This window comes from Elgaria multicarinata, chromosome 4 (assembly GCF_023053635.1).
Source record: "Elgaria multicarinata webbii isolate HBS135686 ecotype San Diego chromosome 4, rElgMul1.1.pri, whole genome shotgun sequence".
In the NCBI taxonomy this organism is placed as follows: Eukaryota; Metazoa; Chordata; class Lepidosauria; order Squamata; family Anguidae; genus Elgaria; species Elgaria multicarinata.
The window spans coordinates 124,103,748-124,363,723 of NC_086174.1; the positions used below are offsets into that span (position 1 = coordinate 124,103,748).

Genomic DNA, 259,976 nt, shown 5'->3' on the forward strand with positions numbered 1-259,976 from the left:
CAACCTGGGGCGCTCCAGATGTGTTGGACTACAACTCCCAGAATGCCCCAGCCAGCTCTGCTGGCTGGGGCATTCTGGGAGATGCAGTCCAACACATCTGGAGTGCCCCAGGTTGAGAACCACTGTACTAGAAGGTAAATACAATATATGGATGGGAGATAATGGCTAGTTTGGGAGTTAATGTCCCATCCAAAGGGGCTTACTGCTGCAGTTACAACTCACAGCAAGCAATTAATGGCACCCACAGCACCTTAAAAAAAAAATTAACAGCGGCAGCACAGTTGAATGACTATTGGAAAATTGGTCATTCCTCAGAGATTAATGAGCAATTTTCTGTCAGAGTACAGAGTGCACTCTGGTAGAAAACTGACAAAAGCTGCCCTGGACTCAGAGGATTATTTTTTAACAATCCATTTTGTTGTGCATATTTAAAAGGAGACTAGTGGATATCACCACAAGCCCAGAAGTATATTCTCATTATTTTTCCCTTTAAACATCAGAAGCCTATAAAAGACAAGATACACTGGACTGGCTATCTAGAATCTAAAACAGCCAATTATAGTTGAATAACCAACAAGGTGTAAAACATTAAATAAGGGATTTCCCCCTCTTTTCAATTGCTTTCATTTAGGTTTGTTAGACAAATAAATGCCAGCAATGTAGGCAATTAAGCTCCATTTAAATCAGTCACAACTGATTAATGTGAATTGTTTCACTATGATTGCTTAAGTGTCTCCAAACAGGTATTCCCTTAAAAAGCATAAAGTTTCAGAAGAGAACTGCCCGATTAAAGAAATGTAATTATGCCTATCACAAAATGTACCTCGTTTCAGAAACTTGATGTGAAGTGTGCAGAGGGATTCTTCCATTTTCCTCTACAGAAGACAAGCCTGGTTTAAAACTGGGTGTTTTAACGATGAGATACAAAGATTTCTTTTACATAGCATCCCATAGCAATCTGATCAGCTGCCAAAGTATAGAATTGTAGAATCAGGAGTGGACTTAGAGAACATCTAGTCCAACCTCATGCTCAGTGCAGGCTCTGCAATGCATGATGCAGTGACATCCATCCCAGATGGCCCTCCAGCTTCTGATTAAATATCTCCAACAAAGGAGGACCCACCACCTCCCGTGTCAGTCAGATCCACCGTTAGGAAGTTTCTTCTAATGTTTAACCAAAATCTGCTTCCCAGCAACTTTCAACCATTGGTTACAGTCTTGCCCTCTGGAGCAATAGAGAACAACTTTTCTCCAACTTCTGCATGGCAGCCTTTCAGATATCCGAAGACTGCCATCCCGTCTTCTTCCTTGCAAACCTCCCCCCTTCTGGCACTCTTTCAGGAGAGCCACCTGCCTCATCCAAAAACCCTCCCAGATTAGCTGGAGTGCAGTGAGGTTTGCGAAGAGGTGTCTCAAAGCCCACCAGCTTATCTTCCAGCAGAGTTACTAGCTAGCTTGCACTTATTTGAAGCCGTCGCTCATGATGTCCTCAGGCAGAAAGACAAGTATAGCACACGCCTTACAGGCTGCAGGAATAGTGCCCTCTGGGTCCATGGTGCTAGGATTTCCCAATGACTCTGCCAGTCTCTGAACCACCCTCAGCCTTCCCCACACAACTCTAAATTACCCCAACCAGTAGAGGCTAGTGGCTTTGGTATCAATGGGGCAGTGCATCTACTCTGGGTTTCAGTCAGAACCACTCACAATTCTAAAGCACGTTGGATAGCTCCGTTAGAGTTCTGACTTGTTCTGACTGAAACCTGGAGCAGATTCACCACCCCATCAACATTGGAACCACCAGCCTCCACTGCCTAACCCCCACCCTGTCTGCTCACTCCAGTCACTCACACCCAGGAAACCTGGAGCCTAGCAACAAATCTCACTTGCTTTGATCACCCTCCATTGTGAAATGTGGCCCCATCCTTAAAAGCCATAGGTTTTCACAGCAGCAAGCTGAGTCAGGTGATTCATGAATCAAAACCCCACCCCATGTGTTTGCAAAAAGAAAGGAAAAAACAGTCACAAAATGGCAGGCTTAGTCAGGTGATGCAGTAGATGAAGCAGAGAGAGTGGGAGGGGGGAGAGCAAAAGCTCAAACCAGAGAGAGGGAAAGATGGAGGAATCTTCAAATAAGCCATCATGGCAGGCTGAGTCGGGTGACTCACTTGTAGGTTGGCCACTTACACATGCCAAAAACGAAAAAATACATCATCAAAAAAAGTTGACAAGAGGATTAGCATAACATTTGCAGATGATGATGATGAGGATTGAATTTATATCCTGCCTTTTTTCCTCCAAGGAACCCAAGGCAGCGTACATAATCCTCTTCCATTCCATTTTATCCTCACAACAACAATCTTGTGAGGTGGGTTGGGCTGAGAGTGTGTGACTGGCCCAAAGTCACCCAGTGAGCTTCCATGGCTGAGTGGGGACTAGAACCTGGATCTCCCGACTCCCAGTCCAACACCTTAGCCACTACACCACACCGGCTCTGCTAATGTACAGTACGTGTATAGATGCAAATTTAGAAATAATAACTATAATTTAAATAGAAATACATTAAAGTTCACAGACTGTGACCAGGCAACCTGTGCACCTTGCTCAGTCTTCTGTCCAGATGCTGTCGGTGGGCAATTTCAAGACACAGCTCTTCGACCTGATGGTTCTTTATCCTTAAGTCGGACTTGGGCTGGACAGCCCTTCAAATACAGGACATCTTCAAAGTAGAAGATAGTTCCCTGGCAGCCCTTCAAATAGAGGACCATCCTCTGTAAAATAGGACACCTAGCCACCCTAACATTCACTCCAATTATTATTATTAAATGTTGAAATGGGGCAGGGCAAAACTAACCATAATGTGGCAGGCTGTGGCAGGTAACCAGCAGCCTAAGAAAAGGAAGAAAGAGAACAAAAGAGAGAGAGAGAGAGCATCTTTAGACGAGCGTTTGCCACGCTCGTGACTGACAACTCACAGATCATTGTGGGTCATTTTGATGACACAGCGATCCTTCTGTTGTTTTTCCTGCTACACAATAAGACCTGGGCTGTAATGATAATTGGTGCTATTTCCTGCCGTGTACAGGAAAGGTTGCACTATTAAAACACCCACTGAATGTGGGTGGTCATTGCTTGCTTTTTCTTTCTTCTCTTTGTGATTCTGTCTGTCCCTATTGCAGAAGAGAAGCAGGAAGCAAATTCCCCTGTCAGAAAACGCTCAGAGAGAGAGAGAGAGAGAGAGAGAGAGAGAGAGAGAGAGAGAGAGAGAGAGAGAGAACAATTTCAAACATGCCACAAGCTCAGCTCGGAAACCACACTGCTACTTAGAGCAGTGCCACATGAAACTCCCTTGTTTGTTCACCCTGTTTGTTCAGTTCCAGGAAACAATGAACCTTACTATAAAGCCTATCTGCTCTGACCAACCCGCAGCAGTATAGAAGCCATTAGGATGCTAGAATACTAGGCGAATGCCTTTCTATGCCTCAATTTCCACATAGGCTGACAACTATTGGATACAACCCATAAAAATAGTGGCTTGTATTCAGTAGTGTCCATCCTTCAGCAGAATGGACACCACTGGCAGAATGGATCCCCCTCCAGTGAAGTTTTTTGGGGGGAGGCATACAAGAGGTGCATGGGACAAGAGAGGAAATCCATTCATGTGATTTTGGATAGAGGCCAATCATATCAAAACAGGCTTATCTGCATTTACTTCCCAGCCAAAGTATGTACCTTCACGGAGTGTAGTTCTGCAAGCAGCAGCTAGAGTCTGGATCAACCTCTGTCTGGACTGTACCACTTCAGACTGGGGGCTCACATGCAGGTCCATACATGTACACACATAAGTTCTGGGATAGACCTAAGGTTTATCCCAGGATCATCCCAGGTTCGTCCCTGCCTGAGCACTGGATGCCCTGTGTGGCACTTAGATGAACAGGTTTGATCCCAGGACAATCCTGGGATAAACCTTAGATCTAGCTACGGCCTACATGTCAGTGAGAAGGATTGTAGCCTACACTTCTTTGTGTAGTTTTCTACATACAGGAATGTTTTTTCATAGAGTAGAATTATAACACACATGCAATCTGAAGTGGTATAGTCCAAACACAAGTTTGCCACCTTAGCTGCTGTTTATGAAAAATAGGCCAGTTTCTTCATTCAGAACCTCGTTCTAACTTATGCTAGACTAGTTTTCTAGACTGCCTTTTCTACTCCTAGTTTAACCCTCCATTAGTTTAACTGAAGCAGAGATATCTAATCACGAGGTAAAGAACTTTTCCTGAATAATCTCAGAGGAGAACTTTGTAACTTTAAGTAAGAAGCATTTATTTTTAAGTCACAAGACAAAGAAATTTGCTCTGGAGAAGAAACAAGTGAAATACATCAGGGCAAACTTCACATTACACTAATGCATGTAACTGTGCTGTAACGATGCCTGAACACTGCTTTTTTTAATATATTAAGGTTAGGGAGGCATATAGGAAAATGGTGGGAAGAGAAAAGATTAAAAATCTCTCCCTACCTTGCTGCTTCACTGCCTTAAATGTTTCTGTCCTGAAGCAGCATTCCTTGTTCTAAGAGTACGTGTTGGGGTGTTGTTGCATACCTTATCATGGTTCATGGGGTTTTAACCCCTTAGGGCACAAACCTATGGGGATGGCCCTAAGCCTCTTCACTCAGAGGCTTACGGACATCCAAAGCACAGCTGGAGGGGCAGTAGAGGCATTCTTTAAGCTTCATCCCACGTACCTGCAATTTTGTATACTTGTTTTTACCTCAATTTTAGAATTTCTGTAAACCGCCCAGAGAGCCCTGGCTATGGGAGCGGTATATAAATGTAATAAATAAATAAAATAAATAAATAAATAAAACAATGAATTTTGTCAGATAGCACAGTTGCTCTGTGAGGGATAGTCTCCATAAACAAGTGCATAAAAGTGTAGGAAGAAACAACTTATGATTTTACAGTGGGTCTCTTACTTTATGATTTGTGGTTTTTTTTGTTATCTGCATTATTAATTGTTTTATTCTCTCCTCTGCTGGAAAGAAGCATTTTGAGCTGCTTTTTATTCTTTTGGTATTGTATTTTAATACTGTATGTTGATGGGCAGCCACATGAATGCAGCTAAATTAAATTAAACAAACAAACACAATAAAATGGCTCATCCAAGGAGACTTTTATGGTTTGTATTAAGGGCAGAGTCTTAATTAAGGGATGAAACATTGAGTGGGCTCAGACATAATGCTAATCCACCATAGGTCACATTGGAGATTGATCCATGGTGGTTTAGGATGGTGAATGAATACCTTTATTGAATAAGTCTTCTGACCATTTCAAAAAATCACATATCATTAAAAACAAACATACATTACTTAAAATTTATGATTTAAAATTTTAAAACAATATACAGTTCGTAATTAATACATTATATATGACTAACAGTTAATAAGACCCCCACATATATTACAATATTTGATAAAAACTTATTAATTAATCCATTTTTTCTAATTTTTTCCCCTTATACTGGCTGCTTTAAGAGCGAAGAGAGCAACCCTCTGGGTCACAAAATAGTTAGAACCATGTAGGAGAAAGGACAATTTATCCTTGGCTGACCAGTCTCTCATGCGTATTAAAAACATAGATAGATAATGTTCTCTACATTTTGAATATAAACAACATTCAAGTAAATAGTGGGCTAAATCTTCTATTTCAGGGTTGCCACATATACATAGTCTATCTTTCGATGGAAGGTTAGCATGGTGTGTGTGTGTGTGTGTGTGTGTGTGTGTGTGTGTGTGTGTGTGTAATCCTGCCCACAATTGGTAAAGTACCCACCCCAGGTACCCACCCTCTGCAGAGGGGGTAAGGGGCCCTGGGGTGGCTTACTGTGTTGTATGATGGGTGTTCCATTGATAAAACCGGCCACTCTGTGGAAAAATCCCAGCAACCACAGAGATGGCTGTCTAGAACAACTGCAACTCCGGGCAGTGCTCTAGGAAATGCAGCTTGACTCTATGGTCGCCATTGCACAGTGATGGCTGGAGCATCCAGCACACGCCCTTACCTGCCATGGCAGGCGCTGGTCTAAATGGTGGCAGGCAGACGACATGGGAACTATGTGATGGGGCTGAGTAATTAATCCATGGCACTCCATGTGGTTTGCAGTCTTGTCAAGGGCGCATGCGTTGTGCTTATCCTACCCCCTACTCCGTAGTTCCCCTACCCACATAACCACTTTGTGATTGTCTGAATAGGACCATTGTAAATTTAGAAGTAAGGGTTGGCCCTTTGAAGAAGCTTTTAAAACAAAGAGACAAGTTTGGAAAGGCCATTTCTATTAGGAACAAATATTTTGATTTTGTACCTGATATCCTGTTTACCAGGGAAAGTAACTATGATAAAATTATTAATAATATTTATTTATATAGCACTTTGTAACAAAGCTCTGTACATGAAGTAAAATAGGTCTGCAGTTTACAAAATACAATAGATACAACTAATTGGTTTGTTAACTGAAACTTACAATGCCAGTGACAGATCTATTAAAACTGAGGATTAAGGTATGCATTTGTGTCCAGAGAAATTAAAACCTACACTTACACAAGTAAGTGTGTATAGCCTTACTGGCTAATACATACAGTATATTACTAACTCCCCCTCTAGGACAAAGAGAAATTCATCACATTGTCATACACACACACACACACACACACGGTACAATCGAACCCTATTAAATTGATGTGTTTTGTCATTGGCTTCATTGAGAGAACGATTATATCCATTGTTCCTATACCACTTTCAACAATATTCCCCCCGTGTTCAGCAACTTTAGCTAACATCTCTGACAGCAAACAGAGTTTGCTATTGTATTTTCCCAACTCTTAGCATCTCAGGATTACAATTCAAAACCACTGAGTGGTATAGCCATGCCACCACAATCAATATTTGGAACAAGCCAATATTTGTTCATGTTCAAATGACATAGCAACTTCCTCCCTTGGGGCATATTAGATTTCATAATAGTTCAGTCCAAAACACTACATTATTAATGAGATATTAAAGTTGAGACTTGAACCCATAGAAGAGGAACCCTGAAGAGGGGGGATTTAACTTCTTGTAGATGATGCCCTGGTTTTATGTATCATCCCAACTCTTCGTATAGGTGTGTCATCATGGAAGCAAGAGTTACATCGTCTTATCAATGATTGTTGCAGGTCCCAATGATATAGGGTGAGATACAAATGTTTAAATAAATAAATATTTCTTTTGCAAACGAACTGTGATGACAAGAGTCAAGAACAGCTCTAACACACTGGAAACCACGTTCTATGAGGAACGATTGAAAGAGATGGTTTATGTTTAGCCTGGAGAAAAGAAGCGGTCTTGAAATGTATGTAGAGCTAACATGCAGGAAATGAAGTAGAGTTGTCCTCTGTTACTCCAGAGAGCTAGAAATTGCAGATAAGCAGATTTTCACTTAACAGTGGGGGAAATGTCCTAATGGTAAAAATTGGTTGACAGCAAAACAGACTGCCTTGGGAGGTGGTGGGCTCTTCTGCTTTAAGCAGAAATTGGATGGCCATCTGTCAGGGATCCTGCAGATGTAGCCTGTATTGCAGATCTTACACTGAGTAGGAGGTTGAACCAGATGACCTCCAAGGTGACTTCCAACTCTATGATCATATCGGAGAAGTACCATCATAAACATGAGTCCTCAGGGTTATCTCAGAAGGAGTTTATGACATCATGCCAGCCCTTACACAATCACAGCATGGCTTCTTCTACCACAGTCTGTTACACATAGTATCCAACTGTACAGCGAAACAAGCATCCTTGTAATAGGGCTTCCATCTCAGCCCTCTCCTTATCACTATAAGTGACTGGTTCTCCACACAGATGCCATGTGATGAGTTTGTAAAGACTATTTTGCACGTTATGCAACAGTAAACTCGATTTGCTACCAAGCGAGCACTCAACCATGGAGCTATAGGCCTAATCTACACCAAGCAGGTTATTGCAATATGTTATTATTATTATTTATTTATGTATTTATTTATTTATATAGCACCATCAATGTACATGGTGCTGTACAGAGTAAAACAGTAAATAGCAAGACCCTGCCGCATAGGATTACATTCTAATAAAACCATAATAAAACAATAAGGAGGGGAAGAGAAAGCAAACAGGCACAGGGTAGGGTAAACAGGCACTGGGTAGGGTAAAACTAACAGTATAAAGTCAGAACAAAATCAAGTTTTAAAAGCTTTAGGAAAAAGAAAAGTTTTTAGCTGAGCTTTAAAAGCTGCGGTTGAACTTGTAGTTCTCAAATGTTCTGGAAGAGCATTCCAGGCATAAGGGGCAGCAGAAGAAAATGGACGAAGCCGAGCAAGGGAAGTAGAGACCCTTGGGCAGGCGAGAAACATGGCATCAGAGGAGCCATGTTGAGGTTTTGTGATTGAGGTTTATGGGAGATTTTACAACCTCATTAGTTATTGCACAGACTAGGCTTCTGGCCAATAACTTTGTAGCAGAGTATTACAGCGGTTTCCAGCCAAGTCAGCAAAGACACTAATTAAGACTGAGATTTGAATTGGTTTAAACAAACCTTTACTGGCATATAAAAATATAATTTAGTTATGGCAATCACAGATAACAAATACTTACACACGGTCAGTCAATACAGCTCTGATACATCTCTGAGTGATACATGTACATGGAAATACATTTACTTTTATAGACTACCTGTACACTGATGCAACTTCTTGCAACCCTTAATTGAAGACAATCAGTTTACCAATTATTCAATTATGACATCAATGTCCAGGTGCAAAGTTGACCTTTAAGTTTTCTGCTGAGTCTTCTGTTCCTCCAGCTCCTCAGCAATTAACAAATCAATGGAAACATAACCAGGATCATATTCCAGGATTCCAACACGAAGAGCACGAGCGGGGCAGTAATGTGAGATGAGAGAGGAGAGATAGGAAGGAGCTAGACAGTGAAAAGCTTTGTAGGTCAACAGGAGAAGTTTATATTGGATTCTGAAGTGAATTGGAAGCCAATGAAGAGATTTCAGAAGTGGAGTTACATGGTCAGAGCGGCGAGCCAAGAAGATGATCTTAGCAGCAGAGTGGTGAACAGAAACCAACGGACTGATGTGAGAAGAAGGAAGGCCAGTGAGAAGAAGGTTGCAGTAGTCCAACCAAGAAATAACCAATGCATGAACAAGAGTCTTGGCAGAAGAGACAGACAAAAATGATCGAATCCTGGCAATACTATACAGGAAAAAACGGCAGGATTTAGCTACTGCCTCAATATGAGGAATAAAGAAGAGCGAGGAAGCAAATATAAAGCCAAGACTACGAGCTTCCTTGACCGGAGTAAGCGTAACATCATTGACAGTAAGAGAGAATGAGAAATGAGGAGAAGGTTTAGGAGGAAAAACAAGCAATTCAGTCTTTGCCATATTAAGTTTCAAACAACGATGAAGCAACCAAGCTGAGATATCTGAAAGACATGCCGAGATACGATAGTGAACATCAGGAGAAAGATCCGGAGATGAAAGATATAATTGTGTATCATTGGGATACAGATGATATTGGAGGCCATGAGATTGAATAAGATTACCCAAGGGCAACATGTATAAAAACAACAACAACGGACCAAGCACCGAGCCTTGGGGAACCCCTACTGAAAGGGGAAAAGAAGAAGACGAGCTGCCATTAGCCAACACGCTGAAAGAGCGACCCGCTAGATAGGAGGCAAACCAGTTATAGACAGAGCCACAAAATCCAAGGTCATGAAGGGAATCTAAAAGAAGATCATGATCAACCGTGTCAAAGGCTGCAGTTAGATCAAGGAGAATAAGAACGGAATAATGGCCTTTAGACTTGGCAGTAAGAAGATCATTGGTAATCTTAGTAAGGGCTGTTTCAGTGGAATGCAAAGGATGGAATCCAGATTGAAAAGGATCCAGAGCAGAGTTACTAGAAAGAAAATCAAGACAACGAGAGTAGACCACACGCTCCAGGATCTTTGAAACAAGCGGCAACAAAGAGACAGGTCGGTAGTTAGACAGAGATAGCCTATCAAGAGTAGGTTTCTTGAGAATAGGAGTGACTGTAGCATGTTTAAAAGCAGAAGGAAATGAACCAGAGGACAGAGAAAAATTAATAATATGAAGCAAGGAAGGGAGGATAGCAGGGATAAGATTAATAAAGACGCGAGAAGGAATCGGATCACGAGAACAAGTGGAAGGCTTCAAAGAGCGCAGTATTGTAGACAGTTCATCAGCTGAGACCGAAGGAAACACAGAGAAATTTGCAGGAGGAACTGACAGATGAGGAACAGGAACTGGAAGAGGAGCAGAGCTGGCCAGATCAGAGCGAATAGTTTGGATTTTAGCATTGAAAAAAGAGGCAAAGTTATTAGCAGACAGAGAGGCGGGGAGAGATGGTGGATTAGGCTTCAGAAGAGAATTGAAGGACGCAAAGAGCCGCTGAGGATGCCTAGCATTTGACTGGATCAACGATGAGTAATACTGCTGTTTGGCCAATGAAATGGCAGAAGAGAAAGAGGAGAGTACAAATTTGTAATGGACAAAGTCCGCCCAGTCCCTGGTCCTACGCCAAAGGCGTTCAGCTGCCCGGGAACAAGAGCGAAGGTAGCGGAGGAAAGAGGTGAGCCACGGTTGGGGTTGAGAAGGGCGAAGTATCCGAGTTGTAGATGGAGCAAGAGTATCAAGAGTTGAAGATAAGGAGGAATTAAAGAAGGAGACAGCTGAGTCCAAGGAGACAGCCGAAAAGACAGAAGGAAGAGAGGAGGCTAGAGGCTAGAGACTGAGAGAAAGCCTCATGATATACCATATACCGCTTTCATACCACTATATCCTGCTTGGTGTGGCCCCTGCCTTTTATATACCACTTTCGTAGTGCAATATTCTGCTTGGTGTAGATTAGGCCATAGTCAGTCATAGCTCCATGGCAAGCGTGTGTTTGCAAACATGTGTTATTACATAGACACTTCACATTTTTAGGAGGGCATGCACAGATCCGAGGGGCCTGCCATTCTTCATGAATTGAGAATGGGCCCCCGAACACATTTATGATTTTGCATTGATGGAGAAGATTGGTAATAGTGGGCAGAGAAGTCCATACATTTTCACTGATCATTCCATTGAGGAAACTCTCATAAATTTTCAAGGAGCCTCCAGGCGGCTTAAAAATTCTTGCCAATTCTTGAGTAATGGTAGAACTCCTGGCACAAATCATTGTTCTGATACCCCAACAACATTTGTGGAAATAACTCTATGGGCCTCAAATCTTGAATTCTATTTACCGGTAAAAATATATATGCTAATAACAATATTGCTTAAACTACGCATTGCATCCTCTGGTATCAGGTGAGCACCAATTTTCTTTGCCCGGTCAAGCGGGTTGCCTCTTGCTTTGTCACAAATGAGATTATCCCTGACACTCTGCCCACTTTGTGTGAGTGCTTCTCCTTCATTTCCTCCCCGCCATCTTCCATTGTGTTGTACAACTAACAATTACATGTCTTGGACGTTTAAATTGCTGTTCTGCCTTTTAGATAGTCTTAACTACTCAGATACAGTTTCAGATTTGTCAGACTTTGTTGAAGTGAACTGCTCAGGGAAACACATTTCTCTGCGAATTCATTTTCTTGTCATCATAATCACCAGCTCTTTTTTCCAAATTGTGTATGAATCTGGAGTTTATCCCTCCTTTGGAAACTTTAAATAGAATGTTTAGAGGAAGGAACGAGGGGTAATTTTAATGTATTCTTATATGGACTTAGGATTGTCACTTAAAAAGTGGGAGAAGACTTCTGGTCTCCAACATAGGCAGTCTCCAACACTAGCGGTAATTTTTTTTAAAAAAAATTAGGGTACAATCCTATGGAACATTTGCCCTGGCTAATCATAAGCCTCCAAACTCGAAGGCTTACAAGTATCCTATCCTTGCGCCTCCCCCTCTGCATTTTAGCTATATGGGTGATTTCGCCCATCTTAACAGAGGCTTTGGGGAGGGAGAGGGAAGGAGGTTGGGGACTGCCGGGAATAGCTTGTATCCCCACATCCCCTGTCTCCTCCCCTCCCCGCTCATGGGAACACACCCTTTCCTCTTGTACGAACTCATATTTCCAAGCTCGTAGGAGCAGCCAGCACAATTCTGTCCATGCTGGCTGTGGGGGAGAGGAAGGAGAGCATGGTTTTCTGGCTCCGAGCTTAGCGCCCTCTCTCTGGACTTGGATCCAGGAAACTGAAATATCCTATATCTCCAGATGCTATCTAGTGGACATAGGATTATCACACAGAGGAAAACTGTGTTTGCTTACCGTCACTTCTCCACCCACACGTTTCTCCCACATTACTTCCTCTTTCAAAAGAGGAAGTAAACAACGTGCGCGTGGCCCATTCAGTGGGCTGTTTTGAACCTGCTGCTTTTCCTGCACACAGCAGGAGGTAGCAGCACCTTCCATCTTTAAAAATATGTCGGACTTACTGCAGTGTTTTTTTGTGGCACCAAGAAGGCTAGAAGGGGCAAGAGGCATGCGGGAGGCAGACGACATCATGAGCGGAACCCGCGAAAAGCTGTGAGTGCCCAGCAGTGAGCATGTATTTATTTATTTATTTATTTATTTATTTATTTATTTATTTATTTATTACATTTCTATACCGGCCAATAGCCGAAGCTAACAAACACTTGTCTGATGGAGCTCTTAGAGAAACTGTAGGATCCTTATAATCTACTGATGCTGTTTTCATCTACAAACTCCATATTACAAAATAATTAAAAGTGGTAGAAGCATGTGCATTCATACCCATTTTACATTATGTAAAATCAGCCATCCCCAGCTTGGTGCCCTCCAGAAGTTCTGGACTACAAATCCCATCATCCTTATCTAGCATGGCATCCTCCCATCATCCCCATCTAGAAGGCACTGGATTGGGAAAGGCTGGTGTAAACAGATAACTAAGCAGTTCTTTATAATGATACATTTAGGATGCTTTTAGGATGTTTTTAAACAGTATATACTATGTTTTTAATCAGTATTTTATGTATTTTATGCTTGTTGTTGTTCCCCGCCTCAATCCAATCAGAGAGGCAGGTAAGAAATAGATTATTGTTGTTGTTGTTGTTGTTATTGTTATTGATTTTTCTTGGAATATTTCTATTTTATTTCATGTAATTGCTTTGGGGGCTATTAGAGCATTGGCTTTCATACCCTGCTTGTGGACTTGCCATGGTGGGAAACAGAATTCTGGACTAGATGGACCTTTGATCTTATCCAGACTTCCCCACCATAGTGTCCTTCAGATGTTTTGGAACAATTCCCATCAGAAGGTGGCATGACCAATGATCAGGGGTGTTGGGAGCTGTAGTCCAAAACAACTGGAGGGTACCACATTTGGGAAGGCTGACCTTCAAAATCACTCTTATATTATTTCATAGTAACGTTATCCAAAAGCTTCTTGGTCAAAAAGAGCAAAGGGAAAAGTCTGAAAATAGATCTCAAAGCTGGACCTGCTGATGAAGTGTATGGATGCAGGTGGGATCAACTCCATCACTCTGATCTGGCAAAACAAAAACAAAAATAGTTACAAGAGTTCCAGAACAAGCTCTCATTAACCCCCACCCCACCCCACCCCACCCCACCCCACCCCACCCCACCCCAAGATTGTATTACAGGGAAACACGGGAATGTTTCCCTGTGTTATAGGTGATCAGTGAAAAGAGCATTTTATGGTTAAGGCCGTGTTAAGGCCGAAATTGGGGGTGGGTCATTCTGACGTTCATAAAATGGAAAATGTTTCACCAATCTTTCTGAAATGGAGACCTGCCAGGAAGAAATGCTGGTTTTACATACCCTGCACGTTTCAAGAAGATTTGTGAAATATTGAGGGCAGGATGGCAGTTCAAAGTACCAAAATGGGGAAAATGGCTCAAAATGGCTTTCTATTTCCGGGTGGCGATGATTTTTTTGCTCACTAAAAGCTCCGAATTGGGACCCTTACCCTTCAAACCAGTGGTGGGATCTTGTCCCCCTGTCCTTCTAGTTGGTGGAATGGCTTTTCTTTTTTCAAAATTCGCTTCCATTGTTTTTTAATGAACATTTCTTTGCCCCATTAAAGTGAGTACAGACTCATAACTCCTAAATGGAACATGCTTAGCAGCTTCACTCTCCCCCCTCCCTCCTGTCTCAAATTGATTGGAATGTTGGAAATAAGATGGCTTCCTGGCTCATTTAGGAGCCATTTCCTTCTGCAGATAAGCCAAGGTCCTGTTTGGGCCCTCTCCTTCCCCACAATGCTGTGGAGGCCTTGCTTTGAGGGAGGCACTTCCCTGGCCTCCAAGGAAAAAGAAAACCTGGCTGGCTCAGGTAGGGGTTTGATTGACTTTGTTGTGTGTCTGTGATTGTGAAGAGGGAGGGGTGTGTGTGTGTGTGTTTGAAGTGCTGGTGCATCCTTCTTAATTCAAAGTATAAAGAATATATGGCAAACTTTCCTTTGGGGTGGCAGTTCCTCACCCAAGCCTCTTAAAGTTTAAACTTTATGGAAATAAATATTCAGACTAGGAATGAGAGGAGGTTAACCCTGGCTTACCTGCCGTGAGTTTAAACTTCTTCATGTAGTGTGTGTTTCTTTAAAAGGTGCTGAACTACGTTTTAAGCTTTCTTTTATAGATTTGTGTGTGTGTTGGTTGTACATAGAAAATATTTTCCTTTATCTGTGTACCTGCTTCTTATAAGCTAAATCTGCTGCTTTATGTTTATATGAAAGGAAAACGTTTTCTAAAATGTACATCCATGAATCTTATACCCAAAACATTACTTCACACCAGAGAAATGGTTAAGGGACCTAGTTTTTGCTACAACCTGGCACCCTCCAGTTGCTGTAGACTTAGATTCACAGAACCATAGAATTCAATGCCCCTCAGTAGTTTCAGTAGTCCAGGGCATGTAGTCCTCTTCATCCTCTTCTTCATTTTATCCTCACAATGACCCTGTGAGGTAGTGTAGGCTGAGGGAAAGCCAGGAAGGGGGGGCATAAGGAATTACATTTATATACCACCCCATAGCCTGGGTGTATTTATTTATTACATTGATATACCGCCCCATAGCCAAAGCTCTGCAATAAATACCTAAATGTGTTGTTAACAATGATCTCCAGTTATTGACATAGCAAGAAAATACGAGCAAGGAAGAAACATTTGGTGATGCCTTTCATCTGGAAGTTATGTGATATGTGGGTTATCAAGCAGTTATATGAAAAATGCTAGATACTCTGATCCTTGGTTTAAGTGGATTCTTTAATGTCAATATAGTAAAAATTATAAATTTTAGTGTAATTTTTAAAATAATTACACTACAGTATCATAATTTAAAAAAATTAAATAGTGTAAATTGGGAAATTATTTTAAAAATATTTTTTTCTCCCCTGTGTGGGTTCTTTGATGTCTACTCAAGGTCCCACTACAGCTGAAGCTTTCCCCATATCCCATACATTTATATGGTTTCTTTCCTGTGTGGTCATCCATTACACAAAACCATGAAATTCAATAAACAAAAACCCTACGGTTTACAAAACAACGTTAAAGGCTCTACAGTTTTCAACCAAACTCCAAAAAGCAGGGAAATTGGGAGTTAAGGCTCACAGGCCTATAACGCCACATCCTCCCTAAGGAGGCAGAAAGTGCCAGTGAAATTCTCATTCTCCCAAAGCAGATATAAACCATGAGGACAGGATGGAGAATAGGATATGCAGAGGTGACTGTGGGGTTGTGGAAAACTGATGACGAACTACTTAGGGCCACCTACTTCTCTTTTTTTGTTTAGAGCAGCCCTTCCCCAACCTGGTGCCCTCCAAAGGTGTTGGACTACAACTCCCATCATTGCAAGTCAGTATGTCCCATGGTCAGGAAAGCTGGGACAGCAGGATAGGGAACGCTGTTCTATATCCTTACCAAATACAGGGGCTGCGCAATATTTTTTTCTCACACACATCTCGTATAGAGCAGCACGATTGATAACAGAAGGGGCACTATTTGTTGGAGATGTAGAACCAGAGCAAGGGCAGGCAGGGCTGGCAGTTTCAGCTTTTGGTAGATACCCTGCCCTTCAAAAAACCAATGTTTTTTCTTAAAATATGTTCATACAAAATATACTGTTCACTCCCCACAATCCCTCCACAATACATCATTTCAACCCCGCCCCAAGATTGTATATTGACTAATATCGACTGAAGTGGTATTTGTGGAGTAAACTAGGATTGGCCTTTTCAGTCACCAAAGTAAATATAACCTGATGTAATCCAGGACACCCAGTGGAACACTGGAATGGAAACTCATCATGTTCTGAAGACATATGGTTGCCATTATTTAAGCCCAGTTCACACATCTTTAGGCCAATAATAGTCTTAGTGTGGTGCAGGAATATGCATCATTCTCACTTCTACCATGCAGATAACATTATGTGTAAAGTGGTTGTTCCATGTGGATTCCCAATTGCATGCATGCCTTATTCACATGATTCATCTCTCAAGAAATATGAGAAATTGGGCAAATCATGGGTCCCCTGAACCAGTTCAGCCTGAACTCAATTAAAATGAATTATTTTCAAGAAAAGCCAATTTATGTTTTAAATAATTCATTTTATTGTGTAATGATTTCCAGAGGGATAGCCATGGTAGTCTGGAGCAATGAAAACAACAAAGTGTCTTGTGCTACTTTAAAGACTAACAAATTTGTTCTGGCCTTTATTTAGTCCATGAAAGCTTATGCCCGACTAAATTTGCTGCTCTTTAAGATGCCACAAGACTCTTTGTTCGTTTTAACGTGACTCCAATCTCAATCAAACCCAGGTGATGATGATGTCGGATGGTCAGATAACATACCTTACCGATGACACTCTTCTATTTGAAACTCTCCCAGAAGACAGTCCTCTATTTGAAGGCACCCTCTATCTGATGAGCTGCCCAGTCATATCCAGTTTAAATATAACCATTGGGAAAGAAGTAGAGATCTCAAAGTTTCCCAACACGGGTGAGCACCTGGACTACAGACTGAGCAGACCTACAGATCATTTACCTTTCCTTTTCATCAAACCCAGGTGAGGCAGTGGCTGTTCTGAACCAGTGCCTGGGCACGGTAATGGACTGGATGAGGGCTAATAAACTGAAACTCAATCCAGACAAGACAGAGGTACTGTTAGCGGGTGGTTCTTCTGTCCGGCGAGGTGATGTTTGCCCTGTCCTGGACGGGGTTGCACTCCCCCTAAAGGATCGGGTCCGTAGTTTGGGGGTGCTCTTCGATCCAGAACTGTCACTTGAGGCACAGGTGAACTCAGTGGCAAAGAGCACCTTTTATCAGCTCAGGCTGATATACCAGCTGCGCCCTTATCTGGACAGAGATAGCTTAGCTACAGTTATCCATGCTCTGATAACCTCTCGTTTGGATTACTGCAATGCGTTATACGTGGGGCTGCCTTTGAAAACGGTCCGGAAACTTCAACTGGTGCAAAACAGGGCAGCAAGGTTATTAAGAGGGACTGGCCGGCGAGATCACATTACGCCAGTCCTTTTACAACTTCATTGGCTGCCAGTCCAGGTCCGGGCCCAATTCAAAGTGCTGGTATTAACATTTAAAGCCCTAAACGGTTTGGGGCCAGGTTATCTGAAGGAACGCCTCCTCCCATATGTACCTACCTGGACCTTAAGATCATCTACAGGGGGCCTTCTCCGTGAGCCCCTGCCAAAGGAAGTGAGGTAGGTGGCTACTAGGAGGAGGGCTTTCTCCGCTGTGGCACCCCGGTTGTGGAACGAGCTCCCCAGAGAGGTCCGCCTGGCGCCTACACTGTACTCCTTTCGTCGCCAGCTGAAGACCTTTTTATTCACTCAGTATTTTAACACTTAATTTTAACTTAAATTTAAATTTTACTGTTTTAACTCTATATTTTAATCCTATATCAACTTTGCTGTGTGGTTTTATCCTGGTTGCGCTTTTTATACTGTATTTCGTAATTGTGTTTTAACCTGTTGGGTGTTTTACTGTGGTTTTAATTTTTGTGAACCGCCCAGAGAGCTTCGGCTATTGGGCGGTATAAAAATGTAATAAATAAATAAATAAATAAATAAATAAGATCATCTGATCACAACCTTCCCCACTATGGTGAGATGTGTTGTATTACTTCTTTAATTATAGTTATTTCTAAAGGTATCCAAATGTTATGCAAATTGGTGTCCTCTTTTGTCCTCTTTTTGGGTGATGCATTTTCTCTTTTTTAGCAATGCATCAGTGGTTACCCTATGAAGATGTCATAGGGAGCATGAAACACCCTGGTGGCTTCTCCTTTACTCTCTACCACCAACTTTCACCACCTGGCTAGGTTTGTGGAAAGGAGCAGCTGGACATGGGGAAGGATGCAGGTGACCTCATGGTATCGGAAAGCATGCAGGCTTAAGGCCTGTAAATTTAGTTCCCTTGCTTTCTAGTGTCAACGGATCCCTCCACACCTGCTGCCAAGCCTTTACTGCTGCTTCCTGCATAGCTAAGTTTTGGGAAAGGAGGAACTGGGGGCAAAGATGACATGAAATTAAAGGCGGAGCCATGACTCAGTGGTGAAGCAAATGCTTTGCAGGCAGAAGGTTCCAGGTTCCACCCCCAGCATCTCCAGCTAGGGCTGGAAAGATTTCTGCCTGAAACCCTGGAGAGCTCCTACCAGTCGGTATTGACAATGCTGGGCGAGATGGACCAATGGTCTGACTCAGTATAGGGCAGCTTCCTGTGTTCCTGTATTTAATCAGGATCAACCTTCCAAGGGGTCTGGGCCCAATTTAAAATGTGATCAGGAATTCTGCAGGAATTCACAGTTCAACCTCCCTTCCCCCATTTCAACATTCAGCTCAATCATGGGTAACCATGCAACTGGGCATCCACATGAAATGTTCACATATGTTATCTGTGTGATCCTCTGAGGTGGTTCCTCTGCCTCATGAGAGCATATTGGGAACAAAGCACATGCTTAATTCTGCCAGTGGGGGAAAAATGAAGCTGTGAAGGTTGTCAGTGTTGAAATAAACTGATTTCTTTAAATGTAAGGTGACAGAAATATGAAAGGGGTTTAACAAATTACCTCAGATAAACAGCAACAACAAATGAATGGAATCTAGAAGTATGCTGTAATGCACCTAGCATAACAAAAGAGCTAAATGAATTGACTTCATAAATAGCTTAATCTATTTTTGTATATTTGACAGGAATAAAATTACACTTTGAAACAGCACAAACATTGAACTTTAAAACACACACACACCTGAGCGAAGTAGAGCCAAGCAGTTTTAGGCATCTGTTTATGCCACTATAGCAAAGCTCTTTTAGTTAAATACACATTTATTAAATTATGCGACTACATGTTTTAATTATATAATTGCATGTATTCAATCCAATTCCATCATAAGCACATATACTGTAATTAAGGCTCATAATGATTGCAAACAAATCATTCTGTGCTGAAGTTTTTTCCACATGCAGAAAGTTAATTTTTAAAAATTACGCAGCCTAAAATGACACTGAGATCTACTGAAAGGAAATGGCGGCATATACAAGGAGCAAATAAACCATTCATTATCTCTAAGAATTTATACATTGAAGAAAACACACACACACACACACTGCCTTCATTTGTAAATTGCTCCCTTTATGTTATGTCTATAACCTGATCAAGGGGAATCAAGTCATTTCTGCAAATCAAATCCCAAAGTGGTGAAATGCACAGAATCTCTACTACAATGTCTCTGAGATCTCCATACTGCCCCAGCTACATACTTTGGGAGAAGCCCAATACTCCCCTCCAGGATGAAGTCCTCAGTGGCCTATTTTTGCCAATTGAAGCCTGCATGGGGTAGAGCAGTGGTCCATCTGGTGGCTCATGACCCAAAAGTGAGTTGCGAGATCAGTCCAGATGAGTCACAGCAAAGCTGTTGCCACCATGTTGGCCATGGAGAAAATTGTGAAAGTGGGTCCCATGTTGCAGGTTGGGAGTCCAAGGTGGGTCTCAGGTCTGGACCTGTTGAGGAGCGTAGGGGAGAGGGTCAGTCTGGCCATGGAAACTTGCAGAAGCAAATTGGAGGCAGCAGGTGGTTGCAAGTGCAGGTAGAGTCTCTTTCTTGAGCTGGTGATTTGTTGAGGCAGCTAAAAGGTCCCCAGATCTGAAGATGGCTTCCAGGCAGAAAACAAGATCACTGACAAATCCTCATAGGTTAACAGAGTGGTCTTTTACACATTGGCCCCAAAAGAGGACAAACGATGGCATCAATTTGCTTAACATTTGCATATGCTAGTTTATGTGTATAGATGCAAATTTAGAAATCATTTAAATAGAAATGCAATACACTTCAACATGATCAGATGACCTGTGTGGCTGCTCAATCTACTGTCCTGGCACTCCACAGACCTTGCTCTCCCTTATTATTGTTCTTTAACTTTAAGCTGGACTCAAACTAGACAGCCCTTCAGACAGAGGACGCCTTCAAATAGAGGACTGTCATCTGTAATGTAGGACACCTGGCCACCCAGAGTTGTCCTTCCACAAATGGAAGGACTCTTTCCATTCATATAGGTCTGGGATCCCTCAGAGGCTTCCCTTGGCAGAAGGAGGGGGGCATTTTCACTGATGCTGCTTTCGCTTGGAAGCCCCCACCCCGTGCTACCTCCCATGCTCTTCTAGAGGGTCCCCCAACCCTCTAGCAGACCACCTCCCCTTATATACACCCATATGACAGTTACAATCTTCAGAGGAGGTCCTGCTAGCCATTCCAAATTAATGGAATGTCACCACAAAGAGCCTCAGCAGTGAGCCTTCTCTGTAGAGGCACCCACCCTCTGGAAAACCCTCCCTCATGTGGTTCAGGAAGTGGAAAGTGTTATAGCTTTTAAACGCCTCCTAAAAACGTACCTCTTCACACAGACTTTCCCTGGCCTGTAATTCATTTGATTTTATGTTGCACTTTTACCTTTTAATTTATTGTATACTTATTGTGTTTTTTTATGGTTTTAATTGTGCACTGCCTGGAGAGCCTCGGCTATTGGGCAGTATAAAAATGTAATAAATAAATAAATAAACCCTCCAGAGCAGATTTCAAGGGGTGCAGGGGAAGAGAGGGGTTGTTGAACGTTGTCTCCCCTGGCAAAGGATGGTAGCTTTGTTTTGGAATCCTTGTCTACATTTGAAAAGCTCTGCTGTAGCTAAAGCCTCTTTCGCTTGAAGCATGCTATAAGTCAGTGGTTCCCAATTAGCTAAGTACTGTGGACCCCTTGTTTTTCAAATGCCAAGCCATGGACCCCGTACTTTCGAAAATTGTGTTATCTCTATGGTAGACCTGTTCGAAGCAATTTTTTGGAGAAAATAAGGGGTAGCCCCTAATAAGCAAAGGATTTTAGGTATACTAAAAAACAGACCATAAAATTTGTGATATTTGTGATATTACCACGCAAAAATGACAATGATTTAGTTAGGAATATAAAGACGAATTTAATTTTACTAATGTCTAATTTACAATTGAACAAATTATGACATGTCTAGCAGCTACTAAACCTGAATGTGATTGGGAGAATTCATGCCTCTTTTTGTCCCGAACAAACCCTTCCACATCCGATTCAATATGTCCTACTTTTAATCTAAAATCTGGATCAACATTGAGCCGATTTCTATGCTTGTTCTTCATATAACAAAATCTTGAAAATGTTTGTTCACAAAGATATGTGGAACAAAAGGGAACTAGAAGTTCCAAAGCTTTTTCACCTAACTTATAATCAGGAAAAACCTTCACCCAGAATTGGTCCAGTCTATATTCTTTGAAAAATGATTTCAATGAACCATCACAAGTCATGTCAACAAGTGCGTCTTGCTCTTCCGCAGATAGAGTTGTTAGTTGTACATCACCACATTCAAAAGGATTCCTTATCCATGAGTTTTCAGGATTAGGTGCAGGGAGGTAATCTCGGAAGCTAGTTGCTAAATCACGCAGGTGCTTTTGCGTATGATATCACTGTCGAAGCAAATGGAGTGCGGGAGACGGCGTATTTTCTTTTATTAAAATGTGGAACTTGCAGGGCTAATATGTGAATGGTGCCACGGACCCCTTGGGTGGGTTACGCGGACCCCTTGGGGTCCGTGAACCACCAATTGGGAACCACTGCTTTAAGTGCTGATTACAATGTTCAGAGTGTCAGGTATTCTCAAGGGATTGTGCTACCTCAGAATACATGTTGGGGCCCAGAATCGCTCGCTTAAAAGCATCCTCTGTTCTTATTTTCCATGTACATTGGCATGTTCCACCTCAGAGCAAAGGTGGACTCTTGCTTTCCACATGCATGGACATTTTTAGCGTGGGCTCTGTTTCAAACATGTATTCCAAGGTGGCAGAGTACCAAAAGAAGACTGTACCACGTGCCATCCCGAACATTTGAAATAATTTATCTATTAAACCTGAATCACGTGAGGGAAAACCCATTCAATTCAACGGCACTCTTAGAGTCCCGATGTTAAACACACTCAAGCACCTTTGCTTGGCTGGTCTCCCTGCATTTTATCCGCTAAGCCACAGAAGCCTCTACCTCTTTCTATATTTAAGTGAAATGTGAGCCTTTAAGCTGTGGGGAATATTTGTGCCATTTGCTCCAACCTTCATCTTTTACAAATGTCAACTGAGCTTTTGTAATAGGAACAGCAGACAATATCCCTGCCTCTACAGGAGTCTCCCCAGCCAAATCACTTGCTAATGACGCCTGTCTGGCTCATACATACAAGGTCACCAGGATACCTTGTTTGTAAAATTTACTTTGCCCAAAGGGCATTTCACTCCCAGGAACAAGCCTGTGTAGTTGTCAGAACAGTAGCTCAGCCCACATAGCAGAGTCATAGATATTTGGGTGGAAAGTGGGTGGGGGTGGAAATGTTTAAGTAAAAATGCTCTTCAAAAATATATAAAGATATTTGCTGTGCACTAATAATAAACCTCCTGAATCTTGAACTATGAATATTTTATCCTTAAACACTAGTTATCTCAGTCTGGAAGGAAATGAAAATGCAGCTTCTATACTACCAGTGTGCCTTTAAAAAAACAATAACTAGAACACACCCTCCATTTATTTATTTAAAACATTTTTATCCCCCCTTCACTCAAAGAAAGAAAGGTGGCCAGCAATGAAACCAACAGAGACTATACACCCCAGACACAGCTTCAATCACCTCAACTACAAGACCATCTAAAAATCAAACTACAATTTTAAAAATAAATAAATAGCAGAGTAAAAATAACAGTCCAGAGTGCCCAATTAAAATAATGTATAGTAGCATATCAATGCAACCCTATACATGTCCAGTCAGACATAAGCCCCATTGGGTTCAATGGGTCTTACTCTCACATCAATATGTGTATAATATTGCAACCTTCAAGCAGCAAAATCCAAAAGCCTTCCTTAAAAAAAGGGGTTGTTGTTTTAAAATGCAGCAAAAAGCAAAAGGCAGGGCACAGCAACGGATAATGCTCTCTGCCTCATCCCAACCAGATTATTTCAGGGGTCGTTGGGGCATATGAGAGCAACTGTTGATGATCCTGTTTACAAGCAGGCAGGCTTCTATGGGAGAAGGCAGACATCCTGGATCTATGCGGTAAAGGACTTTAAAGTGATCGTGGTTAATTCAGAAACTGATTCAATATATCAGAATCCCAGCAAAACAAGATGCAAGATATCCTCCATTCCTCTTATATTGTCAACCTTCCTATTTGGCTACCAAGATTAATTTTGTCTCCTTTGCTAAAATGCTGTATTTCTCCACTAGGCCTGTATAGACAAGTTTCCCGCAATGGCTTGTGACGTGCATTTTAAGGTTTTTCTCAATCTACCCGAATAGTCCTTTTTTCTTGAGTACTCCACAGGAGATCTCACCCCAGTGTCAGGATGCCATTTTGTGTGTGTCTTCCTTGTAGTATCTGTAAGATGCTGACAAGCTCTCAAAAGGATGATTGAGGTGACTGAAGTTGTGTCTGGGGCGTATAGTCTCTGTTGGTTTCATCATGCATGAAAGTCAGCCCTGAATGCTGTACATAGTGGAGAATGTGCAGTAATGTGTGAATTCTCCCAGGATCTAACACAAATAACTGGTTAACAAAGATACAAAAAATGGCTACAGGCATAGGTTTGGATCTGGAGATGTTGCAGCAGAAGAAATTCCAGCAGTGACACTGTTCCAGGGCCAGCCCTACCATTATGCAGCTCTTTAGGGCGACCGTATGGAAAGGAGGACAGGGCTCCTGTGTCTTTAACAGTTGTATAGAAAAAGGAATTTCAGCAGGTGTCATTTGTATGCTTGCAGCACCTGGTAAAATTCCCTCTTCATCACAACAGTTACAGCTACAGAGCCATGCCCTCTTTTGTATCTGGTCAAGAGGGCAGAGCTCCTGCAACTTTAACTGTTGTGATGAAGAGGGCATTTCACCAGGTGCTGCATGCATAGAAATGACACCTGCTGAAATTCCCTTTTCTGTTCAACTGTTAAAGCTACAGGAGCCCTGTCTTCCTTTTCATATGGTCACCCTGTTTCTTCTATCAGAGTCTCCTTGAGCACCCAATTGACCAGTTGCTTACCCTGGGCAATTCCCACTCCTACCATGGCCCATATGATGTGCCCCCCTTCCACCAGTAAGGAACAATCCACAACACTCTGGTATGGGTTTGGGGTATGTGCAAGAGGCTCTAGGACAGAGGAAGAGCTCTTCTACACTGGGCTTTTACTCTGGTTCTACTCTGCCTCCAAGTCAGTCATGTCATATGACACACGCCCCACCCTGTAACGAATGCGGCATTTCTTGCCCTAAACCCAGGGATTTTGGAAACTCGATTTTGTTGGGTTTTCCAGTCACAGCAGCTTCAGTGCAGTGTGTGGCCTCACCTGGCTGCAGTGCAGGGTGGTGGAAGCGGTGCTGATTTGCAGAAGGGAAGAGTTGCCTGGGGTGGGGGCTTATATCTACCGGGAAGAAATTCATTGCCTTGGGGATGGGAGTCAGCTCTGCTGCTTGGAAAGCACACTGCGCTCAGTTGCTGCCTGCCCCTTTAAATATTCACTGAGCACAGGTGTGGTGAGGGGAGCATAATGAGGGCTGATATGTATGGAAGTACAAAGGGATGCAGAGCCTTACGGATTTTAAAAGCTCCAGTGAGCAGGGGAGGGGGGACAGGCAGAGAGCAAGCCTCCTTGCTTCCTTCTCTTACCCATTTGATGGTGTTCAGTTCTATTCGATTGCCCCATGCAAATATTTTGGGTTTGGGGGTGGGGGTGTTTTAATGTAAACACCGCATTCCTGGCTAACATTTGGCCTGGGAGAAGGTAACCCGATTTCATGAAAATCTGTATTTAAGTGGAACTGCCTCTGCCCATTTCCATGTAGATTGGCTTGAGGAGAACAGAAAGAAAAGTCGGGCAAGCTGCCTTACTCTCACTCAAGTTTAAATGCACACAATCGTTTGGTGCTAGCAATGGCCATCAACAAAATCCATTTAGGACATTTCCCTTTCAGCTCACCATGGCTTCAGGTGCAATTGCGCCCTGTGATTCATTACTGTAGAGATTTGCATGGTTGCATTTGTACAAAAGACTATTTAACTGTCAGCGTAGTCTCCTCAAGTAATTTAGAAACTTCCATGATCAGTATATTCTACTTGGGATTTTTCCCCTCTAAAGTATGAGATGGCCCCAGTCTCACCCCTCGTGCAATGTAACATATGAGGGGGAAACATCCAGACCAGGCTATCATATTTAGAGGATTTCTCCAATTTCCTGTAGCTCATCTGCCTTCTGGGCCCCATTCCATGAATACAAAACCCAGTTCTTGCAAAGAAAGTAAATGATGTAAAATACAATGGCTTATGATTAGTTATGGTAATTTTATCAATATTTTCCCCACACAGAAATATAGGTGGGTGAGCTTTTAGACACTCCAAAGAAAACAATACAAATAACTTTAGGCATGATTTTCTGAAGGCTTCTGCATGTTAACATCAAACCAACTTTGTTCATTGAATTTGTCTGTGAAGTTCAAGCCCTTCTGGTGTATTTTTCTGTGGAGGTCATTAGTCTTCCTTCTCCCATCTTTAGGATTTCTTTCCAGCTGATCTGCAAGTGATCAATACGCTACCATACTGTGCCACAATCGGTGCTCTGTCTCCTCTTTGCTTCTGCAAAGAAGACCTCTCTCACACTCCTTAAATTTTTTATTACGAAGATCGATAATATTAGAGTTCTATTTCTGTCTCGCCTCCACTCTCCAGAGCCTGTGGGAACCCGCTGGTCTCTTAGCAATAGGCATGTCAAGGGGGTGACTCCCATCCTCTCTCCTTGGTGTATTATAATGACCTCCTCTGAGATTATAGATGTAGCCTTTCCATCTATTCTCTGTACCTTTCTTAGCTCACCTGGTTTATCAATTCCTTCCTCCCCAGTTTAAAATTACCTTTTATGCATATGCAGTAAATGCTCTATTAATCTTAAAGACCAATCCTCCCAGGAAGGTGATAAAACTCTTATTTTCAGGATAATCTGTACCTAGTTAGAGACAATGTTTGAAATACCCTTATTTAGCATTATTTCTAATTTGCCTGTGTTAGAAAGGATGTTAGAAAAGGCCATGCCGGTTTAAATTCAGCCTCACCGATTAAACATGTTTTATGCTGCCTAAAAAAGAAATGTTTAATTTGTCTTGATCCGCTGCCACCTGATTCTAGAAATCTTTCCCAAGCACCAGCAATCCTAGGCAACGTTGCAATTTGTGTTCCCATTTTCCTGTTCTTCTCTAATGCAGTATCTTTACACCCTCCTTCAAAATGAGAAAATGTGTAGCATAGTGGCTAAGAGACTGAGATACAAATCAGCTACAAGTCCCCGATTTGAAACTCATCTCTGCCATGAACTTACTAGGTAGCGTTAGGCAAAGTAGACTCTCTCAGCCTCAGTCTCTCCCCCTTCCATCTGTAATATGGGGATAATAATATTGATCTATTTTACAGGTAAGACAATATATGTGAAGCACTTGGAATTGTCTAAAAGTGCTATATAAGTGTTATTTATTATGGAATTTATATATTTCCCTTCAATAGGTATATTAATATTATTATCAAAATAAATACTGAGAGTCAAGAAAGTCTTTCTAAGCAGCAGCTTAAGCCTGGCCTTATTTACATTCAAAGAGCTAGTTCGCACATGTGTGCTCATTACTCCATGAGTGCACAACAAGTAAAACAGCTATCACGGGTCTAATAAATGCAGAATTCCCCCCATTATCTGAAATGCAATGCTTTTCAATGGAAACTGTTTGCATTTTCAGCTGCAACTAATAAGTTATGAGATACTGTGTGATGGGTATACATGCTTTTTTATTATTGAATTATGATATTTGTACGCCACTCCATAACATAAGGTCCTTTGGGTAGCTTACAATAAAGAAATATAAAAACAATTTAAATACAAAATAAAATATAAGTCCATAAGTTTGAAAGCAGCATCAATACAACAAAAACAAAATTCACAGCAACCCCAGAATAAGAGGTGTAGACTAAACAAATTATTTTAAAGGCCTGGATGAACAGAAAGGAGCTGGGGGGGGGGGGAACCCACAATGATGGCTGCATGGGATAGAGCAGTGGTGTTCAACTGGTGGGTCATGACCCAAAAGTGGTTCACGAGATCAGTCCAGATGGGTTGCGGCAAAGCTGTTGCCACCATGTTAGGCATGGAGGAAATTATGAAAGTGAGTCCCATGTTGCTGGCTGGGAATCCGAGATGGGTCTCAGATCTGGAGCAGCTGAAGAACACTGCTCTAGTGGTTACGCACCTGACTTCATTTTACAGGGACAGTCAGAGTAGGGCCTTCAAAGAAGATTCTAAGGTTTGAATGGCTACACATGACAGAAGCTGGTCTTTCAGGCAACCTGGTCCCAAGCCACTTGGCGCTTTAAAGGTTAAAAACAGCAGTGTAAATTGGGCCTAGAAATGGACTAAGAAAACAAACCCAAGCACAATATACTCAAATCTCCCAGTCTTGGTTATTAATCCTGTAGACCTCTTTTGAACCAAGGGAAGTTTCTGAACCATTCTTAAAGGAAACCCCACATACAATGCATTGCAGTGGTGTAAATGGAGGTTATCCTTTAGGGCAGGGGACCTTAGGTCCCTGGGCCAAATCTGGCCCTCTGGAAGTCCCAATCCAGCCCCTGGGTTTCCACAGACACCCACACCCCACCCTCTTTCCTCTCACTACTAATGATTTGGTGGGTTTGCAACTGTGGTGCAGTTCCCCCCCACCCACCTGCCAATTCTAAAAAGATGAAATGCCTCTCCTAAGGTAGAGTTACTGGCAGAAAGAGCTTTAGGCTACAATACATCAGGGCTTTTTTTGTATTTTTGGATCCGCCTCTTTTGCCTATATTCCTTTTGCCCTCAGCCCCACCACCACTGGAATACACACACACACACACACACATGCGTCTCTGAAATTGAATTTGGCCTGCAGGCTAAAAGAAGTTCTGTACCCCTGCTTTGCAGGGAGGGCAACCTAGCGATGGTGGAGAAATCTGCTTCGGACTCAAATTAGGCCGGATTCTGAAGAATCCAACCTGTGGATTCTGCAGTGGACTGGCTCCACTCCCCTTCAGGTCCACTGGATTTCCCATGGGGTGGCTCTCCTCCATTTTAAACAGCGCAATAGGCTAATGGCATTAGCCTATCATGGGAAAATGACAGCCATAAATTATGTAGTCAACGGTGTTTGTCGGTGTTTGTGGCAGCAAAGCACTTCCTTCTATGTAAATTGCTGTATGGCCAGAAATTCCAGAAACTATGCAATTTACGGCTGTAAATTTTCTATGTTAGATTAATGGTGGCCTCCATTAGCCTATCAAGCCATTTAGAATGGAGGAGAGCTGCCCCGTGAAATCCGACAGACGTGATAAGGTTCCGGGGAAATCCATGGGGGCCCAAGCAGCCCAGATTTCCCTGCTGCAGATACTCCCCCAGACCAGATGTCGGGGGATTTGTGCATCCCTAGTGCAACCCCATCTAAAACAGCTCAAGCACCATTCACTTGGAGGAATAAACCACCAACCAACACTACCTCTGTTTTGTCTGGATTGAGTCTCAGTTGATTCACCCTCATCCAGTCCATTGCTTGGCTCAAGCATTGATTCAGGACATCCACAACTCCTCACCTATGTCTGACGTAAAAAGAGAAAGAATGCTGAGTAATACTGGTGACCTCAGAACACCTATCAAAATAACCTATCCCAGTGGGGATAGGGAAAAAAAATGCATGGGAGAAAAAATACAACCCAATGGAACCCCAAACCATTACAGCCAAGTGATTGAGCAGTCCAGCATCACCTTCTTGAAATGGCTATCCAAGTAGGAGTGGAAACCCCACCAAATGGTGCCTTCCACACCCAACCTGGACAGCCTATCCAAAAGAATACCATGGTTGGTGGTACAGAAAGCTGCTGAGACGTCCAAGAGAAGCAATAGGTTTGCACTAGGGGTGTGCACGGACCCCCTGCTCCGCTTCACTTGCAGATCTGCCATTTTTGGAGCGGGCTGCTTCGCCCCACCCCCGCTCCGCTCGGAGCTCCGGATCCGGATCGGAGCTCCGTTTTCCCCCCATAGGGTTGCATTGAAAGCTAAAAAAGTAAACAACTTTTTTTCTGTTCAAGTTAGAAACCTCACGTTTGGCACCATGACACCTCATGGGGGTATACACACGCACGCCAAGTTTCAAAGCAATCCCATCATCCCCTGATTTTTGGGGAATTTTTGAAAATCAGGCACCCCAATCACACCCCTTGGGATAGCTCCGTCAATTTGCACGTTAGAAACCTCAAACTCGGCACCATGATAGCTTATCCATGTGTCCACATGGACGCCAAGTTTCAAGGCAATCCCATCATCCTCTGATTTTTGGGGAATTTTTGAAAATCGGGCACCCCATTCACACCCCTTTCGATAGCGCCGTCAATTTGCATGTTAGAAATCTCAAACTTGGCACCATGATAGCTTATCCACGTGTCCACACGGATGCCAAGTTTCAAGGCAATCCCATCATCCCCTGATTTTGGGGGAATTTTTGAAAATCGGGCACCCCTTTCACACCCCTTTCCATAGCTCCGTCAATTTGCACGTTAGAAACCTCAAACTCGCCACCATGACAGCTTATCCAGGGATACATACGCACGCCGAGACTCAAGGCAGTCCCATCATCCCCTGTTTTTTGGCAGGGCTTAAACCTGCAGACCTCTCAATGGGGCCATTTCAAAGGAAATCCCAACATGCCATGAATTGGGGAGTAGAGATCAACCTATATGAATCTTCTTCCACACTTGAAAAATGGATTTGGAACTTGAGCACAGGAAGGACTTCTTCCCTGAGTCAAAGCCAGACACACACAACATCCCTGCAAGGCGGGCAGGGGAGGAGAGAGGGAAGGCAGGCAGGCAGGCAGCAGACATTTCTGGGGGCATAAGGAAGTGAGCCAAGGATAAGCCAGTAATGCATATAAAATGGAATAAATAAATAAATAAATAAATAAACGAAGGAGGGGTGGAATTAAAAGCAGCAGTGTTGCTGAATAAACAACAAGAAGAACTTTTTAAAAAAGGCTTTATCTGTCTTTTACCAGTAATAGGGGGACGTGCCCGGGGGAGAGGGAAGCAGCTGCCAGTTCAGCTCAAGAAAGCCATTGCTTCACCAAGAGCTCTGAGAAGTAAATGCTCACTTCAACTCATAATAGGCATTGCTCCACCACTAAGAAGTAAACGCTCACTTCGACTCATGATAGGCATTGCTCCACCGGGTTACTCTCTTTGGAAGGCTCTGATGGCCTTCCAGTACAGGAGAGAGTGGGGGCACGTCCACAATGAGATGCCCTAGGGGAGCTCATCCCCTTGCACCACAACTTTTCAGTTGTTCCCCAAAGTTAGGGTGGGTAGCAGTGCTCTCTTATTATTGGCTTAGTATATGATTTCAGGTTGTGTTTGTGCATTTGGTGGGGCTACTGTGTTAAAAAACACTGGGAAAAGTCTGTTCAGATTAAGAAAGAGAAGTTTCCCAGAATCCCAAGTTACCCGTTTTGCCTATGCCCTCCTCTAACTTTGGGATCATGTGATCATGACCGGGAGCTGACTCTGCCCCTCAGCCCTTTGAAAAAGGTATTTTTCCCGCTGATTTTTTAAAAAAATCTAGCGTGCGACCTGCACCACGCAGAGAGGTGAGAGTAGTCTCAAAATGACCCCCATCCACGACTCTCTGTGCACAAGAATTTTCAGAATGATAGCGTAAAAATCAACCCAGTTATCCCCGATTCTTTTCCTCAATGCAATCCTATGGGCGAAAACCGCCGTTTGACCTGCGCTGTCCGTTTGTTTACCCGATTTTAAAAAAATTCTAGCACACGACCCGCACAACGCAGAGAAGTGAGAGTAGTCTCAAAATGACCCCCATCCACGACTCTCTGAGCACAAGAATTTTCAGAACGATAGCTTCCAAAACAACCTAGTTATCCGCGATTATTTCCCGCAATGCAATCCTATGGCGAAATGTTTTCAAGATGGCGATCGGAGCGCTCCGCCTGAACTAGGAGCTCCGAAAAATGGGCGCTTCTCTTCGCCTTGCTTCTAGGGGTCCGCGGCCCGCTTCTACTCCGCCTCTGGGTAAGGCGGAGCAGGCCAATCCGCTACTGCTTCTCCGCTCCTAATCGGAGCGGAGCACATGCCTAGTTTGTACTCTGCATGACAAAGGTAATTCCACTGGGCAACCAAAAGCATTTTATGTTCCATTCCTGTGAACTGACTGACATGAATTTAGATCATCAATTTCCTCCAAGAGTGATTGGGGTTCTCCGGCTACTATTTTCTCAATTACTTTGTCCAAGAAAGGAATGTTAGCCAATGGTCTACAATGGTTAACACAGTCCAGGCTAGATTTGTTTAGGAGTGGATGAATTACAGCTTCTTTTAAAGAAGTTCAAACTGCCCCCTCTCTCAGTGAAGCATTTGCAACCTTCTGGACCTAGACAGATTTCTCCTCCCTCCTAGATGCAATAAGTCATAAAAGTCATAGAGGCCAAGGTTTGAGCATACAAGCAGTCAGCCACCAGCTCACATCTCCATCCTCAGGCTCCAATAACTGAAAATCATCTGATAAAACTGGACCTGACATTGCTACAGTCACTTCCGCTAATGACTTCCGCTAATGACATTGTGGGGTCCAGGTCATGACGAATATGGGCAATTTCACCTCAGAGTGTCTTGCAAATGTAGGTCAGATCTACAATTCTTCAACAATATAGGAGTTCTTTATCTGAAATTAGTTGGAGGCTGAAGCATGTGGAAAGTGATGAAAAGTTAACCAGGATCATCAGGAGGTTATTGCATTGCTTTCATTTTTAATCCAAATTTGAGGTAATCTAGCTGCTACATTTACATGGGATTTGGAATCCTGATAGTAAGCTTCCCACTCTCTGGAAGTTTCCATTAGTAAGCCATGGTTAGGCCGCTAACCCTTTTGCAGCAAACAGTTAGCAAATGCATTTAAACCATGGTTATGTAGCTACCATGGTTAGGAATAGTTCACATAACACTCTAAGTCATGGTTCACATGACAGACTAAGCCTTAATGTCTAGCTCAAAATGTTTAATCACCATGGCTTAGAGTGTCATCTGAACAGGGTCACTGTGTGAGTTACCGTCCTTGTGCCATGTGTTTTCCCACCACAATCCAGATCAATAGTATGTGCAGGCAAAAGCATAGAAACTCTAGTGATAGGAAACCCATCATAAGGACGCTAATGTAATCGGTGAGTATAATGTTTAGTCTCCCAATCTAAACCAGCTAGAAACAATAATGTAAAAGCAATTTTGCAGGTAAACAAAGCATAATTAGTAACCAGACACAACAAGTAAATAAAAGTATGGCTGATCACCTTTGAATCTATTGGCCATTGAAACAGGCACGTTTTATTCAAAATAAGGGCTATGCATTGATGTAGGAGAAGTCAGGTCTCAAACAGCAAGGTTTTTTTAAAAAATACACATTATGCCATCCGTCCACAAGGCTATCCCCTGCATTTCTTCTCAAACAAAAAGGAAAGGAAACATACTTTGATGGTGGTAATATCAGTTGTTTCATTGCATTCTTATTTCAAATGTGTCATCGTGATTCCACTTCACCATCAAATTGTTAATACGCCAGTCAAAAGTAAAGCTTAGAAATTCTCAACTCAAACCATAATTTAATAAGTAGGTTGAAGTTGAGCTTCCTGAGACAGGAGAACCTAGCATCTGATAGGTACAGATTTATTTGCCACTACAGGGAAGAGAGGCATATCTAATTAATTACTGGAGAAAGGCCTGCTCTGAAATAAACAGGGGAAATTGTTTCATAAATCAATTTTAGAGTAACCCTTTAAACAAAAGAGCCCACCATACATTGAGGCAATTATTTGCCTTCTGCAATGAAGGATGAGGTGACTTGGTATTCAAGAGAAAAGTGAGAAGAGGGTTGTTCATTGTTCTCCACATTCGGTGTGACAATCCATTATTGGAAAAGTTATAAACTCTGAGATTAAAGTAATGTTCTTGGCTATTGCACAGTTATACCATTACATACACACAGTCTTTCCCAACCACCTTGAACTTATTTTGGGTGGTGAAGGTCACAATCAACCCATCTTGCAGTCATTGCTTTAATCACTGTCCCACTTTCTCCTCATCATTACTCTGACCTGCTGTGTGTGAAAACATCCCCTATCTTATTCACCTCCACTCAGGCTTTTCCAGAGTGTGGTGTAAAGGGATCCATCAAAGCACACCATGTCAGACTTGTTAACTGCTGCAAGATGGGAGGTGTTATCTGTTCTTGCACATCTCCAATTTCTTGACTGCTGCTCTGGTTCAGATGGCATTTTGAAATGAATTAGGTTGCATCCCTAAATGCACTGACAACGGCCTCATTGAACACAGTGGGGCTTACTTCTGAGCAGACGTGCATGGATGGCTCTCCCAGTCGTCTGTCTTGCTTGGAAAGTCTAAATAAATAAATAAATAAATAAAATGCATCCCTTTAACCTACATTATTCTCACAGATTTCAGTATCTTTTTCTGGTTACGGACAGGTGATACTTTTAAAAATAGAAGACATTCTATTAATGATGATGATGTACTCCTGATTATTTCATTTATTTTGGATGTGGTGAAATCACCATGATGGAGCATCTTTCATTTTAACATGGCAACATTTCTTCTGAATGTACATGCTTCATGTACATGCTTCATGCTTTAGGTTAAGAAACATGCATTTCCTCATGTCTTGAACAATGAGGAGCGAGAAAAACAGGGTGTGACCTTGGGTGAGGAGGGAAGGGGAGAAACATGGATCTGCTGGATCTAGAAGCTTCTCCATTGCCATCCCCACCCACAACAAGGTAAGGAATCCAGATGGCTGAGAGGCCCATCTAGCACAAATCAGGTGTGTGTGTGGGGAGAACAGGAGGTAAAATCGCCTTTGTTGTTTCTTCTACCCTGCTTGACTCTTGCCAGAAGGGCTTTGGATCATAGAGGGCTCTGATCACAGAGCCTTCCATCTATAAGATTCCACGCTTACTGCAACCTCTCTTCCCATTTTTACCTACCCAGACATTAAGATGATTGTCTGAGACCCACCGCCAGGCACCCCCACCAAATAGGGTGAGGGGGTGGGTGACTACAATAGATAGGGTCTTTTCAGTGGTGGCACCCTGTTTGTGGAAAGCTCTTTCCAGAGAGGCTCACCATGTGCCTCTGTGTTATGGTCTCTTCAATGCCAGGTGAAGACAGTTTTTTCCTTCTTCCAGACATTTTAAGAACTGCGTTTAGTACTCTATTCTGCTGCTGGTTTTAATCTGGTTTTTATGATGTTCTAATGGATTTATTCTTTGCTTCTGGTTTTATTCTGCACTGTTTTTATTCATTTATTTTTTTAATGTTTGTACTTTATGGCTTTAATGTATTGTACACTGCCCAGAGAACTTTGGTTATTGGGGAGTTTAAAAGGACAGTAAATAAATAAGTAAATGGCCACATGCATGTTACCCAGTACTAGGGTGACCATATGAAAAAGAGGACTAGGCTCCTGTGCCTTTAACAGTTGTACTGAAGAGGTAATATCAGCAGGTGTCGTTTGTATACATGCAGCACCTGGTGAAATTCCCTCTTCATCACAACAGTTGAAGCTGCAGGAGCCCTGCCCTCTTAACTAGATACAAAAGAGGGCAGGGCTCTTGAAGTTTTAACTGTTGTGATGAAGAGGGAATTTTCACCAGGTGCTGCATGCATACAAATGACACCTCCTGATATTCCCTCTTCAATTCAACTGTTAAAGGCATAGTTGCCTTGTCCTCCTTTCCATATGGTCATCCTACTCAGTACACTGGCAATGGAACAAAGGGCAGCAAGCTAGCTTAGAAGGAACAGGACCCAAAGCTCTGTCCATGTGGAGGACATGGAGCATTGCTAAGGCCTCATGTCCCCAGCATCCATCACCAGAGGCAGCTGCCTCACTCTGCCTAGTGATAAAGCTGGCCATGAGGCACTGTCAAATTTGCAACTGGCAAACTCCTGCTCAATAGACAAACAAAACTTGTCCCAGAAGTACGTCCGTTCACTTTCTAGTCCCATTGAATGAAAAGGGATTTACTCACAGGAAAATGCGTATAGGATTACTTGTAAGTGTGTAGGGTTAAGTAGTAGTACCATGTACACTGATGGTGCTATATAAATAATAATAATAATAATAATAATAATAATAATAATAATAATAATAATAATAATAGTAGGGCCTCAAATTTCTTCAAATGGGTAAAGTTGTTGGAGGACAGAGACTGGTATGCCCTTACAAAAAATTTGCCTCATCTCAGAAACCACTCTGGCCAAAAGAGCTGTGAGAATACAGGAGAGAGAGAAAAAGTCATTAAGTCCTTTTGTCTATCTGCAAACATCACAAGAGTCTTTATAATGTATTGTTGTTTTAATGTATTTTGTACGCCACCCTTTAATTTGATAATGAAGAGTTGTATATCAATATTTTAACTAAACAAAATAAATAGTACAGGATACACTTTTTGCCCTTCTCTTCCAGTACTCACTTATCATTCACATAGCCCAAGATTCATTGGTGTAAGTTGAGGAGGATATCATCCCTTCTCAACATTGGCATGATTAACCTTAAACAAACAATAATATAACATATCACATCTTATAATAGGTACAAATCAGAGAAACTGGTGCCCCAGCCATAGAGAAAACATGTTATGGGAGTGTTCCTGAATCATGGGAGCCATAGGGCTCATCTACACCAAGCAGGATATTCCACTATGAAAGCAGTATATAAAAGGCAAAAGCCAAACTACTGCTTTAGAGAGGTACTGAAGTGCACTGACAACTGTTGGGGCCCATGACACATGCCATATACCGCTTTCATACTGCTTGGTGTAGATGTATCATGGGCCCCAACAGTTGTCAGTGCACTTCAGTACCACTATAAAGCAGTAGTGTAGATCCTGCAGTGCACTTCAATACTGCTATAAAGCAGTAGTGTGGCTCCTGCCTTTTATGTATTGCTTTCATATCGCTTTCATAGTGGAATATTCTGCTTGGTGTAGATGAGCCCATAGTCGAGTACATCTGGACAGCAGATGTACTGGACTATTGAAAGCTGTGTTAAGGAATACAGAGTATCATGCCTTGAATCATCATCATCATCATCGTCACATTTCATAATATTATTGCACAAGTAGTGGTTTGTTGAGGGCTGGAGAGTCTTCAAATTTACTGTCGTGAGCTGCACAGCAAGACTCTGAAATTTCAGTCTCTTCCAAATTCATGGAGAAATGCTTCAGAAGGACCTCTGGCCCTTAAATGATAAGAAGAAACCTCACAATAAAGACAGAATAAGAACAGCACCCTGAGAGACACCTGGCAGTTCTTTTTCTGTTGGATCGCCAGCATTATTATTTTGATTTGAGGTGGCTCAGCTGGCTTCACGTCCACAAATCAGTAAATCGTCTGATTCAGGCTGGGTCTTGCTCTAAAGAGTGTAACATTCTCCGCAACCGTGGTGTCGTTTCCCTCCTGTAAATCCGTCCCTCTGCCACTACAGCTGGCTCTTCAAAATTGAATACGCCTGCACAGTGAAGAACGCATGAAACCGCTGCGCATTTCTGCAGGAGACCATGCATTGTAATGCACGTCCTCAGTTCTCTGCAGGACTCTGCAGACCGCAAATCTATCAGGGCACATTTAGCAGGCAAACTGTGTACCTTTGAGCTCTGTACTGTACAGAACCATCCACTACACAGTGCAATGTGATGTATCACTGTGCCTCAATTTAACCTAGCGTTTCTTTCCACCAGCACCCCATTTATCTCCTGGTATATAAAATCCTACACCAAATATTTTCAGCAGCAAGATCAGCAGTAGGCTGCACACTCTGCTGTAATAACTACTGCACCTAAATGCTCCAAGAATAAGCATTTGTCTCGTGTTATCCCAGAACAAGGGTAGGCAATTATTTCCCATAGAGTTCAACTAAACCCTTTGAGTCTTACAATAGCCTCTGTTCTTTCCTATCCCTTCTAGAGACCAGAAATGTGGGATTAACTGGAAAGCAGATAGACTGAGCTGGTCTAGACATAATTTGTGCTGGAGGGATCAGCATGCTGTTCTCAGCCCTTAGCCTGCTATTAAGGATTTGGTTTTATCTACTGCCATTTCAAACTCTTTCATTTTTATTTATCTGTATTGGGAACACTGCTTTACCACTTGCTCATAAATGATCTGGAATTAGGGCTGAGTGGTGAGGTTAGCCATGTTTGCTGAAGACAACATATTGGCTGCGTTTGGTTGCAACGATAGTCAATGGTCGGTTAAGAGTCAATTCACATTTGGTTATTTTTCAGGTACTCCCCACACAATCAGAGAAATAAGCAATGGTGAGTGTATTATTAATCCAAAATGTGCTGACTAACTCATCCCCCTCCCTCCCACCTCCTCTCAGTCCTACCACTTGTATCCCATCATCCCTTGCTGCCAAAAATAGAGTTCTGCCAGTTTGAGTAGAACAGCAGCCACCACTTTGACCACTCTTTCCTAGTGACTCTGTAGCTGACAAAAATAACCAACAGTGCCCTCCACACAACACAATAACTAACGGTGGTTTAAATAACCCACTCTGCACACCCTTGGTTATTTGTGTGGGTTATTTTGGCAAAATAATCCCCCATGGATTAAAAAAGATCACATGACATGATAACCCACAGTGGGTTATTTAACCCACAGTGGGTTATTGTGTCATCCAAACCCAGTCATTGTTATTTAGGGTGGTTATAGAATTGTGAAGAACTCCAAAATGATCTCTCCAAACTGGGTGAACTGGTATTAAAATGGCAAATGCAATTCGATGTAAGCAACTGTAAATTGAAGTGGAGAAATCTTGAATTTGTGTATACACTGATGAGGTCGGAGCTGATAGTGACTGACCAGCAAAGGGATCTTGGGGTTGTAATGGATAGCTCAATGAAAACTTTGAACTAGTGTGTGGCTGCTGTAAAAAGGGCAGATTTCGTGTTAGGGATCCTTAGGAATAGGAAATAAATCTGCTAATATGCACACTTGGAATACAGTGTACAATTCTGGTCACTGCAGCTCAAAAAGATATTGTAGAGAGTTAGAAAAGGTGCAAAACAAGAGCAGCCAAAATTGAACCAAGGGGTTCAAACTCCCCTGTGAAGAAAGGCTACGATGACGTTTGGGGCTTTTTAGCGTACAAAATTGGCATGGTAGAGATGCATACACATGATGTGGAGAGATACATGATGTGGGCAAAGTTTCATTGCTAATACTAGAACCTGGGATCATCCTATGAAGCTGAATGGTGAGAGATCCAGGACACATCATTTTTATTTATTTATTACATTTCTATACCACCCAATAGCCAGGGCTTTCTGGGCAGTTCACAAAAATTAAAAACATTCAAAGTATAAAACAACAATATAAAACCATAATATAAAATACAATATAAAAGCTCAACCAGATAAAAACAGCAGCAATGCAAAATTACAACTTTAAAATACCAAGTTAAAATTTATTAATAAACTGTTAAAATGCTGGGAGAATAAAAAGGTCTTCACCTGGCGTCTAAAGGCATATACTGTAGGTGCCAAGCGAACCTCCTTAGGGAGCTCATTCCACAGCTGGTGTGCCACAGCAGAGAAGGCCCTCCTCCTGGTAGCCACCTACCCTACTTCCTTTGTCAGGGGCTCACAGAGAAGGACCCCTGAGGATGACTTTAGGGTCCGGGCAGGTATATATGGGAGGAGGCATTCCTTTAGATAGTTAAATAGTGGAATTCACTTCTCCAACACATAGTCATGCCCACCAAGTGGGACACCTTTTTCCCTTCTATCTCTTTTTTGACTCTTTACTCCAAATATGAGATCATAAATATATTTGCAATCACATATTACTTAACATGGATGGTACATGTTTTAGTTGTCTTCCCATTTTTAATTTTATGAGCCACAGTGTCCATGTTCAGATGACATGCTAAGCCACAGTAGTTAAGCACTTTGAGCTAAACATTATGGTATAACGTGCAGTGTGAACCATTCCTAACCATGGTGGCTACATAACCAGAGTTTAATCATGCCCACATTTGCTGTAAAAGGGTTAGCGGCCTAACCATGGCTTAGTGTGTTGTCTGAACAGGTCCTTTGTGTCCACAGACAGAAAAGCAAGAAAAATGTATGGGTCATATATAGCATAATTCTAGCCAAAAAAGTACAAAAGGTGGCATAACTCCACCAGTGGTTGCATGTTGTGCTAGCACTTGCTAGTGAAACAGCTAGTCCAAGCAAACATCTAGGGCAAGGGTAGTCAATGTGGTGCCCACAACCACTAATGTGCCCCGGATACCTTTCATGGTGCCCACCAAGCTGCCCTCCCTCCCAGTCCCTGTTAGTAACCGTGCTGCCCTGTTTTGTACCAGTTGAAGTTTCCAGACCGTTTTCAAAGGCAGCCCCACGTATAACGCATTGCAGTAATCCAGACGAGAGGTTATCAGAGCATGGATAACTGTAGCTAAGCTATCTCTGTCCAGATAAGGGCGCAGTTGGTATATCAGCCTAAGCTGATAAAAGGTGCTCTTTGCCACTGAGTTCACCTGTGCCTCAAGTGACAGCTGTGGATCCAAGAGCACCCCCAAACTATGAACCCGATCCTTTAGGGGGAGTGCAACCCCATCCAGAACAGGGTGAACATCACCTAGCCGGACAGGTGAACCACCTGCTAACAATACCTCCGTCTTGTCTGGATTGAGTCTCAGTTTATACAGGTTACGATGATAATAGAGCCAGTTCACTGGATGACTTTAGGCCCATCACCGACTCTTAGCCTAACCTACCTCACAGGGTTGTTGTGATGATAAAATGGATAGGAGGAGGAGGAGGACCATGTGAGCCAGGAGTGGGCAGTCACAGCCTGGGGGCCAAATCTGGCCATCCCCATTCTAAAAGCTTGAAATGCCTCTCCCAGGGCTTCGTTACTGGCAGTAAGAGCTTTGAACTAAAATACGCTGGCATTTCTTTCCTATTTTTGCCTCCTCCTCTTTTGCCTTCAGACCCTCCTACTCACCACCCATGATGAACGGTGTCTTCGGCCCCTTGGAGGAAAGGCAGGACTTAAAGAACTAAATATTGTCTATCACTCACTTGTCAATATTGTATAATTTCTGTCTTGTATGCATTCATTTCTTCTCCGTGGACCTCTCTTAAACTTGAAATGAAATTATCATCCTCCCCAACCCCTCAAGAATAAACCAAGTCAAAAAGCACTCCAGTTTACATGATATACATTTATTTTGAGAAGAGAGAATGTGAGTCATATGACCCGACTTTATTGGCACGACGCAAATAATAATTGGCAAGTGAGCAGTGGGCTTGATCAGATGGGGCTGGCTGGCTGAGAGTTTATGGGAGACCATAAATCTCACTAAGATAGATGGATGGAAGTAGCTGGCTGGAGGAATTTACAACCAGACCACAGCACCTTCTTTTTGCATTGCTTTGTTTGCACCCGGCTCTATGAGCTAATTTCTTTTCAACTGGATCGCTCTGTTCAAGTCTTTTCGAAGTCTGCCCCCCATATCAAAAGCTCCAGCAGGGAGCAACAAAATTCTGTCAAGATCAGGTGAAATGAATCCAGGAAGACTGAAAATGGCTTTTGGTTCTGCTCTGCTGCCTTTTACTGAAGGATCACTGCAGAGACGTGAATCATCATCTTCCGCGCTGCGCTTCGTTTCTCGAGGGTGTTTTCGCAGATTCCTCCTCGACTACCTTTGCTTCCTTTGTCCCCCCACCCCCATGTCAGCTCCTGTGTTCTTCTCTTGATCGTTCTGATATTAAAAGGTTCAGTAGCAACTGGGAGATGGGGGCAGCTTGGGGACGGGATGCAGAAAGCAATACCAGCAACAGCTACATGGGTGGAAACAAATTGACACCCCATAATGAGAAATATTGATTTGGTAATAGAAGCCAAGGAAATGGGGTGACACAGAAAGCTGTGGCTCAGTTAGCACACAGCTAGTTTAAAAACAGAGGGGGGGGGGCATATTTACTTTTTATAAGAGGGAAACTGAAAATCCACTAATCAAACAGCTAAGCCGTTTATGGAGAGGACCCATGGCTTCAATCATAGAGCTTCTTTAAACAAGCATTTTATAGCACGCTCGTGACTGACCACTCATAGATGTTCATGGGTCATTTTGACGACGCAGTGATCCTCTTGCATGTCTCCCACACCATTTCTCAGTTTTAGTGGTTTTTAAAAAGGCTCAGAAAACCCTACTCTTCTGAAAAATGGCAGTATTTATCAAAATTTCCTGTTGTGTGCAGGAGAAGTTGCACTATGAAATACCCACTAGAGGGAGCTGTCCCATTAAACCACATTGAGGCTATACAAGTCATGTGGTCACTGCTCTCTTCCTCGTGTAATTAGAGCTCATTGCAGAAGCGGAAGAGATGCAGGAAGCAGAGCCACAGTAAAGGAATGCAACTTCCCCCTGTCTGAAGGAGCTCAGAGACTTCAGAGCAGGGATGGGCATCAATCTTTTTCTCGTCCATGTCTGTTTTGAATGTATTCAGTCATAAATCTGTCTGTCCAATTTACACATCAGCCAGTTGTATGCAACTTCTTCTAACATATGCATTTTTGTATGCAATGTCTGAGCTGAGACTTGCATTGCAAAATTCAGGAATTGCCATGTTCCAATCTGCATATTAACTGGGAAGTGCAAATTTGATTAGTTTGCTTAAAAATGTGAATTGAACAAAATTCTCCTCCATTCTACTTGGACATAATGGAGCAGTAAGTGTGTCTTAAATGTTGCATAGTGTGATCCTATGCATGTCTGCTCAGATGTAGGTCCCACTTACACGTACAGAATTACAGGCTAAGACTGGCTTTATTGTTACTGGTTTTATTGGGCGAAATTCAACAGCGCGCTGACGCCTGTGCTGATTTTCTTACATCCTGCCAGCTCTGCTGCGCAAATGCCCCAGAGCCCAGTAGGGCAGAGAAAGGGGGCAGCAACAGTTCCCTAGGTGCTGTTGGAGCATCTTTTCCATCACGGCTGGGGCAGGAAAAACTAAATCCAGAATCCCCACTAGGAAACGAATACTATTCACATCATTCCCACTGGGGAGGGGACATCATTTTCCCATTGGCGATTTTGGCACTGGTAGCTCAGCCAGCCATCTCATTCCTGTGACCCAAGGTAATTTTGTTTGTTTATTTATTTACAATATTTCTATACTGCTCCCCATTCAACATTTCGGAGCATAGTTTAAGATAAAATACAATAAAAACAGAATAAAATGCCTTAAAATAGATTTTTAAAAGCAAAATAAAAGGCAAGAGCAGTGGTGGCGCTCGGTGGGCGAGGCCATTAACACAGTGGGGGAAGTGGGCATTTTCCAGAAGCAACAAATGAAGGAATATAACGAATGAAAACAACAAATGAAGGAATACAGCACATTTATGATTTAGGGTTTTTTCCCCCTTCTCGTTTTCTTTCTTTTCTTTTCTTTTTTTGTCTCCTTTTTTCTTTTTTAATTTTTCTTTTTCTACTTTGATTAAGCTTCCTTCACCTAGAAGATGTATCAATCAACTTTTATTTTTTGCTTCTTTGTATATTATACATATTCACATCACTGTTGGTTTGATGTGAATTGTTAGGGGATTGTTTGTATTCATTCCTTTTTTGTATCACTTTAAATAAAATTTAAAATAATTTTAAAAAGAAAAAAAACCTGGAAGCTCTGGAAAGTGCACATTTTACCCCTCCATTAGGGCAGCAGGAGAAAATGTGTCATTTCCCCAGCCTTGCGAAAACCACGTGATTTTCTCCCCACCACCACCAATAAGGCTTTACTAATGCAAGTGTTAATAGAGCCTTTAAGGCCCCCACTGGCAGCAGGAGGAAGGGAGAAGAAACGCATGGTTTCCTTAAGGCTGGGGAAAATGCATATTTCCCAAGGAAACTGTGTATTTCCCTCCTCCACCCTAATGGCGGCCACCATTGGCATGGAGGAAGGAATTATGCAAATTCCCCAGCCTTGGGGAAATCGCGTATCATCCCCCACTAATGGGGGCCTTAAAGGCCCTATTAACACTTGCATTAATAGGGCCTTTAAAAACCCCATTTGTGCAGGAGGGGGAGGAAACACACGATTTCTCCAAGGCTGGGGAAATTGTGCACTTCCTCTTGCTGTGTTAATGGTGGCTGCCACTAATGCAGCGAGGCGAAAGGAAGCGATTGCACAAGTGCGCCAAAGTCTGCAGGCCAGTTGGGGCAGGGGAGACAGGCTGAGGAGAGCTTGCCAGGCTTCAAGCCCGGGGTGGACTTTCGCTCCATCCCTAGCCATGCTGTTGTAAAAATCAAAGACATGGACTCACGGTAGGCTTTGGAACAGCCAGGTAGTTGATAAGGCTCAATCAGCACTTGGTTAGTGCCATGATTGGCTGTTCTTTTTCTCATGTCACCTTAGGAAAATACACAGTTAGGACACTGAAAACAAAGGAAATCCTGTAAAGACACAAGTAGTAAAAGTAACTCCAAGAACACAGAAATAACCCATTCAGACTCATCAAACGCTATAATTCTGAGTCTGTAAAGAGGAGTCTAGCATGTCCAGAAAAACTTTACAAAGATGCATCTCTGTGTTGATTGTTTTTCCTCCTGTGGAGCAAGCTACCCACCCCTGTGGCCTTCAGAATGTTTTTGCCAGATGTTCTTCACAGTGAATCCAACACCGACTAAGTTATCTGACTTAGGCCTCTCCCAGTGATTCAAATTGGCTGTCTGCTTTATTATTATTGTTGTTGTTGTTATTATTGTGCCAATTGCAAGTTTGTCCAATTTAATGTTTGTGCCAGTTACACATTTATCCAATTTAATGTTTGGCACCTTTTGAAATAAACACCCACATGCTCATTTAAAAAAAAAAAAAAATGCTCCAGGTGAGGATAGAGGTTCACGAAACCCCACACAAATCAACACGTTGAACAGGCAGCTTCTACCAGAACCCGTTTCTCCAAAACTCAATCCTAGGCAGAAGACAGCACCTATTAACGAAATGCAGCGCGTGTGCTGTGCTGTGCTTCCACATCCACAGCAGTTCCACTGCTCAAATGGCACCCGCATTTTCTAATTTTAGACAACGTTCAAATTTTCTTATAACAGCAGGAAAATCACAGGATGGCAGCTTGAGCATATGGCATACATGTGTCCTCTTACTGATCTCCAGAACCCCTTTGCAAATGAGATCTCGCATGATGCGGAGTTTTGTTTTCCCCATGGAAAAGCTACTTAAATGAATAAACTACATTTAAGCTACTTCTGGGGAAGAACCAATTTAAGAAGAGTCATTCAGGAATTCACTGCAAATGAATTGTTGTCTCTCCAAAGATTCTTTTCCTTAGTGCAGTGGGGTATCAAGCTTGGAGTTTGACATTAAAACTGACTTTGAGCGATTCAGATGCCTGTTCATTACCAGCCAGTCTAAATTTGGCCATGCTAGAGTGGAGCAGGGTGGGGGCTTGTGTGCTGCAGGTTGACTAGTTAAAAAAGTGAGACCTGGGGGGCTGTCTAACACTCGGAAAGACCCAGGGTAGGTGCACGATGGCACAGTATCGGTTATACGATGAAGCAGTGATCAAGCACCCACCCTGTGGCTTTCCACTGAAGCGGCGGAGAAAAAAAGTCAGGGATGTAGCTCCATTTTTTTCTCCAGAGCAAGGTGAGGATGTGCAAGACGGCATCAAGGCAGCCCCAAAGTCTTGCTCTGGAGTCGGAGAAGAGGCGTGGTCAGGCAGATGGCGACCCCTGATTGGTCACTGCCCAGGCAGAGGACAGGGGATATGACCGGTGTCAGAAACCCCACAGTTTCCCAGCGGCGTCAAGATTAGCCACCGCTGCCCCACAGCATCAAAAGTGTGGGGGGTTGGATCATTGTGGCAGCAACCCAACACCATAAAGGCAGCCCCCTGGAGATCTTGGACATAGAATTCTCAACATCATTCCAAACCAGTTTCCGTAATTCTTCAGAGGAAGCTAAGCGGTCAGCAACCATTCTCCAGATGTTTTGGACTACAACTTCCGTAAGCTTCAACCCATGCAGCCAATGGTTGGGCATTATGGGAATTGTAGTCCAAAGCATCTGGAGAGCACCAGGCTACCAGGAGTAGCCACTTCAGACTGGTTTAAAAAATTGATCTGCAGATGGATTGAATGAAAGAAAACAACAGGTGTGCCCAGGAAAGAGTCTAGTATTTGAGGAGCTCATGTTCTCCCCAATCCTGAACCCACACTTTGCTGATTGGGATTTATATTCATCGTGGTGCAGTGATGTAATGGTTAAAGTGTTGGCCTGGAACCAGGAATACCCCAGTTTAAATCCCTCCTCTGCCACGCAACTCACTGGGTAACTTTGGACAAGGCACTATCTTTCAGCCTATGCTACCTCACAAAGTTGCTGTGAGGTTAAGAGCTCCTTCAGATGGGAGGGGCATCTCTTCCCCCTCTGCAACAAGCTGCAATTATATGGAGGAAGAGAGCAGGAAGAGAAGTGACCGTGTGGCCTGTTCAGTTTAGTGGGACGTCACTCTCTTGTGGGTGTTTTATAGCAAAACCTCTCCTGCACACGGCAGGATATCGTGTTATAGCGCAGAAGAGTCACGTTTAACGAAGATTATTTTATAACGAAAACTTGCGGGAGATGAGTGGGAGATGCGCAGGAGGAACAAGGTGTCATTAAAATGGCCTGCGAAGATCAGTGAGTGGCCAGTCACAAGCATGCTTTAAAACGGTCGTCTGAAGAACACATAAAATAAAGGGGACAAAAACAAAGCCTTGAGATTAAGTGGAGGAACGGTGGGCTAAAAATGTAATAACCTTTTCTTAAAAAGACCTCATTTCCGAAAGGGTTGCATGACACTCTCCCACTTCCCCTGTGTGTGTGTATAAACATCCAGCTTATAGGCAGAGGCTGAGAAATCCAGCACCACCTTGACTCCAAACAACAGGAGCAGAGGAACAACAGCTTGCCTACCCACAGCAAAGGAAGAGGGTTCTTGGCTGTCCCCCACCCCTCGAAAGTCATTGGACTGACTTTTCTTGTCGCCTTAATGTCACACAACTCAGTGAACTGAAGAATAAAGTTCAGCCAAATCCAGATCAGTGCAAGCAGAGAGCACCCCCTGTGCACGCACCTCCTTCAATTTGGCTTTCCCCCCCCCTTGCCTGCTGAGCATGATGAATGCGTCAAGAGCTTGCCGAAGTTTATTGTTGCAAAACATTTCGCTCCGATGTGCCTCGAAATTCAAACGAGGAACATTTTATTTCTTTTTATCAGACAGACTGGCTTGTGCTTTTTTTCTGCAATTATAAAATCATGGTCGCTCTTGACGTTCAGACCGGCAACCAGAGCTGTATCCAGCACAGGCAAATGCCTTTTGTTCTGTTTTGCTTCCTACCAAAGGGGGGGGGAAAGAGAGAACTCCTTCAAAAGCCTGCTTCTGTCACTTTTCAGCTTCTCTCATGGCAATTGTTGTAGATAGGACAATAGGGTTGTGCAGGGACTCACCCATGCCCAATACATTTTGGAGACCAATTTGGAAAGCTTCAGAGATTTTTGGAAATGGCCCTTTATGGCTGCCGTAATTTGAACATTAGATCTAGAAAAACAACAGAAGATGACATCTTCCTTAAGAATGAAATTACAGCTCCTCATGGACAGGCAGCTGCCAGATGGCTCAGGTAAATCCCCTGGGTGGCCCGGGGCAGCGACTCATCATCACCACAGATTGACCCAAAGCACTTGGGTCCTGCTCCAATTTGCTTTGGACCACTTTGGCCCAATATCCAGGGTCAATTCAGATTTGGACCAAGGCAATGCACAACCCTAGTACACATGCAAAGTTAGAAAATATAACCATAATTTAAATAGAAATACAATTCCTCTTACCATATTGGCGAATAGTGTGACCAAGTGATGTATGTTGTCCATGTGTTAACTGCTGATGGGTGTCATGGTCCCAGGTATCATGCCGCCACTGGATTCCTCTTCAGAGGAGAAGCCAGAACCATCATCATCATCATCATCATCATCATCATCATCTGTTACCCGCCTCTCCCTCTGGATCAAGGCGGGGTACGACACAAATAAAAACACCATAAAATACATACAACTAATTCAAACGTTTAAAACCAGTGCATCATTAAAAGCAGCACACCATTTAAAAAGGCATATTAAAAGCCAGTTGACCCCTCAGAAGACCCTGGCACTAGCCAAGATGGTCCAGAACCTTCAGGAGTGATGCCTTTGAATCTGAGAAAGCTCAGCTTCTGGGGCAGAGGGAGATGTTGAACCATCACCCAGCCTCCCCCCCCCCCCCGCCCGCAAATGCTGACACCTTAGGATCCATGATAGGATGATGGCCAGGCAAATAAGTTCTCGCCTACTGAAGAAGATTCCCCCAGGTTCAATGTGTCCATCAGGCTTAGCACCACCATAGTGGGAGGCAATGGACATCAACTTTGTTGTAACACCAGGCAAATGCCACCACGCCCAAGCCGGCATCCCCATCCTAAGTGACTTCTGGTCTTGTTGAGCAACACTCTGCGCTCCAATGTTTATTTCATTTTTCAAACAAGTGTTTTAATGGCTCTGCAGTCTCAAGGCTGTTGTCTTGGTGTGCTTTCATTGGCAGCTAACAGATTCTGAGACCAGTGGAAAAAAATATCATCGATGACGGAAACAAGAGCATGCTTCTTTCTGTCTTTTTCTTTTTTATAGCAGGTCATGGGAGTGTCACTTCAATTTTAACTGATGCACAACACCCTTTAGCTGCAGCAACAGCTAATTTGTGTGTGTGTGTGTGTGTGTGTGTGTGTGTGTGTGTGTATATATATATATATATATATATCCTCCTCCCTGTTCCCTTGACCCCAGTGGCAATTTGAGTACTTCATTTTAAATGGTCCATAGATCACCAAATGTAACTATTATTACTGCTCTAGCAATTGCTTTCTGTTTGCTAGGAGGCCTTTTAGATGTCCCTCTCCTTGTACGACTGCATAATGTTCATACAGCAGCAACAGCGAGGAACACTTATCTTCCCAATCCATGCTGTTCAAATCCTCGGTACAAACAAGTAACAGGGCAATGCATGGTGTCCATGCTCTGCTAGAGGCCTTCCATGGGCCAGGCTGGCTGGGAAAGGTGGGAGTTGTAGGCAGCGGTGAAGTGGTAACTTTTGAAAGGCCAGAGTTCGTTATGACTGACCCAGGGGCAGTTCAAAACTTCAGACAGCTGGGCTGGTCCATAAAAACAAACCAGTTCTAGCAATTTTAATCACCACCAGGAGCAGGCATTTTGTAAAGCTAAGGAGTCTTAATTGCCCATGCAAGACCAAGCCGCTCACCCCCACCCCCAAATACTGGGCATTACAACAGGGAGCAATAGTTTGTCACTAGGAAAATTCATTTCCACCTACCCACCCTCCAGCTACTGAAAGGACTGCAGTTAAGCTCAGAGGGCACAGAGAAGTCTGAAGTTAGGGAGGAGCAAGGTGATGAGCTTCTCTACATTCTTTATCTACATTAAAAAAAACTGTGCTGCTTTACTGGGAGCTTTCTGCTGCTTCTTTCATTCTGGAATTGCAATTGCCTCATTATATGGTTTGAATGGAATACTTCCTCTCTCTGCATGCTCCAACAACAAATTGATACTGGGCTGTTTTTGCAGATCTTTTTTCCTGGTTATTGTGGTGTTTTTTGGAAGCAGGATAACCAGGAAAAACTGTGGGAGATGTACTGGACATTGGCAGTGGCGTGTAAGGCACCCGCAAACTTCCAGGAGTGGCCAATCATGAACGTGCAATAAACCTTTCATTTAGAGAAGATCGATATTAGCATCCCTGTTGATCAAAATGTCCTGGCACTTTAACCTTGGCAACTGACAATGAACTCCCTGAATACTGACAACAAAGTAGAGGAGGTATCTTATTGCTAGAGGAAAATCTGCAGACATCTTCCAACAACTTCCTGAAGAAGGCCTTTAATAGGACAGCCCAAAATGCATTGGGCTTCATTTGTTGTTTATTCGTTCAGTCGCTTCCGACTCTTCGTGACTTCATGGACCAGCCCACGCCAGAGCTTTCTGCAAATAAATTATTTTGCATCATGGGGACTAGTTTCTCTCTTCTTTTGATGCAACTGGAGGGCACCAGGTTGGGGAAGGCTGATTTAATTCAACAACCAGGGCTGGCTCCAGGTTTGAGGGATCCCTCTGCAATGTGTTGTCTCAGGGGGCCTTCCTCTGTAGTGGACTCCGGTAGCCTTACTTGGCTGCCGTGGCTGGGTCTAGCCATATTTTTAATTTCCTACAATTCCCTAGAGCAATACTAGATCAGCGGCATTGTGGGAAATTCAAAGTTTGGCTAGATCCAGCCGCATGGTGAAGCTTGGAGTGCTTGCATAGAAAAAAAACAACAAGAGGGTGGGCAGGGCAGGCAGGAGCATAGGTTAAACTCCCATGAAGGAGAAAAAGAACCTGACAGATTTGCCCTCCCATTTTAAGATTGCAAAAGCAGGAGTCTTCTCTATGTGCCTCATGCGGTAGAAACTGGGAAGTCTGTAAGGATTAAAGCGGCGGCGGGGGGGATTTGTGGCCCCCACAAATGTTTTGGCCTACAACTCCCATCAAACAGCCATAAAAAGGAAAAATGATTAAAAGGGAGACTAGTGTCATTTAAAAAAAATGGATATGTGGTTTTCTAGAATACATCAATACTGAAAGCAGTATAGTCCAGAAATGGACAACTTTTAGCCCTACAGATGTTTTGACTATGTTGGCTAGTGCTGATAGGAGTTGTAGACCAAAACATCTGGATGGTCATAAGTTGCCCATTTCCTTTTTTATTTCCTTATGTTTGTTTGTTACATTTATATCCCATTTTTTCCTCCAAGGAGCCCAAGGCAGCTTAAACCACCTCCTTTCTGTTTTATCCTCACAACTACCCTGTGAGGGAGGTTTGGCTGGGAGTCAGTGACTGGCCTAAAGACACCTAATGATTTCATGGCCAAGTGGGGACCTGAACCCAGATCTCCCCAAACCCAGTTCAACACTCTAAGCACTACACCACACCGGCTAACGGCATCAACTGCCTGCCAATTTCTCTTTGCAAGATAAACCACAGTGTAAAGCTGAACCAAAGTTCTGTATGGTAGCTAAGGTTGTGGTAATCAACACCCCACCCACCCACCCCAAAAAGGGAAAAAAATGGGGCCACCGTCTCACACAAACATATCAATATGAGATTGTTAAGATTTCCTAAGATTTCCCCCCACAGCCTTGCACGCCACAAATCATAACTCAAATGGGAAAAGATCTGCGCCTGCTAGCAATTATATCGAGGTGGAAATAGTCCAAGCAAGCAGAGAGTGTGCTTTGAAGCCCCTACTCATTAGATATAAAACGAGCTATCCTGAGGATCCAAGAAAATGAGAAGTGAGCGGCCATATGGCCAGGACAGGCTATTCATGTCATGCTGTAAACAGGGCCCAGGTTCACCTCAGGCTGACCTTGCAATTAGGTTCTACTGGGAGCAGTTATGCACTTGAGCCCTGAAAAACCCAGGAGTCCTGCACTGACTAACAATGTGTTTTAAACGCACCGAAGATAAATCTGGCAAAGTTCACATCCCTCGTCTTAACTATGACTTTTTTTTTAATGAAGTTTGGAAGTAAATACACAGCACGATGGGGGAAATGTTGTAGTATTATCCTTACCACCTGAAGGGATGAAAAAGAAAGTAAAAGGAGATTCTGAACCACGTAGATAATTATTTGAGGCCAAGAAACGTATAGGAATGGGAATCAGACTCGAAATAATCTAAACAACTGAAAAAGCAAGCACAGGAATTAGCATGCCATCTGCCTCTCCCATGGGGAAAGCAAGACAGAGCGGGAGTCATTTTTATTTTATTTCATTTTATGGTATTTATATTAAACAACTTGAGGAAAATTTCAGCACACCGTCAAATATTAATGCCCATACATCACACTGTTCAGAATATTAATCAGTCCATGGCCCTATGGAGGGACCATTCACTCCTAAGCAGAGTTTTAAGGAAACCAAGCATGATGGGTGGTGACGGCTATCGTGCAAAGCACCTCAGAGCCGCCTTCCTGCACCAGAGAGGAAGCCAACACTGGCTTATGAGACAACTGAGCCACTGGTATGTCTTGTGCTTCTTTAATGTTTGATATGTTTTAAATGATCCGTAACTGAGTCAAAATTGTATCGTGATGTATTATCATAATGGAAATCATATTTATTTGTTTTGTGAACTGTTCTGAGCAAAATGTACTGTGGGAAATGCAGTATACAAATAAATTGTCTATGGCTATGACTACAACACAGGGGGGTGATTTTGGCAATCACAAAGGAAGACCTTCAGACCATGGATCTGTCCCATAAAATTCAATGGGACTCTCTGAAAACTGAAAGGATCAGGTACCTTTATTTACTCTAGTGTAAGTGCACATGGCCCCAATTTCGATTGGGACCACTGCAACCTGGGAGGAGGAGATTAAACCTTCTCCCTAAAATTCCTCTGTCAATGGAGGCTAGGGGGGAGTTTAAAAAAGTGATGTGGAAAAGGTTTAATCCTCCCCTCCCACTGTACAATGGTCCCAGTCAAAATCAGGGCCACACATACTTACACTAGAGTAAATAAAAAGCTAACCCTCAGCTACACGCTATGCGATTAGCATGATGTGGCATTTGGCTCTTAGCTCACTTGCTTGAGTCCTCTGTAGCCATTGTTCTACATGCCCATGTCTCTGCCGCATAATTGTGCTTGGCTTATGGCATATTGTGCTATGAGTTGGTTATGCTTATGAGCTTCTCTACATGAAGCAAAAATCCCCCAGCCTTACCAGACTTTCTTTTTCCAGAGTCTTTCTGGTTTACAACGCGCACCTCCACACAGTGGACATGTGATTCCCTCTCCTGTATGTTGTTGTTGTTGTTATTATTTATTAAATTTATATACCGCACCATAGCCAAAGCTCTCTGGGCAGTTTACAAAAGTTAAAAACAGTGAACATTAAAAACAAATATACAAAATTTAAAAGCATAAAAAGCATAAAATACAAAGGAAAACAGACAATTCGTTAAAAACAACTATTCTGGGGTCAGTTAAAAAACTCAGCATATGCTTTTAAATGCTGTTAAATGCCTGGGAGAAGAGAAAAGTCTTGACCCGGCACCGAAAAGATCAATGTTGGGGCCAGGCAAGCCTCGTTGGGGAGATCATTCCATAATTGAGAGGCCACCACTGAAAAGGCCCCCCTCCCTTGTTGCCAATCTCCGAGCTTCCCTCGAGGTAGGCATCCGGAGGGGGACCTTAGATCCTGAGCGTAGTGTATGGGTAGAAGTGTTCATGTCAGGAGAGGTGTTCCATCAAGTCTTGTTCCTTTTGTGATAGCTACAAAGGCCAGCAAAATCATCTGAGAAACTGGGATTATTAGAATACTTGCTGGGTATGAACCTATGAGTTATTACAGATGTGCAAGAAGAGAGGCATCCAAAAGGAGGAGAAGCCTGGTTGTTCATTGGTGGGCCCAGGGCGAAAATTGCACCAATTGATGCCTGGGGAACCAGCCCAATGGCTGGAGTGAGCATGTTATCAAGAGGCTGGGAATTGCTGCCATTTATTAGTATCACCTTGCACCTTGCCTTCCAGAATCTCTATTTTGTCCAAGGAAGGCATGCAAACCAAAAGTGAATGCAGACAAGGTAACAAACCTGATGTACAATGGCTGGACCCTTTTGGAATGCACCACAGGAAGAGATCCTCCCTTCCATGCAATTGGTCTGGCACCTCTGGAAATTTGCAAACCTGCAGCTCTTTGCAAGGTTCCTATCTCAATCAAGTGATCAAGCGCACCCATTTGAATTGGCCATCCTAGAGCCCCAGTGAGGAAAGCTCCATGCTGAGGCACTGCTACCACCAGTAAACATTAACACTCATTAGCATTTTTGCTTTCATTTCCCACTTGAACATCTGGATTCCTGTGGCGGTGCATCATGGCTTTCAGCCAAAGACAATTAACCTGCATCACTCAGATACATGTGCTTGATTAGGCATGTGTAGGTGAAGACACCATGGTAACTGTCAGAAACAAAGAAATACTATGTATTTGAGAAAATACTTCAAAAGCACAGCACATTAGAATTAGTCAAATGTGGACTGGAATCAAAATGTCTTTATGGACTTCTTGAAGACTGGTAATGGCGGGGTCATGTATATTTCCCAAGGAAGGGAGTTCCAAAGTTGTGGGCTACCACCAAAGAGTCCTGGACCTGGTACTCATCAAACTAACAGCTCTCATTGGCAGGCTATGAACATCTGAATATCTGATCAGATGGGTTCATAGGTATGCAGGTGCTCCTTCAAATAGACAGGTCCATTTTAAATTGTGCCAGAAATGAATATGCAGCTAATTTAACTCAGACAGAATTGGTGGACTGTTGTCTGATCACCTGGTCCCTACAAGCATTGTAGCAGCCATACTACAATGTAGTCTTTCAACTGCCATAAGGCTTCAGTTGGCTTTAGCTCCCTGCTGAGACAACATCCTCCTATTGTTGTAGTAGGAGAGAGTTCCAGCCAGCAGAACCCATGTGGAGCTATCCAAAATCCTGTTTTTCTTCTGGCTGCTATCAGGTGCTACCAGTTTCCCCAGCAATCCTGAAAGCACCACAGAATGGGACAGATGTAACCAAAGCAAGTGTCATGGAGGCAAGGACAGCTTTCTCCAGATAATGAATGGGTTCTTAATGGATTCTGGATATGGCTGCAAGGGACTGGGCCACAGAGGAGGTTAGAGATGCAAGAAAAACAACTGTCAACACCTGGGGCAGAGATCCATTATAATTTTATACCCACATTCACCTAGTAATCCTTACAAAACTCTGTTGGATAAGCCAATAACATTATTACCCTATTATGGAGGAAAGGTAGACAGAGCCATGTGAGCTAACAGCTTACATTTAACATGGCAGAACAGACATTACAACTGGCAATGTTCAACTCATTGCACATACACTGAAGCACAATGCTACACCACCTCAAAATAAAAGGCCAATAAACTCTTGAGGTTTATGAGAGAGAGGCCCGATCTACACCAAGCAGGATATAACACTTTAAAAACGTTATGAAAACGGTATATGTAATGTGTCCTGGGCCTGAACAGTTGTCATAACCATTATAAACCGTTATAAGCAGTAGTGTAGATCCTGCCAGACTCTTAGATTTTTCCCTCTGAGCAAATACTGAAGTTTTAGTTTGGAGGATTTCTTTCTTAGCATCAGAGAGAGAGATTTCCTCTCTCCTCTGCCCCAGGATACTCTTACATTAACTTTTGAGTAACCATCTGAGCCTTTGAAAGCGGGTAGGAAATAATGCAGCTTTCAGAGTTGTTTGTACTTGTTGCTTTGTTGTATGTGTTAATGTACAGCTATAACTGCATCGTGCCTAAATAAACAGCTTGTAAGAATATGATGGGAAGGAAATCGCAACGGCCGTGCAAATGCCAGGGCAATCTCAGTAACGCTCAGCATGCGCTGCTCAAGGTGGCATTTGTGTAAAGTGTACCACCGTAAGAGCCAGCTTCAATGTGTCTCCTACCTCCATCTGACCAGGTAAAGAATCTCAAGAAATTTATTTCAAAGTGCCTGATAGAGTTCAACGTGTGGTTGGGGGTGGGGGGAGAGAAAACCCTGAAGGAAAATTCCTTCGTGATGACCCACACGCTGCTGTATCAGAGCAGACGGCTGTTCTCTCCCGTTGCTATTAGCCATGGTCCAGTGGCATTTGCAAAGGAAGGAAGGAAGAAAAAAGAAGACTCCAGAATTCACAAAAAGTTCACATTCAAAAGTAAGGCATTGGTGGACCAAAAACCCAAATAAATATATATATATATACTTTTCAATTTATTTATTTATTTGAAATCAAATTTGTGGATTTCAGCTTAAATCCAAAAGACCTTGTTCACTGAGGCAAAGGGAAGTGAAACCTTCCCCAAGGCCAGCTGGCCCTTTAGTTGCACTCATTCAACCGCAGGCACTAAATCTCGATTGATCCAGTGATCACTACAAATTATTGGTAAGCTCTGCATTAAACCAGGCTGCTGTAAATTGAAGCTGACAGTGTTTATAACTCAAAGGAATGTGCAGGCAGGGAGCTTGTCAGGCATGGTGGCAGAACAGGTAAGTACAAGTTGCACTGCGGCATTACTAAAGACCACACTGTCCTCCCAAATAGGCCATTCTCTCAGAAAGAAGGCTGCTTGTTCATGTTTCCACAGAGCAGCAATGATAAAAGGGGCAAAGGACAAACTGGCTGCATTCAGACAACACAACAGCCAACGGTGGGGTAATAATCAGTCTAGGGGGTACTCCCCACATGACATGATAATAATCAACCGTGGTGTGGATTAGGATTAGTGTTGAGTTGACTATTAGTCTGTGCTGAGTTGACTAACTCATCCCCCACCCTCTCTCCCCCTTCAGGCCTCCCACTAGTATCCCATCAGCCATTGCTGCCAAAAAAAAAAACCTATCCTGCCGGCTGGACTAGAGTGGCAGCCATCGCTTTGACTACTCTTGCCTTGCAACTTTGTGGCTGAACAAAATAACCAATGGTGTCCGAGGAAATAACCAACGGTGCCCTCCACATGACATGATGACCAATGGTTGTTAAAATAGCCAAATCTGTGCAGCGTTGGTTATTTCAGCCAAATAACCAACTGTTGGTTAAAAAAACTCCTGCCATACAACATGATAACTCATGGTGGGTTAAATAACCAAACATTAACTATTTAAACCACCGTTGGTTATCGTATTGTCTGAACCCAGTCACTGTGTGTGTCAGGCAGATCTGGTGTGTGTGTGTGTGTGTGTGAAGGTGTGGGTAGGTAGGATGTGTGGGTAGGTAGGAAATTGCCTCACACTGAAGCAATCAACTCAAGCATTAACCCAATACATAATTCACTTTTAGTGATTTCTTGGCATTATAACAGTGCTGTCAAAGTGGATAGCAAAGTTGCAATCCCTAGAGTGCATGCCCACCATCTATTATGCAGGGTGCGCCGGACCACCTCAGGTGGCAGCTTTGGAGTTCCCAGGAAAGGACAACAAATTATTTAGATCAGCTTTCCCCAACCTGATGCCCTTCAGATGTATTGGACTAAAACTCCCATCAGCCCCAACCTATATGTGCAAAAGTCAGGAATGCTTAGAGCTGCAGTCCAAAAACTCTGGAGGGCACCAGACTTGGGACAGTTGATTTAATTGTGGAGGGCACAATCCTATGGAGATAGTCATCAGCCTCCAAATTCGGAGGAGGATGAGGAGGATATCATGCCTTTTTCCCAATACTGGGACTCAAATTAAAACATGTACAGTTGAAACATATAGACAGAGATATACAAAAATTAAAAATATAAACATGCTACAATATTAAAACATTTTAAACATTTAAAATACAAATAATTATTTTAAAACAAAACAAAAATTCAATACATAAACAACACATAAGCTGAGGTCCAGACTACTCCCCAAAGGCCTACTGGAACAAAAATGTTTTAGCCTGCCTCCGGAAGCACACCAGGAGAAAGCCAGTCTAGTTTCCCTGGGAAGGGAGTTTCAAAACCCCGGGGAAGCCAATGAGAAGGCCCTCTCCCGCGTTCCCACCAGGTGTGCCTGTGATGGTGGTAGGACCAAGAGAAGGGCCTCCCATGAATATTTCAGAGTACGGGCGGGGTCGTAAGGAAGAATACGATCTTTCAGATAATCTGGACCCAAGCCGTATAGGGCTTTATAGGTCATAATCAGCACTTTGAATTGTGCCCAGAAACAGACTGGAAGCCAGTGGAGCTGTTTTAACAGGGGGGTTGTATGCTCCCTGTAACCAGCCCCGGTCAACAATCTGGCTGCAGCTCTTTGAACCAGCTGAAATTTCCAATCACTCTTCAAAGGCAGTCCCACGTAGAGCGTGTTACAGAGGTGAAAACAAAAATGCTCAAGGCTGATTGCAAAAGCATTCATAGCCATTCAATTCCAGTGCCAATCTAACATTGTATATGTTGTTTTCCCACTCAGACTGTATACCTGAATGCAGATTTATAATTGTTTTGGAATGCTGGTTGCACCAGGGATACACTTGACGTTCTTCTTCTCACAGATACTCCACAGTATTTCACAGGATCCCCATGCAACCTGAGATATCCAGGGAGCTAAAGATGGTAAGAATTTAAAGTCTGCCAGTGTAATCCTAGGTGTTAGGAAGAGGAATCATTGCTACCACTAGATCAGGAACTTCGATTTGATCTGTGAAATATATTCAGCTCCCCATAACTGTCAAAAGCAGTGGATGTGAACCTCTCCGAACATGAACTACAAAAAAGCTGCATCAGAACTGAGCTATCCCTTCCTTCTTGAGTTCAACCCAAATCTTATTGGCCAAGTTGTCCCTCCAAAAAATTCAAGTGTTACTCAAAACAGACACATGGAAAAGAACAAGACTAATCTCAAATCAGCCTTTAAAAACATTTAAAAATGTTTCAAACAATACACATATATTTTCCTGTATGTCAGCAGCAGATGGCACTCTTTAGATTTACTGACTATATGCACACATATAGAATAATACCTTTTATACAGAAAACCAACAGATCACATAACCTCGGGTCACGGTCTTTGGTTCCTGGATGCTGATGCTGCTCTTGCTGCAACACTTAGGGAGCTAGACACACATGAGGAAAGTTTGGACCTAGTAAGAAACATGCCTATAAGAACAGGTTGCTCAGACGGCAAAGTCAGGCAAAATGCATGCTTCTCTCCATATAGCAGAGGCAGACTCTTCATTCTAACTGCCAATGCTCCAGTACTTTAAGGCAGCCTTCCCCAAGCTGGTGTCCTCGAGAAGTTTTGGATTTTTTATTTACTTATTTATTTATTTATTTATTTATTGCATTTCTATACCACCCAATAGCCGAAGCTCTCTGGGCGGTTTACAAAATTAAGACAATTCAAAGTATAAAACAACAGTATAAAACCATAATATAAAATACAGTATAAAAGCACAACCAAGATAAAAACAGCAGCAATGCAAAAATACAAATTTAAAATAGAAATTTAAAACAGCAAAGTCAAAATTAATTTATACACTGTTAAAATACTGGGAGAATAAAAAGCTCTTCACCTGGCGTCTAAAAGAATATAATGTAGGTGCCAAGCGAACCTCCTTACTGAGATCATTCCACAGCCGGGGTGCCACAGCAGAGAAGGCCCTTCATCTGGTAGCCACCTGCCTCACTTCCTTTGGCAGGGGCTTGCAGAGAAAGACCCCTGAGGATAACCTTAGGGTCCGGGCAGGTACATATGGGAGGAGGCGTTCCTTTAGATAGCCTGGCCCCAAGCCGTTTAGGGCTTTAAATATTAATACCAGCACTTTGAATCGGGCCCGGACCTGTACTGGCAGCCAATGAAGCTGGAAAATGACTGGCGTGATGCAATATCCACTCCCATCAGCCCCAGCCAGCATGGCCAATGGTCAGGAATGCTGGGGATTATGGTCCAAAGAATCTGGAAGCCACCAAGTTGAGAATGGCTGTCGTAACAGTAGTCCATGATATGCAACATCTTATTTCCCACTGTGGCCTATCAGATGCCTTTGGGAAGACTGCAAAGAGGAATTATTATTATTATTATTATTATTATTATTATTATTATTATTATTATTATTTCATTTCTATTCTGCTCAATAGCTTAAACACTCTAGGCAGTTTACAAAATTCATAAGACATGAAAGCCTTTTCCCATGGTTTCTTGCCAGAAGCTTAGTATTCCGTGATCAACTGCTCTGAGGGCTTTTCCACACTGGGCTTATATCGTGTGATCAAGATTGGCTAGTCACTGAAGTTTGTGGGGCCTTTTCACAATGTCATCTTCCATCTTTTTTAGCTTTATTCAGCCATGATTTGAATCTTAGAAAATGCAGTAATAAATATAAACCACCATCAAAGAGGCGGTGTATTCCTGGAATCGTCCAATTGCACTGCAATGTCACAGCGCCATCTAGTGGCTAAACTAGATTTTTGGGGAAACAGCCCCCCAAAAATCTGTAAATTCCAGACAGACATCTAGCCACTGTTAGATCCATTCCCCATGAGTTTGTCTAATCCCCCTTTAAAGCTATCTAAGCCAGGGGTGGGCAAAAGTTAGATCTAGATGTACTAGTAGATTTCTGGGTGAATGGCTGTAGATCAGAAAGCATTTCTGGCTACCAATTGTTTAACACAGCAGTTCTCAACCTGTGGGTCGGGACCCCTTTGGGGGTCGAACGACCCTTTCACAGGGGTCGCTTAAGACCATCGGAAAACACATATTTCCGATGGTCTTAGGAAACTGTATTGACTGAACTATGTCATGTATCATCTTTTGTATTATTAAAGCTATTGTTATGTATTATTTTCATTAGCAAACCATCCCATGACAATGGATCGTGTAGAGAAGAACGAAAATAATTTTATGGTTGGGGGTCACCACAACATGAGGAATTGTATTAAAGGGTCACGGCATTAGAAAGGTTGAGAACCACTGGTTTAACAGCAGCAACAACAAAATGGATACCCTCCTGCCCTAAATTAGTGTTTCATTGAAAGAAATAGAGCTTGGAATAAACAGCAGTAGATTTTTCTTTGGAAGGACTATGAGATTGATTTAGTTCTCATACCCAAAACAAATTCTCAAGACAAATTTCTAGGCTCAGAATTCTGTAATCCGAAGTGTTTATGTTTTGTACTAGGCTCCAATTGGTGGATCTAAGGGTTGTAGTAAAAAAATTAAGTAGATCTTGCAAGCCTGAGGTCTGCCTGCCCCTGATGTAAGCTAATGGCAGCCTTCTCAAAAGAATAAGGTTGCAAGGCTCTTCAGTCATCTAGCTTACCCAGTTCAGCTTCAAGGAAAGGCAGAGGTGTTGTGTCAAACAGTGCTAAAGTCTGCCAAATTCACAAGAACTTCCATGACTGCTAGATTCTGCTGACAGGGCCTAAAATTCAAAGAAAAACTGTGTTGAAATGTCCAGATGATTTCTTTCCTAAAGCAAGATTCTGGGCTATTTAGACGGAAATGGAATATATGCTTAGTGGGAGCGATCATGATGAATAATGTAGCTGTGTTTGTACATTTAGCAAGTAATATTAGAACTAACTTTTCTTTTCTTTTTTGAAAACTAACTCTAATGAAAACTAATCTTTGCTAATCTGAAGGATGCTATATGTCTGTAAAGGTGTTAGATTTTTGTTTTGTCTGTTGGGTCATGGTTTTCTTTTCTTTCTTTTTTTGGTTGTAGTGTAAAGGTATATCATGTCAACCATCAGCTTGACACTGAAACCTAAATCAGTAATAGAGCCTACAAGCAAAGCTTTGGCTGGCCAGCTCAAATCAATATGAAATTCACCAGCTGCCCAGTGTCTCTCTCGCCTTCCTTAGCTCTCAACCTGTCAGCGCACCAGCTTTTAGAAGATGTATTTCCTACCATTTTTCTTTGCGCCAACAGCACACCACACAGTGCCCCGCATGAGATTTTTTTCCAGTCACACTTTCTCCTTGGCTACCACCTTTCTTTAACTCCCTACCTCTTCTGACTCATTTCCCCTCCTCCTACATCCATTTGTTTTGGTCTATATCTATTCTGTTATGCCAATTAATTTTTACGATTGGATGTGCCTTAGCTCTCCTTCCTCCTAGGTGTTGTGTGAGGTTTTTCACAGCTAAACCTGCCTTACTGTTCTGTTACAGAATCTGCGTTTTCATTCGGTGCCTAACAGCTTTCCTTGAAAAAGTTAGAACATGGATAAACATTCAGTGACACAACAGCAGCACCGTCAGTGGTGACAGGAAGCTGACAGGTGATAGCCAATAACATGCATACGCATATGCCCACATCCATGAAAAGTATTGGTAATTTTCGATGTACGGTGTGGGCAGCCATGCTGTATGATTTTTCCACGCACCCATACATCTGTTTGTAGTTTCTTGGACTCTTCTCTTCATTCATAAGGCCTTATCTTCTGGTATTTTTTTGCCCAATTCATCAATTGAACTGTGATGGCTTCAGCAACGTTAAAGTAAACATGGATTTATGTGGACAAAAGGTCTGCTATTTATTTATTTATTTACTTCATGGTATTTCTTCATTCTCTGCAGGTTTACAGGATAATAACTCAAGCTTTGGAAACTATGACCTTGTTCAAATGACACAGTAAACCATGGTGGTTAACCATTTTGAGCTAAACATTATGGCTTAGTGTGCAATGAGAACCATTCCTAGCCAAGGTGGCTACATAACCACAGTTTAAACACACTCACTAACCATTCGCTGCAAAAGGGTTAGCAGCCTAACCTTGACATGTTGTCTGAACAGGCCATCATAATGATCACCATTATTTTAGCTTTTACACACACTAACAAAAATCTTTATATTCAAAGATATGATGCTATGAAGAATGTAGGAGGGATGGGCTTGAATGACTGACAGTCCCTGGCACAGGATTGACTCTATATTACAGAAAGAATCTGGAAGGTTCCATGTTATTCAAACATGCAGGTGCCTGAATAAATGTGGGAGTTGTAGTCCAAATTATTTTGGGGGCACTAGGTTGCCTACCCCTGAAATAGAGGAGTGTCTTCTATAAAATAGGACACATGACCACTTTAGTTTTAAGTATTTCAGAGTTGTTGTTGTTTTAGTACAAAATGGTGGGGAGGTAGTTTTCTCTTGGTGTGCTTCTGGAGATTTGGGGTGAGGGGGTACATTCCATCATTTTCTATAAAACCATTCAGTCAGGGCCAAGTTTTGTTTTTTGTTGAGAATTCCCAAATGGCCCAACTGCTTTTGTAGCTATTTAGTATGGCGGTGTTTTGAAAATGAAGGGGGGTCTCACACACTCAACTTTGGCAGCACGGGAGCTATCACTCCAAGCACCAGCCAGGCTCCATTCTCTTAGAGAGACTAAGGAAGGGAGAGAATCCCCACTGGGAGAGGCGTGATGCCCCAGTCTGTGGAGAGGCCTAAACTCTAGGCCCCCAGAGGACAAAAGAGGACATCAACTTCTATAACATCTTCATATGTTCATGTATATGTATACATGCAAATTTGGAAATAACAACCATAATCCAAACGGAAACAAAATCCCTCTCACCATAATGGGGAAGGCTGTGGTCACTAATTGTCCTGGGTGCCCTGCTCAGTGCACTGTCCAGGAGCTACTAATTGTTGATGGCCCACTTCAAGCTCCCTCCCTGCTCTTCCCTGTTGTGATTCTTGGACTTTAAACCAAACTTGGACTGGGCGGCCCATCAAATGGAGGACATCTTCTAACAGAGGACTGTCCTCTGCCAGGCCTCCAAAATAGAGGACTGGCCTCTGTAAAGAAGGGCACCTGTTCTCAAAAAGAGGCATGTTAGTATGGAGAAATCTTTCCAGTAGAGGAAATCTCAATTGTCCTGTGTGTATAACTTGGGTAGAAGAACTCAGGCTAACAGTGAATGGCTTACTTAAGGCAACCTAGTGAGTTTATAGCTGAGGTAATATTGCACCTTACACTCTGGGCTGCTACCAAGAAGCAGCCATACAAGTGTCTTTAACCCTAGTCCACTTGATATTTTGGTGTCCCGATGAAAACAAATGATTTTCTGTGCCCCCTCAGGATCAAAGATTGACAAGACTTTGAGAACAAACGTATCGTGTCACAAGTCTGTTTTGTTTTGTGCTCTTTATTATACCTGGACATTTGAGCACCTCTAGACTTGAGCTGAAGCAGAACAAGTATGCCTTTGAGTTATTTGTCTGGCTTTTAAGAGGCAATGTTCTTCCAAGTGTGTTTCTGTGATCCTAAAATGTGCATCTGCTGACAGCTGTTGGACTGCTTTGCTTCGTTGTCACCACAACAAAGTACCATAGTAAAATGGACACTTCAGTGTCTGACATCTGTCATACTGCTATTAACTGCAGCACAAGCAAAACCACATTACGGGATTAATTAATTTGGCCAGGTGCTCACAGCAGACGCCATACTCTGCACACATTCAGACATCTGGGTTTTGGCCCCGCCAGGGTTATCAGAAGCTTTGACACCCAGAGAGATTTTAATGCCGCCATCTTTGGACATGATATACAGTAGGGCTTCCTAAAGTGAACAAACACCTCAATTGCTCAGGAAAATGTATCCCCGGGGTTTTAGCATAAGATTAAAAAAAAAAAGATCTGATGAAGATATATAATGCACTATATCCTGCAGAAATGAGAGGAAATTCCTGGCAATGCCCCAGCTTATCTAAATTGCCATCAGATTCTATGAGTCTATGCTTCTGCGTGCAGTGGGCATTAAGGCAATATTCTCTTCTTTTGGTCTTCAAAACTACACGTGCAGCTGATGCAGAGGACAGTCACCACTAATAGGACCAAAGTAAAGTAGTGGTTAGAGTGTTGAACTGGGGTTGGGGAGACCCGTTTTTTTTAAATTTTATTTATTTATTTATTACATTTTTATACCATCCAATAGCCGAAGTTCTGGTCCCCACTCAGCCATGAAGCTCACTGGGTGCTTTTGGGCCAGTCACTGTCTCCCGGCCTAACCTACTTCACAGGGCTGTTGTTGTGAGGATATAAATGCAGAGGAGAAGGACCACGTAAGATGCCTTAGGTTCCTTGCAAGAGGACAAAAAGTGGGATCTAAATGTAATAATAAATAAGTCTATACTAATACTTCCATAGTATAAACCTATTTGTCTTTACACAGAAAGCAATCCCACTGCATCCTGGGTAAAAGTGCACAGGAGAGGGGCTGATTATAAAATCAATTGGATACCCAGGAAATGACCAGGAGCAACCGTAAGAACATAGGAAGCAGCCTTAAACCAAGTCCATCAAGCCCATTGTGATCTGTTCTGGCTGCCAGCTCATCTCCAGGGTGTCTAGCAGATGGCTTTCCCATCATCTGCTACCTGATACTTTTAAACAGAGAAGCAAAAGACTGAACCTTGGGCTTTTTGCATGCAAAGGATGTGTTCTGCCACTGAGCTATGATCCCTCCCAAGCGTTATGATGAAGGCCTTTATAAGGTAGTTGTTTTTTGCAACAACACACACCCCTGAGAAATTATTGTGTCTGAAACGAACTTTTGCCAAAAATATATATTTAAGTTTTAGTTTATTAACCGAATCAAAGGCAACCTTTTAAAAGCCTGAGCGTATAAAAAGACATGGCATGACCAGGAAATGGTTGACACTGTCTTCTACTTACAATATTTATTAATTTATTTGTTTGTAACGTTTATATGCCAGTGAATATAATAGAATCACTCAGGAGTTCACAAGGATTCCCAAATTGTGTGGTGGGATTCAGCATTACGCTGTAAGAAAAATGTTTAATTTCAACAAATGTTTCCAGGGCAGTCCATGAAGAGGAGAAGTAGAGGAGGAAGAGGATGAACAAAGAACAAGCAGCAGTAAATAAAGGGTAACATCAAATGGTGACATGCAATCATAAAACAGCACTAAAAATCTGCATAAAACATAGAACACGGTTTTAAAAGGCTGAGATGTTTTTAAAGACTTTTGCATGGAAAAGATAACTGAGTGGGGGCATTAGGTGAAGCTCCCTGGAGAGAGAATCCTGCAAAAGGGGCACCACAACTAAGAATGCCCCCTCCCAGTTTTCACCTGCCTCACCTCAGACTGCGGAGTCATTTGGAGGACAGCATTGGCAGTTGACCTTAGTGGACAGGTAGCTGGATGCAGGAGCAGGTGTTCCTTCAGGCACCATGGATGGGCAGAGGGTGGGCCAGTGGGGCCAGTTGGCATGGGCCTACGATTTTGAGGGGGCCCTACTCAATGGTGCAAGAACGTTTGAATGGATTAGCAGTTTGGAACATTAACACTGACAAGGCAAAGTTGCTTGATTTTTCTGTTGTTGTTGATGATGAATTTGCCCAAAGAAAAGCGTGTAAAGTATTTCTGAATGTGAAGAAGTGATGTCTTATATACATCTTGAATAAAAGTGCTTGCCATTACCTTTTTTATATAAATCATTCTAGTTCATATGTATTTAGAACTGATTAAAAAACTTCATGAGCAGTTTGAAATGGGGCCTAGATTTCCCATCTGGCCCGGGCCTACGACCAGCTCTGCCCGGCCCTGTCAGGCACCTAGGTGCCAAGGGACCCAACTTAAGCCACCCCATGGCATCCATTCACCACTAAGAGCAGGGAGTGCCCATACAGCATTGATTCCTACCTCCTTCTGTTGATTTATGCTCATGGAGCGAGTAAGGGTACATGGGAATTCCCTGATGCAACCTGTGTATCAGGGAATCCCTGAAGCAGCCAGGACAAGTACGGGGGAAATCCCAGAATCATCACCATTGGCCAGAAAGCACAGACCTGTTCCTAAGCTCTGACTGACAGAAAGGGGAAATGAGACACTAGGAGACTGGGATACCCCACAACTGCAAGGAGGATACCTGCTTATGGGATTATCTACGATGGTTTCAAGTTCAGGGTTTTCAGTCCAAGGCAAGGTGCATGCAGCACCTACTTACATGCAGATTTCTTCTGGATAAATCCATGTGTATAACATTTCTTCTTCTTCTTCTTCTTAAGGGAGTTTGCATTTTCTGTTCTAAAACAAAAAATGCACCCAGCAAAATGATACTACACATTTTATGCATCCTAGCAAAATCAACCAAACTAAATACGCCGTCTTTAAAACCCTAGTTCCGAAAAAGGTTAAACAAAAAATGAGAACTTCACACTCTACACCTGGTCATTGTAAAACCTTTCCTGTGATCAGCCATTCTCCACGCTTCTCTTCCAACCCCATATATACAGGTTTTGATCTCTCTCTTCTTTTTAAACTTGGGTCTCCAAAACGTTCAGAATTTTCTGCTGTCCTCATAACGAAATCATTAATGGGTGTCTCTCCCCCCCCCCCCCCGGGCAAGAAATTTCCTGATGATGACATGTTGCTATGGGAGTCAACCACTTACAGCAAATCTCTAGAAAGCAGGCACGGTACTATTAATACAGCACTAATGAAAAGAAGTTCATAACCTCTAAGTGTTGATAAATTGGAACTAGGTAGACACAATGTTTTTACACAGGCTTTTAATCAGTGGCAATGTTTGCTGAGAACCATGGTGGCCAATCTCATAAAGAGGGTCGTGATCCAAATATTAAGGTCCAAACTTAAAAGTGCAAAGGATTGGGACAAAAGCTCTTAATCTTAGAATTCCTCACTCACAATGGAAGCCCTGCCTAAAACATAATAATAAAAAAAAGAGAGAGAGAAATGGCTGGGACATCGCTCCTGACACCATAATACTCTTACTGTACTTTCTGACCCAAATAGCTATTGCCAACTGCCATACCAACTAGCTGTGGATTTATTTTTGTTGCTATTTGCCCCTGGCTGTGCTACAAATAATTCATTATTAATGTAGCTCCTGCCAATTAAGCAGTACCTGAAGAGTAGAATTCCTATTCATATATATGTAAAATATAGGAGCAATACGCGAGATTTCCTTACCTACAAAATACCAGATCTCTATATTACATTAAAATGATCATTCGGCTTAATTTAAGCTTGTTAAAATGGACCTTGTGCCCCCGACCGTTCTTCCTTGCACAGCTTCTGGCTGATATTAGATTCCTTGCAATTCAGGGATTTTAAAACACAGGCCTCTTCCAAGATACGACACTCTAAAACGCTATCAGAAAATCCTCGATTTTACGAGTCTCACTGATTATCCTCCAACATCCCTTAGCAGCAACTTAAAAATTCTTGGATGATGATTCAAGCCAGGATTCGATTTATCCAGGGTCTATCAAAGGATTCTTCGGCAGGGGTTTGGGAGGAATGTAACCCACTAAGACTAAAAGCCCCATTTTCACTGCTGGTCTTTCATGGCAAGATACATCCACACTCATGCTACAGTCAGCCAAACGTAGAGTATTTCCCTCCTTAATCAACTTAATTATTCACTCACTTCTATCAAGGCTTAATTGCACTCTGTTTCTTGATTAATGACACGATACATCACAGTTAGTTTTGTCAGTTTTACTCTGGTTTTACTTTTCTATGGTACTTCTATATTGTGTTTTTACATTGTGGTTTAGGTTTTATAAATGAAATTGTACTTATGGTTTTGATTTTTGTGAACCACCCAGAGAGCTCCAGCTATTGGGCAGTATAGAAATGCAATAAATAAATAAAGTGTGTGTGTGTGTGTGTGTGTGTGTTTGTTGATATTCGATACAGTCAAAATGGTCAAGAACTGCAACACAATATTTAGAGAATGGCAAAAGTTGGTGCATAGCTAAATTCCAGTTCCAATTCCAATCTGTGAGTAGCAAGAGGCGCATGAAGGAAAAGCTCAGCCATTCCTCCCAGTGCTGTCTGATTGCCCAGCCTCACACTTATAAGCATGCCTTTTGTTATTTCCAATCTGTGATCGGAAATAACGGGTGATTGTCTGCTTGCCTTCTCAGTTGGTATCAGAGATAACAACAGGATTCCTCCAGGGGGCAGGATTTGGAGGCCAAGTCACGCCCCCTGGAGGAATCTAAGGAAGTTCTGCAAGCCTAAATTAAGGAACTTCTGTGGGCTGGAGGTTCACTATTCCTGGTTTAAGAGCTTCTGCATCATGGGCTAGGAGGAGGATCCAAGTGAGGAGAATTAGGTCAGGTCTAATTCCCCTACCTTGAGCAAAACTGCATTCTCTCAAGAGCTCTAGAGCCCTGTTATTCAGAAGGATTTATATCCAGAAAGTACTTCCTTAATTGTTACCAATTACTGCTCTTTATCTTGGAGCAGATTAAGCCTCCCTGTGTCTGAAGCCTTTTCACACTACTATCATTGACAAAAAGTCTGCAGACCCATTGAAGGCATGAAGGAGCTGCAAAAGTGCCCCCTGATTTTATGACGCAGACACTCTGCTATCATCTCTTTGGCAAAGAGGTGTTACTGGCTAGGCACCTATTGGAGAGTCAGACAGGCTCTTCAGGATAGTTTGTAGATCAGCCCAGCTCGTTGGCCGCGTAACACACAGGAAACAACCAGAAAGAGATGGCACAGCACAGAGATAGGCAGCTTGGTGCCCTCAGCTGTTTTGCACTACAACTCCCATAAATCCCAGCCAGCATGGTCAATGGTCACAGATTGTGAGAGTTGTAGCCCAAAACCTCACCTACCCCTAGTGTTGCCAATCACTGTAGCATAATCACTGAGGATGCAATTCTGTGCTCACTTACATGGGAGTAAGGCCCATTAAAAGCATTAGAACTTACAAGCAAGCGTGCATTCCTATGCATGGTAAACATAGAACCACAAAGACCCTAGTTCAAATTTCCCTGAAGCTATAAAAAGTCGTTGACCTGGTTCAAACGACACAACAGTTCACCATGGCTTCATTTACCCATGAAGGCTGCTGTGTCATGCCGGGTGCCCATGGGCACTCAGCTTACCGTGGGTTGTAGTGTCAAACAAACCTTCAAATAACCTATGACTTATTTCAGGGTTATTTGAGGGTTCACTAACCCTCCAACAAACCCTGGCTCCTGGGTTCACACAACACAACAAGCCATGGCAAGCATGGAGCCTGTAGTTGGCATGCAAAAATGGTGTTCACAGGCACCCGGTGCAATATGACAGCCCCCATGGGTAAATTAACCCACGGTGGGTTGCCATGTCATGCAAACCAGCTCAGAATGTAGGAACTGCTTCTTACCCTCCCTCCTCCACCCCCACTCCAATATGGGGATAATAATACCAGATTATTGTTCTCAGAATTACCAAGACTAGATGGTAATGCTTTGAACACCTGTGCTATTATTTATGGCTATTATTATTTTAAAAGGAACAACACAAGACTGCTTAATTGCTTAAATGCTTAAAGAGCAACTTATGAAAAGTTTCCTCAGTCAGGCTTATATTTGAATAAAAATTACGTACATTTGAAGAAGAATTAATTTTACACAAAAAAGTGAAACATCTGGATATTCTTAGTCCAGCTGCTTCTAACTTGGTAGCAAAGCTGGCTATGCAAATGCCCCATTCCTCTACGTTCATTAACGTAGGCTGCTCAGCCTACATTAATGAACATCAAAAAGGGGTTTGCAAACCTATGAGACCCTCTTTTTAAAAAACAAGAAGGGACTTCATTTTTCTCTGAACCATTAAAGCTTTTCTTCCTTTGTTTTTAAGAATGGAAGTGCTGAATATGCCCACAGGCCAAAGAAGTTGCCCACCCACCCAGCCCACTTTAGCCTTATTCATGCATTACTGGCGTGAATAGAGGTAAAGTGAAAGGGGCAGCTGGACTGTGCCTTTCTCTGCCATCCCGAAGTCACACCACTGCTCACTCCCACCACCGATATGTTTGGCATAACTTCTGGAACAGGGAGAGCTCCTGCACTTGCAGAGGCTCTTGAGTGATTCAGAATAAGGGTTCCAAGCTGCAAGAGGAGCTCCATGAATACAGGAGGCTCCTGGCTTCAGGCGTTATGTTCAACATGGTGACAGTCTCAGTGGAGGTGGAAGGAACGGCATGACAGGGGGCGGGGCTAAATGCACGGCCCCTTTCACCTTGACTCCCCTGTTCATTTGAGTATGAATGAATAATCAAATTAACTACAGACATAACTGCAACTTGGGTACCATATTCTTTTCGGAAAGATCTGTGTAGATGTTTCATTCTAATGTAGAGTTTCACACATATTTTCTTCTGGGAAGGCAAAATATCGCATCAACATTGACTCTCCAACAAAACTATTTTAAACACCAGATCCACTAGCTTCTGGAATGATGCCCAGTGGAATGAATATATTTCACACATCAATGCATAAGCCATTGCACAATGCCCATAGTGTACTAGGAATAAATCCCCCACCCACAAATACAATGCAACATAGACATTCAGGGGTGAATGGAAGTAAACCAAGTCACTAGAACATTTATGAAACAATGCAACAGACAAATTACTAGACTTGTTTCATTGCTTCATCTTTCAAGATTTCTCTGCCACCTTCTGGGATGTGTTATATTAATTTGCTGAAACCATGCATCATTATAACCTGCTAACTGGACGCTGAAGAATCTAGTTAGCACAGTAGGGCTGGGAAAGATTCAGAAAAGGGCAGCCAAAATAATCAAGGGGCTGAAGCAACTCCTCTATGGGGAAAAGTTACAAGACTTGGGCTTTTTAACTTAGGAAGAAAGGCAAGAAAGGCAGGACATGACAGAAGCATGCAAATGTATGCATGATATGGAGAAAGTGGGTTGTGGGGGGTGTTCTCTGCCTCTCGCATGTTGCTAGTTCCCAGGGTCATGCCATGAAGCTAAATGATATGAGATTCCAAACTGACAAAAGGAAGTACTTTTTCACACGGCGCATTGTTAAACTATGGAATTAGCTTACAAACCATGGAGTGATGGCCAACAATTTGGATGGCTTCAAAAGAGGATGAGGCAGATTCATGGAGGGTAATGCTGTCAATGGCTACTAGTCATGATGGCTATTTATTGCCTTCAGTAATTAGTCATGGTGGCTCTTAATTGGCTTCAGTATCGGAGGAAGTACGCTTCTCAATTCCACTACCTGAGGAACTTGAACTGGATGGTGCTATTGTCCTTACATTCTGCTTGTGCACTTCCCATGGGCGTCTGGTTGACCACTATGGAAGCACACTACTGGACTCAGAAAGCCTTTGGTCTCATCCAGCAGACCTTCTAATGTTCTTAGTGTATCTGTAGAAGATGGAATAATAGATTCTATCTTGTTATTAATCACTCAACAATACCATTTTGTTCTAGCAAGACAGTTCATAATTTCTATAAAGTCAGGGTTCAATTCAACTGCAACAATGAACTGGATACAGCTAATGTATCAATACAGCTAATAAAGTAAAGCCATCATTTTTAGTTGTTTTTCTTACTTCTTGCCATGAGCAAGTACCCTTGAAGTCCTGTTGTTCTAGCAGACAGATGTTGCTAGCTTTTCATTACCTTGCTGGGTATACATGACCTCCAGGAGCATTGCTGAGTTTAATGCCTAGAAGTGTGCTGCTTCATAGAGCAGATTTGTTTACCCAGCTTAGATAACAGTCTGTACCGGTTTATAGACCCACCAAGGGTGAACTGTCCGTGGTGCTGATATGACTTTTCTCAACGTGACTTTTCATTAGGTTTTGTGTATCTCTAAATACTCAGAACTGTTATATATCCCTTTCCTGTTGTTGATTTTTTTAAACTTTTCATCCCATTTTATTGCAAAGACCATGCTTGTTTGTTTGTTTATTTACAATATTTATATAGTGCTCCCTATCCGAAGATTTCGGCGTGATGAATAAATAGGATAAAAGAATAAAAACAGAAGAAAAAATGGCTGGTCATTCAGGGAAAGCCTCTAGGAACAATAATGTTTTCAGGAGGTACCGAAAACAATACAATATTGGCACCTACCTGACCTCCAAAGGCAGGGAATTCCATAGGAAGGGGGCCACCACACTGAAGGCTCTTCTCTAGGTGGACTCCAGTCAGACCATAGGCCCATGTGGAACCACCAGGAACATGACCTCAGTGACCAGGCAGGCTGATAGGGGAGAAGGCACTCTGTCAGATATCCTGGTCCCAAGTTGTTTAGGGTTTTGTACACTATAGTACTAGAATCTTAAACCTGGCCCAGTAGTGAATAGGCGACGAGTGCAGTTTCCACAGCAAAGGAGTTGCATGCTGAAAAAGAGCAGTTCCCAACAACAGCTGAGCTGCTGCATTCTGCACTATTTCTGGGCGCAAAGATTACTGCAGACGCTGACTGCAGCCAGGAAATCAGAAGACGTTTACTTCTTGGAAGGAGAGCAATGACAAATCTTGATAAAATAGTTAAGAGCAGAGACACCACACTGACAACAAAGGTCCGCATAGTTAAAGCAATGGTATTCCCCGTAGTAACCTATGGCTGCGAGAGCTGGACCATAAGGAAAGCTGAGCGAAGGAAGATAGATGCTTTTGAAATGTGGTGTTGGAGGAAAATTCTGAGAGTGCCTTGGACTGCAAGAACATCAAACCAGTCCATGCTCCAGGAAATAAAGCCAGACTGCTCACTTGAGGGAATGGTATTAAAGGCAAAACTGAAGTACTTTGGGCACATAATGAGAAGACAGGATACCCTGAAGAAGAGGCTGATGCTAGGGAAAGTGGAAGGCAAAAGGAAGAGTGGCCGACCAAGGGCAAGATAGATGGATGATATTCTGGAGGTGACAGACTTGACCTTGGGGGAGCTAGGGGTGGCAACGGCCGACAGAAAGCTCTGGCGTGGGCTGGTCCATGAAGTCACGAAGAGTTGGAAACGACTGAACGAATAAACAACAACACAACAACCACATAGAGTGCATTGCAGTAATCCAGTCTTGAGGTTACTAATGCCTGGACCGCTATGGCCAAACTATCCCTGTCCAGGAGAGGCCATAGATGGTGAACCAGGTGAAGGTGGTAAAAGGCAGTCTGAGTCGTAGCACCCACTTAGGTCTCCAATGACAGTGATGGAACTAATACTCCCAAACTATGGACCTGATCTTTCAAAGGGGGTACAACCCCATCCAGAACAGGCAATGAGCCCAGATGGGAACCACTCACCCACAGGGCTTCCTTCTTGCCAGGATTCAGTTTCAGTTTACTGGCCCTCATCCAGGCCATTACTGAGACTAGGCACCAGTCCAGGACTTGAACAGCCTCACCTGATTCAAATGTCACAGGGAGATAGAGCTGCGTGTCATCAGCATATTGATGGCATTTGGCTCCAAATCCCCAATGATCTCTTCCCAGCGGCTTCATATAGATGTTAAACAACATTGGAGACAAGATGGTACCCTGCAGAACCCCATAGCTCAATTTCCAAGGGGCCAAGGAATAGTCACCCAGTTTTACTTTCTGAAATCAGCCCTGCAGGTAGGACCAGAACCACTGTATCACAATGCCTCCGATACCCATCCGATGGAGTTGATTTAGGGGGCTATCATATTTGATGGTATCAAAACCCGATGAGAGATCAAGCAGAATTAACAGGGTTGCATTCTCTCTGTCCCACTCTCAATAAAGGTCATCCATCAGGGCGACCAAGGCTGATTTGGTCTCATGACCAGGTCGAAACCCAGACTGGAGTGGGTCTAGATAATCAGTATCTAGAGTGCCTTCAGTTGTCCCACCACAACCTTCTCCAATACCTTTCCTAGAAAGGGTTTGTTTGCAACTGAGTGATAGATCCCAGTCCCACACTTTAGCCACTACACCACACTGGCTCTCTTTCAAAGTGTTGCAAAATCTCGTTTTGCAAAATCTAACATTTTACTAGCAAGAGAGATTAATGAAATATTAGCACTTTATAGGTTTCACATAATAACAACAAGTTGATAGCAGGTTGTGCGTGCAAGGAATCAATGGCTGCAGGAAGTGGGTATATTTTAGTTTATATTATTAGGGCTGTGCACAGACCCCCCGATCCGCTTCGGATCCCGATCTGCAACTTCTGGATCGGGTCCACTCCGTGCCAATCTGCCAGTAGTCCGCTCCGCTTCGCTGCGAACCTCCGGATCCGAATCGGAGCTCTGTTTCCCCACCCATAGACTTGCATTGAAATCCAAACGCCTATAACTTTTTTTGGTTAATGTTAGAAACCTCAAAATTGGCACCATGAGAGCTTATCCATGTATCCACCTTCATGCCCAGTTGGAAAGAAATCCAAACTTCCCCTGATTTTGGGGGAATTTTTAAAAATCCAACACCCCATTTTCAGAAATGGGATTTACTCCGACATTTTACACATACACCTTGGAAGTGGGCACCCTCACAGATGCCATCTAGATCCACATTCATGGCAAGCTTCATGCAAATCCCATCATCCCCTGATTTTTGGCAGGTTTTTTTCCTTTTAACTCACCCCAATTCACACCCCTTTCTAGAACTCCATCAGTTTTCACATTAGAAACCTCAAAATCGGCAGCACGATTGCTTAACAATGTACCATCTGTCAGGGATGCTTTAGGGTGGATTACTACATTGAGCAGGGGGTTGGACTTGATGGCCTTGTAGGCCCCTCTCAGCGCTTCAAAAAAAGGTACCCCTCCCGCTTTTTTTACCCTATTTTAAAAAAATATATAGCAAGCAAACCGCAGCATGCAAAGTGCTGAAAATAGGCACAAATGACCCCCACCCCCCACCCTCTAAGCACTGCGAGTTTCAAGGAGGTAGCTTGAAAAACAAAAAAGTTATCCGCTCATCTTTTCTGCAATGCAATCCTATGGGGAAAATATCCAAAATGGCAGGCGGACTGCTCCGCGTAAAAGCGAATTATTAGCTTTCGGTCACTTATCTTCACCATGCTTCACTAGCCACCTGATCCGCTTCTCCTCCACCTGTAACGGAGGTGAAACACCCTGATCCGCTTCTGCTTCTCCAAACCGAAGAGAAGCGGATCACAGCCCTAATAGTTATGTTTTCCACAGATTGCTTCTCCTCTGTGTTACTACTTGAACACCTCACAACAACACTTCACATTCAAACATGCATATCACATCTCACTCAATTGTAAAGTACATTTCATCTATGACCTCTGAAAAAATATTTACAGAGAAAGTGACTCAATCTTGCCATTTTGATCTAGATACTGTACAAACAGAAATAATTCTGTAATTTATTAACATGCAAGACAGTATAGTCACACAATGCATGACATTATCAGATCAATAAATGATCTTCAATGTTTTAGCCATCCAATTAACAAGGAAATAAATAATACAGTGAAACCAATTAACTTGTGTTTTGTTAAGAATCAAACTTTGACGGTGTTATGAGGCTATAGTAATTAAGCTAATGTGGAAGTCATTTCCCTTTAGTGATCCTGAATGATACAAAAGTTTTTTAAAAAACATGATTGAATTATTTTAACAGTATAATGGGCTTAATTTACTGGTAGTGGCAGTTTAAGTAAAATGTCAGTTGTTATCTTGATATTGTAATCCCCGTATGTCTCCTTTCTTAATTTGAAACTTTTCCCCCTGTTGAAAAAAAATATGCGCTTATAACGTAGAAACGCAACGGTATTTTTATACAGTAGCATGACGTCAGCATTTGCAGTTTCCATTCTTAACCAAAGTTAGCAATTGTCTCTGATCACAGTCACCAAAATGCACAGGGGACATTCATAAAACCAAAAACATTTTCCCCCATTTCATAAGGTAGAACTGGGATCAATAGATTCGAATTGTAAAAATAAGGAAGATTTTCCTGGAGTGTTATCTGAAACACAAGTCATCCATTGTACTCTTTGGAGATCTGGAAACAAAAACTCAATCATCCTTTAGGGCTGTTGAACATCTTTTAGACTGAGGGTGGAAATCCATTAGGGAGAGGTTCTCAGCAGCTGCATTTCAGTGGTGGCTGGAGCCAAAGGCAAAAGGAATGGGACAAAAACCCAGAATATGTTATCTGGACGGAGAAATCCTATGCCCCCTCCAGACACTGTCTGGGGGGACATGGGACTGGTTGGTTTCTGGGCTCCAAGTTTGGAAATGGGCTCCAACTTCAGAGCCCAGAAACCATGCTCCCCACCCCTCGCCCTTGTAGCCAGTGCTACATCTCCATGTTTGGAGAAGTAGTTCTGGTAACATCTCAGCACTCAGAAATAGAGCATAGAGTTGGGAAACGGGCACATTCCTGGGAGGAGGAGACTCAGGCATCAGTGATACAGCATTCCCTATAGCTGTCCCAGCCTCCTCCCCTCCCCCTCCAAAGCACCTCTGCTAGATGGGCTAAATTGCCCATCTAGCAGACATGCAGGTTGTCAGGAGTGCAGAAGCAAAGATTGCGTCTGTGCTCCAGCCACCCTCCGTCAGATATATGGCAGCCCCCGAGTTCAGAGGATGCTGACCATCTTCATAAGATTGCACCCTAAAGCTCTTGCTGACAATCACAAAGCCTTAGAAGAGCCATTTCCACCTTTTAGAATGGGGAACAACTGAACAAAAGCCAGGAGATCTCCAAATGATTGGTAGCAGGGGAAAGGTTAGGGTTAGATTTGTTTCGCAGGCCTGAGATTTTGCACCCCTGGTTTAGGTCCTAGTTTTGGATTCCAGAATAGCCCTTTAAACTTGTGAGGACATCTGGCAGTGTTTGTACTCTTATAAATGTTTGGGGCAGCAGGGTTGGGAGCAGTCAGAGCAGGGTGGGGGAGAAAAAGATATAGGGAAATGTGAAGGACGATAAAGAGAGGAGGGGTGGGTGGGGGAGCGGCTGGCTCCATCCCTCATTGCCTTCCAAAAGTTGCTCTCCTATCCATCACCAAATCTATTTGCTGTCCAAGGTCCCAGGTTTTACTGAACCAGATTTATGCATGAGCCGGAAGAGATCTCCTATTACATTCCAGTGAAAGCCCTTCACCTTGGTTCGAGTATAATTATATCAATTCTGTTAGATAATGTGACATAAAAAGAGGACAATAAAATACCCACTTGACTGGGAAGCCAGGGTAGCATGGAAACTGCAGGTGATTAGGATACCTAATTTATGTTTCAGGTCTCATTTGAATTCCTTGAGCATTTCTACTGCAGTTGTAACAGGCAGCTGCTTATAAATCGTTATGAAATACATACATTTCCAAAGCATTGGCAAACAAGGGCCTTGATTCAGCTGGTTGATGTCCTAAGACCATACATGCTATGGCACCGGGATGACAAATACCTAATTTACAAAATGCACTGGGTTCGTTTACTTAAAGAGAACCAGCACCCAGCTTGTATTAAGTTTACTGCTAGCAGCAAGTAGCACACATCCACCACACACACATCCTTCAATATGAAAGAGGATCTTGGGAGAATTCAGACCTTTTATAAGGCATAGTGAATCCCTGGGCTGGTGCCAGGGGTAGGCATGATTGGGGCCCTGCAAAGGGCCCATGCCCCAGCAGGGACAAGGTCCTGTTGATGAGAATCCCCTAGACTTCCTCCTCCACTTCATCACTGCAACCTGCTTGTTCACCTGCCTCTTGCTTTGTCCCAGACAATGGCAGTGGTGAGAAGGGTTAGCAGCAGGTGCCGCAGCCCACTTGCTGGCTGGCTCTCTGCCTGTCCAGCAAGCATAGGGTGACCCTATGAAAAGGAGGACAGGGCTCCTGTATCTTTAACAGTGGCATAGAAAAGGGAATTTCAGCAGGTGTCATTTGTATACATGCAGCACCTGGTGGAATTTCCTCTTCATCACAACAGTTAAATCTGCAGGAGCTATACTGCAGCTGCACTGTGACCAGATTTAAAAGAGGGCAGGGCACCTGCAGCTTTAACTGTTGTGATGAAGAGGAAATTTCACCAGGTTCCCTATATATACAAATGACAACTGCTGAAATTCCCTTTTCAATACAACTGAAAGATACAGGAGCCCTGTCCTCCTTTTCATAGGGTCACCCTAAGCAAGCAGGTGGTAGCAATGGTGAGAAACAGGTTGAGGAGCAATAGCAGCTGGTGGCAATGGAATGGTAGACTCACTGGGGGAGAGGCCCGCTGAGTGTGTCTTACCCAAGGGCCGTCCATTCACCAGGCAACTGGTGAATGACATAGTTTTGCTTTCTGAAATGTTTAAAAGGCCTCCCCAGCCCCGAAAATCATTTGCACTATACAATAGCTGAGGTAAAACACTGGGGTGGGGGCTGCTGTTGTTAGTCAGCAGTGGCTCGCCCCATGCTTAAAATTAGCTGTTGGGGGAAGAAGTGACACCTGTGTTTCCAGAAGGGCCGGGAATCTTGACTGCAGCTAACTAGAATCCCGTGACTCTCTGTGAGCGGATTGATCACTGCCCTCCAAGGCAAAGCAATCATGGTCTACCAGTCATTAGCATTCTGACTGTCAAGTGGTGCTCAGTGGTTGTCTCAGGTTCTCTGATTAAAAAATTAAATTAAATTAATGTCCCCCCCTCCCCACTGCCAGGTGCACATTGCTGTTGAGGGGGGGAGGGAGTATAAAAACAACAGTTTATTTTTAAGGAGTGTGGTGTGGGGGACAGACACATAGCTGTTGGGTGCTTGTAATTCTACACAGCTTTACAAGGTGACCTTTTCAAACCTTGTGCACAGCCGCTTACAGGTCGGAAGGGGGGTATTGCTGTCATGAGGCACTGCAATTCTTCTGTTTCCCATCATCTTTAGCCAGGATGGAAGAAACAAACTGACACAATTGTGATCCTAATCAGAGCATAGGAAAGGGTTCTATGAGCTGCACCTACGGATGTCCAAAAAATCCGCAACACATTCAAAGAAATTCAGGTTTCTATGAATCCAACCTATGGATTCCACTCTGGAATGACATTTTCTGAGTTGTGTGGATTCTGCAGGCTTGCCATTCATTTTTTGGGTTTTCTTCTTTTACTTTTTTTTTTGGGGGGGGGGAGATTTGCATTATAATTTTTTTTGACATTCCTAAACAAATAAATAAAGCTGTCAATGAGCAGATGATGGAACAAAAGGCATCTGACAACCACAAAATTAAAATGGAATGGATTTAACAAATCCACACATACTTACCTACACCTCACTGTATTATACACTGCCGGGGGGGGGGGACACAAGAGATTGTTTCCCCCCAACACATACACACACAGAGAGTTTTGTCCTACTATCATCTCCAATTATTAGGGTTGCTCCAACCTACCTCACAGGGTTGTTGTGAGGATAAAACGGAGAGGAGGATTATGTACACCACCTTAAGTTCTTTGGAGGGAAAAGGTGGAATATAAATGTAATAAATAAATAAAATAAAGTTAAACGTGCTATGCAAAAGTGACTTCTCCATAGGGCTTTCAATCTGCATAAAGCAGCACTAATCAATAGGGGCATAATAATGCCATGTCGACTACAGGGCTTATTAGGGTCAAAGGTTTTCGGCCACAAATTGAGGATGGAGATGCTATACCAGCTTTCCCCAACTTGATGCCCTCCAGATATTGTGGATTTCAGCTTCCATCATCCCCAGCCAGCGATAAGGAATGCTAGGAGTTTTCATCCAAAACATCTGGAGGGCACCATGTTGGAGAAGACTGTGCTATACTACAGCTCCTCCTCACCCAGTATCATGGACATAAAATCCCTCCCGCTGCTGTGAGCCATTCCATTCCCGTTTCGATCTGCAGACCCTTTGGAGCAAATGAGAGGGAATGCAACTTCATAATAGTTCGACGCACGGGGCAGCTTCTGAGCTCTGCTGACTGCCCATGAGCCCTGCGAATGTCAAAAGCCGGCAGCCTTGTTACCCGCAGAGCTTATCCCAATAAAAAGCTATCATCTCTCCTGCGCCGCGTGTGTCCCAGAGCTAAGAGCATCACAGAGCCAGACCTCTGACAAATGAGTTGCAGAAGCTCTGAATTGTAGCAAAGGGCACCTCTCAGGCGCTGCCATTCTTCACCAATTACACCGACGGTTTCTCCATATTGCATTATAAAGGAAACTGCCGAGTCTATGCAGGAAGAACTAAGATGTATTAGCCTGGCCTGATCTTAAATCATTAGAGTTGTGACAAGCATTCCTCCGCATGAGGCATGAGGAGCAGCAAATAAGGTCAAAGCATTGTTCTCCTTGGCTAGGTGAAACCTACCACAAGCCTGGCTTTGGTGTCTTTACATCCCAGTATGTTCTCTGAAAAGTTCATCCCCCACTGATCCCAGTGAGGCTTCTTGCCGGTAATTACACTTGGGGACTGCAGCCTGGTCCTATGCCTCTTCACCCAGACAAGAATTATGCCTAGAAGGGAGCTGTGGTTTGATATTGAAATCTGGGGCCAACCAGATGCGACAGACCCGTGTGTAGGAGTTGGATCGTGGCTCTGTAGCAGAGCCTCTGCTTTGCAGGTCCCAGGTTCGATCCCTGCCATCTCCAGCTAGGGGCTGGAAATATTCCTGCCTAAAACCCTGGAGAGCCATTGCTGTTGGTCAGTTTCGACAGTACTGGTCTAGGTAGACCAATGGTCTGGCTCAATATAAGCTAGCTTCTTATATAAAATGGAGAGCTGATTAAAGCAGTGGTTCCCAAAGTGGGCGGTACCGACCCCTTGAGGGCGGTGGTATTGCATAGGGGGGCGCAAAGAGGCAAAGGGGCGGCAGTGGGGAGCTCGAGGTGGTCTTTTCCAAGGAGCACTTCTCCAGAAGGTCTTAAAACCCAGGGACATTTTTATGGGAGAAGGTAGTTTGGTCCCAAGCCGTATAAGGGAAAAATCCACACATGTATTAATACCGTTTAAGAAGAGTCCTTTTAATGGTGAATTGAAATGTTTCAAAAGCACCAAAATGCTACTGAAGAGGCATATCCTGCTTGGTGTGCCCCGCCATGCCAGCTGCAAAACAGAGGCGTTCGCTCTCTTTTCCCTCCCTCCCTTGGCAAGCCTGCAGCAGGTGCTTCGGATTTTGAATAAATATTCAATTTATTGTTACTGTTTTGAATTTTATTGTTATTATCGTCCTTAGTGGGTTGTTGAAAACCACTATTCTGAATAATGATTTTTATAGTGTAGGGTAGGGGGCACTGGGCATGAGTTTGTGGAACCAAGGGGGCGGTTACCTGAAAAAGTTTGGGAACCACTAGATTAAAGCATAGTTTCTAGCAAAAGAGATGTCAGGTTCACATCTGTGTGGAAGTCCATCCCTTTTAATTTCTGGTGCATGGGTCCCTCTCTAGTTATTTAGCGGTAAAGGAGATTCACCCTGTACCTGTTTGAGGGCACTTTCATGTATTCTAGAATTGTAAAAACAGGGAATAGGGACTCAACCTGTGCCGTATGGAGTGGCCCTCCCCCAGAAGTCTGAGGCTCACAATTTGGGATTCACACTTGAAACTGGATTTTATGACCCAAGGAACAGATCGCTGCGTAACTTGGGGTTGGGTGTGTGTGGATTAATTGTGTTATAGGATATTGTGCTTATGGATCTGTAAGAAGGAGCTGGTGTTTACTTCACTTTTCTATTCTACGAATGAAGTCATGTAACTAAAACAGAGCAAACTTTATTTACAACATTTCTGTTTGGTCTGTATGTTTGCTCTTCCAAGAAATCCAGTGCTTTGTCAGCAGTCCAGTGCTTCAGACCAAGAGTAGGCAATGCAGTGCCCATGGGGACCAATGCAGAACACCTTTCTTGGTGCCCACCAAGGTGCCCTACACTTCCCACTCTTTCTTTAAAAGAAATTAACACGTTTACACTGGGATCACGGTGAAATAGGTGGGACCCAGACCTCACCTCAACCTTGTACTCAATCTTTTGGCCAGGTTACTTGTCCTTTGCAATGCCACCCATGGCAGCCATTCCGTCATGGTGCCCAGGATGGTTTCTCAAATGGCCAACAGCCCAAAAAGATTGCCTACCCAATTCAGACCGGAAGTGAATAACCACCCACCAACATCTCATGATGCCACCAAGTCCTAGATGCATGGAAGATTTTTTTGATGTGCCAAATAATACCTTATTCTTTCTTTTAGGGAAAGGCCTAATGCAGGGTTAGAGCACAAATTTTGCAGGTGGAAAGTTCCAGATTATATCCCCACCATCTCCAGTTGGGGATGGGGAAGACTCCCTGGAGAGCCATTGGTAGCCACTGTTGACAATATTTATTTATGGCTTTTCTATGCCTCCCCATGGCCAAAGATAGACCCATGTTCTGACTCGGTATAAGGCAACTTCCTGTTGCCTTATACCGCATATGGGTATAAGGCAACTCATATGGGCAACTCATGGGCTCCCTTCAGGCTCCACAGGCCTTCCAGGTTGCCCTTGCAGGTACCCACATCACCCTCCTCCAGTGTCGCTCCCAGGTTCCCTAGCACTTCTAAAGGGGAGGAAGGTGTGTGGAAAGTCCCTCTCCCCTCAGGAAAATCACACACGTCCCAGCTTGCCCAGGAGTTGTCCTCTTGCATCCCAGCAGGGAGAGCCTTTGTAAGCCAGGATTGTACAGCCCTTCACCATGGCAAGCCCTGCTTTCAAAGGGAACTCAGCTTGTAGGGAGGGGTGCTTCAAACCTCCCACCATCCTGACATGCCAAAATGGGGATGAGTCTCTTCTCTGTGTCAAGAAAGTGTGTGTGCTTGAGAATGGGGCAGATGAAGGGGGTGGCTGCACATGCCCCCTGATGTGCCACCCACTGCTACATGTGCCTCTCAGTCAGGGACAAATAGCCTGCCCAGGCTGCTCTAGAGACTTCTCTTAACAACAGAGTAATTCACTTATTTATTGAGGGACAGCGTTTATTTTATAGAGGGCTGTTTGCTGGAACAGAGCATCCAAATTGCTAACTTCTATTCTTCTGCTAAGAGTCCGCACATTCTGAATGCTTTCTTAGGCACAGAATGACATCAGCAGAGCACTGGGTTTCTTCCTCCAGTGGAATGCTCAGTTCTGCTGCAGAAGCACAAACAGACCCATGCTATGAGGGGTACATGATACATTTTTCTCTGAATCAAGTCTTTGTCATATCCAAAATGGTGGCTTAAAACCTGGAAGTACCAGAGATGGCTATAAAAACACATCACTTAGAACCCCCACCCAAGGTTTAGGAACCATCTCTTCAAATCAGATATAAACATTGAAAACTGTTCCAAGAAGTGAACAAAGCAACAGCAATGTGAGAACAGCTATTAATTTAAATCTCATTATGAATGAATCACACCTAGCAGCCCAACTTTATCCATCTAGACCTTCTGCTGGACGGTCGACGGTCACATCGTCCACCCTTTCATGCTTCCCTTCTCACTGGATTTTGTCTGTTGCCTGCATTCCCCTTTGCCTTTTTAAATTCCGTTTTCTGACTTTTTGAGTGCATGTGTGTGTGTTTCGCGTTTCCATTTTCCAAGCTGAGTTTTCCCCAATCTTGTCATTTCCAATTCACTTCTCATTCTGTATTTGTCAGTCTCCCTTTTACCTTTGTCTTTTTCTCATTTTCCAGAACTCCTCTGTGTCATTTCCTTCTCACTTCAGCGGCTCGCTCCCTGACTAAAGCGGCAGGTGGAATGAGCAGGATCAGTGTGCAAATTGATATGGAAAGTATCCCTGGCATACAGTTCAGCAGCCCCCTCAGGTGATGGGTCGTGGCTTTTCTGCTAATCAATATGCATGCCCAGCCCTTCAGATCCGTTAAAGAAAGAAAGAAAAGAAATTCAGAGCACTTCACAAAAGGAACAGATCTGAACCTCATCTTGGAAGTGTCATCAAATCATGCAGCGAAGCTCCTATGCTGGCCTATCCATCCCTAGAGTAAGTAGACAGAAAATACTTCTCACCTGAAACAAGATAAATGCTGTCCTTCTGTTCTTATAGTAGGACAGAGCTGGCCCACTGACCATCTATGGGACAGATCCAAGCCAATGCAATTGTGCCTCTTACACCACACCACACCCTGGCCCTAGTAAATTTATTTTTTTAAAAAAAAATATTTATTTATTTATTTATTACATTTTTATACCGCCCAATAGCCGAAGCTCTCTGGGCGGTTCACAAAAATTAAAACCATAACAAAACAACCAACAGGTTAAAAGCACAAATACAAAATACAGTATAAAAAGCACAACCAGGATAAAACCATGCAGCAAAATTGATATAAGATTAAAATACGGAGTTAAAACAGTAAAATTTAAATTTAAGTTAAAATTAAGTGTTAAAATACTGAGATAATAAAAAGGTCTTCAGCTGGCGACGAAAGGAGTACAGTGTAGGAGTACAGTGCCACAGCGGAGAAAGCCCTCCTCCTAGTAGCCACCTGCCTCACTTCCTTTGGCAGGGGCTCACGGAGAAGGGCTTCTGTAGATGATCTTAAGGTCCGGGCAGGTACATATGGGAGGAGGCGTTCCTTCAAATAACCTGGCCCCAAACTGTTTAGGGCTTTAAATGTCAATACCAGCACTTTGAATCGGGCCTGGACCTGGACTGGCAGCCAATGAAGTTGTAAAAGGACTGGCGCAATGTGATCTCGACGGCCAGTCCCTGTTAGTGAATGGGCTGCTTTGTTTTACCAGTTGAAGCTTCTGGACCATTTTCAAAGGCAGGCCCACGTATAACGCATTGCAGTAATCCAAACGAGAGGTTACCAGAGCATGGATAACTGTAGCTAGGCTATCTCTGTCCAGATAAGGGCGTAGTTGGTATATCAACCTAAGCTGATAAAAGGTGCTCTTTGCCACTGAGTTCACCTGTGCCTCAAGTGACAGTTGTGGATCCAAGAGCACCCCCAAACTACGGACCTGATCCTTTAGGGAGAGTGCAACCCTGTCCAGGACAGGGCAAAAATCACCTCGCCGGGCAGATGAACCACCCGCTAACAGTACCTCCGTCTTGTCTGGATTGAGTCTCAGTTTGTTAGCCCTCATCCAGTCCATTACCGTGCCCAGGCACTGGTTCAGAACAGCCACTGCCTCACCTGGGTTTGATGAAAAGGAAAGGTAGAGCTGGGTATCATCCGCATATTGATGACACCTCAGTCCACATCTCGAGTTAACCTCCCCCAGCGACTTCATGTATATGTTAAACAGTATAGGGGATAAGATAGAGCCCTGTGGAACCCCGTGGCTTAGGAGCCACGGCACAGAGCAATAATCCCCCTGCACCACCATATGGTGGTGCTGGGGGATCCATAATGGGATTTGTTTGTTTGTTTATTTAAAAAAGGCTCAAAGTGTTACTAGTAAGGAAAAACTAGCAATAAATCCAAGGACAGATTACCTCTTACGGTATTGCTACCTAGGTGGGAAACCATCCTTTTGGTTAATAAGCAACTGCCTTTCTTTGTTTGGCTAATTAGGCTTAGACAGACACTACAGGTGTGCGGAGGTTTTTTGTTTTGCTTTTACTGAATAAGGACTTTGGGGATTGCAGAGTGAGTCTCCGTTACCTCACATTTCGGTGGGAAAGTTTAGAATCTTGACAGCAACAACAAACCATGGGTTCTCTTCATGAGTTGTTCATGGTTATCAAACTATGGTTTCTTAGTGCAGCTGAGTTCGAGCAGCACGATAACCCATGTTTCAACGATAACCAACGGTTTAATGACAACCCATACTCAATCCATCAGTTTGCTAGAACCAGTAGTTGCCTGGAATAGACAGAAAGGAAACTTAGCCTGGGGGAGGGGGTTGCTAGAAGTGTGACAGGTTGCAACTGGAGTCCAATTCTGACACAGGTAGGCAAAGAACAACTGGACCAGAGGTGGGAGTTTTGTTCCAGGACAGGCTGCAGGCTAGGCACCAGAAAAAGCAAATGCATACCAAGGGCTGCAGACAGGAGACATGATCACAGATGGGCTAGAAGTCAGACACAATCAGCAGATGGGGAAGTGTGGTGAGGCCACTGAGTTGGCACTGCTACTCCGTGTAACAACTACGAGTTGCTAAGACTGGGGAGATGGCTTTGGTGGTGGGGTGGAAAGTTCTATAGGGCCTGGTGTTTTTCCTTTGGCTTGCAATGTCAGCTGACCATATTCAGCCTGTGCAGTTGGCTAGGCACACAATCTAGTAGTCCACCTGGGCTGGCTGCCAGACCAGAAGATAAAGGGGCAGAGGAGGTGAAGCGCTGGTGATTGGCTGCCAGAGGACTTCGACTCAATGGGAAAATGCGTAGGTGCAGCGTCGTCTTTATGGTGCCAAGTTAAGGCTTTCATCTACTTCCAGGCATTTGACAGCATACGATTACGTTTTTAATGGGTCCTGGGATTTACTGTTGATTGTTAAAAATAGTTGTATTTTTATACATTGGTTTTATATTATGCTATTCTATTTTTAGGGTTTTAATCTTTGTAAACCGCCCAGAGACCTTTGACCTTTGAAAAGAATAGGCAGCTGATGCTTTTGTGCATAGGTCAATCATTTCTCTTCCTGTAACACATGTGTTGGGTTGCGGTAGTTACCGTTAACATTCAAACTTAGCATTCATTTTAAAGAGTTTCAAATTCATCTTTTTTAAACCACCACATAAACATCCCCAATGATTGCAGCAAGCTTTGTATCCAGTGCTAAATATTTTAAAAAATTCACCGTTCCTTTCCTTTCTATTTCATTATATGTTAGCGCAGAATGCAAACATCACGCTATGCTTTCAAGCATTTTGTAATTATATGTAATGGGCTTGTTAATGTCGCAGGGGTGGAAAACCCGCCTTGCCACTGCTACAGCTGAATTCCCCCAATGGTGCCAATCTAGGGCTCTGCTTTTAATTTTTTATTAAATCACTAAACTTCTCAAAAGCCAAATGCAAATATTAGTAGTGATTTATGAAAGGAAGGAGGGAAGAACACACAGGTTATGTGAACACATTTTCCCCTATCAAGTCCTTTGAGAGCCAAGGACTGTTCCTTGGATATTTATACAACTGCATCAGTGTCCAATATCTGCAAGACTGCTTTGGTTTCACAACTTGTATGTTAAATACAGATGCCCCCAAGGGACACATAGTGCATCAACATTCCTGAAGCTAAAACAGGTCTGGGATGGTCAGTGGCTAGTTAAGATGTCTGAGATCCCCCATGATTTGAGTATATAGATGCACATGATCCAAAATGGTTGTGCGTATGACATGTACTTTAGAAAATATTATTATTATAATAATATTTAACATTAATATTAAATATTAATATTAATATAATAATAATAACTTTCATTTCTATACCGCCCCACAGTCTAAACTCTCTGGGTGGTCTGCAACAATTGTAAAATTATAAAAACACACACATAAAAAACATATTATTATTTAACCATTTGAAAACTCTCTATAGAATTCCAAAACACTTGCCAAAAGGAGAGACCTTAAAACAAACAAAAAGAAGTTTTAAAATGTAAATAGTACATAATTCAGAGGCAACACAGATTATTTTTAAATGGTTAACTCATCTTTAATATGCTTGCATTTGCCAATCTGGGAGAGTTGAAGGGGCAAGATATAAATGATGTAAACCAACAAACACATATGGGAAGGGAAAAGAAATGAACTAGATAATTAGGGCAGAAAGGAGGCAGTATAGAAAAGACCATGAGATGTTCAGATAGAACATCAGACCATGTTTTGCAAACCAAAACCATGGTTTGTGATTGGCCAACAAATCAGGGTTTGAAACTATGTCCGTTTTGTGCATCACTGTAAGCCATAAATTCTGGCTTAATAAACCATGATATGTATGAGCTGTGTGGTTTGGTCTTCCCTTTGCACAAACAGATTAAAAAACCAGGAGGCTGCAATTAAGCAGAGCTTCCTATTATGACCAAACCAAGGACTATGCTTAATTGCATCAAAACAAGCCAAGATCAGAAGCTTGGTTTAAACCAGGGTTTAAAGTTGGCTCACAAATCCTGACTTGTTGGGAAGCAATTAAATCTAGTTCCTAATTTGGATGTAACAGGAAGCTATGCTTATTTCATTACTTTCTAGCTTGAGTGAAGGGGAAAGCAATTGGACTATGTGCCACAGCATGCTGCTCATGCACATAAGGTCTATTAAGCAGAATCTATGGCTTACTGTGAAGTGCAAATGGAGCCCATGATTTGAAGCTAGTTTGAAAACCACAACTGGGCCAAAATGTGGTTTGGTATGACATCTGAATAAAAACACAACCCGGTTTGGGTAGTTGTTCAAGAGGCTATTGTTTGGAATAGTATCCAGGGATTCTGAGAGAAGAGAAAAAAAACCCAAAAAACCTCACATGATTTGTCTGGAAACCTACACCACAAATTATGGTTTAGAGACTAAACTATGGTTAGCACAGTCATGATTTGGCATTGTATCTGAACCAGCACCATGCCATCAGTTTCAGCATGCTACCATTCCACTCAAGTCACATAGTTATACTAAGCAAGCCTATTTGTCTATCTAACCCACTATTCTCTACTTCAACCGGAGATCTTCCATATCACCTGCTACTAAAGCCTATCATCCACATGGTGATAATCTAAGGCTTGGGAGTCAAAGCTTCCTAGGATGTTATGTTCACTGGGATATCCTAGGGTATCCTTCTTCCCTACACTCGTGATGTTAGTGCTAGAGAACTGATATATTGGTTCCATAATCCTATTTTCCTATCTATCTATAGAATTTTCAGTATATGAAGAGTCCAGTGAAACAAGCTGCTATAGATCCCTTCCATAAGGTAAATCTAATACGTTACATAAAGCTTAGGTCCTTAAGTAAAAGTAAAACTCACCTTCTTAAAACAATGCTATTTCAAAACGTATTATTCATTAGCAAAGCTTTATTGCTGAATCTAAGAGCACCTCCCACAGATATCTCATGCAGGGTGTCAACTTGAGCATGTCTGAAATGGATGAAATACTCAGCCTTGGAGGAAAAGCCCTCAGGGCGATGCTAATTATTGAAGAAACGTGGGAAATGTTGAAATACAGGCAAAAAGAAAAGCATAATAGGCGCTATAAATTTAGATCTGTGGTTCGTTTGCACAGGGTTATTAGTCAGCCAAGAGTAAAATCCAGCTTTTTCTCTCTCTTTTTAACGCATTTCCCCTACTCCCTTCCCCCGGCCCTACAGTCACATTATTACAATCTCTTCCCGTACTGGCAGCACTGTACACACATGAAAAATCACGTTTAGATGTGTTTCGATCCAGCTGCTGGGTAAAGACAAGCAGAGGTTAGGAATAAGCTGACCCTTTAAACAGGAACACAAATAGTCACTATAGCAACAGCAGGAATTATAGGAGGATGACCATATTGATCTTCCCTTCCTTAGGCTATCAGCTTCCCCCCAAGTTATTTGGACCCTAATGCTGCCTGTTGTACAATCACTGAAGCACGTTCACATAACCAAGCGTTACAATACACAGGGGCAGGAAAGCCAAAGTGGTGCATAAAAGCAACCACTTTGAGCCTGCTAAATATAGGGGTTTTCCACACCGATTTTGCTTATCGTTAGTCCTGTTAAAGGACTAATAAAGCAAAATCCTGTTGCCTTGCAAATGGATGTGATTCTCTCGGGGTGGGGATGGATAGCTGTGCTGGGGAAACCTTGCTGCTGGTAGTAACCTGCTGCTCCCTCTCTTGTTCTGTGCAGTGGAAGCAAGAACCAGGAAGTGTTTGGAAGGAGAAGCTGAGGCAGCGTTTGGCTGGGGAAAGGAGCATACATAAGAAGAGCCCTGATGCTGGATCAGACCAAGGGTCCATCTAGTCCAGCACTCTGTCCACACAGTGGCATGCTCCAGTACTGGACTGAGTCAGAGTGCCATAACAGAGGAATACAAATGAAATGACAAAACAGCATTGGGGATGTTTAAGTGTTCATAGCTTGTCAGTCGGTCCCAGGCATAGTCTGAAGTCACTCGGTACCAGAACATTTCTGAGGCCAAGGAGATCTGAGCCCTCCAGTGCATGTTGCCTTCTCTGCAGAGGAAAAGTGGGATATATTTAACAGGCCCAAAGCACTTTCTTTGCCTCCTTGCCCCTGTGCTTTGTAAAACACCACACACATCATCATCTCTAATGCATGATGTCTATTAAAAAGCAGGAATACTTAGGAGAACAGCGCCCTGTGGTGGTGGTGGTGGTGGTGGTGGTATTATTATTATTATTATTATTATTATTATTATTATTATTATTATTATTACATTTTTATACCGTCCAATAGCCGAAGCTCTCTGGGCGGTTCACAAAAACTAAAACCATAATAAAACAACCAACAGTCTAAAACCACAAATACAAAAGCACCACCAGGATAAAACCACGCAGCAAAAATTGATCTAAGTTTAAAATAGAGTTAGAACAGTAAAATTTTAAGTTAAAATTAAGTGTTAAAATACTGAGAGAATAAAAAGGTCTTCAGCTGGTGACGAAAGCAGTACAGTGTAGGCGCCAGGCGGACCTCTCTGGGGAGCTCATTCCACAGCTGGAGTGCCACAGTGGACAAAGCCCTCCTCCTAGTAGCCACCTGCCTCACTTCCTTTGGTTAGCAAAAATATCTATTTATTCTGAATACAAAAAGGTTTTAAAACACGATTTGCTGCACCATATGCTTGAATGTTACTATGGATACACTATGGTCATACTTAAGTGAAACTGACATGTATTACTCTGGTGTAAGAGTGTATTGGTAATATAGGCCCATTTATCTCCACTTATATTTTATATTTACAGGTAGATGCTACCTTGGGTGAAATCCAATGTTGCGCAAGCCAGTGTAGTGTAGTGGCTAGAGTGTTGGACTGGGAGTCAGGAGATCTGGGTTCTAGTCCCCCTTCGGCCATGGAAACCCACTGGGTGACTTTGGGCCAGTCATAGACTCTCAGCCCAACCTACCTCACAGGGTGGTTGTTGTGATGATAAAATGGAGAGGATTATGTATGCCACTTTGAGTTCCTTAAGGAGCAAAAAAGGTGTGATATAAATGGAATAACTAATAAAATAATAACAAGCAGAAGGCAAGCCTCCACAACCAATCTTTCCCGTCTCCTCCCACCTCCTTGCAGCCTGAGTACACTCCTCACACACACACCCAAACCTCTCCAGAGGTTTGAGAGGACCTATAGATTATTATTATTATTATTATTATTATTTATTTATTTATATAGCACCATCAGTGTACATGGAACACTGTGAACTGCGTCTTTCAGAGCTGCAGTGGGAGAGACAGATTTCCAAAACATTGGGGAACCCTGCAGGAGCACCGCAAGATTATGGGCTTTGAGGCAATTCTCCCCTCCCACTGCAGACCAGAAAGACACCACTCACAATGCTCTCTAGAGATTTGGGGATGGGGCCACAGCAGTTGCCAGAAGAGGCTGAGAAGGGAAGAATGAGTTGTGGAAGCTGCATTCCGCTTGAGCCATGCTCAGTTTCACCTTCAAGAGCTAAACTAATTTGTTTGGCACAAAACATATTGTACAAGGAAGTTGGATAGCCAGTCCTCTCAATTATATGGATTTTAAACACTCTCTCTCTCTCTCTCTCTTTAACTGTTGCAAACAAACAAAAACACACACAGTAATAACGCATTTTGAACAGAACTTGTTTAATTTCCAAATATTTACACTACAGAGAAAAGGGCTGGCATTCCATTTATGACACATTTGACGAACAGAGTATTTCCAATTATCAGCCAATATTGAGATAATGATGCTCAAGAAATCTGAACAGATTTATAACAGTATGTGGTATTTAAGAGCTCTGGGAACTCTGTTAATAACAAGCCGTCCATCAAAACTTAACGAGGCAAATAGCCATGGGTCGGCTGAGGACCATTCCACTGCGTATACGCTGTCTTCATGTTCTTCGTAGGTAGCTATTATGCTGTCCTGAAGTGGCTCTTTAATCCTAGAATTTGAAAGAAGAAGAAGAAGAAGAAGAAGAAGAAGAAGAAAAAGGGGGGGGAGAAAGTGATTGAAGTAGTTCTGATTTGGAAAGCATTGAAAATATTGTTCCTCTTCAAATGAGTCGGCTTGGTGTGCAACGGAGTCCAGAGAAAAATGCTTATCTGAAATAATGCTGTATTCATGAGCTATTTACAAAAGATATCATATCGTTCCTCTAAGTTCTGTGCTGAAGGCTCATGGGGTTTCTTAAAGACATCACCCAGCAAAGTTTCCTGAACAGGCATTTCGGTATTTGGATCACTTCTACAGGGCTATGCCCACACCAAATGCAAGCATCAAACCAGTGCAACTAGCATCTCCTAACCAATGAATGTACTCACTATAGCCACAAACTAGTTGCTCATAGCAATCAGTTTTTTCTTTATTTTTTTTAAAGAAAGGTGATCTTGTTCTTTTTCTCTCTTTTTTTTAGAGGCAAGCCGTGGCTCTCAATAGGTCAAAAAACCAGCTGCAGGTTCAGTACTCCTTCCTTCCATAGGAGGTATTATAGACAGAGGTGCTATGGCCACCAGCGAGTGTGAATCAGGACTGGGAGATGTCAAGTACATCTCTCCTCCATGCGTAGCCAAGAGAGAAACTAGATGGGAGCTATGTCCTATGTTCATTGGCTTCCCAAAAGTTATAACATTAGTTCCCTGCATCTAGTGGATAACACGCTAAGGACTGATATACAGGTATTTTCATTGTGATATTCAGAAAATATTATGTATTCATTTACAATTTTTATATACCACTCCATATCTTAAATAGATTCCAGAGTGGTGCTCAAAGGTATAAACAGTAAAAAGAAAGAAGATTTAAAAAGCAAATTAAAATGGTTCAATCTAAAACAAAGGACCAGTAAAAACAATGGCTGGTCGGTTAAGAAAGGCTTCTCAAAACAGAGTTGTTTTCAGGAGGTGCTGGAAGCAGCCTAGTGTTGGAGCCTGCCTGACCTCCAGGGGCAGGGAGTTCCAAAAAGAAGGGGCCACGATGTGAACCACCAGGAGCATGCCCTCCAATGACCTAAGTGAATGGGCAGGTTGTTTAGGGAGACGGCACTCTCTCAGGTATCCTGGTCCCAAGTTGTTTACGAATATCACAACTTAAAACCTGGCCTGGTGGCCAATAGGCAGCCAGTACAATTCCCTCAGCAAAGGAGTTATATGCTAAAAAGAGGCAGCTCCCAACAACAGCTGAACTGCTGCGTTCTGCACTAGCTCCAGCTTCTGGAGCAGCCTTAAGGGCAGCCCCACATAGAGTGCATTACAGTAATCCAGCCCTGAGGTTACTAATGCCTGTACCACTGTGGCCAAGCAATCCCAGTCCAGAAAAGGCAGTAGTTGGTGAGCCAGCCAAAGGTGGTAAAATGCACTCCGAGCCGCCGCAGTCGCTTGGGCCTCCAACGACAGTGATGGATCGAAGACTACCCCCAAACTACGAACCTGATCTTTCAGTGCAACCCCATCCAGAACACGCAATGAGCCTATTAAAATATGAAGGCGATATCAATGAATGATAGCCTCAGGAAGGGGTGAATGCACAAGTGCAGAGGCTTCCGTATGTAACTCAGTTTAGCATTACGTGTCAACCATGCCAATGAAAATAGTCAGGATTCTAAAATGGGGCTTCTCTCCCTGTCACTCCTGCATCCGCTAATTATTATTTAAAACACGCACACCAGGATTTCCGTCAGTAAAGCCCTTCTGAAGAACAGGTTCCCAACCCAATGCCCTGTTTGCACCGGTGGAGGGCATTATGTGGCGTAATGGATGTTCAGCCTTCCAGAAGAGCACGCTGTAAACTGAAAGTTATAATTAAATTTATGTCCCTATTACTGAAGACTAAAGCTGCAACAGTAATGCCTCACTGAGGTTTCTTATGTTCAACATCAGGAACCATCAACTGAAATAATCTGAGTGTAGTAGCTGGGCAACAAAATGATGTGTACTGTGAATGTAAGTACGAGAGAGAGAGAGAGAGAGAGAGAGAGAGAGAGAGATCACTTATGGTTATGGTGTTTTTTTTCTGGAGCCTGCATCTATTTAGCCTCCCACACACTCTTTTCAGATTTCCTTTTGAACTGACACACCTGGCTTACGTGAAAGTTGGTCAAGTCCCCAGACGGCAGTGTGCCTCATGCCAGGCTCACCCACTTATATGAGCCTCCATTATCCTGAAGATTTCAGATGTCTCTGAATAAGCAAGGGAGCAATGAATGCATAGTACATGCCACTGTCAGGGGTCATGGCCGACTTTCAGTTAACCAGGCGTTCGGGTTAACAAGGAGTTCGATAAACAAGCCTCAACAAATGGCTGGCTTCCACCACTTCCTTCATGCTGTCTGTTATATACAAGAGAATATACTAATGTTTTGTGTAACAATTAAATGTAAGTCATGGGGGTGGGGAGGTGTGCAAAAGAATGATACACTGCATTAACAGAAAAACCGCTATTGCACATTTTTGCTCCTCTCTGCTATTTTTTGTCCTCTTAAATTGTTCTGTCTTTTTCTGACTCTTCCTTTGGGGATTAAAGTAAGCTGGCAGCATGCAGAATGGAGAAGCCTCTTCCCTTACCCCATTTTTAAAAAATACACACACAAAAATACTACACAGTACAGGCTTGCTCTTCAGGATGATTTAGGGTGGATTCCTACACTGAGCGGAGGGTTGGACTTGATGGCCTTATAGGCCCCTCCACCTCTACTATTCTATGTTTCCATGATTCTAAGATACAAAGGGCCTCTTTCCTGCCAAATGTTGTCTAAGCTTCTCCTATGATGGACAAGTTCAACAGAACAACAACCGATGATTTTCTCCATGCAAATCTGATGGGATACCAAATACTCTTAACAAAAGTTAGAAACAAATTTTGGACGGAATGGGAGGGGCTTCCCCTTCTGGCTTGCGAAGGAATTTCTTACTTTCTTGTTACGCCAGTCGAGATGTCTAAGGCGGTGCTAACAGAATGACTAGCCTGAGGTGCACAGCCTGGAATGGTATCTAGACTGGATCCTTCCTTGGCCCACACACAACTGTGGCAAGGAAGGAGGCAACATATCTACAATAGACAAAGAGTTATGTTTGATACAGTCTTATTTTTTGTTCATTTCGGCCATTTAACAACTACGGTATAAACTGTGAAGGAATTCATTAAAAAAACACATTTTGCTAAAACTTTATGGTGACAGTTGCTTAAGCTTACCTAACTTCAGGATTTTTTCATGACTTATTTGCAATATTCAGAGGAGTTACTATGACGCTGTAGATGTTTAGACGTGGGATTACATGTATAGGGGCCCCTCTATTGAACAATGGTTTACCTGGATAGAGAACGGCATTTCCAGGCCAAAAAAAAAAAAAAGTCGGGGTCCGTGCATGTGTGTATGAAAGAAGGAGAGAACCTGAACTATACATCAAGTTATTATTTGCATTTAATATATCTCATTGTGAAATCTGCCATGGGGATTTTTATGGCAAGGCAGGATAAACAAATTTTAAAATAAAAAATAAATAGCACAGCAAATGATTGGATACGGAAGGGTGGAAAAATTACATGATTAGTCCTCTGTGGTTTAAGACCTATGACAGACAGCTGGTTTCTATTTTCCCTTTTTTGTCTCCATGTTAACAGCAGGAAACACCTACTAGATATATAACTTGACCAAAAGCTTCTCATACACAATAAAAGTTTAATTCTGTTGCATAGCTTGAAGGCAAATGGTACTGCAGCCTGGTGACAGAAGCAAGCTTCACTCTCAATAAGCGCTTCAGTGTTGAGTTCTCCCATTTCTAATCACTGCTCATGCTAGCAGGCTTTAGGGTTTCATAGCACCCATGACTCCATGCAGTTATCATCAAATGCAACTTTTAAAAATATTTTTAAGACCACTAGAAATCACCAAGCTTCTAACTGCCATCAAACTGTTCAACCTTAAAGTTAAATGAAAATAAACAGTTCTAGTTAAGTGGCAACAGCATACAGCAGGGGTACTCAGATGGCAGCCTGAGGAACAAACAGAGCTGTAAAATGCACCCTGCAGATGCCCTGTCCCTGTAGCTACAGGCAACAACTGATAAACATCAGGACTGTTAAATAAAGCCAGCAAAGCTGAATCCCTCTCATCTGAAAACATGCAAACGTGATCCAATAACATAGCTTAATTCCTTGTTGTATTTTTTTAAAATGAACTCATCAGCAAGTTACAGCTTTTCCTAGGTTGAAAAAAGAATGATCTCTCACTACAGAATACAGTTTCCAAAATATTATTAGTTAAGAAGTCATATTAATTCACTCAAGCATCAGAAAAAAATGCAAATGTAATACCTATGCAGTTGTTTAACAATTATCCTAATCGATAAATAGACATAGCCGGCAGGTGCATGTGGGATCAGTCCTTTTTACTTTTTTTTAATATCTCATTTCGACTATTCATCTCACTCAGAGAAACATACCAAGGTGCCTTCAAAACCTAAATTTGTTGAGCATATATTTGCATTTGTCTTCCAAGAAGAATTTAAGAGCATTGGTGACATTAGGTCAAGCCTTCTCCTTCAGGCAAAAGCCAGCCAACAAGCAGGGTAGAAAAGCCACAGACCTCCCCTGTTCTTCACTCCCCAAGAGGGTTATTCAAAGCACCCAGCTCAGAACTGGGGGGAGAGGTCTGGTTAGCTAATGTGGCTAATAGCCATTGGTAGCCAGTGGCCATCACCGCTTTCTCTGGCAGTGAATTCCATAAGTTCAATATGCACTGTTTGAATATGTACCTGGCTTTTATTTGTCCACACTCTACTGCCAATTAGCTTCACTGGGTGACCCCAATGTAGACCATCATGAGGCCTCAGAAGTAATTTTGTACTTTTGGGTTAGAAAAATCAAGGAGGCATGCAAAGGAGACAGTGTTGTACTAGCAAGTGACTTTAATTACCCTCACAAAGATTGGGTAAATACACATTCTACTTACAACAAAATAATAATTTTCAAGATACCCTAAACAACTGTGCACTAGAACAGTTGTCATGGAACCAATCAGTGGGTCAGCAACCCTGGATTTAATCCTAAATTTAATCCTAATTTAATCCAGATTAAACCCTGGACATTTAATCCTGATGTCGTGGGCACCCACGACATCATGCAAGAATGTAATGTTGTTGAACCAACTGGAACATCAACGATAGCACTATCATTATTATTATTATTATTATTATTATTATTTATTTATATAGCACCATCAATGTACATGGTGCTGTACAGAGTAAAACAGTAAATAGCAAGACCCTGCCGCATAGGCTTACAATCTAATAAAATCATAGTAAAACAATAAGGAGGGGAAGAGAATGCAAACAGGTACAGGGTAGGGTAAGCAGGCACAGGGTAGGGTAAAACTAACAGTAGAAAGTAACAGTAGAAGTCTGCACAACATCAAGTGTTAAAAGCTTTAGGAAAAAGAAAAGTTTTTAGTTGAGCTTTAAAAGCTGCGGTGGAACTTGTAGTTCTCAAATGTTCTGGAAGAGCGTTCCAGGCGTAAGGGGCAGCAGACGAAAATGGACGAAGCCGAGCAAGGGAAGTAGAGGCCCTTGGGCAGGCGAGAAACATGGCATCAGAGGAGCGAAGAGCACGAGCGGGGCAATAGTGTGAGATGAGAGAGGAGAGATAGGAAGGAGCTAGACCGTGAAAAGCTTTGAAGGTTAACAGGAGAAGTTTATATTGGATTCTGAAGTGAATTGGAAGCCAATGAAGAGATTTCAGAAGCGGAGTAACATGGTCGGAGCGGCGAGCTAAGAAGATGATCTTTGCGGCAGAGTGGTGAACAGAAACCAACGGACTGATGTGAGAAGAAGGAAGGCCAGAGAGAAGAAGGTTGCAGTAGTCCAACCGTGATTCAACATACATGCACGCAGACAAATGCCAGTAAAGTCCAGCACAGTGACATTTGACTTCAAAAGAGGAAATGCCTTGAAAATGAGGGGACTGATAAAAAGGAAGTTAAGGGAAAGTTAAGAGGGTCAAATCTCCTCAGAACACTTGGGAGTTATTCACCTAGAATGTATTGCAGAGGAAAGGTATCACCAGAGGATGGCACTGTCATGGACAGAGTCAAAGAACCTATTAGAAAGAAGGGTTCGTTCAGGAAGTGGAAATATTGCCCCAGTTCAGTGGTAGAGCACATGCTTCAAATTCAGAAGGCCTCAGGTTCAATCCCCAGTATCTCCAGGTAGGACAGGACAAACTCCTGCCTGAAGCCCCTGGAGAGCCGTTGCCATGAAGTATCAAGAATACTGGGGCTAGATGGACCAAGGATCTGACTCCGCGTAAGGCATATTCCTATGTTCCTATGAGGACAACAACCCTTTCCCCATCTACCCACAACAAATTTTGCAACAGAAATGGAAGCAGACAATAAGGGTTGCAAAAAGAAGAATCTGAGCAAGGTACTGCTAAAAACGTTGAGAGGAATGCTTAAAAAACAAACAAACCTAAATCAGGAAATTGGCTAGGGAGATGGTTAGTCTGTTGGATAAGAAGGGAGTTAAAGGAATACTAAAGGGAGATAAGGGGATTGCAGAAAAGCTGGATAAATTAACTGCTTTCACTGTGGAAGATGCAGGGCAGACATCTACCAGCAAGTGCTTGGTGAACTAGGAGCTATGCTGATTCTCTTTCAGCAAGGCTTGTTTTTCTACTATTACATTTAACAATTTCAATAATTCTACAGCCAGAAGGCCTATAATTTCCTAGATCCCCCTCCCTACCAATAAAAACTGGCACTATGTAAGCTACCTTCCAGTCCTTTGGCAATGATACCAATTTGAGTGACAAGTTGCATAGTCTTGTTAGATTGTGTTCAATCACACCAAGGTCCATTAAGTCCAACATTGTGTTAGCATCAGGAGACGTCCAGATGCCTCCTGCACACAATCAGTACACAAATGCGCTATCCAGTACTGCTCTTGTGTCCACATTAAAAAAGCCTAGGCAAAATCATAGAGGACTGCTTTTAGCTATGATAGTTAAATTAGGCCATGGCTAGACTAGGCCTATATCCTGGGATTGTCCCGGGATCATGTGCATCCAAAAGACACACAGGGGATCCCGGGAGCAGGCAGGGATGACCCCTCCATTTGCCTGGGATAATCCTTAGGTCTAGCTAAGGCCAGAATCTCCATATTCAGAGATAATATATCTCTGAGTAAACATACCTCCTCAGAATATCAAACTATCCGTCAGCCATCATGGCTCATGCTCATTCGAGGATGAAACTATCAAAGGCTGTGTTTGAGAGTGTAATTAGATGCAGGGAAATCATGGTTCCCTACTCTCGCTTCTCCACCCCTGCTCCTGTCCCACTATATTTCCTCTTTCTTCCCGGAGAAGACCACATGGCCCATTCAGGGGCCATTTTTATCACGCCGCTTTTCCTGCAATGATGGAATGTTCTGTTTCCTAAAAAGAAGTCAGCTTAAAAGGGCTCCATTTTGGGATGGAAAAAAGGCAAGAAGGAGCGGGAGGCACATGGGGGTGGATGGTGTTGTCTAAAGGATGTGCAAAAAACCGTGAGTGGGCAGTAGTGAGTGTGCAATAAATCACTCATCTGATGAACCCCTAATTCTTTTCTTCTTCAGGCCATTCACACTATTGGTCAAATATTTAAAGTATGTTTACCTCAAGTTTCCATCCATGAGAACTCCCAGTAACAGTGAAGCATAAAAACATACTACAATTATCCAAAGAGCTTCTTCATTGGGTCAGTCCTGAAACTTATTTCCAAGAAGCTTCATTTGATGTCCCTAAGATTTAATATTGATAAGGCCGGGGGAAGGAAGTATTTCTATCTGCTCTCTTCCAACCACCTCCTATTTTATATACCTCTGTCAATCAATTGTAATGCCTGTGTGTGTGTGTGTGTGTGTGTGTGTGTGTGTCTACAAAATAATTAGAAAATGCATATAGCCAGGAACGGGATATGTAGCCCCTGGGGATGCATGTGGCCCTCACTACCCCAGCCACACCTCCGAATCTGGTGCTGAAATTTAGTGGCTTGGTGGTGGCAACCAAGAAAAATAAGTTTGCCACCGGCAGCAGTCAAAAAAAGTGGCTATTTCAAAGTAAAAGCTGGGAGGGGAGGGCTGCGCCACCCCCACCCCCCAGTGAAATCCAGCAGGGCAATGCAGTCCTCAATCCCTGGACATTAGCCACCCCTGGCCTGCAGAGGTAACCAGAACATATATCAGATAATCCAGATAATTTACTAATGACTCAGAGGGTGTATCATGCAATCACCTTGCCTCATTTACAGAATTTTGTGGGGTGGGGGTGGGTCTATATGAAGGTTTCATCTTCTATTTGCAATCCTCCTGTGTTTTGCCTCTTCCTCTTCCATCTTTTTTTCTTACCACAAAATGTACATTAAGGAGGGAAATATGGAATTCCAGCAAAATGATTAGTAGTGGTGAGATCCATCAGTCTGGACACACCCAGGTGGAATTATATACATTCTGCTATTAATTTGCTATGTGTATTAATAAAGGCAGCCAAAAATTGAGCTTTTTTAAATGTTTCCTCCACCTGACCTCTCAACATAAGAAACTCTTTAGCATTTCTTTAGACACTGATGTACTGAGCCCTTGATAATTTAAATTGCCCCAATTCACACAATCACCGTGGTTTAAACAGGACACAGGTTATTTGCTTGTTTAAGTTGCAGTGACTGTGTGAACTGGGTCACTGCCTTTCTACATATTCTTCAGTTTTCTCTATTTTGTTTTTAGATGAGTACTCTGTGTACCGTATGAGCCCATGCAAGAGGTTTATTTAATAGTATTATGCTTGCTTTCACTGCTAGAAGAGGATTTTAAAAAAAATATCTTGAAATGAGATAAATTGTATTTGCTGTTCCTGCTATACAAGTTGATGAAGCAAGAAAGAATATTTGAGGACTGACATTCATCCTGTTCTCTCAATGGACAAAAAATGATTGACAGAGTCCTGAAGAATGTGGGGTGACTACACGCAAATAGCATATTAAAATATTCAAGTTAAATATTTATCATATCTACTTTATAGGTGTTACATTGCAGCTAAAAGAGCTGGTAGCATTAGTGTATACTAAAAAGAGTGGCTGAACTTGTCCATGAACTATTAAAAAAAAAGCCTGGCATCAAAATCTGAACTGAATCTAAATTGTCAAGCCCTCTGTCCCAGGAGGCTCAATTGATCCCTTTCGTATGGTGTTTTGCAGGATGGCAAATACCTCCCTGTTTAGGCAGGCATTTGTTTCATCTGATAGCCATGTCTTTATCTGGTGCCTATTTTATCTGTTGCACCTGTGTGTGTGTGTGAGTGTTTTGTGTGTGTGTGTGTGTGTGTGTGTGTGTGTGTGTGTGTGTGTGTGAGAGAGAGAGAGAGAGAGAGAGAGAGAGAGAGAGAGAGGCCCTTTCTACACCTAAGGATTATCCTAGGAAAATGGAGGGATCGTCCCTACCTGCTCCCGGGAATCCCCTGTGTGTCATTTGGATGCACAGTGATGATCCCGGGACGATCCCGGGGGGGAAAGGCAGGTGTAGAAATGGCCAGAGAAAGAGAAAGAAAGAGAGAGGAACACACAGAGAGAATATGGATGAATTTTACAGTTGCTTTTAATTGCTGTTAGTGGGCAGGATATAATTTTTTGTTAAAAAAGCATCAACTGAGATAGCCATGAACTTGAACAGGAATATTCTTTAAATGTTCCTGTTCAGATTCCTTGATTGCAATTTAATTTCTTGATTGCGATTTAATCTTTTACTGCAGAAAAAAAAGAGCTGCATTTCATGCTCAGTTCAGATGATGTTTAAGAGCTATGCGCCAGCAGAGCCCAGACTGCAGCAGCAGTTGAAGAAGCAGTTCTTCACTAAGAACTACTGGCTGCTACTGTGGGAAACTGCGGAAGAAGGGGAATTCCTGTCCTTACCAGAAACCTACAACATATAGCAACAAATGCAGCAGGCATCTCAGCCAGAATTGTGCAAAAGCGCACTTGCTGGTTGGCTAGCTGCCCCCTATATAGACTGCTGATGTCAATGAGTGTGGCAAGCCAATCAGCAACCACGCACTGGCAAGATGCTGATTGACACACCTCCTGCCTTCACTGCCATCTCCTCCTGGTTTCTGGTAAGGACAGGAATACTTCTCCCTTGATAGCCAGTAGTTTAAACTAGTGAATTGTTTCACTTGCTATATATTAGGTTAGGGACAGACTTAGCTATAGTTAACGTTAGTCATGTGAATTTATAAAATGTTAGTGTGTTGCTATGGAGAGCCATTATGGCAGAGTAAATTAAGAATTTTATTAGGGAGAGATGGTTCAAACCCCTTCTCAACTATGAAACTCACTGGGTGATCTTGGGTCAGTCACAACCACATTCGCTCTCTACCTAACCTCCTCTCACAGGGTTGTTACAAGGATAAAATTCAAAACAATAAATGCTCTTATTGTTGCTAGCAAGGTACTAAAATCTTTTGTTGCATTGCCTAGAAAGTTAATGTAACCTCACAGCTTGCCTACACTATACAATTCCATAGATGTGTCTCTTGGATTATTTAGCAAGAGTTTCCTTATTATTCAGAATGCCCCTGTAACTCCAAAAAGTTAGGATGAACAAAATATTTTGACAACAACCTAAAGAATGGACTCAATGGTCTTCTAGGCCACTTCCAACTCTACTATTCTAGGATTCTATGTTTCTATTCTACGACCCATCTCCTAACTTCTGAAGAAATTAAATCAACATTTAAAAGATTTTGAACAGTATGATCAAAATATTCAAATTAAAGACATGTTGATTCAGATTCCAGTGCTAATTTTTTTTAATGTCAGTACTACAATATATTTTACTACATGATGAAGTTTTCATTTTAACTTTTTCTTAGGTTAAAGACTGGAAAGACCTTTTTACTTTTCTTTTATACAACACAAGTGGGGATCTAGAACAAAATACTGTGGTGCAGAGAGCTACTGTTCAGAGTTCCAGCCAGCCATGGCGACTTTCAGGATACTCCATTCCACTTCAGGGAAAATGGCTTTTTTTCCATGGCTTCAACGTTTTGTGAAATTTAACATCTCTATATTTTGGTCCTCCTCACATGTATTTCATGACCTTGTGACTTTTGTGATCCAAATAATCTTCTTAAAGGACTGTTTTGAAAGGTGAACACATTTAGAAACTGGACCAATGCAATTATGCAAAAGCAAAGAATTAAAAATCTCTTTGAACTTTCCTGTTCCAGAAAAAAGAAAAATACTTAAGGCTTTGGCAGCTCAGCTAAGAAATTAATGGTGCATATGCATTTCCTCCAATTGTCAACACTGGTACCATTCAAAGAGAACAATAAACCATAATTTGCTATTGTGAAAATGCACTTCAGAGAGCCTTGGGTTGCATTTTGCTTCTTCCTCCTTTGTGCATGAAGGGAAGAAATGTGAAGCTTCATCTGTGTATTCTAACAAATATACTTTCACATTTCGTTTAACTGCTGTTCACTACCTTGATCATCATTTGGGAGAAAGGTGGGATCTAAATTTAATAAATAAATAATTATATTTAGTGACAAAAGTTTCAGTGCTGGGCAGGTATAGGGGAACTTTGATATGGCTGAACTGAGCACAAACCCAAAATATGTCGCTACAGGATACAGTTCTGTGGCTAAGACCCACTTCACACATACTGATGCTTGCCTACAGCTGCAATCGTATGGTGGCTCTCCACACTTCAAGCCATGCGTGTACAGAGATTTGCCACGTGGACTGACCAAACTGTTTCCCCATTTTCCCACAAATCAAAGTAAATGTTCCTTTGTGGACTGGTGAAGTGTTCAATGCATGGATGGTCGCTGCAAAGAACAGCTGCTGTGTAGACATAGTTTTTATGGAGTCTTCCCAGGGCTGCTTTTGCAAGCGAAGTGTTCTTTGGTTCTTACACTGCTGGCTGCACTCTCAGTTCATTATGGGCACAATGAATACCAGAACTACGGAGACTCACACACATACTGCATTTGGTAAGAGGGGCAGGCTCTAAGTTTGAGGCTCTAAGTTTGAGGGGGGCCCTAGGCAAAAGATACTAACTAGATGCTGAGGCCAAACGTGGCAATGAGACTCCGAAGCATGAGTTCCACCCTGCCCTAACCTTTCTTCATATGGAGCCCATGCGACAGGGCTCTTACATGTGTGCTCATGTGTTTCATTCACTGAAAGGGTGCAGGCATAGGCATGTGTGCTCCCAAGTCACCTGCAGTGCGCTACATATGTAGTGCGGAGGAAGCCCAAGGCTTGGTTCTCCTTTTATGAATGATATAAAATGGGAGAGAGGAGCTGCATATGTCCTAGAGAACAGGCTTTAAAAAATAAATAAATCAAACCCTGTCTCAATCGGCCAAATAGCTGAATGGCAATTTAATAAGGCATTCGATATGAAAAGATGTTAAATGTCACAATAGCAAAGATGATCTAAGCAGCAGCAGTTCCGAGAAATAGAGCTTGCAGTGGAGAATGAACTGAACATGTCAAGAACGTGATTCTGCAGCACAAAAGGCCAATGCTATTTTATTTTTTATTTCTACGACAGAAGCATGGCTTCCAAGACTAAAGCACAGATAATGCTGCCTTACTCAGCACTAATAAAACATCATCTGAAGTACTGCAGTTCAGAGTAGAATGGAAGTTCAAAAAGGTTGCTGACAATTTGGAAAAGATTCAGAGGAAAGCTATAAGGATTATAAAGAATCTAAGGAAGACAAATTACATGAGGAAAGCCTAAAGGAACTGTACAGATTTAGAGTAGAGAACAAGTAAAGTGAGTGGATATTGTAGTAGATCTTAGTTACTTAAAAGCTAACAAGAAAGAAGAAGAAAACAATTCTTTACCATACCCACTGTGGACAAGAAAGAAGAAATATATTTCCAAAGACCAAAATTTTAGATTGTACATAGGTGAAAATTCTATAAAAAGTTCACATAATCAAACTGGTTTGAAAAGACGCCTAGTCTCCCCCCAATTCTATGAATGCTATTCAACATGTAGCTTAGAATAGCCTTCCCCAACCTAGTGCACTCCAGATGGTTTGGACTTCAACGCCCATCACCCCCAACCAGCATGGCAAATGGTTAGGGATTATGGTCATCATAGGCCAACAACATTTGGGGGTTCTGCAGCCCTGCATTAGAAAATTAATGGATGGAATCCAATGAATCCAATGGAATCCTAAACCCAATGCTTTAGGGTAGATTCCTGCATTGAGCAGGGGGTTGGACTCGATGGCCTTGTAGGCCCCTTCCAACTCTGCTATTCTATGATTCTATGACTACTAAGACAGAACTCCCATAGGCACACTGGGTCCTTTTCCAATCCACGTGAAAAGCTGCTCCTAAGAGTTCAGAGTGTCCTCGGGGGAATGCAAAAGGAAATGTCAGAGGCCCCCGGCACACATGCCAAATCATGCCCACAAATCTTCGAATGATAACTGATATTTTTGGGTGGCAATTTTTCAAGAGGCCATCAGGATTTTAGTAGTACAGAAACCTAATTTGTGTTTCCGTGAAATATCCACCCAGACCACCTAGGGCATGTCAGTACAACAGTTGTGTGGAAAATGAAAAACCTTCCCCTCCTTATACAATGTGCAGCCCCATGGAAGCCCACAGCCTCCTTTTAACTTCCAAGTCAGTGCTATCATGTGATTTCAGTATATGTGAAGTAAAAGAGCAATTAAAATTATGAGGTGACAGTTCCACAGCTGTAGATAGTATAATAAATTCAAGTAAGTTAAGTTACTTACCTATAAGGTGTATATACAAAAATCCTAGTCAATTGAGAGCACCTGATTCACTAAGCTACAACTGGAACTCACACAAAATGTTATGGCAGTTAATTAATAACAAACAAGTTTCTTACTTGTCTTCCTGATGATGGTCTTCCTGGTCGCTAAGTTCATCATCGTCTACCAGGTGCCCAAACGGTTCAGAAGAAATGGATACCATGTTGGAAAGAATGACTCTGCTGTCACTGCTGCCTGTCAGCACTAATTGGTCATGTGAATGATTGTAACGGACATTCCAAACCCTAAAAACATCAACACAACTGCAAAATTAGCCACTGGAACCATTATTGGCTGCAAATAACAATGTTACAGAGATTTCAAACGGTCAAGTAACTTTCAGTTGCTAAAGCCTTATGGACTAGTTGTCTGGGTTTAATCAAGCCTCAGTACGGCAGAGAATGGGTAGGATTCAGACTATCTATAGGTGAAACTCCATGCATGGGACTCTCTCACTGGATGCATTTTCACTGTCTTCCTTCCCCCTGCAGCTTACTGTGTCCCCCCAAAAACTGCCTCTGAGGACTGGGGACTCTCTGAAACACTGTGGGAGATGTCACTGGGGGTTGTAGGGGAAGAAGGAACCAGCAAATTCTTCTCCCCCTCCTCAAATGAGGGATCATGGAAGGCAAATCTGGATCCAACTCATTAGGCAGTATCCAACGTTTTTACGCCACGAATGCAAGTTGTGCTCATGGAATGGAAAAGGTTGGGTACTGCCCAATGCAGAAGGTATAAACTTGAAGGGAAGAGTGGTGCAATGCCACTCCTGAAACCAAGGGTGGTTGGATCCAGATATGTGAGTGGGGTGCACCCTACTGGCAGAAGGGGGATTTATTTTTTTATTTTGCCAATTAAATCTGGATTCAACCCTGATAAATAATAGCACATTGTTATTTTTCTGGCCTGGAGTATTACTTTTCCTGGGCTTACCTCAGCTGCCTTTCCTGACAGCTTGGCTAAGCACCGTGATTGCGTTACAACATTCTTTCCATCTGGGATAGGGCAAGTGACTCTCATCAACCTTTTTCTGCACGGACACACTACATTTTGCTCTGAAGGTAAACACCAAAACTAATTCAAGACAAAACCTGTGGGGGATTAGCAAAAATGCTTTTTCCTACTCATCCTCTCTTAACAGCAGCCTTAAACTTTTCTCTCTTTTTTTTTAGTTTTGTAAGGCCAGTTCTTTACAGAACCAACCAATAGGTTGTAAGGAAAGGGAGACAAAAAGTGATGAAAATCCTGCCATGTTTGCTTTTGATCTAACACATCATGCCAAAATTCTGAATATAAAACATTTCCCCTAAGGAAAAAACATAGATTACTTACATTAACTTGATAAATTAAACTGAAATTTACTCCAAATTCTTACTGTGTATGATTAAAATAGTCTATTAAAAAAGGGAAGATTAACACTATTGTGTTTTCAAATTTACGTATCATGTTAATACCAAATGTCTCTAGATTTTCTGCTGTTCTAATAGCGTAATAATTTTCTCAGTAAGAAAAGATGTTTCTGTGAAGTTGCAACTTTAATACCAGTGCTGAAGTACCTTCAGGGTTCAAAATAACTTTATCACAGATGATGCTGCCCTTGAAATCTATGAAATCTAAACAACATATTCTCTTGGCTATGCAGAACACTTTTTACATTAATCTTCAACAAAAGGGAATCATTAATCTCTGCTGTAAAACATTTTAAAACTATTTTACAGTATGGTCAATACCTTCCTAGAAAACAAACACTAGCTAGCTTTTAAAATATGCATGCTGTATAAAAATATCTATATTCTGCAAAAGAAAGAAGATCTACAGCACCATCTGAATTCGTTTGTATAGCTTTGAGAACAGGACAATTAGATTCAACCTGAGAAATCTTGCATTCAAAGAAATTGACTTTACCAGTGGGAATGTTCTTCTAGTGTCTTCACTGGCTCACTGACGTTTCTGGTGTCCCAGAATTTCACCTTGCAGTCATCTCCGCAACTAGCCAGATAGTACTGTTTGTTGGGATTAAAATCTAGGTCCCGCACCAGCTGTCCATGAGCATTTTCTATACAATATATTTGGCTGCGGACACATCAAGAATAAATACATATATAATGAAACCTTAGCCACAGCGCTAATAGAAAGGAAGGCGCATGTTTGCACTGCAAATTATTTTGTTTCAAATTAAGGCAGTGCTGCCTTTGCTTCGGTGCCAAGTGCTGCCCTCCTTTAAAACTACTTCTATGTTCAAATGAAATGTCTGTGTACAACTGGATTATTCTGGACAAATAGACCGGATCTGGGACATCAAAACATATGGATGCAGAGTTGTAGTGTTATTTCATTCTCTCTCTCTCTCTCACACACACACACAAACCTCCATTGGTGAGAAATATCTAGGGTGACCATATGAAAAGGAGGACAGGGCTCCTGTATCTTTAATAGTTGCATAGAAAAGGGAATTTCAGCAGGTATCATTTGTATATATGGAGAACCTGTGAAATTCCCTCTTCATCATAACAGTTAAAGTGCAGGAGCTATACTAGAGTGACCAGATTTAAAAGAGGGCAGGGCACCTGCAGCTTTAACTGGTGTGATGCACAGGAAATTTCACCAGTTTCCCCATATATACAAATGACAGTTGCTGAAATTTCTTTTCAATACAACTGTTAAAGATACAAGAGCCCTGTCCTCCTTTTCATATGGTCACCATAGAAATATCTAGTCATCTTCATTAGAGACAGGCTCACATCTTTAATACTATATTGGTAGCATCATTGAGTGGTTGTATCCATGCTAAAGCCCACCTTTCAGGTAAGGGATGAGCTAAGAAGTTCACAGAGCACCATGTGCACATGTCACAGTGCAGATGATACAATGCAGATGTGTGCTATACTAGATTCGAGACAAGTCAGATTCCGGTTACAGATACCTCTTATTGGCACTGACTCAAAGTGAACCTTCCATTTAATTTTTGCTTTATTACCAACTTGGCATATTCTTTTCAGGATCATAGTGGAGCTACTTTAAATTTAGGGAGGCCACTCAGGCTCTACTAGGCCACTATTTATGTAACAAAACCAGGGGTGGGCAACTTTGGGTGTTCCCTCCCCCCTCCCCAGGCCCCCTGAAGCTGCACCCTTCTCCCTACAGCAGCAGGAATTAACAAAGATTGTTTTAATGGCCATGGCACTAAAACAACCTAAATTTGTCCTCAGTAATCCGCCATGGCAATTTGCCACAGATCTGTGAACTTGGCATGTGAAGTCACAGACAGTGAGAGGAGCTCAGCAACAACGGATGAGCTGCCTTTGTTCAAGGAGGAATGAATGACTAGATCCTATATCAGTAGAGTAAAGAACTGGGGGCGAGGGTGGAAAAAGTAATATTTATTTGGTTGAGTTTCTTCATAAGCCAACACTTCCATGGAAATCCCACAGAATGGGGAGCAGTGGGATTTACCTAAGCCACACACACACACCAAATAAATTACTATTGTGGCTCTCGAGTCTATGCGAATGAAGAAGATGAGCACGTGGGAGCCAGGGGTGATCCAAAACATCTGGAGGGCACCAAGTTGGGGTGCTTTAGGTAGTTTCTAATAAGTGAACCACAATCTCTAACTTATTTTACTGGCTTTAAAAAAAAAAAGAGATTATTTTAAACCACAATTTCTGGTATGCACAGAATAACAAACCAGGAATCTGCTAAAGCGAAATTGAATTCTGGTTGATTCCTTCTCCTGGTTATGTGGAAGGAGGGATTGTTTCCTGCTCATGGACATATCACTAAATTATGGTTGAATGTTATGTGTGAACTGTGTGTGTTGCTCACCCAATCTCTTCTGTAAGACAGCATGGCTCCAGAAGCAATTCATAAATAATGACCTTGTACAGAGGTCCAAAGTAAGTTTTAACATATATTCTAATACAATATAGATGGGGAATGTGACAGACCAACAAGAAGTGCACATACACACACACACACACACACACACACACACACACAGATAATTTCCTAATTGAATTGATCAGTTTTTCTGGTATCAAGAAACATAATTGGAAACAATGGAAATATAGTGCTACACCCATGAGCTTGCAGGAGACATAAAACTAAATTTAAAGTCATCTCCCCCTTTAAGGCAGAAGAAGTTATTACAAGACATCCGTCTTCCGAGGCTAGTGATAAATTACTGTGTGCTAAGGGGATAAGCTGTATCTTTAAAAAGCTTGCACAGACTTCTGTTGTCATGGCAACAGATGTGCACAACATCACTCCTTTGCTTATCAAAATCACAACTAGAGCAGGAGAGCAGTCCTATATTCCTTATATTGAAGCATTAGGTTTGTTGGCACCAAAAATGCTGATATGTTGCAGCCCCAACACTAAATTTGTGCTAAGCAACTGGCTGTTAATAAATTGGAAACTCCATTATCTTAAAAGATAGTGTCAAAATCAAATGGAACCTGAGGATCCATTCCCATTCTCCACATGCACACACACACACATCTAACTAAAAAAACCTAAAATGTTGTTAAAGGAAGTCATTAGTACACCAGGGCCAGTCAGCTTTACAGTATCAATCCAGGATGGGAGGAGTCCCTCCATTCTGGATTGCACTGCAGAGTTCAATGACACAATCTAAAAATATTCACACAGTGTAATCTAGCTCCATTTAAACTAATGGGAGTTTTACCATTAACGTCAGTAAGATCAGGACAGCACCTATCATGTAAGATGTGAAGACCAGGAGGGGAAAAATGTGTCAGGCTTTGGTAATAGGTTATTAAATCTATGGCAGACATGCAAGTCGGAACAGCTAGAGAGGTAACCATTTCTGCTGTCCATATTAAAGAAGAAAAATCCCTGCCAGAGAAGTAACTTCTAAGATAGACATAGCTTCCATTTTTATATATATAAAGAAGGAACCACACTTCTTACTTCATAGTTCGTATATCCCATCCTCGAATGGCAGTGTCATTTGCTGTGGCGACCTGAGTGCAGTTATGGTGGGGACTCCATCGTCCAGAGGTAAACTTCAACTGCCCTTTACCTTCCAATGCAACTGAATTCGACAGCTGTACATTAAAACACAACCCCACAACGAGTGACACTATTAGGAAACCAATGTGAGCTGAAAACCTGCGTGATATGTTTTTCTGTCTATACACAGTAAATTACTTAGGTGGTAACAAGCAGAATGGCATGGAGCATAAAACAGAGAATTATTCATGTGTCAGATAATAACAGTTCCATTTTGTAACATATTACTGCCTTGTTGGTGGTTCTGTCTATTACAAAAAAAATAACGTTCTTCAAGTATGTATGCGTATAGTGGGCAGTGTCTAAGTGGGCTGCTGCACAAGTGGGGCCCACCGCTTGCACAACAGGGATTTAGAGCTTACTTTAGGAAGCCCCTAAATGGGTGGAAACACTCGTTTCTGGATTGGGACAGGTTGGCAGAGCTCCCTTATGGAAGCTCGGCCGATTTGCCCTATTCCACAAAAGAGTGTTTCTGCTTGTTTCCAGTTCCTAAAAGAAACACTAAACCCCATTGCCCAAGTGTGGGTGCCACTTTCGGGATGGAATCAGTGGTGAGCTCCATGGAGACTGCCCATTGAGGCTTAAAACTAGATATATAACTTTTTGTTTCGTAAATAAATTGTCCACTATAGCATCACATTAAAAGGGGGGGGGGAGAAAAAGAGAAAAGAGCGCTTATCGTCAGAATTTATTTATTTATTTATTTATTACATTTTTATACCACCCAATAGCCGAAGCTCTCTGGGCGGTTCACAAAAATTAAAACCATTAAGAACATAATAAAACATCCAACAATCTAAAAACCCAAATACAAAATACAATATAAAAAGCACAACCAGGATAAAACCACACAGCAGAAATTGATATAGGATTAAAATACAGAATTAAAACAGCAAAGTTTAAATTTAAATGTTAAAATACTGAGAAAATAAAAAGGTCTTCAGCTGGCGATGAAAAGAATACAGTGTAGGCGCCAGGCGGACCTCTCTGGGGGGCTCGTTCCACAGCCGGGGTGCCACAGCGGAGAAAGCCCTCCTCCTAGTAGCCACCTGCCTCACTTCCTTTGGCAGGGGCTCACGGAGAAGGGCCCCTGTGGATGATCTTAACTTCTGGCCAGGTACATATGGGAGGAGGCATTCCTTCAAATAACCTGGCCCCAAGCCGTTGAGGGCTTTAAATGTTAGTACCAGTATGTGGTGGGATGAACATAATTGGTAGTATTCTTCAACACCTGAACCTATTCAGACGTTACATGAAAGCTGGGATGAGACTGGGACAGGCCTTGGGCTCATGTGCTCCCTTCACCATGTGGAGAAAGTAACAAGTGCACTTACACCGTATTTGAGCAGGATCAATCTTGTAGGCTCCAGAAGATTCCACATTCAAATAAATCAAATATGGGGAAACCAGTGGTTTATGGGCTGCATTTGGTCTCAAGTTGAATCCTCCGTGGGTGTCTGTTGCCACCACAATTTCTTTCACACACCACTGTCACCACCACAATTCAGTGTGGGGATGACTCTCCTTACATGCCTTTTTCCTCAGCACAATTGTGCCCCCATCAGCCTAGCAAACACCTGTTCAACGGGCAGTCAGGAGTGTGATTATGCTGGGATACGTAAGAAGGCACATTTATACATACCCTCTTCTCTGGCACAATATCACTCCCCAAAGTATGTTTGCTGGTCTGGCAGGAGTGTGCATTAAAAAGGGAAGATGGCATGGGGCTCTGTCTTCTCCATTTAAACTGCACATCTCCCCCACCCCACAGCTGCTTGGTAGGAGGGAGGTGTCAAGTGCTCTTACTATGCACTGAGGTTTAAACCTCCTCATCACTGCGTGCTCAGACGTGGGGTGGGGGAGTATGTGTGTATGTGCATGAGGGCATGCACCTCAGTGCAGTGCGGCCCATTGCAGAATGAGGCCTTTGGGAGATAATAGGTTGCTGAAATAAATGGGATGATTTCTTAATGTGCTCTGCATCTTCTTTCTCAGAGCTGTGGGATTACACAAGCCCAAGGCCTGTCCCCTGTCTTCCCCATCTCCCTCCATCACATAGTGTTTCTGAGACTATGTAATGTCTGAACAGGCCCAGAAACATGAAATGCCATTAACAAAGTCCCAAGTATAATAGGCTAGATGCTTCAAGTAGAAGCCCTGACTAATAAATGGAGGGAATCATTGCATTATATTCCCTCCAATACATATCAATACTTGAAATGCCAGTGATCCTTTATAGGATATGAGGTTGTGGTACAACATGCAGCTTTCATGACTTTCTATAATCACATCTTCTAATAGACTTGGTTCTATGGCATTCTTCCTTCAAGATAATCTGCTTGCACATCCAGATGCGTACTTGATTTTGTTATGTGTTTATAGACTCCAAGTGTCTACAAGTGTCCCACAAGTGTTTATCCCTTTAAGATAGTCCATTAATCAGCACCTACATTAAATTTTCTCCACTTTTGCTCTCTAAAGTGTTTTTGTAATACCTTTATTCTGTTCTTTAGATTCTGTCAAATTGGGCAAGGAATTTTATTGTTCACTGATACTTTCTGAACATTATGTTAAATTCTGAATTTATCTCAGAGAGAGAGAGAGAGAAGAAAAGTATGTAGATAAGTATATGTACACAATGAAAATACATGAAAATTGTGGCTATGGTGTCTCTGTATTCAAGGCCTGCAGAGGTGAGGACATCACAATTGAACAAAGTGACACTGTAGAGCATTCAGAACTCCACATTTGAAGGTCATTCATTGTTCTCTTCTATAAGGAGGGGATGCACAACAGGGAATGTGTAGAGAGCATTCTTCTTCATGTGTTATACAGGGAGATGGGATCCCTCTGCTCATAGCACTTCATACCATGGCTAATGTGTCATCTATGCCTACTATTAGTTTTTTGCATATAGGACCTTATGCTTAAATCCACTAACCATTTACTTTTTTAAAAAACATTTGTTGTTTTAGTGGGGGGGAGGAGAATAATGGTTTTAGGGACAAAACAAAAATAAAAGTTATCAAAAGGAGATGGTGCAGAAATACTCTTAGAAGGGGATGCAAGAGAATCTAGGGAACCATTGGCCTTTTTAACTCTTGCATAACCCACACTCACCAGGTTCATGTGACACAACAAACTCTGAGTGGGGGTTGCATATGTAATTTGGCAACTGCGGGCACTGCAGCTCATCGTACATTAAAAAACCCACGACAAGCCATGAAGTTTTGTCCGAACCGGGTCTTTCTCCTCCCCCATCTCTGACTTTTCAAAGAAACACATTTCTATCTATCTATGATAGTGAAATGTGCAGCAATGCCAGATGTGATGTATCATAATTTTAAGGACTCAACAGAATTCCCAGTAACTAGAGGGCATCCCTACAGAGCTTTTCATCTACCTTCACAATTGGCAGAACTAGATTTGTTCTTCACTGTCTTCTAGTCAGTTCTGAGCTCAGTTCAAAGTGCTGACCTTTAAATCCCTAAACGGCTTGAGACCAGAAAATCTAAACAAGGAACATTTCCTCCCATATGTACCTGCTCATACCCTTAGGTTATTTTCAGAGGCCGTCCTCTGGTACCCCACCCCCACCCTGCCCACTGAAGCAAGTAGGCAGGTTACTACAAGAGAGAGGACCTTCTCAGTAGTGGCACCCCGTTTATGGAATGCTCTTCCAAAGGAGATTTACCTGGTGCCCATGTTGTTATCTTATCAGCACCAGGCAAAGACACTTCTTTTCTCCCAGGCATTTGCGAGACTTAATTTTTAGACTTTTATGGCTGTTCTGAAATATCTTTATATTTATCTATTCCTGTGGTGTTTGTCATTTTGTATTGTATTTGACTGTTTTGAATGGTTGTAATCTGATTATTGGGTGGATAAAAGAATACATAAATACGGAACAACCAAATGTATACAAATGAGCTCAATGTCCATAATCAGGTCACAAGAAAGTCAGTTTTCCAAAGCACGAACCTGTACTACTTTGGAGCAAACTTCTCCCCATTCTCCAATGCACAGTGCACACCACTTTGTTTATAGAGAAAATAATTGCCTAGACTTGGGTACATATAGTTAAGTGAAGGGTTAACTTGGACAATGTTTCTTTGGAAGAATAGTACTGCTAATGAAAGGCGTGTGACATTGATGAATTTCTGTAACTAAATTCCAGCAAAGTAAATGAGAAAACCCAAGAACTTGACGTTCAGTAGAAAATTCTCTTTCTATTAAGCAGTATGACTTGTGACAGGCTGGAGAACATCCCAAAGGAAATGCTTATATTTGATACAGATTGGAATTAAGGAGAAATATGGTAACTTTGAGATTATGAGTGAAAGAGACTGCCTAGGACAGTGAAAGCCTAATTAACATTCAAAAGAACCTTAAAGCAAGGCAGGCAGAGCAGCCCAGGGGGAGCAAGAGGAATGGAGGAATTGCTAAGCATGTCTGTAAAAACCTGACACTTCAATCAGACAAGAATGTTGATCACAGCATGCAAACAGACTTTACTCTAGAAAAAGAGTTGGCCAACAGTTGGCAAGGGAGAGCGGGAGTAGTCGATTGGACAATTCCACGTACCGTTGGCAAAAGCTAGAAAGGAGCAAAGAAAGCCGGCCGGTTGGCCGACGCAGGGGATGGTGGAGAGGTAGGCCAGCAAGAATGAACAAAGGTTTTGCACAGGAAGAATTAGGACTATTCTACTGCTGCCGTGAATAACGTACAGTCCCGGAACCTATTTTAGGGTTGTCAAAAGAAGATCTGCCCTATCCATTTTAAAATCAGTTAATTCCCCAGCGAAGTTGAAACAGCGCACGCTGCTGCTCAGAATAGAGTTAAAGTATTAACAATCTATTTTAAACCAAAACAGTAAAGGTATGTAACTACCCACAATATTATGCCTCATTACAATTTGTTACGCTCCTTACCACAGCCTGGCTTGAACTTTCTTGTAAATCCCACAGAAGCAAGTGATTATCAGCCAGAGAAATTAGCTTTTTGCCATCTCCCATTGGCTCCCATGCAACACTGTAAACACAAAATGCAACAATGTGAATTTGAAAAATCGAAAAAACATGTGCAAGTCATTTTGACTGGGGTTCATTATACCTTCTGCATAACCATCACCTTCAGAGAACTTTGTCAAGTGGACCCAACCTGCTGTTATTCTGTAAAGCCCTGCACACACGAATGATGCAATACTAACAAGTAATAGATCAAATCTTATATTTCAAAATCTATATAGCAAAACCTTTAAGGCAAGAGATCTTAAAGCAGCTTATAAAATAGGCATCAGAATAAAACCAAAAATAACACACTAGTAAAATGTGTGGAATCTGAAATGGACTAACACGTTATTTCCATCCCATGAATGGCTTTGGGTGACTGCTCAGTGAGGTTAGGGTCTCTTCCCTCCTCACTATGCCGTGTAGAAAAGGTAAAGCAAGCCTACTCAATAGTCTCAAAGTTATTTTTCACTCCTATTATTCTCCTGCCTATCGATTCCCTATTTGTCTTTATCAGGTTATCTGAGGTGAGTCCTTCACTACTATACATTTGACTTGTCTTTATGACTAATCACTAACAAAGGTTGGAGGAAAATAGAATCAGGGGCAACAGCCTCCGAATGATTAAGGGCTCAGGGCCTTCATTTCATCTCAAGAAAAGTGACTGTCGTACTCATTAGTAATATACATTAAAAACAACAACTCAGGAGACTACTATTGCTCATCTGATGCCTGGTCTATGCTGGTGGGGTTGTTGTTGTTTTAAGGCATGCAGAATTAAATATATTGGTGTTTGTTTATTTTTTAAAAAAATGATGAGTGAGATAAGCAAACAAGCAGCACTCAAACTAGGAAGAGAGAGTAAAGGAGAAGGAAAAAAGGGTGGTGGTGGTATGACCAATTTAGGGAGCATTCCTATGGGAATGGCTGTCAGCCTCCAAACATGAGGCTTACGTTCCTCACATGTAGATCGGGAGGAGCGGAGGAGGCAATTGTCACCTACGCGCTCCTTCCACTCTGCATTTCAGCTAGACAGGTTTTTTCACCCAACTAGCTGAGGCGTCACGGAGGGGAGGTGGCAGGAGGATTCCTCATATACAGCGGCCTCCCCAGTCCCCTACATTCCCCACCCACAGGAACACCCTCTTTATCTTTCTCCTGAGCTCATCTTTTCCTGACCTCATCATGGAGTCAACTGGCACAGTTGTATATGAGGAATCCTCCTGCCATCTCCCCTCCCTAGTTGGGCGAAAAAACCTGTCTAGCTGAAATGCAGAGTGGGAGGAGCGCGGAGGTGGGAACACACATACAAACACTTTGAAATTCAACATCCAACTGTGTTTAGGAAGCTAAAACAAAGTGCTAAAGAGTCAGCTCTGTTTGATTTATTAATATTGGAATACATTTTCAAAAGACATTTCTACAGGTACAAATTCCACTACGTTTCACTTACACTAGGCTATGCAAAGAGGATAGTAGTATCACCCGTAAAGTTGTCAAAAAGTGAACATTATTGCTTTGCTTTTTTTTTTACTTTCAGTGAGCTGTAAGGAGAAGGTGTTACTAACTTGACAGAAGGAGTGCTAATTAGAAAGAAGTATAACTCAACCAACACACCTTGAAAAGATCTAAGAGTATCTGTCCTTGCGAGATGGACATTTTATTTCATTACTAATTTATTTTATTGGATCTCATAGTTCACTCTTTTATAGATTTGATTGTAGCAATCCTCCTGGATTTATGGCAAAAATGAAGGTTACTGTTCTTTTTTTCTTATAAAGTAATTCCCTTATACACTGCAGTTGCCTGTACTTGTAAATTATAGTAGCATAATGGAGAAGCCCAAAGTCTGCAATACACTGATCGACTTGCTGCTGGGAAAGGGAAATTTTTATTTTAAAAGAAGGAGAGTGCCCCAACCGGCTAATTTTTAAAATCTCTTACCACAGACAGGTTGTTTTTGTTTTAATTCTGAGCAAATTTCTTATTTATTAAGAACTTTAATGTTCAGCAAATGTCTTCAAAAAGTGAGCATTTCAAAAATTTAAGAGCTTGCATTGAGTTAAATGTTTTAACCCTGATTCATGTTTAAAGACATGTCAACTTCCTCCTCTTACTGGAATTTTTTTTAACCATCATTCCAGTTGCTTGTAATTACAGGGCATCCTGGTGTACAATGTGAACCTTTTTTCAGAAGGGATTATGAAAATATCACTTTCCTTCTCCTATTAAAGATATAGTTTGCCTGTCTACCAAGTGCCATAGTCAGCGAGAAGTGTTTGGATTATGCCCAGCAGCCAAAAAGGAAAACAGTCTTCAGTAGTCCTCAACTTTTTCAAACTCAGGACTAATCTTTAACCCAAGCATGATTTTAGGACCTAATCCTTAATTCTTTTACCATAAATTTGTATAGTGCTGGTGCAGACTGCGACCTAATAGCAGGTTCTGACCCACCAGTTGAAGACCAGTTGTTTAGAACAGTATAACCGCCAAAGTAGTAGTCTGTAGAAAGAATACATGATGAATGCAGAAATGACCCGGGCAGTTGACACGATTGCTCCTGAGCGCCCTCTCCTGAGTAGAGCTCATACAGCTCCGTGGTATACCCCACAGCTGAGAGCGATGAAACAAAATAGGAGACGGCTTGAGGGCAGGTGGAGACGAACTCCTAGTAGATGCAATCAAACACTGGTAAGTGCCTATAGTAAGGCATATTCAGGGGCACTGAGGGCAGCACAAAAAAACCACAATACTTTGCTGCCACTATTAAATCTTCAATTTGCCGCCCAGCGGAGCTTTTCAGAGTTGTCCAGCGGCTATTACATGCTGGCCCCAAGGACAAGGTAGAACCATCTGAGGCCCGCTGTAATGAATTTGCTAGGCACTTCCAAAATAAGATCTTTTGCATCCGCCAGGACTTAGACTCCAGTGGTATAGCAGGTGAATCTAGTGAAGTGTCCAGAGTACAGTCTTGTTCTGTAGTCTTGGATGAGTTTCAGTTGGTACAGCTTGAGGATATTGATAAGGTGCTTGGACAGATCCGTGCAACCACCTCTGTACTAGATCCTTGCCCCTCTTGGCTAATAAAAGCTAGTAGGGATGGAACAGCCGGCTGGGCCAAGGAGGTGATTAATGCCTCTCTACGAGAGGGAGTGGTCCCAGACCGTCTGAAAGAGGCGGTAGTGAGACCACTCCTGAAGAAAACTTCCTTGGACCTGGAAAATCTTAGTAATTACAGACCGGTAGCAAATGTTCCATTCCTGGGCAAGGTCCTTGAGCGGGTGGTGGCGGGCCAGCTCCAGAAACTCTTGGATGAGACTGATTATCTGGATCCATTTCAGTCGGGTTTCAGGCTTGGCTTTGGCACGGAAACAGCCTTGGTCGCACTGTATGATGACCTATGTCGGGAGAAAGACAGGGGGAGTGTGACTCTGTTGATTCTCCTTGATCTCTCAGCGGCTTTCGATATCATCGACCATGGTATCCTTCTGGAGCGTCTGGCTGAGTTGGGAGTGGGAGGCACTGCGTTGCAGTGGGTCCGCTCTTCCTTGGTGGGTCAGCTCCAGAAGGTGGTGCTTGGGGGGGCATTGCTCGGCCCCGTGGATTCTCCAGTATGGGGTTCTGCAGGGGTCGGTCTTGTCCCCCATGCTGTTTAACTTATACATGAAACTGTTGGGTGCGGTCATCCGGAGTTTTGGAGTGCGCTGTCATCAGTACGCTGACGACACGCAGCTCTACTGCTCCTTTTCATCTTCATCAGGTGGGGCTGTGGATGTGCTGAACTGGTGCCTGGCCGCGACAATGGACTGGATGAGGGCTAATAAACTGAAACTCAATCCAGACAAGACTGAGATGCTGCTGGTGGGTGGTTCCTCTGATCGGATGGGGGATGTTCAACCGCTTCTGGATGGGGTTGCACTCCCCCTGAAGGAGTAGGTTCGTAGCTTGGGGGTTCTCCTAGAACCATCTTTGTCTCTTGAGGCTCAGGTGGCCTTGGTGGCACGGAGTGCTTTCTACCAACTCCAGTTGGTGGCCCAGCTACGCACCCTATCTGGACAGGGATAACCTAGCTACACTTGTCCATACTCTAGTAACCTCCAAATTAGATTACTGCAATGTCCTCTACATGGGGCAGCCTTTGAAGACAATTCAGAAGCTGTAGCTTGTGCAAAATGTGGCAACCAGATTGATAGCTGGTGCAGGGAGGTCTGAGCATATAACACCGATTCTGGCCTGCTTGCATTGGCTGCCTATACGTTTCCAAGCCCAATTCAAGGTGCTGGTCTTAACCTATAAAGCCCTCCATGGCTTGGGACCACAATACCTGATGGAACGCCTCTCCCGACATGAACCTACCCGTACACTGCACTCAACATCTAAGGTCCTCTTCTGAGTGCCTACTCCAAGGGAAGCTCAGAGGATGGCAACAAGGGAGAGGGCCTTTTCGGTGGTGGCCCCCGACTGTGGAATGATCTCCCCGATGAGGCTCGCCTGGTGCCAACATTGTTATCCTTCAGGCGCCAGGTCAAGACTTTCCTCTTCTCCCAGGCATTTAAAGGCATTGAATGCTAAGTTTGTCTTTTAAAGGACCCCAGAATTGTTGTTTTAAATGGATGGTGCTGTTTTTATACTGCTGTTTTTATGTCTCTGATGGTTTTTAAATTTTGTATATTTTTAATGTTTACTGTTTTTAGCTTTTGTGAACCGCCCAGAGAGCTTCAGCTGTGGGGCCGTATATAAATGTAATTAAATAAATAAAATAAAATAAAATAAAATAAATACTTCCAACTTCAAGTGAAAATGGAAGAAAAAGACATACAGAAGGAATTACTTTTAGCATGCAAATGATATGTTTCTAGAAGGGGTAAAGGAGCCCATGGCAAGGCAGATACTTTGGTTGCAAAAGGAGCCTAGTTCAATTCCTAGCATCTCCAGTTTAAAGCATCTCAGGTAGGTAGGTAGGCTGGGAAAGATTTATACTCGAGACCTTAGAGAGCCTCCAGGAGTCAGAACAGACACTGGGCTAGATCAAGGCTGCTGAACCTTCGGATCACGGCCTATACCCACTCCTCAAAATCTCAGAATCCAAAGCATGGGGATCTCCCCAGATCATGTCCCCATAAGATCAGCTTTCCCACATTTGCTTGCCTGCCTGCTCTTCGGCATCACTGTCTCACTCTTTTCCCAGACCTAGAGCATCAAAAGACGTCGCACTCTAAGGTCACACATGTGCCTTCCTGCCTGCAACTCTGTCTCTACTGGGAAAATGAGTGAGAAACAGATGCTGACCAGGAAGCAGGCAGACAGGCTTCTTTTCCCTGCTGCGCGTTGAGGAAGAGAGCATATTTTTCAGCATGCACCAGGGAAGCAAAGACAGCTGTGTGCTGAAAAGGGGGCTTCCTTTCTTAGCGTGAGCAAGGAAATGGAAACATCTGTGTGGGTGTGCATGTACATCCATGTGCTTCATCTGTGTGAAAAAGGCGTGTTGGGCTTTGTCCCAGCCGACTGCTACTATTAAGGACCTCTACCACTGTCCCCTGAAGAAACACAGACCTTGGGGGATCGGAGAAAAAGGACCATCTCGCCTGGGGGAGAGGAACCAAGTCAATAAACAAACAGCAGCTTCATGTGTATGTTCAGAAGCAGCGAATCAATCACGAACAACACTGCCATAAATTATCATATAACAGGGGCAACAATCTTTTATTTTATTTTATATTTTATAAATATGCATTATATTTTATTTTATTCTTTGCTTGCTCCTCAGCCAAAAATGTCTCCTGGAGCAGTTCACAATCAATCAGTTATTTTTTATTTATTGCATTTCTATATCACCCAGTAGCCAAAGCTCTCTGGGAAGTTCACAAAAATTAAAACCATGAAGTACAATTCAAAGTATAAAACCACAATATAAAAGCACAACCGGGATGAAACCGAGCAGCAATTTAGAGGTTACTTTATATAGATTTAAAATACAGATTTTAAGCAGCAAAGTTAAAAGACTAAGATGATAAAGTGTTAAACAAGATGATTCCTGCCCGCAGGCTTACATTCTAAAAAAGATAGGAAATGCTAGGAGTTGTAGGACTCTTTTCTTTCTAAACACATAGGATGGAACTCTTAGTGTATTTCTATTTATTAGCCTAGTCCCTGCAATGTGGTTTTACCTGATATTATTTTTTAGGCAGTGTTGGGATGTTCAGTAATTTTATATTGTTGGTTTTATTGTGATTTTATTTGTAGCATTATTGTAAACAGCCTAGAGGGGGGAAATCTTAGGTATTTAATCAATAAAATGAACTAAATAAATAAATACATAAATTTATTTATGTATTTATAAATAAATTTATATTTATAAATATAAATATTAAAAACTAAACCATTTATTCTGGCATGTGCTTTCATGGACTATAGCTCACTTCATCAGATGCATGGATTGGACCATTATGGAGAGCTTCAGGTTTTACAATGTACTCATAGGTGTCGGGGGGGAACCTCAGAAGGAAACTAAAAGAGGGATGTTCCTGATGGTTCCACTTGGATCTATGGTGGGATTGGAGTCCACCAGGAGAAGAGCCTACTGTGTAGTGGTACCCCTCCAATGGAATTCCCTGCCCTTGGAGATCAGGCAGGTGCCAATTCTGTATTGCTTCCGGTGCCTCCTGAAAACATTTTTTCAGGAAGTTTTTCCTGAATGACCTCCCACAGTTCTATCAGAACTTTGTTCTTTTAAAAATGTAATTTTTAGTACAGTGTTTTTATTCTTTTATTTTATTTGTTGTTCACTGCTCCAAAAACTTTGGATGGAAAGCGGTATATAAATATTGTAAATAAAAAAAGTAAATAAATTCAGAAAGTGACAATCACAGGATTCAAACCTCTAGCAATGGAACTGAATCCTTTGATGAATTCTATCTCTGCAGTCCCTCACTCTTACCACGCTTTGAAGTTTCTTTGCTGCACTACGGCCATTTCAAAGTCAGTTACAGAGGGCCAGTTTACTGAACATTGCTGGCTTATCTTGGGTTATTTAACCCACTATGAGCCATGGTGTATGCCAAATATGTGCAGCCGCCATTTTGAATATGTAACCCCCGATTGGGCCGATCGGGAGCTGTGCAGTGTTGTGTAAACACTGCTATTGTGAGTTATTTGAAGGTTAAACAACTCTCACATAACCTGACTACTAATCAAAGCTTATTTGAGGATTCTTTAACCCTTGAATAACCCACAATGGCTGGGTTCGCACAACATAGTGCAACTCATGATCACCTTGAACGGAGTGGGGGGGGGTTGTACTGAAAATAGCAGCGACGTGTGCGCAGCACACACCACGGCTCGCTGTAGGTTAAAGATCCCATCATGACCTGGCCGTGTCATGCAAACCAGGTCAGAGTATCCTGGGATGCTGATGTTTTTGAATATTGCCTGATGAATATTTCTGATGTCAGATTTGTGGCTGTTTAAGCTTTTCTGTACAGAACTGGCCAGTTTGTCCTAGATAGAATACAGAAAGGCATCACTGACAGAAGATGGCATATATCACATTAGAAGATGAGCAAGTGAATAAACCCCTAATACTCTGGGTAACATTATTTTGTTTCCAGAGTAGATATGGGGACAGAGTTGGTATCTGGACCCTGTGTTTATATAATTAATGTGATCTGCTATTGCTAGTAAGTAGCTGTTTTAGGTTGGGGGACTATCTAAAAACAAGTATACACCTCCCACCCAAGGACTGTGAAAGATGTGTCCTTGTCCAGAATGGGCTTTAGGTCTTTGATTATACTTTCGAGTGATTTTAGCTGGGAATTGTAGGTGGCAACAAGTGGTGTTCTGCTTCCTCTTCTGGGTTTGTTCCTACCACATACTTGGTATGAATATATAAATCCTAGTTGGATGTCACGGTAGAGTATGGCAAAAAAACTGTGGTTTAATTAATGGGGGCACTTGGGGTTGTTCATGGTTAAATAAGCCCAAGTTAACCCACTGCTTGTTGTTTAACCCATGAATAAACCCAACTGCCCAGGTTCAGATGTCATAGAAACAACCCTTGAAGGCAGCATTCGAGATCTGTTAATGTGAACTGGAAGCAGCTTGAGCCCCCGCAACTCATGAGGCAATTAACCCATGAATTGCTGCAGGACACCACTGTGATGCCCAAACAAGACCATAAACTGGCCCTGAATGAGAAGGATTGCCGGTCTGTCTGAACTTAATATTTTTTTCTCTTTTTGAGTGGAGGGGAAACTTATATTCACAGAGGAAATGAAAATATATAACCGAGTCCTTCTCTCCTCATGAACTTGCACTGAATCAGGATTCCACATTAAGGAAATGGGCTACAGATTCTGATGGAAGTTCTCACTGCCCTCTCTCTATTGAGATCAAATGGATTTCTACTGGATTACAGAGTTAAGTTTTGGAAGCAAGACAGTTAGCCAAAAACCCTGTTTGATATTTCTTCAAAACTCAAAAAAACCCAAAAGAAAAAGGAAGGATGGATGTGAGATGCACTACTTAAAAAGACCGCAAAAGGTTTAGAGCAGAGAATAAGATGAAGATGAGGAATGGGGAAAGGAAGAAGAATAAGAGGAATCAGAGTTAAATAAGTCCAAGGTAGACAGCTTATACCAAGTTCTGAAGGTGATAGACCTTTAAACCTGATATGACAAGAGATTAGAAGAAGAATGTTTAAAGGTAGCAAGACCAAATATGATAAAAGGCTAAATAACCAGAAAAGAACAGCCAAAATATATGCCCGTATATGGAAAGGAATTTGCAGGTGGATGGACGGTGGGAGGCAGCGGGGAGCAAAGGCTGAATGTTTCCTGGAATTCCTCTCTGAGAACTGGGAATGTTAACAAAAGTAGCTACTATAGCAACACAGCATCCACATAAGTTTCTATGTATGTCCCTCAACATAGCTAAACTACACTTTTGGTACATACTTTGTTACACTACACCCCTATGGAACGTGTATGTTTCTCCTCACAGGACAAATAGCAGCTTTGGGTGTGTGCAACTGTGTGTGTGTGTGTGCATGAGACAGACAGAGAGAGAGGGGGGGGGAGGGAGAAGGATTTTAAGCAGGGAAAATGGCCCACAGAGGGGCAAAGTTTTTTCTTCTTCTTTTAAACACATTTGCTCAGCACCACTGTCCTGATCCAAAACATGGCTCTTCCAGAAATATTTACCAATTTAAAATTAAATCTTCAGGAGATCCAATCACCAATACCCTGACATGTTGTCTATTTTGGCCCTGAGTCTGTAGAACCAGTATTTAGAAAACCAAGCAACTCATGGTTGACTAGGCCTTTGAGGGTTGGTTTTTGTTGTTCTGTTTATAACACTATTTCCCCTACATCCTATATTCTATGGTAAACTGCTTTTGAAACCTAGGAAAATGTCATGGTTTGATATGGCATGGGAGGATGTATTTAATACACACTCATACAGTTTTGTGGGAGAGAGAAAAGAGGGACATGGATGTATCATAAGTTACTAAAAGGAATTGCCTGGCTAGAACCAGTCAAGTTTTAAGCTGGCTTCAGGTTCACATTTGGCATATTTCTTAGACTTTTACATTATCTGTTTTGTCACATGGCTACTAAAAATGTTTCAAAATACACTAAGAGTGAGTGAGAGACTGTGTGCAGGAGTGTATACACAGACACAAACACAAACAAATACAAACACATACATGGTTTTGTTGTTGCATTAACAAGTCTAAATGTTGGTATTATCCAAAAGGCGGCTTTTGATTGTTCACAGAAGCACAATAGGAACATATGAACAAAAGAAGCTGCCTTACCGAGTCAGACCATTGGTCCATTTAGCCCAGTATTGTCAGCACTGACTGGCAGAAGCTCTCCAGAGTTTCAGGCAGGATTCTTTCCTCACAATACCTGGAGAAGCCAGGGATCGAACCTGGGACCTTCTGCATGCAAAGCATCTGCTCTATCACACTGAGCTATGGCCCCTCCATAGCTCAGTGTGATAGCTCAGTGTGATGACGTGAGAGGGTTTCAAATTATCCTAAAGAAAAAAGGTATCAACATGATGATCCAGCAAGTTTCCTCTACAGTGCATCAAATAATCAGAGACTGAGAAAACTTGGCTGTATGAAGTATTTTAGATTGCATGCAAGGAACATGAACCATTCTGAAGAAACATTCCATGCTGATTCCTTCTTTTTGATTTTTACTGCAAAATACTTAATTTGAAAGTCTGATTTTAGATCTAAATAATTTGTTTATTTTGATGTGACTAGTGGAGTGCTCCTGCTAAGAGTTCCAACCAGCCATGCCCTTTTCCACAACCCGTGAACTTTACTGAAATGTATTTTCAATTACAAAAAAACAAAATGAAACCTAATATGACTTGGATGTCTGATAACCCACTTAACTGATAATTGAGTCCGCGAGAAAGTTTTTTGCTGTTGTTTTGGTTTTGGTTTTAAAAAAGCTTAATAAATAAAATGTATTAAGCAAAATGAGGACGTAGTTTGTAACTATTAAATATACCCTTCTAAATCTAGAGAGGAAAGGCTCAACCAATAAGTACCGAGTGACCTAGTTCACATGATCACAGTGAGTTGAACAAGCCACAATGGCTGCTTTAAGTCATGGCGCATGCCGGGTGCCATTTGCCTAAGCAGTCACCTGAGCACAGTTTATCATATCATCCAAACCTGGCTGGCATGGCCTGTTGAAGGGGGAAACAACCCTCAAATAATCCAGCAACATCCCATGGGTTATTTGTTTCCCTCTCCAACAAACTAAGCTGCCCGGGTTCAGATGGCACCAGAAGCTACACCCAGGCAGGGGCAAACTGCCTTCCCCTCATTAAAATGTAAGTAGAATACAAAAAATTGAAATTAGCCCACTCCCCTGGTTTACAGGACCGCTCACTCTTTGCTTATTTATAGTAGTACACAAATAGTGCACTTAAAGAAACCTTCTTTGTTGGAAACCATTAAAAGGAAATTTAAAAAGCCTCATTTGATGAAGCTCAGCTATGAATTATTATAATTTCTTGATAGCATCTATTTTTGGCTATAAAGAACAACATAAAGTAAAACATATTAAAGTAAAGCATATTAGTTGCAAATAGAGCATTCATTCATTTGTTGCATTTCTGTGCTGCCCAATACCTAAAGCTTACTGGCCAATTCACAAAAAAGAGCTAAACCCATAAAATATAAAACAAAACATAGCATAAAAACCTAAAAAACGAAACAACAACAACAAAAGCTACAGAATAAAACCAAAGTTAAATCAACAGCTACACTAAGACCTAAAAAGAATGTGCACTGTTTTTTAAAACCTGAAGTAAGTGTGTGGGGGGGTAAAAAGGCCTTCTCCTGGCACCAAAAAGGCCACAATGTAGGGACAATATAGATCTTTGCGGGGGGAGCACCAGGAGCCAAAACAAAGATCAAAACAAGATTTCCAAGTCAAATTCTATACAAAGATCGCATGAGTTGTATGCAATACAAAATGCACACACATGCACACGCACAAACACACACACAGGAAAGGCACAGTAGAAGTATACAAAGATAGTCACACCAGTATGTGTTTGCAGAACTAATGCTTTTAATCTGGTATAATTAAAAACGTGTGTGTGTGTGTGTGTGTGTGTGTGTGTGTGTGTGTATTTAAATCTGCAAAGTCCACATTTTAATATAAACCTGTACTGAACAGCCCAGGTCTATCCTTCACTCCCCACTCCCGCCGTGAGTATAAAATATGCAGAATCCTACCCGGCCATATTGCCATGGGCTGTGTTGTCAAGGTGACAGAGTAGCTCCAGGGTTTGAGCGTTGCTTGATGAATCATCAGGGGATTCATGACTGCCTGATTCCAATTCCTTCGGCATCCTCCAAACAGCCGCACATGTCATGACTTTACTGTCTGAAGCTAAGGAACAGAGGATAATGTCAACAGATCACAGTATGGGGAGGTTTGGAGACATTCTGGAATGCAGGGCATCAGTATTTTTGCAACCATAGGCAAGGCACAGCACATCTGCCATTTAAATTTTTTAAATAATCCTATTGAGCTTTATTCTGACAATATAACACACAAACAAAATGATAGGTTACCAGCAAGCAAGCAGTTTAATTCAGAGCCCATTATTAGCATACTTTCAATTCATACGTCTAAAATTCTAAAGACAAACATTTAGAGTGAAATGCAGTTCCACTGGAACTACTTTTCCAAATGCTGCTTCCCCCATATGTCCATCTCAATTAATATTGGAAATTACAGTGATCACTTGCTGAGGTACCATTTTTCACCTTAATGGTAATAACATGGGCATAATTTTAAGGTCTCCATCTCGGGTTTTGCTGGGTGAGCTTTAATTTGCATGTATAGCATTAAATCACCTTTTCTGTAGAGAATTATATTTTTTTAAGTGCTATACTTCAAGAGCCCACCCCAGTTTCAATTTTCAGCATAAAATCCAAAAGACCTGAAGGTAAAATTCCCCCTAACTTTTCTTGCGCCAAAACTTTACAAACCCAAAGCCATTGCTAGCTCCTAAGTTTCCCTGAACTGCCTTAGAACAGCATGTATATAAAATAGAAGACCAAATTTACCTTCTATTTGTGCGTGTGTGTGTGTGTGTGTGTGAGTGAGTGTGAGTGTGTGTGAGTGTGTGTGTGTGTGTGTGTGTGTGTGTGAGAGAGAGAGAGAGAGAGAGAGAGAGAGAGAGAGAGAGAGAGAGAAGTACTTCTCCACAAGGGTACTGGTTCGTGGAATTTGGAAACTATGAGAGATCTTGGAGAGGTAAGAGGAAGCAAAGAAGAAGAAAAATCTTCCAGAAATGTTTGTTATGTTTTAACAAGGATCAGCACACAGTTTAAAAAATAAAAATGCCAACCTGTAAAACAGAACAGTCTCATGAACACAAATATTTCTAGATCTGAGCCTCCAAACACTTATGTATCTTCCACATAACTATTATGCTTTTTCGAACTGGCAAAATGATTACTATCCTGATTTGGTCGTATTTTAAACATTCACTCTGCAGTTCTGCAAAAGGCTGTATAAGGTGGGAGACCTGAAAGCTGATGTATTGAGCAGGTCAACGAACAAAAGCCCGCCTTCAGTGAATGATATAAAAACTCATTGTCATTGGTGAAGAGAAAATAAATGGTCCAGATATAAATGGTCTGATCTATTAGGCTTAACCCAGTGGTCTAGCAATTATGTATAATGACTTGCAAAGCAGGAAAACACACACACACACCTGATAAAGCTGGCAAACTATTTGTGTGATGTTTAAGTACATACTTCTTGGATAACAACATGAGCATAAAGGGTGGATATAGACTAAGAAGTCTATTTAATTACAGTGATTGTATTAGACACCTGAAGTAGTAGTAGTATTACGGTGCAATCCTATGCATGTTTAGACAGAAAGAAATCCTACAACTCTCTACAACAGACTTTTTTCTGTCTAAATATGCATAGGATTGTGCCCTTAGTGTACAAGTGTTTTATTACATTCATTCTTTCAACAACCCTACAAGGTAGGTCATAGCTGAAAGACTATAGACTTACCCATGGCTGACAATGCGCTATAGTTGCCAAAGGTCTGAAGTAGAATCCTATCATACTTTTTAATTACACCAGCCTTCCTCAATATCCTCCAGAAGTTTTAAGCCACATCTCCCAGCATTCCTGGCCACTGGCCAGGCTGGCTGGATCTGATGGGAATTGATCCTAAAGATGTGGAGGGCAAACAAGTTGGAGAACATTGAGCTACGCTACCCCTCTTAATACAGCTAAGTCATACAAAATTAGACCAACCAAGTCAAACACATCAGTGCAAACAGTTATCCATTGTAGTTCTCCATAAGATAGAGTCTAAAAGCCCTCTCTGTACCATATGTGGAAATCTCATGTGGGTGGGGGGACATAGAAGATGGACAAGTGCCATTTAATTTTACGGAGGATGAACCATAATATAGCTATTCAACTAAAGACCTAGAAAAACAACAATAAAATTCAGTCTATAGTGACAAGCGTGCCCAGCCCTCTAATTCAAAATGAATGACTTAGGTTTCAGCCCAATGTTTCCATATTAATAAGCTCAAGAGGGAAACATGAACTAAGAGTATGTAGCTATTGTATCGTACAAACATGCTACCGAACTCATATGTTGCCTTAAAGTAAGGGTGGGGAACCTCAGGCCTGCGGGCCAAATCTGGTCTTCCTGAGAATCCCAATCTGGCCCTCCAAGGTTCCCCAGATGGCCATGCCCCCTCTTCCTTTCCCCCTTTCCCTGACTGTCAGTTTCTTAGGTGGTTTTCTTTCATTTATTTATTTATTTATTACATTTTTATACCGCCCTATAGCCGAAGCTCTCTGGGCAGTTCGCAAAAATTAAAACCATAATAAAACAACCAACAGGTTAAAAGCACAAATACAAAATACAGTATAAAAAACACAACCAGGATAAAACCACGCAGCAAAATTGATATAAGGTTAAAATACAGAGTTAGAACAGTAAAATTTAAGTTAAAATTAAGTGTTAAAATACTGAGAGAATAAAAAGATCTTCAGTTGGCAATGAAAAGAGTACAGTGTAGGCGCCAGGCGGACCTCTCTGGGGAGCTCATTCCACAACCGGGGTGCCACAGCGGAGAAAGCCCTCCTCCTAGTAGCCACCTGCCTCACTTCCTTTGGCAGGGGCTCACGGAGAAAGGCCTCTGTAGATGATCTTAAGGTCCGGGCAGGTACATATGGGAGGAGGTGTTTCTTCAAATAACCTGGCCCCAAACCATTTAGGGCTTTAAATGTCAATACCAGCACTTTGAATCGGGCCTGGACCTGGACTGGCAGCCAATAAAGTTGTAAAAGGACTGGCGTAATGTGATCTCGCCGGCCAGTCCTTGTTAGTAAATGGGCTGCCCTGTTTTGTACCAGCTGAAGCTTCCGGACTGTTTTCAAAGGCAGCCCCACGTATAACACATTGCAGTAATCCAAACGAGAGGTTATCAGAGCATGGATAACTGTAGCTAGGCTATCTCTGTCCAGATAAGGGCGTAGAAAAGTTCCTAACTTTTCTGCAGTTTTCCCATCCATTCTAAAAGGTTGAAATGTCTCTCCTAAGGCTCAGTTACTGGCAGCTAAGAGTATTAAGCTAAAATATGCTGGTGCCTTTTTTGGTGGTTTGAGCTGCTTTTGCCTTTGGCCCTTACCTGCCGTTAGAATATCTTGCCCAAGAGCTTCTCCGAAACTGAATCAGGCCAATGGGCTGAAAGTGGTTCCTCACCCTTGCCTTAAAGAGACAACTTTTGGACTATTATGCACTGATTGATAATATTCACAGATGGACGTTGCAAGTGGATTTCTTACATGGCTTCTTGCCCTGATGTGTGTTCCATTCTAGAAAGAAATTCCCACTGTACTTTGCCCCAATGTACTGGGAATGAAAAAGAAACAGCACAGTAGAGCTGACCAGTTTTGTTTCTTTGCTATCTGCTACCAACATTAGACAGCCAAAGCTAAGGTTTGGAAACACTGAAGAATGCCACTAAAGAAAACTAATTGGATACTGGCTAGACAGATCTCTCACTTTCAAAGTACAATAACTGCTAATTATATCAAGATCGTGCATATTTGCAAGCACAAGACAATCTGTTGAGTAGGAAGGTATCAGGTTTTCACATCTTGCAAACCTGGCTGACATTTGTTGGAGTCTAGCAAACAGTCCTCCCTCTCCACTGAGAGGCTGTGATATGACGTACCTCTTTCCTGTCTGTGTGCCCAAAATACATGAAGCGTTCATCTTTTGGTCCCAACCTGCTTTGAATTCTTTTTTTCAGGACCTCTTTGGCATACTGTTCACTTTTTTCGGAATTTCCACCTTGAATGCTCCGAAATTGTCCGTCTTATGGCATATTACAATAGGGCCACCGAGCCTCAGCCCCAAGCAGGCAGAGGCTTTCATTACCTTCAACGAGAAACAAAATGCTGAGTGCACGGGGTGGGCAATGCCTGCGTGTGCACTTTCTGTTTCTTATAGAATAAAGCAAACGAGAAAGATCAGAGGGTTCAGAGTCACAGCCTCATTTGCTAATGTTCTATTCTTATTATTGCATTTATATCCCGCCTTTTTTCCTCCAAGGAGCCCAAGGTGGCGTACATAATCCTCCTCCTTTCCATGTTATCCTCACAACAACAACCCTGTGAGGTAGGTTGGGCTGAGAGTCTGTGACTGGCTTAAAGTCACCCAGTAGGTTTCCATGGCTGAGTGGGGACTAGAACCTGGATCGCCAGACTCCCAGTCCAACACTTTAGCCACTACACCACCCTGGCTCTTATGTACGTATTACATTGATATCCTCCCCTTCCTCTGTACATTTCCCCTCACCCTTTTATCATGGGTGGGAGGTTGCTGCTGCACCATGACCTGCTTGGGGGTCTCTGGTCGACAGCTGGTTGGCACTGTGTGAACAGAGTGCTGGACTAGATGAACCCTTGACCTGATCCAGCATTGGCTCAACTTATGTTCTCATGAGCTTCATGGCTGAGCAGGGATTTGAACCTGGGCCTCTCTAGTCCTAGTCTAATGAGGTCGTAGGGTTGTTGGGAATTGGAAACCAACAGCACAGAATGCTGACTGAAGGAAAACTAGGGGATGTGGGATAGAGCACTGGGGAAAATAGCATGACTGGCTGGAACCCTGACCCATGTTCCATACTGCAACATTTTGTTGCAGGTCCCACTTCTTTTTTGAACAGAAAAACCACCTGAAATGTTCAGCTGGGAATGGCTAAGTCCTTGGGCATGCCCACATACCTTCACCCCACAATTATTGTTAGATGAAATTCAGGAACCACACTTTCCACAATAACATTTTTCTTACATATACCTTTTTCTTATATATACTCCAAGATAGAACACCATCCACATAGGTCCAAGTCCAACTAAAATTCATCATGGCTAAGCCCCACTGAAAACAATGGAATTTCAGTTTGTCAAGACGAAACTTATTCTAATAGTTTCGGTGAGGCTTCTTCAAAGAACTAACTTTGGCTTCATCAAGGCCTATGGATTTCCCAAGTCAGAATGTTAGCTTTGCCACTCTCTTCATAAATTGGGGCTTAAAATGTTGCCAAGAATGCTTAAATGAAAATTGGCTATACTTTGCTTTATTTTGAAGTAATCCTCTCCATAGCATCTTCCAGGAGAGTTGACAGAGTAGCTGGACAGCCTTTAATCAACCAAAAGTCAGGAGAGAGATTTCAATCTTGCTGGCTGCTTATATTATAATATTTTATGTACAATATGACTGGTCCTGAGCCTTTGCTATAGGGTAGGAAACAAATTCAAGCTCTATAAAATCGTTAACTACTCCTTACTTATACACACAAAGATGGAACTCTGATGTAGCCACGACTTTGGTGCCATCTGGTATATTCTCCAAACCAAATGATTAAACACGCCGACATCTTGTTGGCAACATACATTACTGAATGCTCTCTCATGCATACTATAATACACCCCCTGAAGGAGTTGCCTATTACCTCTTATAGTTATAGAAGCCAGCCAGCTCTGTGACTCCTAAAAAGCTCCTAGCATATTTGTTTTCATATCTAGCAACAGAGGTTACAGAGATGAACTCTTTCATCTTTGTCACATACAAATCTGAACTTAAGGTGGCTATTAAATCCTTGCACATGGCACTTCCTCCCTCCAGATGAATCCTTTGTAGGTAAGCAGCTACTACTGTAACGATTAATGCAAAGTAGACAGCAATCAGTGGGGCCCAATCTGGTCAAGTCAATAGAACTACAACTAGTTTAAATCATTAAACTTGCATAGGCAACAGCATACAATTCCTTAAAAAAAAATTGCCTTCATGCTGAACTTTCCAGAATTCATGACATTATGGAAGTGATCTAATTGCACAAGACTTTAAGGCTAAAATTATTAATAGACAAATTGCACCAATAGTTATTTTACCTTCCTGATCTGCAGAAGTCAGGCAACGGGTGTGAGAAATTATCGGCTTCAACCTCAGTGCAGAAGTGCTCCAGGTGGAAACCATACAACCGCCCACACGTTAAGGTATTCCTGCGCAAAGCACAGGCTACTTAACAGAGGATAGAAACTCTACTCCAGGGGTGTAGATGTTTTGGCCTAAAATTCCCATCAGCCCTAGCCAGCATAACCAATGGTGAAGCATGATGGGAGTTGTGGCCCTCCAGATGGTTTGGCCATTCCAGCTCTGCATTGACAGTGCTGATAACTTGTTAGGAATGACAGGGAAGGTAAGCACTGAGTGGTGTAGTGGCTAAAGTGTTGGACTGGGAGTCAGGAGATCCAGGTTCTACTCCCCACTCGGCCATGGAAACCCACTGGGTGACTTTGGGCCAGTCACAGACCTCACAGGGTTGTTGTTTTGAGGAAAAAATGGAGAGAAGGGCCACAACTTCCATCATTGGGAACATTGGAGGAAAAAGGGCGGGATATAAATGCAATAATACATACATACATACATACATACATACACTTGACAGTGCAGATGCCTCTCTCCCTGCTCTAATGTGCGATCAGCGTTGTCTCAGCATCTTGGGGGTCGGGGTCTACCTTTTTATTCTCCCAGCATTTTAACAGTCTATAAATACATTTTAACTTGGTGTTTTAAATTTGTAATTTTGCATTGCTGCTGTTTTTATCTGGTTGAGCTTTTATATTGTATTTTATAGTATGGTTTTATACTGTTGTTTTATACTTTGAATGTTTTTAATTTTTCTAAACCGCCCAGAGAGCTCCGGCTATTGGGCGGTATAGAAATGAAATAAATAAATAATAAAAAGCAGCTAATGTGAAAAGAGCTGAGTGAACATTTTCAAAAATAATCCAGCCAAAGAGTGGATAGATCCAGCAAACACCACCCTGTGTGTGACATCATTACTCAGTGAATGGATTCAGATGATTGTGATGGGGAAAGAAGCCGTCGTGGCTTCTCCCTGCGTGCCATGTGCGCAAGCAGCATTTGTGTAATTGTCCGCGATGCAGTGTGGAGGGCAGCAGAGGGGTCTTCGTACCTACTCTACAATCCATGGCCTGCAGCAGAAGTTGAGGGGTGGTTATGAAGCAACTCCCCCTGTGTCCTGCTCTGGATTCGAACAACACACCAACCTGCATTGCATCATGGGGGATTATGCAAATGACAGTCACAGGGGCAGGAGAAGAAGCCTCAATGGCTTCTTTCCCCAGCGCGATTGTCCAAACTCACCCAGTGTTATTCTTAGGCACTGTGGGAAATTAAAATGTCAGTCCACTAGTGTTCAGCTGTGCTGCTGCCTGCCGCAGCAACCAAGTAAGCCCACCTGGGGCAACAGACAGGGGAGACAGCCCAGAAAGCAATTATCCCAACGCCCCTTTGGATCTGGAGCTGGCCCTGCAGAGAGCTGTGTTCTTGCAGCAGCCCGCCGTGTTTCTATGCTGGGTGCGGAAGAGGGGACTTCTCTCCTCAAGCACCTTGCCTGCCCACTCGCTCACCTGCGTGTGAGTGAACTATGCACACCTATGGCTAGCAGACTAGTGTTTAAATGCAATGTTGATCTAGGCTCTGGAACTCCCTACATAGGAAGTCCACTGCACCATCTCTCAGGCCCTCCCGCTGCTTTTTGCCCTCGAACAGGCATTGGGCCTGTCGAGCTGTTCCTTTTCATCTCCCTACTGGGTTAGCTTTGAAATTGGCTTTATCTCTGGCGTTTGCCTTTTATGTCTCATGAGTTGTTCCTTTTACTCTGTGTGTGTGTGTGTGTTGCAAACCACCTAGAACATTTTTGAACAGGAAGGCAGGAGGAGATAAACACAGCCAAAGGCACACAGAAACCAACAGGTATTTTCCTGGTATGTGCCACTACGACTGGATTTCAGGGCACATGTCCAGGGCTCCCACAGACCCGGGGGGGGGGGCGCAAAGGGTAGGTGAAGGAGTCAGGAGCAAACAATTCCAGTGAAACACCTGGGCAAGCAAGGGTATGCCGGGCTCCTCTGAGGCTGATGTTTGTCACTGCAGCCTCCCTTCTCTCCTTTTTTTTTTTAAAGGATTTTATAGTTACAGGGCAGCTGGCTGAGCATGTACATAGTTACAGATGCTCATTTTAATATTTTTATTTTTTTAAAAAAATATTATCCTTTTCCTCAACAAAAATTCCCACATGAATGTGTTTAGCGCCAGGGCAGCAGAAGCAAAACTCCACTATATTCCCATCGTCATGATGGTCCCATGATAGAAATGAGTTTAAAATGTGAAACTGCACATGTTTAGAGTATTTTGGTAGCATAACTCAGATGCAGAAGCCGCTGTAAAGCATAGAATGAAAATGGAGGGGTGGGGGAGAGAAATAGTAGTTGCTGGGGAACATGGGTAGGAGGGTGCTGTTGCACTTGTTGGTTCCTGGTCAACAGCTGGTTGGCCACTATGTGTGTCCTTATGTGCTTCACAACTGAAGTAACGCAATGTGGCCATCTAAAGGAGTGGGGAGCATAAGACTATTCAGTCCAGAGTCTAAAATTACATAGCTGCATCACTGTTGGCATTGAAACCATTATAAAGGGGTAACTGGGAAGGTGGTCATTCTAAAGTTCTAAAATCAAAGATGTTTCACCAATCTTCCTGAAATTTACATGTGCCAAAAAGAAATGTTGGTTTTACATAATCTGAAAATTTCAAGAAGATAGGTGAAAGATTGAGGGAAGGAGGGTGGTTTAAAGTAGAAAAGAAAAGAAAACCTCACTCACTCACTGTGATTACTGAATTTAGACTTGCAAAATTTGTGCTCATGGTTTTTGAAGTGATTACACCCTTATTAATTAATCCAGTGGTGGCGTCTTCCTCTTCCTTTTTTCTAATTGATGGAATAGCTTTTCTTTTTTTTAAATTCCCTTTGGTTGATTTTTAATTAATATTTTTTCATCCCATTAGAGTGAATACGGCGGCCATCTTGAAAACATAACGCAACACATGCTCAGTAGCATCTCCCTCCCCCTCACTCCGCTACATTACAATGTTGAGGGGAAATGGCTACCTCCTCTAGCAAAGACATTGCCTTAGTAGAATAATCAGTGGCTTCTCAGAAGTTCTATTGACTGTAAAGGTCTTACTCCCAGGTAAGTGTGTAGAGTCTGCACACTTACCTGAGAGGATTGTAGCCTTTTTAAAACTTGCTGGAACCTTGGAAGGGGGAGAGTGAGAGATGTTACTGAAAATTCCCTCTCCTTTCCAGCACAATAACTCTACAACTAACAACTTGCTTGCATGCTTTGTGTTTGTGTATATGTGTGTTCTTTTATTCTTCATACTGCAAATCTCTCCCCTGAAATGTACTGCAAAAATTTCTAATTGCCTAGAACAGAGGTGAGCAACACACAGCCCACAGGTTCTATGTGTGCCAGGGATAGAACGGCTGTTTCGTAAAGATAGTAAGACTGATGTGTGAGAGCTCTGCTCATCGATAGCCAAGGTAACATTTGTGTGCGTGAGTTGTCATCGCCGTCACTGTTTATTTGTGCCTTGTTCTCCCATCTGATGTTGTTTGGACTCTATACTGTTAGTTTTACCCTACCCTGTGCCTGCTTACCCTACCCTGTGCCTGTTTGCATTCTCTTCCCCTCCTTATTGCTTTACTATGATTTTATTAGAATGTAAGCCTATGCGGCAGGGTCGTGCTATTTACTGTTATACTCTGTACAGCACCATGTACATTGATGGTGCTATATAAATAAATAATAATAATAATAATAATAATAATAATAATAATAATGTGCCCCCTTCCCTATTGTGTTCCTCTACCGTTACTGCCAAATTTGCTGCAGCAGGGGCAAAAATTTGTGGTGATTCTACAGGGAATGAATGCACACAGGGAACACATATCTCATTTGCAAGCAGAATTGTGTTTCTGAAAGTCTCCCAGATGCGTGACTTTGCTTGTAAGCAAGATGTGTGCTCCCCGTGTGCCTGCAAAATTGCTGTGACCTTTGCTGCTGCCACCACTGTGGCATCAAATTCAGTGGCTTAATTTGTCCCCTCCTCCGCTGGGTTCCATGGAAGCAATGTGGCACCTCAGACGTTGCCCACCCCTGGTCTAGAACAGTAGCTTGGTTTGCTCTAGGGTGAAGCCACGGCGAAAAAGCAAACTACAGAACTACCATAAGCTTCCAGAGCCATCTTCAAAATGATTCTGCCCCAGTAAGGTACACAGAAGGAGGCTGATAGATTTATGGATCAATAGGGTCTTGGATAGTCAAGTAGAGAACAGGTGGCTTTCGGTAGCATCAGTGGAGATAAGTGGAAGAGATCACTCAGACCTTCCAAGCTAACACAGAATTCTGAAGGGACAGTGGAGAAAGAAGCAAAGAAACATGAGCAGATTACATTCGTCCAGCCCAGCAGCTAATTCTGTTTCTCTCCAAGAAGCATGACAGTTCTGAGCATGACGAAGAGAACACTGGCCATTGCTTATATTTTAGCACTGATTAGCAGTAAGCATGCCATAATTAAATGCAGTGTGTCTGTATCTATTGTTTATTATTTAATAGAGTTATACCAGCCTTCCCCAAACTAGTGCCCTCCAAAAGTGTTGAGACTACAACTCCAATCATCCCCATCCAGCATGGGGATAGTGTTGGATTACAACTTCCCCATCTGGAGGACACCAGATTGACAAAGGCTGATTTACGCCTTAGACTGGGTTGGTCAACTTTTGGTCATACGGGAATTTTGGCCTACAACTCCTATCAGCCAATGGTGGGGGATGATGGGAATTATAGCCAAAAATATCTGGAGGGCCACAAGCTGTCCATCTCTGCCTTAGACTGTATGTGCCCATATAACAACATTCAAAATACATTTCTTTTATATATTACAGCTGCCTCTTTTAGCCCTTTGTTTATAATACAATTTATAAAACACAATAAAAAATGTTAAGGCAATGGGACTCAACTCCACAGAGGATGAAACAGATAGCAATACTTTAGATCAGTGATCTGCAACTGGTCCAGACCCAAGACCAACCTCAGACTCCCAACCTGCAACATGGGATCCACTTTCGCAATTGCCCAACATGGAGGCAACAGCTTCGCTGCAGCCCATCTGGACTGATCTTGCAACCCACTTATGGGGTGCGACCCACCAGTTGAAGACCACTGGTTTAGAGCATAAGTGCTGCAGATAGAGATCTTATCAGATTTCACACTGACCTTTTGGACTTATGATAAAGAGAATGGCTTGGTACCCTGGAATATAAAATGCAACACACATTTATTTATTTATTTATTTAATTACATTTATATACCGCCCCACAGCCGAAGCTCTCTGGGCGGTTTACAACATTTAAAAATAGTAAACATTAAAAGTATACAATTTAAAAACACACAGACACACACACACACATAAAAACAGTATAAAAACAACAGTATCCATTTAAAAACAACAATTGTGGGGTCCATTAAAAACAAACTTAACATTGTTAAATGCTGTTAAAATGCTGTTATGGGAATTTGTGACATTTGTGTGTCAGTAAAACATCCCTAGGTTTTGTTAAGATATCTGAATAATATTGTTGGAAAAAAGCATTGGGGAAATTAATGAATTTACTTGTTGCAGCCAAAAAAAACCCCATGATTTCTTTTTTCCAATAAAAAACCCAAATAGCTCTATAGAACCATTCCTCAGTAAGGGGATTATCAATGGTTATCAACAGAATTTAGTTACATTCATGGGAAGGTCAAAGTCACTTTGTAACATAGGATTTTGTTATGTTTGAAATAAGAGATTTCCAGCTAATCTAAAAGACTTCATGCTTTGTGCTCTTCTGTAATGCTTTTAATAGGAGGAGGAAATCACACAGTCCAGAAGGGGAAAGCATCAGACATCTCTCACATCTGTGTGAGAATGGAAGATTGACACTATTTCTTGCAGAGAGGCCTGCGTACCTATGAGTAAAATGAACTAAACAAAGTGCCGGCCATCATTTCATTGCATTCCCAAGTGTTTTAACCCCAACCAAAGCTGCTGTCTGCAGAAATCCATGCTGGAGCTGGCCGAGCCGAGGCTTCAGTGGCTGACAGGACTTGCTCTTTGATGCGCTCAGGTGGTACAAAGCCAGCTGGCTGCCATTACTCTGTTGCCCTGGGAACCACAATTGAAGTGTACTTCTAAATCGGCACAGGAGGTACTTCTGCACCATTGCCACAGCAGCTCTCGCTGTGCAAAGTTAAAGTCGCATAGCAGCTATAGCTACAGCCCAGCTGGTGCCCATTAATGTTCCCTGTATGACAGGAGCAAGCAGCTAGTCATAGATGCCTCATTCTCGCCACTGACAAAACAGAAGGATTTATCACTCTTATTAATGGAGATGAAACATACTTTGCCGGTTTGAACAGCAGAGAGCTCAAAAGGAATGGCGATTTTAAGTATGGTTTGACCGTCTTGCTACCTTTGGGTTCGGCTTGCCGTCGTTAAGGTGCGAAATGCATCATTTTCGTAACCAAAAAAAAATGTACTTAGAAGTCCAAGGGAACATGGAGGCGTGTAGAATTGGAGGACTAAATTGTAAAAGGCAGCAGAACTTGCGCTCCGTGACAATTCTTAGTTTTCATAATAAATACAAAGCACTTCATAAGAGTCACTGTAGGTCAGTATAACCCTGTAGCTCAGTACATACCCTGTTATGGAAGCTTCTGAAGCACAGGCATTCCCTAGTTACTCAACGGGGAGAGAAACGCGCTCTTTACAAACTCAGGAAAACGTTCAACTATTCACTCATATGTTTCAAGTTTGAGCACTGGCAGTGCAAAACAGATCTCAAAACAGAACTCTGGCACAAATTAAGCCTGACTTTTTCAGTTTTAAAGCAAAAACGCCAAGCAAGTACCAAGCATTTTTGAAAACAAAAAAAGCTTCTGACCAGTCCTAGGTTGCTGATGATAAATAAATGTGCCAGTCCAGAGCTTGTAGAATTCTTTTAAAATATATTCTAGTATAGAGACATCATCCCTATTTTGCACCCGTTGTGAAAGAAAAACATTTATATTTCCTTTTATTTTTTCATTATTTACTTTAAAATATTTCTGTCATACTCTTTTCTCTCTTGGACATCCAAGGCCACTCACAGCAAGATATAAAAAGCCACCACAATAAAACCACTATATTATTAAGCAACATGATTTCAGAAAATCCAGCAGAAAGACTTCAGACACGTGGACACATAATTCAAGGTAGACTCAGGCTATGGGAACCTTCTTAAACAGCAATGTCTTTATAATACACCAAAAGCCAAATAACAGAGAGTTCCAAAGTCTGGGAGGGAGGGATGAAAAGCAGCAATGTGAGCTGGAAAAGTTTCTGGAAAAGTTTCCACCACTCCGTTTTTCTGCAGGAAAGTGCAGAAAATTGCATTGTTTCATAAAATTAAATATTTATTGCATTTTTATTATTTATTTATTGTATTTCTGCACCACCTTTCTGAATCCAACCAAGGTGATTTACAGAAAATTCAGAACCTAAAAACCAGAGTCAAATAAAAACATAGCAAAACATTAAACACACTAAAAACCACCATGATTTAAAAAGGCAAGTCAAAAAGATGTGTCTCGACTCTTCCTGAATGCAGAGAGAGTGGGGAATCAGTCACAACTGCAAGGGGATTGCGTTTGGGAGCAGCAAAGAAGAAAGCCCTTTCCTGTGTGCCCAACAAGCGATTGATTGGGTTCAGACAACACAATTAACTAATAACGATTTAAATAGTCGATGGTTGGTTATTTAACCCACCATGGGTTGTGTGGAGGGAGTTTTTTAACCAACGGTTGGTTATTTGGCCAAAATAACCAACGCAAATAACCAACACTGTGCTGAGTTGGCCTACCCAGACCCAGATGAATGTGAAATCAAGTATTTTTAAGATGTGTTGATTCTTGTAGTAATGTTGTTCCCCACCTCGATCCAAAGGGAGAGGCGGGTAAGAAATCATCATGATCATCATAAGAAGAAGGAGAACCGTTGGTTATCTTGTTGTGTGGAGGGCACCGTTGGTTATTTCCTTGGCGCACCATTGACTATCGTGTTGTCTGAACGCAGACATGAAGTCTTCAAAGAGGCCTTCTTTAGGTTGCAAGGCATACCTTTATTGTAACCACGGCTTCCTTGGTTAGACTACAATCTGTAAGGATGGTAGGACAACCACCAGCTTAGTAAGATTAGAAAAATTAATTAGTACCAGTAAACTGGGCAGTTTGGAAGTTATACCGTTTCCCCGAAAGTAAGACATCCCCCGAAAATAAGACCTACTTCCAGTTTTACCTCTCGCTGTAATATAAGGCATCCCCCCGAAAATAAGACCTTTTTTTTTTGTTCAACAATAAATGTGTACTGTATTCTTTTTCATGGAAAAATAAGACATCCCCTGAAAATATGACCTAGCGCATCTTTGGGAGCAAAAATTAATATAAGACACTGTCTTATTTTCGGGGAAACAGGGTAATTCCCTCATGTTTCATCCACATATTCCCTCAATAGCTCTATTCGAGTGTTCTTTTTTGGGGGTGGAATGAATAAGCGAGGGGGAGGCGAGGATGAACACACTGGTTCAGCCCCTCCACTATCATCACTTTCCTGTGTTAAGGGTAAACCTCCGCAGTGGGGATTCTTTTGTATCCGTGTAAGTGCCCCATGCAATTAGGACCCAGTAAAATCATGCAGGGAGCCTAGTTGCATACCAAAGGCTCCCTGCTGCAGATGTTCACCCTCAACATGTGGAAGGCAACAGAAGAGAAAGCATGTTCATCCTCACCTAACTCCACCCCTCTTGTGTTCATTCTATCATAAAGAACACTGAATAGGGACAATGTGTGGTGAAGAAGAGGATTGAGACTGCTGGACCCACCCCAAATCTCTGTGCATTTGCTGACCCTGCCCTATTACCATGCATTCAGCAGAAAGTGATAGTGGGCTGGGTATATGCCTGTTGTGTGTGCAGAGGAGTGTATTTGTGATTGGGAACCCTGGTGCAAGCAGTGCTTCTGAATGCACATACCAGGGCATGTATATAAAGCCTTCCATTGAATATACAGAAGTTGGAAATAGGACCAACAGGCACAGGCCCACTCAATGCCTTGAATGAATTTTATGAGAGTTTATAGTAGGATATATATATATATATATATATATATATATATATATATATATATATACACACACACACACACACACACACACACACACACACCACCTTCCCTCCCATCAGAGTTGGTGGGAAGGCTCAACATACTTACCACACTGACCACAGCAAACAGCATTGTACAGAAAGCTCCTAGCACTACCAGAAGATATTGCACAGTTATTCTGCTTTTCCCTTCTTAACAGATTGTCTTGTGGAAGAAGAAAAAAAAAGATGGCACAGTAGCAGGAAATGCAGGAGTTACAAATGGAACCCCCTGTAAAAAAATCTGTGAACAAGGCAGGGCGATTGCACAACAAAAGCCTCATCAAGAAGCACCTCTGGTAAAGGGAGTCCATGCTATTGGGTCATTGTGTCTTAAAGCTATGTATAGGTATTCTAATAAATCTAAATTCCTAAGGGAGCAATGCTATGGCCTCTAGATAATGTAGAGGCACAGGATACTTCAGATTCCTGGATCTGCAGTTGGAGACAGCGCTCCAACTTTGCATTCGAGAATCCATGCTCCACCCCCCTCCCTCCCCTCGCAGCCAGCACAGAAAGAACTGTGCCAGCTGCCTCTCCAAGGTCAGGAACTTGTCTTCATAGAGGAGGTAAAGGAGACATTCTGGAAAGCAGGGAGGGGACTGGAGAGGCTGGGATACGGATCTTGGCCAGTTTAGAATTTGCCATTTTTCTGCCAAGCCAAGGAAATCTGTGGCTAGATTCCCCCCCCAAAAAATTGAAGCCCTGAGATGACTGGATCGTTATATTTGATATACAAAAGCGGCAAACTCTCAACCCTTTAAAAGGGTATTTACCACCAAATCTTCAAAATCCCCTGAATGACAGGACAAGGAATTTCATTCTTGGAGGCAGACAAAGAGAGCATCATCTACAATTAAGGGACTTTGCCCTCTGCTGGCTCTTTCTATCATTACATTGATAATACACTATTGTGTAAGGAGTCTGTGTTTCTTTCTCTCTCTCTCCCTCTCTCTCTCTCACACACACACACAACCCCCCCCACCCTCCCCCACGAAAGCACATTACTGCAAGTGCACTTTCTAGTCAAGCCTTCACTTTTACAAGGGAAGAACTATGAACGGAGCTATTATTGGAGGCACGGATTTGAAATATTTATGACAGATGCCTTTGAATCATCTTCTCCCCCGCAACCCCACCCCCAGCCCCAGTTTTCAGAAAGAATGAACCCTGACTTGTATGAGCAAGTGTGCGCTACAGTTCCACGGAAGAGAAGCCATTCTTTAATCAAACCGAACCCTCAGTCACAGCACCCCACCTACCCACCGCAGCCAATGCCGTGGAATGACACTGCCCTCTTCCTATTGCATTTCCATAAAGCATCAGAACGCTGCCTCTGCTTTTAAATCCAAATAAGACAAGACTCTGAGCAAGCGATATTGAAGTTTGAGAATGTATATGCTTAAGCCTTAATGAAATGCTAGACTGCACATCTCTTCTTCTTCTTCCCCCTTCCAATAAAGTCAGGTAATGCAAATGTGAGATCCCTACAGTATTATTAATTCTGCTACATCGCACATTGAGCCAGTGATGCTGGAGCAGAGAGGTATAAGTTACATATCTATTGTGCCAGCTGATCTCTCTCGGGGACAAAGGCTTTCACCCTGAAGGAGAGGGCAGGTGGCAATGCCAGTCTCTCTGCCCTCCAAGGATTTTCCACAGAAGTAAAAGGTGAAAAGGGGGGGGGGACAGATTTAATTTCCTACAGCTGTCAAGCTGATGTGATAAATCGGCATCTGTACAGCTACCCGTGTCAGACCTTATGAAAGTGTCCTAGTTTTAAAAGTGACAGTATCTTGGCATATAACTGATTTGTTTTAAAAGTGACTTTATTGTGCTGTTTACACCTCTTTGGAATCAAGTGATTTCCCTATTTCCCCCTTCTTTTCAACTTAACCCACCACACCCCAGTGGAAGGCTGTATGCTATCAACTGGTGTGCTATAGAACATCTTGCCAAGCTTTTAATCACACGACCACAGGAAAAGGTGTGCTTTACGAGCAAGTTATGTACACCCAGGCAATATATTCAGAGATGTCTACAAATATCTGACCATTACAATCTTAATTTCCCACTGGAAACGATCATACTTTGGGATCTACAAGAGGCAAGGGGTAAACCTAACTCATCTCTCTGATAAAGACCTACGGTACATCTTTTGCTATTCATTCAAGCCTTATGGAATATTACTTCTTTTAAGGCGGCTTAAAAGTAAAAATATTTTGCATTTTTCAATTTATATTGCTGAACATTATTTTTATTATCATCAAACTGCTCCAATATCTACTGTTGAGAAGACTCCATGTACCATATCATCATTAGGCTGAAAGGTACTAGGGATAGGGCTTTCTTAGTGGTGGCCCCGTAACTTTGGAACTCCTTCCCCAAGGAGATATATACGGCCTTAACACTCTTTTTTTTTTAAAAAAAAACTAACCTTGAAGGAACATTTATTCCAGTCTACATTTGGTGCTTAAAAATCATTAGCTGCTGCTGGTATTGGTGTGTGTTTATGTATTTAACTCTAATTTGTATGTTCATGTTTTTGTATATTGTAAGAGGATGAAGTAAGCTAGCATACAAGTAGAGACAGGCTCCTACAAATGCAATCCAACACTAGTACATGATCAACATGGAGCTTATTTAGTAGCAGTGAGGGCATTACATCTTCCATTACATCTGCCCTAGGCCGATCGGCAGAGCTTTGCCAGGTAGTCTGGAGCTTAATATATATTGGCCCCCTTCAGAAGACACCTTAAACCATGGCTTTAACCATGGTGAATAAGACCTTTTGCTTTATTCACCATGGTCAAAGCCATGGCTTAAGATGTCTTCTGAATGTAGCCTGGCTTTCTGGCTAAACCACCACGGTTAAAGCCATGGTTTAAGGTGTCTTCTGAAGAGGCCGTTGTCCCAAAAGAGGTGGTCAAACCCTCAGCAACCCACTGTGATTTATTTGTTCAGCATTTTGAGGATAAAATCACTTGCATCTGTTGGGACCCTGACCCCATTGCCTTAACAGATCAATCTCACAAGGTGTCCAGAGTGCTGTCCAGTATTACTGGATGAGTTTCCGTTAGGCAAGGACCTGGAGAAGATGCTTAGGAAGGTACATGGAATGACGTGTACTGAATCTTTGCCCTTTGTGGCTGGTGAGATCTAGCAGTGAAGAGACAGCCAGTTCGGCCAGGGAGGTGATAGAGGAAGTAGCTCCAGGCCACTTGAAAGAGGCTGGAATAAGGTCACTCGTTCAGAAGCCATTTGGATGGGGATAGCCTGGAGTCAGTGCTCTATGCTCTGGTAACATCTAGGCTAGATTACTGCAATGCACTGTATGTTAGGCTGCCTTTGAAGCTGTTTGGAACCTGCAGCTGGCTGTAACCTATGAAGTCCTACATGACTTAGGACCCCAATTCCACAAGGACCGATTCTACCCATATGAATCTACTAGGTCCTTAAAGTGAGCTTCAGAAGCCACTCTCTGTGTGTGCCCCCAAGAGAAGCTTGGGAGGGGGGTAGCAGTTCAGGAACAGGCATTTCCTGTGTGATGGCCCATCTTTATGGAATGCTTTTTCCAAGGAAGCTTGCCTGGCCCCAACACTATCTTATTATTATTATTATTATTATTATTATTATTATTATTATTATTATTATTTATTTATATAGCACCATCAATGTACATGGTGCTGTACAGAGTAAAATAGTAAATAGCAAGACTCTGCCGCATAGGCTTACAATCTAATAAAATCATAGTAAAACAATAAGGAGGGGAAGAGAATGCAAACAGGCACAGGGTAGGGTAAGCAGGCACAGGGTAGGGTAAAACTAACAGTAGAAAGTCTGCACAACATCAAGTTTTAAAAGCTTTAGGAAAAAGAAAAGTTTTTAGTTGAGCTTTAAAAGCTGCGATTGAACTTGTAGTTCTCAAATGTTCTGGAAGAACGTTCCAGGCGTAAGGGGCAGCCCTCACTTAATATGGTGGCCACCAGCTTCACCCCCCCCCCCCGTGATATAGACCCTTCCCGCCCTGGCTTCTCAGCTGCCCTTACTCAACCTGCCCCCCCCCCCGGCTTCAGGACCTCACAGGACCTCATCTTTTCGGTGCCAGGCAGATATGCTTATTTTCCCAGGCATTTCGTCATTAGTTGTCATTTTATTTTTATTTATTGTACATTGCCTTGGAGACGTCCGTAGAAAAGTGGGATAAAATAAAAATACATACATGAATTAATAGGAGAGAAGACAAGAACAAGAACTGCCAAAGAAAGGAAGAAAAGAAAAGGGGGTAGGGGGGAGACACTCCTTGATGTACCTATTTTATCTCTAAAAGAACTCTTAAACAGGGGCCAAACTTCAAGGAAACACACCTTTTAGCTTTGGTACAGTTCTCTTTCCTTGTACGAGAAATCAGTCGTCTAGTTCAAATGCAAGTTAAGAGAGGGAATGGATTTCATGCCTGCTAGGCTCCTATCCTCATTTACCTGGGAGTAAATCCCACTGAACACAATGAGACATACTTCTCAGTAAACACACAGAGGACTGTGCTACTATTGCTGAAACTAGCTCTTGCTATCCCTCTGCACCGCTCTACACAGAATGCCCATATAGCAGGCAGCTATCCTAATAGCAGGTTTTTAAAAGGAAAGCACATGAAATTTAAAGTGGAGTGTACGCATTTAATCACCTCTGCCCAGAAGGTTAAAATAATCATGCAATACCAGGGTGTGTATAAAATGCGACCCTTTTCACATTTTATCTTCTACAGTTAGATCAATAGTTCAGATTTCTGGAAGCAATCCTTTGTGACATCTAATACATTCACAGTACAGGTTGAGTAGATCTGTATGGCATTTTTTGTGGAATATTCGCTTCAGTATTATTGAGCCATTCCACTTTGTACTGTAGGGAAATAGCAGCACCCCCAGCTAGAGACACACTGAAAATTAAGAAAAAATATATTCTGGGGATGCTCGAGAACAAAGTGACTGTAAGAATCCTAATTATGAGCAAAAAAAGAGATCCGCACCAAAGGCCTAATATTTCCCAATATCACAGCCACCAGCAGTCTTCCTGCCATCCATCCATCCCCCACCTGTTCTCCACCAACAGGAAGCTTGGTTCATCTGGTATGTAACCATGCTTATGTTAAGGGACAAAAGTCCTTTCAGAATATTGGGTCCAAATATTTTATCTCACGTTGGTGAAGGGGGTGGGGGGACTACATTTCTATCAAGAAGTGCTTGCCAACTATTCAATTTTCCTTCCACAATTTCTTCCACCTGCATCCGGATTCTTGACAGGATTTTCTTACAGCTCCTCCCCTCATCACTCACTAAAAAATGACATGTCACTTCCATTGCAACTCCATCCCACCAGACTCCTCTGTTTTTCTACTGCATCATGAGACTCGTTTCTACCAATGATCAGTATAGAGATCTCTGGAAGCCATCTTCTACAACTGAATACATGGCAAGTCTTATTGTGGAAACATAATGGATTACATAGTACAGATGTACCAGCTGTACAGCTGAAATCTCATTTAAACTCCTAATATTAATTAGTACTGCACAGATAGAGGCCTGACTCTAGATATCCCATTGTGTTTGACATATTTTCTCTACCTCTTGAAGACAGGTTTGTGCCCTCAACGAGTGTACCAAACGTCATTCAGATCACAATAAAAGGTTTGATCAAGTTGTTGTGTGGCAAAAAAAAAAAATCTGACAAAAGTTACAAAGAGAAGACTCAATGGTCAAGTTAAACAAAAGACCTCACTTCACTGGAACAGTAATCTGCATAGGTAAGTTGTAATGATGGACTCTCTCCTCTTGTTTTCGCATTCTCAATATGCTCAGGAGGAAGCTCAACAACACATTCTTCCTATCTAAAGCTGAAAGAGGGAAACGGGTTCACAAATACAAACTTTTGAATTTTGCCATCTGAGAAACCTTTTCTCTATAGCCAGAGGCCAGTCACTGTTCTATTCCCGCATTGAGGCTTTAAAGAGCCTGAGATGTACAGTAAGAAGATGTTTCTGGGACGTCCATATTCTGCCTTTCTAGGAGAGAGATTTTAGCCCTGGGGAGAGCAATCCTATGTCCCTAGACAAGGTCTGGGCAGCCCATAGGATACTTCAGATGCTTGGATCTGAGGCTGGAGACAGCACTCCGACCTCAGATTCAGGAGTCCAAGCGTCCTGCCCCCTCCTCACCATCACAGCTGGTGTAGAGAGAATGGTGCCAGCTGCCTCTCCAAGGTCACAAAGGCAACCCTGGAGGAAAGGGAAATGGAGCAGTTCTGTGAGTGGGGACAGGAGGAGACCGGAGCAGCTGGCTTAGGATTTATCTTCCAGCTGCCCCAACCTCCTTCCTTCCCACCCCACAGAGTCCCAGCTACGTGGGGGCGAAATTGCCCATCGAGCGAAAATCGAGAGTGAGAGCAGTGCAGAGGTGAAAATCGCTTTTGTGTTGCTCCCGCTCTGCATAGGATTCCTGAAAGCCTCTGAGTTTGGAGGGTGAAAGGAATCCCAATAGGATTGCACCTTTAAACACCATAGAAGCTCCCTGCCCGATTTACAGCCTTCGCCATGCTGCTTCTGCTTGGATTTCTATATGGCCAGAGTCATACTGGTATAGCATGGAGAGTTCAGCAGAACAGGAAGAAAGGCAAGCAAGCAGATGGTAACAAAGACAAGCAGGATTCAGCATTAGGTATGCCCCTTTCCCTGGTATGCATAGTAAAACTAGTCACATGGTTTATGTATGCAACTTTCTGCCCGTATGCCAAAGCTTGCATTTCCACAACTCCGCATTCTTAATAATGGTTATATACATTGAGATTTAGCATAGGGTTACATTTTATCATACTACCAAAACAGTAACATTAGCCGTGAACATCCAGAAGAACTTGTACGTGTCTTTCCACGTTTCCATTTCCTTCATACAAAAGAGGAGTGTAAAGGTTATAGATTTGCGGTTTACCCCTAAGTCTGTCACGTTCTCAAGAGTTCTCAAGAATTTAATGAGAGATGTGAAAATTAAGTAATGCAGAGAATCCATGGGTTGTATTTCATCTCAGCCCAGTGCTTTGTCAGCTCTTCATTGTTCTAATTTTGCCTGCTACTCAGGTACCAGGATGATCTACTATCCTGCTTGCCTTTTCACCTTCTCAAAGTGAGAAGATTTATTGCAATTCAAGGTATAATGATCTAGCAGCTTGCAGGAGGGTGGGGGGAGTCTTCCCATGGTTATACCTATTGCTATTGGGCATATGTTGTTCTATGCTATATATAAATTAGAAGTTATTGCTACCGTGGCCTATTTGAAGGCAAGTTTTGCTTCCCTCCTCTGCAATTGTTCAATAGCATTTCAGTTGCGTATTTGTAAAGATTGTGTCATTGCTATTCCGGTTCTCATTTTTTATATATCTATATATATCTATATCTATCTATCTATCTATCTATCTCTATATATCTTTCAACTACTTTCATTCTTAAATGTTTGTCTATCTTCTTAGTCACTTTGACGTTAAAAAAGTATCTTGTCTAACACATCTAAACAATTTACTCCTCTCCCTTGAATTTCCATCCTGCACACCATCAGCAAATGTAAAATTTCAGACAGGCAATAAATGTATTTATTCATTAAAATGTGGGCGGATAGAACATACCCCTTCATTCTAGCATGGATTTGGGGGCAGAATTACATTCTAGTGCATTGATTGCAATATTAAAATGATGGAAAACCAAATCTGTTGTCTTTGCCTATGAGTCAGGTACACAAAAGAGCTAGGCTGAGTAGATGAACCAATAGGTATGACTATGGTAAACACACGATCTTTGAAACTCAACTGCACTAATAAGAATGAGAGTCGTAAGAGATCACAAGTGCATTTTTTTATTTGCTACGTATCATTTTTCATGGCCACAGAACATGTTATACAAAGAAGCACACACCGAACTCTATCTCGATTTCAAAATATTGCAGACACCTTGTCCATGTTCAACAGTACATTGTTCAACTCGTCCACCCCAACCTCTGAACACATTTTTTAGAAGATGTAGCAGATAATAGAGACTACAGCTGCAGTCCTACACACACCTGCTTGGAATTAAACCAGAGTTAGTACAATGGGACTCATGTATTGCTGTGTAAATATGCAGTAGATTTGAGAAGGTAGAATAACTGTACCATTTCAGACTGCAAGTTACCACATTTCTGCAAGCTCATCTATATAAAAGTCACTGTAAGTAGAAAACTAGCCCAACAGAGAAGAGACAGAGAGAGAATGCTTTTCAATGGTGTGCTGGCTCTCTTTTTGCAACAACTTTCTATTGACATTTTTTACAGCACATATAAACATAGCCTACAGCATTCACAGATATTAACTATTAAGAACAATTTAGCAAAAACAGTTTGCTAAAATTGTTGCAACAAACCCCAAATAAGCAGCTTACTGTGAATAAATATGCAATTCGGCCCAGAACGTATGGTGACAGTATCTAAAGGCAAGTGCTTTGGAGAAGATATAATAGGTAGAACCAATGGGAGCCCTTTAATTTACCCTCCTGCCCTATGGCCCTTGACCAGGCACACATGTAGAAAGCCATGAGTAATCTTCGTGTGTAGAGTGGGGAAACTGGATGCCCCTGTTTCCGAAATACTACTACTACTACTAATAATAATAATAATAATTTATTTCTTACCCGCCTCTCCATTTTGATTGAGGCGGGGAACAACAGTAAATATAAAATACATAAAACTGAATTAAAACATAATATACATTGTTAAAACATCCTAAAATCATTTTAAAAACATTCTAAAATTATGGTGGATGATATGGGTGGAACACATTCAAGGCACATCGAATCCAACAGAAATACCTTCCACAAGAGATATCTGCAAACTGCACAAACAGGAAGAGATAAATTGTGCCTCAAGGTTTTGTGTCTGGCAATGTTGTTAGAATTAAACTATTATTTTCAAAAGTTTCAATTGGATTGTTTAATTCCAAACATTAGAAGAATTCATATACAAAGGAGCATTTTGATATGACATATCTTCTTATGGAAAAAAAGAGCAACACTTACTTTTATTGTAGCAGGTTGCAAGTACACCTTTGTCGGCTGGACTGGCACTTATCTGCCAGATTTCACCAACTTGATGCAGAAGAACATTTTTGTTTATAATGTTATTTTCATCATCAAAATCTATGATATGAATCTAGAAATGCAAGACAAAAACCATTAGGGCTTCTTATATTTTTGAGAGGGACTTAATTATACATAACAATGGTGTGAAACTTAGTATTTTTTATTTTATAAAAACAGGTGCATGAAAGTCACTGAAACGGTAAATCAGAATACTGATTCAGAAACACCCTGTTCTGTCATGTTATGAACATCTAACTGTGACAGGAAAAAAGGAGATGACAAGAAATGAGAAAGCACCTATAAAGAAATACAAATTGAGAATTTCTATTCAAAATCTCTACTCTGACTAAAACAGACAAATTCCTAGCAAGGACCAAAATTAGATCCATGTAAAAGACACCCTAAAATGGCAAAGGGTGCTATTACCTTTAAAAACCTACATGGTTTGTGTCCAGGTTACCTGCAGGATCGCCTTCTCCCATACAATCTGCCCTGCACACTCAGGTCCCCTGGAAGAATTTACTCTAATCAACAAAAACAAGGCTGACAACCATTACCCAGTGGACCTTTTCTTCTGCCGCTCCCAGATTGTGGAATGGCCTGCCAGGAGAAATTCGTCAACTTAAGAGTCTTCCGGAATTTTCCCCAACTTAATTTTATAATGTGCTGCTTTTAATAATGTATTAGTTTTATATGTTTTAATCAATTATATGTATTTTATGGTGTTTGCATTTGTGCTGTACCCTGCCTCAATTGATAGGGAGAGGCAGGTAACAAATACTACTACTACTACTACTACTACTACTATTATTATTATTATTATTATTATTATTATTATTATTATTATTCCTCCAGCCAGCACCGCAGTCAGGGTGGCTTCACCTGTCCCGGTTTCCTGCACTGGGAGGATGTGGGAAATGAGAAGCACTTGGCCTACAGATTAACTTTAGCTAAGGGTTATGGCCACTGTTATCTCCGATCAGGGATTGGAGATAACCACAGGAATTCCTTTGCACACTGCTTACCCTCCCAATTGGCACACATGGCAATTCCTGCTGTTATCTTTAACTATTGATAAGGGATAACAGCAGGGATTCTTCTCCTGACCATGGGGCTTGGGGGAAGGGGAGGGTTTACCTGGTAAAACAAATGTGGCCTGCAGTTCCTCATCCCTGATTTAGAGATTGGCCCTATGGTAAGGCTGAACTAATAGCCATCCTACACTACACAAGATGGCCAGAGCCATACAGTGCAGCACCAAAAGAACCCAGCTGGTCTTTTACTACTGAAGATAACCACTGGGAAGATAAGATTATATGATTGCACTTTATACTAACATCCATCTAGCCTGATTTTGTCTGCTATTACTGGCAGTCTTTCCTGACCTTTGATACCTGAGACCCCTTAGCTGGAGATTCTAGTGACTGAACCTGGGGGCTTTTGCATGTAAAACATGTGTCCTATCACTGAACTACATCTTCTCTCCTTCAGCCCACTGGGAACCACCAAAGAGGCGTGGAAGAAATGCTCGCATTTGTGTTGATGCACTAAAACAGAAAGCAGAGTACTTCTACAGCCCTCTCCCAATATTTTCCAGCTAACTATTTTTTCCATGTGTACTTAGCATGCCCTAATTCCTTCACCATATCAGGGCTTTACTTATCAGGTTAGGGGAAGGGGGGATTTGTTCTATCATGGTTTCTCTTAAAGGGGGGAAAAAACCTATATAAGTACTGGCTGAGAACAAAAGAGAAAAACATTTTTTTTTCCAGGACAATACCCTTTCAGCAAGTACAGGGCTTGAAATGCTTCACAATTGCTCTGTTTTCTGGATAGGCCACATGGGATTCATTCATGCAATCAATTGTCCTGAGATAAAACTCCTTAATTCATTTCCCTCTCCAATTTGCACACATAATAAGAAAGCCAGTCTGAGACTGAAGCAAGCTGGTAGCCAGAAGAGCATCCAGAGACAGATGTTCTTTCAAGGTTTTTGTACAATGTCTGCCTAAGCAGGAAGTCTACAAAACAAAAAAAACCTTTCAGCGTTTAGCCTGAACAGAGCTCAATTTTAACAGAATCTTTGCTGAAACAGTGCAGAGCAGATTGTACCAGGCTGGCTGGCTGCTTCATCTATATGCTATCACAGCCGCCTCTAAAAACAGGAAGGCTCATGTTGAAATTATGAAGTAGTCTCCTTGGCAGTGAAATTGATTCCCTAAAGGTGAGCTACAAATCAAAATTCAATTTGCTCTACCCACATGTATTATATGCCCCTACTAACCATATAAAGAGGGTCATTCAGCACATAAACTAGAAGTGCCTCCTGCCCTATCTCAGGTCCCTCAAAGTCAGACATAGCTGCTTTCTTCTCTCTAGTGAGATGATTCAGAACCATATCAGGCCCCATGGACAAGTATTATTAAATATAACATGTCATTGTTTCCAAAGGAATTATTATTATTATTATTATTATTATTATTATTATTATTATTATTATTATTTCCTGCACCCTTTTAGTGTTGGAGATGTGGAAAGCATGAAAGATGAAACAAGACAACAAAGCTCTTGCAGGTTCATCAGTAACATTCTGTGGAAGAGAAATCAAGTATCCCATTTCCTAGGGATAAAACTTAAGACGTGTCATGCTGGATCAGACCAAGGGTCCATCTAGTCCAGCACTCTGTTCACACAGTGGCCAACCAGCCATCGGCCAGGGGCCAACAAGCAAGACATGGTGCAACAGCACCCTCCCATCCATGTTCCCCAGCAACTGGTGCACACAGGCTTATTGCCTTGAATACTGGAGATAGCACACAACTATCAGGGCTAGTAGGTGGCTACTACTGGCATGTGTCTAAAGTTAACAGATTCTGTTCAAATATTTGGTCTTTTGTTTTCCTTCCTTACCACATTTATAAGATTGTCAAAACGGTTAATATTTTGTTTGGAACTGAATTCTAGCGCTTGAAGCAAAACTCTGAGCTTGGACTAGCATTCCAGGGGGGGAAAATACAAGCAGGGAAGTGAAGGAAGCACAGTGAGAATCGGAGAAGAGGCATGAGAATTGAGAGGGCTGAATGCTTCTAGTGTTCCACATCATATATGTGGAACACAGCATCATAATTCTATCATCCCACCCTAATTTGGGGGAAAGGATGTTGCTTTTTTCTGATATTTCTCTCTGTCACTTTAGGATATTTCTTCTCTTCTCTTATTCTTCTTTGTTTTGGACTTTCTTTTCTGGACACTTATTCGTTTGTATTTATTTAAAGTCTGGGAGATGAGTTGGAGAAGGCCAAAAGGTAATGTTTAAAGGAGGGCAGTAATTTAAAAATGTTTGAGAAATGTTGCCTTAAAGGGTGATGCTACGGCAAATAATGACCACCTCCTATGCAAAAAACCCAATCATATTTATCCTCCTCCTCCTCTAGCCTTAGTGAATCATTTTCTCTCCATTTAATTCCTTGATACAGATTGGGAACTAAAAATTAAAGCATGGACTGTAAAAGGATTTTCGGCAACCTATTTCCTATCTGACCTTGGACAAATCATTTTCCTTCCATCTCTTTGTAAGTGTTTCATCATCGTCGTCATCATCATCTGTTAAGGTGGAAGAACAGCAGGACTAGATTCTCCCTTTCCCGTCCCCTCCCCAAAAAATCTTATCCAGAGAGTTCCCCAATCTTCTGGAGCAGATTTTGAGGGCACGCAGGGGGCAGTAGGCTATGCACCGGCTTATGGTAGCTGAATATTAATGAGTTGAATGAATCCATTTTCTCCCCTTCATCCTTTATGACTTAAGATTCCTTTAAGGAAATCTACCCACAACAGCTCCCTGTCTCAGAGCTGAAGCCTAGTTAGACAGTAGGACTCGGATGTCAAGCCACTAGGAGAAAGTGTTTCACCATTACCTGACCTGCGTAGAGATGAGCGCTGCTAAATTAAGCAGTAGCAACAGAGGCTCATGACACTTCAGATGGATTAATCACCGACCGAGGAGCTGATGGCTTCAAGCACTGCTAAAGGCCATTAACCCTATCTGCTCATTAATACCCAGAGAAAGTACCCTGTACTTCAATTATTAATGCTGGTGAGCATAATGGAGAAATGGGGAGCATTAAGCGTTACTGGTAGAATATCCAGATGCTGGAATCATGGCATACTTTTAAAAGCTGAAACAGTTTGGCATATTCCAAAACACTTAAAGGCATATAACTATCTGCTGATACACCAAAGATAAATGGTTTGTTCAAGTATAGTTATTACACTTATTAATCAGCTGTTGAAATGGAACTCCAGACGACATGCTAAGCCACGGTGGTGAAGCATTTTGAGCTAAACATGATGGCTTAGCGTGACGTGTGAAAGATGAGTTAATGCGATGTGTGAACCATTCCTAACCAAGGTGGCTACATAACCACTGTTTAAACACTCTCGCTAACTATTTGCTGCAAAAGGGTTAGCGGCCTAACCATGGCTTAGTGTATTGCCTGAACAGGCCCATTGCCAGAGACATGAGGCTACCACCAACAGCATCCCATCTCGTGTTCCCCTTTGTAATGGCACTCATCCAATAACATGAACTCAATGCATTTCCCTGCCATCAATGATATGGAATGAGGCTAAGGAAAACACAAACTTCAGAGGAGGGGAACCTATGGACTTACAGATAATACTTACATATTAATTTGATTTATACCTCAGCTTTCTAACCAAAAATGACTCAATGTTGGACCCCAACTCCCATCAGACCCAGCCAGCATGGGCAACGGTCATGGATAATGGGAGTTGTAGTCCAACAACATCCGGAGGGCTGAAGGTTCCCCATTCCTGTACTACTTAAAACATTACTTCACAGAATGACTGCTACAGCATGTTATTATACAATCACTGAGGCCATTTACCAAAAGGTTTCAGTGAAGTACTGAAAATAAGCTGTGGGTATTCAGACTATGACATACAATTCTCAAGCATGCACCACACACAATTTCAAGAAGGGAAGTATTTTTTTCTGATTAACTTCTTTGAAAGAAAAAATGGGTTTGAGACAGGTATGAAAGGGTAGTCATCAATGCAATCTAAAAGCAATATCCAACAATATCAGTCTGCTAATGGAAATTTTGTTGTACTAGTGCAGTGGTTCTCAACCTGTGGGTCGGGACCCCTTTGGGGGTCGAATGACCCTTTCACAGGGGTCGCCTAAGACCATCGGAAAACACATATTTCCGATGGTCTTAGGAAACTGTATTGACTGAACTATGTCATGTATCATCTTTTGTATTATTAAAGCTACTGTTATGTATTATTTTCATTAGCAAACCATCCCATGACAATGGATCATGTAGAGAAGAATAAAAATAATTTTATGGTTGGGGGTCACCACAACATGAGGAACTGTATTAAAGGGTCGCGGCATTAGGAAGGTTGAGAACCACTGCACTAGTGTAAGGGACCTCAAGAGCAATGCCAATAGCATTAGCTTGCGCAACAGGTTTTCTGGGGAATCCTATCATGCTGACTAATGCAACTGGCATTGGGTTAGAGGTCCCTTACATAATTTGTGTTAGTGGAGTTACACTGTAGATAACTGCCCTATGAATTTTTTAAAAAAAAATTCTCAAAATGTCATGCTATTGTAACTTATATAACTGTACATAACTTTGTCAAATCTGTAAAAAAAACAACCACTTTGATTCTTTGGAAGCTGACCTTGGGGTTTCCATTCTCCTGGGTATTATTACTGTATCAAAGTTACCATGTATATATTATTTGTCTTTAGCATGAATGGGATTTTATGTCTGCATGCTTGTCTTTTACACCCCCCACAGCCCAATTCCGTAGAAAAAACTTCAAAACCAAATACTGTTCAAGATCACATCCAATATTTTTAAAATGACACTACATTTAAAAATTCAATTTGGCAAGGAAAAATCATTATCCCGCTGAAAGCTTTAAAAACATTTCCGATTCTATTTTCATACAGCTTTTATACCAGTTTACCTGATTATCATATTTAAGAGACTGCGTTCCAACCAGAAACCGTATTGCATCTGTTTCGGCGGTCTGGGGTGTTAAAGCTCGTGCCTAAGGGGGGAGGAAAGGATAAAAATACAATCATATCCAACACATTGTAGAATCCTGGAAAATACAGGACATCGGTTACCAAGAACAGTGTTTTTGACATTTAATCCATCTGTATTTTGACTTCTTTTTTTAAAATGCAACTTCTTTGTTAAATGGCTTTATTCAGCATCTTTCATGCTTCTCCCTACTTTCCTAAAGCATGCTTGGTACAAAAGTGTGGTGCCCTCAACTGAAATTGTCATTATTCAAGACACATTTCTAGAATTAACTTCTGATCATCATGTCATCTGTGGGAAGTATGCACAGAATGTGAGAGCAAATGCACAAATGTTCAAGGCAGAACATTTGGTAGAAAAAGCAATTGAGGAAACTCCTAGAATAGGTTAATGAAATTGTGTGTTCTACATTTTAAACAAATTTCTTGCACAAGGAAAATCCTTACATACAGCACCACGTTTTGCGTTTGTGTGTTTAATTTTTTCCTAAGTTTTACAACAAAATATAAGGGTTGGATACAAACTAAGTTAGTCCTTCTAAGGTCCCACTGACATCAATGGTGAACATTTGTTTACAACTAAAATAAAGCCTTATTTTTTTGAAGCAGTGTGTGTCTGCCTGTGCAATGCTGAACTCCAAACAGCAGAGAGAGAGAGAGAATGCCAGAATTCGATCATTTTTGTCTGTCTCTTCTGCCAAGACGCTTGTTCATGCACTGGTTATTTCATGGTTGGACTACTGCAACCTTCTTCTCTCTGGCCTTCCTTCTTCTCACATCAGTCCGTTGGTTTCTGTTCACCACTCTGCCGCAAAGATCATCTTCTTGGCTCGCCGCTCTGACCATGTTACTCCGCTTCTGAAATCTCTTCATTGGCTTCCATTTCACTTCAGAATCCAATATAAACTTCTCCTGTTAACCTTCAAAGCTTTTCACGGTCTAGCTCCTTCCTATCTCTCCTCTCTCATCTCACACTATTGCCCCGCTCGTGCTCTTCGCTCCTCTGATGCCATGTTTCTCGCCTGCCCAAGGGCCTCTACTTCCCTTGCTCGGCTCCGTCCATTTTCTTCTGCTGCCCCTTACGCCTGGAACGCTCTTCCAGAACATTTGAGAACTACAAGTTCAATCGCAGCTTTTAAAGCTCAACTAAAAACTTTTCTTTTTCCTAAAGCTTTTAAAACTTGATGTTGTGCAGACTTTATACTGTTAGTTTTACCCTACCCTGTGCCTGCTTACCCTACCCTGTGCCTGTTTGCATTCTCTTCCCCTCCTTATTGTTTCATTATGATTTTATTAGAATGTAAGCCTATGCGGCAGAGTCTTGCTATTTACTGTTTTACTCTGTACAGCACCATGTACATTGATGGTGCTATATAAATAAATAATAATAATAATAATGTGTGCACAGGTGAACCATGGTGTAAAAATGTAGCAAGCTGACTATAAAGAGCATCTATTTTTTACTGTAAACATCCTAAAATATATGAGGCAGCCAAGAATTATGAACAATTAAAAACTATGCATAAAAAAATCTTTTCCAAGGTAGCTCAGTTGCTTTATTTGTTCTAATTATGAAATATTCACTATGAAGTGCAAACAAACCATGAAATGCTGACATGTTCCTGCAGATAAGTATTTATTAAAGTATTTGTTTAAAAGAATTATGGTTAACTCATTATTTCCCCTAGGGGATAGCTTTATATAATTAACGCTACCTCTGATGTGAACAAGTTACATTAAGAGCACTGGACAGTTTGGGGCACCAAGTTAAAAATTCGGAACTGCTCCAGTTTAGAATAGAGTGATTTATAGCTCTTTGGTATTATATGGACGCATAAAGCTATAACAGTATAAAAGAACTGCTGAATTTGGCTTAGATGGGCTGTGCTTCCTGCTTCTGGACTGAGGAGAGAGAAGGCACAGCCTGAGAGAACTCTGTGGAAAAGGCTTTGTTTAAATAAACCTTAGGTTGTTTGGAAGACAGAGTCTGTCTGAGTCCGTGGTGTGCAGTCCACCAGCTTCGAAACAAAACCTAAGATGATTTCTAGATGGATTCTTCAGTTTTCTTATCAGTGATTAAATTAACCTGCCCCTTCAAACTAAAGACACAGACATGAAGACATTCTTGGCAAATAGATAAACAGCCCCAGATTTATTTCAGTAGAACTTCCTTCCAAGCACGGCTTCTTAGGATTGTAGCCACAGAGAGCCATGTATAGTAAGAGGACAGCAAGGGAATTGTACATAGCAACAACAGACCCTAAAACAAGCCACAGATTATTTGAGGGTTGTCTAACCTTCAAATAACCACTACCGCCTGGGTTTGCACCACATGACAATCCACAGCAAGCTGGACAACATGCAAAAATGGTGCCTGCAGGTGCCCAGCACAACGCAACAGACCCCACGGGTAAATAAGTCAATGGTTAGCTCTCATGTCATGTGAACCAGGTCACACTCTTTATAACCACATGTTCCAAACATGTTAAATAGTAGGGGTGTGCAGTCTGCCCCAGAATTATCTGGTAACTGTGAACATCCATGGAGCATTCGATCTTCCATTGGCCGCTTCCAAACCCATTAAATAATCTCAGAGCGGAGACATGGCCAATGGGTGCTTCTAAAGTCTCTGTAATTATCCATTTTCAGGCATCAATGCCCTGTGAGTGTGTGTGTGTGTCTCCATATTTGGAGGATGCTGTGTGGGGTTAAGGGAAGCTAACCAATTAGAATTGCCTCTGACTGTGTTCTCCTCCAATCACAGTGTTCAAGGGAGTGAGAGACACTAACTGGCTGCTGATTCTGGCTGTGGAAGTGGGAGGGGGAGAGGAAGAGAGAGAGCGTTCCTGCCTGTACTCATAGAAGTCAATCATCCACATTTCCACAGTGTGAAAGTGTTTCTGGGCTGACTGGCATCATGAGTGAAAAAGCTTGTACACCTGAGTCAGGCACAGGCAGGCTTTTTATTTCAGTGGCTGGACCGGGGCGGGGGGGGGGGGAGGGCTCCGTCCAATAGATCTGGAGGGCACCAGGTTGGAGAAGGCTGGAGTGGCAAATTTTTTTAAAAAAATCCTAAAAAATCAAGGCATGAATGGATCTGATTCAAACTTCGCATGCTAAAGCCCTCCTTAAGAGCTATCATCTTGCTGTGTTTCATCTTTTTATCTATAAAAATTACCCACATGTAAGGATTTTTGTAATTTCCACTTTAAAAATTCCTTAAAACTGATTCAAACTTGGCACGGCTAAAGCCCTCCTTAAGAGCTATCACTGTGTCAAGTTTTATCTCTTTATCTTTAAAAATTAGGAAGCTGTAAGCATTTGATTGATTTCCATTGATTAGAATGGTTATCCGAAAAGGGACGGTTCTCCAATGGGTAATCTGACAGGGAGCCACTCCGAAATCAGGGAAGAGAATCGCCTCAATGGAGCTCTGGCTCTAATTTTGAGGCGGAGAAGACCTGCTTTGCACACCCCTACTAAATAGTCCACAAGGCGTGTGTATTTATATACTGCCCTTTAAGAAAATTCTCAGGGCATTTTACAATAAAGTTCTGTAAGAAAAACAAAACAAAAATAATTTAGCTAAACTAACTATAAAACACAACAGCCGATAAGGCAGTAAAATATAAGAAGCATAAAATAGTCACTAAACCCATAAAAGATTAAAAGGCCTGAGAAAATATGAAGTTCTTTGCCTGACACCCAAATGATAATGAACTGAATGCCATGGCAGGCTTTCTGGATACAGCATCCCATAATTAGGGTACCATTAAAAAGGCACTTTCCCTGAATGCTACTGTAACCCGCCTCACTTAGGTGGGAGAGGTATCCATAGAAGATCTTAAGCTATGGGGAGGCAGAGAGAGAGAGAGAGAGAGAGAGAGAGAGAGAGAGAGAGAGAAAGAAGTATTCTGATCCTGAGTCATGAAAGCCTGCAATTTGAATTGATCCAGAAAGAAGACTAGAAGCCAATGCATCTGACATGTGAGCAAACAAGAAAGAAAAGGGAGGGACCCTCACAGTGAAACTTATAAACGAAGAGAGGACCTAATAAAAGGCTAATGGTCAAACAGGCTCAGTAATAAAATAATTGTGTTTACTATGAATGAAAGCTTATAAAAATTAGCTTGTGCATCTGACACAGCACAGGCATGATGTGACCATAGCACCCAGCCCCAATGATCTTGTTTGCAGCAATGTTTAGTATTATAAGGATTAACCTGTGCAAGCCTTGGATTCACAAATTTGGAAGCTTTTGCTTCAGTCCTTGACCAACCATAGCTTAGCATTACTATTTCTTTGATTGTAAGATGCCATCGATTGTAAGACGTGCACTAATTTCAGTACCACCAACAGAAAAAAACCCTAAGAGACACCCGCGATTCTAAGACGCACCCCATTTTTAGAGATGTTTATATGGGGGGGGGGAAGTACGTCTTAGAATCGAAGAAATAGGGTACATCAGAAGCAAGACAAACCGTGTTTAATCTTAACTTTGGCTAACTAAATTCCCCTCTCCAACCCCCCACATCAAATTCTACAGCAATTATTTTGTTTAATATTCTTTTGGTTAGGTAAAAACACACACACAAAGGGACTGCTACAACACAGAGTGAAATACTGTTAGCCACAGAAGAATTTCAGTAGTGTATAATTGAGTGGAATTTTTGTAAAATGGTAGGCTATCTTGTATGGGCAGTGCACCCTGAAAGGCTGTCTAAAAATCTTTAAATGAGTTAGTAAATTAGCTAATTGAGCCTCTTAAGAGCTCACTTTATGCAACTACTGTTGCCCTGTTCAGGGCAGTTGTTCATCCCCTTCAACACAAATAGAGATGTGCAAGGTGAACTGTGGGTGGGCCCATGCTTTTTGGTCTTTCTCCTCCATTGTTCAGCTCCATTGTCCTCTACATGTTGAAGGGCAAACTTCTGCAGGGAGGGACCTGCTCTACTCATGGATGCTCCCTGATCAATCAGTGTTCTAAATCATGCAGGGAGCCTACATGAATAGAGAGCACTCCCCCTCACACAATTCTAATCATGCAGATGGTGCGGGTTTAAGTTAAATAATGATCTTACATTTAGTTCAACCTTTCCCAGCTCCGAAAATCAGAAGCAGCAGGATATACGTTGACGCAATTACATCGCTACATCACCAGTCCGTCTGTAGTCAAGTTGGTAGGGTTTACAGTTAACAATACCTGATTACTATCCATATGCAGTATATTCATACTCTCTGCCCACTAAACAGATATCAGCTGTCAGAGTTGGGTGTGTGTGAGATGGGAGGACACGACAGAAATTGAAAAAGAAAGCTGAAGCATACTGAAATGGCAACATCAGAAAACAAAGTTGTCTATCAAACATAGATTATAGAGTACACTGGTCTGCAAGTACTATGATCTTTCACAAGATGAACTCAACCAACAATTACTCTAGCCTATGACAGCTTATGGACCACTTAACTATATCTCTACATTCTGTTCACACCAATTCTCCTAAAGTTTTTCCTACACATAACAAGCGCTGCCTACTGAAGCCACGATTTCTCCAGCATGCCTTAATCCAGCAATCCGCTGCTTCCACCTACAAGGGATTCTCTGTTCATTTGCTGCGGGTGGGGGAGAACAGCACTAGCTCATGCATGGAACTAGTGCTCCACTGGCCTGCACCGAAACGACCATGCAACACACCATGCAAGCCATGCAAGCAGTTAATCTAGGCCTTCACTCAGCTGAGGGAATCCTTGAACTAAGAAAGATAAAATCAAATCCACTGCTTAGAAGTCTGTAACTAAATTTATACAGCAACTCTTACAAGCCTACCTAAAGGGAGGCCTTTAAAAACAACAATGGAAATAAGCAATAGTAGGGGAGAAGGGCAAATATTGACGAAGCAGTAATTTAGCTAGGTGCTAATACTACATCACTGATTTGTGTCCTATCCCAGTGTATAAGTCTATATCTGTACCTATGAACTAAATACTTAGGAACCCCAACCCAAGGAATTTCACCTCCAGAATACAATGAACAATAATTAGGGATGTGAAAGCCTGGTGGAGTCAATGGGGAGGATGAAGTTGTTCAGTGAGTGGGGGAATCAAAAGCTCTTATTAAATATTTTGTTTCAGAATGAGTGAAAAATACTGTTAAAAGTAGCATTTAAAAACAAACAAAATATTATAGCAAATTTCACAGTAGCTCTGAAGAGCCACTTGGCCATACCTGCCAAGGATCCAGAGGATAAAGCTCATATTTGCTTTTGTTTACTTTTAGGAAGTGGAGAAAACTAAAGCCAATTATGGAAGGCAGTCCATGTACAGTCCTCTCAAATGCACCATGCTCACCTTCTATCAGAAGTCCTACAAACATTTCATCTGCGTAAGAACAATTCCAAGATACTGAGCAACTCAACAACTTCCTTGCTCTTAGAGAAGTGACTGCTTGATAGCATTTTTTCCATCTTATGACAGCAACATCCTAGCTAACTAAAGGAAAGATTAGTAATGGAAACACGCAAGTATACATCCTAACCCAGAGTAGCACTGGCAAGTACTATAGTAGTAGCTACTCTAAATTAAGTGGCACAGAATGAAAGAGACAGATCCTACTTTGAAATTTGCTATTATATTCTTCGAATGGGTTGTTAGAGCAGACTTGGGCAATATGCGGTCCACAAATGGCCTTTAAGGGCCACCTGTGCAGCCCACCATGGATGCCCTGTTCCCTCAATTTCACCCAGTGCTGCAAGGAAAAAGAATGCACAGGAAAAGTCATCCTCACCCATCCTCTTTCCCGCTTCCACCAGCCTGCCAAACAGCTCAGCCAAACCAGGAAGGCATGATATCAGCACACAAGGAGGGGAGGTTTAAACCACTCCATCCCTCTACTCTGAAATGTGGGGTGAGAAGAGTGTGTGTGCGTGTATGAATGTATGTATGTGGAGAGGGGCAATGCTATGCATTGGGTGTGTGTGTGTGTATCCAAGTGCACTTCTGTGTGTGCATGAGAGTATATGTGTGTAGAAATGTGCATGTGTGCACACACATGGCATGCATGCTCACAGGCATGGCCTGCCCACTCCTTGGGGCAAACAAGTTATTCACTTCTGTTTTAGATAAAGAACTGCAGAAAAGTACACAGAATGCTTTTCATTTCCATGAAAGGAAATATTCATACGTTTATTGTTAACTCCCTACCCCAAGCCATTGTTAATGAGTCAGTAAGCATACAACTGATTCAATAAATAATAACAGACATTATAATTGGAATACTGTTACTAGCTAGGCAATTTATTTATTTAAGTATTTTTATGCCTCCATTCAGCCAAAAAAGGCTCTCACGGCAGCTTACAAAAGTATTTCTTCACAGTCCCTGCCACAGGTTTACAATCTAAAAGACATGACACAAAAGGAAAGGGGATTGGGAGGGAGGAGGAGGAGGAGGAGGGGGGAAAGGAAAGCAAATTCAGGCACTACAATCTTAGTTGCAAAGTTCAGCAGTTACAGTTGACAAGGACTTGTCCCATTCATTTCAATGGGTCTACTCTAGGTAGGACTAACGTTGGATACTACCTTTTGTTTGCTGTTTTTGTGAGCCGCTTTGAATGCAGTTCTGAGAAAGTGGCATAGAAATACCCACTATTACGTTTACCATCTCTTTCACACACACACAAATCTGAGCCCCGAACCACCACCACCTCCTCCTCTTCCTTTCCCATTACCTGGAACTCCAGCCCATAAATCACGGGAGCATCATCCTCCATAGCTGCAGCGGTACCAACAGCTGGCCTGGCCTTCCTCCTGCCGGCTCAGGGCAGCCAATCCTACCGACCCTGTCGCGATGGGCAGCCCTACCAGGGTTCCTGCTCCCCTCCTTCCCATTCGAACACGCGTAGAGGAAGGCGAAACACAACACCAAAAAAAAAAACCCCACGTCCCACTTCGGCTTCCGTCTTTCTTCCACTTCCGGGGAAAGCATGAGACGTTTGCTTTACGCAGAGGAGGAGGAGACGACGACGTGAACCGGGATGCGCAGGCGCAGTAGGTGCGGGGTGGCTCTTTCCCCCTCGTCTTCACCTTCTCGGCAGTGTCGTGGAGGTGTCGCTGCTGTCAGTGGAAGTAGGTGAGGCGCAGGGCAGGTGAGTGAGGGTGGAGGAGGGGGATCGTCCTTCTCGACTGTTTCCCTTCGTCTCTTCCGAGGCCTGGAGAGGAGAAGGAGGAGGAGCAGCAGCGTCCACCACGGGCAATAGGAAGTTGCCACCTGTTCTTCCCAGAGCAAGCGACAATCGCCCTCTCTCTGTTGGTGGCTGTTAGCAGGTCCTCTCCAATAACCGGCGAGAGAGCTGTACCAGGCTAGACTGCAAGTGGAGGCGTACTGCTTCGTACACAAAAACAAAAATATGTCACCAAATATGCCTGCGTGTAGAAAGCTAGCATGGGAGGGAGAACGCATGGGTTGAATCCTTCTGCCCCCTAATTAGGACTCTGTATCCAGAGGTGGGTCCCCCCCCCCTTTTTAATGATTTATCAAATCAAGTCAGGTAAAATACCAACTCCTGCAGTTGTAGCTAGTTCAGTCAAGAAGCAGGTTTACTTGCTCATTTGCTGTTTCAGGGAATTCGGTTTTAAGGAAACCTGGGCGAGGCAATAATGTTTGCTGTAATATTTCTATGTGAATATGCTTTCTAAGATGCAATTGCTAAGCTGCAACCTACTTACCTGGGAGGAACTTCCACTGAACTCAGTAGGACTTACTTTTGATTAGATATGCACAGGATTGCTCTGTTTATCATATACAGCAGCGATGGGGAATGTGTTACTCTCCAGATGTTCACAGAATCATAGAATAGTAGAGTTGGAAGGGCCATCAAGGCCATCAAGTCCTGCTTAATGCAGGAATCCAACTTAAATTATCCCTGACAGATGGTTGTCCAGCTGCCTCTTGAAGGCCTCTAGAGTCGGAGAGCTCAAAACCTCCATAGAATGTTGTTGGACATCAATGGCACTGCTGGTTAGGGCTCATGGTGCAGTCAACATCTGAAGTTCCACATGTTCCCCACTGCTGATGTACAATATTTTCATGGTGCAAAGTGAGTTTGAGTCTCCTTTCACTTGGCCTGTCTGTAATTAGGAAAGTAAGCATTGTTCCCATTTTACAGGTGGGACACTCTGGCTGAGCTGAAGTGACTTTCCCAAGGATATTGGGATCTTGCCAGAGCAGAGATTAAAGGTATTGTGTGCATTTTTGTATTTGTTTTCTTTAACTGATCTCTTTTCTTTTTCTTTTTCACTCATTTGTTCCCTGGCAGTTTGCCTTCAAATAATACTCTGCCTTCTGGTTTCATCTTATGAAAATCAGTATCTCATCTTCACCTTCACATAACTTATTTCAATAAATGTCCTGTAATGTATCTGTTGTCCATTTTCTCCATTATCAGAGTCTTTGTCCTTTTAAAAATATATATAGCACCTTAGAAACTTTGCTTTTTTCTTAGAGGATAGGTAAAAGAAAGAGGTTGTTTCTAAACTTGCACAATTCTAGTTGAATTACAAACCCATATAGACTGTCTCAAGGGTTTTCCCTCCCCAACATACACACACTCATATGCACACGTTTTGCTCAACATTTCAAAATTATTATTGGATGCATAGGTGTAATTGTATTTATTCAGTGTTTTAAAATAATGGGGCTGTTGAGAAATGTGCAGGTATTAGTATGACAAAAAGGAACAAGCAAGATAAAAGGAAAGTCATGCTAGTACTGACGTACTCCAAGACCCTGGTTTCTCAGTTGGGATACACTAGCCATGTTCCCTCTCCCCACCCTCCCCATTGCTGTGGATTATTGTTGTTGTTGTTGTTGTTATTATTATTACTTATTGCATTTATATACCACCCCATAGCCGAAGCTCTCTGGGCGGTTTACAATGCAGTGTTAAGTCCCTAGCATAGCCTTCCCCAACTGGATGCCCTCCAGATGTTTTCAACCTCAATTCCCATCAACCCAAGTCAGCATGGTTAATGGACAGGAATGCTGGAGTTGAAGTCCAAAACATCTGGAAGCCACCAGGTTGGGGAAGGCTGCTCTAGCATCTCAAGTTGAAAGGATCTCTTGTAGGAAACTTGGGAATAATCTCTGTCTGAGTCCTTGGAGAGTTGCTTCCAAACATAGCAGGAAATGCAGGGCTAGATGGGTCAATGGTTTGACTTTAAATAAGGCAGCTTCATATGTTCTTATAATCCCAGCAGCAAAAGAGATCACAGAGACTTCAGTTGGGTCAGGATGTGCTTTTGGCTCAGGGCTGTACTGTGTTAAGCACAGGAGTAGTGCTGAACCTGTTATGCATACATTTTGGTTCTGTCTTCTACTTCTGGTGGAAGGTGGAGAACCGGGAACAGTTTGCACAATGAAACAAGCCATGGGTTTCTCCCTCAACAACCCAGAGTTCCAGATTCAGACATCATGGAGAAGAATCCAGGGACAGAATTTCTCTGGGTTATTTAGCACACTGGAAGTGGGTGAGAGGTCAAGAGCCTACACACTCTTGAACTACTCATGGTTAGCAAACCATGGGTAGTTTCATCATGTGAATGACGTCATACTGTACAGCACTATTCAGCCGTAGTTGGCAAACCAGTCAGAGCAGATGCAAATATAGATCCAAATATAGGAATAATTAGAAGGATTTGTTTAAATTTCACAGGAGGCAAAGCCATTAATTTCTCATCTAAATCATCTTAAATAAAATAAATTCTTCAATTAATTTGCATCCTATCCCAAATCATCCCCTCAAACATGTAATAAAGGAATCCCCCCCCAAACTTAATTGCCACACAAGGGAATTTTTGTGTGTGTTGGAGGGGGGTGGGTTGCAGCATTTAGGAAGGGGAGGGTTAACCCTTCCCTTCCGTTAACTCTGAATTTTTCCCCCTGCATGGTAGTTAAGCTGAGAAAGAAACCTTCAATTGACACCAATGGAGACTCAGGGCTCTGGGGACTAGATGCGGGGTCCTGAGAAATAGACTTGGTCCCCATGGGCCCAGGCCTGGCAATACCCTGTGATAATGCTAAAATTCTTGAAAATATGGGGGGGGGGGGCACTGAGAAGTGTCAGTCCATCACTTAAAAGTGACAGGATCACATTGCCACTTTTCCCCCTTTCAGTGCCTTTCGATTGACAATTCAGGAATTGGGCCCTGGCAGCTGTGTGCAAATTAGCCTATATGCAGTCATGCCTTGCCATCATCCATGTATGTGACCAGCTCCACTTCAAGGCTCCATTTGACATCTGAAACATACAAGGAAATTGACCAGGCAAGACAACACATATAGGACAGCTGAAAGAGGACACTTACACACCTGTGAAAGACTGACTTTTTATATATCAACACAGCTGTGCAATTTTTGGAAGCCAAAAAATATAAATATACAAGCCCAGTTGCTCATTTTTGAAGTGCTGGTTAAAATAAAACAGCAGTGAATGAAAAGGGGTAACAATCAGAGTGGGGAGGAGGAGACAAGATAGGTTCTGCCATGAAAGACACTGAGATGATAAGGGGGAAGGAGGGAGAAGACGCCATGATGCGCCTAATTATTTGTTTGGCACACCATGGATTGTTCCATGAACAACCCACACTGCATAGCTTATTCACTGGGTGGCTTAGTGTGACATGCAAATACAGCCAATGTCTGTCACAAATTGTTCTCTTATCTATGCTGTTTAGACATAATTTAGTATTTGCACTGGTGCTAACCATGGTTAATATCACTAACTGGGTTGCCTCTTGAGCAAGATTTGGAAATCCATTTCAAACATAGTTACAGACCCTACTTAATATGGAAATTTGTGCTAGGGAGAAAGAGGAGGAAGGGGAAAGCAGCATTTGTTCCTGACACTGCTGATTTGTGAGGACCAGCAGTGTATCCAGAAAGTGTCTCTTACTTACACAGTACTTAGAAAAGGCTTTTTCTGCAAATAAAGACTAGCTTAAAGACAACAGCACCCAAAGCATCTCCTTTGTTACCCAGTGCCTGGGTACACAATTCCAAGTATGAAAAACCACAAATTGTGTCTCACGATACTAGTTTGCATAATTTACCATAAAATTTGGTAAGGAAAGCACCAATGTCGTTGTTTTGGGGAGGTGCTTTGTCATAGCCCAGTATCAACAGACTGTTTTTCTGGTCATTTCGGATTGACTGTCTATGGGGACACAAGTTACATGTGAGAGTGATGCATTGTAAGTGACTGCTGATGCACAAGACATCACAGCAGGGCCAGCCCAACCATTAAACAGAGTGAAGCAGTTGGCTTTGGATAACCATATTTCACTCTTCAAAATTGCAGAGTTGGGGACCTTAATGAAAGTTGCTTTCAAGAGTACTCTCAAATTTAAAACCCCTCTAACTGCATATTTTCCTTATATATCCTTTTCACTTTCCCCATATCCTTTTCTATGCCATTGTAATGGCATATTTGGTATGCCTTACTCCAAAGCTCCTCAAATAGGCTGCCAGCCTTCTTTCTCCTGTCAGGGTAGAAAGTCAAATATTGACTATTTCTGCAGCTTAGCCTAAATGCATTTCCTTTCCCTGGAGTGCCAAGTTGCCAGGAACAAAAATAGACAAATATCTCATTAGAATAGCTAAATCTGTGAGTTTATGTTGGCACTTTGACTTTGTAATACTGCTTTCTCCATACTGAGGTCTATTGGCACCATGATTTGGCAAAATTGTTTGGCAAAGCAATTGAAAACTTCCATTATCTTATCAAAGTTCTGACAGATAGTACTTGCAGTCGCTAAGTGTCTTGTCCACTATTGTTCCCAATGACATGTCAGGTGATCACCTCAATAAAGTTGTGTAACACAGTGCTTTCCAGAAAAATGACACAAACAGTTGTGACAAGACATTCAAAGAAATCCTTAACTCGACAAACCTCGGAACAAGTATAATTATGAGGTGGAGCTGGTGATTTAAAACAGTTTGTTTATTTATTTACAGTATTTATATGCTGCTCATTAGCTAAAGCAGATTCCGGAGCGGTGCACATAGGTACAAACAGTAAAAGAAAGAGGATTTTATTGTTCAATGTAAAACAAAGGAACCAGAAAAATGTATCTTTGCACCGCACCAGATTTTCCTAACATCATGTTGGCACTATCATAGCTGTGCACAATAATCTGAAAGAAGTAAACCCAGAGTCAGAGAGAACTTTGAGCAGACCATGACTTATTGTGCAGCCACTATGCATCTTATTATAGCTGTTACTTCATTTTGTATGATTGGTGAAGTATGGATATAAGAAGAGCAATGCTGGATAAGACAAAGGGTCCATTTCATCTAGAATTCTGTTCATACAGTTTCCTGTGGGTCGGAAACATTCTATTGGCAGAGATTCTTTCAGCTATAGCTTTTCACTTTTGGATCTTACTCTGTTGTGTTATGGAAAGGGGCAATTAACATTCCACCACTGTCAGTTTCTTAAAGACGAGTCAGGGAGCCATGATCTACTTGCCCTCCCCCCAAAAGCAGTTCATAGGTTACTGGAAACGTTATGCATTCCCACAATTTTTCTGAATTTTCTCAGTAACAGTCTGCTTCTGTTCTTCCTGTGCCCATATTGCTTTAATGTAAGATTTTAATGACCAATGCATGGAAAATCCTCTTTTCAAAGCAAGTGAAAAGGATAGGAGATCCCTTGTAGAAGAAACCCTCATCACTGGAAACTGAGTACTAAAACCAGGGATGCCCTTTGTACTAACTACTATTAAAGCATTGCTCCCTATCCCTTGACTTTGAGATAACTGGGGAAATGCATTTGTGCAGGTTGTGTGCTATCTAGGTCCTCAAGAGTACTATTTCTATAAACTTGTTCTATGGAGGAATCATCCACCACCACCCCTACTGACCTTGGACTGTGCAGTGGAGCAGGAAGATACTTGAGAACCAACCTTTATTTAAAAATCTGTCCATGAAAGGAGGACATAGATTCTATATTCCAGTGATTCCAAGCTGCCTGCATAGAATGCCCAAGAACTGTATGAGTCTGTGCACCAAATTGAGAGAGCAAGCAACATCTAACTTATAGAGTAAATCCATAAATCTTGAATTGAAAAATAAATGTTTTTTAAGATTAAGGAGTAACAATTCTAATTATACAAATGTCACTTGTCGCCCTCCTCCCACCATTGCTCATTCCTGCCTTGCTTAGCTACCCTGGTCTACGAGTGTTTTACACAGACAAGTATAATATTCTCTCCAGTTCTCATGGAACCTCATGGCCAATGGATCTGCATGTTATGATAACACTCCCCTTGCCCCTGTGACCATTCCTGGAGGAGGGGAGAACTCACACCTCCTATCACACTGGCTAAAACTGAGTGACAGCAGGATCAGCCAGCCATTTGCCTCCTTGATCTGCTCTTCCTCCGTTTTCCCCCTTCTGCTTACTTGGGCATTTTTGGCACTGTCTCCTCCCCCAGAGTTCCCCCCCCTCTTGTCACGCAGGCCTGTGCAAAGCCATTCCTCTCCTCCCAATGTAAGCTTTTGCATTGCTCACAGCATTATGAGGCCTGACCCAGACGGATCTCCACCGTACAGCATTGGAGTCAGCTGCACTTGCAGAATGAGTGGCCAACTCCAATGCTCTGTGGTTGGAGACTCTAGTACTTGGGCCAACCTGTATGCCGCTGTGAATGAGAAAGGCAGGAGGAGCTCAGGTGTTTGTATTGGGTGGGGAGGCAGCAGCAGGGCAATACCACTATGCAAGTAGGCCGCGGAGTACCTAATGTGGCTACAAACCCCATCTGACCCCAACCTATATATAACACTGGTGAAGACACAGTATTAAAGTCTTCATTAGATGTTTTTGTGAACTTTTGTTTTTCTCAAGGTCCTTTGCATTTTGAATTACTGGGCATTTCATTTATTGAAATTGCTATATAGAACCCCATGTTCCTGCTTTATGCATAAAGAGTTGTATATTTCCATATTGCTTAGTAGAGTTCTTATTTTCTTATGTTTTTCTCTAGAGCAACTATGGAAAACAAAGAAGGTGATGTTGAAGATGCCACGATAAGAGGTTCAAATGCAGTAGAAAGTGAGTGTGCTATCCAGAAGCAAGGTCATGAAGAACTTATGTTTCATGAAGAAACTATTGATCTTGGAGGAGATGAGTTTGAATCTGAAGAAAACGAGACAATCCCAGAAGATTCCAGTAATTTCATAGATAAACTTAATGAGCACATGATGGAGAGCGTTGTTATATCAGATTCTCCAAATAATAGTGAAGATGATACCGGTGATCTTGGTTGTCTGCAAGAAGTTGTAAAGCAAATGGAAGCAAAAGATATTCATGTAGCAGAAGTAGAGATGGGAAAAGAAGCTATTAGTAATGAGAGTGAAACGAGACCTGAAGGTATTTCTGATACTGGAATTTATCGTCAATCCTCTTTAAAAGAAGAGTTGCTGCAGGAACCAGCAAAAGATGAACTGGAAGTAGAAAGTGACAAACTGCTTAACTCTGCATCAAACAGCGAATGCAAATCTGAGGAGATTATATCCTCACCACTTGCCAGCAAATCACCTGTTGACTCTGAACCTCTTCCTGTGTGTACCATTTTCAGCCAGAGCAGTCGCTTGAATGGTCAGCAACAGTTTCTGCATGATGGCTTTGAGCCTCAAATGGTGAAGTCACCTAGCTTGGGTGGTATAAGCGAGACTCCAGTGAAAACTCATCCGCAGGTGGTTCAACCTAGTCCAAGTCTAAGCAAGTTTTTTGGCGAAGCCATTAATACTAATACACTCGCTTCTGATTTTTTTGATTCGTTTACTACATCCTCTTTTATTTCTGTCAGTAATCCTAATGTAAGTTCATCTGTACCAGAACAAATGTCTTCTCTTGTAGCAACTGGGGAGTTTCACAACTCTGCTGACCGTAAATACTCTGTTAAAAATGGACGAACTGAAGCTGGGAGATCTGCATCTTCTCCAGAAATATCACAATCTCCGAAGCCATTTTCCCAGATTCAAGCTGTTTTTCAAGGCAGTGACGATCCTTTTTCATCCGTACTGAATATGAGTGAGATGGACAGAAGAAATGATGCCTGGCTTCCTAGCGATGGAACTAGGAATGTGTTAATTGCAGTAGCCACACAGCAGATCAATAATGTTTTCATAGACAAAGAGAATCTTACAATGCCTGGATTAAAATTTGACAACATTCAGGTAAGAGACTTCTGATGGTTTTTACTACTTGGAATACTATGGCTAGTAAACTCGATGGCATATGCAATGTTCTAATTGCTTTATGCCTTATCCCTAAGAAAAAAGCCAGAATCCATGGCCAGGCAAAACCTCTCCTCCCCACCCAATATCCCCTACCCTGGCTATTCAGGAACAAGGGGTTCAGGTTCAGGCATGACAGACAGCCTTAGTCCTGAGTCCTTTAGCCTGTATAGCACAGTAAAATATGGTTTCAGGAGGGTGGGAAAGAAAAAAGTGCCGTCTGCAAACCCTACATAGATCCTGTTCTTCGGTGACTAAAACCCTGAACAGAAGCACTCCTGTTAAGGCTTGGTGATATACTGCAAGATTTTGTTGGAGATCTCTGTAGCCTGTTATCAACAGTAACGATGTTTTTCATTTACTTATCAGCTCATTCTCTGTATATCTGAATTTGTTGCTACCTTTTCTTTCTGCCTGGTGAAGAGATCCATGAAGCTCAGAGTTCAGTTGAATATTCCTATTCAAAAGATACTGAAATTTCCTATCAGTTATTTCATACATGATTACAAAAAATTAAATAATCTCTTTTATAGGAATGTTGTCATATTGGTATCCCTTACACCATTCTGCCTCTTCTCGCAACTGTTTGTCAAATTAGAATCACCCCATTGTACGCTGCAAAATCAAAATGTTGGCTGAGCAACTGATTGGCCCTCATATGAAGCTAGTTGGAGCTGTATTTACATTCTGGTGGGAGAGGTGGGGAATAATAGCATCAAAATTTGATTTTAATAGTAAGAAATTATCACTAATTCGTTAGGTGTCAGGTTGAGGAAATGTTCATTTGTCCTTGGAGGGGACATTGACATGCGCTCTGAATATGGAAACTGATCCAGAGTGGATGTTGCCAGGATGTGCCAAGACTTGGCTCAGCTGTTATCTGTACGTGCAGCTGAGTGTAGAACTTGGGGGAAACACGGCAGTGTTTTTCAGCTTGTTTGGATAAACTGTGTTGGGAAAACTGCTAAGAATGCGTGGACTTTGCCTTGGTGTCGTTTGAAGGGCAACATGAAAAAATGTCAGATTTTAATGGCCCAGAATCTGAATTTCCAAGAGCTTAAATGAGCCAGTTCCACTCATACCTCTCTTTGCCTGAAATACTTTAACTTTGAGTGCATGGTTCAGCAGTTATAAAAAGCAACATATCCTGTAGCTTTCTATGAGTTAGGATGTGTATGGTTGTGTTTTATTTATTTTATTGAATCTGTAAAGAATGTAGAGATTAAACAAAACCAAACAAAAAAAGCAATCAAGAAACCTCATCTGCCACGCCCCATCACTACAGGTTTTTATAAAGGGCCTGAAAACATACTCTTTTACTCTGGCCTGTTGTTGCTCTTTTTTTCCACTTTCTTTTTTGCTGCGTTTATTGGTTTTTATACTCCTTTAGTATTTATTATGTGTTTTATTGTTGTACACCACCGTGGGATGGACCCTGCACTGGAAGGCAGCCCCCCCAAAATTGAAATAAATAAATTTAGAACCTCACACAATCTCAGGCATGCAGGTTGCCTTGAATGTCTCTACTTCCATTGTCTTTACTTATTTTACTTTATTCTATTTTGCCACATGGCATTTTCAGGTTGCCCATAGTAAAAACAATAAAATAGCAATAAATAAAATCAATTAATTTTAACTATTAATTTATATATATATATATATATATATATATATATATATATATATAATTTTCTTGTTAATTTGAGACCTTTGTTATCGTCCTGGTCATTGTCATTCTTCAGCTTGTATTTTCGCTTATTTTACTTTATTTTATTTTAACTTCTATTTTGCCACATGGCATTTTCAGGTTGGCCATAGTAAGAACAATAAAATAGCAATAAAATCAATTAATATTAACTATTAATTGTATAATTTTCTTGTTCATTTGAGACCTTTGTTATCCTCCCGGTCATTGTTATTCTTCAGCTTGTATTTTCGCTTTCCTATTAGCTCAGTCCTTTTTAAAATTTGTCCTCTTTTTATATATGGCATGGAGTTGGCAGCTAATTTTTATTCTGTAGTTCTATTTGCTAGCTATTGTTCTTTTATTAGAAGATCTTTATAATTGCCTTGTAGTATTTCTAGAGATTTCAAATGAGCCTTGGTGAAATTGCCCTATAGATGGTTTGAAGATTGTAACCTACTGGTGGTTGCATCCAGGCCAGCTTTCTGGTTGCATTTCACTTCAATTTTTATGTAGTTGCATCCAAGCATACCCCAATAAATATATTGTAGTATGCCTAAATAAATAAAAATTTGGGAGGGATGAGAATAATCTTGAGATCATTGCTAGATTTAGTTTTTACTAAAAGAAATGATGAATGGCTGAATTAGGCACACACAAAAATCAACAATGGATGAATAAGAGTGGTCCATAACTCTGGAGGACACCACTCAGGAGTTGCATGTAGATGTTAAGTAGCTTGGGAGACCAAATTGAACCTTCTAGGATCCCACAGGGAAGAGCAATCACCTATTGGAGCTACCCTTCACAGTAGGAATGGAATCACTGCGAAGCAGTGCTTCCAGCATGCAATCCACAAAGGCAATACAGAAGGATGTGATGAGCAACGATATCAAATACTACTTAAAAGGCCAGAAAAATCAACAGTCATGCTTCTCATGGTTCCCATCCCAGCATAACTGGTCAATGAGGAAAACAAGATAGTTTCCATCCCGAAGTTATACTAAAAACTAGACTGTAACGAAGTGCCCAGTCACTACCTGCTCAGCTATTTCGCTCAGGGCCAAACTATATATGAAGTTAATTACGTAGTTCTTCCTTTGATTAAGAGCCTTGTGTGGCGCAGAGCGGTAAAGCAGCAGTTTCTGCAGCCGAAACTCTCCCCACCGCCTGAGTTCAATTTCAGCGGAAGCTGGTTTCAGGCAGCCGGCTCGGGTCGACTCAGCCTTTCATCCTCCCGAGGTCGGTAAAATGAGTACCCAGTTAGCTGGGGGAAGGGTAATAACGGCCGGGGAAGGCAACGGCAAACCACCCTTCTATAAGGCCTGCCAAGAAAATGTCAACGAAAGCTGGCGTCCCTCCAAGAGTCAGTAATGACTCAGTGCTTGCACGAGAGGTTCCTTTCCTTTTTCTTTCCTTTGATTGCAGGTTTCCCCCTCCCTCTCCCACAAATTGCCACAAAAATGTGGGAGGGGTGATGAGCCAAATCAACACCCTGGTATGGGGGACGGGTGATAGGGTTTTTTAACCCTTTGTCCCATGCTGTGATCTGGATCCGGATCGGGCCCGTGCCTGCCATTTGCATTACAGAAACGGAATTACTTGTTTTCGGTGAGACCTTTTCTTTTTTGCAATGTAAAATGCAGGTGTAGGTGTCCAGCCTGGATTCCAACCTCAATAGGGGTGAAGAATTAACCCCATTCTGGTGATGTGGTTTTTTTGGATTTTTTAAAATTTGCAATTAGGTTCATTTGCATAGAAAAGAATCCATTTACATCAGAAAATGTTTTGATGCCTTAGAATAGGGGTGGGCTACTTCTGGCCCTCCAGATGTTTTGGCCAACATCTCTCACCATTGGCTATTCTGGCTAGAGCTGATGGGAACCACACGCCCAACTAAATGGAGAGCAACAAGTTACCCACCCCTGCCCTAGAGAGATCTAATTCAGTATGTTTATTGTATTTTTATTTAGCAAACAAAGCTAAAACAACAAAAACTAAATATGCCCTGTTGATTTTTTGTTCCAATACACCATGAGGATTTGATCTGAAATATTTGAAAGAAAAAATGAAAGCACACTTAATATTATATTATGTTATTGGAATACTTGTTATTGCAATACCTGTAAAAAAATTTTTTTAAAGAGAATAGCTTGCACTTCTCTTACATTGATTAAAATTAAGCGCCCCCCCAAAAAAATACTGGAGATTTTTGACAAACTAAATTTAACAAACCAAAGAAATAAGACAACCATTTGCCTATTTCAATAGAGCTGGACTCTCTTCCACTGAGGTTGTAGGGACACTTTTGGTTTCACTGTCGCTATGAGTTCCATCTCACTCTGAGACATATGTGTATTTCAGTGACATATATGCATTCTCTCACATACTTGCTAAGGATAATGGCCCCGATCCAGATCAGGCCTTTTCCCACTGGCAATTTATGAGAGGTGAAATCCTGCACTCAGTGGTAAAATTAACAAATTTAGTTCCTGTATAGTTTGAATCCCATGAAAGGCAAATTAAGACCTGCTGAGGTAAATAGATTTTTTTTTTAATAAATTAGGGGTCTCACCACTGCCTCCCTTAAGGGATAGAGAATGCATTCTGCTTCAAAAGGTGCTTTGGACACCCTTCTGACCAGGCAGCCTACCTTGGCTGGCTAGTTGTTACTAGCTATAAAGAGAAAGGGGTAAGCAGGCAAGTAGTGGGCCAGACTTCTCATAATACATTATCTGCATCCTTCAGTGAAATCGGCCAAATCTCATCCAAGCAACAACAGCATATATTTTATTTATTTATTTATTTATTTATTACATTTCTATACCGCCCAATGGCCGGAATCAAGACACTTCCTGTACAGATTGTAAAGCCAATGTGGAAATGGTCAGTTCCTTCCTTACCATATAATTGAAGGTTCTAGCTATTTTCACCATAATAATTATTAAAAGTTTTCTCTTCTGAACACAGGACGTGTTACAATATTCAAGGCCATTGTTATGCAGGAGAGTTCAAGGCACGTAAGAAATATACAAAACACCTTGTGGCGGGGTGGGATTTTGAAATATCTCAAGTGTGTAGTTTTCCATTAATGGAAGACATTTGTGTTTTTAAAAAGCACTTTGGATAATAGAAACTTCAAGTGATAAATTCTTGTATTTCCCCCCCCCCCTTTAGGGCGATGCAGTAAAAGACTTAATGCTACGATTCCTTGGTGAGCAGGCTGCAGTGAAAAGACAGGTTCTAAATGCCAACTCCGTGGAACAGTCTTTTGTGGGTTTAAAGCAGCTGATCGTAAGTAGCACTGTGTTAGTCCTTGGTACATATTAAACCCTAGGGTTCTTCTCTAGCTAGTTAGAAATGAAGACTTGAAAGTTTAAGCCCTACATTTCATATTCAGTTATTCCAATGATTAGTCTAGAGCTGGCAGAATTCCAAAGTTTAACAGTTACATCCTAACAATCTTCTTTTCACATGGTCCAGAGCCCCAAACCTATCTAATTACTTCTGATTCAATCCCAGCCCAGCAACACTGGCTGCTTTTCTTTCCTATTTCTGCCTCTGTGCTGTTGATCTTCCCTCCAGCTTTATGCACAATATGTAGTCCTTAATGCACTTTGGTATCTACTGCTGTCACTACATGCTTCTTATCCAGAGCTGCCTGAGTTCCAGCTTCTGACGGATGGTGGGCAGGAAGATAAATACAGAGCAAGGCAAAACTACTGTACCTCTCTAGCACAGTAGCAGCTTTCTTGTTAACATTCAAGTGTTTCCAGAGAGCCAGAGGTTTCACCACCTGTAGATCAGCCTCTGCTATTCAGTTGTCATTTTCCACAAGTGTACAAAAATAGAGAGAATGCAGTGACAGAGGAGTGTTTGCGGTGGTAGATATAGTAGGAATAGAAGAAGTATATTTGTCCATTTAGCTTGTCTACTCTGATTGGTAGCAGATATCCAGGGTCTCCTGCCAAGGTCTTTTCCATCACCTGATCCTTTTAGATGAAGATCTCAGGGACTGAACCTGAGACCCTTTGTCCACACATGAAGGACAAAACTGTAAAAATGATGCAGTGTCGCTCACTGATACAGTGGATTGATTTATTTGCTGCTTGGAAATTCAGTTTTCAGTCTTAAATTCGGAACTGAAAAGACCACTAAGGGTGCAATCTTATGCATGTATAGACATTTTAAAAAGTCCTACAATTCCCGGCATTCCCCAGTCAGCCATGCTTGTAGTTACAGGACTTTTTCTCTCTAAACATGCATAGGATTGTGTACTAAATTTTGTACTAAATCAAATCAAAAGTTTATTGGATAAGTCTTCAGACCATTTCATACACAATAAACATGTGTTAAAACAAACAATAAACACTTGAATCTTAAAACACTACTTTTAAAAAGTCTAATATTAAGGTAATACAATATTTAAAAAGATAAAAGTGCATGCTCCTATTGAGGCCCCACAAGATTTAAAAGCTGTTACATGGCTCATTTAAAACACGTTTTTCCTTTTCTATTTTCCTTAAAGTGGCCACCTTAACCACAAAAAGGACAACCCCCTGAGTCACAAACTGGTTAGATCCTCGTAAGAGGAAATTCTGTCCTCAACCACCCAGTTTTTCATATGCCCAAGAAATGGAAACAAATAATGTTCCCTACAACTGGAATATAGCCAGCATTGCAGTAAATAGTGGGCCAGATCTTCCATCTCAGATGCACCACATATTTGTATTAATAATAGTTGATTGGTGTCTGGATGCCATTGATTTTGAAATCATTTTGTCCAAAGAGGCTATAAAGTACATGTGTTGCACTTTAAGGCAATATATTGAACATTCAAGCTTAAACCATTCAGTTGCATTTGAAGTAAATAATCGCTCTGTGTAATATCGCTGCCTTAAAGTAGCAAATATTCATAAAATGCCTGTTACGCACTTAAAATATATAATGATTAGCCTCCATTATATCAAGAGTTCACATTTTAACTTCTTCCTGAAATGAATAACCCTCACAGCATTCTTATAATTTAACAGTGTAATCCTATACACATCTACTCAGAAGTAAGTCCCTTTGAGAGTACTCCCATTGAATATGCTGAGGTAAGTGAGTATGGGATTGCAGCATTAATAAGACAATAGGCAATTGATACACTTCAATTCCTAAAATATACAAGAAATTGACTAAGTTTTTATTTGCAATATTTATTGACACATTGTTGAGATTTATGCTAGTAATAACTTTTGGCAAACTCTAGCCTTAAAAGGGGGTTACTGACTGAGTTTTTCTAAGTAATGTCAAAGTGTTCTACCAGAGTAATTTACATTGGAGAAGAATGTCATAGCAAACGGAGGAGGACGTTTTAATCATTTTAATGGTGTCGCATGTAGAGTTAATGACTCCGTTTTGAGACTCCATTCAGAAAAAACCATATACGTTCTGTTAGTTGTCCTTCTGGTTTAATGTTGAATTCCCATATGTTGTCAAATATAATAAGCTCTAGGTCTTTATACAGCCAAGAAGTTTTACTTCAAAATTTACCCCAAAAAATCCTCCTAGTTTAAGTTGTATTTTTTAAGGAGTTATGACGTCATTCTACACTTGATTCTAAAAACATTGGAATTGGGACATGACAGTAGACTTCATTCTGTACTCTGGGGCGGCCTGGAGTTAGGTAGAATCTTATTTGGGATTTCTCACTGGCTGCATTTGGGCATCACATTAAACCATTATTTAGCATGACATGATTGAGCAAGAGCCTCAGGTTTGCATGCCCTCCCCTCCTTTCTTCTCCTTTGATGTAGCCAGGAGGAAGAATCTGGAAGCTTTCAGTTCTATTTTTGCTTAACCACAGCTTCTCATGTCATCTGAACAGGCTAACTATGGTTAATGTTAACTATGGTTTATTTGAAACAAAACAGCCCCGTTCAGAAGACACCTTAAACCACAGCGAATAAGGCTTTTTGCTTTATTCACTGTGGATAAAGCTGTGATTTAAAGTGTCTTCTAAACAGGGTCAAAAATGTGATGTTTTTCAAAATCAAACCAAAAGGAACTATACATTTGATAAATAATGCTTCCTTCCAGTGGGTATCTTCATCCTGAATAAAGCCTTCACTTTTTTCAGAGGTGGTAACCTCGGGACCATTAAGTTGTCTGTTGCTCAGATGGTATGATGAAACAGGCTCGTAGTGGCCTTGCGTTTAATGTTAATATTTTTATGTCAGAAAGATAAGTTTCTTAATCTTTGTTTCTCTTAAGGGGATAGATGAGTAATCTTCAGTAGCTCACTTCTGAAGACTAAACAGATGGTCATCAGAAATTTAATATCAGTAATACAAAAATTTGAATTTATATTTGTAATCAGACATCCATTTATATATTATAGCTGGACCATTATTCTGCTGTATCACGTGAACTGTTTAACCTTCATTGCGTATGTACTTCTGTCATACATCAAAGAGCAGATGGTGCCCATTCCCATGATTCCGTGTCCTCCGGTGGCGGTGATCCCATTAAAATGCAGGATGCTTTGTATCTGTACCTGAACAAGGGATATGAAATTTGGATGATAATACATTTCTTAGTCTAGTGGCTAAGAGCTCTGAAGCAGGAAGATCCTGATTCAAATCTCACCTGTGTCATGGAGTCAGTAGGTAGCATTAGGCAAGCCGTTATTCTGTCTTCCTCAGCTTCCCACGTGCAATACGGGGACAATAATGCTGACCTACCTTGCAGGATTCCTGTAAAGCAGCAGTGGGGAATGTGTGGTCCTCCATATATTTGTTGGACTGCAACTCCCATCAGCCTTAGCCAGCATAATCAGAGGTGAGAGTTGATGGGAGTTGCATCCTTGCTTTAGTATATCATAGGTAAGTTTGTGGGACAATTGTAATAAAACAGCCAAAGGAGAAGCTTACTAACTAAATCCCAGGATTCCCGCCAACACACACACACACACACACACACACACTTTTCTTCCAAGTTTCAGGTAGAACATTTTGGACCTTTTTTCCCAAGTTGCTTTTCCATAAGCATCTTTCACCTTCCCCAGAAATTTCATTAGACAGCCAATGCAGTAGTACCGTGGTAACCTTTAATAAATGTCACGACACTCTCTTCTTAACAAATGAATAGCATGATTTTCTTCTTCCACTGTAGTGAGATACATTCAGCCAGCGAGCTCAGCAGAACTGGGGCTTCACCCATAATGATTTAAGACTTCCCTTCTGTCTCTTGTCGAGAGAGCAGTCCAAAAAGAACTATCCAAAAGGAATTACATGATAGATAGGCCTTATTATTATATAGTTGCCAGGTGTACATTTTCTTAAAGAATGGACCTTTATTTAACAATATCACAGTTGTATAGAACATAATTACTATCCCTTATGTAAGAATACCTCATCTTAATTAAGAATACCCCATCTTCACAGTTCCCACATTTTAATTTTTTACTGGATTCTTCTCTCCCTCCCCCCCCCACCCCCCAGTAACAGAAGTTCTGATTGGTAGATTGTACAGTTAACTTTTGCACCATAAAAGCAAAAGTTTTTGCTGTTGGTTGTTTTATTATGGTTTTAATTTTTGTGAACCGCCTAGAGAGCTTCGGCTATTGGGCAGTATAAAAATGAAATAAATAAATAAAAGAAAAGCTCACTCAGTTCTATTATTATTATTATTTATTGTTTCCTAATACAATCATTCAAGATAGTTACAATACTTCAACTTAACACATCTAGAGTATATCCATAGCAGCTAAATCACCTGGCTGGAGCCTGTTCCAGTAATTGGTCAATGCAATGCTTTTGGAAAGTCTGGATGGAATTCATTCTTCTCTCCCATAACCCCATTACTGTTCTTGATTCCACACTGTACTGTCTGTATTGGGCATACAAAGACAGTCTTCTTTCCTCTTGTCACTTTGACAGGAAGCAAGAGACTACTTCTTTCTCTTAGCTTTGGGTCAGGATGGGCATAAGTTGTCTTTTTTCTGAGGAAGTTCCTCTGGCATTGGATAATTTGTGACCCTGGGGTACCCACTGCAGGAGTTAGAAAAATTTTGTGTTATTTCTGTGCTTCTGTCATATGTCTAGTGAACGCATCCGTGAGGTTGAGGTTCAGAAAATGAAATGCATTTGTGTGGATGTTTGACAACTCTTTTTCTTGAGGGAGATAATTCCTCTCTTTCATTTGGTACTAGATCCAGGTGAATGGCTCAAATCTCAAGTATTTATATTCACTAAAATGTTCATTTTGACCCAGCTGTATTTTTCAAGTAAACTGTATTGAATGACCTTCATGAATTCATTGATTCAAAACTAATAGGAACGTAATTTGATCCCAGAAAGAATAAAATAGCAATGTTCTTTGGAGAGAATAGATATGATTCTTTGCATATTTCAGATGGCTTAAAAACTGATCACTGTTTCCGAATGGAAGAATCTTTGGCCCCTCAAAATAAATTGTGTATCGTTTTACACTAGCAATCTTCTAATTGTAAATTGTGAGTCATGCCTGGCTCTGCTTTTTGCCTAATTCTACAAGCAGCTTTGACAAATGACATCCTACTTCCTACTGGCCAACTTTACTGACCTTGTCATTATTACTAATGGTTAGCTGTAGCTGCTTCAAGCAAAATAAGCAGCTCCAAGTTTTAGGCAGTTGAATTTATTTGTTACTCTTCTTCTTCTTCTTGCCCCACCCCTCTTCCACCAGAGCAGCAAAAACTGGAGAGCAGCAGTTGACTTATGTGGACGACTTCTGACTGCCCACGGTCAAGGCTATGGCAAAAGTGGCCTACCCACAAGTCATACAACAGACTCTCTGCAGGTACGTTTGCCTTTCAGTCAAGCAAAAGTTTGGGTGCAGTTTTGTAATGGGTACAGTTATCCATTGGTTACATTCATGTTTGTCTGGAGTTGCAAAACGTACACTTTAAAGCAGGATAGGTAATTTATTTCACTTCAAGGATCCTGTTGGAAATGTAACACAAGTTAGATGCCTGGAGCTAATGTATATATTCTAGTTTGCACATAAGTTGCATCATCAGTGTATACACCTGTCCAGCGTTAAGAAACAGCTCCCATCTCACCAGTTTAATATTCTGACCAGTTGGGATTGCTTGTTCCCAACTTCTTGTAATTCTATCCCTCCTCCATTTGTTTATAAACTTTTCAAATGCATTACCGTTGTATGTGCAAGTTTAATCCTGGAAAACAAAAGCAAATCTTAGATTTGTAATGCAAGCAGAAGTTTGTGGGCTTCACTATGTCGCTGGAGAAGAATATATATTACTGCCCTTGTTCTAACCCAGAAAAGCATAGTATGATATTAATAAGAACGCAAATTGTTTTGTGCCTAGATCTTTAATTTAAGGAGAGTTGGGTTACATAGCTTTTCAGGAGCACTGTAATGATAGTTTTTGTAGGTATTCCTTTAAAAGCAATTGCAGTCTTTCAATTTCAAATATTATTGATACAAAGAATATAAGGCTGTTCTGTAATAGTGTGGCTAGTAAAATAAATATTCGAAAACCTCAGTGATGAAGATTTCTTCCAAGTATTTGTCAATGTGAATAGCTGAAAACATGAACAATACATACATTTTTATAATATCTAGCAGTGCTGTGGCAAATGGTAGAAAAAAATTGCAACTCATTATGTTGCAACTATATGAGGTACGTCAATGTTTTATTTGCAGTAGAAGAGCAGAAAATAAAGTCAAAATTAGCTGAAGACACAGTAACTTCTAGATATGTTGGCTTTTTCATTTTGCTCAGTTCACAAAACTGTTATATAGGTACCTGTTTTATGGGTGTCTGTGAATGTGCCTTTGTCAGCCTATTATTATTATTATTATTATTTATTTATTTATTTATTTATTTATATAGCACCATCAATGTACATGGTGCTGTACAGAGTAAAACAGTAAAGAGATTAGAAAACTGATAGTGAAGTTTAGTTTATTTTTTAATGGTTAAAGCTGTCAAATGATCTGACACTTTTGAAACCTTTTTTTCTACTTTCAAGCTGTGGTTTGTAAGACTTGCACTCCTGGTGAAACTGGGTCTTTTCCAAAACGCTGAAATGGAATTCGAACCATTTGGAAACCTAGACCAGCCTGATCTGTATTATGAATATTACCCACATGTATACCCAGGACGCAAAGGTAAATTTGTTCATATTCTGTTTTTAGTACTGTTAATATGAATAATGGTTTGGAATTATACAGCCAACATCAAGAGCATTTAGGGCCTGTTAATTTTAGTAGAAGAATTAATAATGTGCTTAAACCTTACGTTGACATTAATGAAACTTGCAAGAACTTAAAGTTGGCTGGATAGACCATTCTATTGACTGTACACAGATCCTATTAGATGAAACCCAGGTTTTCATCATTTAAGTAAGACAACTTTCTGGACAAAGTCGTAACTTCTTGAAGTTCTCTTTTCTTTCAAAGTCACTTCCAGTTGATCAACAGCGATTATACTTTACAGAACAATGGCAGGTACAAAGGAGTTTAGATGTTAGGATAGAGTCTGCACTCCAGGCCCTTTTGTTTCAGAGACATTGCTGTGCTGATATTTTTGACAATACAATCACTTCTCTGTAGGCATGCATCAATAAATACTGTGCAGTATCCTTTGTATGTATAAAGTCTTTCTGTATTTACAATGTTTCTCTACCACATACCAGTTTGTACTGCTGCAATTGTGGAAGAAATTCATAACCACATGAGCAGGGTTTTATCAGTTTGTAATGTGATAACCTGTCACATGCTACTGTGTAGTGCTTTCATTGCATGAGAAGTGGGAGGTGGCTGGAACATAACCTGTGCTGCCTCAGAGCTTTTTAAAAAACATTGTTTAATGAAAGTGCGCTTGTGTGCATGACTTTATATGATAAGAGGTTTTTTCCATCCCCACTGCAGTCTCTTCCATTGTCCTGTGTCCAATTGCAAAGGTATCCTTCACTTGTCCCACAACTCTGGAGAGTTGATGTGTTTTCTCTTGCGTATGCTCCCCCCGCCCCCCACTTTAGAGTTTCAGAGCTATTTTGACTTTTCAGGATCCTTGCTCGCCTGTGCTCAGGTTTGGGAACTACAGAGACTATTCATGTCAAAAGGCTTCCCTCCCTTCCCCCCAAATCCACCTTATGCTCCCCTCTCCCCCTCCACCAAAAAGCATTATTTAATCTCCACTCCAAATCAACATGAAATCCAGTAACCTCTCCCATGCTTTCCCAATTGCCATGTCTCAAGCACACCTTTTTTTCTCGTCCCTTGCAGGGCAGCCTCCATATTCACTTTTCCGGGAATAACCCCCATTGAAGTCAGTGGCCCTGTTCAGAAGACACCTTAAACCACGGCTTTAACCACAGTGAATAAGGCAAAAAGTTTTATTCACCGTGGTTAAAGCCGTGATTTAAGGTGTCTTCTGAACGGGGCCAATGTGACTTACTTCTGAGTAGAAATGTGTTCTTATTTATTTATTTATTTATTTATTACATTTTTATACCGCCCAACAGCTGAAGCTCTCTGGGCGGTTCACAAAAATTAAAACCATAATAAAACTGATTGCATTGTCAGCATTCTAGCAGAGAGAAGGAGGAATGAAAGAAAGGAGTAAGTGGGAAGGCTTGAAAAGACATTGCAAGCTTTTTTTTCCTTCACGGAGGAATGGGGGTAGGGGGAAATAACATTGTTTTCACTGTCCTTATGATTGAGTATTGAAAGAACAAAAAGAGTGAGGGTGGGAAGCCCTTCAGAAGGAGGAAAAAAGGAGGTCTAATCAAGCATTGCCCTCCACCCCTCAAACATGTCTTGGCGGCTATCTAAAAGGACAAGTGGCTGCCCATAGTCCCTCTCCTTCTCCTCTTCAAGCCCACTGCTATTTTTTCTTTCACTTGTGGGACCACAAAGCCCACATTGTGTGCCTTACCGCAGGACCATTTCCCCCCAGATAAGTTAATAGAAAAATGTGCAACTCCTCATAGCCTTAAAACTCTGTAGGTGTGCATTGAAAAGTACCATTAAAAAAATTAAATTGCCAACCATCCAGCTTTGTTGATAACAGCCAGCAAATGGAGGAGAGATCCATATTTCCTTCCTACAAAGCCACTCCCCCCCCCGCCCCTTCTAAGGTGAAGCTGAGCAAGAAAGATTGTCAAACTGGTCCTTCTGAATGAAGCCATTTCCAGTGATACGAGTGACTATACTGCACAGCTTCTCCACAATGAAATCACTACTGCAGTGATAGCGCAATAAAGGAGAAAACTGCCATAAATTAGGTCTGCAAAATATCTGACTGTGGAAGCAGAAATCACAGGAGTACCACATGTTGATGAGTACATCATGTGCCCAGACAGTGAGCCAAATGTTGCAGTAATGGGGGAGAGAGGCTAGTGTAGAGAGGGTCACACCTTAAAGAATGTGTTTATTATGTAAAACATTCAATACTCAGTAGCATTTAATAAGTTTAACTATGTGGTCTAAGTTTTAAACTATGTGTTATTACGGTCCCAATAATATGGACTGGAAGGCTTATAGGAAGGCTTCCTTTTTGACATTAGCACGTCCTAATCTGGGACTGCAGAGCTGAAAGGAAGCACGCTGTGATCTTGGCCACTGCCAAGATGCTACACCCACTGTCTCCCAAGAAGAACTTGTTTGCAATGGGGAGACCACTTTAGCCCTTTCCATCTACCGGAGAAAATTATTTCCTCTTCCTTCCCTCCAATTTTGCTGTTATGTCTGCCAGATTATGAATCTGTGGGCAGGGCGTGTCTTGACTTTTTAATCTTTATACAGCACTTAGAAAATTATAGCTGTTAAATAATAAGAATAATGCTAGGTCTGATTCTTAAAGGCTTTCAGTAACAGTCCAAGTAGGTTTTGAGATGAACTATGTATCCTGTACAGACATAAGTATTAACCATGGTCTGCTTTCCTTAACTATGGTTCAGGATCTGGATATGTAAATCATAGTTAAGGATCGGCTGCAAACTATGATATGAAAGAATGGCATGCATTATTAGAATGTAAGCCTATGCGGCAGGGTCTTGCTATTTACTGTTTTACTCTGTACAGCACCATGTACATTGATGGTGCTATATAAATAAATAAATAATAATAATAATAACAACAACAACATTGAGTTTGTAAATCATGTTTTGCATTAAGTATGACTGTGTGTTACATGGCTAAGGGAGCTTCTCGTTTTGACTAGCCTCTTCTTGTAAAGTAACAAGCAAATGTTGCCAGTCTCTTCTTATACATGTCCTCTTATACATGCTAACACATGGCTTCACTGTGTGTCTGGGATCTTATCCTGTGCTAAGTCAATAATATGTTTAGCATTAACTATGGTTAAGCGTTATGTCTACACTAGATCACAGCGTTGTCAAGAGGTGTTTTTTTTTTTAAAAAAAAAAGAAGAGCTTTAAATTTGCAGAATAATCAATGAATGACCATAAATATTTTTTTTACTGCCTACCTCTGTTTCCTTAACAATAAAGAGTTTCCAACTTGAACTTTTGTCAGATCAAAAGGTCAGATAATGCATGGATCCAGCTGATCTTTCTGTAGTTGAAGATTGCTGATGTACTAAATTGAAGTTCGGAAAAGATTGTCACATTTTGGTCATGTTTGAAGGCCACATTATTATTCCTGATGGCCTAAGAGGAAGAAAGGGAACTTAAGTTTGCCTTGAAATAAATATTGAAAAAGAAGTCTGAAACTGTGTCATTAAGCAGCTAATTTTAATGATAAAATAAACATAAATCATACATATATTTTAGCTACTGTGCAGTAACTGTCATCCATGATAATATGCTGATGGCTGCTAATATTTCTTTTCATTTTTTGGTGTAACAAGCATAACTGTAAAATCTTTGATTTATTTATCTCATTTTTGATTCACAATAGTTAAACGAATTAGGCAATTAAAATGCACTTTGCAATCAAATGTGTCAAGATACAAATAAATAATGATTATGAAAGTGGTGCAAAATACATTTCCTTTAATTCATGTGTGTAATTTGGATCAATTCAAAATATTCATTGAATTAAGTGCAATGTGTTTAATTTTTGAACAGCTTATGAATTTCTGTCTAGAAATATTATGGATTTCCAAGGATGCCTCTGGTACTATGTCATCCTTAGCATCTGTGCAGCTAGGCTTAGGAAATGTTTACTATCTTCTACCTCTTTCACCTTCTCTGTGTGAATCTCAGATGCCCAATTTAAATTCTAACTTTTTACTGGCACATCAAATATACTTCACTTCTCCTTATCTCTTTCTTCAGTTTGAATTTTGAAACACTCTTGCATCACCTTTTGTTAATTAGTGTGAAGCTGACTTTCCTTATTCTCTATACATGCCATAATGTGTATAATCCAGAGGTCTGGCTTCTTTGGAATCTCACCTGGCTGCAGATTACAGGTTCAAAATGTGTGAGCGATGTCTCTACAGAAGCTTAGTGTCCATTCATATTTTTCATCCTGTGTTGGCGCGTACAGGACTCCTGTTCATGTGCATGCCCTACCAGATCCATTGGGAAATGCATCACACCACTCAATATGATGTTCTACCTGCTATGTGGAAAAGGGAGCACAAATGAGTCTTAGATTCACTTAAACTCCAAGTCTGTGTATTTCATTTATATTTATTTATTTATTACATTTTTATACCGCCCAATAGCCGAAGCTCTCTGGGCGGTTCACAAAAATTAAAACCATGATAAAACAACCAACAGGTTAAAAGCACAAATACAAAATACAGTATAAAAAGCACAACCAGGATAAAACTACGCAGCAAAATTGATATAAGATTAAAATACAGAGTTAAAACAGTAAAACTTAAATTTAAGTTAAAATTAAGTGTTAAAATACTGAGTGAATAAAAAGGTCTTCAGCTGGCGACGAAAGGAGTACAGTGTAGGCGCCAGGCGGACCTCTCTGGGGAGCTCATTCCACAACCGGGGTGCCACAGTGGAGAAAGCCCTGTAACAATTTTTGTAGATTGTCTTGTATGATGATTGCATGTGTGTCTACTTCAATATGGGTATGCATGATGGGAAGCCTCAGTTGGGCCATGTTCACTTAAGTTTTGAATTCCACTCAGCTCACTGTAAGGTTCCTCTTTATTGACTGTCTAAAGTGACTGTTTCAAGATATATTTTTTGTTCATTCTGCTTGAAACTCCCAAGTTGAGTTCTAGTAGAAAGCTGCTGTCCAGCATCCACTCTGCAAAGGTACTTTCAGCAGAGAACATAGGTTAGTTTGGATATTAAGTTTTAGGAACTTACCTACAGTTCTTTGGTTCTATGGTAATCCCTTGTTCTTTGGAATCTCTAATCATTATTTAGTTGGTGCAGTGGTTTAGCGAAAGAAAAGAGAACAGCCTAGTAGCAATTCCTCTTTTCTTCTGTCAAGAAGCTGTTCTTGCCAGGAGAAAGCCTACAGGATTTTAAACGCACAGAAAGGGGTACGTTTCCATGTGATCACTCATTAAAGTGTGACATATAGCCTGGCCCTTTAAAATCATGGATCAGTTTGATTTTCTGAATCCTCTCATTTAAGCAAGCTCTAGTTGCACAGCAGATGGGAGAAAGGGAGGGGGTGGTGAAAGCATTTTCTGTTTCTGAGCTGTTATTCCGATAAGCTAGAATTTCTTGGTTAGGACCTGGAAATCTCGTCTATATTAGTTGTTGATTCTTTTCTTAAAAGGGAAAGATTGACTCCCGAGAGTTTAGTTAATCTCTTTCACCAGACAAAGGGCTTCTATAGTTGAGAACAATGTGTGTTGAGGGGTGGAGGTCCTCTTGGCTTCAGAAAGTGTCTGTATGCGAGATCAAATCAGAAAATAAAGGATAAATTCTTTGAAACTTGTATATTCTATTTACAGGACACTGAGATCCTCCATTATACAGAGTTTGCTTCAATTTTTTAAAAAAGAAATAAAAGTGGGGACCTTGTTTTAAAATGTTGATCATTGGCACCAGCCAGCCTTTAGGATGTGGCAGCTATCAAATTGTACAGCTGTTGTTGCATTAGAAAGCCTGGCTTTAAAATAAGAAATCTGTACCCCATCTTATGCCTCTTCCATCTGTTACAAGGTCTTGAAAGTTTCCCTTTCTCTTGAAGAGAGATTTTTTAACCGCCTCCTAGTTTTGCCCTATATATATATATATATATATATATATATATATATTGCATGTTTCTAAAATGTTGAAACAACTGTCGGTGTTACGGTATTTTGGTTAAGTAATTATGACATGAGGGGGTGAAGAAAGGTAAGGTTGAGAAAGAACAGGAACTGTTCTTCTTCCCGTGTGCATGTTGACAAAGCACACTTGAAGAATGTGTGTGTTGTGTCCCCCCTCTAGTGGCTGCCTCACAAACAGTAACACCCTACATTCACGCCTGCTGCTGAAAGTGTTTTCCTTCTATTCAAAATCCAGAATTCCACAGTGGAAACCCTTATAGCTGAACCTCCCTGTATCCTATGATGAGGACTTGCGGAGGAGGGGTGTTCATATTTTCAATCCTTTTCTCTTTCTGTTAAACAAATAAAAGACAGCAGCTATTACCTGGCTAGTTCTCTACATAGCATCGTCAGGGCTGGCAATAACTGGCATAGCACAGGGAAATCCTGTGTCCGAAGAATTACTAAGATTATTTTTCTCTCAATTTCCTTTGCCAGGGTAATCAAGGCTAAGTCGAATAACTTCTTCTTTTCTTGCCATGTCTCCCTCCACCCCCTTGCTCCAACTCTGCTTTAGTCCTATAATACCTTTCGCAGCTTGATACTTTACCACCACCACCCTGCAACTCATTTTCAATTTCTTTACCACCTCTTTGTTCTTAGTCTTATTTTTCATCAAAGTACAACTTACATAGAATCTTTTTAAAGAATATTTTATATCTATATCACGCTCACACATGGAACTCCCAGTTGTCACCCCTTCAAAATACTGACCAGGTCTGCACCTGCTTAGTTTAAAAATAGTTCTCCTAGACTAGCCTTCCTCAACCTGGGGCGCTCCAGATGTGTTGGACTACAACTCCCAGAATGCCCCAGCCAGCTGGCTGGGGCATTCTGGGAAATGCAGTCCAACACATCTGGAGCACCCCAGGTTGAGGAAGGCTGTCCTAGACCATTAGACCCTTAACCTCTAACAGAAGGACTTGGAAAATGAAAGCCCGAAATCTTTCTTTTTGTTCTGTGTCCATGGAAATCTCATTTTGTTGCATGTCTTTGTTTCTAAGCATAGGATTTTAATTACAAAATAGTGTCATCTTGGTGGAAGCATTTTTGTTTCTTTGTTCAGATGGCTGGCCATATCTTTTTTTGAGCCAAACAATTTGTTATCAAAAATAGCTGTATTTTCCCCCATCTCTTTCCAAGAAGCTGTTTTTCTCTGACACTTTTCCCTTTGTTAAAAACTGACCTAGAGTAGAGCACATTTTTATACTCGATAGATGTTGAGGAGCCCCACCTACGGTAGAAGGGAACTGTCTGGTACACAAAGTCATGGGTTGAAGTCTACTAATTTCCTGCCATGTTTTGATAAATGAGGAATAGGTGGCTGTGGGGAAGTGATGAAAAACAATGCAGTAATTATTAGAAGAATGTTCCATGTATACACATACATACACACACACACCATGCATAGAATTGATATATAATATAAAGGGGTTCCGTCACACTCTAGCATTGTGAGGATACACCCAGAATGGTGCTTTGCAGGTAGGAGCAGGCTTAATTCTGAAGGACTAAGGTCACTACGGGCAGGAAATGGGCTTCACCCCCCACAGCAGTTGTGTCCCCACTTGCACTCATTTATATTCCCTCATACCATTCCGTGACTCACTCCTCTGGCGAAGAGGAAGAAGAATGAAGTATGTTTGGGAATACAACTACAGTGAAATCAACTGTGGGCCCAGGTCCCAATGAAAGGGAATGAAAGGAGAAGACGAGTACAAAGGGATTCTATACAAAGAACCGTTAAAAGTCCTTGTGATATATACCTCACCTTCCTCACAAACCTTGCCCACCATAATGACTGATATTTTGCGGTCCCATGAAGAGTAATTTCAGACATTTTGAGAAACACTTCTGCATTCTGTGATTTCACTCTAATGTCTAAAAGTGCAGAGAGATGCGTCATCTGTATACATGCCTGTAGCCTACACATCTACCTCATTCCAATTCCCCTTTCAGCATTACAGTAGAAGCGCAAGATCCAGAAGCACTAACAAGGTATCTAGGCATTTCTTTGTTTTGCATAAGAATTTCTGCCTCACCCTTCCAATGAATACGCAGCACTCAGGATGGCTTACAACAATTAAAATAATGAGATCATCATAAAACTATTCTTTGTAATTGTTTCTCATAGTAACTGCTGATTTAATAGTGTTTAAAAAAATTCTAAATACAGGATGCAGAAGCAACCTAGTCCTTGGTTTAGTCTTCTGGAACTATAGAAATGTATTTTTGAAAATAGGTTATTACGGCTGTGAGATACCTGTAGTTGTGCATAATTTTTCTAGTTATGCAGTGACTAACCAATGCACCTTGTTTATGTACACTCGGTTCCCCCCACCCCTCATAATGATATTTCATAGCTCATAATCCAAGATCTCACAGAGCTTTTCACACTGAAGGAGATTCATAGGTGTGTCTCATGTGAACTGTCAGGTTCTGTCCAATTTTTACATCTTTCCTCATTAGTATTTGCTACCTTTGCTGTAAAACTTGCCTCTCTTTACAGTTTATTTATTCAGGCTTTCATAATACAACTTCTTTCCTTGTTTGTTTCAAGGAAGACATTTTCAGCCCCTTTTATTATATATATATGTCATTGTAGAAAGAATATTTGTATTTATATTTTATAAATTTGACCTTATGCAACTCATTGAAGTTTACAGATTTCTCCTTTGGTTGCATGTTGTATCATGCTTGGCTTTTAACTGCTTTTAAAAAGTAATGCCTTTTTATTGAGGTTGACTATATAGCGTTTAATCTGTATTTTCATAGTTCTGTCATTACAATGTACATTCAGAAATATATAGAAAGACTAAGAACTAGGTTTACAATATAGTATTTCTCTTTGTTTTTATTGGTGTGGGGAAGGTTTGTATTTATGGATATTTTCAGTGTTATCATATGAATTTTCTGAATGATTTATTTATGTATTTCTTTTCCCAGTGGTAGCCTGGATTCATTTCCTCCCGGTGTTTATATTTTCAAATTAAGACTCCCAAACAGATATAGATAGATAGATAGACATATAGATAGATAGATAGATAGATAGACAGATAGATAGATAGATAGATAGACAGACAGACAGACAGACAGACAGACAGACAGACAGACAGATAGATAGATAGTCCAGAGGCTCAATTTCTTTGCTATCTGAGGTCCAGTGAAAAGCCACATTATTGTAGATTTTCCTTTCAGCAGGATTGAGCTCTTAGCTCCTTTTGGCCTGGCTTCTTAATTCTCAGCAGGAGGAAGCTAAAAGAAAGTTCTTTGATGAAAAACAATGTGGTGGTGTCATAGAGCAGCAAATCAAATCTTATTGTTTCAACTGAAATTCTGATAGAGCTCTCTCTCAAGTCAGTTAAGTCTTCAAAGTCAGCACTTCCTGTGCTTCTGTCATCTGATTGTTTCTTTGCTTTTTATCAGCAGAACAGATGAGCCTTTATTGACGATTCAGAAGTGTCTTTCTGCCTTTTTACCCCTGTGAAACTTAACTGAGTGGCTTCTGGAGCCCTTTATATTCCTAAACCTTCCCAGTCATCAAGATGGGGTGGGGGGTGCGTGCGCACGCGCCCACATAGATACACACACACAACAGAGACACTTTGAGAACTTTGAGAACAAAGGTTCACAACAATCCACCTTCTCAAAAGACTTTCACTAACTTGTCATTACCTCTTTTGTGCTCCCAAAATCTACTCTTAATATATTTTAGAGGCAGCAGTTCAAAGAATATGATTACTCTTTCAGTCTGAAAGAGGCAGTTTTTTGGAAGCTAGATATTTTATTTTGAAAAGGGCAAAATATGTTTCTCAGTTTTTTAAATATATATATTCCAGAATCCAGAATGAAAATGTCCACCCAGTGTGCAGCTGCTGTAAAGAAAGCAAACTCCATGTTAGGCATTATAATAAAAGGAATTGAGCCTAAAACGGCCAGTATCATACTGCCCTTATACAAATCTATGGTGCGTACAGTTCTGGTCACCACACCTAAAAACGGATTTTATAGAGCTGGTAAAAGTGCAGAAAAGGGCAACTAAAATTATTAAGGGGCTGGAGCATCTCCCCTATGAGGGAAGGTTACATCAGTTGGGATTGTTTAGCTTGGAGAAGAGGAGGCTGAAGGGAGACATGATAGAGGTGTACAAAATTATGCCTGGTATGGAGAATATGGATAGGGAGACATTTTCTCCCTCTCTCAATATACTAGAACCCAGGGTCATCCCATGAAGCTGATTGGTGGGAGATTCAGGACAAATAAAAGGAAGTACTTCTTCACACAGCACATAGTTAAATTATGGAACTCACTACCACAAGATGTAGTGATTGCTACCAATTTGGATGGCTTTAAAAGGGGGTTGGATAAATTCCTGGAGGCAAAGGCTATCAAGGGCTACTAGCCCTGATGGTTGTGTGCTGTCTCCAGTATTCGAGGCTTTAAGCCTGTGTGCACCAGTTGCTGGGGAACATGGGTGGGAGGGTGCTGTTGCACCATGTCCTGCTTGTTCATCCCTGACCAATGGCTGGTTGGCCACTGCGTGAACAGAGTGCTGGACTAGATGGACCCTTGGTCTGATTCAGCATGGCACGTCTTATGTTCTTAATCACAAAACTAGTTGCAATAGACTAGTTAGTTCCCTTTTTATGCATATAAATTAGATTATATCAGGCTTCTGTCAGTATGACATTGCATTTTTTATTTTAAAAATCATTTAACAAGAAGTAGTATGGCATATTTATAAATGCATGCTTCCAGGGATTTGTGATTTTAATTTTAGTGGGTGAAATCAGACTTTGCATGAGTAGACTTCTTCTCATCCAATGCGGCTTCCCCCACCCTGCCCCCACAGTCCCTCAAACCCCCCATAGTCTGCTCCAGAAGATCCTCCAACCGTTTGGAGCAGGATTTTGAGTGTGCATGGCAGGCTACAGAGGGAGTGGGAATTGTCCACTCCCAGTTCCACTTACAGAAGCCATTGTGTTTGTGGAAGGGGCTATTTGGATACTGCCCAGTATTTTGTAGTTTAGATTTTAATAACTTTATCTTGCACTTGTTTGCTTTATTTTGTTTTTGATGTTATTGGTGGGTTTCAACATTTTACAAAATAAGCTGTTTTCAAAATAAAATATACTGTACCTTCCCATTTAAATGCAGTTTACCTTTTGTGTAGAGTAGTGTCAAGTGTATGCACAGGGACGACGATGAATATATCATATCTGTGTTGATAATTTTAATGAAATGAGACAATTGAGGGAATTGTTTATCAGTGGTGAATTTGGCAAGGCAGTCAAAATATCAAATCTTGGCCAAAAGTGAGGTGATTATGCTAGGCTGTCAGAATAAGCAATGTTCTATCCCATGAGTTACAACCCATTTGTATGCTTTTTAGATGTATGTTTATCCCACCTCTCTGCCTTGGTTGCCAAGGCAGCTTACAACAAAAAATTAAAATCCCTACAAGAATAGAATTAATATAACCAATAAAAAATAGCAAAAGCATCAGCAGCAAAATATCACGAGACCAGTTTAATCAGTTACTCTAGCCCTTTCCTCCTCTTCTTCTGTACTCTCGAAAGTGGAGCTCTTGGGGAAGCTATATCGATGGCTAATAAAAATTGAGGAGTGGCGGGGCAGAGAGTTGGAGAGCCAAATACAGCCAGGGGTATACGTGTTGCCTCTTTCTGGGGCACCACTGGAGAAATACATTATTAATGTCAGGCATTGTGTATATTTCACTCATACTAAAGGAGAATTTGCTGAACTTATTTGACCTCAAGTTACATATGTATGCTCAAATACCCTGCCATAGCCTTGTTGGAAAAGTGCCGTCTCTGAGGCAGAGTTGCTACGGTAGTTGCTAACGAAACGTTGCAAAATGTCTATGAAAAGCCATTCCAAGGATAAGCAAAATCAAGTATTGTTTTCTTAAAGAACATTCAGTGCCTATCTCTTTGTATTGAGGCTTGCCAAAATAAAGTGCAATGTATTCTCTTTTCCAGCTAGAAATTTCCTGTTAGATGGTGTCTACGTATGTAACACCAGAGAAGATAGTGTATAAAACCTAGCTGCCTCCCTTGCGAGGTAGGCACATGCTTTGGAGCAATTAGCTCCTTGTGTCTCTTATTCTGCAGAATAAACATTGTTGACCCATACTTCATCTCCTCTCCTCCTTGTGTGCTGTATTGGACTTAGTACACCAGGGAACGAGCTATTTTTGCAACAGCCTTACGTGAGTCTTTCTTCACTAGTTAATGCTGTATTTTCCTGTACACTAGTGCAAATCCCATTTTGCCACGGGGGCTAGTAATCTGAGAATGATTGGATATGTTGCCCATTTCCCTTACAACTAGAACAAATCTTACATCACGTGTTTTCGACCTAAAACTTCAAGAAATGGTGAATGATCTTTTTAAAAAAGATAAATGATCTTTTAAAAAAGAACAACTTTCCTTTGTTTTCGCCTTTGCAGGTTTATTTGTAGTACATTTATTTTAAAAGTGTAGAGGTCGAAAACAGGTGATGTAAGATTTTTATCCCTCTGGTGTGCTTCCAACTCTTTCTTCTCAGCTTCCCTTCTTCCTCCTCTAATTGTCACCAACTGACTTTTCTTCATCCCCTTTCCCCACATTTGTGCCTTTTTCCCCACAGCGTGGGACATATGCATTAACCTCCCCTTTGCCCCATCCCTCTCCCTTCTCCTTTCCTGAGCTGCCCAGAGCTCGAGCTTTAGACTTTTTTGAAGTTTCAAATTTTTCTGCATGTCTTCACTGCTTGAGCTTCAGTTGAAAACAAAACTGAGCAAAATCGGTCCAAAATAGATCTCTAATAAAAAGCCTCACACTATTCTCATATAAGATGCAATTCTTTTTTTCCTCCTCTTAGAGTGTAACTCACAAAATGAAACACTTGAACAAAACTGTAATAAAGCAAAGAAGCAATCAATATTTTCTGAATTTAAACTGTATTTTACAAGATTGCTTGAAAATAAAAGGTCTTGGTAGTCATTTTGCCTAGTTTGGATGCAATTGGGGAAAGGGGGAGAGAAATACCATCCCTTCCAAAGCCATGTCTTCCACCCAATAAGTTGCACCAGTGACTGTTAGCCTTCTGAAAACACTTACAAGTTCTGAACCCACCAGAGCTCAGATGTTGGCCCACCCTTGATATATGTTGTTACCATTTCTGTGCCATCCAGGGGTTCTGGTGTAATAGAGCAATAGAGATGGAGTTTCCCCCCCCCCCAATGAATTGAACCACATTTTAACTACACTTTGTTAGAAATTTACTTTAGTGCAGGTTGGCTGCCAACTTTATTCACCACTTTCAAATGAAGCTATGGGGTTAGCTCTGGTATTACGTCTTTGTGATGAGGTTATGGATTTCCATGGCATGCTAACCTCTGTACTAATGAGTTGTCCTTCCATGCAGCTGCAGGACTTCCCTACAGTAAACAGAAAGTGCAGGGAAGTCCACTTCCACCAACCCAGTTGATTCAGCTTAAATCTGGATCCAACCTCTTGGGTAAATGCAGGTACCATAACTACAGTAAGAGTAATCCATATATTTTCATTCTAGGTTCCATGGTTCCTTTTTCCATGCGGATTTTGCATGCAGAACTTCAACAGTACCTAGGAAATCCTCAGGAGTCACTTGATAGACTGCATACTATGAATACAATCTGCACCAAGGTAAACGTTTTTCTAGACTGCCAAATCGACACATAAGCACCTGTAGCTTTCCTCTCTGTATACAGAGTGGCTAGATCAAACATCAAGCTTCAGCTATCTGTTGAGCAGATAATACATGCAGGTGTGATGCAGTAATACAAAAATCAGTAATACTTGATTTTTGTTTTTAGCAATTTTCTTTTCAAATTCTTTTTTTCATTTGCCTTATCTACTTAAGTTTTGCCAGAATTTATGCTCCCTTCTATTCTTTCTAATTGGGCAAGACTGTCATTTTCTTAAAGACATGCATACATTATTACAGGTATTTAATGTATTCTCTGTGTTGCTTCTTGGATGTTTTCCTAGCATTTATTTTTATTTCACGAAATGTAGAGTTTTGTTTTTATTTTTAGGAGGAATGTAAGCCTGTGCATTCTTTTCATTGAGTAAATATGTAGCCTATAGGCATTACCAGAAAAAAAAACTCAAAGGAAAATCAGAATTGTGTATTCTGCACTTCAGTAGCCTCAATGGAGCTCCTTGCTTTTTCTGAAGAGTTTTGTTTTTCATTTGGACCATTGGCCTTCCTTACATAAATCAATATACTTTGTCCTGGTGAGCCAGCCTAGTAGGGGATTGTCTTCAGGCAAACAAAAGCTGCAGCGTGGATATTAATTTATTTTTTCCTCATTCATCTTGGTGAAATATTCCTTCAGAAATCTAGCTGGGACCACTTAAAGACTGGTACTGGTAAGGGGAACAGTGTAGTAGGCCTTCACCTGGAGATATATTGGAGGGTGGAGGGAAGGAATGTTAAAGGAGAAATTGTAAGTTTGAATTTATTCCAGCCTCCCAACCCTCCAGTGATGATTGTGGCACAAAATTTTGCGATTGACAAAAGAGTAGACTTTAGCCTGAATATTGGCTTGTTTTTAAATATGCTGTTGAGTAGAGGTAGGCAGACTTCAAGCTTGTGGGATTTGTTTTGTTTTTTACTAGAAACCAGACATTCACTAACCAGAGCCAAGTACAAAATAATAGCTGGGGAGTGGAAGGTATTTTATATCATGTTTTTATACTGTTTGTTTTATACTTTGAATGGTTTTAATTTTTGTGAACCGCCCAGGGAGCTTCGGCTATTGGGCGGTATAAAAATGCAATAAATAAATAAACAAACGAGATGCAAAATGCTGGTTAAGGGAGTAGAGCTAATTATTTCCTGCAACACATGAGCAAAAGATTGGGGTAACCTGCATTCTCAAACCAACATTTGAGTTATAGATCAAAGATTCTAACACAGCTCTAAAATTGGCCAGCAGAGCCTCACAAAGTCCTAGCAAACACAACTATTTTACAGGTGAGGAATATGGAGTCTGGAATTGACACAAGGCAAGGGATTCTTTTTACTTGCTATTGTTAAACTGTTGGGAGTCAGAAAGACTTGCTGATCTACTGCAAATCACCCAAAGTTCCACCAGTAGAGCCTGATCTATCTTCTACTCACCACTGCTGTTGAGGGTAGCAGGAAAGCAGTGATCTTAACTACTTGAAATTGCATAGTAATTGGCACTCACTGAGATGTCACGCAGTAAAGTTTGTCCCATGCAACTTAAATTGGTTGAATTAATTTTAAAACATTTTATTAATCAGACAACAGGTTTTAATGCTTTTTTTAATGAATTACTTTTATAAAAAACTACAAATGACAAACAGCATTTTAGAAGAGGCATTCCTTTCTGTGAGAGAGAAGGAGGGATGCTTCTTCTAAAATGATGCGTGCCGTGACCTTTGAGCATCATGTAAAAACACAGCATCTTTTTTTCATTTAGAACTTTTACATCAGCTTTGATTTATTGATTAAACAACTAAGAGAGCAATCCTACAGCCCCTGGACAGCGTCTGGGGGGACATAGGATTATTCTGTTCCTTGGCTCCAAGGTCAGATACAGGGCTCCGACCTTGGAACCAGGGAACTGCGCTCCCCGCCCCCTCGCAGCCAGTGTGGATAGAACCATGCTGGCTGCTACTATGAGCTCGCAAAGGGATAAAGAGGGGCATGCCAGTGGGCAAGGAGGGGAGTAGAACAGGGGCATAGGGATACGGACTATCCCCAGCTTCCTTCCCTCCCCAAAGCCTTTGCTATATGGGCAAAAACATCCAACTAGCTGAAATGCAGAGCATTGGATACCCATAAGCCCCCAAGTTCAGAGGCTTACAAGTACCCAGAGAGGACCAATAGGATTGTGCTCTAAAATACATATGATTGATTGCAAGAGATTTCTTTAATTGCATGCCAGCCTCATATGAATTGCTTTATATGGAGTCAGATCGTTGGTCCTTCTAGAATGCTATACTCCAGCTGATAACAGCTTTCCATGGTCTCAGGCCCAGGTTTCCTGGTCCAGCTGGCTGAAAGCTATCAACTCAGGGTGCCAGCGACTGGACGTGGGCTTCACCACTGAGCTGTGGTCCCTCCTGAACTAGGGATGACTTGCTGTTTGCATTGGCCACATTCCTGTAGGTAGAAGATGTTTTCAGAGCAGTTTAGGCATGAACGCATTGTGCTCTGCTGTGTCTTAATAGTTTCCCCCTTTCTTGTTGAAAGGTTAAGTTTAGTTCAGGACTTGAATTTATGTCCACTCCTCTAGACCGTCTTGCATCGTGCGATTCATTTTGTAATTTGTACCACGCTGGATTGTGGCAAGGCTTTCTGCCAAAACCAGATAGGACTGTATTGTCACATTGCCTCGCCCACTTTGGACAGGAGAGTCTGCCTACCGTGTGGCATGATGTGATGGCATCACGCAATGTCAGAGAAGGGGCCTGTATGTAACCCACCCACTTCTAGTAGACAAACCTGCTCTCATTACATAACATAACTACATCATGGAAATGAGCAGAAGCAAGTATTCTCATCCTATCACTCAGTTTTCCCCCTAACAAGTGTGTGCTAGTTGTAAATGGAGAATGAAAGCTTTTTTAGTGGGGGAGGATCCCAAACCTGTAGATATAGTTTATAAATTCTTGAATTCAGTCACTATAAAATATGCCTCCTCAAAAACAGGCCAAGAAATAGTACTCCAGTGCACCAAAGTGTCATCCTTGATTTTCAGAATGTAGATCATTGCTGTCTTTTTAGCCGGTTCTTCATTTCCTTTGAAAATGGAACTCTTTCTTTTCTAGACAGAAAAAGCAGGTACAACCTTTGGACAGTGTTGAGAAAACGTCCATAGTTTCAGGGGATAGAATTTTGGGCCACCGTATGAGGTGTAGGTACTCCTAAGGTTGGGGATAATGATATTTCACTCCTGTGCTACAGTCTAGAGCTCTGCTGCCAATATTCTTAAGCTCTCTTGTCATTTGGGCATGTAGTGCCTGTACTCAAATCCCTTCACTGGCTTCACATTGCCTTATGTATGCAGCACAGGCTCCTTGGCCTTACCTTAAGCGCTCCACCCTATCTTCCCATCCTTTTCTCCTGACATGTCCCTGCCTGTGACCTTTGCTCCTTCAACTCTGCCACCCTCAGTACCTGCAATTGTATTTGCATGTTCTCATCCCATGTTATCCTTGTCTCTCCCTTTCCTTCCTCCTCACTCTTCATTGCTCCTACTGTTTAATTTTAGATTATATGCTTCTCTGGATGCAGGCATAGAATTTTGTTCATGTTACATTCTGTAAGGTACCATGTTCAATGAGGGCAGTATATATAAATGTATTTAATCTGGATTAATTTGCCTAGAACATAAGAGCTGCATGGTCCTCTTTGTTTGGAACCTGTAGTATAAATAGCCTCTCTCAGCTGGGAGTAGCTGAGATCAACACAGAAACAGTGCACTCAGTCCCCAGAAGAGGGAATCCCTGATCTGTGCTGATCAGCAGAAATGACTAGCTAATTAAAGTACAAGTGGTTTTAGCAGGCTCCGGAGTTAATCTCATTCAGTCCTCTTTGGCCAAAGGATGCTACAGTCATGATTTCATAAGTGAAGGTATTTGAGGCATCACAGTGGAGTGGAGAGAACCAAAGGTATTCTTTAGTCTGGATAGGAGGCTTCGGTTATAATTTCAGGCACAAAACCACTCAAAGAAAGTAGCCCAGTTTTTTCAGATTGTCACAGCCATCTTTGTCTGAACTTACCATGACTTCAGTTTAGTCGCAGGAATCAGTTTGAAGGAAAACGTGTGATATGGAAAGAAAAATTGTTTAACGAAGAATAGTCCCATAAATTCTCCCACTAGCTATAGAACTACTAAACAGAACATTTTTACAAAGTTCTTCTTTGGAATCAATTAATCACATTGGCTTGGATCCAGCATTCCAGTGAATGGAACTCTGCTCACAGGATGCTCCCGCTGGGGGAAGTGGAGGGTAGGGGGGGTTTCCTCAGTTCTCCTTTGTCCCTAAAGCTCTTTGTGTGCCTCCCCCCAAAAATCTGTTTGGGGACCTTCTGGAACAGCATGGGAGGTAGTTTGAGGGCTTCTGGAAGGAAGGGGAATGAGTGAAATTCCATTCCCCCCCCTCCGCCTTCCGCCTGCAAGATCCGCCACTGGATTGCAGTCACTTCCATGAATGAATGTAGCCCTTCTGTGTGCAGAAAGGCAACTCTAGATCCAATCCATCGTGGAAGGGGTCAGAGCTCAGTGTTAGGGCCTTCTCTGCTGTGGCACCCCGGCTGTGGAATGAGCTCCCTAAGGAGGTTCACTTGGCACCTACATTATATGCTTTTAGACGCCAGGTGAAGACCTTTTTATTCTCCCAGCATTTTAACAATCTATAAATACATTTTAACTTGTTGTTTTAAATTTGTAATTTTGCATTGCTGCTGTTTTTATCTGGTTAAGTTTTTATATTGTATTTTATATTATGGTTTTATACTGTTGTTTTATACTTTGAATGGTTTTAATTTTTGTGAACCGCCCAGAGAGCTCCAGCTATTGGGTGGTATAGAAATGTAATAAATAAATAAATAAATAAATAAATAAATAAATAAATAAATAAGAGCACATACTGTACATGCAGAAGCACACAGGCTCAGTTCCTGGTTCTCCAGTTAAAAGTATCTCAAGTGGCAGGTGCTGGGGGAAAAACATCTGCCTGACAAAGTGCTGCTGCTTGTTATTGACCTGTTCTGGACCAAGTGGAAGCCCACGGGGCTCAGTACCAGGCAGCTATTAGCAGGGCAGCAAGGCAGGACATCATAGCACCCAGGAAAGGTCCTAGTTAGCAACTTGCTCCCACTAACTCTGAGGCCAGACTGAAGCCTTTTATGCTATGGTCCCAGACTTTTTTGAAGATAGGTGCATAAACTTCGCATAAACTCCACCCTTTCCCTCAACCTGGAAGTCTTAAAGGGACAGGCCTCTGGCTTGTAGGCTAGCACTCCTCTGTCACTCCAAGAGCTCATGCCTGGCATGTTGCCAGCGTTGGCACACTGGCTCCCTGGAATGTGGGCTCTTGTAGACGAAGGTGCTGGTCCAGTGCTGGGGCTAGCCACGGGGGTCTCTGGAGGCTCTGCAGTGGTGCCCAGACCTGGAGTTTCCTCCGTTTGGCACCACTGGATCTTAGATGTCAGAGTCCATGTCACTGTTAAATTCCCAGGTCATGACAGTCATACGCAATACTGGGCTGGATGGACTAATTTGGCTGACTCGAGTCTTAAGGCACTTCCTATGTCCAAATAGTCCTCCCTTCCTCCAAGGAGTCCAGGATGGTGTTCATAGGCATTATTCCATTCAAAACTTTGGGAGGTAAGATAGACTGAGATTGGCCCAATGCCATTCATTGAACTTTATAGCTGAGTCGCTATCCAACCCTATGACTCTCGCATGTGACCCACCAAGCTGAATGTGGCCCATCATCCACCTATTGTGGCCTGCCAGATATTTTGCAGATATATCCTTGTTAAATTGTGCCAGGCAGGCAGCAAACATGGGACGCCTTGTATTGCGGCTCACAAGCAGTGTCGGCTTATTTTAGTTTGCTTTAGCTATTGTGCACTGGGTTGTTTTTTTCACAAGCTACTAAACCTTCCCTTAAGGAAACAATTGGTACCTTGCTTAATGTGTGCATCACAGATACGTTCCGCATTTTAACTCTCGGGTTATGTTGTAAAACAGTTCTACTAAGCTACTGGACAAATTCATTCTCAGATTTTCTTTCTAATTAATCTACTAACGCTGACAGATCAATGATTTTGAAATGTCCCGTTGTGAAAGATTCCTGTTTGAATCTCTGTGCGGGCGGAATGTGACAACTGTGACTGATTTATGTTTAATATTCAAAATTTCACCTATCTTCAAAAATGGTATTAAAACTTACAAAAGTTGTTTAAAAACATTCACTGCAGATATTAGACAACTTGGAACATGGCTTAGCAGAAGATGGAAGCATAACTAACATTACCCAGGAGAACAGACACGGTAGGTATACCCTAAAGCCTTTTTTTCCACAGACCGTGTATTTTTATCACTTGCCCAGGTACTGTCAGAAGTTCTCACAAGATTGCTCCGCAGCTGTTAAAACAGTAGTATTGTCGTTTATACAGCCTGTTCAGCCTTTAAAGTGATGCACCTTGTACTTTGATTGCTGGAAATCATTTCACAGATTTGCGTTTTATTTTGATCATACTGACGCATTAAATCAGATCCTCTCTTCACTTTAAAAAAGAAAATGGCTCCCATTTTAGAATGACAGATTTATGATTATAGCAGTGTGATGCTAAAGCACAGAACAGAAACCCAAAGAGCATTCAATCTTAAAACTCATCTTGTCTCCATATGCCTCTCTTCCTGACGTTTGAGGTTCTTGTTTAGACCCAGACTTACCCTTTGAGGTGTCAATGCCTTGTTAGATTTTTTTTTTTCGTTTGAAGAATCTTCCACTCTGTGTTGCTGTATTTTGATTGCACATTTTACAGGGCTTTTACTTTGCTCATTTTCCCCCAACAGTGAAAGAAATATAACTGAGGACATAACAGCATAGAAGATACTTTTGATCCCCATGATGGAAATTTCAATTATATAAATTAATTTTATATCCCTCCTAAGTAGTCTTATACCAGAAAAACTATATGAAAATAGCCCTCATTTGTCTTGAGTGTCTAAATTATTCAGATATTAGATACCCTTCCGATCACTTGGATAGAAGGTGGTGTGTGTTAATTGTTTATAATCTTTAAAAGATTGCATTCTTAACCAATTTCTGTTGTGTTGTGTTGTGCACTTAACAAAGTTTATTTTAGCCCTCTGGGTGCTCTCTTGCTGTCAGAGAACCACCTGGGTCCAGGCAGCCTAAGTTGCAATTTGGCAAACTCTCACTGCAATTTCCAGTGTAGGTGAGTCCTCCTCCCAGTGCTTCAGGTAATTAAGCTGGATTCCCTTGATTGAAGCAGTGGTGTGTGGGGTGATTGATGAAGCCCAGTTTCCTTCGCTCCCTCTCCCCTCTTTCCCATAAGTAAAGATTGTCCATTCTCTCATTTTTTCAATATTATTTCCCAGAAAAGCCCTAACATATACACATGCCTTTGTGAAACTCCCCTGCTCCTCCTTGGAGCAGCAATAATGGCAGAGGCCAGAAGAGAGGAGAAGAGGAGAGCTGCTACCCCTTCCTCCTGCCCCAGCCTAGCAGCAGGCTGCCTTAGCTGTCCACCCTTGTTTAACCGCACTGCCATCAGCATCCACCTGTCTGCCTACGTACCTTCCACTGCTTTCCCCTTGCCTTCTGGCAAACCCCACCACCACCACCAAAAACGCTGGGATCCTTGAACCATCCTAGAGAGTGGATTGATTTGTAGGAGCTGGAAATTTGCTTCTTTTGTTTTATCAGCAAAATGCAATAGCACTAATGGAGGGGGTGGGAAGCAGTGAGCGAGCACGTAATGTGGCCAAAGGGTTGGGATGCATTCTGAAAGCAACATCAAGTGGGGGACTTTTCCTGATTCAAAGCTGCTTTCCTAAAAACACGTTTTAGGAAGTTGTTCCCATTGACTCAGTGGAGACTTACAGCACAGTGCTAGTCAGAAGTAAATCCCACTGTACTCCCAGAGAAATGTGTATCAGATTTCAGACTTACTTATGAGAAAACAAATTTGGGACTTTGCCTGTGAGGATAGGTAGGTGGGGTTGTTATGGGGAATATTGCTCTGTAATGTGAACTAGGTGGAACTTCCGGAAGATTGCAGAAATAGCAATGCCACAGCAGCGCTAAAGAGCCCTAATATAGGAATTGCCCTGTTTTCAGTAACAGTGCCCAACTCATAGAACTTACGAAGTCGTAAGAGTGAGAGAGAGTGATTCCGAATACTACCTTTCCTTGACAGAGTACCCATCTGGGGTTAGGACTGTAAGGTCCGAGAGTGACGTCTTGTGGCATCTAGAGCCCTGAGTGAAATAGAAGCAGCCAGCCAGATAATGCATGCTAGAGTTAGTGGATATGGCATATTCCTCTTCAGAGCATTAGAGGGACAAATGATTCCGAAATTCCATATATACAAACCATAGCTGCAAACCTTCCAAGATTACTTGAGGTGTGGGGGGGGGGGGACACACCATAAAATATAGGGTTCCTCTCATTTGCTTTTTTCCCATCATCTGTGGCCAAAGTGGCTCCAGTGAATTTCTGGCGGTTTTCTGATGGCTGCAGTCTTACGTCTTTCCCTCCCCTCCTTGCACTCCGTGGTTCTTCTCCCCCCAACCCTGCCGTCACCCCTGTCCTCACCCTGCAGCATGATTGCTTCTGTCTGCCTGCTCTCTCCTTCACTGCAGCTGCTTTTCAGAGCTCAGCTTAGCTCGGCAGAGGAATAAGAGGCAGACAGCAGAATCTTAGGGGGAGGGGGGTCGCCTTTGAGCATCTGTGAGAGGTTGTTATGTGCTTGGAGTGCAGCAGCATTACAGCTGCCTGTCTGCCTAATGCTGCCCAGAGGACACTTGTAGGGACTGTTGGCATCTCTTCCTGAGCAGGTCAATCAGATCTGTTCCCTGCAAGGGGCTCAAGTACACTTTTGAGCTGCGAGAAACTTTCTGTAGATGTCTTTGTGTGAACTCCAGCCGAGGTAAACCTTTATTTTTTTTTTGATTGGAAACAACCTCCATTCTTGATGGGATTAGATCTGCAGCATAATTTCCCTACTGCTGGTCTGAGTAGGTGTTACACAAACCAGCTTGTTGCATTGCCTCTCTTCCAAACAGGGGACAGGGCATTTCGTTCTCCATTTGTTCAGTGGGAGGAAAGAGATTTAGCATTGCACCATTTTCCTGGCAGCGCTTTTCCTCTTCTTCTTCTTCTCCCCCCCCCCATCCCACCCCACCCCCACCCCCAGGCATCGAGTCCTGCAGCTGCTCCACAACACACAATTCCCAGTGAAACAAAAACAGTAGCTTGGAACAAATGCACTAAAAATGTGGCCTAAATTAAGAGCTGCAAAATAACACCTATTGTTGTTATGTAACTTGGCAGTGGTTACAATTAGAAATGAACATATTCTCTATCGCTTCGTTCGTTTTTATTGTATTTTCTTTTGTCGGGCATGAGGGCTTTTTAAATAGTTATACATCTTACAGGTTTGCTCTGCTGAACCTGATCTCGTACCTGCTTCACTTGCATGACTCCCACCGATATCAAGCAGCTGGGAAATAAAACATTGGTTGTTTTTTTATCAGTTTTAGACTTCTGTAGAGAGATGGGCACAGTTTAACATCCATATCAGCTTCAGTTTTTGCTCTTGCGTTCTTGATGCTATTTCGGCCAGAGTCAAGGTTATGCTTTAAAGAATCTTTAATTCTTTTTTAACTTAAATTAAATTTTATATGCACACAGAGAAATGCATTTTTTAAAAAATGCTGGATATTGACATAAGTCTTAAAGGTATGGCATACATTCAAACCAATCTCAATAAATAATCTGCGAGTCCTAGATAGGGCTATTAAAAAGAGCTTTATAAAACAAATGTCTGCAGTCATATAAAGAGTGTATTGTATCACACATGAAAGGTAGTGCATCTCTCTTTGCTGTTCCAGCAGTTCTCTTGCACCTATCTTTTTGGGGTTGCTCTTCATACAATATTCGTTCAAGGTGATAACACCAGGCATTGGAACATCACCATGAACCTGAAAGCAATTAAATTTACAGCCTGATCCTATGTATTGATTCAGACATGAGTCTCACTGAGTGCAGTGGGACTTACTTCCTCATACGTGTGCCTAATACTGCAGCCCTAGACATATTTAAGTACACATTTCAAACCAGTATTACCCTGGCATTCATTATTTAATGCAAGGAAGTCCTTTAGCTGGCTGTGCAGATCTTGGATCCCTTTAAGCAGTGAAAGATCCGCATGAGCCATCCATTCTCTCACATCAGGAGCCTGCCTGCAAATGAAGGGAGTGAGAGATCGGCTGCTACTATACGCAGCAGCCTTTAAACCCCCTGAGCGCCAGTCGCGTGGGGGTGTCAGACAAGCTTGGCAGGTTTTTCTACCATCTCATAAGCCAGAGGCAAGAGTGCAGGACCCCAGATCGAGGCAGCCCTAATACCTTCATGCTCTGGTTCTGAAATGAGATTTTTAACTTGCTGGTCAGTTTGAGTGCATTGAGTAGTGCAAATCTAATCACTTAAATTACATGATTGCACACCAATGGTCATAATTACTTAGTGCTCTCCCTCCCTCCCTCCCTCTCCCCCCTCCCTCCCTCTCTCTCTCTCTCCCCCTTTGTTCTTTCTGCTATTGGAAAATGGATGCTTCCTTATAGAGTTGCCTGAGCTAAAAGCAGAGAGGTCGTTTCCCAGCTTTGTGTTATTGCTTCATTTATTCAGGCAGTCTGTTCCTTTCACCAATCAAGCCTCTTGCTATTGAGAGGGTGCAGGATTTTCAGTGCAGCGTGGCAGAATGTTAGGAACGCTGTGCTCGAAATGCAGTGATGTTAACGAGGGGAAATCGTTTAAATCAGAATGCATATGACCGATAATTGATGGCTAGGGAAAGAGCTTCTAATTTATTTGTGCACATTCACAAGCTGCTCTCATTTTACAGCCTCCGTTCAGCTGTGGAGGTCACGTCTGGGCCGGGTGATGTACTCCACGGCAAACTGTCTGCTAATGATGAAGGTAGGTGGGTGCAGTTGCTGCAGCGTTACCATATATACTCGAGTAGAATGTCAAGGAAGTCTGTGGATGAGTTAGAGTACTGTTTGCAAGCCTGTGAAGCATAGCTGGACATTCCTCCAGTTAAATCATTTAAAAGACCACGCAAAAGCAATACGGGCTGTGCATTTTTAATACTGGATTTCCAATCTCCAACAACTAGGACCGGTTTCATGCATCCTTGCTCCCCTATTCAAGCCAGGGCTTAGAATTGTTGTTCTAGTTGCGTACGTTAGCTGTGTCACTTATTTTCAGAGTTGTGTGGCATAAGTCTGAAGTGTTTAAATACTACTGCTTCTCTTACGACTGTGTTCACACAAACTCTGGGGATTTAGCGCCTTCTGTTATAATAGCTACCTACAAAGAAAGGAGTAGCTAGAGAAGAGTTTTTCTTCTGCACCCCCCACCCCTGCAATTCCACCTTCAGTTGGCTTTATTTTGTTCAATACTTCCCCTTCTTCCTGCTGCAGTTAGGAAAAAGGAATAGCCGGTACCTGGTCTGATTTTTCCAATGGGCCTGGGAATACAGATATCCTTTGCAAAGTGTATGGCAAGCGCAGCAGATAGCAACAGCCCTGAGCATAAAGCTGCTGCATGATTCATTTGGCACCTAAACTCCTACAATGCTATTTTCCATCTGAACCTCTCCCTTCCAACTTCCAGGCCTGAGCTAATCCAGGTCATTCCAGAATGTAGATCTCTTTGATGTTCAGTCAACTTACTTGCCAAGTCAGATTTTCTGGGTTCCCTTTTCAGGGCTAAAATTAGTCTCCAAGTGTATATATTTGATTGGCTCAGGTGCCTAGGCAGGGTCAGTGTCTTTTTAATGCAAGTCTAAGAACTGGTTCTAAAACCATTCACCAAGAATGTTTCTGTGGGAGCAGCTGAAGGCAGATGTAGCACCTGGCCAGTACTACCATGTTGACAGGCTCCACTTCCCAGTAGCATTTTTTATTTTTTTAAAGGTGATCTGTCCCCAGTTGCCCCCAGGACGTGCTGCTGGTCAGCACAGCTGTGCCATGGCAGGCATTACTTCCTTCTCTCAGCTGCATTTATGAGAGATTGTTGGAGCAAAATTCTGAGAAGTTGGTTTATTTCTTATACAGTTGCGAATGTTGAGATTGCCCATTCATACAGCTGTAGCAGATTTCCTACATCATAAAATGATGGAAAGATCATTTTAAAAGTTATGAGGGTAAGGGGTTTTTTGTGTGTGTGTGTGATTGATGTGTAATTGTAGGCAGATCCGAAGCTTAGCAACTATCAGAGAAGTCTTATAAATCGTAGGACTTTTGGAACCTGCTACATACATTTAACTGACCACCCTAAAGCTCAGGCACAAACAGCACCATGGTTGCAACAGGAAGCTTAGTCCCTTGGAACAAGCAGCAGGTTGTGTGTGTCCCTTGGAGGCCCCTCAGACTTTGTTGTGAACCACTTCACGTGTGTAAGGCATACAAGAAAATGGCATACGAATAAAGTGACTATGATGGGGTTATCGTGACATCTGAATCCAGTCTGTGACTTGGTGGTACCACTGTGCAACAAGCTGTTTGTGTGAAGCAGCTCCGTCTATGATTCTAGCAGCTCTTAACCATGCCACTGCGGGCTTATCCTGCCATCGTTGAAATGAGCGGGCCAACATAAGGAGCCACTTTCTACAGACAACATGCCATATGGGACTTACCTCCTTGAGCTGCATTTCAAAACTACCTATCACTTTACACGAGACTGAGGTCATCATTTATCCTTCTTATTAAACCCTGATATCTCAGCATTGTATTTGAAATGGAGAAACCCTTGTTTATCCAAAGGGATTAGTTTTGTGACAGTCTTCAAGAAACTCCTTGAAGTGCTGATTTCTGTATTCTAGCAGCCTTCCCTATGATGTTTTGGATTTCAATCCCCATCAGCCCCTGCCAGCATGGCTATTGGCCAGGAATGCTGGGAGTTGTATTCCAAAACATCTAGAGGGCATCAGGTTGGGGAAGGTTAGGGAAGGCTGCTGTAAGGTCTATAGTTAAATGGGTGCAATAAATGGGTTAATAAGTGCAATAAATAAATGTTAAATGAGTGCAATAAAAATTACCTTCTTTGGTGAGGACAAACCTAAACTTATAGAACATTTGACAGACCAAAAGACAGGGTTGGCCATACAATAAGGCAGCTGCAACAGATGGCAGGTGCCGAGGCAGCAGTCAAGTAATGGATGACAAAGCTATGTGTGCAACATAGAATCATAGAATAGTAGAGTTAGAAGGGGCATCTCGGGTTATCATCTCGGGTTGGGGTGAATAATGAGGTGACCATGTTTGCCAATGACACCAAATTATTTGGGGTAGATAAAACAAAAAGGATTAGTGGAGAGCTCCAGAAGGATTTCACCAAGACAGGGGAATGAACACCAAAATGGTAAAAGTGGTTCAGTGTAAGTAATGCAAAGTGATGTACATTGGGGTGGGGGGTTGTAACTTCACATATGCACTAATGGGAACTGAACTGGGAAGAGATCTTTGGGTCATGGTGGATAAAAATGTCGATTCACTGTGCTGTGAAATTGGTGAATTGCATTCTAGGTATCAGTAGGACAGGGATCGAAAATAAAACACATGTTGTGCTTGTGTGCTTCTCATAGAAAACAGGATGCTGTACTAGCATCTGGCTAGGAGGGGACTTGTTTTCATCACAGAATCATAGAATAGTAGAGTTGGAAGGGGCCTATAAGGCCATTGAGTCCAACCCCTGCTCAATGCAGGAATCCACCCTAAAGCATCCCTGACAGATGGTTGTCCAGCTGCCTCTTGAATGCCTCTAGTGTGGGAGAGCCCACAACCTCCCTAGGTAGCTGGTTCCATTGTCGTACTGCTCTAACAGTCAGGAAGTTTTTCCTGATGTCCAGCCGGAATCTGGCTTCCTGTAACTTGGGCCCATTATTCCGTGTCCTGCACTCTGGAATGATTGAGAAGAGATCCTGGCCCTCCTCTATGTGACAACCTTTCAAGTATTTGAAGAGTGCTATAATGTCTCCCCTCAATCTTCTCTTCTCCTGGCTAAACATGCCCAGTTGTTTCAGTCTCTCTTCATAGGGCTTTGTTTCTCGACCCTTGATCATCCTGGTTGCCCTCCTCTGAACATGCTCCAGCGTGGCCCTGCCCTGAGTCCCCTAAGCTATTCTGTTCCCCTCAGGTGCAGTTGGGGACATTTTTCTGACTCCAGGGTTGAAGTAAGTTTCAGCTGCTGGTCTGGTCAGCTTTTATGCATGGAATGGGGGAAAGGTGACGTCTTGTCCTTTGCCTCAGGCAATAAAATGGCTTAGACCAGCCCTGCCAGTAATACCATGCAGATGATTAATATTGATAAAGAGGAAAAGATGCCTAAAATAGCAATAGTACATTGAAATAATCCAAAGGCCATAATAGCAAGAATTCATTTAAAAAGCAAGAAAAGGCTTGCTTGAGCAATTTCATGATAATTATGGCTTTTAAGGTGTTGAAGTAGATTCATTTGAAATACACAAATGTAGACGTCTTTGTTTCTGCATTCAACCCTTACTCCTCGTCTTTGTATTAAATCTATCTTGTAGCATCTCTCTTTAGTAACGGCTGGCCATCTGTTTGTGTTTTACTTCCCCCCCCTTCCTTATAATGATTCTTTTGAAGCACTGCAACTAGGTTTTGGATCCAAAAGCAATCATGCTTTGAATAAACACGCATGACTAAATGCAGACTTCCAAGACCCATTTTGAGAATCTAGATCTCTGGCTCGACAGTGTTGTGTTCAAGCCTTAAAACCTTGTTAAAATGTACTTGCAACTTTCCCTTGGGTATTGCTGCTTGCGTTCTTCCACTGAGAAAATGTTTACTTACTAAATTCAAAGGGGTGTGTGTGGAATGAAATTCAGGGCAGTGGCCACAATCCAGGGAGCTGCATTACTTTATTTGTATTCATAGAATCGTAGAATAGTAGAGCTCGAATAGGCTTATAAGGCCATCAAGTCCAGCCCCCTGCTCAATGCAGGAATCCACCTTAAAGCATCCCTGACAGATGGTTGTCCAGCTTCATCTTGAATGCCTCTAGTGGGGAGAGCCCACTACCTCTCTAGGTAATTGGTTCCACTGTCTACTACTCTAACAGTCAGGAAGTTTTTCCTAATTATTCAGCAGGAATCTGGCTTTCTATAACTTGAGCCCATTATTCCTCTAGGGCAGTGGTTCCCAAACTTTTTCAGGTACCCGCCCCCTTGGTTCCACAAACTCATGCCCCCTACCCTACACTATAAAAATCATTATTCAGAATAGTGGTTTTCAACGACCCACTAAGGAAGATAATAACAATAAAATTCAAAACAGTAGCAATTAATTGAATATTTATTCAAAATCCGAAGCACCTGCCGCAGGCTTGCCGAGGGAGGGATGGAAAAGAGAGCGAACGCCTCTGTTTTGCAGCCAGCGTAGCAGGGCACGCCAAGCAGGGTATGCTCTTCATTAGCATTTTGGTGCTTTTGAAACATTTCAATTCACCGTTAAAAGGACTCTTCTTAAACAGTATTAACACATGTGTGGATTCTTCCCCTATATGGCTTGGGACCAAACTACCTTCTCCCATAAAAATGCCCCTGGGTTTTAAGACCTTCTGGAGAGGTGCTTCTCGGAAAAGACCACCTCGAGCGCCCCCCTGCTGCCTCTTTGCCTCTTAGGGCCCACTGCTGCCCCCTTGCCTCTTAGCGCCCCCCTGCCGCCCCCTTGCCTCTTAACGCCCCCCTATGCAATCCCACCGCCCCCAAGGGGGCGGTACCACCCACTTTGGGAACCACTGCTCTAGGGCTTTTGATTTAGGCCTCTCAATCAGTCTCCTATGGCTCAGAAGAAGCCATTTCTTGAACCCCAGAGAAGTTTATATACCAAACTGTTAGGTATACCAAACACATTTGAGATTATAGTAAAGGTGCTCTTTGGATTGTGTCTTAAGTCTGTATTTTCCACGGATGCATTTCCATTATAGTAAGAAGCACAACGTACACTGGAATCTTGTGACATGAGACAACCACCTGCACCATCAGCAGTTCTGAATCAAACTAACATTTGTTATTAACTGGGGAATGGCTATATTGTTGTTTGCCTCCTTTAAAAAAATAGATGTAAGCTCCAGCATGGGCATGGGGGCACAGCCTTTTGAATACACTTGTGGAGTAGAGGCTAGTTGGGCATTGGAGGGGATGGGAACCAAATTACAGCGCCTCAGCTAATGGGAAAAAGGATCTGGACAACTTCAGTTATGCCTCATTTTTACAAAGGAACTCCCAATATAAAGTGAGATAAAACTGACAAAGGGATGGTTATTCTTAACTTCTCAAATAATCAGTACATGCCCATAATCCATGCATGGCCGCATTTCACACCACAGTGTTAATGATAGTGAATTCTAAGTGGGAAATAATGGCTTTTTTTTTTTTTTTTTGCATGAACCAGTATTGTGTGTTTTAAGTGCAGAAGATGAGATCTCCATGGCAAAAGTGCATCTTGACACATATTCATTCTTTTTGTCTTCCGCCCTCCTCTCTTGTGTGTTTTGCTGTTCCCATGTTGTCATGAGCATTGTCACAGTGTATGGTTCTTGGGTAGACATGTGTTTATTAGGAGGCAATTGCTGTACGTTTGTAATTTCAAAGGGCTTCCTCTTGCAAGACTGAGCAAGCTGTTCATGACTTGGGACTTCAAAAGGAAGCTCTCTCCCTGTCTCTCCCTAGAGAACCCAGCCTATTTAAATGTCTAAGAAGGGCACATGGTACAGTCCTCTTACAAATCTGTACCATCTCATAAAAGCACGTGCGGAATCATGTGTTTGAATGAAAGTGCAACGCTATCAAAGTATCCCTGGAGAGGCAGAGGTCGACTTGAGGCAACTTTCAAATAAGCAGCCTCAGTGTGCTTACTGAGGAACATATAGACCTATGCAAAGACTATTACATCACAAAGAGCATATGTGAGCTGAGTAGAACTGAATAACTGCTTTGTAGAGAGCTGGTGGTTATTATCTTATTCCAGCAAATAAGTGGAAATTATATTTCTTAGCATATTTTTTAATTCCAAAAATGCTGAAAAGCCAAGTGTGTGAGAGAGCTATACGTTACTTCCCTTGTTTGTTTAAGCTTTAAAATGAAAATACTGCTTTACATATGAATGCGATTGAGTTCAAATTATTTTTGAAACGGTTTGTCCTTTAGTTTTTACTTAAATATATTTTCCATTTCATATCACTAGCTATTAATGGAGCCTAAGACAGAAACTAATTTTGGGAGGGGAAAGGGGCAGCTGGATCTCAAGCAACTAACACAGAAGAGGAAGAAAGAGAGTTGCCTGTCCTGCGACTGATGCCTAAGGACTCTCTTTTGATTTAGGTTCTCTTTTCTAATGTAAAGGAGACACACAACATAAATCTTGCTTAAATTATGCTGCAGTAGCAGTAATATCACTTGGCTACAGCATGTCTCTTGCCATTGCTACATAGCAGCAGAAAGACGCTGCTGGGTTCTCACAGTATTCCTTTTTGTTTGGAACCATTACACTGATGGCCAAATTAGTACAAAAACAAACTAGATCCTAAGGCTTCAATTCTGTATACCTCTATTACGTGCTAATGCCCGCTACTTTCAGTGGGATTAAATACATGTAACTGGATTTTAAAGCACAGCTCAAATTTTGCATCGGACCCTGCCTTTAAAGTGTAAAGCACTGTTATTTGCCAATCTGACTCAAACTTTTATTTTCATTAATAAGCTTGACATAATTACTATGCTGTTCAATACAAAAAGGGACGCACCCATTTTTGAGACGCGTCCGTGGCCTATTTAGCAAGCCTCCTTGAAAGCAAAGCTGGCTTTACTGGGGCTCCAGTCAAGTATGGCAGCATCTTTGTCGGAAAGAAGTGGAGAGAGAAACAGATGGCGAGAGCCAGATCGGTACATATGGAGCTTCTGTGTGTGGAAGATGGCTCTCAAGCGTCCTTGCTCCTCCCATTATGACTACAGCCAGCCAAAAAGCCACTTCTGAAACTCAGGCCTTCAGGAGCAACCTTTGATGCAGCTCCAGGAATAGCGATTAGAAATCACAAGGGGTGTGTGTGTGTGTGTGTGTGTGTGTGATCGCATGCATATAGAATCCCTTGCACACGCTCACAGATTCCTTTGATCATGGCCTGTGTATAGAACTGGGTGAGTCTAAATGCTCAGAACCGTTGTAACATCTTTTTATTTGGCCTGAGTTATGCTTTTAATATCTCCTCTGTGGGTATTGCATTGTTGTCGTATTTTAGTGTAACGCGCTGAGACGTAGGAGTGTCAGATTAGAAATACAACTGAATAGGCCGGTATTTTAAAAAGAAAATAAATAGGGCCCCAAATATATTGTCTTTCCTCGGGTAGTAAAACTGCCTCAAAATGCTTCTGTGTACTGTTCTTTCTGCAGTGAGCTAATTTTAAGTTAATTTTTGTAACTGCACATTTTCTAAAATCCGTATTTAAATCAGGCCAAGATATATCAATCAGGAAGCTATAACACAAGAGACAAACATCCCTAATGCATTTTTTAAAAATCATATCTTCAAAAAGATTGAACTGTAAAAACAGGGAGGAGGGAATTCCTCCTCATTCACTAAACCCCCATTCAGTTACACTGAGCTCATTTAAAATTCCCTTCACCCAGCCACAGTGACTGTTCCTGCATCAAAATACACACAAGCAGTGGCCATTTTCCCAGAAAGAGTAACTTTTAGAATATTGGAAATCTGGCCGACAATACATTTGGCACTAAAGAAGACTCCATTTGCTGTGCAGGATGGTGGTGAGGAAGGCTATGTGTGTGCATGTATGTATTCAGGTCTCCCCAAATTTGATTCAACTTTGAAGCTGTTTTGTACTTTAAGCTGTTTCCATGTCCATGTAACGAGAACCGAGGAAGACATCTTCCCAGTTGGTTTAAGCAGAGGGAGAGGATGTGCAAAAAGATGCTTGAGCAACAGAGCACAATTTAGTCCTGGTCTGGGGAAACCTTTTCATTTGTTTTCAGAGATTGTATTCTTTCCTGTTTAAATATATTTGGTTTATATCTATTTATTGTGCATGCATGCAGCTTCACATACTTTAAACTGTGCACATAGAGTAAAGAATAAATGCTGACCTTGCATCTTCGTTTGTGTGCTTTTTACCCCTTAGGACTATGTGCTTGCTGTGGAGACATATCACACAGTCATCAAATATTACCCAGAGCAAGAGACACAGCTGTTGAGTGGAATTGGGAGAATTTTCCTGCAGGTATGTACTCAATACTGCATAAAGCCAAGTGACAGCCCTTCTGGACCACAATAGAACAAATATTTGTGCATTTCAAAACTTGCCTGCCTGTATAATATATCAGGATGTATTGATTGTACCATTTAATAGCCAAACCAACAGCCAAAGGCATTGCCCACCAAATTGTTAGGTTTCTGAGCCCAATTCAAGGTGCTGGTTTTTATTATTATTAATATTATTATTATTATTATTATTATTATTATTATTTATTTATATAGCACCATCAGTGTACATGGTGCTGTACAGAGTAAAACAGTAAATAGCAAGACCCTGCCGCATAGGCTTACATTCTAATAAAATCATAGTAAAGCAATAAGGAGGGGAAGAGAATGTAAACAGGCACTGGGTAGGGTAAACAGGCACAGGGTAGGGTAAAACTAACAGTATAGAGTCCAAACAACATCAGGTTTTAAAAGCTTTAGGAAAAAGAAAAGTTTTTAGCTGAGCTTTAAAAGCTGCAGTTGAACTTGTAGTTCTCAAATGTTCTGGAAGAGTGTTCCAGGCGTAAGGGGCAGCAGAAGAAAATGGACGAAGCCGAGCAAGGAAAGTAGAGACCCTAAGGCAGGCGAGAAACATGGCATCAGAGGAACGAAGAGCACGAGCAGGGCAATAGTGTGAGATGAGAGAGGAGAGATAGGAAGGAGCTAGACCGTGAAAAGCTTTGAAGGTCAACAGAAGAAGTTTATATTGGATTCTGAAGTGAATTGGAAGCCAATGAAGAGATTTCAGAAGTGGAGTAACATGGTCAGAGTGGCGAGCCAAGAAGATGATCTTAGCAGCAGAGTAGTGGACCGAGACCAACGGACTGATGTGAGAAGAAGGAAGGCCAGAGAGAAGAAGGTTGCAGTAGTCCAACCGAGAAATGACCAGTGCATGAACAAGCGTCTTGGCAGAAGAGACAGAATCTATTAAGGCTTACACAGCTTGGGACCACAGTACCTGACGGAACACTTCTCCCGATATGAACCTACCTGAACACTACACTCAGCATCTAAGGTCCTCCTCCAAGTGCCTACTCCGAGGGAAGCTCAGAGGATGGCAACAAGGGAGAGGGCCTTTTCAGTGGTGGCCCCCCAACTGTGGAATGATCTCCCCAATGAGGCTCATCTGGTGCCAACACTGTTATCTTTTTGGCACCAGGTCAAGACTTTTCTCTTCTCCCAGGCATTTAACAGCATATGTTGAGGTTTTTAACTGACCCCAGATTAGTTGTTTTAAATAGATATTGTCTATCCTGGTATGTAATCTGTTTTAATGCTTTTTATGGTTTTAAAATTTGTATATCGGTTTTTATCGGTCAATGTTTTAATCTTTGTAAACCTCCCAGAGAGCTTCGGCTATGGGGCTGTATATAGATGATGATGATAATAATAATATAAAACAGAGATGGCTAACTGAATAGAGTGGCACTTGGGAGTATGAAACTTGACTATAAGACATATAAGGAAGCATGGGGAGAATGTCCTAGTTTTTATATACCAGACTTGTTCCTTGCTTTACCTTCCTTGAGCATTCAGATTACGATTCTATACACAGCAAAATGCCATAGTTTGTAGGCACTATCTCTACTTCCAAACTGTGTTGAAAGAGAAAATTATACCTTAAATAGCCATGCTTATGTGACTAAATAAATATATATAATAATTGAGGATTTTTGCCTTGTAGAGGAAAGGCTCCTGCACTGCTGTATGAGATGTTTCTCACTTGACATTTTGCTCTTTCCTATAAATTGAATGTGCACCCAGTCACTTAGGTATGGGGTGCAGTAAATAATCCACACTTCCCTATGGAATACATACAAGCAGATTAATCTTCCATCCTGCAAACTGCAATTCTCTAGCCAAGGTGAATGTAAGTGTGTAGGTGTCGCCCTTCCCTATGATTCTGTTGTCATTTGTATGTGAAATGCAAACTTGACTCAGTGGGCAGAATTTATCTCTGGCTTCCAGGAAGAACCACTTGGATTTCCTCCTGCCATTGCCCCGGCATTGCAGTTTTCAAAAGATCTATGCTGCATTGGTCCTCAATGCAAGTCTGGTGCTTTTTGTTCTCCAGTTGATTCGTTTGCCATTCCATAGTTTTGTGAAGTCATCAGCCATTGACAGAGTGACACTGAATCAGAGTATATGCCCCAGTTCTTAGCAGAGGACTTCAAAGTTTTGGCTCTTTATAAAATTCCTAAACGATAGGATGACCCACTTCTCTCACTAGTGGCTCCTGAGAGGAGTCCTTTGTCTTTATATATATATATGTGTGTGTGTATATGTATATGTGTATATATCCCCATTTCCTATTATTTCAGAGTTTCTCTCCTCCTTATTAAAGTACACCATTTGTATTTATTTATTAACAGTATTTATCAGCTGCCCTATAAAAGTTTTTAAAAAGAAATTATAAACAATTTAAAATTCAATAATCAAAGCAATAGAAGTGCATAAAAACCATTGAAGAGAGTAAAAACAGCTGCACACTAAGACTGATTAAAAGGCCTGGATAAATAAGAAGGTCTTCACCCAGGGAGATCTACACTACTGCTTTAAAGTGCTTTAAAGCACTTTGAAAACGTTTTGAAAACTGTATATGCTGTGTGTCCTGGGCCCCAACAGTTGTCAAAACTGTTATAAAGTGCTCTAAAGCAGTAGTGTAGATCCTGCCCTAGTGTCAGAATGACTCCCAATATAGCTGCCAGGTGAGCTTCCCTGGGGAGGGCATTCCGCAGCTGGGGCTCCACTGCTGAGGTGGCCCTCTCTTTTGTAGCCACCTCACTTGATGGGGGCGCTTGGAAAATGGCCTCTGAAAAACATCTCAAAGTCTGGGTAGGTACAAGATATCCTTCATGTGCCCTGGTCCCAATTTGGGAAGGGCCTAAAAAAGTCAAAAATGCACCTTGAATTGAGCTGGAAATGGCCTGAGAGCCAGTGAAGATAAATGGTGAAGCACTGGTATAATGTGCTCATATCACCCAATCTCAGTTAGCAGTCTTATAGCCATATTCTGAACTAACCAGTTTCCAGACTGTTTTGAAGTATTATTATTATATTTCTTTTCTTACTCATGGTGTTTTTTCTTGACGGACATGACGGGTTTTGCCAGGTTGTTGTTGTTGTTGTTGTTATTATTATTAATCAGTGTTAAATACTAAATTAGAATATTACTGCTGCTATTTCTAGCTTGCTAATGACACAAACTGTCCTGTCATTACATTGCTTCTTCAGTATTATGTATACTTACCTTGGAATAAGTCCTGTTGAATCCAGTCTCAGTAAATGTGAATTGGCTTCAATTGAAAGACTTAACTGGTTGGGTGTGGTTTTTTAAAAGGAAGTATCATACCCAGCCTTCTTTTGATTCAGAATTTTTTTTTTCATCATTAGGTGGTTCGTGTTGAAGGCTGTATTTCACTGGCAAAATATTAAAATGTTTTATTATCGCAAATATTGATATTGAACTTTAAAGCCATTCTAGGAGAAATAGCGTATGCCTGCCTGTGTTGCCGAAAGGACTTGTAAACCATCAATAAATGTAATAGGAGCCCCTTTAACTGACTGTTCTGGATCTCAGTGGAGTGCCGTGTAGAGCAGAGTTCACTTCCTGGCTATGCTCTTTTGCTCTGAGGTCCATCACCAGGCTGGGTTTGCTGCAAAGGCAACATTCCCAACCTTGGGGAGAATGCAAGGAGAGCGCCTCATGTCTCAGAGGAGCAATCTGTCTGTCCAATTCAAAGAGCAATGTTAACAGGCTCTGAAGGGAATCTTGTCTTCCTCAATGTTAGCTGTTATAGGGGGCCTTGAGGGAGGAGGGATTATTGGATATTCTTGAATTAGTGGTTTTACTGTCAGAATGGGGCCTTTTCCTTCAAGTGCAGCAGAAATGAAGACAAAGCACAAGAAACCTATTGGCCTTCTTACATAACCTTGAACAATAGCAGCTGAAAATGCTGCTGCCTCTTGAAATGGTTTGGAGCTGCAGCACCAGAGACGCTGCCTTGTGTTGCTTGTCAGTGTTCCACTATCTTGTACCTTGAGACGTTCAAAAGAAGAGTTGGCAAGTCATGTCTTATGAAATTTGGGGCAACGGCAGGGGGAGAGGGGAGGGGAGGGAGAATCCCAACGTTGCCCTGAGGTGGAGGTGGGTGGGAGAGAAGAGCATTTTTAATGAAGTTCAATGCGGCAGTGAAACTCTACTGGAGAATATTAAGTGTGTAGCATGGGAAATCAAAAAGAAATAATTTGCTGAACATTTAAACAAAACCGTTGTCCCAGACCTCAGTGCTCTTAAGATTTAATTACAGAGAAAACAACTTCTGTCAACATGGGCAAAAAGAAGAATAAAACCAGCTGCAGAGGTTTATTGGGACAGAGGCCCTATTGCACGATCAAGTTTTCGAATACTGTGAGAGCCACTGAATGGGTAGATCTTGCAGTCTCTGCTTTCAGGTTGGCATAGTGTACGGCCTATCAAGCCGAATGCAGCCCATCAGCCATTTATGGCAGCCTAGTTGAGATTTGAAAAGACTCCTGGTTTTGCTGCCTTTCTCAGACTGCGAAAAACGCCTTCCAGCCCACAATATATGGCTGAGTAGCTGAATTTGACGATGATGTCACAAAATCTGCAGGCCTTATCTCGCAGGCGTTTGAGCAGCAGTGCTGTAACTTTCAGCATTGTCTGGTAGCAAGGATAAAATAAGAACTGTACAATTTTACACACAAAAAAAAGCTCTCTAGCGATAGTGCGCACTCTCTCTCTCTCTCTCTCTCTCTCTCTCTCTCTCTCTCATTTCCTTTCTTTACTGCACACAATAACTTGTACATAAAATTGGTCTTATTTTTCTTTCTTCCTGACTATTTATATAGTTTCACTGAGCTTTCAGTCACACACTAAAACCCCACCTCTTCCCCCTTCAAAGAAGATGGCCAACCTAAGAAAAACATTTATTGAACTGCAGGTGCTGTTTAAAATCTGTGGATCTGCATTCAGCCCTTTTTGGTTAGGTTTGCAATCTTCCTTAGAATAATGAGCTGGGGAGCCACAAATTATTCCTGTTTCCAGCAGAAAGCGGCACAGATTGTTTATTGGCTGGCTCTTGTGACAATCCCAAGGGCACTTAGGGAGCAGTATTTCAAGTGGGTGGGGTGGGTGGGGGGGACACACAAATTGGGGCTTACGTAAAGAAAAGACGTCAATAAATGTCAATAATAATAATAATAATAATAATAATAATAATAATCTATCTATCTATAGATATATCTTACCCGCCTCTCCCTCTGGATTGAGGTAGGGAACAACATTAGATACAAATACCATAAAATACATAAAACTGATTAAAACATATAAAACTAATACAATATTAAAATAACAGGCAAATATCTTAAAATTCGACTGGGTAGGCCTGCCAGAAGAGATCAGTCTTTATAGCCTTCTTGAATTCGGAAAGACTATTAAGTTAACGAATCTCTTCCGGCAGGCTGTACCACAGTCTGGGAGCAGCAGAAGAGAAGGTCCTCTGGGTAATAGTTGTCAGCCTTGTTTTTGTTGGCTGGAGTAAATTCTTCCCAGAGGACCTGAGTGTGCGGGGCGGATTGTACGGGAGAAGGTGATCCCGCAGGTAACCTGGACCCAAACCATGTAGGGCTTTAAAGGTAATAACCAACACTTTATACTTCACCCGGAAACTGATTGGCAGCCAGTGAAGTGATATGATCACCCCTAGATGTACTGGTGACCAACCTGGCTGCCATATTTTGAACTAGTTGAAGTTTCCGGGCTAGGCACAAATGTTTAGCCAGATAGATATAGATTTGGGGTGGGGGGAGAGAGAGATGTGGAATAAGAAGAAAAACTGGAATCTTGCCTGGTGAGCACTATATTTGGAGCAGCATATGCGTGTCATTACAAAAGTGAAGGCAGGGGAGCAGAGCTTGCTCTGCAGCGACAATAAATCACTGCTCCTGTAGGTAGGCATATCTGTATATATCGTTACTTTTCATGGTCGTTTTGACCATTTGGAATCCCGAGTGTCTCCTTTTTAATCCTTTTTGGACTTACTCTGTTCTAATACTCTTGAATAAGAAAATATTTCCGAAAGTAATCTGTTGACCTAATTGGAACAGTGCCAGGGAGACAGCATAAGTCTTTCAAGGTCATCTTTTGGTTCAAAATATGTAACTAAACGCATGTGCATGTTGTTTCTACCACAAGCATACGGGCTAGAATTTTATTTTATTTTGAATGGAATGGACTTTGGTCCAGAATCACTGATCTTAACCATATGTATTTCTGACTGGGTTTTTCTGTTAGTGTTCCTTGTATGCTATATTTTTTCTTCTCTCTTTTTTCTTAGTGCAGGCAGTTTTTTTTTATTATTAAAAAAACACCCTTCTGATAGTTCTCTTGTGTGCTTCGTTAATGGGAGTAACTGTTTCCTACCATTTTTGTACTTATCCAGATTGGAGACATAAAAATGGCTGAAAAGTATTTTCAAGATGTTGAGAAAGAGACTCAGAAATTGGATGGACTGAAGAACCAAATTATGGTGTTAATGAACAGGTGGGATATGTAAAAGCTAAATTAATCTTAAACATGATTTTGCAAAGAATGCACTCTGAACATTAAGGGGCCCTAGAGAATATTCTTTTCTCTTCATTTCTCTTTTATGTAACTACAACTGTCAGAAAAAAAGATTGATTGGCATCTACCAGCCCATGAGATTTGTATGACATGGTGTAGCCATGTTCTTTTGGATTGAAGAAGTTGTCGTTCCTTTGTTACAAGAGCTGATTTTAAAAACGTTTCTTGTCCACTACAGACTCATCTCTTCAAATCAACTTTCGATGCAAACTTTGCAGATTATTATTGCAGTTATCCATATTTGAATTCAAAACAGTGGGACTTACTGCTGACTCAATGAGTTGGATCCAGAATTGCGCTCAGCAGAGTTTCACTCATTCTTGAGAAAAGCAGCTGGGAAGTGACTTTAATCAATTCATTCCTCTCCCTGTGCTCATGGAATAGTTCCGCATAGTTGGAGGACACTTAGGAAGAACGGGTGGTGATGCTGGGGAGAGGGGGAGGAAGAATCAGCAAAAAAACAAAAATTCCCTTCCCGCCAGCTGAGGAACCTTTCTGTTCATGGAGGGGCATGTCTGGATCCAAATATTTATGTTTAGGGTTGGCTGAAAAAAATATTTAGAAAAGGCCACTTCACACATCCATATTTTTGTAATTGTGTAGTACACCTGAGATACTTTAAGTGCATATTTAAAGTTGTGAATGCAGCAAATGCCTTTGCAAGCACATGCAAGCATTCTAGAGAAGGAGCTAGAATTGGTTGCAGCTTCCTGTAGAGTATGCACTTGAGGGCAATCCTATTTTTACCTCCCGTAATGTGTGAACTAGTCGACAACTAGTTTTATTATCAGAGTGCAGCTGCTTTAATCTGAAATCTAAATCGCCATTTGTAAAACCATAGCTCAAAGTTGATTCAAGTCAGCTTCCTGAAGATCAGTTTCCAAGAGCACTCTCATCTTTAAGGAAACAAGGGTGCTGGTTCTCTTTTGTAATTATTACTTCATTTTTTCTCAAGTAGTAGTTCTCCTCTGAAGGCACTCTCTTTCTCCTCTACTATTCCAGAGCATTTCTCCATCTTGGTCAGAATAACTTTGCAGAAGCTCACAAATTCTTTACAGAGATTTTGAAGGTTGACCCATCAAATGCTGTGGTAAGAAATCACTCTTGTAGTTAAAGCAAAGGTCCATAGGCTTCCAAAAATGTGTCATCCCTCAGAGTCTAGTACCCAATATGTGACTATGCAATACAAAACAGCAAGACAGACACATTGCCCCCAGGGACAAGTAAATTAAAGATACATGGTGAGGAGCAAAGACCAAGTGTGTTATTCTGCTGACATAACTGCTTCTGTTACCAGAACCAGGAGAGGGTAACTCCCCTCCTGCACTCCCTTAAAATTTGGCTGGGGGGCTGGGAAACCCTCTGGAGCAGATTTTGGGATGGCACAAACAGCTGCAGAGGGAGGAGAGAAGGAGAAAGTTCTGTTGCACTAGTGGACATCCGCTAGTGTGACATTAGACATAACTACAGGAGTTTACAGCTGGAAGGATATAGACATTTAGGTAACATAACTCAGTGCTAAAGCATGGTCATAATTTCTTGTGTAAACCTCACAGAAAGGAATGAATGATGCACAGCAGTATTGCTTAGGCGATAGTGTCCCTGACCTCCATCTTTGCTCCTCTGCCTGATTTTGGTACACTGGCAATCTTGTAATGACTGTTACCCTAGAATGCCCTGAAGGAAAGAGAGTGTCCAAGACTCTGCATAATGCGGAGGCTTAAAGAAGTGTATTACAATGTGATTCAAATTATCTTGAACTGTAACTTTTGTTTTCCTGAATAAATCAAATGTAACGTTTCTCTAGGCTAACAACAATGCTGCTGTTTGTCTGCTTTATCTGGGGAAACTGAAGGAGTCCCTCCGGCAGCTGGAAGGAATGGTTCAGCAGGACCCTAAACACTACCTCCACGAGAGCGTGCTTTTCAATTTGACAACTATGTATGAACTTGAGTCCTCTCGCAGCATGCAGAAGAAACAGGCTCTGCTTGAGGCTGTGGCTGTCAAAGAGGGCGACAGCTTCAACACTCAGTGTCTTAAGTTAGGATAAGCCCATCCTTTTCTATTTTGGAAAAGCTCATTTCAGAAGTTGTATATACTCCTGCTAATCTGTAAATGTTCCTCTAGCAAGTGCAATAAAAAGCTTTTTAATTATGAACATATGGTAAAATTGCTACAATGTAAGACTTTACAACATTGGTCTGTTTCAACAAATCCTGGCTATCACCCTAGGGATTTTGTGTTGATCTACAGCCAACTTCATCCCTGCAGTTATTGCCAGTTTATAGAATATACAAACAATCACAATTATTCAGATGGGTTTTCTCCCTGCAAATAGCAGCATATTTGAACTAACTTGTCTTTATGGCTTTGGTTCTAAACACATGCGAGGCTTAGTGATAAAATAACACCAGCTAAACTCATTGTATGTGCATAATTGGAGGACAGTGGGCAGTTGAGGAATGGACACTAAAATAAATGGGAATTATGAAGACACGCTCCTTTTCAGTTTTTTCCCTAAAGCAGTGTACTCACTAGTGATGTCCCCTAAAATCTCAGCAAGTGATTCAAAGAAGATCCATATACTTATGTGATATGGCCACATTCACTTTTCTCCATCAGTGCCTGTGCAAAGTGTAAACATGAAGTTTCTATCACTGCTTTACCCATGGCAACTTAGACAGAAGAAATACATATACTTACTAACATTTGAATTTCTGGGCTATGTAGTCCCCCAAATGGGCTTTGTTATGTTTCATTTGCTTGTGTAACCAGAAATGCATGAGAAAGTATCCAGGTTTATCAGAATAGAGCCGCCAGTTTATTCTCAACCATTGTTGGAATAAGCCAACCCAAAAAAGAACATAGATGCTCACATTTCATTTTCCAGTGCCACCTCTCGTTCTCAGCCAGAACAAACCTATGGCTATTTCTTTAAAGGTAATGTTTTATCACAAAGTAGCTTTTTTTTCCTTCAAAGGCTTAAGCCAATAGTCTATTGTCATTCTTCAATGCTTGTCGCAGTTCACACTCCCTGCCCAGTGCTACCTCAGCAGTCATATCAATGAAAATTAATGGCACTTTGTGTCTGCATTTTATATATAATAGCTTTTTGTGGAAGAATGCTTATACTGAAGTGTATTTCTATTAATTTTTTTTTTTTTTTTGCATAACTATGCTAAGTAGCCGTAAGTTTTCTGCGTTGGTGTTTGGGTGTTTTCCCCTTTATTATCCCCCTTTTCATGTACCAGTAGTTCACATGCTTTCCCCAAATCAGCATTAAATCCCCAAGTAGTTTTAAATAGCAATATTTAATTCCTCTATTCCAGTGGATCTCAAAAGTGTGAGGCTGGCCTCACCTCTTGACATTCTTGGAGAGTCTGCCTTATCCATTGATTCTCTATCTATGAGGCAGAAGGCCTTTCTTCTTCAAGCTGTTTGATTGCTTAGAGGCCCTTCTGTTGGAACTTTAGAGCATGCTGTAATTTCATGCAGTTCTATTCTGTCTGTTCTTAAGCCAGTGTGAGATACAGGGTTTCTGTCAATCACATTGTTCTAAAATCTCTCTAGCTGGGCATCCAAAAATGTGAGACCTGTGAGTCCTGTAAGGAGAGTGCAAAACATTGTCTTCCAGTCTGATGCTAGCGTATGTTCAAACAGTAGCTGGTGTGAGTTTGATTATAAAAATGCATCCATTTATTGTTTGTCTCAACAAAATTCTAACAAAGAGACTATTGCTTCCAATGAAGGTGCTTTCTCATGTCATAGTTAAATAGTCACTTTAAATGGTTATACCTTATCATGTGTAAGTGTTGCTAAATTCTGAATGCTCTGCAGAAACTAGCCTCTGGTCTTCATTGCATTGTCCAGTCAGTGGAAACGACAGCAGTGCAGAAAAGGGAAGTGTTTTGCTGACTTCTGAAGTCATGGCAAAATAAGCCATGCAATTCCACCAAAAACAAGAGCCATTTCTGCCACTGATCCAAAGGGGTATGGGAGATCAGTAGAGTTTTGTGTCTGTGGCATTTATCTGTTTTCAAAAGCAAACTATCACCAGATTTTTAAACGATATGAGTAACTACTGCAAGGAAATGTATGCATGCACTCACTCCCTTATACACATGCTCAGTTCATAGCAGAGATGCTCCATACCTTTTCAGATGTTACTTCAGCCTCTTAGGCTGGGTTAATTACTCCAGATAGTGTGGGAACCCCAGTAGCACCACCCGATGCACCAATAGGGTAAACCAAAGAGCCCCAGCCCACACAAGATGAGAGAGTTAGCAGGAGCAAGGAGGAGTACTTGTCCTGTACACACCTTTGTCATGCTCTGGGGCTTCTCTGAGGTGTAATAGACCCAACAATCATTCTCCTTCAACTGTACACTCATCATGAGAATCTATTTGCATGTAAGAATAGCACACTAGTGGTGCACCTCGCAGGCCACCAATAGGAAGTGCACTAACTGCACACAATTGGGCTGAATCATAGGATTGAAGTATTTAAATGCGACAGGACATGCATCAGGTGCTTTACCCATTATTTTAATACATCCCATCCGCTTTAGCCTTCACGTTATCCTGGTAGTGGTTTCTATGCTGCTGACCAGGCGTTAGCTGTGGGATAGTTACTAGGTCCTGCAAGCTTGTGCCATAACAATGCTTTGGCCATGAAGCTTCAGCTGCATGAACACTGAGCTCAGTGAGACATTAAGCCCATGGCATCCTAGACACATGAATAAATTGATTTAAAATATGGAAGGTTTATCTGCTTATGGGTTTCCAGCAGAATGTATGCAGATTTATTTATTTTATTTCATTTATATCCTGCCGTTTTTCCTCCTTAAGGAACCCAAGGTGGCATAAATAATCCTCCTCCTCTCCATTTTATCCTCACAACAACAACCCTGTGAGGTAGGTTGGGCTGAGAGTCTGCGACTGGCCTCAAGTCACTTATTGGGCTTCCATGGCCAAGTGGGGACTAGAACCCAGATCTCCCAGCTCCCAGTCCCACTCTCTAGCTACTACACAATAGTTCCCACTTCATTGTTGCTTCTGCTGTAAATTTTAGATTTTTATGATGCAATTCTATATGCTTGTGCCTTTTATATACACAAAAATAGAAAGGGATTGCTTTTCCTATAGCAATTTAACACAATTCTAATTTGTGTTTATTTGTAAAACCCCAAGTTGTGCTGCATTAATGAACTTTCATCCTCCATAGGTATAGGCAAGAATTTCATTTCAGTTTGGTTTTGCTAAGAATTTGCCAAAATTCACAAAGTTCTCCATATTCGGAACAAAGAGAACTTGAGATTTTTTAAAAAAATCAAATGTGGGAGAAACCAAAACAGAGATTCATTCATCCATTCGGGGCTTTCACCGCATAGCTCTTAAAAGTGTGGCTTTGAATCCCTGTATTCAATCATGTTTGTCCTCAAGTAGAGTTCCCAGCTCTCTTTTTTTCTGACAGGCCCCTCTATGGCAAGCAGATACATTCTTGTCTTCTCCATGCTAGGAAAATAGGGGGCTGACACAAGGATTTATCACAGAGGACTGAAATGTGTGGCCCTCCAGATGTTGTTGGAGTGCAACTCCCATCAGCCCTAGCCAGTATAGCAAATAGTGGGGGATTATGGGAGTTGCAGTCCATTCCTTGTTTATGGTGAAGGAGGGCCTCCCATAGTCTGTAAATAATGAGAAATATTTTTGGCAGCAGAAATTCCTTTTGATCAACCTTGGAAAGGTACAGGGCACCTGATCTCTTTTGCATCCAGTCACCCAGGACTTCCACTTGCCTTCAACATGTTACAAGTTGTTTCATTTACACAATTTGCCAGGTACTATTCATAGGTGAGAATGTCCCCGTATTCCCAAATACAGCATTCCATAAAAATGAGGCTGCCGGTGCTTTAAGATGATAGCAGTTATACTGTACAGATTTGTCTGGCTGGATGTATCTATAATGCATAAAGTGCTGGCAGAGCATGTAAGCAGGTGTGCTTGTCTTATTGCTATGCTACTCACATGCTGCTCTAAAGAGAGCCCAGGATAATTCCAAAGGTTACTGTGATGGGTGAATGAATAGGCTAAAAATTGACCTGCTTTATAGGTGACAGTGAGGAAACTGCCTCTCCTTGCACATTAAAAGCCTGCTGCTTGAAAAGCAAAATTAAAACAAGGGATCTATTAAAACGAGAGCGCTGCCAGTCAAGTAGGGGTGGGGGGTGGGGAGAGGATGTCATCATGTGCTTCTGCTGCTACAGTAGCAAAACATACCATTTACTCAAAACATGTTCTACAATTCAACAGCTGTGGATGCAAATCAGGCTCCCAGGCTAGCTAACTTTCAGGTAATTCTGGCCAGAAAGCTTTCCTAGTCAGCTCTTCAAGTCAGTTTGAGGATTACAAGCTTGGGAGATTCGCATCTCAAAAGGAAAGGTTGAAATGGCCACAACCATAGCGATGCGGTAGGATTAACAGAGAAAGGAGACGGGGTGTGATTGCTACATTAGCCTGGATAGTCTGGATCAGCCCTTGATCTGGGCAGGCCTTTGTGCCATTGTTTGCAAATCCTTCAAGTTTCATAAATGACACCAGCTGTCAGTAGGCCCAAAATCATCAAATGTGAAGCATAATTTGAAGGCAAGGTGGGATGAAGGAAGGAAAGCAGGAAAGGCGACAGTGCAGGCATGATTTGAGGAACAGGTAAAAAGTGGCTTTCCCAGGTATGTGTGTGTTTATTTTCAGAACTGTCACATCTAAATTGACATTGTAAAAAGGTGCAATATTTGATTTGATTTTTTTTAAGCCGTGTTTTTAATTAATTAGTCAAAGAGGCTGCCTGTTACGGCTTACTTTCAAAGCTCAGGCACACTCTAGTGGTGGAAGACAAAACTTCTATTCAAAATGGGCTACTGTGGGATATTAAACTGCTTCATGAAGGATACCTTTGTTTTTATTGATATTTATCCAGCCATACATTGGGGGTGGTGTGGTCATAAAAGCAATGTTTAAAAAATGATAAATGTGAAAAAACATTTCCTACACTACACAAGCAGGGCAGGGTGGGAAAATGCAATGAATTTGATGTTGCGTTTGCTGTTTGAATAGGAACAAAACACAGAGAAAGGTATTAGGTGAAGCTTCTTCAATCTCCATGTTAGAAAAAGCTTCACCTGTGTATCCTAAAGGTAGGACCAATAAAAAAAAATAGTAACCTCCTTATTGCTATATCAGTGTCATATATTGTTTGAATGTGACCCTGTGTAATAAGAGCTTCATATCAGAATAAGCCTTAGAATTCCCAGTAGATTTCTGTGTGATGTTAAATACCAATTATCACCAATTGCGTTGTTATTCATAGGCAATCTATTAAATCAATAGGAAAAAACACTTTGTCACTGTCCCGCCTAAAAATATAATGTATAAAATCAGACCTAAGTATAATTAGTTCTGATAATTAGGTCGAAACTTCAGCTAAGGATAAGTTTGCCAACTTTTAAACTAACCTAGCAAAGCCTTTAATTGATGTTTGATAGCAGATGAAAATGATTGTCTCCATACCATGAAAATCTTCAGCAGCTTGCTCCTGCACATCACATTGCTACAAAAGGCTCAAGAGGAGACCGGAAAAATTCTTCTGGTTAGTTGGCAACCCTATATGTAGGATGGCTGGGTTTTGTTTTTTACTTACTTTTTATTATAAAATTTCAACAAAAGGAAAGAAAGAAAGAAATGAAAGAAATAATATAGCTGCACAGATACGAAAATACTCATTTCAGGGCATACATATGAAGTGTGTGTATATACAGGTTTCTAATAATACAGGTTTCTAATAATTGCATAAACTTGAATAAAAACAGACCAAACATCCAAATAAGTATCCATTCGCAAGTGGTGTCTATACAAAACCCATTTCAAATGTTGAAAGTGTTGTAAGATCTTCAATCCATTGCATTATAGAAGGTGAGTGTTTATCCTTCCTATGTGGTAATATCAGTCTTGTAGCTGTCAAAAGGGTGTGGAGCATCTATTTGCACTGACCATGCAATAACTTCCAAGATACATCAATCTCCTCCCCCCAAAAGGGACAACTACTGGGTATTGCCAAAACTGATGCTTAAAAGAAGCATTAGTTGTGTTACACCTCCAACAATTAGCCAAATCCGTATTAAAGAGGTGTTGTGGTGTCCAACAGAAATGAAACTAACATTTTTGCTGAATGAGATGCAACCTGAGATCCGTAAAAACATCAGATACAGATGTGCCAAGGTGGTGATCCATTTATTAAGCAAAATGGGGCAATCCAGTTCCTATTCCATTCCTACTTAAGACCCTGTATATCATATTTATTCACCAATAATAGTTATTTATACATATGGCTTGTAGGTCGATGTTCTTTATCGGTCTCAATAAGTACTTCCAATACTGAGAGAGATGCTGAAGTTACAAAAGCAGCAGAGCCACACCCAGATACTAAGAAATGTTGCAATAACAAGTGCTGCCATTCAGCTGTAACTGGTGAATCATATTTAGCCCGCAAAATAAAGAATGACAAAAACTGATCATCGGCATCCACCACTTGATCCAAGGTAAAAATTGCCTTATCTGTCTATGTCTGCCACAAAAACATTTTCTTACCAATTTTTAAGTCTGGATTTTCCCCTAGTGTCAATTTAGTATGAGAAAATGGATCGAAATGTAATTTACATGACATTATATGCCACACATCTCTAACAGCCATAACTGTGGGGAGGAACCCTAACTGTTCTAATATGCCCAGAACCTAATGCCATCCATTTACAGAGAGGCTCCAGACAATGAAACAAAAGAAGATTCCAAAACTGACCAAATCGGAAAATCTGATCTCAAAAGAAAAGACCAAAATTTACCACAAGTCAACAAATAACCCCAATGATCTAAAGCTAGATCCAGAAAACCAAACCCACCTTCTTTAGTTGGAAGTTACATCCTTTTCAAAGATAATTGTGGCTGAGAGGAATCCCCAAAATCGATGAAATAAAGCACTGATTTCTTTGAAAATATTTGTCGGGTATGGATAGAAGAATCACACATATAAAGAATCTGAGGTATAGTATTCATCTTGAGCATAGTTACCTTGCCCCACAAAGTCAGCTTTAAAGCTTCCCATTGATCTAAATCCCAAGAGACCTCATTAATCAATTTATTCAGATTATTTGAGATCTGCCTCTGAGAATAAGTGTTCTCAAATAAGTAACACCATTGAAATTGCTAATCAGCTAATACATTACGAGATATAGTGTCTCCAATTGGCACCAATTAATTGAATAGCCAGACAAATTACCTAAAATATTAATCAACTGCATCAGAGCCAGAACAGACTGGAGTTCCGAGATAAAAAATAAAAGATCATCAGCGTAAAGAAGTATTTAAAATTCTAAGTTATCATGCACAAAGCCGTGAATATTACTATTCTGTATAATGGCACAGGCCAGAGGCTCCAAACATAAATAAGGAGGAAGTGGACATTCCTGTCCTGTACCTCCCCTAAGTGAAAAGAAAGGGGGGAACCACTAGCTATAACTCTGGCTCTTGGGGTTGAGTATAAAGTTCTGACCCATTTAAAAAATGCTACAGGAAAATCAAATTTACTCAGCGTAGTGGGAATGAATTTCCAATGAATTTTATCAAAGGCCTTTTCAGCAGCCAAGGAAACAATGGCAACCTGGTCCATTTTATCTAATCTAAGATTATCAGCCCTCTGTCTATGTTTAATAAATCTCACTTGATCTGCCTGGACCAATGTTTTAATAACGTCTTGCAGTTTGTCAGCGAAAATAGCAGTTAATATTTTAATTAATGAGATAGGCTAAAAGCACAATAACTATGATCCTTGTCAGACTAAGGAATCACAGTAACATAAGCATCATTTAACAAAGAAGAAAAGGAGCCTATTCAAAACCTAGCTGTGGGATGCTTTTGCCCAGAGCTAAAACTAGACTGCCTGTTTCTGAACAGAGTGAGTTCAGAACCCCAAGATGAAGTCAAAGGGAACAATAAGTGAAAAGTACTCATTTTCAAGCACTCCTGCTAAATTGTCATTGCGGCCATCATCTGCTATTTTCTTGCCATCAAGTAGGAACTTTTTTTTGGCCAAGCTGACAGATGAAAAGGGGGCATTTCAGGATCAGCTTGGCTAAGCCAGAGTGCCTTGCTGCTAGAAAGAAAGGAAAGGAAAGAAGGTAAGTTAACATTAGGCAGCCCATACTCCAATTAACTGATACGCTTGCATTTTTTCCTCCTCGGCTATTCAGTAAATGACTTGGTCCTTAAAAGAGGGCAGTGTGACCATCCTGAGTCTCTGGCTATTTCCCTCAGGAGTCACCTCAGAATCATACTATGGTTTTATAGAATTTGGTGGGGTTTAAGCCAAGAATTGTTGTTTTTAACTGAGCCGAAGGCTTCCTTAGCATTAGAGTGCTGCTGTGGGATGGAGCAGGTAGATTTGTCCTGTAAAATATTCTCTAAATAGGTTTGATCATTCAGTTTATGAGTCACCCGATAGTCAAAGCTCTCAGGATGCCATATATATTAAAAAACCAATACAATGCAAACAGTGATAAGAAGAATTTTAAAAATTTAAAATATAAAGGCAGCAACAACAATAATTCTAAATAATTTTAAATGAGAGAAAGATATCAAAGCAGCGAAAACATGAAAGGAGTAGCTTCAAAATGCAGCTTTAAACATGTCATTAAAAATAAAAGAACAGTTAAAAAAATTAACTGAATTCAGTTCCAGACTTTTGCCTCATGTAGAGATACAGCAGTGAAGCTCTCTCTCACACACGCACACACCATCCCTTCAGATGCTCTGCAGCAGGCAGCTGTTAAAGCCACAGGAGCAAGGCCCAAGACCAAATCAGAAAACAAAACAACATGGCAACCCTCAATGGAGCAGTGGCTGAATTCTCTCCTCAGCACAAAGAGCTCATGGCCAGATTTCAGTCTGGGGAAAGGGAGTAAGACCTTTGAGTTGCAGCAGTAGCAGAAGCCTCTGCATAATATCCAAGAGGGGATTTATGCTGGTCTAGGCTAGGTGTGCCAAGGGCTGGAACAGCAGGAACTCAGCAGATGGGCTCCGAAGACAACTGGCACCAGACCACCGCTCTATGCCCTAGCAGGCACCAGCCCTTTCATGAATGCTAAATTTTTAATTCTGAAATTTAAAAGAACAAGAGCAAGTCCTAGGGGTTTCAAGCTGCTCCTTGATTGAGTGCGGGCAGACGCAGTGGCTGTCAAACAAAAGTAAACAGTGCTCTCCCCTTTCCTAATTAAGAGTACAAATCATTACCTCTTCAAGCCAGTCAGCAGTCTAGATTTCCCAAGGTCCTCAAGTGCTCTTAGATTTGCTAAAGGGCTATTCATCATGTTCATGTATTATTATTACTATTTTTTCCCAGAAGCAAATGAAATAGGGAGAGGGCAAAAAGATGGAGCGCGGCTTAGCTGCGCTCCAAAAGGGAGGTGGTGGAGGCAGCAATGAGAGGTACAGCCCTGTCACCGTATTTTTTTTTACTGTCACCCTCTCCCCTTCCCCAGAAACACACATTGCCACAACCCCTCTCAGAGCTCCTGTAGGCTTTTAAGAGCTCTGAGCAACAGACAGAAATCCATCAGGTGCGGGTTTTCCTGCTGTGGAGATGCAGTAATGGGGGGAATTGAATTGATTGGTTGTCATCTGTGATGTCACAATCCCTGCCACCCTTCTACCCACCCCTTCCCTGGAGATGTTTTTTCCAGTTTAAAAGAAGTACTGGAGGAATGTTTCATTGTATGTGTGTGTATGTGTATGTATGTGTGTGTGTGTATACACACACACACACACACACACACACACACAAACACAATAAACAAAAAAACTACGGTTTATAAAACAATGTTAAGGCCGTACACTTTATTTATTTATTTATTTATTTAAGTATTTTTATGCCGCCATTCAGCCAAAAAAGGCTCTCATGGCGGCTAAAGGCTCTCATGGCGGCTTTCCCACCAAGCACCAAAAAGCGGGGAAACTGGGAGTTAAGGCTCGCCAGCCTTAACACCACATCCTCCCTAAGGAGGCAGAGAGTACCAGTGAAATTCTCATTCTGCCAAAGCAGATGAGGACAGGATGGAGAATAGGATATGCAGAGGTGACTGTGGGGTTGTGGAAAACTGATGACGAACAACTTAGAGCCACCTACTTCTTTTTTTGTTTAGAGCAGCCCTTCCCCAACCTGGTGCCCTCCAAAGGTGTTGGACTACAATTCCCATCATTGCAAGTCAGTATGTCCCATGGTCAGGAATGCTGGGACAGCAGGATGGGGAACGTAGGGCGGCGGCTCCAGGCAAGCCCCCACCCTACCCCACCCCACTTACCTGCTCTGTCGTCATTGGGCCCGGGCTTGAACTGAGCGCCCTGGTCCACCTGGAAGCAAGGCCACACCTGCAGCCTTGCTTCTGAGTGGACCCAGGGGCTCTATTCAAGCCTAGGCCAGGCAACAACGGACCTCCCCTCCTGCCTGGCCCCTTACCTGGACCTGCCGCCACCGCTGCACAAACTGCGGCAGCTCCAGGCAACCCCCCTCCTGCCGCCTGGAGCCGCCGCTGCACAAACTGCGGCAGGCCCAGGCAACCCCCTCCCCACTTCACTTACCTTCTCCAGCGGTAGCAGGCCCGGGTTTAAATTGAGTCCCTGGCTCCACCCGGAAGCAAGGGCCCAATTTTTGGCCTTGCTTCCGGGTGGAGCCGGGGGCTCCATTTTAACCTGGGCCTGCTGCCGCCGGAGCAGGTAAGTGCCACCCCGTCCCGCCTGGTCCCGCCGCTACTGCCCCCCCCCCCCGCGGGCCCAGGCAATCCTCCCACTTCACTTACCTTCTGCGGCAGCGGCGGGCCCGGGCTACCGGATCCGCCGCTGCCAGAGAAGGTACCCCCCCCCCAGCGGGCCCAGGCAACCCCCCCACTTCAGTTACCTTCTGCGGCAGCAGCGGGCCTGGGCTACCCTCTGGGGAATCTGAGGCACATGTGTTAGCTTATCAGATTCCCCATAGGGAAACATGGGGATTTTAAAATATAAATTAAAAATTGATGGAATGGTCTTTTGAAAAAAAGAAAGGCCATTCCATCAATGGGGAGGATAGGGTAATGCAATCCTACTAATGGATTGCATGGGGAGGCTTCCAATTTGCCGCTATTAGTGCGCAAAAAAATGGTCGCCAACCCGGAAGTATTTCTGTGCCAGTTTGGAACAGAGATGCTTCCCCCACCTTTTGTCATTTAAAGTGACATCCTGCCCTCAATAGTCCATCAATCTTCTTGAAACGCGCAGGGTATGTAAAACCAGCATTTCTTTCTGGCAGTACTCCGTTTCAGAAAGATTTATGAAATATTTTTCATTTTAGGATGCTAGGCTGACCCACCCCGCAATAACTCCTTTTAACATGGTGGAATGCTCTTTTTACTGAGCATCCTTAACACAGGGAACACGGCCGTGTTCCCTGTAATATATATATAGGCAGCATTTTACACAGCTGTTTCCCCAGAAACAGGCAGGCTGCTCCAAGGTTGGGTCAGAGCTCTGCAAGTATATGGCTGCTGCCTGAGCAGCAGCTCCGTGCAAGCTGCTTAGTGTGTGGGGTAGCTGACAACAGTCTCTGCCTACTTGTAAAGACAAGAGCCCCGATTCCCCTCAGTGGTGCCCAACAACTATTGACTGCCTTTTCGCCTTACTAGTGTCATCAACCAAGTTGCAAACAACATCCTTATCCAAGTTGCCAATTCTTTCCAGGCTTATTGTCCATGAGCTTGATGAATTTAGCCCATTGGTCTAGAGAGTGTACAATGTGGCATCCTTTGCCTTGTGGTGAGAGCACGGCCAGTCCAAAACACTTTGCTGCCTGAGGCAGAACAACAAATGGTGCTTACCCACCCAACGCAAGGTGCATACTACCCAGATCCAGGCAAATTATTTGCCACATGAGAGCCAGTGTGGTGTAGTGGCTAAAGTGTTGGACTGGAATCGGGAGATCCAGGTTCTAGTCCCCACTCAGCCATGGAAGCCCACTGAGTGACTTTGGGCCACTCACAGACTCTCAGCCCAACCCACCTCACAGGGTTGTTGTTGTGAGGATAGAATGGGGAGGAGGAGGATAATGTATGCCACCTTGGATTCCTTGGAGAAAAAAAGGCAGGATATAAATGCAATATTAAATAAATTCCTGTAAGCACCTCTTTCCATCCCTAGCTGTAAAAAAATACAGTAACAACACATTCAATTTGCTGCCCTTTCTCAACACCCCAAATTTGCTGCTTGAGGCAAGCACTTCAAACTGCCTTATGGAAGGGTCAGCCCTGGGTGGGAGGTGTTATAGCTGCACTTCTTTCACCCTTTCAGATTTGTTTGGTTTGGGTTTTTCTGATGAAAACGTGCTCTCTAGGTTGACAAATGGTAGCCCTACCCATAGACAAGGATTTCCCTAAACTTTTCTAGGCCTGAAAGAAATGGAGGCAAACAAGGCATGGCTATCGTTTCATACCATTACCTAGAGGTGCCTGAGTTGGACCAGATAGGCATGTGGTAGGCATCATGGTGTCCACAGGCATCAGTGTGCCCCCAGACAACTTCTCTGGTGCCCATCAACACACCTTACCCATCCCAAAACTATTTAAAAAATACTTTTTATATTTTCTTACTGGTAGCTGGGATTGGTTCAAAGCGAAGTGGCAGGACAGCTGGCCCACCCATGAAGCAGGGCGAATCGCCCACAAGATGAAGTGGTTGAGTTGGAAGAGCTGCAAATTGCACAGTCCCCTCCACCAGCACAGAGGGCCCACCACTTTGCTCTAGCAAAGAATAAAGTGGCCAGTGGGGCTGTTTGAGCTGCCAGCCCTCTGTTGCTGCAGGGCTCTGGATTTATCACGAGATCTCATCTGCATCCCTGAGATCTCGGCCATGTGCTGAGTTCTCATGAGAGCCCCGGAACCACCTCATGAGAGCTCCTCATGAGAGCCCCTGCGAGGAAGCAAAGTAACGGGAAGGATGGGTGCATGTGTGGCGGTGGCAACAGTAGGGAATTAGGGACGGTTGTGTGGCACAGTGAGTTCTGCTTCAGGCAGCAAGACCACTCACGCTGGGCCTAAGTGGGAGCTTCTAGCTGCTGCTATCTTAATTTCCCTGAATGCCTCTAGGCAGATGACTTGTCCTTAGTGACTAGGCATGCCCACCTATGGCAGCCATTTTACAGTTGTGCCCAGGATAGTTTCTCAAATTTTAGAATGTGCCCACAGGTCCAAAAGGTTACTACCCATAAGCTAGACCCATGATCTGATCCTTCTTGTTGTTGTGGCATTCTTTAGCTGCAGTACAGGCTCATCTAGGTTTTAACATTCCACAGCAGTCCAGGCTCTTGCTGCCTCTGGCCATGTATTTTTCTGCCGGCATAATGGCCCGCAGGGCTCTGCTGGGAATGTCCCACGCTAGATGCACAACGGATGCCCTAACCTTTCTTGAACTAAATGGCTAATTAATTCTGAGGGAAAAACTTCCTATCGTGAGCACACTGCACGACAGGCTAGCCAGAGCCTTAGCCTTACAACACAGCTGCCCTTGACCCACACCTGTCACACACGAATAACTAGAAATATCAGTGGTAGTGAATCTAATGAGATGGGAGGGGGAGGGAAATCAGAGCAGGAATCAGCATTGTGAGGTCCTTACCTAGAAGGCAGGTAAGCAGAAAATACACACCCAGGTAATTGCTCTATTAAGAGACCATTGTTCCAGTCATGGGCATACTTGTTGGGTGTGTAGCCCCATTTCATTCAGTGGCACTTACTTCTCCATCAACATGCATTGAATTGGGCTTCCAGGCTTAAACCCTAAATGATCTGCCATTTTTGATAGGGGAGTGAACTGTTGCTAACCGTGCAAGGGAGGAGGGCTGAGATCTGTTGAATACCTTGGAGCGAATTTGTTGAGGACTACAATGCAGAAGAGAAGGTGCTCAACTGTAAGAGGTTCTTTATCATCTGTATGAATCTTAAAACAGGATGGAAAATGCCCATTGTCTGGAAATACGATCATTTAATGTAAAACATTAAAAAAATAAACTTACCCCAGTAATAACAAGATTGCTTATTTCTTTTTCCAAATCTATACAGACATTAGGAAGGAGAAATGCCAAGACCACTCCTCCCCACTCCGCAGGGGCTTCTGCAAGCTAAACTGCCTCAATCTGATTTTCCCTGACCTCCCTCTCCCACTGCAATGTCCTGCCCCAAATCCTAGTCTTTGCCCAAGGGGTCTCCTGCCTCCATGAAGGATTTTGAGGACAGGTATAGGGGGCTGCAGCAGGTAGGAAAAGGCACCCTTGCACTGTCGTGGCATTGGATGCAATTCATTGACCAGAAATGTGTTCTAAATCAAGGGCTGCTTCTGATGTAGTCTAACACCCATTTAATTTCAGTTCTGGCTGTGATGTGTACAACAGGATTGCAGTGAAGGAAGAGGAGAATTTTGCTGGTTCGCATATTAAAGATAAGGAAGTCAGGTACAGCTGACGTGCTTGGACACAGAGCAAGTGAGCAGCCACCCAGCTATGTGAAGCGAGATCAGCTGTTTTCAAGGGGGGAAACAGTCCATCTGAGGGTGCAACTGGATGCAACCACAGGAGGCCCAGGATCAGGATCTAGAAGGGTTTATAAGCAGTGGAGCAGCACTCCATGAGAGACCGCCCTCTAGGTTGACACAGGGCCATTAATGAGCACTCATTGGGTACAGTTGCTGAACCAATTGCAGATCCACCTAACAGTACTAGCATCCAACCCACAGGAGAAAACAGAGTACCTGTATATTTTCTTATATGGAAGAACTAGAAGCTTTGGGATGTGCACAATCTTAATCAGGAAACCAATGGGGGACTAAAAGATTCAAGTTCCTCTTCCCAGCACTAGGATCCCTGAATAATAATAATAATAATAATAATAATAATAATAATAATAATAATAATTTATTTATTTATTTACCTGCCTCTCCCTCTGGATCGAGGTGGGTTACAACACAAATACAAACACAATAAAATACATATAACTAACTAAAACATTTAAAACTAATACATTATTAAAAGCAGCACATTATTAAAAAGGCATCTTAAAATTCAACTGGGTAGGACTGCCGGAAGAGATCAGTGTTTATGGCTTTCTTAAATTCCAGAAGACTGTTAAGTTGACAAATCTCTCCCGGCAAGCCTTTTTAGCTGCTATTAACTTCTTAAAATAGCCTGGGATATCCTGATCACCTGTCACATCTTGGTTTGGCCCTAAGGTTGAAATTCTATCTCCATATATGCAGGATTAAACCCTATTGAAATCTGTGGGATTTACATCCAAGTTACATGTACAGGATTGGACTACATATTCCATAGCTGGTAAATGCAGTGCTCCCTTAAGTGTCCCCCTGCATCGCTATTTCTGATCTAAGAGGACTGAGAAACCTATTTTCTCTTTAACAGATGCCTGATTTGTCCATTCCCACACTGCTTGCTGCTGATGCACTAAACAAAAGTTGGCTTTTACATCTATGTCCCAAGCCCCGGCAGCAAAAATGTAAAGTGTGAACCCCAGTGTGTACATGTTGGAGAGGTGAAACATTAAACAGAAGATCTCCCCAGAGGGTACGTATTTGAAAAAAGCTGAGAGCAACTTAAAAGATATAGCATTGTTTTATTAATGTATTAAAATTAAAAATCACAGCAATATCAAATCAACAATGATACTAGATAAGGCAGGAAATATTCTATGTGCAACGAATCCGGTAACAATGATTAGCAGTGGGGAAAGGAAGGCTTAATATTCTGAGACAATATCTGCAAATTACAGAAATGATCCTTGTAATAAGAACCTGATTTGCCCACCACTAAGATACTAATATTAATCGTTTCTGCCCAGAAGATTGTATCCAGTGCAGCACTCGTGCAAGGATGTTTGTGCAAGGAGAAGGAAGTTTGTGCAAGGAGAATTCCCATCCTCTCGTACAAACGCTGCAACAGATACAACCCGAAGTATTTAAAAATCGCCTGAAACGTTCATTTTTATTTTCAAAAGTATAAATCTTCATTATATTGGAAAGCAGAGTGCTGAAAACCACAACAGAGAATGACCAGCATTTTTACTGAACCAAATCGACCTTCTCTAATCTGGTTGGTCGGCAGCTCCCACCACTTCTGACTATTGGCCACGATGCCCGGGACTGATGGGCACTGAAGTCCAACATACTTGGAGGGCACCAGGTTGGGGAAAGCTACACTACACCAACCCCTGATATAATTGAACATTCAGCAAAATGCATAGGGAAACAACAAAAACATTGATTCAGGAAGAACAGCTCAGAACTCCCTTTTCATTTTCCCGATATGAGAAGTACAGGAAACCGAAGATTCATTTAATAGCACATGGTGTTAAGAAAGCTGTTTTGCCCTTTCTATTTTCCAGAAGTTGCAGGATGTTCCATGTACCTTCCCAGCAGTTTATTGTACTGCTTGTGCCAAAGACTGTTGGTACTGTGCTCGAGCAGGAAAGTGGTCAGCAGGTCTGTTGTAAGCCGTCCACACAGGTTCTCCAACAAACAGCCTCATTGCCTTCACATAATTCTGGGGGTAGAAACACAAAGATCTGCACTCAGTGTGGTTAATATCTGTAAAAGGAATGGATCAATAGTACCAAGCACTGAAAGGAGTAAGGTTGAAATCAGGGATTTATTGATTGTGCCAAATCCGTTGCTGCTGCCTTTCATGGATTGCCAGGTGCCTTTCATCCCGTTGACAGCTCACTGACAGAATCAGATTTTTTGTGTTTCCAAAATTGTGCAAAATCACACTTGTGCAAATTTGAACTTGTGAAAATGTGCTTTCCCCCCCAATATGCACAAATCCACCCCCTCTATGTTCATTTTCACACTTTAGCCTTTAAGCCACAGTTTTCTGGCTCAAACATTAAGGAAAACTAGTTTAACAAAACCAGAAAGTGTCCTCTGTAACCAGCACACAACCGGAGGAGGGAGAGGCAGAGCTCAAACAAGCCACGGTTATTTCAGCAGCCCTATTACATTTGAATCAGACCACAACCCTTCTACTCTAGTAGCAGCATCCTTTCTGACATCACCACTAATTTAAATTATGTTGTGCTAGTGTAAGCAAATTCTAACACAGTACCTATAGCGTTTGCAGGGGGGCTGGGCTACTATCATAGAATATTAGAGTTGGAAGGGGCCTATAAGGCTGAGTCCAACCCCCTGCTCAATGCAGGAATCCACCTTAAAGCATCCCTGACAGATGGCTGTCCAGCTGCCTCTTGAATGCCTCTAGTGTGGGAGAGCCCACAACCTCCTTAGTGTGGTGCCCAGAACCAGATGCAATACTCAAGATCAGGCCTAGCCAGTGCTGAATAGAGGTGAACCAGTACCTCATGCAGTTTGGAAGCTATACTGCCATTAATGCAGTCCAAAATAGCATTTGCTCTTTTTGCAAAATACCTGTTGCTCCAGCAAATGGTATTCCCATTGCACTAGAGACTGCTTATGCCATCTTAACATAATTGATGCTAGCGGTAGTGTCAAATAGGATACTGCCCTCGCCTTCCCAAACTTAGCGCATTCCAGATGTTGCAGACCTCAACAACCGACAGACAGACAGCGTGGTCAATGGGCAAGAATGCTGGGATTTCTATCCCGAAACATCTGGAGGGCACCAGATTAAAGAAAGCTGTTCAACTCATATCTGGGTAAACTGAAAGGTAGACGATAGGAGGCAGTGAACTTTAAATACATTTCAACAGCATGTCCAAGCCATCTTAGTGATTATGCGTCATCAAACCAATCTGGTGGTGGGTTGACAACTTGTCAGAAAGAAAAAAATCCCAGGCCCAGCCTGCTCTTGCCCTTTTAAATGTTTTAATACTGGAACATATTTTTTAACTTTTGTATAGTTCCATATGTAGATTTTAACTGTATATGTTTTAATTTTGTAATGCCGCCTTGAGGCCCAGTATTGAGCAAAAGGCGGGATACAAATAACAATAACAATAACAATAATAATTTTAACAACAGCTTAGTATGCAGGAATGATCAAGCCTTCACTGGCACTGCCACAACCCTAACTCCTCTGCAAAATGGGAAAACCTCTAACCACTGAATTTCAGTGCATCTACATTGACAACAAGCCAAGTCATTTATTTATTTATTTATTTATTTATTTATTACATTTTTATACCGCCCAATAGCCGAAGCTCTCTGGGCGATTCACAAAAATTAAAACCACAATAAAACACCCAACAGGTTAAAACACAATTACGAAATACAGTATAAAAACCTTCATGGAAGGTTTTCAAATTCCGGAAGAGTCACTGTGCTAAGTCAGCCCTAGCTTAAGCCACGTAGGAAAGATCCTGCTTCATCAGATGCATGAAGATGGAATAGGTTATGTGAAATGTTAAATTCTCATGTTAAACCCTTCATTGGTCTTTAAAGTACCACAGCGTTATTTTTTAAAAAAAACGAGTTCTTTTTGTATAACAGATTATTTTACTGAAGTCTACTAAAAAATAATAATTCTTTGATCGTATCACATGAAGTTGAGAAAGTCAGAATGCCATTTCATTCTTTGTAGACATCTAAATCCTGTGTGTGTGTTCACCTTTCATTTCATGCTGTTAGCTCCTCAAATGCTACACGTACAAAATCGGGGCCTAATCTGTTTCATTAAAGCTAGTGCCAAACCAAACTGACACATTTTCATGTACTGTACATTTCACAAATAATAAGAAAGGAGAGCAAGCAAGTCTAGATAATGTTTTCAAAATTTAAGCGGTGTGTAACAAAAGAGCATTTTAACAACCAATCCTGAATGCCTAAGTAAGGATCGGGGTAGATGTGTACGTTATTGCTATGCTATCCTGCATGAACCAGGTACAATCAGCACCTACAATTAGATAAATTTGGGCTGAGGGCTGAAATTGTGCAGGAGCCCTTTACAGGACACATCCCAACTCTAAAATGTCCACCCCCAGTTTGACTTGCTGCTCCCCAACATCTTTGCAGTTAATTTTTCTTGTTTTACTTAGTGTTTTCTTTTGTAGAGGGAGGCTTATGGTTTAAAAGAACAATCGTTGTGGCAATTTTAACCAACCAGAACAACTTCTTGGTTAAATTGAACATACTTAGTGCAGGGCAGTGACCTCCACAAGACTTGGAAGTCCTGGAACATTTACTCTCTGCAAGGTTGCACAGATACTACTCCATGCATAGGAGTAAGCCATGCATAAGAGTAAGCCAAGAGATTCCCCAGCTTATTTCACAAGCTGGTCAGCAGTCAAGAGTCTACCTCAGAGTGATGGACCCATAGCAAGAGAACCTCAAGTTCCTGTACTGAAATGCTTTCCGTCCCACTACAGAAAGCCAAACAACAGCACAAGCAGATCGGTTCTCTCAGGGCTCCACTGGGTAGTTGCCATGGTAACACCAATCCCTCGCTAAAGACGGATTTTATGACAAGGCTGGAGGCACAAGTACGCCATTTATCTAGAGAAGTAGCAGCACGGAGCAGAGAAAGCACATGCACTCTAATACGATCCCACCCACTACCCACCCCAAACCTCGAGAATGGATTTGTAATCCCAGGTAGTTGGGAATGGCAGCTTGGAAGACAGGTATGTTTTATGTCCGAACCCGGGTTGACATTCGGCATGGATTTCAAGGAAGCTGCACAGCTAACCACGATACAAATGACGGTTTCCAGTCAGTAGATTATAAAACGAAAACTTTGGCACTTTTGGAGTGGAAAGGTCTGCAAAGGGAAGTATCACTACTGGCTGTTTGTCTTGTGGTATACTATTAATGCTTCAACTCTAATACAGCCTTTGCCAACCTGGTGGGTGGTTTCAATTTTATATTAAAGCAGGCTGGGGCTGATGGGAATTGACAGTCCAACACATCTGGAGGGCACCAGGTTGGGGAAGGCGCCTTTAATATAACATCGAAGCATGGCCACAGGCTCAGATTTTGAACACGTTATCTCTTCTTCCTTCAATATCCCATCCACCCATTTCTAATTTAGTGGTTCTATATGCAGCTCTACTCCTGCACGCAATCCTGTCTCAACAATACGTGGATATGTTTTTAAAATATGAATGAAGTAATTTCATACAGATTCATCCAGGGTAAATCGGTGATAGATGCCAGCGGGAAGCGTGATCATGTCTCCCTTTTCCATGGCAATCCGGATCCATTTGTCGTCTTTATCACGGACGTCAAAATACCCACTTCCTTCCAGGATGTAGCGAATCTCATCATCCAGGTGTAAGTGCTCTTCATAAAATATTTTTATCTGGGATGGGTTAGGGGAAGAGAGAAGGCAGCTTCTCATTTAGCAAGTCTATTACAAGCTGTGAGCACACCGTTCGCTGCAAAGATTGCAAGATGTTACATCGAAAAACCTGAAGTCCCAGTTAATAATAAACCACTTAGCATTTATATAGTGCATTGTGCATGTTCCAAGTGATTCAAGAGCACCTGCCTTAGTAAGCTGTATAGCAGCCCTGCAAGGTAGACCTGCATTATTATCCTCCCACTGTAGTGAATATGCTCCCAGTGAATTTACCGCGGAAGAACTTCTCCGTTCGCACTCTTAGTCCTTACACAAACACCAGTTTTGTTTTATTTATTTCATGTATATCCTGCCTTTTTTCCTCCAAGGAATCCAAGGCCGCATACATAATCCTCCTCCTCTCCATTTTTTACCCTCACAACAACCACCCTGTAAGGTAGGGCTGAGAGTCTGTGACTTGCCCAAGTCACCCAGTGAGCTTCCATGCCTTAGTGGGGACTAGAACCTGGATCTCCCAACTCTCAGTCCAACACAGTAACCACTCTACCAACACTGGCTTTCCTTTAGTTTGAAAACCATTTCTGATCATACTGGACCCATTTAAGACTTGTTTTTAAGCACTAGCTTGGTCACCAAGGTGACCAGGAACTCCATGCAGGCAAGTGCATGGAATCCCATGCAGGTGAGTGAACAGGCTGCTGGACGAGGGAAGGAGTGCTCAGTCCTTCCTCTGCACCCAGCATAGAAGCCAGGTGGGCTGCTAGAGGAAGGAAGCCCTTCCTCCAGGCATAGCAGAGAAATATAGCTCTTTGCTCCCAGCAAGCTAGTCATTTCAGGGGCTGAAATGGTTGAATTTTTAGGAGGTACTCCCTACACAACATGTTCTGACTCTCCACCGTTGTGTGACTGTGGGCTACCATGGAGTTGAGTAAAATCCATTGCAACATTTGATTGACAGTTCCTCCGCCCTCTCTCCTCTCCCAGTCCTCCCGATGGTATTCCATCAACCATTGCTGCAAAAAAACCCAATCCTGGCAGCTCTCCTAGAATGGCACTTGTTCCATTTGCTGCTCTTGCCAGGGAACTCTGTAGCCAGTGGGAAAAGTCAACTTAATGCAACAGAAAACTCCACGGAGCCCTCCACACAACGCGCAACACAAGTTGTGCAGGAACTCTCCTCTGCAGAGCATGGATATTCAGTGTGGAGTATTTTTTTAAAAAAAAAACCCAACAACCTCCACCATGGGGTGTAGTTTTCCCACCAGACAACACATTTCTCAACAGTGGTGTAAAAACTCAACTGCGGAGTTCTAAAACCACCACTGAGAAACGTGTTGTCTGAATTGAGCCAAAGCCTCTCAGTCTTGTTCAGAATGAGCTTCAGGTTATTGGCCCTCATCCACCCCATTACTGACTCTAGGCCCTCTCCCAGAACCTCCACAACCTCACTTAAATTTAATGACAAGGCGAATTAGAGCTGTGTCTCAACTGTATATTGATGGCACTTCGCCTCAAATCTCCTCAGCAGCTCATTCTTCAATTTCAGGTAGATCTTAAACAGCGTGAGGGAGAGAGCCCCACCACACATTATTTCAAAACTACTCTTTTTGCCAGGGATGCCGTTTAGGAAGAGTCAGGACTGTACTCCCAAAGACAAGTTTCAGGGAACTCCTAAGGATCAACCTAAGTTGCTGACGGGTTCTTCACATAAAAGGTATTGTTACAATTAAACAGGCCAAAGTACTAGGGCTTATAGGCTGCCTTAGTCCTACTTTGAGGAGACCTATTGAAATTAATGGGACTCCTCAAAGTACGACTAACGTTGGGTACAGTTCTAAGGATACATCAAAGGCACAAGATGGTTTTCTTCAGTGGATTTTGGTACCTCATAACAACTATAATTTGTTGATTGAGAGCCAGTGTGGTGTAGTGGCTAAGGTGTTGGACTGGGAGTTGGGACATCCAGGTTCTAGTCCCCACTCAGCCATGGAAACCCACTGGGTGACTTTGGGCCAGTCACAGACTCTCAGCCCAACCTACCTCACAGGGTTGTTGTTGTGAGGATAACATGGAAAGGAGGAGGATTATGTACGCCGCCTTGGGTTACTTGGAGGAAAAAAGGCAGGATATAAATGTAATAAATAAAATAAAATAATAAGGTTATCAATACATGTCAACCAGACAAAAAGTGCTATGAAAAGACACCTTTCCTGCCCTTTAAACTTAAACATATCTGAGAGTAGGGCTTTAAACTTTACAGAGAATCTTTTGTCACCCAATCCTGAAATGGCACCTCTGCTATGATGTTTCATACATAAAACACAGACTGTAAAATCCCAAGGTAAGGACTTTCTCATTGGTATATTATGTAGGATTCATGGCATGCAACTGGTATCCAGCAGCAGCAGCAATACTAGTATGGGTGGTAGGAAAAAATTCATACTTAATGAGATAGGCATGACATTAGTAAGACAGTCAGATTTCATGGAGGATATGGAGAAATCCTATATTCAATAAAATTCCAATAAATTCCTTCCAGTATTTTTTTTTAAAGACAAACTTGATCATGTTCATTCTGATTTGAGAATGAAATCTTTCCCAGCTCTTCCCTCACTTAAAACATTTTTTGATTGAGGAAGCTGCAAAAATCTCTCAAATTCTTCCAAGTATTTAGTAAGTTTTAGTTTAGTGGGGCAGGTAGGGAAGAGGACCTAAATTAAGTGGTAAAAAAAAAATCCTGCAAGATTACAATAGCTAAAGGATATTGCAGGTTTGAGAATGGTTCATCAGTCAATGCAACCCAGCCATAATGTTCTCAAAATGTTTTACTGGTCAGGGAAATCACAAAACCTCACAGAAATGAACTACGTAGGCATTCTTAGTTCCCTCCAATAATGAGTTAACTAAAGTATTTATAGTGCTTAAAATGCATCACCTTGATAACCAAAGGGAAGGAAGAAGAGCTCCCTCTTTCAGAAAAGTCTGAATGACTTCTAGAAATACCAGATTATTATTTTTTTCATTTATCACGACCCATAAGAGCAATGACCAGCTGTTTAGAAGCTTAATTCGTGTGTTATATTGTATTTTATATTATGGTTTTAAACTGTTGTTTTATACTTTGAATGTTTTTAATTTTTGTGAACCGCCCAGAGAGCTCCGTCTATTGGGCGGTATAGAAATGTAATAAATAAATAAATAAATAATTTCACGCCAAGTAAAAGAGAGCTATTTATCTCTATCTATCGGTGTTGGTGCCACAGAATAAGACACACAAAACAGAAGAAAATATATGTTATGTTTTGGACAAGTCGTTTCACAGGATTAAATCTGTTTTACTTTATGTTGGGTCTGAACATCTATGCCTTCTATCTGGATTGAAAGCCTGAGACAGCCAAAGCAAATAGGCTTGTCCAGTTAGTGATACAGTCAAACCTACAGGCACTGCGATGTAGCGGTTAGACAAGAACTGGAAACCCAGGTTCTTATCCCCACTAAGCCATGAAGCCCTCTGGGTGACCTTGGGCCAGTCACCATTTCTCAGCCTATCCTATCTCAGGGCTAATGGTAAGTGTATGTCATCTTGAGCTCATCAGAGAAAGCTGGGATATAAATCTAACATTTTATTTTACGTGCTTCCTTTTTATTCATTCGCTTCACTGAGCCTGTGCTATTGAGGAATATATTCTAGGTGTCACCCATAAGCACCAGAAGGCATGGAACTGAGAGCATGTGGGTGAACTTCCCTCACGTACTGTAGCACGAGGGAGCCATCACAGACAAACAGTTCACATGGGCTGATGTCAACTCAAATTCCATACTTCTCAACAAGACAACTTATGCCTTCAGCCAAGAATGCTCAAGCACTCACTGTGTGACAAGAGCTTAAAGGTGCCATCCTACACATGTTTAGACAGAGAAAATTCCTACAACTCCCAGCATGCCCCAGCCAGCCATGCTGGCTGGGGCATGCTGGGAGTTGTAGGATATTTTTTTTCTATCTAGACATAGGATTGCACCTTTAGTAATATACACATATGGACAAACCAGTCCTTAGATTCGACAATGCTTCCCACACACTGGTAGGATTACCATGCCTTTAATAGCAGTATAACTGGCAGAACTTCAACAGGTATAGTTTATCCCACTGCACAACCTGCATGGCAGAATTCGCCTGCCGAATTCAAAAGTTGCTAAAAGGTATGAGAGTCCTATCTGGGGGCGGGGGGGACCCCAGCAGCAAACAAAACGACAAAGAAAGCACACACCTTCCTTTTGGAAAAGAAGATTAAAAACACCCTTTGAAAAAGACAGGAATTACATTACTAATTCTTAAAGAAAGGGAACCCATTGCTCCTACAGCAAAATTGGAAACTTTTAAACTGGCACACACTCTAGTGGTGAATCCCAGCATTTACAACCCTTCCGGGGTTCAAACAAAGACGGAATTATTACCTTCTCCTCGTAATTTGGCAGCTTATCTTTATGTATTGTTATAATATCCATCCAAGAGTAATTCTTCTCCTTCCGAATCTTTGCCAGCTCTGGATCAGTCTCATAGTTGTCTGCATCCAACTACGGAATAAAGAAAAAGGGTTTTCCTGACCAAGTGGTTTAAAATGAGGCCATCGCCACCAGGCATTTCCAAAGCACTTCTTGCATACAAAAAGCTTGACAGCTTATGAAGCAGGTTGCCTGTATGACCCACTATACAGGTGAGTTAATACAGCTGTGATGTTATTACCTGCTCACATCCAGCCATGGCTCAGCTACAGTTTAGAATCAAGCCTACCCAGGCCCAGTTCAAAGAGCCAGGAGCCAGTCTTCAATAATAACAACAACAACAACACTTTACATTTATATAACTTCCATATAAATTAATACCTTCCATAGAATAATGTCCATACATAATAACATTTCATGTTTTCACAATAATAATGCTTCACATTGATACACCGCTTGTTGTTTTTCAAAGCGTTTCAAATACAACTTTAGAACCCTCTTCCCCTGGGGACTCACCTGCGCAGCTTTCAGAAGCGATGCAAAATATTTCCATTCAAAATAGAATCGGAGTGGCCAGTGACTCTACGGGACAAATCCAGACCACCTGGGGTTCAAATCTGACCCTCCGGGACCCCTAGATGGCCACGCCTCTTTCCCCTGACTTCCAACCATTTGGTGATTTCTTAGCTTTGAACATTTCCCTCCATTTTAAAACATTGAGATGCCTCTTCTAAGGCTTTGTTACTGGAGGTAAGAGCTTGACGTGTAAATATGCTGGTATTTTTGGTGTTTTGGCCCCGTCCACCAGTAGAATGAGACCTCTGAGAGCTTCTCTGAAACTGAATTCAGTCCTTGGGTAGAAAAGGTTCCACACTGGTGAACCAAGATGTTGCCATCTGCTTTGGAACCCTTGAGATGGATTCCAATCAGTAAGAAGAAAATCATCTTAACCATTACAGTTCATGATTTCTCCAAGCAAATATTCATGATGAAATACCATAAACACACAAACAAGATGATTATGTTTATGGGTACTACCAATTTCACCCCACCCCCATAATCATGGGAATGGCTGCTGACCATATATATCTGTGATCCTCCAGTTGACCTATTTATCCATGCAAGCACCTGTTCAAGGATGGTCAGAACTACTCACTTAGGGGATAAAATATCTTCTGGGAATTGGCAGTAATACTCTTATTTACTGGATCATTTTGTTTCTCCCAAAGGGGATCACTTTAAAGCTGGTCTCCCACTGCAAATATAAATTTTCCAGAGAAGAGGAGGCTACCTCCTAAACAGTAGCTGAGCTCCACGTCTGCAAGGAGCTCTTAAGCTCTTCTATACAAGTTTCCTTTTCTGGGTTTCCCTCCAGGCAGCCTGCCATGCTTGGCAGGGCTGCTTTCCAAAGCAACAAAATTAGCCTCGATAGGGAAAGCAGCAGGAACACAGCAAAACAAATGAGATTCAGTTAATCAAGGGATCATCATCAAATTTTTCACAGCTTTCACACACAATGCAGGCCCAGATTCACTACATTTGCTCTGTAGCTACAACGGTGCACCCACCCACCCCCCATTTAGGAAACAGCAATTTGTACTAATGTTCTTCTACTTCAGCTTTCCCCAACCCGGCACCTTCAGAATAAAATTATTATTATTATTATTATTATTATTATTATTATTATTATTATTATCCGCCTCTCCATCCTGATCGAGGCAGGGAACAACAATAAGTATAAAATACATAAAATATTGATTAAAAACATAGTATACATTGTTAAAACTTCCTAAAAAACATACTAAAAGCATCCTAAAATTCCACTGGATACGCCAGCCGGAAGAGATCAGCCTTAAGTGCTAAAAGACTGCGAAGTTGATGATGCAGTGAACTACAACCCCCATCATCCCCAACCAGCATTGGTGGATGATGGGAGTTGTAGTCCAACACATTTGGAGAGCAGCGCATTAGGGAAATTGGTGTTACCCATAAACATGATCATCTTGTTTGTGTGTTTGTTTTTTCAGCATGTTCTAGTGCAAACTGCACTGGAGGGCCAGACAGAGTCCTAGAAGCTCTTTTGCAGATATGTGCTAATTTAGTAACTCCAAAGGGTTATGCCTTTCCCCTCAAATACCACTCAACAATTTGTTTGTTTTTAAAAACTTTGTCTTACTTAGCTAGCATATTACTCCTAAACACACACCAAACAGTTGGTAGTTGGGTTAGTTCACTAGGAAAAAAGAAAATCAAATAGCACAATACCTTAAATGGGACCAGCTTCCAAGTAATGACCAAGATTACTGAATTCTCCAGAACCACTCGGAAAGCCTACCCAATCTAGCTTCTACTGACTCCTTGGGCCTGTTCAGAAGACACCTCAAACCCTGCTGGTTAAGGCTTTTGGTTAAGCAGCAGGGTTTAAAGTGTCTTGTGCGATGCGTTTTGCTAAACCCTGGTTGCTTTCTAACCACAGTCAGAGCGTCTGCAGCACGATTAGCAGCTCTAACCCTGGCTTAAAGTCTTGTGCGTAAGAGCATGGCTTATGGTTAGTGCTAACCCCAGAGAACCAGTTTTGCTAACCACAGTCCCTGAAGTGTTGTCTGAACAGGCCCTTTTCCTCCTAGCCACACAGGACCTAAAATTAATCTTGTTTTGCTAATGCAACCATTACCATGTTTTTTTTTTAACTTTTGCTCTTGGCCTCAAAAAAAATCTGTGTGTCCCACTTAGTGCTGAGAACAGAACCAAGAAACTGCTGGTTTTTATATTTTCATTTTTAAAAGTGGGGAAGAGACATTGTTTCACTTTGCTTCATTAGCTCTTGGTACAACCTGAAATGTTTTGCACCTAATATGTTCTAACCAGCCTTTCTTAACCCGGCGTGTCACCCTCCATACATCCTGAAGTATAGCTTCCCATCAACCCCACCCAAACTAGCTAACGAACGGAGATCATGGACTTGTTGCCCAAAGCATCTGGATGGACTGAGGTTGGGAAAGGCTGGTTCCAATCTACTTACCAATGCAGTATTTTCAGTACAATCCTATACATATCTACTCAAAATTAAGGCCCACTGAGCTCAATGGGCCTTACTCCCATATAAGCGAGTATAGGATTGCAACCTGGGCATGTTTACTTAGAAAGAGGTCACACTGAGCTCAATGGGGCTTTCTCCCTGTGGTTATGATTGCACTGCTGGACTGCAGAACACCCCCTATACTTCTCCACTCTGAAGAAGAATTCTAGAGAATCAAAGATTTTATGCCACTTTAATTCAGGGAAGTACAACCTCTGATCCTTGGCCGCTCGTTGCGCAGTCCCTGAGGCCAGCAGGACCCCATCATGTTCCCTGGCTTCCGAGATCACTGTTTCCCCACTGCTAGTAGCAGTGGAGAAACAGCAAGCCTAGTGGTGATCGCAGGGGCATGGGAGAGACTTCTGCCTCCACACAGCCCCAGCGATCTCTACATCTCAGTGGGCAGGGAGGGGAGATGTGTGTGCGCGCACGTGGATGCATGTGCAGGCCTCCCCACGGCCCCTCAGCCAACACTGGACATGGCCCTTGGATCCAAAATGGTTGTGCACCCTGCTTTAGTTGGTCCTAATTGGTATTGCCCCATAGACAGAACATGAATGCATAAAACACATACTGATAACCAGTTTAAGTAAGAGCCCAAACGTCAGTAGCCCATACACCAACCAGTGTAAGTTATTCATGTCACAATAAGTACAAAATATACTTCCTAGCACCTCAGCTGAGAAATTGCAGGTAAGCATAGGTGCATTTCTCCTATTCAGGACTAAAGCAAACATGACTTTAATAATATAGCAAATAGCTACCTTTTTTTTAACTCTAAGTGCAGGAGCCCCAATCTGGATTAGGACCCTATTGTGTGTGTGGGGGGGGGGGGGATTAACACTCCCCTCTTGTCACAGTCCCAATCTGGTTTGGGAGCTTTACACTTGCAATTTACCAAGGCCAGATCTACACCAAGCAGATATGATACCTTGAAAACGGTTTGAAAACGGTCTGGGGACTGTGTCTTGGGCCCCAACAGTTGTCACTACTTTTATAAACCGTTTTAAAGCAGTATTGTAGATCCTGCCCATGTTTACCAAACTGTGATCCGTTAAAGCAAATACTGAAATTCCCAGCCCCTATTTCTGTATATTTCAAGAAAAAGCTGGCATTTTTTATGCACGCTACTTTCTCTGGTGTTCGTCTGCAAATATATATGGTGTACTGTAAACAGTCTGAAGGCATATAATGCAGCCACATGACTGAAGCTAAGCAGAAAAGGAAACAAAGCCAGAGGCCAAATGAAGCGCACTGTTCCGAGCAGAGGTGATCAACATGTGACATCAGTGCCAAAGGGAGTGGGGTGTTCTGGCATTAGCAGGATGATCAATGGTCGCTGGGCATGTATACATTTCTCTTTGCATTCATGCTCATTTGGCCCCACTGTTCATGTATATACTTGCCAACTCAGGACAACACTTTATGCACCTGACTCTAGTCCAGGAAAGCTATCCCATAACAAATGTGTGAGCTTTTAAGTTGCCATGTTGTTTCAGCCGCAGCATAAACCAACCCAACTACCCCTTTGAGTGTTATTCTCCTAGCAATAACTTCACTACTACTATTAGGGATCATCAGAGTTTTATATAAGCCTTTCTCTGATAAGCTCAGGGTGGCCTGAATAGGGGCTACCAGACCTCTTTATGTTTACAACAAGCAACCCCGGAATGATAGGCTTACTCACCACGGTCACCCAGTGAAATTCAGGATTTGAACTCGCAACTGTCCAGCTAAATCCGAATGCCCTAAACTCTAGAGGAGGCGCAGGGGCCCGATCCGGATCTTAAAAGCCTCTCTCACTAGTGTCCGGATCGGGGCACTGCGCCTCCTCTAGAGTAAAAATTGTGTTGTTTTTTTAAAAAAGACTGGCTGCTAGAGACAGATTTCAAGGCATGTCTGTTTCGGCCCCTCCAATCTACCGCCGGCGCCTTTCGCGCAGCGCCCCGCTTCCCTCCTGCCTACTTTCGAGTAGAAGACGCCGAGCTGACTCAGCAGCTGCAGGCTGACAGGCTCGTTGGGCTGCCGGCGGTGCGCTCTCCGCTGATCCTCCTGGGACTCATCCATATACCAGGCTTCCACCATCGTGAGCTACTGCAAAGCTTTGCCTCTTTCCCAGCAGGCAGCGGGTGGCTGCGCCGCATCCAATCCGGAGCAAGGGAAGACGCGACTCCGCCTCTTGGCTTTGCAGCCTGCGATAGAACTTCAAGAGCGGCCAGCGCGTGGTCTGGAGTGAAACTTCGGATTTTCCTTGCTTGGAAAAACGCCCGGAATTCGGGAGACGGGGGGCACTTTCATAGAATCATAGAATAGCAGAGTTGGAAGGGGTCTACAAGGCCATCGAGTCCAACCCCCTGCTCAATGCGGGAACCCATCCTAAAGCATACCTGACTTTGCACACGCCCTCCGGCTCCGCTATCTCAGGCAAATTTCTTATCCGATCCAACCATAACACAGTTAAGTCCTTCGAGTTAAAGCGGCCTTGGAAAGCCTTGGGACACTGGGAAAGCAGCCGTGGGTCTGAAAATCGAGTTCTATGGCTGAACCATGTTTGTGTATCTACCTGTGAAGGCAGCTTCACACAATGGCCACGTTCAGAAGACACCTTAAACCACAGCTTTAACCATGGTGGTTAAGCCAGAAAGTTGAGCTGTGTTCAGAAGATCATGTGTTCAGAAGAGCAAAAAGCCTTATTCACCATGGTTAAAGCCGTGGTTTAAGGTGTCTTCTGAACACAGCCCAACTTTCAGGCTTAACCACCATGGTTCAAGCCATGGTTTAAGGTGTCTTCTGAACGGGGCCGTTGTGGATTTCTTACACCAGAAGGTGCCAGTAGTGTGTGATATCCGTACATTTGAAACCTAGCATAGTTTAATCGTTTAGGACTTTTATACCTTTGCATAGTATGGGAGTTCCACAAAATAAATAAAATAATACATCAAATCTAAATGGTTTGCTCTGAAATCATTTATTTATTTCATTTCTATAACGCCCAATAGCTGAAGCTCTCTGGGCGGTTCACAAATAAGGTACAGTGTAGAATGTGAAATATGGATGCCTAAGGCCACAATACAAAACCACAATATAAAATTACAGAATAAAATGAAGCAGCAATGCAGAGATTTAAAATACAGTTTAAAAACAGCAAAGCTAAAACACGAGGATGGTAAAATGCTAAGATACTGGAAAAATAAAAAGGTCTTTACCTGGTGCTGAAAAAAGCACAAGACAGGTGCCAGGCAAACCTCTCTAGGGGTTGCTCATTCCACAGCCGGGGTGCCACAGCAGAAAAGGCCTGTTTCTTGGTAGCCACCTGCCTTCCTTTGGCAGGGGCTCACGGAAAAGGACCTCTAATGGTGATCTTAGGGTTGGGGCAGGTACATATGGGAGGAGGCGATCCCTCACATAACCTGGTCCCAAGCCATTTAGGGCT

General features: G+C 41.9%; 3 protein-coding genes across 7 annotated transcripts; 1 reads left to right on the forward strand and 2 right to left on the reverse strand.

Annotated features, from left to right (window-relative positions):
* Positions 1–91,839: 91,839 nt before the first annotated feature.
* Positions 91,840–166,522, reverse strand: EIPR1 (EARP complex and GARP complex interacting protein 1). The gene is made up of 9 exons (XM_063125134.1): positions 166,271–166,522; positions 158,468–158,551; positions 152,402–152,534; positions 127,840–127,996; positions 115,995–116,094; positions 110,962–111,098; positions 107,935–108,102; positions 106,107–106,274; positions 91,840–92,140 (listed from the first exon to the last, which is right to left on the reverse strand). Exons 1-9 carry the CDS (start codon positions 166,310–166,312, stop codon positions 91,966–91,968), a joined length of 1,164 nt encoding a protein of 387 aa, XP_062981204.1. The 5' UTR covers positions 166,313–166,522; the 3' UTR covers positions 91,840–91,965.
* A 61-nt stretch (positions 166,523–166,583) lies between these two features.
* Positions 166,584–228,721, forward strand: TRAPPC12 (trafficking protein particle complex subunit 12). Of its 5 annotated transcripts, none has more exons than XM_063125128.1 (13): positions 166,584–166,671; positions 167,708–167,778; positions 173,583–174,777; positions 179,699–179,815; positions 185,234–185,347; positions 186,547–186,685; positions 200,361–200,473; positions 206,800–206,872; positions 211,480–211,553; positions 219,799–219,897; positions 226,382–226,482; positions 227,566–227,653; positions 228,371–228,721. In XM_063125128.1, the coding sequence occupies exons 3-13, from the start codon at positions 173,590–173,592 to the stop codon at positions 228,611–228,613; spliced, it is 2,349 nt and encodes a 782-aa protein (XP_062981198.1). In that variant the 5' UTR covers positions 166,584–166,671; positions 167,708–167,778; positions 173,583–173,589; the 3' UTR covers positions 228,614–228,721. The 5 variants fall into 5 exon arrangements, with proteins under 5 accessions (XP_062981198.1, XP_062981200.1, XP_062981197.1 ...); XM_063125130.1 differs by having other exon boundaries at positions 166,584–166,667; positions 173,585–174,777; XM_063125127.1 differs by having other exon boundaries at positions 166,604–166,687.
* A 15,565-nt stretch (positions 228,722–244,286) lies between these two features.
* On the reverse strand, positions 244,287–258,668 carry ADI1 (acireductone dioxygenase 1). The gene is made up of 4 exons (XM_063125135.1): positions 258,509–258,668; positions 253,417–253,536; positions 248,782–248,961; positions 244,287–245,232 (listed from the first exon to the last, which is right to left on the reverse strand). The coding sequence occupies exons 1-4, from the start codon at positions 258,626–258,628 to the stop codon at positions 245,110–245,112; spliced, it is 543 nt and encodes a 180-aa protein (XP_062981205.1). The 5' UTR covers positions 258,629–258,668; the 3' UTR covers positions 244,287–245,109.
* Positions 258,669–259,976: the final 1,308 nt, after the last annotated feature.

Excerpts from the sequence above, each read along its gene's own strand:
- EIPR1 (XM_063125134.1), bottom strand. The coding sequence starts at position 166,312 with ATGGAGGATGATGCTCCCGTGATTTATGGGCTGGAGTTCCAG. Across the intron at positions 127,997-152,401 it reads TGCAACCTGCTACAATAAAA|CTTCAGACAGTAAAGTCATG; the intron begins GTAAGTGTTGCT and ends TCTGTTCCTTAG. Across the intron at positions 92,141-106,106 it reads GACCATCATCAGGAAGACAA|GATTAAAGAGCCACTTCAGG; the intron begins GTAAGAAACTTG and ends TTCAAATTCTAG.
- TRAPPC12 (XM_063125128.1), top strand. The coding sequence starts at position 173,590 with ATGGAAAACAAAGAAGGTGATGTTGAAGATGCCACGATAAGAGGTTCA. Across the intron at positions 206,873-211,479 it reads TACCCAGGAGAACAGACACG|CCTCCGTTCAGCTGTGGAGG; the intron begins GTAGGTATACCC and ends CTCATTTTACAG. Across the intron at positions 219,898-226,381 it reads TTGGGAGAATTTTCCTGCAG|ATTGGAGACATAAAAATGGC; the intron begins GTATGTACTCAA and ends GTACTTATCCAG.
- ADI1 (XM_063125135.1), bottom strand. The coding sequence starts at position 258,628 with ATGGTGGAAGCCTGGTATATGGATGAGTCCCAGGAGGATCAGCGGAGA. Across the intron at positions 253,537-258,508 it reads TCGGCGTCTTCTACTCGAAA|TTGGATGCAGACAACTATGA; the intron begins GTAGGCAGGAGG and ends TTTATTCCGTAG. Across the intron at positions 248,962-253,416 it reads TGCCAAATTACGAGGAGAAG|ATAAAAATATTTTATGAAGA; the intron begins GTAATAATTCCG and ends AACCCATCCCAG.